Source organism: Microcaecilia unicolor, chromosome 1 (assembly GCF_901765095.1).
Source record: "Microcaecilia unicolor chromosome 1, aMicUni1.1, whole genome shotgun sequence".
NCBI classification, from domain to species: Eukaryota; Metazoa; Chordata; class Amphibia; order Gymnophiona; family Siphonopidae; genus Microcaecilia; species Microcaecilia unicolor.
In genome coordinates, this window is record NC_044031.1 from 480,926,961 (window position 1) to 481,215,318 (window position 288,358).

General features: G+C 45.7%; 1 protein-coding gene across 1 annotated transcript; it reads right to left on the minus strand.

Moving 5' to 3' along the window:
* Positions 1–17,319: 17,319 nt before the first annotated feature.
* On the minus strand, positions 17,320–217,128 carry KLHL14 (kelch like family member 14). Its single transcript, XM_030190135.1, has 8 exons — positions 216,209–217,128; positions 118,831–118,952; positions 45,961–46,050; positions 36,898–36,976; positions 29,157–29,347; positions 28,814–28,972; positions 23,817–23,974; positions 17,320–17,467 (listed from the first exon to the last, which is right to left on the minus strand). The coding sequence occupies exons 1-8, from the start codon at positions 217,126–217,128 to the stop codon at positions 17,327–17,329; spliced, it is 1,860 nt and encodes a 619-aa protein (XP_030045995.1). The 3' UTR covers positions 17,320–17,326.
* Positions 217,129–288,358: the final 71,230 nt, after the last annotated feature.

Genomic DNA, 288,358 nt, shown 5'->3' on the forward strand with positions numbered 1-288,358 from the left:
ATAAAACAGCTGAAAGTTATAAAGTTCACTTTGCAATTCATGTATACTTTATTAAGCAAAGTAAGGAGCATTCATTGAACCGCTCCGCAGCAGATTAATCCTGCATAAGTAATCTAAAAAAATACATTTTGTTTTTCATTTCTGCAAACTAACCCCGTCTTAGGCTTTTCATTTCGCAGGATCAAGAGGCTTGTTCAGTCAGATTTGAATTTTAGCTACGTCTGAGGTGGTTTATGAATCAGATCCTAGAGCTGTGCATGAGAGCCTCCTCTGAAATCTGTAATTGATGTGGAACATTGACATGCACGGAATACACCAGACAAGGTCCAGGGACTCAGGTTCAGTGGCGCTGCTCAGCATCTGTGCTGAAGATTAGTTGCATCTTTTACAGAGCTGACGCCAGTTGAGAATTCATTTGTCCCCTTTCTCAACTGATATTAGCACCATCACGGCTATCATGACTGCACACCATTGCAGAGGCAGTTACATTTGTGCAGACCACCTAATTTTCTTTATATGCATGTAATTAAACAATTCCCACTTTCATGTTTATAGGGATTTATGAATTTATTAGGATGATGTTTTACATTTTGTACTGCAACCTTGTTAAATGGATTGCATAACATCTAATCACAATCTAATCCTCATAACAAGCTACAGTTTTTATCCTTTTAAACAGATCATGCATTATCTGAGTACCTTGTGCTTTCTTAAACATTAAACCTAGGGACCTGTTTAGAAAAAGAGTTTTTCCCCCCATTTTATATTTAAGGAAACATGTTTAATAAATAGGACCCTCGTTACAATCGTTTCTGATCACAGGCTTTTCCATGCACATACACATTTTTTTACACATCGTTCAGTGATGTATTGATTTGTCCAGACTTCTGGAATCCTTTGATATGCTGCTTTTCAAGATGGAAATTAACTGACTTTATTTTAAAATGACTCTTTGATGATCATGCTTTCTATTTGGTTATTGATTGCTCTTTTCCTTTTTGGAATGAATGCTTTTCTCTGTCCTATAATTATTGTAGTTATTTTTCCTTTCCTTTTTATAAAATTTGTTTAGAAAATTGTACACCGCCCTGTTCTGCGTGTCAGTATGGGCGGTATAGAATGTCTAAAAGAAACTAGAAACTGTAAACTATACAGAGGCATTGCTAAACACCTACAAGATCCGTGGCCTGGGCCCATAAGCACAATCCCAACATCCCCACCTGTCCACCTCACACATGTGGAGGGACATTTTTGAAAGGACATCCAAGACAGAATGTCACAAAAAGACATTCATATCACATATATGTTTGAATAGGAAATATGTCATGATTTCCTGTTTGAAAATACATAAGATGGATGGCCATACGCTGGATACGTCCAGCATGAACATCCATTAGTGAACTGTAAACCAAGGGACTCAGGTTTAAATCCCATTTTAATTCTTTTATTTTGTAATTGTGAGCCCTCCAGGAACAGCAACATATCTACTGTGCCTGAATGTACACCACTTCTATAGCCTTCAGGCTTGCAGGTGGCTTGTAGGGGGTCTTTTACAAAGGTACGCTAGCATTTACAGTGTGCACGAATCATTAGCATGTGCTAAATGCTAGAGATGTCCATAGGAATATAAAAATGCTAGTGTGCCTTTGTAAAAGGGGCCCTCATTTAGGTATAGTAGGTATTTTTTCTACTTCTGGAAGATTCACAATTACAAAACAATAAATCTCTCTATATAAAACACACCTCCAACATTCTAATGAAGCCGGAAGCCTCCAAGTTCTATGTTTGTAGTTGTGTAGATCGCTGTTTGCCCATGAGTGTCTGCCCCGCCCTCGCATCACAACGTGATGATGTCGAGGGCAGAGCACTGACACTCACCGAATCGCATCGCTAACCCGTTGCTACGCCATCAAACGTGACGTCAGACGCATCACGAACCTATTAGAATGACCTGCATGAAAAAAAGGAATATCACCAGCTGACAATGAAGGAATCGCCAAATCTTTGCCAGGCAACGGAAGGAGACCTCAGACGCATGAAGGACAATCACGAGCAACTGCATGGGAACAAGGGAGGACAATGAGCAGTAGAACCGCTCACTTTTTCTGCAGCACGAAGACGAGGAACATCGCTGGAAGGAGAATACTATTTGGATGCCCATGCTCCTGCCATTTACACATTTGCTACAATTAAACACTTCTTTAGCAAAGGTAGCAATTATTTTTTGTCCTCTTTTTTTTGTGTCCACAAATATGGCAACCTTACTTCTGCTTGAGACAGTTAATTTATGAATCTGTGGATTCCTGACACTGAGATAGTTGCAAATTCCCCTCCCCCCCGAGTCCTGAGCACATTTGACAGGGTCCCCTCATAAACTTTAGGGCCCTAAGCATAAGCCTAGTTTGCCTATACCTTAATTTGACCCTGTGCAGATTTGTTTCGAAGCTTTTGATTTGGTATATATACCAGAGTGCTGACCTGTCACTATATAGTATACTGAGTGGATCACCCCCTCATTTCAAGTGCTCTAATTGGGCTCATACCTTATTCCTGAGTACATACGGCACTGTCTTACCACGTGAAGGTTATCAGCAGGACTTGGGAGAAGTAATTTATTCTCTTCCCCTAAGAGATGCAACACAATTCACTAACTTTGTTGCTTGATCTCTAAGTTATCTTCTCAGCACTGTGTGTACATCTAGATATTTATTACCCAACAGTATGGGTAATGGGATTTGATATGCCTTTCTATGGTACAATCAAAGTGGATGCAGCAGAAAACAAGTGGGAAATTGACCATGGACTCCAGAAATGAGGTACAACCTTGATACTTTAAAGCAGACTTATACGGTCTGTGCCAGAGCCGGTGATGGGAGGCGGGACTGGTGGCTGGGAGGCGGGAAGTACTGCTGGGCAGACTTGTACGGTCTGTGCCCTGAATAAGGCAGGTACAAATCAAGGTAAGGTATACACATACGTTTGTCTTGTTAGGCAGACTGGATGGACCGTGCAGGTCTTTTTCTGCCGTCATCTACTATGTTACGATTTATAAAGACTCAACACAGCACCATGTTTTGGCCTATGGCTTGTCTCAGGATTCTAAAAGAATATAAATAAACATATATAAAAAACAATAGCTGATACAATATAAACATTAATAAAATGTTACAACAATAAAAGTCATATTTCTCTCTCTCAAAAAGACAAATGACACATAAAAAAAGAATGAATAAAATGTGTATGTCAAGAACAATATAATAAAAATAAAACTCATATTGAAAGAAATGTATATGGACCAACCTGTTGATGGCAACTAGATGACAAAATCTCCAATGTAGTATCTTTTTCAATGCAAAAAACATTAAAGAAGGGTCTATAAAAAATATGACTTTTATTGTTGTAACATTTTACTATTGTTTTTATTGTGTCAGCTATTGTTTTTTAAAATATATTTTTATACGTTTATATTCTTTTATACTCCTGAGGCAGGCCATAAGTTGTCCCTCTTATTTCTGGTGTCCACTGTCGATTTCCCACTTGTTTTCTGCTGTTGCGATGGGATTTCAGAGTTCTCCACGTTGGTGGATTTCTACTGGAACAATCAAAGTGGTTTACACATTTTATATGCAGGTATTTTCTCTGTCTCTACTGTGCTCACAATCTAAAGTATTGCACCTGATGCAATGGAGGGTTAAGTGACTTGCCCTGAGTCACGAGGAGCTGCGAAGGGAATTAAACCCAGTTTCCCAGCCCACTGCACTAAACTCTAGGCTGCTCCTCCAGTTAACCACCTTCTTGCAATCCTCATCAATGAACAACCAGCCCCTTAAGGACAAATGACTGAGGAGGTTCTCAGAGACCATATCCACTATCCAGTGATGAAGCCAGAGTCACGTCTGGCCCACCACTCATGGAGCGGGAAGAAAGTGAAAATGAGACACACATCAAAATTAAACTGTTTACATATTTATACAATAAACAACTTCCCAAAATGTAAGGTTTACATATGTATTTATAAACTGGAATATGGAACAGTTGAGTTAATACATAAAGTTTTATTTAAAGTTTCCCCTACAAGCAAGCTTAATTTACACATTCTGTTTCTGTACAAAATTTACAGTCATTGTTGTATACTCAGTTACAGCTCCTTCCTTGGTGATAGCTTCCTGATAGAAAGCTTTACACATAAATTCTCATAAAATGCTTTAAATTACCTTTTTTTTTTAAAGAACGAGCAAAAAACCTTTTTAAAGGTAAAACTCAGAAGATTGCACATCTTATTAGTAAGAGACAGGTGACAATACTGTAAATGATACTGAGGCAAACTTTCAGCCCACATCAGTGTCCACCATAACTGCTTCATAAAGCGAATGATACATACCTGTAGCAGGTGTTCTCCGAGGACAGCAGGCTGATTGTTCTCACAACTGGGTTGACGACCACGGCAGCCCCCACCAACCGGAAGAAAAACTTTGTGGGCGGTCCCGCATGCAGGGCACGCCCACCGCGCATGCGTGGCCGTCTTCCCGCCCGTGCGCGACGGTTCCTGCTCAGTTGAATGACAAGCAAAGGAATGAGTAAAACGCAACTCCAAAGGGGAGGAGGGAGGGTAGGTGAGAACAATCAGCCTGCTGTCCTCGGAGAACACCTGCTACAGGTATGTATCATTCGCTTTCTCCGAGGACAAGCAGGCTGCTTGTTCTCATGACTGGGGTATCCCTAGCTCTCAGGCTCACTCAAAACAAGAACCCAGGTCAATTGAACCTCGCAACGGCGAGGGCATAACAGAAATTGACCTATGAAGAACAACTAACTGAGAGTGCAGCCTGAACAGAATAAAATCGGGTCCTAGAGGGTGGACTTGGATTCAAATCCCAATCAGATTCTGCAGCACCGACTGCCCGAACCGACACTCGTGTCGGGTATCCTGCTGGAGGCAGTAATCTGATGTGAATGTGTGGACAGATGACCACGTCGCAGCTTTGCAAATCTCTTCAATAGTGGCTGACTTCAAGTGGGCCACCGACGCTGCCATGGCTCTAACACTATGAGCCGTGACATGACCCTCAAGAGCCAGCCCAGCCTGGGCGTAAGTGAAGGAAATGCAATCTGCTAGCCAATTGGAGATGGTGCGTTTCCCGACAGCGACCCCCTTCCTAGTGGGGTCAAAAGAAATAAACAATTGGGCGGACTGTCTGTGGGGCTGTGTCTGCTCCAGATAGAAGGCCAATGCTCGCTTGCAGTCCAGTGTGTGCAACTGATGTTCAGCAGGGCGGGTATGCGGTCTGGGAAAGAATGTTGGCAAGACAATTGACTGGTTAAGATGGAACTCCGAAACCACCTTTGGCAAGAACTTAGGGTGAGTGCGGAGTACTACTCTGTTATGATGAAATTTGGTATAAGGAGCATGAGCTACCAGGGCTTGAAGCTCACTGACTCTATGAGCTGAAGTAACTGCCACCAAGAAAATGACCTTCCAGGTCAAGTACTTCAGATGGCAAGAATTCGGTGGCTCAAAAGGAGGCTTCATCAGCTGGGTGAGGACGACGTTGAGATCCCATGACACTGCAGGAGGCTTGACAGGGGGCCTTGACAAAAGCAAGCCTCTCATGAATTGAACGACTAAAGGCTCTCCAGAGATGGCTTTACCCTCTACACGATAATGGTAAGCACTAATCGCACTAAGGTGATTCCTTACTGAGTTGGTCTTGAGACCAGACTCTGATAAGTGCAGAAGGTATTCAAGCAGGTTTTGTGCAGGACAAGAACGAGGTTCTAGGGCCTTGCTCTCACACCAAACGACAAACCTCCTCCACTTGAAAAAGTAACTCTTCTTAGTGGAATCCTTTCTAGAGGCAAGCAAGACACGGGAGACACCCTCAGACAGACCCAACAAAGCAAAATCTACGCCCTCAACATCCAGGCCGTGAGAGCCAGAGACTGAAGGTTGTGGTGCAGAAGCGCTCCGTCGTTCTGCGAAATGAGAGTCGGAAAACACTCCAATCTCCACGGTTCTTCGGAGGACAACTCCAGAAGTAGAGGGAACCAGATCTGATGGGGCCAAAAAGGCACTATCAGAATCATGGTGCCGTGGTCTTGCTTGAGCTTCAGCAAGGTCTTCCCCACCAAAGGTATGGGAGGATAAGCATACAGGAGGCCGCTCCCCCAATGGAGGAGAAAGGCATCCGACGCCAGTCTGCTGTGTGCCTGTAGTCTGGAACAGAACAGAGGCAGCTTGTGGTTGGTCTGAGAGGCGAAAAGGTCCACCAAGGGGGTGCCCCACACTCGGAAGATCTTGCATACCACTCTGGAATGGAGCGACCACTCGTGCGGTTGCATGACTCTGCTCAGCCTGTCGGACAGACTGTTGTTTACGCCTGCCAGGTATGTGGCTTGGAGACGCATGCCAAACTGGCAGGCCCAACGCCACATCCTGACGGCTTCCTGACATAGGGGGCGAGATCCGGTGCCCCCCTGCTTGTTGATGTAGAACATTGCAACCTGATTGTCTGTCTGAATTTGGATGGTTTGGTAGGCCAGCCGATCCCTGAAGGCCTTCAGTGCGTTCCATACCGCTCGGAGCTCCAGGAGGTTGATCTGAAGATCTTGTTCCTGGGGGGACCACACCCCCTGGGTGTGGAGCCCATCGACATGAGCTCCCCACCCCAGGCGAGATGCATCCGTCGTCAGCACCTTCGTGGGCTGCGGAATTTGGAATGGACGTCCCAGGGTCAAATTGGTCCGAATTGTCCACCAGTGCAGCGAATTGCGGCAACTGACGGACAGGTGGATGACATCTTCTAGATTCCCGGTGGCTTGACACCACTGGGAAGCTAGGGTCCATTGAGCAGATCTCATGTAAAGACGAGCCATGGGAGTCACATGGACAGTAGAGGCCATATGGCCCAGGAGTCTCAACATCTGCCGAGCTGTGATCTGCTGAGACGCTCTGGTCTGGGAAGCGAGGGACAGGAGATTCTGAGCCCTTGCCTCGGGAAGAAAGGCCTGAGCCGTCTGAGAATTCAGCAGAGCTCCTATGAATTCCAGAGATTGGACTGGCTGGAGATGGGACTTCAAGTAATTTATCACAAACCCTAGCAGCTCCAGAAGTTGAATAGTGCACTGCATGGACCGAAGAGCTCCTGCTTCTGAGGTGCTCTTCACCAGCCAATCGTCGAGATACGGGAACACGTGCACACCCAGCTTGCGTAGGTACGCCACAACCACCACGAGACACTTTGTGAACACCCGTGGTGCAGAGGCGAGCCCAAAGGGCAGCACACAATACTGAAAGTGACATGTCCCCAGACGGAATCGGAGATACTGTCTGTGGGCTGGCAGTATCGGGATGTGAGTATAAGCATCCTTTAAATCCAGGGAACAAAGCCAATCATCTTTCTGAATCATGGGTAGAAGGGTGCCCAAGGAAAGCATCCTGAACTTCTCTTTGACCAGGTATTTGTTCAGGCCTCTCAGGTCTAGGATGGGGCGCATCCCCCCTGTTTTCTTTTTCACAAGGAAGTACCTGGAATAGAATCCCTGCCCTTCCTGCCTGTGTTGCACGGGCTCGACCGCATTGGTGCTGAGAAGGGCGGAGAGTTCCTCTGCAAGTACCTGCTTGTGATGGGAGCTGAAGGACTGGGCTCCCGGTGGACAATTTGGTGGAGGGGAGACCAAATTCAGGGTGTATCCGCACCGCACTATTTGGAGAACCCACTGGTCGGAGGTTACGAGAGGCCACCTTTGGTGGAAAAAGTTTCAACCTCCCCCCGACCGGCAGGCCCTCCGGCACGGATACTTTGATGGCGGCTATGTTCCCATGGATCCAGTCAAAAGCCCGTCCCCTGCTTTTGCTGTGGAGGCACAGGGGGCTGCTTAGGCGCACGCTGTTGATGGGAAAGAGCGCACTGGGACTGTCCCTGTGCCTGAGGAAGCCTTCGGGCCGGCTGGGTGTACCTACGCTTGCTGTAAGCGTAGGGTGCAGCCTGCCTGGCCCGGGAAAAACATCCACCTGCAGAGGTGGATGCTGAAGGCACCAGGTGGGAGAGCTTGTCGAGAGCGGTTTCCCGCTGGTGTAGTTGGTCCACCAACTGATCGACCTTCTCACCGAAAATGTTATCCCCCCGGCAAGGGACATCCGCCAGCCGCTGCTGGGTGCGGTTGTCCAGGTCAAAGGCACGCAGCCATGAGAGTCTGCGCATCACTATACCTTGGGCTGCAGCTCGAGATGCCACATCACAGGTGTCATAGATACCCCTGGACAGGAACTTTCTGCACGCCTTCAGCTGCCTGACCACCTCCTGAAAAGGCCTGAACTGCTCTGGAGGGAGCTTGTCGACAAGGTCCACCAGTTGCCGCACATTGTTCCGCATGTGGATGCTCGTGTAGAGCTGGTATGATTGGATGCGGGTCACGAGCATGGAAGATTGGTAGGCCTTCCTCCCAAACGAGTCCAGAGTGCGAGACTCCCGCCCAGGGGGCGCTGAGGCTGTATCCCTCGAACTCTGTGCCCTCTTGACAGCAGAGTCCATGACCGCCGAATCATGAGGCAATTAAGGCCGCATCAACTCTGGGTCTGAGTGGATCCTGTATTGGGACTCCGCTTTCTTGGGGATGGTGGGATTAGATAGTGGCTTCAACCAGTTCCGAAGCAGTGTCTCCTTAAGGACATTGTGCAACAGCACCGTGGAAGACTTTCTAGGTGGTGATGGATAGTCGAGAACTTCGAGCACCTCCGCCCTCGGCTCATCCACAGTAACCACGGGAAAGGGAATGCTGATGGACATATCCCTGACAAACGAGGCAAAGGAGAGGCTCTCAGGAGGCGAGAGCTTCCTCTCCGGTGAAGGAGTGGGGTCGGAGGGAAGGCCCACAGACTCCTCTGAGGAGAAATATCTGGGGTCCTCCTCCTCCCCCCACGAGGCCTCCTCCTCGGTGTCGGACATGAGCTTTCTCAGCTCAGACCTCAACCGGGCCCGTCTCGACTGCAAGGAACCACATCCTCGATGATGGCGTCGAGCGGTGGACTCCCGTGCCGGTAGGGATGAAGCTCCCTCCATCAATGTCGACGGGGACTCCACCTGCGTGGCGGTCGACACCGGCGCCGGAGGCCTCAGCATCGGGCCAGAGCCCACCGGCGCCTCCATCAACGGTGCCGGGGGCGCAAGCACCCCCGGTGCCGGCAAAGCCTGGCGCATCAGCCCTTCCGGGATCCCGGGAAGGATGGCTCACAGGCACTCGTCAAGGCCCGCTGTCGGGAAAGGCAGAGGGGCCGGTGTGGGTGCTCGGGTCTAGGAGACGGTACCGAGATACCCGCGGACTCACGCAGCGACACCTCTTCGACCGAGGGGGAACGCTCCTCCCGGCACTGCCGCTTCCTGGGCGTAGAGTCATCCCTCGATGTCCCGGAGCTGGCAGTTCCGTGCGCCTTGGGCGACCGATGACGGTGCTTCTTGGCTTTCTTGTGATGCCCGTCATCGGCGCTCCGCGGAAGAGACAAGGAGGAGGTGGAACCCCCCCCCCCGGCCTCGAGGTATCGGTTCCGACAGGGTTCGGTCCCAATGGCCCTGAGCAGTGGGAGTGGCCGGGGCAGACTGCCCGCGTGGCCGCTCACCACCGCCCTCAGGCCGGCGGGCCAAAGGTACCTGTGCTCCTCGGGTCGATGCCAGAGTCGGCGCCGACGTCGTCATCGGTACCGGTACCGAAGACCCGGCCGTCGACACCGATGCCGTAGAGGTCGACGTCGAAGTGCCGGCGCAAGTTCCAAAAAGACGGTCCCGCAGAACTTGCCTCGCCACCTGTGTCCGCTTTCTTAAGCCGAGACACAAGGTGCACGTCTTGGAATTATGCTCCGGGCCGAGGCACTGGAGACAACAAGCGTATCGGTCTGCGTGATCTGCCGGCCACAACGACCACACTTTTTGAATCCGCTCGGGACCTTTGAGGACATCGACGGAAAAATCACGTCGGCGAAGTCAAAATCGTCGATGGTGGCGGTAAAAAGCACACCCGAAAAAGAAGAAACGACGCGCCCTTGCGGCTAAAAACGACGAGGAAAACTCTTTTTCGCTGTTTTTTTTTAAAAAAGAAAATAACACGCGAACGTGTACTCGAATAGAGAAAAAACCGCGGCTAGGCTGCAATCCGGTTTCCAGGGCTGACTAAGAGAGAGATGGGAACACGTCTCTGTCCAGCGCGGAATGGAAAAAAACTGAGCGGGAACGGTCACGCACGGGCGGGAAGACGGCTGTGCATGCGCGGTGGGCGTGCCCTGCGTGCGGGACCGTCTGCGATGTTTTTCTTCCGGTTGGTGGGGGCTGCCGTGGACGTCAACCCAGTCATGAGAACAAGCAGCCTGCTTGTCCTCGGAGAATAATTTGTACTTTGATAGTGTTTTTGTAATCTGATGATTCCAACAGAAGACTGAAAACAAAACTGATTATTCTGTTCAATGATGTTGACTGAAATTCATTACATGGGTGATATGCAGATGAATGCAGAAGATTTACATGCAGGAAAAAGTATGACTTGGACAACTGAATTACCTGTTTCTGTTTTTTCACTGCAAATATAACCCCCAGCACATCCACATAAATTCAAAGATTGGAATCTGGCACTTAGATACTTAAGGATCTAAAGATATGTTCTCTTGCCCATTCATATTTCACAAAGGAAAATAACATATTATACAGAAGTGCATGCACATGAACTCAGTAGCATTCACCTACTCTGTTATAAAGTTGAGCAAGTGGCTCAGGTGTTCAATGTTTATTTCATAACAAACAATTTTTTTGTTTTGTTTTAAAGGAAAACCAAATGAAGGGTGGCAGCAGAGGCAGATGAATATTGGGGGACAAAAGACTGTTCACAAACATTTTTCTTGCTACAATGTTAGGTAGCTAACAGAAAAATAAAATTACTATCTATGGGCCTGTTATATTGACCTCTGAAAACTTACTATGACTGAGTGCATAACTTTGCAATCAAAATGTAACTAAACTTGTAAATTTAGTTGCATAAAGAGTAAAGGGTCATGGATTTTAGAGGCCGACTGAATTTCAATTTTGGTTTTGGCTTTAGTGCTGAAACTGGCCTGAAATTCATTTTTGAATTTGTTTCGGTCAAAAATGCTAGTGTATTTTCAGCCAAAAATGAAACTGTGCTGCGCAGCCCCCACTCCCTCCCGGACCCAACCATCAGTGGTAGTCCCCCTCCTGGGCCTTCCATGTCATTACTGGCTAGTGAGGGCAGAAGCGATCCCCACTTGTTCCTGCCCACACCAGCTCCTGCATCAAAATGGCTTCCAGAACCTCCAGTGGCAGTCTTGCAAGACAGCCGCTGGAGGTCGTGGCAACCATTTTGAGATTGGAGCCGGCGTGGGTAGAAGTGACTTGCAGTTGCAGGATGGGGGGGATGGGGGCTCTTTCTGGCTGGAGAAGGGAAGGGAATGGGTGCTGTTTGGGAGTTGGGGCAGGGATAGTTTTGTTTTCAGGTTTGGTTTTGGCTGAAACCAAGTGGCCAATTTTGACTGCAGATTGGGTGTTAGTTGAAACCAAAAATCCTGGTTTTGGTTGGGCTCTAAACGACTTGATACACTGCCTTTCTGTGGTACAACTAAAGTTTACATTTATTATATTCAGGTACCTTCTCTGTCCCCAGTGGGCTCACAGTCTAAGTTTTGGTACTTGGGACAATGGAGGGTTTTATAATAAATAATAAAAAAGCAACGTAAAATCAGAGATCAAGTGTTTCTTTCAGTAGGATTTAGCATAGTAGAGCCCCAGATTATTTGTATTTGACTTTAAATCACTATTCAACCAAATACAAATAATGTATTCAGGGCACTATTTGGGGCTGAATCCAATTGAATAAGAATATTCAGTACATCCCTTGTTAAGTGACTTGCCCAGGATCACAAGGAGCCACAGTGGGAATCAAATCCAGTTCACCAGGTTCTTAGACCACTATGCTAACCATCAGGTTACTCCTTTACTTCACAGGTGGCAACAGGGGCAGATTTAGGGTAAGGAAAAATACTTAGGAGCTTAGCACTGATTTTCAGTACTAGATTCATAAATTAGGCTCATCAATCTAGGCAAATGAACAGCAGGCCTAAATTTATAGGCCTAAATGTTAAGCTCCTGATTAAGATGAATTTTCAGCTGAAAAATTATGCTCCTAAATTTGGCTGAAAATTAGGGGGCCAATATTCAACCATTGGTGGTGAGTGTTTTGCTCACTGTCGATGGCGTTATTCCTGGATATTCAAAGGCGGGACCTGTGTGGGCTTCGGCTTTGAATATCTGGTTATTTTTAAGCTGGCTAACAAATAGCTGCTTAAGTCGATATCACAAAAGTGACCATAAGTTACTGAATAAAAATAGGACAGACGTTTATGGACTAACCCTGGCTATTTAAGTGCTAATCCACCCCCAGAATGCACCCAAAATAGCCGGCTATGTGTTCGGTGCTAACCGTGATATTCAGTGACACTTATCCGGTTAAGTGCCGCTGACTATTAGTGGCTAGGCCTGACCAAGCGATTTTACCAGTCAGTGGCTAGCTAAATTATTTTGAATATCGGGCGGTAGGCTCCTAAGTTTGTGCCCTAATTTATGAACTCGGGGTTGATGTACAGCCCATGGCTGTAAGTGGCTGACAAGCTACTCTAGCTGTGGGCTGAACTAACTCCAGATAGTCAATGCTAGAGCACGCGCGGCTCTGAACATTGAATATCTGGGAATGACCACCAACCTCGAAGTTAACCGGGTACCGACTGATATTCAAACAGGTGTCCATTTAATTTGCTGCATAAAGTTACTTAGGGGCCCTTTTCCTAAGCAGCGGTAAATCCACCATGGGCTTACCGCACGGCAATCTGGAACTCCCAGCGTGCAGCATTTCCGGTGCAAGGGAAAATAGGTCCCTATTTTTTTTACTGCAGCAGGTTACTGCTGGGTTAGCACGGAAGCCCTTACTGCCACCTCAGTGGATGGTGGTAAGTGCTCCCCCTTGCATGGCCAGGCGGTAAGTGCAATCTTACCCGCATGACCACATCTTTTTTTGACCTCTTTACACAAAAAGGGCCACAGCACGCAGCAAAAATGGACACCGCTGCTAGCAGACTGAAAATTGCCACTAATGGTTACATTTCCTCTCTGCTGCCAGACCACCCACAAATTAGCTGGTTTCAGCATAGGCAGTTAGAGAAAATATTCAGCGGCACTATCTGGTTAAGTTTCACTGAATATCCCTGGAATGCCCTGAACAAGTTTGAATCGCTTTGAATATTACCCCTCAGCTTTTTTAAAGACTATCAGAGGCACTGTCAACAGAGGTGTATGCTTTTGTGTACATTATTTTTTTTATAACCTTTTGAAGGATAGTTTACTTGTAAAGCACATTCCAGCATTTTTAAGGGACTTTACACATTGAGGAGGTAATTTTATAAAGTTTCCCCCCACGTAAATCCATGTTTTATGCACATAAAAGGATTTTTGTAAATTTACCCCAGGGGTTACAAACATTAAAGCACATGTGGTGCCAAGAAGGTGCATACTTTTATGTGATTTGTGTGATGGAGTATAGGCACAGTTACGATTAGCACAATTGTTTAATAAAATATGAGCGTGCTTACATACTAACATTTACACCTGCTCCTTAGCAGATGTAAAGGTCTGTAGCTTCAATATAACTGTAATTTTTGCTGGTTTACCCATAGTATTTTATAAAGACACATGGGGGCCCTTGTATGAAGCTGAAGTAAGTCCAACGTGGGATTACCGCTCCCTAAAAGGGAAGTACAGCCAGGCTACCGCAGCAACCCAGCAGTAGTTCCCTCCCCCAGAACATGCCATTTCCAGCGCTGCCATTTCAGTTTTTGTTGCGTCAGTGTGTACCTGGCGGTGATCGGGAAGGGCCGCGCGCTGCAGTTACTGCCGGATTAGCACAGGAGCCCTTACTGCCACCTGAATGCCACCGAAATGGCCACATGGCAAGTGCTTCACTTGCCGCACAGCCATTTCTTGACAATAACAAAGACCTGCCTTTTACCTGCTGCGGTAAAAGAGGGCCTCGGTGCGCGTCAAAAAAACGTGCCGACACCAGCGCAGGCCCCCTTTTGCCACAGCTTTGTAAAAAGATCTCACAGGCACCAATGTGTATTTATAGCATAGGCTAAAAACAGACACTTGTTTGTCCTCTCAGCATAGCCTGCTTGTTATAGAATTACCCTCTCAGGGATGAATTCTATATATGGCATCAAAAAAATCGGTGCTGAAAAAAAAAACTGCTTAGCGCTATTCTATAAACCTTGCCTAAAGTTGGGCAGGATTTGTAGAATACGCATATTGCCTGTTCCAGCAACTAAAATTTAGGCATGACCATTTAAGCCAACTAAAACCTGGTGTAAATGCCTGCGCCAAATTAGGTGCGGACTGGGCATATTCTATAACAGTACGTGTAATTTATAGGAACGCCCATGACCCACCTATGCCCCTCCCATGGCCATGCCCCCTTTTGAGATCTGCCCGTTAGAATTTACATGCACCAGTTTACAGAATATACTTAGAAAGCTGCGTGTGTACATTTTAATTAGTGTCAGTTAGTGCTCATTAATGGGCAATTAGCACCGATTGGCTTGTTAATCAATTAAGTTGTGTGCGCAATTTGACCACACTGTCAAATTTGTGCGTGCAGCTTTAGGCATCATCCCTGGGATTCTATACATGGTGCCTTAATTTCCGAGCGGAAAGCGAAGCGTATTGTATAACAATATGTATAACTTAATTAGTTAACCAGCTAATCAGTGATGTTAACTGGATATTAACAAGAAATTATCACCACTAACTGGCATTAAGATTTACGTGCACAACTCGCTAAACGTATTCTGTAACATGGTGCATGTAAATTCTAAATCGCATAGTTGAAAAGTGGGCATAGTTATGGGAGTGGAATGGGTAGATTGTGGGCATATCTAAAATCTATGGGTATTGTTATTGACTACACCCCCTCCATGACTAATTTACACGTCGGGATTTACACCAAGTTTTAGTTGGCGTAATTGACCGTAACTAAATTTAGTCACGCGGAGCAGCACTCGGTATATTCTATAACTTATGCATAAATTAAAACGCACTTTATAGAATATGCTTTGATTTCCGTGCAAAAATCAAGGTGCGATATATAGAATGTAGCCCTATATTTAGAATCTGGGGGGGGGGGGGGGGGGGGGGTCAATGTACTGAGAAATGACATAAGTAGAATTCTGAAGCATAAAGTCAGATCTGTGGTAGTGCCATGCACCACCATCATGCAGAAGACTCATCTGTAAGACTTGGACTTCATTTCTGTTCCCTGGACTAGCTGGGGATGGGGATGCTGTGGAAACTGTGTTCACAGCTGCTGAGGAGAGACTACACAAGTGATCGCTGAACAGCAAGCTCTACTGACCAAACTCAGAATCTGTGCTTGCTGGGTTATTAAAATAATCCTATGTAACGACATGGGATGCTGGCTCTGAGTGAGCTGGAGGGCCACAGGAGCAAGACAAAAGAATTCTTATGTCAGAGGGGGGAAGAAACAAAGTTCTTCATTATAATAGTAATAACATGCTGTAACACACACTCACTTTACAATACTCTTATAGTGGGCTGTCTAGAGATTACTGTCTTTAGAAGACTGACAGCATTTGAAGTCAAATTACTAACAAAGGAAATTGTGCTTTACTTTTTAGTGTACAACACAGACAGCTACAAATTTCTGCTTGTAATCTGCAGGAAATCCATCCTTTTATATTTGGATCCTATGTATATTTTAGCCGTCTATGTTGTAGGCAGGGTTTATCTTTGTCAATGATGTGCATAATCTTAGAGTTACATTTTCTTTATATGGTTATGTGGCTCAAATATGTATTTGTACTTTTATTCCTAAAAATATGACCAGACATTGAATGTGAACAAATACAGTTTCTCAGTAAGATGGCTGCATACACACATTAAGAGCTCCAAAAATACGGTCTACAATGACTGGGACGGCTGCCACTGCTGCTCCTCGGAAACTGTTGCTTCCTTCGTTTTCAGCACTGGGCCACTTTAGGCACTTTCATAACCAACAGGACAAAAATCCCCCCAGCTGAAATATAATTATGACTTATTTTCTTTTTAGAGCTGGAGGAAGTCACTTTATTCCATTTCATTTAATGCACTTGTATACCATTTACTATGCCATTTCTAGGCAGTTATTGATGGATGCACAGAACTGCAAGGACAAAGGTCTGATGTGTATACAGAGATATGTGAACCGTCTGATTAGGGAGCTCATTAAAAACCAAAATTACTAATACAGGACGTCAGAACACACATATTCTTACCCTCCTGAAAATAAGAATCTTCATCTTCTTAAATATATTAATTACTATGTCCTGCTTGTGTGTGTGTTTCTGCTCAGTGATTGTTTAATAGAATGTTTGCATGAATATGATTTGAGTCCTTTATGATGTAGCTACAGGTCTGGTGGTGTTGACATTTCATAGTATCATTTGACGGCTAATGTTCTGAATGTTGTATGAAACCTGTATAGTCTGAAAAAAAATTCTTTCTGTGCCTTCTGGAGATGTCTACCTCTGAAAGATGAACAGAAACCTGACTGGGATACAAATGTCCTTTTTTTTTTGTTTTGTTATTGAAAACATATTTTTTTTTAGCTGAAACGTTTACACCAGAAAAAAAAGTTTGGGAAAATGAGTGAAAGATAACCTCAAAAGTAAAGAAATGCTCTCTGGAGTGTAATAAAAAGCTAAAGATTTTAGTCCTGGCCTTGCAGTTCTGTGACACCAAGCCAAGGATTTCACTGAAGAACATAAGGGATATTTTATTTTGTGGGGTGACTAGAAGACTCATATTACTTAAGCTTGGTTGCTTTCCCCACCCAGCAGCACTTACTTCACACCTCAGTCTTACTTGCCACTGGTGGAAATGACAACAAAAATCTCATGTAGGCAGAAACCAGGGATAGAGCTGATGCATTTTGCAGGCCTTCTGTAACAGTGGTAACTTTTGAACTCCAGGCTGAGGTTCGGGTGAATACTGCACAGACAGAAGAGCTAAAAGTAGCCCTAAATGTTAGGAGTTAATCGTTGTATGGCATTCCATTAGATTCCAATGACTGGTTTGAAAGGTCCAGTTTTGGTTCACTAGAGGTCATCTTTTTTCAAGTTGGGTTTGCACTGCTTCTGTTATGTTTCATAAGAAATCCTCTTATTTGAAATGATTTATGTCACCTGTCCTTACTTTCTGGAGCCTAACAGTGTCTCACCATTTCTTAGGTTCTATTTGTTGTATGGCACACAGGCTGGCAGTATGACGGTGGAACAGGCAGGGCCTGCTAGCGGTTCTGCCACATCGCCTTCTAGCTCTGTCCAGGTTCCTTTCTCAGGGCTGTAGCAAATGGTAGAAGACTTGTAGGCTCCCTAGGATACAATATTAAAATAATAATTTCAAATGGTGAAAGCAAACAAAACTTCCCAAGAGAAGACATTTCATCTAGTATGGCACCTCTTTAAAAGGGGGGGGGGGGGGGGGGGGGTAAAGGCATAGTTACTTGTTAAAGAATGATTACACCTTAAAATGGGGAAATGGGGAATCATGTTTGCCTGAAAAGAACACTGGGATTTTGCCTGAAAACTTTTCACTTTGGGACCAGATTTGTTGACTAAGTAGCAGTGCTGCAATTTGTTTTGTTACATTTGTACCCCGTGCTTTCCCACTCATGGCAGGCTCAATGCAGCTTACATGGGGAAATGGAGGGTTAAGTGACTTGCCCAGAGTCACAAGGAGCTGCCTGTGCCTAAAGTGGGAATCAGTTCCTCAGTTCCCCAGGACCAAAGTCCACCACCCTAACCACTAGGCCACTCCTCCACTTGGGTTCAGATCGTAGGCTGTACATCTATCTGCCCAAAAGGACACTTTTGTAAGGCAGTTTTTACATGTACAGCAGGGGTATACAAATGTAAAACACACACACAGTGAAAGATGATGCCTAGTTTTTGCAAAGGTGTTCCCAGGGGCCTAGTATAGACAACTGTGATATACACATATACTTTTTAAAATATGTGTGTACATGCAGAGAATACAGGCACATTTGGGGGTGAATTTTATATATTGTGCCTAAAAAATTGGTGCAGAAGAAAACCCACTTAAGTGCTATTCTAAAAAGCCGTGCCTAGTTAGGTTCGGTTTATAGAATAGCGCTTAAGCGAAGGGGTTGTGCGTAAATTTACGCACATCCATTTGCACTAACAAAAACGTGGTGCAAATGTCTCCACCCAAATTTATGCACAGAAACCCCTTATTCTAAAATTGTGCATGTAACACAAACCCATGCCCCTCCCTGAAATGCCTATGACCCTCCCATTTCCACGCTCCCTTTTCTGGGACTTGTGTAAAATTTAGGCGCAGATCACGTACCTAAATTTACATGTGCATATGTTAATTGATTTAAATTAGCACCAATAATTGCTTGTTAAAAAGCCAATTATTGGCACTAATTGGCTCATTACTCAATTAAATGGCGCACGAGCCCAAATTTGAAAACACAATTTTTGGTGACTTTAAAAAAATTAGGGGGATGATACACGTTCTTCACCATGAATTATATACACACACATACATGGCTTTGAAAATTGGCCTCTTAATTGAGTGCTACAAGAAACCAAAGCTACAAGAGATAAACTTAAAAGCATAACTTTCAAAGCCATGTCTGTGGGTAAAACAGTTCTTTATACACAGAAATAGGCTTTTATATGAAAGTAAAAGCACGCATGTATCTTGTATATATGCATTTTTATCTGCAGCAAGCAGAGATGTTCCTAGGGGCTGGGTTTGAATTTCTGCAAATACTTTCTGAAAAATTCAAGTATATAAGTGTAAATTAAGCTAGAAAAATTATGCACCACAAATAGCGAGTGTACATGTAAGTGCATCATTTTTCTGGGGTAAATTCTCAAAGCAGAAGTACACACAAACTTTCACTTTGAAAATTCAGCAACATCTGCACAGAGAAATGTTTATGTGTATGCTTTAAAAGAGAATCCATTATTTATCATTTATTTGTGTATTAATTATTATGGGTTATTGACTCTGTATTTTCAATATATATGACTATCATTTGACGCTGGGCGCCATTCACATTATGATCAAAATTATAATAAAAAAATAATATATCTTCATGATTTTACAAAAGATTTTTCTGCCACTCCCAATTTAATATTAGTCTTTCCACACGTAATTAAGATACAACCGACATACTATAGCTATTTTGCCTGAATACATACATTCTTCAATCTTCACGTAGTATTGCTCATAATTATTTAAATGAGTAACATAGATAATTCAGTTGGCAGTTTATTTTTCTGTCCAGCATTCACAATATATTATTTTTAAGTTCACATGACATCACAAGAACACATCTTCAATCCCTTCAAATTTCATTTTTCCATTTATGAGTTATTCACATCACTTCATATTTAGAGACTACAAGATCCAGTACTAAAGATTTTTATTTTTAAGTCATTGTCTATATTGAAAACTTTGGTGCAGCCCAGTGGTGTGCTGGTAATATTTTAACAACAGGCTCTCTCCCCGGTCCACCTCTGCGCCCCCCTAAATTGCAGAGCTGGCTATACCCAGGGAGAGAGCCAGGGAGGGGGGTAATGCATTACTTTCTCCAGGGAATTTTTTTTGTTGTTGTTAATGCTCCCAGGTTCCAATCTAATTCATGTTTAATGTGGGATAAAATGCCATAAATAAGTAAATAAATAGATTTAAACTCTGAACGTTGAGAACCTGATACCCATAACATGATGTCTGTTTTAGAAGCCCATTAACAGGAGAAAAAAAATCTCTGCACCAATAACAGGGTTAAATGTCATAAATAAGTAACTAACTAAATAAATAAATAGATGGAAACTCTGAATGTTGAGCACCTGATCCTTATAATATGACATCTGTTTTAATATATATTCTTTTATGTGTATTTATATGTATTTATGTTTTTTGATATACTTAGAGGGGCATAATCGAACAGAAACGCCTATCTCCATGGGCGTTTATCTCCGAGAACGGGTCCGTGAAGGGGCGGACCCAAGCGTATTTTCGAAAAAATTAGACGTCCATGTTTTATTCGCCAAGTTGTGAGCTGGGCGTTTTTGCTTTTCAGCGATAATGGACAATGAAATCGCCCAGCTCAAAAACGAATAAAACATGGCATTTGTTCGTGGGAGGGGCCAGGAGTCGTAGTGCACTGGTCCCCCTAACATGCCAGGACACCAACCAGGCACCCTAGGGGGCACTTTTACAAAAACAGAACAAAAGGTAAAAGAGCTCCCAGGTGCATAGCACCCTTCCCTTGTGTGTAGAGCCCCCCAAATCCCCCTCAAAACCCACTGCCCACAAGTCTACACCATTACTATAGCCCTAAGGAGTGAAAGGGGGCACCTACATGTGGGTACAGTGGGTTCGGGGGGGGTTGGACGACTAAGCATTAAGCAGCACAATTGTAACAGGTAGGGGGGGATGGGCCTGGGTCCACCTGCCTGAAGTCCACTGCACCCCCTAACAACTGCTCCAGGGACCTGCATACTGCTGCCAGGGAGGTGGGTATGACATTTGAGGGTCAAAATAAAAAGTTGTGAAACATCATTTTTTGTGGTGGGAGGGGGTTTATGACCACTGGGGGAGTCAGGGGAGGTCATCCCCGATTCCCTCCAGTGGTCATCTGGTCATTTAGGGCACTTTTTGGGGCCTTATTCGTGAAAAAACAGGGTCCAGGAAAAGTGCCCTAAATTCTAGCTAAAAACGCATACTTTTGTCCCATTATCTGTGAAATGCGCCCATCTCTGTTCGGCAGATAACCACGCCCCAGTTCCGCCTTCGCCACACCTCTGACACGCCCCCATCAACTTTGTCCGCATCCGCGACGGAGTGCAGTTGAAACCGTCCAAAATCGGCTTTCGATTATACCGCTTTAATCGTTTTTGTGAGATAAACGCCCATCTCCCGATTTAGGTCGGAACTTGGGCGTTTTTCTCGTTCGATTATAAGCTGGTTGGTCAACATGGGTCATGTTCTATTCATGAAAGATCAATATCCTTTTGCTATAATTCATTTTTATTACATTACAACGGTCCTCTTTTTCAATTAACTTTTTAAAAATATCCTTTTAATATATATGTTTTAAAAATATATACATATTTAAAAAATATGTATACATATTTTTTATATGTATTTATGTCTTCCAATATGCTTGGTTAAGATGGGTCATATCTCATTCATGAAATATCAATACCTTTTGGCTATATCTATGCTCAATCATGCAGCAACAACTCAAAACAATCAGTTGCACACAAAAAAAGTAATCATCGACTAAAAAACCCCTGTAACGTTTTAAATATTTTAAATCTTTTTATTATATTTAATTTTAATCTGTCGATGCACTAATTGCTCTCGAATCACACTCTTTCATAGAGTGCACGAGTCAACTTATCTTATATGCTCCAGCTTGCGTGTTGATTCCAACGGTCCCATTTCGGTAATCTTCCTCAGGGAACCACACCACAAGACAATTGTTGATAGCTAATGCTTCATGCTGGAGAATTCATCAACTATCAACAATTGTCTTGCGGTGTGGTTCCCTAAGGAAGATTACCGAAATGGGACCGTTGGAATCAACACGCAAGCTGGAGCATATAAGATAAGTTGACTCATACACTCGATGAAAGATTGTGATTCGAGAGCTTTGAAAATGAGCCTCATTGTATATCTTATTGTTTTATTTTTCAGTGTAAACCACTTTTGTTTTGTAAAACTTAAGCAGTATATCAAATTTTAATAAACATAAACATACCCATAATAAAAGGTAAAAGTTGTCTTCCTAATGGTATAATCTTGCATGCAGATTTTCATGCTTAGCGTGCTAATTTGTGTGTACAGGTTGCAGAATAATAGCAGCTATGCATGTAAATTAATTGCTAAATTCAATACTAATTGGCACTACCAAAAATAGGCTATAATTGGAGTTAACTGGTGCTAAGTGACAGTAATTTGCAGTTGTGTGCGTAACTGCCTTTAGTCATAATGCTGTAACCTTAGTGCGTGATTCCTTTAGCATGTAACTGCTAGGGGTGTATAGACATGGGAGGGGCATGGGCAGGTCAGGGGCGTGACTAGCACATACACACTAAAGCCCTGATGATCAAAACTTAGGTGCTATGCTGAATAACGTTGTAAAATACCACTGGAACAGCGCAGAAGAACAATGTCCTAATGCCCAACACTAATGAGATGCAAATATAGGTGCGCTCATAGCGTTGGGCATTAGGGAGTTCAGTGGGAGGATTGTACTTTGGTGCAGGAGGATTGTGCTTGGCACATGTGCAAAAGAGTTCCTTGGTAAGCTTGGCTCCTGTGCTCATGCGCCTGGTAAAATCCAAACATGAAGCAGACATTGGCATCTGTTTTCTGCGGCCTAAATATACGAGTTTTTAATTTTTTTTTTTTAGCTTGGATGCTTCTATTTAGATGCAGGAATCAGAGCCCAATGTGTGTTTTCACGTTGGGTGTTTAAAAATGTTTTTTAGCAAGGACGCTTTAAATTTCGATATAGGAAACAGACACCAATGTGTGCTTTAGCTTGGGTCTGCTGTTTCTCACTACCAGCGCTTAAGAGCTTGCACGGGCTTCCTTCTGCTTCCAAAAGCAATCAAAACCGCCAGATTTTGCAGAATCATAAGAGAAGCATCAGAATCATGGGAAATCCTCTCTTCCAATACCCTAATGCCTGCTCCGACCTGGCGTTATTTGTTTGAAGCGGTAAGGCAGTTTTGTTTTGGGTGCTCTTTTCTGAGTATTCGGAAGGATTACAAAATGACATGCTACTTGTGTTATTTGTCTGTGCACTTGTTTGTTCCTGTGCTCTGGGCCTCTGAACATTTTGCGCAGTTACATGCGGGCACTAGCATGGCGCTAATGGCCTCTAGCGCCCAAATTAACTTTTGAGCATCGGGGTATAAGCTTCAACTCAATTCAATTTCTTCTACCCCGCAATTTCCCCAAATAGCATTCTGTGCAGTTTACAGGAAATAAACTGGGCATTCCAAGGAACTACAAATTTAAATACATTTACGAATAATCAATTTTTATCTAATACATATTTTGAGAATAAAAAAGCTTTAAGAATTTTAAGAAACACACCATAATTAAACAATGTCCTAATTTTGACTGGTAATTGATTCTACCACTTAGCAGTTTGGTATTGGAAGGTGGCTGAAAACACAGATTTATACACAACATCTTTTGGACTAGATATGATAACTCTAAAATGCGTCATGCTGTTTTCAATCTATTGCAATCTGGTAATAAAATCAGATTTTCCATATGAACAGGAGTATCACCATATATTATAAGAAAAACAATAACGCACAAGATAGACCTTGCTTCCACAGGAAGCCAGAGCAGTTTAGCAAATCGCTGTGTTACTCTCTCATAGTTACTCATTCATATGCATGTAACTAACAGCAGTTAGGCACAAGAATGTACACCAGCTTTTGACATGGCATAAGTGCTTGTAACTACAGTTAGGTGCTACAATGTGGACATGCTAGTATTCTATATCGGCAATTATGCGCATAATTGCCGATACAGAATTTGTGCTTAGTACACAGCATTTTAGCATCTATCTTTAGGCGACCTTTAAAGAATTACCCCTTGTATGACCATCCAACTGTCTAATAAAATGCTGTAATACAGACATGTAGCACATACCATACTCCAGCTGTAGCCTCCTACAAGATAAATACTGTCATCCAGAACAGCACAACCAGGGCCACTCCGACCTTCTAAAATAGGCGTCTGCAGAATATTCCACTGGTCACTTTTTGGATCATAACATTCTACCAGCATGACATCCAGATGAGAAAAACCTGTATAATGTACACATAAAACAAAGTGGTGAAAGTCTTTCTTACTAGGCCCATTGTTTGTGTCTCATTGCTAACCAATATTTCAGTGATTTTCATTATTTTTCAACAGATACACACAGGGATTAAAAAAAAAAACTTCAGTGTGAGAGGACTGCCATAGGACAAAGTGGGTAGTGCCCTGGGCAAGGTATGGGAGAGGGGTTCCCCCCCCCCGAAATGGCCACGCAGCAAGTGCTTTACTTACTGCCCGGCCATTTCCTGTAGGAAAGTAAGACTTCCCTTTTACCAGCTGCTGTAAAAGGGGCCCCCTCCATTGCTTCAGGTACAAAATTAGATTGTGAGCCCTCCAGGGACAGGGAAATACCTAGTGTAACTGAAGGTAACCCACCTTGAGCTACCACAGAAAAAGGTGTGAACAAAATCCAAATATATATATATATATTCTCTATGCCCGTGTTCCTACAGACTACAATATCACATTAGACTTATCTCCCTTTTATCACACCATCCAGGAGAGCCAACATAAGAAACCTGAATCAAGGAGCTCCTCTGGGTTTCCAACTTTCCCCCACTCCTGAGGACTCCTCTCACTTGTTAAGGCTTAAATCTTCCTGTCCCTAAACACTGGGCTGGTTCCTAACCTCATGGAATCCTGCTCCCTCATCCCAGGACACTGATTCACTGGAACCCCCTCCCCCCCTCACTTGCCGATCTCCAGGTTGGGGCCTCTTCCAACTGCCAACCCTGTCTCTACTCCTTACGAGTGAGAGCTTTTCTTCCCCTACTTCAGTCATGGTTGTGAGTTGACAGGGTTAAGCCCTGCCCTCTAACCTCAGAAAGCCCTAGCCCAGAACCTCTCTGTAACCGTGGTGTGTAGCTCTTGTCCCTTGGTTGTGTCTCCTCTTCAAACTTAAAAATCGTCAATTCCTATATACAGGTTCATAGCGGATAACATAAGATCCAGGAAGGCAATACTAATTAGCCCAACTGGAAGCTTGATGCACCATCAGCTTCCCCAGTTCTCCATAACACAGCTGTCCTGGCTTCAGAGCATATAGCCTTCTGGGACTTGTAGTCAAAATTCCTTTTAAAGGGATCAGGTTTTAAATTAGGCATGTTCAAGTTCCATCCTTGAGGGCTGCAAACAGGCCAGGTTTTCAGGATATCCTTAATGAATATGAATGAGAAAGATTTGCATGCCCACTACATCCAACGTATGCAGATCTCTTTCATGCATATGAATTAGGGATATCATGAAAACCTGGTCTGCTTGCAGCCCTCGTGGACTGACTTGGACAAGCTTGGTCTAGCCAGATTTTTTCCTCTAGACAGATTTTTTCCTCTAAACACTCCTGTAATTGTTCTAGGACTACCTGCTTTATTACCTTTGTCACAAAAGGTAGGTTAGAAACAGGGTGATAACCGCTGGAAACCTCAGCATCTAAAGTTGTTTTTTTGAGGATAGAACAAGTGGAAGCACATTTTAAAGTACCTGGTAATAACCCTTGATTCCAAGATGTCACCTGAATAGTGTACAACAGCAAAAGGAGGTCCACACAGCTTCCATAAAATGACCAAAAGTCACAAAGCAGGAGTGGAAAGAAATGAATGCTCCAGGAGAAACAGGGAACAGCCGAAGTCCAAGGGGTCCTTTTACTAAGCCGCATACGCGCCCAATACGCACCAAAATGGAGTTACAGTCTGGTTACTGCATGGCTCTTGTGGTCATTTCACTTCCCTTGCGTGTATTGATGTTTCATTAACCCAGTCTATATCTGGATAATTGAAGTCACCTATTAATATTACATTGCCCTTTTTATTCGCTTCCCTAATTTCCCTTGTCATTGCTGCATCCGTCTGCTTGTCTTGGCCAGGCGGATGGTAGTACACTCTTATCACCGTCCTTTTCCCCTTTTCACGTGGAATTTCAATCCACAAGGATTCCAATAGGGGTTTTGTCTCCTGCAATATTTGCAGCCTATCCGAGTCTAGGTTCTCATTTACATACAGTGCTACCCCTCCTCCAATCCTATCCACCCTATCGCTATGATATAATTTGTAGCCCTGTATGACTGTGTCCCATTGGTTATCTTCCTTCCACCAGGTCTTAGAGATGCCTATAATATCCAGTTTTTCATTGTGTGCAATGTACTCCAGCTCTCCCATCTTATGCCCCAGGCTCCTGGCATTTGCGTATAGACATTTCAATGTATGCTTGTTGTTCCGTTTTTTATTACGTTTAATAATTGGCATTATTAATATGTTGTCTTCTGTTTGGTCATTATTAATTTTATTTAAGGCTATCTGATCCTCTATGATTTCTTTGTCATCCTTACTCACAAGTAACCCTTTTTTCCCTATCTGGGTGATATCCTCAGAAGATACCTTCTCCCGAACCATGCGCTTTTGAGCAACTGTTGGCCTTCCCCCCGTTTCTAGTTTAAAAGGTGCTCTATTTCCTTTTTAAAAGTTGATGTCAGCAGCCTGGTCCCACCCTGGTTAAGGTGAAGCCTATCAGATCGGAATAGGCTCTCCCTTCCCCAGAATGCTGACCAGTTCCTGACAAATCCAAAACCCTCCTCCCCACACCATTGTCTCAACCACGTGTTGAGACTCTGGATCTCTGCCTGTCGCTTGGGCCCTGCGCGTGGAACAGGTAGCATTTCAGAAAACGCTACCCTAGAGGATCTGGATTTGAGTACTACAGTAACTTCCTGCTTCGAGCGCTACCCAAAAACGCTTCCCTAAGGTGCGTGCCTTTGGCTTGTGCCTTAGGTGGTGCACCAAACGGCAACATGCCATTAGACGCTTCAATTTAAAGTTCCTCAGACATCTGACATCAGCTGAAGTAAGCGGAGCTTACTCCCATGCCTCTATGTTAGCGACAGCAGTGTATTCGGCGAAGCTTGCTCCCACACTTCCAAATTTAAAGGACAAAGTCAGGGCACAAAGAAAGTGCAGGTCTCAATAGCAGCTAAGATAACAACTTGCTGGAGCTACTCCAGGCGCTTTGATTTAAAGTTCCCCTGACGTCAGCTGAAGTAAGCGCAGTTTACTCCCACGCCTTGATATTAGCAACAGCAGTGTATTTGGCAGAGTTTGCTCCCAAACCTCCAAATTCAAAGGACAAAGTCAGGGCACAAAGATAATGCAGGTCTCAATAGCAGCTAAGATGACAACTTGTTGGAGCTACTCCAGGCGCTTCAATTTGAAGTTCCTTTGCTGTCTGACGTCAGCATGTCCTTTGAGATTCTGTGAATCCGGGCACTGTCTCAACATGCTGGAGGGGAATTGAAGGATGTCCACTGTTTCTGCCTTGGGTTCCACCTCCATCTCTAATGTAAATGGAACAGCTTTAGCCATTTCTCTCACAAAATCAATGAATGAAATCTCCTCTGGTATGGTTTTTCTTCTCTGTTAAGCAGGAAACTGGTCTGATGGTAAGTTAATTAAACCCTCTTCAGAGGGTTATCCAGAGACAACATCACAATCAGAGTCCTAGGGATGCTAAGTCAGACCCCAAAAAAGTCTGGGTCTCTGCCTGTCTCAGCCTACTGACACTGGAGTCAGGCCTTGGATGCTGGTATTGAGACACTGAGTACAGAGCTGCACGAGAATGGGGATTTCTGCACATATGGAAGAAGTTGCGTGAGATTCCCGCAAGATAGAAGTTACAATGGGATTCCTGTGGGGAAGGAAGAAGTTGCCGTGGGATTCCCACAGGAGTGTAGTCAAAATCTCCTCTGGTGACTCCAGAATGAGGCTTGGAATGCACTGTGAAAGGCAACTGGAGCACCAGAATGAGGTTTGGAATATACGCAGAGAGGCAGCTGGAGCACCAGACTGAGGCTTAGCACACTCATTGGTTGAATGTGAATACCATCCAAAAAAAACAAGGGAGGCTGTTGGGTTTGGGAGGAAAGAGAAGGCTGTGATCGACTCCTGCGGGTATGGGTGAGGATGGAGGAGATTGATTGTGAGGATGGGTGGGGTTGAAATGGATCTTAGCAGGTACCGGTAGGTATGGGTTAGATTTAATTGGGGATGGGCGGGGATGGGTGAAATTTCTGTACCCATGCAACTCTCCAACACTGCCTCAGTGAAGCTTCCTTCTTCAATGCACTGGAGATAACAATGGTGCAGTGAAATTGACCCCAAGGTCTTTGAGGTCTCGGTGTCAATGACTCCACTGTTAACACTGCATGAATCTCAAGGACTAGCTGGATGTGTCTTGTATTGATACTGACTTATCCTGGAGTGAAAATATAATAGATACCTAATTCGTGTAAAAGGTCATTATGAAAAAATAAAATATATTTTCCAAAGGCTCTAACTTGGGGTAAAAATAGATCAGCTTTATTGAATCTGATGCCTTGACAATTGCTCTATGATTTGTGCAACTGGAATTTATTTGCTGTTATTCAAACTCTTTATTATTTAAGTTTTATTATTCAAATTTAAAACAAATATAGGCCAATAAAATCATAATACACAAATGATCTACATTTGGATTTTCTCCACAGACAGTTTTTTATGGCATTATGATCCCAGGTGATCATAAACAGAAATAAGGAGATGAGTCTTGGATAATATTAAGGTAAGCAATTTTCAGTTCAGCTTTCTGGCATTCTTACTGTAGTGATCCTCCCACTGGACAGTTTTGGGATACAGTAAAGGATGACTAGTTTTCAGTTATTCTATGGTTCAATCTGCTTCAGTGCAAGCAAAACAACTTGTCACATCAAAAAATCCCATGTCAGCATTTTTACTTTGCTTCAGAAAGAGATTGATTTAAACTTTAAAAAACCCTTATGTCAATTTTGCCATTAAAAGTCTGACCTTTCAAATGGTTTCCTCCAATTGCATACAACCGATCATTCATTGCTGCCAAGGCATGGATGGCTCGTTTTGTGTTCATGTCTTGTTTTCTGGCCCAGATGTCCATGACAGGGTCATAGCAGTATAGCCAGGGTACATATTCTCCATTGTGAACACCCCCTGAAAAGGAAAAAAAGGAACACTATTATTTATCCATGCTCCCATAGATTATTAAATGAAGTCTTTTCCACTTAATCACATTTCAGTGGTAAAGGTTTATTTATGTGTTTTCATAATTTCTAGACCGCTCTATCCAAAGTGCTAGGCAGTTTGTCAATGTTACTAAGCTGAAAAAGTAACATACCTGAAATGTGTATTTTGCCATTATGTACTGCTCCTGCATGAGCTGCCAGGGGCTGTGGTAATGAGGACACGTAGTGCCATTCATTGGTTTCCAAGTTATAGCACTCCATGCTAGACAAGTACCCAGTTTCATTCCTGCCACCGATCACATATAAATGTTTCTCAAGACGACATGCATAGAAGCTTGCCCGTCTAAAATAAGTAAAAGCAGAAAAAAAAATATTGATTAGTTCTTACTGCTGTACCAGTGTGATATGTGTGCATGCATATTTTTCCTATATGAACTTTGACAAATTTTCAAAATAAAAGTATGTGTGCACTTGCACTTTGAAAATCACTTCACAGAATTAATGCTCTTACATTTATACCTGCTACTTCGCATGCACAAATTTTCTGGGTTAATTTATGTATGCACTCTTGAATTTTCAATAGTATATGTACAATTTTATTGATATAGGCTACCCTGAATCACTTATTCCTTAGGTATTCCTAAGGTATATTGAAATTTACTCTTACCTGATAATTTCCTTTTCTTGAATGTTGCTAAAGCAGTCCAGACTAGTGAATTATGACCATTTACCAGTAGATGAAGACAGGACTCCCCCCAAAGATTCTAATGCCATCACCAGTTTAACAGGTTGTGCTGCCAGATCTCTTAATCCACAGAAGTCTGATGGAGAGGCTCAAAAGGAGGCCTCACCAATGATGACAGAACATAAGTAAGATCCCATTGGGCAGATCTATCAATTTTGCCTCTGAAACAAGAATGTGCTGCTACCTATACCTTAGACAAATTAAGAGACAAACTTTGCTCTAGTCCCTTCTGCAAAAACGAGAGAATGAAAAGAATATCCACACTCCAAAGGGATTACTGTGAGCGGAAAAACAGCACTGACTCTCCATAAACTACTGAATTAGATGATCTGTGGGCCTTCGGCAAGGTAGCAATCATGGGGCTGAAAATCCCTTTCTTTTCAGGCAATGCCTTTCAAGGGCAAGCGGTAATCCAAAAGGGATCTGGATCTTCTATGAACACAGGACCCTGATGAAGAAGGCCCAGTAACAGAAGCTGCTCAAGATCTGCATACCAAGGAAGACCACACCAACCTGGAGTTATTAGAATCACTGGGGACAGGAGTTCGCTATCTGGCATAACCCAAGTTATGAACAGCTACAGGGGAAAGGTATACAGAGGCTGATGCTCCAGCCATGACAGCACGAGTGCAAATGCCCTTAGTTTCTTTCTGTGACTGAAGAAAAGCAGACATTTCATATTCCGTCGGGTCATCAAGATGACAAAAACAGGAGTTTTGGCAACAACAAAAACAAAAAGATTCTCTTATAAAACTAAACACGAGCAGTGTATAAATATGTTGAAAATAAGGAGGAAAAAGCCTCAAGAAGCTCCCAGCTACACAGCAGGAGCAGGACTGCTTCATCATCGGCAAAAAAACTCCTTAAAGTTGGTCACAGTGTTTTGAGAATGACAACTTTGTCAAAATTATCTTAAACAATTCATAAATAGCATGAGCAGCTATCAATACTTAGCTAAATAGTCCTTCCTTCCTTCAATAGATTGTGACCAACGGTGGCCAGCGTTTGGGTCCGTCGTCATGAACGGAGTTTACATTTCTAGCCGTTTGACCCTGATGCAGCTAGACGAAATGGTGGCCACTCCTGGGAGCCTACATGAGCCAATCTCAATCACTGGACACAGTGGGGCCAATATTCGGACTGTGGGAGGAATCCCAGCTAACTCTCGCGGTCGGTGGTGAGACCAGATATTCCATGCCAGGCTGTTTCCTGTGACTGGTATTGAATATCTGGTTTATTTTTGGCCGGTTTAAACTTAACTGGCCAAGCCAATATTCAGTGCTGGCTGATTATGTTTAAACTAGCCAAAGATAAGCCTGCTATTTTGGTGGCCCGATTTGGTTGCCAAATTTAGCCAGCGAAGTGCTGAATATTAGCAGATAGCCGGTTATATTCTGCAATATAACTAGTTAGCTACTAAGCGCTGACAGGGAATATTCAGCGGGAGATAACTCGCTATCTCCCACTGAATATTCATGGATAAACGGTTAAGTGCTATTTAACAGACCAGCAGCTGTTCCTGGCTGGTTAAATAGTGCTGAATATCGGGAGGAATGTGCCCAGGGGAATCAGTCCTGTTACTCAAAAGCCTTGCTGTATCGGTCTGACCTGCATCATCTGCTGGAGGCAGAGAAATACTGACAGGTTCCTGGCTGCATCACCTCTTGTACCAGTGATGTTATTAGAGTCTTCAGTTTTTTTTCTCTGCTTCCATCTGCTGGTAAGGGGCATAAACTACTAGTCTGGTCTGGTCTAATATGTGGATAAGCAAATAAGCATTTAAGAATAAACAAGAACAAATGCAAAGTACCAAGACACAAGATGACGTTTCTGTCTTCTAGCACTTCCTCTCTACATCCCTCCTGGGCTGCAGTGGAGGGAGACGGCTACCGCTTGGGAATACTGACACAGGCCATTTACAGCACGGGTAGATCCTAATGGATTAGGGAAGGTTTGGGGGTCCACTGCTCTTTTGTTTGGGCAGGCTTTTGTGAGTGGGGTTTCAGATGTTAATGGGGGGTGGGGTGGAGAGCATGGGGTAGGGGGTTGGGAGCTAGATCAGAAAGCATGGGACTGTCAGGAGGGGGTCAGAACTGTTGGTGGGGGGTTGGGAAGGAGATCAGACCTCTTGGGGAGGGTGGAACAGGTCTTTGAACCTGCCAGGGGAGGGCGCCTGGAGGGGAAACGTAAATTTAGGATGCACCACCATGAAGTATGGGGTAATAGGAGCAGGGCAGACACTGGGCGTACCTCCTGCATGTACTCCACAGGAAGTACTGTTTGCACTTACCCTATTATGTTTTGCAGTTAACAGAGGGTAAGTGCAAACAGTTACTGACCCTTCCAAAAAGGGCCCCCAGGTAGCAGGTCTAACTCCTAAGATCAACCTTTATGGACATGGATGATCCTTTCCTTCTGCAATGGGGAATGAATGTCCATATTTCTTTTTCATCCCTGTGCAGACAGCAAGCGCTTTTACCTTTCAAGCCTATATTAGCTACTTACATTAAGGAGCGTTTTACTTTTGTTACCTTTTCATTTGTCTTTCATTTATAATTATTTTATCAATATGGTGGTATTTCCTCTTTTAATTATACTATAAATGTTACTTTTTAATTATACTATAATTGTTACTTTTTATATTATTAACGTCACATCAGTTTATTGTACTTTTTATTTTCCATAATCATTAGATGTACTTGACATGTATTTATGCTACAGTTATCTATATAAGTATATGCATGCATATTTATAAGTATATGCTTTATACAGGCACATACTTCTTATATGATTTTTTATACATGTACACTCTGTTTATATTATTGTTTTATTTATTTTAGACCCCCGAAGCAGGCACTTGGCCGAAACACAGTGCCGTGTCGGGCATTATTAGAATAAAGTTTCTTCACTGTATTCTCGTCTTCCTGTTGTTATTGGAGAGCCTTGCTGGTCGCACTATTCATCTTGTGTGGACTTTTGTACATAGTGGGCCACAGTCTTCCTCTTCTGCGGCCTCCCCTCCCCTCCTACAGTAGCCACACCCAGTTTACTAGCCACAGAGCATATAAAAGGGTATCACAAGAACCTTTAAGATTGACCATAAACTAATAAAATATGTAGACAAAAAAAATCAGCTGAAACCCCCCAAAACCAGACTCCGGCATGCAGGATAACATCAGAAAAACAAAAATATTTCCCCTTGCTATAAAAATGGCAGACATAAATTTCAAATATTCCATTCACTACATTGCAAATTAAGAACTACAAATAAAACAATCAAACAAAAAATTCGCATATCTACCACATTATCTTAAAATAAAAATAAAATTCATTTTTCAACCTTTGTTGTCTGGCCAAGTACTTCTTTTCATTTGTGTTAGTCCCAGTCTCTGGTTTCTACTTTCCTCGTCTTCTCTTAATTCTATTGCCAGGATTTCTTGTTTGTTATTTTTCTCTCCTCCTTTTCCTTTCAGCTTTCTTTGATTTTATTTTCTGCCTTTATCCACATTTAGTCCTTTCTTTTCTATCCAATCTTCCAGCATTTCTCCCCTTGCCCCCTCTCTCCCCATCCAGCATTTCTCCCCTTGTCCCCTCTCTTTCCATCCAGTACTTCTCCATATCCTCCTCTCTCCACATCCAGCATTTCTCCCCTTTCCCTCTCTCTCCCCATCCAGTATTTCTCCCCTTGTCCCCTCTCTTCCCATGCAGTACTTCTCCACATCCTCCTCTCTCCCTAGCCAGTATTTCTCCCCTTGTCCCCTCTCTCCCCATCCAGTACTTCTCTCCTTGTCCCCTCTCTTCCCTTGCAGTACTTCTCCACATCCTCCTCTCTCCCTAGCCAGTATTTATCCCCTTGTCCCCTCTCTCCCCATCCAGCATTTCTCCCTTTGCCCTCTCTCCCCTCATCCAGTACTTCTCCCCTTGTCCCCTCTTCTCCCAACTCAGTATTTCTCTCCTTCCTCCTCTCACCCCATCCAGCAACTCTCCTATGGCTGCTGCTGCTTCTCCAAACCAGCAGAGGCGGTGGGAAAATCAAGAAGTAAAAGATGCAAGGCTACAGTGCTCGGACACGCACTGTTGGCTCTGCTGATTCCCTGCTCTACTGACATCAACTTCCTGTTCTGGGGCAGGGGATCGGCAGAGACAACCAAGGAGGTTTTATCCAACCTCCTTAGAGACGACAACACGTGTCCTAGCACTGCAGCCCTAAACAGGTTGCTCCTTGCTGTGCCTGCGGCGCTGCTGCTGCTCATTGGGAAAAGCAGCTATGGCTGTGAAAGAAAGGCAGGAGATGGGAGAGATGAGCAGGGAAGGGAAAAAAGGTGCCGGTACGCCATACCGGTGTGTATTGGCACAAAAATAAGCCCTGATTATCAGCGTTAATGAGATAGGTGGAGAGAGAGCTGGACAAATGGTCATGATCAAACTTGTTCTGAGTAGGCCATCGGCTAGTGTGAAAATGGTGATGCTTCTGAGGTTTATCTATCTGCTCCAGACATTGCTGATTGAAATTCCAGAACAGACATTTAGAAAACACCAAAGGAAGGTACTTACAGTAAATTTATATGTGCCCAGTGAACATCAAGGCAGGTTACTTTTAGCAAAGTTTAGAGTTTGTAGGAGGTAAGGGTCAGAACCAGTGTTGCCAGGTGGGCGGTTTTACCGCCCAATTGGGCGGTTTTCCGCGACCCGCCGCGGGAAATTTTTGCCCGCGGCGGGCTGCGGTTTTTTGGGCTTCTTTTTTTTCTTTTGGGCGGTTTTCAGGCGGTTTTTTCGGCCGCGGGGGGCGGGGTTAGTGACGTTCTGGGCGGGGCCGATGACGGGGGAGGCGGGGCCGATGACAAGGGAGGCGGGGCCGGTGATGGGGGAGGCGGGGCCGGTGACGGCGGGGTTGATGACGGCGGGGGTGGGGGTGGACGCGGGGGTGGGGGTGTCAGGGGCGGGGTTTGAGTTTGGGCGGGTTTTGGGCTGTTTTTAGGCTGGATTGGGTGGGAAAAAAATTTTCCACCTGGCAACCCTGGTCAGAACCAGTATGACTGCCCTTATATGGAAGTCTAACCCATAGTACACAAGACTACTTCTCAGGATTAGCACCACCATTTTGACACCTGGAGCCGACAAGGCAGGAGTGGAAAGGGAACCACTCCAGCCCTATCTCGCTAAATAAAAAGACTCTTTCCTGGGTAAGTCCCAGGGGTGGAAAGGTTATTGTGGGAAGGGAGGGTTGGATAGTGGCTGGGGCTTACATATTAGCATAAAATCGGAGGGAGCATGCTTCTTGGATTGGGGGAGGGGCAGGAATCAGGGAATTTGCTCCAGGAGATGGGATGCTAGGGAGGGTACTATGGGGATCAGTGGTGACCTGGAAAGGGGGGGGGGCTGACACATCAGACTGATACCCTCCCTTATGTGGGTCCTGGCCTATATTCAGATGTCTCATGCAGGTCCTAGCTGAATATCGACTGTGACCTACATAAGTAACGGCAGCCAGGTACAGGTACAGATTTGGATATTCAATGCCAGTGCCCTGACACGACCTGTCACTGCACATCTGGGTCTATTTAGCCAGCAAGTCAATGTTTAAAAAAACCCACTGAGTGCCGCTGGCTGAATATTGAATGGAAACTTTACAAATGGATAAGAGATATTGTATATTGAAAGAGGAGGATTTGAATTGAATGAAAGTATCTTTTTTTTTGGATAAAAATGAAAAAGTTAAATAGAAAAAAAAACATGCATGTGGTCAAATACAGAGGTTGTTGACAGTTTTGATGTTGCCACTCTGCAAGGACATGCATGCAGTCTTTCAAGTACCTAATAACCTTCTGTTGTATTACAGAAAAAAAATAATGTCTCATCATATTGTTTTACACTCTGCTAGAGATGTCGTCTGTGGGTGGTAATAATTAGCCTATGAAAAGTGGGCTTACTAAAAGCACAAAGTTTCAGAAACATTTTAATGAAATATGTCTTGGTGGGAAAAGAGATAGCAAACATCTTAATTATGACTAAGACCTCCAGATTGTAGGTAAAATCTGATTTTAAAAAGTAGGTAAATCTGTGGCAGCTGCCACATCCACAGAATCATGGCAAACTAGGGACAGCATGGCAACAAGGAAAGTATCTCTGCACTCAAACTTGTAAGATTTTAGGTTTCCTCCATAAAGTTTTACGGCAAACTTTTATTGCCATTTTCTGACTATGTGTAGACAATATCCAGCTCTGTCTTCAGCAACTCATGAAGGAAGCCAGCTTTTAACTCTGTAAATAGGTGGGGAATAGGTGCAAATAGGTGGGAAAATGTGGGGTACAAATGTAACAAATAAATAAATAAAATAAATAAACCTTGAAAACTGGCCAAAAATCTTTCAATTTTAAAAAATCACCTGTGGCTTATGCACTAATTTAATTCTAAAAATTCATTAAAAAAAAAAAACGGCTAAAAAGCATCGTTATATTCACTTGCTAGAAAAATACCCACCATTCCAGGAGAGCCATAAAAAGAAATACCATGAAATAAACAGTTCCACTGAGTTTAGACCTTACCAGTTAACCTTGTAAAGACACTAAAAAGTGCATTTACAGAACAAATACATAGGGAATTGGACAAGTGAGTTATGAAAATGGTTTCATTTTCACATGCCAGTTTTGATCCATGTTATGCACCATCGATTAAAAGAGGCACTTCCTGAGAAACTCAGCTTTCCTATCTGCAATCAGTGCACTCTAGTAATGGAGGGTTTATTTTTTCCCTTTCTCATTTCATTTCACTTTACATGATAGCACCTCTCTACTTTACAGCAGATCAGGACACAGTAAGACAGTAAATAAACCTGCTTTACAACTGTGCTACTCATCGTGGTTTTTGTTTTTCTAAATGTCAGTTTGTGCTCTGGGTGTGTTACTGTTCAGTTCCTGGGACTCCAAGTGCTTGGGGTTTATTCTGATAGGCTGTTTGATTTTTCTGTTCTGTATATGTATGCCAGGCTTCATGCACAGTATAAAGCAAAACGTACACATGGTATTTTTCATGAAGGCATAGAGTTCATTTTCTAAGTTTTATTTCTGGAAATAAGATAACATTAAAAGTTTTTAACTTGGGGCAGCAAAGGAAGATGTCACCAGGCAACAAAACGTTCCCATACTACCTTTCTTGCATAGGTGGAAGCTGGATCCAGCTGTTAAATCTTGGATCGTATCGACTGACAAAGTTTGTACTGTGCTTCCCTGTGAAAGTTAAACACAAATAATAATAAATAACCTACATCTCTGGTGCTTACAATATTAATTCCTATAATCAAAATTTCTGTAATCATGATAAATGTGCACACTAGAAAAGACAAATACAAGATTTTGTATTTTTCAAGTCATTCGTAGATTTTTGCCTTGAGGCTTAGAAATTATTTGGAGTATAGCATAGCACTGTCATTAATAAAACCTAGTACTTTGAAATTTGTTTCTATCATTTTCAACTTTTATTCAAAATTACTTGGGTGGTGGTTAAAACCTCTGTAGCAGATACTCCACAAGCTATAACTGTCATTGTTCACCATTGATTACTGAAATGATGCACCTGAGGTCACTGAGGATACAAGTTGTTGTTCCTCTCGATGTACCTTGGTGGTTTGGCAAATCTATTCTCTGGGGCTGTTGAACTGCTGTTCTCTCTGCTCCAAATCCTCTCACATTTTTGTTTTGTTGGCAAACTTTACCTCAATATCTTAGGCTCTAGTGAAACATATGTGTTAGTAATTATCAACCAATTTCATCTTTACCTTTTGTGAACAAAGTGATTGAAAAAGTAGTTTTGGATCAGTTGATTGAGTTTCTTGAGAAAAATCAATGTATTGGATAATTATCAGTTTGGGTTTTGATCCAAGCATGATGCAGAATCTTTACTAGTTTCTATGTTGGATGTCTTTAAAGCCGGCTTTGATAAAGGAACTAGTTATTTCTTAGTGTCACTCGATATTTCAGCTGCATTGGTTCTCCTCATTTTTGCATAACAGATAATTTTGTGTAGACATACATCAGTTGTCCCACAACGTTCAACACTGTCTGCAACACTTTTCAATATTGTTTTGCGATCTTTGTGTTTGTTGCTGGGTAGTTTGGGATTATATTATAGCAGTGGTTCTCAAACTGGTCCTGGAGGCACCTCAGCCAGTCAGGTTTTCAGGATATTCACGAGAGAGATTTGAATGCAGTGGAGTGGAACGGGTAGACATGAATCACTTCTTGTCACGTCTGTGGCTGTGACCACCCTCAGACTTACCTTATTTCTGGGGGTCAGCTTCTAAGCTGGCTTCTGCCTATCCTTTCTGGAGTAGTTTTCCTTCTGTGTGCTGGCTGCTTCCAGCATGGCTCTAATTACTCCACTCTACTGCACCTGGGGGTGCTACTACTACTACTTGACATTTCTAAAGCGCTACTAGGGTTACGCAGCGCTGTACAATTTAACATAGAAGGACAGTCCCTGCTCAAAGGAGCTTACAATCTAAAGGACAAATGTACAGTCAGTCAAATAGGGGCAGTCTAGATTTCCTGAAAGGTATAAAGGTTAGGTGCCGAAAGCAACATTGAAGAGGTGGGCTTTGAGCAAGGATTTGAAGATGGGTAGGGAGGGGGCTTGGCGTAAGGGCTCAGGAAGTTGATTCCAAGCATAGGGTGAGGCGAGGAAGAATGAGCGGAGCCTGGAGTTTGCGGTGGTGGAGAAGGGTACTGAGAGGAGGGATTTGTCCTGTGAGCGGAGGTTACGGGCGGGAACGTAAGGGGAAATGAGGGTAGAGAGGTAATGAGGGGCTGCAGACTGAGTGCATTTGTAGGTAAGAAGGAGAAGCTTGAACTGTATGCAGTATCTGATTGGGTGCTGCCTGAGTTAGCTCTATGTCTGTCTCCGTTTGCTCCTCTGTGCTGCACCTAGGTATTCTAAGTCTCTCTATGTTCTGTGTGCGCTCTGCCTGCTCCTTGGTTTGTGCTCCTCTCACCCGCTGGTGGCCAGAGCCAGTGGCTGCCATAGTTTGTCTTGCTGTTCCTACCCGTTCCAGACTTTAGCCTAGTCCGGTCCGGTTCTTCCAGGCTGCCGGACTTGTCTCTTGTTTGTGCCTGGACAGCCTCCGTAGTTGCTTACTGATGGCTGCAGCTGCTCCTCAGGTGTTGAAGGGCTTAATTAATCACTTAGAGACTGCAGCCTTTGCCTTTGCCTCGTCTAAGGTCCCTGGTATGTTAGAGTGCTCTCTGCACTGCTACCTTGTCCAGTTCAGTGTGAGTTTCTAGCTTGTTACTAGTAGCTTGGGCATAGCTTTTCTTGTTGGCTTGTGTATAGCTTTACTAGTTCTGTGTGTTGTGTTGTGTGAGTTCCTAGCGTGTGACTAGTTAGCTTGGGCACTGCTTTGCTTGTTAGCTTGTGTACAGCTTTACTAGTTCTCCTGTGTTTTGCTAAGTGTGAGTTTCTAGCTTGTGACTAGTTCGCTTGGGCATAGCTTTCTTGTTAGCTTGTGTACAGCTTTACTAGTTTTCTTGTGTTTAGCTTTCTGGTTTTCCCGTGTGTGTTTTCCTTTGCTTCTGGAGCTTCAGCCCTAGTCCTGTCCGCTGCCAGTACTCCTTGCTACTGGAGCTCCAGCCATAGTCTTGCTTCTTGACCTGACCATTGCCTGAATCTGACTACTCTCTGCCTGAACCCCGATATTTGCTGCCTGCTGCCTGACCCGACTACTGCCTGAACCCCGATACTTGCTGCCTGACCCGACTATTGCCGGAACTCGAACATTCCCTGCCTGTCTGCCTTGCTTTCGCCTAGGTGCCTGGGGGCACTAGTGTTTCCTGATTCCTGTTGTTCCTGCTTGCTAGTTCCGGTTTTCCTGTAAGCCCTGCCGGCTGCCCGAACCTGAGGGCTCAACCCTCGGGGAACGGTGGCTAAACGTAGGTGAAGCCTAGGTCCAGTGTGTTCCTGTCCAGCGGGTTCCGGTCCCGTGTGTTCCAGTCCAGTGGGCTCCTGGGTCACTAGCTGATGGTTCCCCCAGACTTCCATCCCCCCACGCAAGGACTCCCCACCCAAGCACCCCCCCCCCCAAGAACTGAACCCTCCCATTCATCCTCCCCCACCTGAGGCAGCTCCTTGTGACTCTGGGCAAGTCGCTTAACCCTCCATTGCCCCATGTAAGCCGCATTGAGCCTGCCATGAGTGGGCATGTAACAAAAAAAAAAAAAATATGGTGGTCCAGGATGAGGGTCTTCCGGGTCCAGAGGGGCTCTCTGTGCAGGAGTGATGCTCAGTTGCTCCTGCCTTGTCCAGTGTCACCTTCAAAGTAGCACCCCTAGCAGTGTTCTCACGCTACTACCACTAGGGGTCATATTCCATATAAGGAAATATGGCCCTTAGCAGTAGTAGCGTGAGACTACTGCAAGGGGTGCCACTTTGAAGGTGGCACTGGACAGGGCAGGCGCAACTGAGCATTACTCCTGCACGGAGAGCCCCTCTGGACTCCAAAAGACTCCTGGAAGACCTCTACCTTGGACCACCAACTTTTCAGGTGGGGGGGGGGTTGGTGCACTTGGGTGGGGGTATCTTCCGAAGACTATTGAAAACTGACTTATTCAAAAAGGCATACCACAAACAACCATCCTAATTACTACACAATAAGACTGAGGAATAAGACTGCACCAAACTTTAACCACACGACTGAATAACATTTCTGCTTTTAATGAACAAACACTATCACTTCTACTCTAATATTGATTCCTATACAACCACTCAATGCTGACTAACCTCACTGCCAAACATTATCACTTTTACCCTAATGTCGATACCTAAGCAAAAACATAATGCTGACACCTACGCAAGATCACAATGTATTCTTCTACCATGTATGTATGCACTTGAATGTAAAACTATGTGCAACTCTGTAGACCTGAAATGGAAATCGCCACTACGGCAAATGTAAGCCACATTGAGCCTGCAAATAGGTGGGAAAATGTGGGATAAAAATGCTACAAATAAATAAATAAATGAGTGTGTGTGGGGGGGGGGGGGGGGGCAGAAGTCTGGGGGGGGACCCTCAGCTAGTGGCCCAGGAGCATTTGTCCGCTGTTTTGCGATTTTACTGTGGCTTTTGGCCCTAACGCAACTTGCAATGTATCACTGCAAGTCATGTTACAGTATTTGCATAGTAATGAGATGCAAAACATGCATTTGCATATTTTGCATCTCATTATTAACTAACCCGAGGCAACTTAAATATTGCCTTGGTATTTTTAGAAAAGTGGCATTAGGGCTGTTAAATCATGTTAAGGGACAATTAACATGACTGAAAGCCTAACGCCACTTGATGAATCCCCACTAAATGTGATTTTTTATAAGTGTCACTGTTGTACAATGGCTAGGACTCCCTGCCTTCCTCTCCAAGGGGCTGTAAATCCTGCCTCCAAAACAACTCCAGCCAGCCTGAGCAGCAGAAGCTGGGTTTAGGAATTGAACCCAAGTCTCCTGCAAGGTAATGTAGAATACTGCCACTAAATCAGATCAGCACAAAACCCAGCCATTCTAATTATAGTTTATAGCTTATTAAAACTTGCTATACTGCTCAAGCTGACTTGCACAACTGGGTGGTTTACAGACTAAAAATAAAGGTGACAGAATAGAAAAGAACTACAATATTCAGATAAGTAATTATCAATTACAGCAGTCAGACATTTAATAGCAGAAGAGAAAGAAGTAAGCAGGAATAGGGTAAAAACATAATAAAGGACAAAGAGAAGGAAAACACAGAAAAAGGACGAAGGGATGGAAAAGACAATGAAAAAGGACAAAGGGATAGGAAAGGCAGGTGGGGACAAAAAAAAAGGAGGGGAGGAGATGATAATTCTGCACAAAAACGCCGCCATCTTAACTAAATAGACGAGATGCTTGCTTGAAGAGCCAAGTATTTAAGGATGTTTTAAAGTTTTTGAAAGATAGCTCCAATCATATGGGAAGAGGAAGAGAATTTAAGTGGAAAGTGGCCGTGAAAAAGAAAGCACAATGGCGGGTAATTACACAATTGTACTCAAGGAAAAGCTTTTAGACATTCCATTTAAAACAATATTTTCAAGATCTGATTTCCAAGCTACATAAAACCTTGGATTTGGTATGGCGTGCTTAAAAATAAAAAAAAAAATACATATTTTTTAGAAGTTTTGTGCATATTCTGAGAGCAGCAAGTCAAATCTTAGAAGAGAAACAATGCAAGGTTGCTTGACATCACAATGGCACACTGGTGAAAGAATTTTCCATTTTTTTTTTTAGAACTTTGATATATTTAGAACGCTGCAAATCAGACATGGGATTATGATGATCTGAAAATATCAATCTTTTTACTTGTACGGGAACCTTATGAAATTCACTAAGCTCCAGTTACCACCCCATTCATCTATTCCAACAGAAAAAAATATATAAGGCTTGATTCAACCACATGGAAAAACTGCTGAACACAAAGAAGCTATAAGAAGAAATGTTCCAGCATCTACAATGAGAATGTAATACACGCCTGTAGATCTTTATGAATAGGTCTCTTGTGCATCCAGGCAGTTAGAAATTTGTCACCTTGCATATGCCTCGTTTTCATGCTCTGTCAAGGGAGATGCAAGCAGTTGATTGTGATTGGTTTGTGTTCACTTTAAATGGAATGTTTGATGTTGCTATTATTTTGAACAGTATATTCGGAACAAGTGATGGTGTTTTAAATATACTGTGTTTTTCAAGTTACCCTCAATGTGACATCGAGATGAGGAAGTCTTGTTTTGTGTAAATATTTGAAATGACCCCAGATGCTGACTAGGTACCCTTTTACTAAAGTGCCCTGGGGGTTGCAGGCACATTTTGAACCTGGTGTTGGCAAGGGCAGGATTGACTGTGGATTGCTGCTGTCCTGCAATGATTACTTAAGGTAGGCTTGGTGGGGGGTGGGGGGGGGGCAGGCTAAGGAGGATGAGCTGGGCAATTCTATAACTTGGTGCCTCCAGTTAGATGTGCCAATGCTGCGTGGTGACTGCCAATTTTCTAACAACATCTGTGTGCTAAGAGGCCATTATAGAATACTAGTGAAAAAGACCTGTTTCTTAACGCAATGAAATGGGCGCTAGCAATGTAATGAGTTCCTGCCATTAATGTTTCCACGGTTGTATTCTGAATATAATTGTTGTTACATGTGTAAGATTTCTTTATATACAATAGTTTTTGTGTAAACTGTGTTACAATGTGGTAAACGTTTTCCTTGTTCAGGCCCTTCAATCAGTTTAACAATCACATCAGAAGAGCTCCTTACTTGTGAGAATGCAACATACAGTTGCCCATGTGAGAGACTGAGAGTGACAGTGTGTTTTACAGACAGTGTAAGAGAGAGATACACAGAGTGATTGAGTGTGTGTGTGTGTGTGTGTGTGTGATGTCTGTGTGTGTGTGATGTCTGATTATGTGTGTGAGTGACAAAGTGATTAAATGTTTGTCTTCCCTTCCGTTCTGTGCACTTGCCTCCTCTGATGTTCGTACCTCCCTGTATATGATTGTTTGTTAGAGATTCAATCCACTCCACTTCCCTCCTCCAAGTTCCGTTCTGTCTGATTGGTTCTTCGTTCCTGTGATGTTGCGTTTGTTTGCTTGGCAACTATGCAGCTTTCCGTTTCCTCGACGTGAGGGCAGGGACAGTGAGAGCCAATGAAACGCTGAATGACAGACTTACGAACCCTACACTGCCACAGTGCCACTGAGTCAGCTTCAGAATGTTGGAGGTGCTTTTTATTATATAGGACTAGTGTAAACATGAGCGTCTCAGTATCAGTTTATCTTGGAAACTTGTTGGAGAAATATTGACTCCTGAAGCAGGCATTGAGTTGCCGAAACACAGTTCCATGTTGAGTCTCCTTGACAATCAATTTGGTATTTTTTACATTGACCTCTGGTTTGGCCTCTTGGGTGAATGTCCATTGGTCCTTCCCTACATATTTCCCTTTGGACTTTGTTCATGTAGGGAATTTGCCTTTCTGGTTTTGTGAATTTAGGCGTGACCATTTCTGCCAGGTCACTATAATATTCTATAAGTTGTGTGTATATGTTAGAGACAGGCCCACGCCCTTCCCACATGTATGCCCTCCTGCAGTTATGGACTATAGTACTTACGCAATATCTTACAGAATAGTGCCTAGTGCACATAAGCGTGTAACATACATATCAGTAGCGCTTTTCTGTGCACATACACACATCCAGTTGTACACTTGCCTTTTTGGGAATTTATGTGTCACTAGAGGGCTGGGGAAGGTATCTATGGGGAGGGGGGGGGGTTTGCTGGTGGAGGGAGGGTAAGAAAAGAAGAAATCCATGGACAATGTTTGTTTTTTGACAGAAACGGCCCCTTTAAGATGGTGTCTAGGAACATCAAGCTGTGTGTTGGTGGCTCCATGCTGCCGGGCAGGAAAAATGAACTGGTGTGGTTTTTTTTTCCTGGAATAACACAGCTTTCAAAGTTCAATGAAAGCTATGTTATTCAATTTATATAATAATGATGTGTTTTGCATATATTTGCATACTGAACTTATTATTATTATATAGCCCACAATACTGTGTGTTACAGTAAAATAATGCACATTTTTGCTAATTTAACATGCATTAAGGGGTAAAAATCATGCATTGTCCCCTTAATGCATGTTAGTAACCACACCCCCCAGTGGCAGTTCTTCCAGTAGCAGCCAAAACCTCCAAAAGTGAATCAAGACATTAGTCTTTAGGGGATAGGGGGAAAAGAAAAAAAAAAATTTTTGAAAGACTTGCATAACGTGAAATAAAGACCAACTCATTTTAGCAGAATAAACCTGAGTCAAAAAAAAAACAGTTTTCATGGTGGTCTGTTCTGCACCATGTCTTTGTAGTGCTGTTCTCAGAGTGGATTGTAAAAATGCTGAGCATTATATTTTGAGCAGCAGCTGATGCTGAATTGACCCCTGAGGCAGGCATTGTTTTACTCTGAAACACGACCCGTATCGAGTCACAAATAAAAAAATCACTTGCACCATTCTTGAGAGCCCTTTGTGCTTCTTTGTCGCCGGCTAAATTATCCCCCGATATTCAGTGCTGGGCCATGTCTGGGCACCGGCACTGAATATCAGGGGATAATTTGGGGTGGGCAGGCTGCCAGAGGTTATGCAGGTCTGGCCAATATTCAGTCTGGGCTGCATAAGAGTTATGCAGCCCTGGCTGAATATCGGGCAGTTCTGGCCCATATAATGCTTTTTTTTTTTTTTCAAAAAATAAAAGCCCCCGAGCCTCCTCCCATCCCAATGTCCCCTCCTTCCTTCATTCCCTTCCACCCACGCATTGACATTCCCCTCGTAAAGCCCTCCATCCCGCCTCCCCCCACATCTCTGGTGGTTTAATGGGGCTGTTGAGGGCAGGAGTGCAGCTCCCTCGCTCCTGCCCCTTGCAGCACCTTGGGAAAATGGCTGTCACGACCTCTCGTGGTAGCTCACGGTACTTTGTGTAGTACCACGAGCTGCCACGAGAGGTCATGGCAGCCATTTTCCCGAGGCTCCCCAAGGGGCATGAGCAAAGGAGTTGCGCTCCTGCCCCCAATGACCCCACTGGACCACCAGGGACGTAGGTAAGTCCAGGGGGGGGGGGCTTACCTTCACCGTTGGGGGGAGGCAGAGGGGTGGAGGGTCTTGTGGGGGGAAGGTCTTAATGCGTGGAGGGGTAGGGAAGGAAGGAAGGAAAGAGTGGACACTGTGTTGGGAGGGGTCTTGGGGCTTTTAAAATTTTAGGGAAAACAAAAGAAAAAATAATTTTGCTTCAGTTTTTTAAAAATAGGGTATATTCCACAAAACAGAGATGTACCCATTGTCACAATCCGAAAATCTGCAGGGAACTGTACTCCAGAACCTGATGAATCCCATGTAAGAAGCGTGCCCGAATCAGAGTTTTGAGATTCAAGATTAAAATACAAATAAATAAATCATGTCTCCGGGAAAAAAAATTCATGCAGAATAGCTGGGATTTAGGATAATGGGAAAAATCTGTTGTTCTGTACAGTAAAAGATATGTCTGCCATTAACTGCTGACATTACCAACTGCTCTACTTCAAATGACATCTGACAGCTCAAAAAAGGAATATATGAGGTTTGAAAGCCTGTGTACAATATCATTGTTGAATTTTGAGGTTGCTCAACAGTCAGTATGTAGCACTCACCATTTGGGTTCCACTGATCTTCTCCTCCCAATACAAACAGGAAGTTTTCTACTTCCACAACACAATGATGTGCACTGTTATATGGCATTACTGTAAAAAACAAGTATATTCTTAGTTATTTTTCATTGTAATACAATATATACCATTCCTAATACCATCTTTACTGGACAGCTAACAGCTTTTTGCAATATGTAAGGGAGGCAATTCATAGTATTTGTGCATCTGTCCTCAAGGCAGACTTATCCATTAGGTACAACAGGCACAGTGCCTGGGGTCCATGAAAATGTTTTTTTTTTTAATCAAAAAGAATAAAAATGAAATAAAAGTTATTTATATTCATGCCTTGCCTTTCACATTGAAAATATATAAAATATATAGAATACAAATGCATAAAATACAAGTCAAACACAAATAAAATATACATATAATTGAAATTCAAACTTCAGTCCTATATTAAATGCCACCAAGGGAGGGGCCTATGAAGCCACCAAGGGAGGGGCCTATGAAGGCAAAAGTGGCTAGGGCCCACAAAAGTCATAGGGTGCCTTTTACTAAGCCACTGTAGCATTTTTAGGTCACAGTAGAAATCAGCTGGCAGTAAACACTGAGACACCCATTATATTCTTATGGGTGTCTCGGCGTTTACCACCAGTTGATTTGTACCCCAAGCTAAAAACCCTACTGTGGCTTAGTAAAAGACCCCCATAATGTGGCCCTGTCTATTCTGTGCTCAGCTCTCCGTTCCCATCTAATATCACCAGAAGACACAGCAGATATGCAGTTATATTATGCATCAACCCCTACGATATCTGGAATAGAAAGGGGGTCAATAGTACACAAAGAATTCAGGAATGAGAAAAAAAATCTAAAGAGAACATACAAGCATACAAGTTGAAAACACACTCAGGGGCCCTTTTACAAAGGCGCATTAGGCTCTATGTGCGTGCAGCATGTGCCAAAATGAGACTACCACCAGGCTACTGTGCCTCCCTGGTGGTAATTTCAGATTTGCCACATGCCTATAAAGCCTGGAAGATTTATTTATTTCTTCCCAAGCATGCAGTTTCCGGCGGTAATCAGCAGTTGGCACATGCAGCATGTGAGCCCTTACCGCTAGATCAATGGGTGGCATTAAGGGCTCGGGCCAGTTTTAGGCGCACGCTGGTTTCATTTTTACCACATGCCCTTTTCCTGTCCCATTTTTTAAAAAAAGCCCTTTTTTGCAGACGCGGTAAAAACTGGCCTGGTGTGCACCCAAAAACATGCGCCTACACTAACGCAGGCCACTTTTTTATCGCGGCTTAGTAAAAGGACCCCTTCATTTAGGGTAAGTAGAAAGCTCCGCAGATTGACACAGGGATTGACTTTCCTTTGCAAGTACCTGCCTGTGCTGAGAGTTGAAAGAGTGAGCTCTCGGTGGGCAATTTGGAGGTTTGAGATGCCAATTGAGGGCGTACCTGAGACAGACTATGTGAAGAACCCACCGGTCAGAAGTTATAAGAGGCCACCTTTGGTGAAAAAATATTAGCCTCCTCCTGACTGGCAAATCATCTGGGATGGACACTTTTACTCCAGCTATGCTCTGCTGGAGTCAGTCAAAAGCTTGTCCCTTGCTTTGCCTGGGGAGCAGCAGGGGTTTTAGGCGCACACGGTTGACATGAACAAGCGCGCTGGGGCTGAGCCTGAGTAGGCTGGCGAGTTGAAGGATTGTACCTACACCTAGAATAGTAGTAGGAACCGCTCCTTGGCTTGCCAAAAATCCTCCTAGCTGAGGAGGTGGAAGCAGAAGGCGCACGGCAGGCGGAGAGAAGAGATTGTATCAGTATGCTTCTTGATTTGGTCAGCGACCTCCTCAACCTTCTCTACAAAAAGGTTATCCCCCTGGCAAGGGACATCCGCCAACTGTTGCTGAACAGAGTGTTCCAAGTCAAAAACACGCAACCATGAGAGTCTGCACATTGCTATACTTTGAGCAGAGATCCTGAATACAACATCAAAGGTGTCATAAGTGCCCCTGGTCAAGAACTTTCAACACAACTTCTGCTGCTTGAACAACTGGCGAAGAGGCTCAGCATGCTCCGGAGGGAGTGCATCCACCAAGTCCAACAGCTGTCACACCGAGTTTCGCAAGTAGGTGCTCATGAAGAGCTGGTAGGATTGAATACAGATAAGCATTGAAGCCTGCTACATCTTCCTCACAAAAGAACTAGTGATACGTCATCAAAGGCACCCTTAATTTATAGGTAGATGCCTATGTGCGCTAGGCGCTATTCTATAAGGTAGCACCTAAGTGCCACAGCGCCTAACTGCAAAAGGTGAACACACATAGGCAGAGCATGGGCATGTCTCCCAGGCACTTTATAGAATTGCTCCCTTTGAGTCTAGCTAACTAACTTTGAAAGTTTCTTGGTGCTTCTGTCCTTCTGCCTATTGCAGTAGCGTAACCATGGGTGGGCCTGGGCCCACCTACTTTGGGCTCAGGCCCACCCAAAATTCTTGCACACTTGTTATTGGCTGATGGGTATCCCCAAGCCTCACCAGCTGCAGGGGTCCTCTGGCAGTAAGAACAGCTCCCTTTCCTAATTGTTTCAGTCAACGTCAATGTGTAGACGCTGCTGTCACAATGGCCTTCCCCTGCCACACATGCACAAAGGGGTGGGGCACCGGCAGCATGTGGACAGTACTGCCAGTTGCAGCAAGCCACACCACTGGAGGACCCCTGCAGCTGGTGGGGCTTGGGGATCCCCACCAGCATAGGTATTTACAGTAAAGATATGACTTGGCACTTGGAAGGGGGGGGGGGGGGGGGGGGGATTGTGGAGACTACATTACATGTGCCCACCCAATTTGCCCAGTGGCCCATCCAAAATCTGAGGTCTGCCTATGCCTCTGGCCTATTGATGCTCTTAGTGCTGGCATAATGTTAACAACTGCAACAAACAAAAGGTTTAGAAATGTACCTAAATTATTTTACATTCAGCTTCATGTATTTCTTCAAAATAAGGCCCCACTGACACAATGATGATTTTTGTACAGATTTCCTAAATGTCATACATGATCTTGTTAGTATTAATCCTTACTTATGTTCCAAAAACATACACAGGACATTCCTCATCTAGAAAGGCTGTAAAATAGGGATGTTCATGCATTTGTTTCATTAGTGCTCTTTAAAAAAATGTAATGCACACTAAATTGTTTTAACATGCACTAAATACTATAGCACACATTTAACATTTTACATTAAAACAAAAGTGAAACAAACTAAAAAAAAAACCCCACCCAAAAACTGAGAAAAATTCATAAAAAATGAAAATTATTATTTTTTTTGCCTGTGCTCTTTCCTGTTCTAAAACCGTGGTACTAAAGGTGTGGCACCTCCTTCGAAATAAAACTATGCTGGCTCTATTTCAGATGTATTTCATATCTGCTTTTACTTTGATATTTAATAGTTTGACTATCATACCAGAATACACTATACCTATTTCATTATCAAGCTGCCTCTTATGAAATACATTATACTATAATTAATCTGGTACACTGTATACAATCTGCATGATAAATTTAAATGCAAGTAGCATAAAACTATCATTTATAGGCAATTTTAGTCCACTGGTATTAGAAGAAAAGTGATGCCTTTGTTCATCTCATCAAATGGGCTCCTTAAATCTAGGTGAGGACAAACTGGGAGGTGATGTGCGTGTACAGGCAGGGAACTTATTGCTTGACACGGATCAGCAGAGCATTTAGGAAACCAGTGCAGTGGGAAATCAATATGACTCAGGGCCAGATTTGACTCTCTGTTCTTTTCACCAGTGCCAATAAAAAAGACAGTCTAACTCACACTTGGATTATTTTGGGTTATATATCTTTCATTTCACCTGATTTATCATCATTCGTTCTCAAAATTCAGTTATGCAGTATGGTAAATGAAACGATCCTAATTACGATACTAATAAACAAGTGAGAAAGCACACAGAGCATTGCTCATGGAAATCTATCCAGTTCTCTGCATGTAAATGTATATGTGTGTGTGTGCTTGGTATGTGCGTGTGTGCTTTTAGTGTGCTTGATCAGGAGAAGAGATGAGAGAGGAAGGCAGTTTGAAAGGTGCAATTCCTCAATTACTATGTTACAGTGAATCAGTGTTATGTACACTGCAGCTGTTGGAACTGGAACATTTTATGGGGGGAGAGGAGTTATTCTCTTCCACCTCCCACAGAAACTTCAGGTCTATACAGAGAAACTTCCTGAAGATCACCTCCTCCCTTCCTGTGATTACAGCTGCCTTCCAGGCAGGGGCGTAGCCAGACTTTGGCGGGAGGCGCGGTCCAGAGCCCGAGGTGAGAGGGCACATTTTAACCACCCCGACGCCGCCGACCCCCCCAGCCATTATCGCCCCCCCCCCTGGCGCCGCTGACCCCCCCGCCAACTTTGACAACCCCTGCCGACGACCTTCTCGACCCCCCTCCCGCCTTCAAACCCTCCCCCGCCGTCGCCGTGGGCTACCTTTGCTGGCGGGGGACCCCAATCCCCGCCAGCCGAGGAGGTCCTCTTCTTCCCGTGAAGGCTTCGTTCTGTTTCTGACATCCCGCACACTGTACATGCAGGACGTCAGACTCACAGAAACAGAACGAAGCCTGGCTGATCTGTTTCTGTGCAGGATGTCAGAAACAGAACGAAGCCTTCGCGGGAAGAAGAGGACCTCCTTGGCTGGCGGGGATTGGGGTCCCCCGCCAGCAAAGGTAGCCCATGGCGATGGCGGGGGAGGGTTGGCGGCGGGAGGGGGGTCGAGAGGATCATCGGCAGGGGGGTTCAGGGCCAAATCTACGGGGGCCCAGGCCCCACGTAGCTACGCCACTGCTTCCAGGCCTCTGCCCCTTCTACCTGACCATTGGCTGAATTCTACTTACAGTCTCTGCAGACTGCTGCTAGTTACAATGGAAGCAAGCAGGGCAGGCTCACTCAGAGGGGGATGGGGACAGGGGAGTAGAGAACTGAAGATAGAGTATTAAATTTTGAAAAATGTCAGACATATTACCTATCCTTCTACCTTCTGAACCTTAATTCTGCTGAGTCCTGAGCACATCTCATAGTGTCCCCTACCATTAGGCCAATTGAGGTTTGGGCCTCAGGTGGCACTCTACAGGAGCGGCACTCTCTCCTTCCCTTCTCAACCCTCTCCCCTATGTTTACCTTATTTTTTTAATTTCTAAAATGTGGCAGTGGCAACGGCAATGATTCCCAAAGGCTGGCCTGCTGCCAGGACCGGCCTTTTCTCCCCACTGTGGCCTGCCTCTTGACGTAACTTCCTGTTTCCTCTGAGGCGGGATGCAGTACAGGGAGCAAAGACGCCGGTGCCGGTGGCACCGCAGCAGAGCAGCCTATGGGAATTGCTGTTGCTGCCGCCTTTTGGAAAAGACAAAAATAAGGTAAACGCAAGGAAGAGGGTTGAGGAAGGAAGAGGGGAGATATCAGACCCAGTGTGGGCGGCATCCCACCCCTGCCTCAGGCGACAGATCATCTTGGGCTGCCCCTGCCCCTAAACATGCAGACGCAAAGTATGTGTGCAGTTTGCCAATGGCTTAATCTGGCTCTGCACAAAGCATATAGAAGTAGTTGCAGAGGACTAATTTTGTGGGTGGGTAATTTGTGGGGTGTTGCAGCAGTCACAGGTAGGGTAGTGAGGAAGTGGGGTAGTATGTGGTATGATGGGACAGTTCTGGAGGGTTCGTTTTTGGAGGTGAAGAAGTTTGCAGGGTGGTGGGTTAGTTGTGGAAGGGTATTTTTTTTGGGGGGGGGGGTTGAAGACGTTTAGGGGGCGGTGGGTCAATTGGAGTAGTTTTTTTTATTGGAGTGGGGCAGTCTGCAGATAATTTTTCAATGTGGGGGCAATATATGGGGTGGTGTGGCAGTTGCAGGGGGTAGATTTTAGGTGTGGAGTTTTTGCAGACAGTAGTTTTGGGGTATGGACCAGTTTCTGAGGTTATATGGGGTAGTTTTTAGGGAGCAGAGGCAGTTTGGGGTTTCAAAGAGTAGGGACTTTCACCTTTTAAACTACTTTGCCCTGTTCTCTAACAGCTACCTTTTTTTTTGGTGGTGTGTGTGTGTGTGTGTGTGTGGGGGGGGGGGGGGGGGGGTCATTTCTCTGGAACCACTTATGTGATATGGCTCATTTTTTTTAACTCAGTGTGTCCTTTTACTATTTTTTCTCTACATGCCAAGTTTCATCCCATTCTGTTTCTATGCTACAGAAGCTGAAATCCATTCTCCCATAGAAATGTATTGGGCCATTTTTTGTGGGACGTATTTCTCTGGCCCATTTTTGAACTCATAATGCCAGTTTACCAGTTTTGTTCTCATGCCAAGTTTTATCCTATTCTGTTACATTTTCAGAAAATTATTTCGCCTCCAGACAGACAGACACTTTCAATTCCTTTTGTATAATTCATTCCAACTTCCATTGGGTTGGAAAACATTTTTAAAAAATCCTATTTGTCATTTTCAGGCAGGTTCCCCTAGGCTTCAGGTTAGAAACTGCCAATAAGTTAATCGGATGCATCTAGCCTTTCCAGGGCAGGCTGAACATCTTTCACAGGCTGTGTTCTCAAATGCCATAGCTGATGAGACAGACGAGTTGTAGGGATCAAACGTCCATCTGGACCACATCCACACATCTTACCTAGGGGTAGATTCCTCTTTAGTTATTTTGCAATGCTGTATATTACTCATAAATAAGGCCATAATCCGATACATCTTAAAAGAGCACCTAGTCTGACAGGGTATCAGTCGATGCCTCACCACCGACAGGCACTGATGAAAATTCGGTTTCAAATATTCACAATGTGGTGAACACAGCTGGTTGAATTTCAGTGGGAATCTAAATATTATTCTTCCCTATACAAAATATATTTAGGTTCAAGGTTATTTTATTTGATAACCTGCTTAGGGGCAACCATCAAAGCGGGGTACATTAAAAAAAGAAAAAGATTAATACAATTAAAATCAACCATGGAAAGAAACTCTAACCATTATAAAAAGAAGGAGAAGAGACAAAGATGTATAACATAGTACAGTGTAACATGATACACTACACCATGGGGTCCTTTTACAAAGCCACGGTAAAATGTGGACTGCGGTAGTGTGGGCGCGCCTTTTGGGCGTGTGTTGAGCCACTTTTTGCCGCAGCTGGGAATAAGACCATTTTTTAATGGGCTGGGAAATGGGTGTGTGCAAAAATTAAAACTATCGCGCACCTATTTATGGCCTGAGCCTTTACCGCCAGCAATTGAGTTAGCGGTAAGGGTTCACACGCTACTTACATGCACCAACGTGGCTGTGCTGCCGGAAAGCCCCCCTGTGGTAGAAAATAGAAAAGTATTTTCTACTGCAGGATTCGGCGCACGCCAAACTCAGAATTACCTCTGGGTGCACATGCTACTCCAGTGGTAGTGCCTAATTGGTGCACGCTACCCATGCGTTAGCCCTCCTGCGGCTTTGTAAAAGGGTCTCCATGTTTTTAAGTGAATTCATCACTAGGATGCATCTCCAAACAAATGCGTTGACCACTTAGCAGCAGGTGGATGTAGGTTGTGCAAGAGCGCCAACTGCTGGCAATCACCACTGGCTTCCAAGGAACTGTCTACAACTCAGTCACTATTCCTTATGACCTATATTATCAAGTAAGGACTGGTAGCTGTTGATTTTGTTTGGCTACGCCTCTCTTCTGTTCATGTCATCTTAAATGTTCATCTTAAACGTCAACACTTTCTTTCATTTGGGAGGAGACAACTGCCTGGCACAAAGACACGGATTAGGCTTTGAGGAGACACACAATTCTCTGTCATGATCGTCCCATCTTCAGCACTCTCACCCCACAAATCATTAGGCTGTTCAACCGCTTCCTCACAATTCTGACAAGCAGCTCTTCGTGATACTTTTGTGAAACCAGCTAGACAGCTTTGTAGTTTTTTTAGACTATGGTTTGTATGTAGGGGCCTGTGTGGGGGTCTCCTCAATGGGATAACTAATAGGCTTCTGAAGGATTCAATGGATCAGCTGATCTTGACACAGTCAAAGTTTACTTCTGCAGCCTCAGTTCTGTTTTAGCTGCATTGGCTCCCCCTTCAATTAGGTGCTAAATTCAAACTTCTGTCCTTGAGATTTAAGGTTTTACATGAAGCACTTGTAATCTGAAAAACAGGTTGAAATGGTTTTGAACCAGTTCTGAATCTATAATCTTTTCACACAGCGGTGAAGAATGCTACATGTTAAAGAAACAAGAAGGGATTTTGTTTGAAATAGGGCATTCCTGCTTAGATAAATTTGCCAGTTTTGGTTCATACAGAAATAAATTATTTGTCTGTCAAATTAGATGTGGATATTCAATGCCCGTCATGTCTGGTCACGATGTGAAAGTTATATGAGTTCTGCTTGATATGCAATGCCAGTACCCACAGAGCTAATCAGACAAAGATAGGAGCACATAAAAAGCAGCCCTATCTGCCCAGTTAGCTACATATAGCCAGTGCCCGCATAGCCTCCTCTAGCCCCACAACCAAGTCGGGTTTTCAGGATTTTCCCAATGGATATGCATTAGATCTACCTGCATACAATGGAGGCACTGCTTGCAAATAGATCTCATGTATATTCATTGTAATATATAATAAAAATATCAGGGTAAAAATATTACAATACAGTTGTACCACTTGTGTCAAACATACTAGTAATAACTATGGTTAATTATACATCTTCATTATATCAAAAATATTCCTCTACAAATTGAAAAAAGCCTACAAACCTTCTAAACATTGTTGTTCATAATTCAAACATATATTCAAACAAGATCACACTCATACTCTCATTAAAACAATAACACATAAGTCCTCTTCCTCAATGTGGAACCAATACTGGAATGTAAAAATCTCAAGCAAGACCCAGTCAGTGGAGCAGAGTGAAAATGAATCCTCCAGAATTGCTGTTAGAAGCACACATTCTGTAAAGGTGCTCCACTACCCCTTCTCACCACATGTAGTGAATTGTTGTTTAAATGAGTCTAGAACCACCAGTGTTATCAATCCATTTAGGACACGACCTTACACGGTCCGTGTTTCGTTCGCCAGAGTGTCATCAGGGGTCAATATATCTAAACACAGAACAACAATCATAGTAACATGTTCAAACCTACTCACATGTTACTTCAAACATTTAGATGCACGGGTATATGGTAATATACAAGTAAGACAAGGCGACCATATACCCATGCATCTAAATTGGTGGTGCAAGTTATTAAGAAGCATTGGGCTATGTTGGCCATACATACCCAATTTAAACAAATGCCGGTTTGCATTTACTCGACGTATGGATTTGGGAGAGTGGCTCTTTGTGGGAGGAATGAAAGATGTGGCGTATGCTGAGGGTGAAGTGGTTGACAGGGGTCATTATGCATGTCATCAATGCATGTACTGCCAATATGCCCTTCAGGTGAAGGAGATTGCTGTTCCACACTCTCAGGGGCATAGGTTCAAATTACAAAACACATACAGACTGTAATTCATCTCAGTGTGTGTATGGAATATGCTGCCCGTGTGGGCTATGGTATATTGGGCAGACTATGTGCAAAATTAAGGTGCGGATAGCCCCACACCTAAGTAATTTACGTACACAATGCACGGAAGCTCCCCTTATATCCCACTGGCTACAGGTAGGGCATTTGGTCCAAGATTTAAGATTTGTGGTATTACATAAAGTGTCTGCTCCAAGGGGTGGTAATGTTCCCCTGATGTTGTCTAGGAAAGAGCAACGCTTAATTTTTTTGTGGAATACTGCTATTTCTCATGGTCTCAATAAGGAGATTGAATGGCTTACTGTATAGGAAGGAAGTGTATTTAAGGACTGAAATCCCATCTTGCACCATACGCACGCGTCTTTTTGACTTACCTGCCGCGATATGGCACCATGATCAAGGTCTCTGTGGCTCGATGTAGCCGGTAAGTGGGTTTGGGATTTTAATTTGAATACTATGTACAATTTGAACGTTTGAAGTAACGTGTGAGTACGTTTGAACATGTTACTATGATTGTTGTTCTATGTTTAGATATATTGACCCGTGATGATGCTCTGGCGAGCGGAACACGGACCGTGTAGGGTCATGTCCTAAATGGATTGATAATGCTGGTGGTTCTGAACTCATTTAAACAACAATTCACTGCATGTGGTGGGAAGCGGTAGTGGAACGCCTTTAGAGAGTGTGTGCTTCTAATAGCAATTCTGGAGGATTAATTTTCACGCTGCTCCACTGATTGGGTCTTATCTCGTTGAAGAGTATGGATTGAAGATCTTGGTGATAAAGTAATATGAACACATATTTGACAGTGGGACAGTGAGATGGATGATGCTCAAAGGTAAGTACAGTGAGTTCTACACTCCAGTATTGGTTCCACATTGAGGAAGAGGACTTATGTGTTGTTGTTTTAATGAGTGTGATGTTGTGTGAATATATGTTTGAATTATGAGCAACAATGTGTAGAAGGATTATAGGCTTTATTCAATTTGTAGCGGAACATTTTGATATAATAAAGATGTATAATTAGCCATAGTTATTATTATGAGTATGCATATTCATTGGGGAAATCCTTGAGGACCAAGGTTGCCCACCCCTGTTCTAATGTGTCAGGCTTGCATTAGCTGTAGAATTGATATGTTGTATAAAGATGGTACAGGGACATGGAGCAGTGTTACATGCACATACACCACAATATATGACTATCAGATTATGCGTATTAGATGTACATATCTGAAATGCAAGCATACTCCATGCATTAATATTATTGGTATGATATGTAAATATCTGCAGTTGAGCATACTGCTCATCGCTTCACAGCTGTGGCACCTCCTCATTAACTCTATATTAAGTGGCATGATCACATAGGTTCCTCATCCCCTTGCTAGCCATAGGAAAAAGTAAAAAGTGAGCTAACTTTTTACTCCTTACAGCACATCCCAAGCACTGAAGCAAAATGAGACATTATGGGGGCAATTCTATAACCGGGCGCCCCAATGTATTTATTTATTTTTTATTTATTAGGATTTATTTACCGCCTTTTTGAAGGAATTCACTCAAGGTGGTGTACAGTAAGAATAAATCAAACATGAGCAACAGGCAATTACATCAGTAAAAATATTCATATAACAATACAAAGTATGGCGTGGTATACTACTTACAATGTCAACACAATACGTAATAGAACACTTTAATTGACAGTGAAGGGTATAAGGTGTCTTGATTCTGTGTGTCAAGTGTAACAGCTTCCGTTACAGAGTACTAGCATATAGGCATGTGCACATTTAGTCGCTACCCACTGATGCATATCAATAGCAGGTATACCCACAATGAATATGTATTAGATAAATCTGCATGCACTACTGTATGCAAATCTATCTCATGCATATTCATTGTAGGTATCCGGAAAACTTGACTGGCTAGGTGTGTCCTGAGGACTGGCTTAGAAGAATTAAGGATAAGATGGTTATCTTTAAGCCAGTCACTGAATGAAGACAGCAGTGGATAAGGGTAAGATTAAGACAGTCAGGGTCATGATAAGAAGAAGGCAAGATATTGTGCGAAGTTGTATACAGTAATAGTCTGATCTTGGATGACAGTAAAAAGAGGACTCAAAAAGGTATTGAAAAGGAGAGGCGCTAATACAGATCCCTGTGGTACTCTGCATGGGAAAGAAAAAAAGGAGAGGACCTAGAAGAAGGTAATTCTATATAATAATTCTCACCACCAACGTTCTAATGTGGGACTGTCTGTGTCCGTGGCTCCTGGAGTTGCTGAACTAGGCTCCGTAGCCAGGATGACGTCACTCACAGCTGATTCCCAGGCAGGGGGAGGAGTAGGGAAACACGCTCCGCGTGTTTCCCTACTGCTCCCCCTGCCTGGGAATCAGCTGTCAGTGCGCCGCTCCCTGCCACTTCGGCGCAAGTGGCAGGGAGCAGCGCATCAAAAAACTACAAGCGCGGCACCACAGAACCCCCCCCTGTGCATCACCCAAGCCCCCCCGGCACATCAACCCCCCCCCCCCGAAGCACATCAAACACCCCCCTCCCCCACCCGAAGCACATCAACCCCCTCGCCACCCGCAGCTGCCACTGGTAACGCTGTCTGGCCGCTGCTGCTTCTCCTGTTGAGCAGCAGCAGCCACTACAAAAAGAAAAAACCCATAAATGTTTTAAAACCCAGCCCAAATCATTCGCAAATGCCCGAGTCTTAAAACGCAATCTCTGCAGCCGCTCCTCCTCTCTCCTCCACGTTACTGCTCCTGGAGTAAGACCCCAGAGGAGCGCAGCGACGTGACAGGCGAGAGGAGGAGCGGCTGCAGAGACTGCGTTTTAAGACTCGGGCATTTACGAATGATTTGGGCTGGGTTTAAAAACATTTATTGCTTTTTTTTCTTTTTGTAGCGGCCACTGCTGCTCAACAGGAGAAGCAGCAGCGGCGGCCGGACAGCGTTACCACTGGCAGCTGCGGGTGGTGAGGGGGTTTGATGTGCCTGGGGGGGGAGGGGAGAGTCGCTGGACATGGGTAGCTGGAGGGGGGAGGGGAGGGTCACTGGACATGGATGGCTGGAGGGGGGGCAGGGGAGAGAGAGGAGGGGAGGGGGTCCTGAGACCAGACAGGTGGGGGTGGGGAGGGGGACCCTGCGAGAGGGGGGTGGGGGCTCACACTCACTCACTGTCTCTCACACACTCTCTCTCTCACAGAAACACACACACACACACACGCTGTCTCTGTCTCTCTCTCATTCTCTCTCTGACACACACAGAAATGGGCCTTTTTTTTTTACTAGTGAGACAATATAAGATTAGCTGAGTGAAACCAATGATAAACCATTCTTATGATACCCATGTCAGAATAATGTAGATAAGAGCAAGCCATGATTCACAAGATCAAAAGCTGAAGTAGGATCTACAGAAATTGCCAGGGCTGCCTTTCCACTATCAAAAGCACTGTGAAGATCATTAACTAAAGCCGCAAGGAGAGTTTTGGTGCTGTGTTTGGGTCCAACCCCTGATTGATGCAAATGACGAATGTGCACTTGCTCAACATACCGAAGAAGCTGGGCAATGACAAGTTTTCAATAAATCTTGACAAGATTGGTAAATTTGAAATTGGCTTATAGTGAAGGAACAGCTGCATCTAAAGAGGATTCTTTTTAAAAGATACAGTGGATAATGGCCTTTTTCCAGTCACAGGGAATTATACTAGCAAAAAAGGGCATTGTGGTAATAGAGAAAAACATAAGAACAGCATTGGTAATAGCGATGTCAGTGCCATTTACACTTTGACAATGCCTATACATGTTATATCTTATGAACTCAAGAAGGAAGCTCTCTTTGTCATGATGCAAGTACTACGGCAAGTAAGAAGTAGGAATGACACAAAAGCTTCCAGCGGGCAGTTCAATGTCAACACAATCTTTATTAAACAAGCACCAATGTAGGACCTGACACAAGACCATGTTTTAGCAGATAAAACTGCCTGCCTCAGGTGTCAAGAGCACTGTAGGATGCAAACACTATATCAATGGTGTAAGACACTGAACTAACTGCAGCATATCCAGTTGTGCGGTGCAGAATTTAAAATCAACAGTGCAAATTGTTGAAAAAATAGTAACTCCCAGTATGCGGTTGAGAACAAACAGAAACTGCTATCTGCAAGGTGCGAAAGGCGCTCTGTGTTTTGAACACACTGTAGGGATTCTTTTCCTGTTTTGGTGTTACGAGTACTATGGCAAGTGACAGCTTACTATGGATTAGGAGTGATAACTGTAAACAATTATCAATAGACTCATCCTTTTTTTTAACCATCTCTCTCTCTCAACAGGAGTGAGGTTCATTACTATCATGGTATGCACAAAACAAACCCATTAGAAGACATTGCCACCAAAAGATCATGGGGAATAAATATGGGGGAAGGAGAGAGTTAAAAGATCTGAGGGGTAGGATAAGCATTCCATTCATATTAAAATGAATATGTGAAATTAACCAAAAAAACATACAACTCAAAATCAGGGGAAAAAAATGAAAACTAATAAAATTTTGCCTTTGCACACCCCTACCGAGGAGGGCAGAGAAAGCATGGGGATCTGAAGAATCATACAGCAGAGATAGAAGGAGAGACTGAGCAGGGTAGGCAGGAGAGATGTCTGGGGGAGGGAAAAAGATGAAAGGAAAAGAGCAGAGAGAGATAGTGAGAGAGAGAACTGGACTACAGAAACAAAGGAAATAGAAGAGTGAATAGAGCCAGAAATTTTGAATACCTCCTCTCCTTATTCACAGGGTGCTCAACTTTGTTTTTTAATAGAGGGATACATGAGCTGAAACTCTTGTAACAAAAAAAGTACACTTAAAAAAATAAAGATGCAAAACCCCAAGTCCAAGTCTTCAGTGTTCTGCTAACATGGTCCCTAATTATCAGAAGGATCTGCCTTCCCCTCCAAAACAGGAGAAAACCTTCACAAATTAGACCTTAGAAGTTTAAAAAGTATCAGTGTGGCTTGTTTTTTTCTTTATTTTGTTTTGCTTATTGATTTTTACCTAGGGAAAACATCACGAAAGTTTCAATACTTTTTTTCAAGGAAGGAGAACACCTGGCTCCATCACTAAACAGAAGGGTATCTGAAGACAGGTTCTGTACTCTTCCCTCAAACACAGCACACCATGTGAGTTTCTAGCGTGTCAGTCAGTGAGTTGGAGGGAAAGGGTAAAGAGAAGCTAATCAGGATGAAATGAGATTAAAGGCTGTCTAATTTTACAGCAACTGTGATCCATCAGCTACTGGGAAAGTGACAGTGGAAATGAATGATGGAGGCAGACAGGTGGGGCTGCACATTCCACTGATTTATCCTCAAATGCACTGGGCCTTCTTTTATTGAGTGAACATGACCGCATTTATCACGGCTGTCATCTAAACCCACTTCCCTCCATTTAAAAAGGTCACTTTACTAGGAGGGAGAGTAGGAGAAAGGCACTTTTAAAAGCAGATTGTTAAAATCCAACACCACACATTTCTTCCAGAGGAGCCCCAATCAAATAACTTTCTTCTTTGCAAAGAAAGAAACGGGGCATAAGACAGAAAGAAGAACCTCACTGAGAGCAAGAGTTGTATCATATACACGATGCAGCACCCATTACCGCTATGTAACATGCAGCAGTATAAGCATAAAGCAAATATGACTTACTAAACTTTTTATTTTAATGGACAGCTCTGTAAATTAAAAAACAAGGCTTGGGTGATCATTATTATTGTCCTGGGGGTTGATGTACTGAGAATTCTTCTGAAAGGGGGCATGTAATTTCAAAGTGTGCAGGTACTCTTATGCCCCAAACTTGGCAGGCAATTTTCAGAAAATAATTCCAGGTGGCTTCTCTTTGAAAATTAGCAATCAGAAAATATGCATACCAAAAGAACTCACCTACTTTGCACCTGATTTGCATGTGGGCACCCATTGGAGTCATGGAATGAGAGAGAAAACTACATGTGTCCTTTTGAAAATGCCAAGTACACACACAGCTAAACACAACCCTGGAATACCTATTTTTAACTCAGAGAAAATGTACACATGATATGGAAATCTACACATACTTCCGCTTAGGCTGAGGGGTCTAATTTTCAGATAGGTCAATTTACTCTAGGTACACCCCTTATTACTCTGATAAGGTCTTTAAACACTGCCATTATTATAGGGAAAATGCTTTAGTACAGGGGGTTTTCATTTATTATTAAAAAGTGTTCTGTCTCAAATTTGCACAGCATGCACCTCTTCATAACAAAAAAGCTAAAAATCCCTTTTTAAATTGAATTGGCTGATGAGGTAACAATCCAAATCTCTAGCTTCATGCTTCTTCCTCATTATTTACAGTTTATTTCTCTGGTGCAATTCTACACCTATCTTTCATTCCCTTTTCTTTCTCCCATTCTCTCCTAAGTCATCCTGCAAGTATTTCGTCTCTTTGCCCTTGTCTGCTCTCCTCAGTCCATCTTTCTCCACTCCTTCCTGCAAGCCTCTCTTGTCTCTTTCTATCACTCCTGTTTGTCCCTTCCCATGTCCTCTCATTTGTTCCTTTCCCCCAGACCCACTTTTCTTCTCCTTTCCCAACCTTTCCCGTTGGCTTCCCTTCATTCCCCTCCCTCCCATGATCTTCTTTACTCCAAATAGTGGTGGTAGCAGTAACCAATGGTGAGGTGGCATGGGCTGAGAAGTGAGTCAGTGAATGGACTTGGTTTCCAGATGTACCCCATCCTAGCTTATCAACAGGAAGTGAGGTTCATTCCGGCTCAGTTCCAGGCCTATATTTTTTCACTAATCGGTCACCACAGTTGCTGCTACTACTACAACCACAATGACAACAGTTCAGGGGATAAGGAGAGACCAGGATTGAAGATCCTGTCCCGTACATATCCCTATAACCTTTTCAAGCTCATCCCGGACTAGTAGTAGGTGAAGCCCCAGCTGAACGTCCCAATAACATATCAGCCCTTTATCTCTCTGTAGCAGCATAATGCCATCTGATTTCACAATTTGCTACTGTTATCTTCTCAAGAGAGCAATACTAAAAAAACACTTATGTAGTTGACAGCAAGTACTGACTGTATAAGTGATTTTTAACATCAAATGGGAAAAGCATGCAGAGCATGGCTAATGGAATTCGAACTCCTTGCCATACGCATGTGTAGAAGCCAACCAAATTTTATTTTCAGTTTTGGCTTTGGAGCTGAAACTAGCCTGAAGTTCATGTTTGGCCATGTTTCAGTTTCAAACAAAAACGCTTGTGCATTTTTGGCTGAAACCAAAACTAAGCTGCGCAGCTCTCACCCCCTCCCTCCCTGACCAAAACAAACCCCACTCCCAGACCCGCCCACCAGCGGAAGCCCCCTCCTAGGCCTACTGTGTTGGTGGATAGTGGGGGCTGGACTAGCGATCCTCATTTTCTCTTGCCTCAAAATGGCTTCCAAGACTGCTGTTGGAGCAAGGAGGATAGATTGAGAACAGGAGTCGGCATGACATCAAATAGCTGAAGCCAATTAGGTTAATCTCCCTTTCCCTCTCTTCTGTGCAGCCGTCATCTCCATTCACCCAAAACAATGAAAGCAAACCTATGAGCTGCTCTATCCATGTTGTCATTCCTTATTGTTGGTAGCATTTTTATTTGATTTCACTTATATTTTCAAACATGCCAGCTTGTGCAGCATACAGATGTACACAGAGGACGTATTGGTTTCACCAGTTAGAGTAGTAATTAGCTCTAAATTGTAAATCATTGTGTCATTTGGAGGGGCTGGTTATAGGGACTCCCTGTATTTATACAGAAATGTTTTCACCTAGTAAAGGTCCACCAAAACAGACATTATGTTAAGAGAATCAGGTGCTTAACAATAAGACTTACTATTTATAAGTACAATTAAAAACAAACAAACCATCAATTAGATTGAAACCTGGGAGCATTTAACATCTTTTCTTCCTATGCCTACATCAAAAGAAAAAGATAGCATGTGGGAACTTGCTCTTTTCATTTTGTGGAATGCAGTGGTATATTATAAAAATGCACTTGCCTTTTTTTTTAATTACTACTATTTCACAGGTGAGTATTGAATAATGAGGGAAGGGCTTCCTTCATGCAGAAGTTCTGTCCACAGTCAATCTAAATGTGCCAACATTGTCCAGTTCAGCACACTATTAGCTGTCAAGTTCATACAAAGGGGGTCTTTTACTAAGTGGTGGGAAGCTCATGACGAGCTTACCACTCGCTAAACAGGAAGTACTGCCGGGCGGTAAACCCAGGTGGTGGTAAGTGTTGTCCCCCGAAAAGGCCACATAGCAAATACTTTACTTGCTGCATGGCCATTTCTTAAAAAAAACAAAACAGCCTTTTACCTTCGGCAGTAAAAGGGTGCCTCAGCGCACCTCAAAATCATGCGCTGATGGCAGTGCAGGCCCCCTTTTGCCACAGCTTAGTGAAAGGACCCCAAAATTAATTATGTTCAGGCTGCTCGCTATATGAATATTCCATCACTGTTTCATTATTGTTACCAAGTATTACATGTTAAGGGCATTTGCTTTAAACTTTGTTTTAATTCATTTACCCAGCCCTTACATGCACATGGTTTTATTTTTTAAACCCAATGGTGAATCCTAAGGGTGGTTGAAAGATTATGTATAAACTGTGTAGTTTCTGACTTTACTTGTTTTGGACTGTTTTGGTGCCTACTGATGAGTACATCTGCTGTCTAGAATTCTGGAAGATGGAAATGAGAAAATAAAAATTAAGCTTTGGATGTATTCTGCAGAAGTTGTTGTTTACTTTTGCAATATGTATATGGATGCCTGTTCTGGTGTATACATGTAATAATGTTTGATTAACTGTCTATACTTATGGTTATGTTTTCTGAACACATGGCATCATTTAAGAGCATTTAAGTTGCTGAGACGCTCACAGAGGGTCCTGTGCTGGACTCATGATTCCTAAGGGAAATGTTCCTCCTGAAGAAGGAGTGTTCGAAATGCGGTCTCGCATCGAGGAACAAAAGAGAGAAGGTGTGAAGAGTTAGAAGGTGCTTAAAGTCTGGAAACAGTATGTAAATTCCACGAAGCCCTTGACACACTGCACTGATTCACTCTGCTGAACTAACACTACTCCAAGAAGAGTGCTGGAGAGACTTTGTTGTGAACACTGTGCTCCTGCTTGATGTGATTTAGAAGATTTTTATGATTTAAAAGGACTATAATTTGAACCTTTAAGGACAATATCTAAGACACAAGTGGAAGATTTGAAATTGAGGAAACAACAATTGGGGAGCATGTACACAGATTATGGATATATAGAAATGTGCCCACACAAGGTTTATGTGAATGGGTGGTGAAGTGAAGGGTGTGACTGGGCAAGTTCCGGAACTTACACAGCATAAGTGGTTTTATGTGATATATGTATTGTAATAAAAGAAATTAAATATTTTAAAGGAAGAACGTTTTTTGTGATATAGTTTTGGGATCTGTTCTTCTAGTTTAAATATTTATCCCAGTAATATATATATCATTTAAGAGCAGACATTTAAATGCCCAGTTGGGTATATATGCTAATCTCAACTTTGTTAAATGATATAACTGAATTCTATTATTCTGTCTCACTGTATTTTCAAATGTAAGGCACATTGAACCTGAGTTTGCTTGGGATAGTGTGGGGTATAAATGTAAAAAAAATGTAAAATTCCATTATCCTCCACCTTTTAAGACACTGTCTATCCAGCTGGATGGTGATTGCACAAGGAAAGCAAGTTTGGTCCAGTGAAGACTAACTCAAAATAATCTGTTCCTTAGCTGGGCCCTAGTATTACCATATTGAAAATGCGACCATACCATGCCTCTGTGGTATAGCAAATGCTACATACCTGTAGAAGGTATTCTCCGAGGACAGCAGGCTGATTGTTCTCACTGATGGGTGACGTCCACGGCAGCCCCCTCCAATCGGAAACTTCACTAGCAAAGGCCTTTGCTAGCCCTCGCGCGCCAATGCAGGCACGGCCGTCTTCCCGCCCGAACCGGCTCGTGTTCGTCAGTCCCGTATGTAGCAAGACAAAGACAAGGGAAGACACAACTCCAAAGGGGAGGCGGGCGGGTTTGTGAGAACAATCAGCCTGCTGTCCTCAGAGAATACCTTCTACAGGTATGTAGCATTCGCTTTCTCTGAGGACAAGCAGGCTGCTTGTTCTCACAGATGGGGTATCCCTAGCCCCCAGGTTCACTCAAAACAATAAACATGGTCAACTGGGCCTCGCAACGGCGAGGACATAACTGAGATTGACCTAACAACTTATCCAACTAACTGAGAGTGTAGCCTGGAACAGAATAAAAAATGGGCCTAGGGGGGTGGAGTTGGATTCTAAACCCCGAACAGATTCTGAAGCACTGACTGTCCGAACCGACTGTCGCATCGGGTATCCTGCTGCAGGCAGTAATGAGATGTGAATGTGTGGACAGATGACCACGTCGCAGCTTTGCAAATCTCTTCAATAGTGGCTGACTTCAAGTGGGCCACTGACGCTGCCATGGCTCTAACATTATGAGCCGTGACATGACCCTCAAGAGCCAGCCCAACCTGGGCGTAAGTGAAGGAAATGCAATCTGCTAGCCAATTTGAAATGGTGCGTTTCCCCACAGCCACTCCCCTCCTGTTGGGATCAAAAGAAACAAACAATTGGGCGGACTGACTGTTGGGCTGTGTCCGCTCCAGATAGAAGGCCAATGCTCTTTTGCAGTCCAATGTGTGCAGCTGACGTTCAGCAGGGCAGGAATGCGGACGGGGAAAGAATGTTGGCAAGACAATTGACTGGTTCAGATGGAACTCCGACAATACCTTTGGCAAGAACTTAGGGTGAGTGCAGAGGACTACTCTATTATGATGAAATTTAGTGTAAGGGGCCTGGGCTACCAGGGCCTGAAGCTCACTGACTCTACGAGCTGAAGTAACTGCCACCAAGAAAATGACCTTCCAGGTCAAGTACTTCAGATGGCAGGAGTTCAGTGGCTCAAAAGGAGGTTTCATCAGCTGGGTGAGGACGACATTGAGATCCCATGACAAAAGCTTTGACAAAAGCAAACCTCTCATGAACTGAACAACTAAAGGCTGCCCTGAGATCGGCTTACCCTCCACACTGTAATGGCATGCACTGATTGCGCTAAGGTGAACCCTTACAGAGTTGGTCTTGAGACCAGACTCAGACAAGTGCAGAAGGTATTCAAGCAGGGTCTGTGTAGGACAGGAGCGAGGATCTAAGGACTTGCTGTCACACCAGACGGCAAACCTCCTCCATAGAAAGAAGTAACTCCTCTTGGTGGAATCTTTCCTGGAAGCAAGCAAGACACGGGAGACACCCTCCGACAGACCCAAAGAGGCAAAGTCTACGCTCTCAACATCCAGGCCGTGAGAGCAAGAGACTGGAGGTTGGGATGCAGAAGCGCCCCTTCGTCCTGTGTGATGAGGGTCGGAAAACACTCCAATCTCCACGGTTCTTCGGAGGACAACTCCAGAAGTAGAGGGAACCAGGTCTGACGCGGCCAAAAGGGAGCAATCAGAATCATGGTGCCTCGGTCTTGCTTGAGTTTCAACAAAGTCTTCCCCACCAGAGGTATGGGAGGATAAGCATACAGCAGGCCTTCCCCCCAATCCAGGAGGAAGGCATCCGATGCCAGTCGGCCGTGGGCCTGAAGTCTGGAACAGAACTGAGGGACCTTGTGGTTGGCTCGAGATGCAAAGAGATCTACCAAGGGGGTGCCCCACACTTGGAAGATCCGGCGCACTACTCTGGAGTTGAGCGACCACTCGTGAGGTTGCATAATCCTGCTCAACCTGTCGGCCAGACTGTTGTTTACGCCTGCCAGATATGTGGCTTGGAGCAACATGCCATAACGGCGAGCCCACAGCCACATGCTGACGGCTTCCTGACACAGGGGGCGAGATCCGGTGCCCCCCTGCTTGTTGATGTAATACATGGCAACCTGGTTGTCTGTCTGAATTTGGATAATTTTGTGGGACAGCCGATCTCTGAAAGCCTTCAGAGCGTTCCAGACCGCTCGTAACTCCAGGAGATTAATCTGTAGATCGCGTTCTTGGAGGGACCAGCTTCCCTGGGTGTGAAGCCCATCGACATGAGCTCCCCACCCCAGGAGAGACGCATCCGTAGTCAGCACTTTTTGTGGCTGAGGAATTTGGAAAGGGCGTCCCAGAGTCAAATTGGACCAAATTGTCCACCATTGCAGGGAATTGAGAAAACTCGTGGACAGGTGGATCACGTCCTCTAGATCCCCAGCAGCCTGAGACCACTGGGAAGCTAGGGTCCATTGAGCCGATCGCATGTGAAGACGGGCCAAGGGAGTCACATGAACTGTGGAGGCCATGTGGCCAAGCAATCTCAACATCTGCCGAGCTGTGATCTGCTGGGACGCTCGTACCCTGGAGACGAGGGACAGCAAATTGTTGGCCCTTGTCTCCGGAAGATAGGCATGAGCCGTCCGAGAATCCAGCAGAGCTCCTATGAATTCGAGTCTCTGCACCGGGAGAAGATGGGACTTTGGGTAATTTATCACAAACCCCAGTAACTCCAGGAGGCGAATAGTCATCTGCATGGACTGTAGAGCTCCTGCCTCGGATGTGTTCTTCACCAGCCAATCGTCGAGGTAAGGGAACATGTGCACTCCCAGCCTGCGAAGCGCTGCTGCTACTACAGCCAGGCACTTCGTGAACACTCTGGGCGCAGAGGCGAGCCCAAAGGGTAGCACACAGTACTGGAAGTGACATGTGCCCAGACGAAATCGCAGATACTGCCTGTGAGCTGGCAATATCGAGATGTGTGTGTAGGTGTCCTTCAAGTCCAGAGAGCATAGCCAATCGTTTTCCTGAATCATGGGAAGAAGGGTGCCCAGGGAAAGCATCCTGAACTTTTCCTTGACCAGATATTTGTTCAGGGCCCTTAGGTCTAGGATGGGACGCATCCCTCCTGTTTTCTTTTCCACAAGGAAGTACCTGGAATAGAATCCCAGCCCTTCTTGCCCGGATGGCACGGGCTTGACCGCATTGGTGCTGAGAAGGGCGGAGAGTTCCTCTGCAAGTACCTGCTTGTGCTGGAAGCTGTAGGACTGAGCTCCCGGTGGGCAATTTGGAGGCATGGAGGCCAAATTGAGGGCGTACCCTTGCCGGACTATTTGAAGAACCCAACGGTCGGAGGTTATAAGAGGCCACCTTTGGTGAAAAATGTTCAACCTCGCCCCGACCGGCAGATCGCCTGGCACGGGCACGTTGATGTCGGCTATGCTCTGCTGGAGCCAGTCAAAAGCTCGCCCCCTGCTTTTGCTGGGGAGCCGTGGGGCCTTGCTGAGGCGCACGCTGCTGACGAGAGCGAGCGCGCTGGGGCTTAGCCTGGGCCGCAGGCTGTCGAGAGGGAGGACTGTACCTACGCTTACCAGAAGAGTAGGGAACAGCCCTCCTTCCCCCATAAGAAGGTCGATCTCGGGGGGGGGGGGGGGGGGGGGGCTGTACCACAGGAGCCCTCAGGGCAGGGGGAGACCCACCCGAAGGCTCACCGTCACCAGCAGGGGAATGGACAGCCCTCACCTGCACTCCAGACGAAGCACCACCGTCCGACGACATCAGCAATAGCGGAGGCCCCGGTACCACCGACGTCGACGCAGCCTTTCGATGTCTCGGTACCGACGATGCAGGAGGTAGAAGCCTCGATGCAGTCGATGCCGAGGTCGAAGACTTCGATGCTGGCAACGTTGATGCACTCGATGCGTCCCGTGCCGTTGTCGTCGAAGAGCCCGAGAACAACGTGTTCCACTGGGCCAATCTCGCTACCTGAGTCCTCTTTTTCAAAAGAGCACAAAGACTGCAGGCCTGCGGGCGGTGCCCAGCCCCCAGACACTGAAGACACGAAGCGTGCCTTTCAGTGAGCGAGATTACCCGGGCACACTGGGTGCACTTTTTGAAGCCGCTGGAAGACTTCGATGACATGGGCGGAAAAATCATGCCGGCGAAATCAAAATTCACGATGATGACGAAAGGCACCAAAAAGAAGGGAGAAAAAAAACCCGTACCGAGGCCAAATAGGCCGGTCCCGAAGCGAAAGGAAACTTACGCGGGGAAAAAGCTGGAAACACGGGAAAGGGGTAAAGACCGTAAAGGTCTCTTTTTTTGTTTTTCAGCGAAAATCGCGAAGACGCGCAAGGTCAACTTGAGGGGCACGAAACGGCGGCAAAACATGACCGTCCCGAGCGCGGACAAAAGAAGACTGACGAACACGAGCCGGTTCGGGCGGAAAGACGGCCGCGCATGCGCGGTGCGCATCAGCGCGCGAGGGCTAGCAAAGGCCTTTGCTAGTGAAGTTTCCAATTGGAGGGGGCTGCCGTGGACGTCACCCATCAGTGAGAACAAGCAGCCTGCTTGTCCTCGGAGAAACTTATTTATTCAATATTACATCCTCATGGACAGCCACAAAACAACCTTTTAGGGTGGATAGTGTTCACAATGAGCTCCTTTTATTATTGACCAGATAGAAGAGATAAACGTTTTCAGTTTTGGCACAGTATAAGTCATCACAAGAACAAAATGGAAAACCAATGGACTGCATTAGGGGCTTATAGCCCATTTAGTTATGTTAAAACAAAATAGATCTGCATAAAACAAAATATTTATTTTTATTTTGACTTATAAAACCACTTGTCCGTGAAACATGCTCAAAACAGAATAATCTATTTATGTATCTAAAATGTCAACATCTACAAAACAGATGAAGTAAATATGTAATTCCATGTGCCCCAATGAAAGGAGAGTTTAATTTTACTTCCATTTAATTTCAATATATTCCATTTTTATAACACCAGGCGTCTGAAGGCAAATTACAACGACAGTTAATATGAACCCATCAGGAAACTACTACTACTACTATTTAGCATTTCTATAGCGCTACAAGGCATACGCAGCGCTGCACAAACATAGAAGAAAGACAGTCCCTGCTCAAAGAGCTTACAATCTAACAGACAAAAATAAAGTAAGCAAATCAAATCAATTAATGTGTACAGGAAGGAGGAGAGGAGGGTAGGTGGAGGCGAGTGGTTACAAGTGGTTACGAGTCAAAAGCAATGTTAAAGAGGTGGGCTTTCAGTCTAGATTTAAAGGTGGCCAAGGATGGGGCAAGACGTAGGGGCTCAGGAAGTTTATTCCAGTCGTAGGGTGCAGTGAGACAGAAGGCGCGAAGTCTGGAGTTGGCAGTAGTGGAGAAGGGAACAGATAAGAAGGATTTATTCATGGAGCGGAGTGCATGGGAAGGGGTGTAGGGAAGGACGAGTGTGGAGAGATACTGGGGAGCAGCAGAGTGAGTACATTTATAGGTTAGTAGAAGAAGTTTGAACAGGATGCGAAAACGGATAGGGAGCCAGTGAAGCGACTTGAGAGGGGTAGTATGAGTAAAGCAACCCTGGCGGAAGACGAGACGGGCAGCAGAGTTTTGAACCGATTGGAGAGGGGAGAGGTGACTAAGTGGGAGGCCAGCAAGAAGCAGATTGCAGTAGTCTAAACGAGAGGTGACAAGGGTGTAGATGAGGGTTTTGGTTGAGTGCTCGGAAAGAAAGGGGCGGATTTTACGGATGTTGTAAAGAAAGAAACGACAGGTCTTGGCGATCTGCTGGATATGAGCAGAGAAGGAGAGAGAAGAGTCAAAGATGACCCCAAGGTTTCGAGCTGAGGAGACAGGGAGAATGAGAGAGCCATCAACAGAAATAGAAAACGGGGGGAGTGGGGAGGTGGGTTTGGGGGGAAAAACAGGATATCCTCACTGAAATTTGGCCATCTGTATTGTATAGAACAGTGTAGAAAAATGAGTACAAAATACAGAGAGGCCAACACTCAGACTGTGGGAGGTAGACCGGCTAACTTCGGTGGTCGGTGCTAAAATTGAATATTCAATGCCGGGCCATTTCTGGTGACAGCATAGAATATCCGTTTTATTTTTGGCCGGTTTAAAGATACGCGGCTAGGTCAAAATTCAGACTTAGCCGGTTATCTTTAAACCAGCCAAAGATATACCGGGTTTTCACAAATATTGGTGTGAAACTGGCTTTTAAAATCAGTGGCTAGCTGGTTATATTGGCCAAAATAACTGGTTATCTGCTAGTCACCAACCGGGGCTATTCAGTGGGGGCTAGCCGGTTATCCCCTGCTGAATATTGGCGGATAGCCGGTTAAGTGCTATTTAACCGGTTCTGGCCAGTTAAATAGTGCTGAATATCGGAGGGAGAGTTTATAACTGCTGTTTCTACCAGCTACAATAATTTTTAAGCTGTTTTAGTGATATTCAATTTTTATTTAATGACATTTAAATCTACATATGGGAAGTTTTCAAATAAATCAAAAATCTGTCAAAATAAAAAAAAGAACAACTTTTGTCCTCCACCCTTTAAGATACTGCCTAACCAAATACAACAGCTTTTGACTTTTTACAGATAGATCACATACAGGCAGTCCACTATTTCTAACAATCTTTTGGTATTGTTTTCTATAGCGAATGCTATTGTTTTAGGTGAGCGAAAATGGTGGCAATCTCCGTCTACTGCCAGCAATCTCTGCCTACTGGCAGTGGAGTAAAAGGGTACAGATAAGAGAGGGTTACCCAATGAATGGAGTTCCCAGGGAGGAGTGTAGGGAGAGATTAAAGTGGAGAGGTACTGAGGAGCTGCAGAGTGAATGCACTTGTAAGTCAATAAGAGGAGTTTGAACTGTATGTGGAAACGTATAGGGAGTCAATGAAGTGACTTGAGGAAGGCCTAATATGAATATAGCGATACTGGCGGAATATAGGTCATGCAGCAGAATTTTGAACAGATTGAAGGGGAGAGAGATGGCTTACAGGCTTATTTTCGAAAGAGAAGGGCGCACATCTTTCGACACAAATCGGGAGATGGGTGTCCTTCTCCCAGGGTCAACCAAATCGGCTTAATCGAAAGCCGATTTTGGACATCCTCAACTGCTTTCCGTCGCGGGGACGACCAAAGTTCACGGGGGCGTGTCGGAAGCATAACAAAGGCAAGACTGGGGCGTGCCTAACACATGGGCGTCCTCGACCGATAATGGAAAAAAGAAGGGTGTCCCTGATGAGCACTTGGGCGACTTTACTTGGTCCATTTTTTGTTACGACTAAGCCTCAAAAAGGTGCCCGAACTGACCAGATGACCACCGGAGGGAATCAGGCTCGACCCTGCTTAGCTGCCCCCTCCTTCACACGGCTGTTGCCTCACTCCACAGCAATCTGGTTGCTCTGAGCCTCAGCTCCAGGCCCTGAGAATTTTCAGGACTTCTTCCACCCTCTGTTCCTTGCACAGAGGCACATCCACAGCCCAACGTTTACAAGTAAGAGAGCTTTATTTTCTTGCTTCCAGTTAACATAAATGCCCAGGAACACCTTAACTCCAGGTTGTTCAGGCTTGCTGCCCCAAAGCACAATTCAGGTTCAAAACAGTCCATATAACTTCACTTCACTTTAGTCAAAATTACTTCTTTTAGGGAACAGTACATTATCAGAAAGAAAACACAGTAGCTTGGTAGGTTGCAGGCCCAGACTTTTTCAGTATTAAACAGTTCACACAGTCTTTCTTACAGCACAGCTACACAGCTTTGGTCCCACCTGATTCAGACTGGGGTTTCAATTGTGCCCAGCCCTCTTTCTCTCCCAGGGGCTGCACCTGTTTCCTCTTTAGTAGAGATCTCCCCCAGCGCCTCAGTCCTTCTCCTCTGGTCTTCTACCAGTCTCAGTGATTCCCAAACCTGTCCTGGAGGAACTCCACCAGTCGGGTTTTCAGGATATCCTCAATAAATATTCATGATATCTATTTGTATACACTGCCTTCTTGCTATGCAAATGTGGATATCCTGAAAACCTGACTGTCTGGGTTTCCCCCAGGACAAGTTTGGGAATCACTCATGTATATATTCACTCATAGCAGTGGAATAAATTCAAATTAGGGGCCCTCCGAACCTAGGAAAAAATAAAGGACACTAAAAGTCAAACACGTGAAGGCTAATATGATTATAGCAAAAAAATTAGAGATGATGGTGGTTCTATCATTCTATCATCGGAGCCCTTAGCATTTGGTTGTACCGGCACAGGGCTCATAAGATAAGTAAACGTTTTTCATGTTTCTCTATTATTTATGCTGGCTGAGCTGATCATTTGCAGTGCATGTGTATGGCTAGCAATAACGGGCACTGAGACCAAATAGCACATAATTGAACTTAAGAAAACCACTACAGTGAGTGAGCGGCTCAGTGATTGAAGTGCAATGTTTCACTCATTAGTGGTCTTTAGTGACTACTACATGGGTGTTTAAACCTCTGAGGGTGCTCCTCTCTTCATTATTGTTATTATTATTGGATAAGGTACATTCTCCTGGTTGTGTTTGTTCTAGTGTATTTACAGTGTGGCACAAGTTGGTGTCACATGCAAAAAAAAGTCAACACAGTGATACCTTGGTTTTTGTTGATAATCCGTCCGAAAACAATCAACGAAAACCGAAACAGACGAAAACCAAGGCAATTATTTCCATATGAATCAATGTAAATCCAATTAATTCGTTCCAGACACTCCAAAATACATACTAAAAACAAATTTTATAGAGAATAAATATAGTCCCATGTTGGAGCTAAAGGGAAGGGGTTAACTTATTAGCAAGGGAAACACTTAACAGGGAAAATGAGATTTGAGCACGTGACTTGATCTTTCGTGCGTTGCGTTAGACGCGCAGGGTGATGCTCGCACAACGAGAAACAACGCCATAATGAGCAGGAGAACGCGTGGGTCGCCCTTTGTTTTCGCAAAATTAGCAGCGAGGTCACGTGGGCACACCAACGAAATCCGAGACAAAATTTTCACTGAAAAAATCAACGAAAACCGAACCGACGATAATGGAAGTCAACGAAAACCGAGGTTTCACTGTACTGTTGTTTACTCGTTCCACTATTTAAACACATATTGAACTAAGAGGATGAGGTCCATTTTGAGCGCCATTTACAGAATAGCACTAAGTGCTTTTTTTGGCACCAAACTTTAGGCGCCATTTACTGAATTTACCTATAGTAGTGATATTCATAGTCTTCTACATATAACACCCAAATTCTATATATGGCGTCTTAAGTTGTGCACACTAATTTGGCCACAAGGCCAAATTGCGTACACAACTTAGCCAATCAGCACCGATAATTGGTACTTAGCAACCAATTAGCAGCCCTAATTGGCTTTAATTAGGATTTACACGCAAAACTTTCTGGGCATATTCTACAATGCAGCACATGTAAATTCTAATGTGCACAGTCGAAAAGGGGGTGTGGCCATGGGCAGGTTGTGGGTTTTTCAAAAAGCTATGCACACTATTATAGAATACACCTGAAGTGCGCCTAACTTATGCGCAGGTATCTAAGCTGGTTTTATGTGGCCAAAATGGGTGCATTTAAATTTTAGTCACAAGAATGGTGCGTGAGCGTATTCTATAAACTACGCCTAACTTTAGGTGTAGTTTATAGAATCATACTAACCGTGTGGTTTTACAGTGCCGATTTTTATGGCGCCATATATAGCATTTCCCCTATAAGCTACTTGTAGCAACCCTGATATTCATTATTCCTCTGTATATCTACCTGTCTATAAAGCAGATGTGTGTTTTGTTTTTTGGCCTTGTCCAAACTCCGGCCCCCAAAGAGCTACGGCCACCAAACCCGGCATGCAGACTCTACCCACCTTTGCCGAGGTTATTGTATAGTTTGAAACGATTCAGTTCACGGGGCACTCAGGGGAGGGGGAGCAATACATCCATCCATTAAATGAATAGGTCGAAGGTCAGAAAGTTCTTTCTTGCTGTTGCTAAGCGACAAACTGCTTGGGACAGGGTGAGGGCTCAGAGACTGGTGGGGAGAAACACGGACAGCAGCTGTGCAGTTGTTCTTCTCTCATTCTCTAATATCCTCTTCCTTAAGGGAGGTTCAGAGACTGGTGAGAACAGGATAGGGAGAAAGTATTGGGGTCAGGCTGGGAAGTGTGTGTGTGTGTGTGCACGCACATGAATTCACTACCTCTTTCCTGCCCGGCGCTGATGCAGACCTCTCACTTCCGGCACCACTTCCAAATGGCTGCCGAGATTTCAAGCAATGACCTCACAAGACTTCTGCGGAAGACTCGCGAGGCCGCTGCTTGAACTCTTGGCAGCCATTTTGAAACAGCGCCGGGAGCGAGAGGTCTGCAGCAGCGCTGGACAGGAAAGGGGGGCTCTTTCCTGCCCTAAAGAGGCCACTAAACCACCAGGGCACGATGATAAGGTACAGGAGGGGAGGGGAGGACAGGACACATGGAGACCTGCTTGCTTGCTCGCTCGCAAGCCAGTCTCAAAAAGAGGACATATCTGGGTAAAACCAGACATATGGTAACCCTAACCAGTTGCCCTGTTATAAGATTACTCTATACCTGTAATGCTGTTATAAAATGGAATGCTAATGGAAGCACAAAACTACCCATACAACGTTTGTATAGTTATGAAAGGTGGATTAAATTGGCACTCAGAACCTCTAGAAGAAAACAGGTAAACAATACAAATAAGGAAAAAGAGATGGGTCTGATCTGATCCCAAAATATGTCCCTTGGTCTGAAAAATAACTTACTAGTAGTATGGTGGGTTTTATGTCAGAACTGTATGCTCATTTTTGGAACAGGAGGAGAAAGCTTGCAATTCACAGCTTAAAATCAGCCCACCTCTCGCAACTCTGTATGTCTAGGCAGGCACCTGCGACTCAATTTACTCAACTTCCCAGCAAACTTCTTGAAAATGTCACAAATTAGAGGTGGCATGTTTGTGTCTAATGTATTACAGTTATTAAATATGCAGTAATCCATGTTGAATAAAAAGACTACAAAATAATATACATACAATTAGCGTAGCGCTATAGAAATGATAAATAGTAGTAGTAGTAGTAGTAATCAGGAGTTACTATAGGGCTCATTTTCAAAACAACAAAAAAAGAAAATCCCAAAACATCATAAAGTGGCAGAAGGATGTTTTTCTTTCTAAGTTGTGATTTTCAATATTCTGATTTTAGATGTTTTTCTTCACAGTTTGTCCAAATTTCATGGGGGTGTGTGTAGGGGGGCATGACATGGGTCGCACTAAAAAAACCAGATGTTTTTCTGCAATAATAGAACAAAACGAAAATGTACAGGGCCAAAATTAAGACTTTTTGGCTAGACCTGTTTTAATCATGAATAAGTGACCAAACTGCCCTAAATGAATGACCACTGAGGGATTAAGGCATAACCCTCTCTTACTCCCCTCAGTGGTCCCCCCCCCCAAGATGTGACAGTGACAGTACATACCAGCTTCTATGACAGCTTCAGATATGATATCCATTCTTATTAGAGAAGCAGGCAGGTCCCAGGAGTAGCCTAGTGGTCGGTGTAGTGGACTGTAGAGAAGGGGACCCAGGCCCATATCCCACTCTAACTGGTACACTTGCAGTGGAATTTCTTAAGTCCTCCACAAATCATTTATATAGGTGACACTTGCAAGCTTAAGAGTTATTGTCATGGTGTACAGTGAGGTACAGTAGGTTTTTCTCTGTTCCTGGAGGGCTCACCATATAATATAAGGGGGTTATGGTGAGATGTGTACCTGGGACCTTTTATGTGAAGTCCACTGCAGTGCCCCCTAGACTGCCCCACTGCTCTGCTGGGATGTCTGTGTGGCCAGCCTACTAAGAATGATGGGTCATTTTTGTTTTAATAAAGAACTGGTTCTAACTGCACACCACTGTATGTGTTTCTTGTTGTCACCACTTTTTGGATCCTTGGACTTCTTTGTGGAGCTTTTTCTTCCTGTTTTTTGGTCCTGTATGTTTTTCTCCATCCTTTAATGCCTTCAGTCCCAAGTTCACACCACTAGATGGCATACATTGCTTTAGGCTGTTTCCTGAACAAGGCACAAAATTACAGTCTGAAGTCTATGCTTAGAAAACATTGATCATTCCCTTAAACTCATCTATCTCTTCTCAACTGGGAAATGTTTCGTTTTGTCAGTCTAGATCTCATTCTGCATTAAAAAAGCATGATGAAATATCAAATTCTGGCCCATATAGCCAACTTAGGAACTTAACAGAAAGCATTTTCTTCCATTCTAAGACTGTCAAAAACTTAAGCGGAGCACAGGGACAAAGGAAGCACTCATTTAGGGCCTTGATGCATTCAAGGCCTTTTCCTCATTTTGGAGGGAATTCTATAAAGCTCACCCAAATTTGGGCGCTAAAGTGCAGGGCTCTGAGCATGAATTTTATAATGGCATCTGGATACCCAGATTCTGTTATAGAATAGAGCGCAAGTCCGCATTTATATGCCAACATTTAGGCACTATCATGTATGCCATGTAAAAGGCAGGCGTAAAAGTCAGCGTGCAAATGTTGCTCTTTAGCATATAACTTACAGTATTCTACAAGTTATGCGTCTAAGTGTGGAACCCACCCATGTGCACGCCCCTTTGAAGTTGTGCACTATGCAGGGTGTCTGTTAAGCTTGTAGAATACTGCTAAGGGCCAGATTCTATATAAAGGGCCTAAAAAATCTGTGCGGTAAACATTTCCCCTAAGCGTTCTCTATAAGCAGCACCTAGATTTAGGCATGGTATATAGAATATGCTTAGGTGATATCCCAGCACCTAAAACTATGTGCCTCCGTTTATATCAACGAAAACATGGTGTAAATCCCAGCACGTAGATTTACACACACTGGGGCCTATTCTATAATTACGCATGTAAACTTTGGAACATCCACGAAATGCCCATTTCCCCATCCATAGCCACTCCCCCTTTGAACTGTGCACATTAGAATTTAGGCGCAGTTCAATATAAAATACGCTTAGCAAGCTGTGCGTGTAAATTCTAATTATTACCAATTAGTGCTTATTATTGCTTGTTAAGTGCTGTTATCAACGCTGATTAGCTTGTTAAGACAACAAAGTTATGTGTGTTGTTATAGAATATGCCTGGATTTCGGCGTGGATCTCTAGGTGTGCTATATGGAATCCAGGGGTAAGTGCCTAATCATTACTTACAAACATGAATGTAAAACTCGCATGCGTAAGTATAATCTTAGAATGCAAATGCTACTTACATTTAGGTGCTAAGGTTATAGAAAGAGGGGGTTTGTGTCTATGGGGAAAATGTTTAGTACATCAGGAGGATGACATAAAAAAGGAGAAAAGTTCCTCTCGGGTGTCGAGCACACAGCAAGCAAACAAGTGAGGAACAAACAAAAGGTCCAAGGAAACCAGTTATTAATGGTCCATTGCATTTAATTGAAATACAACACAATTATGGTACAACAGGAGGTGCGACTCGACATGGGCCGTGTTTCAGCAATGGTGCCTGTGTCAGGAATCGTCTCCTTTGTATAAATATCTTAATGTAAATGAAATGATAGATACATAAGAAAAGTAAATACCATACAAATAATTAATTAGTCTGCCATACAAATAATAATATAAAGGTATACAAACAACAATGTGGAATGTGAAATTAAATAAAATTAATCCAATGTATAAAAGATGTAAATGTGACATAACCATAAAGGACACACAATGTTAAAAAAAAAATCAATGATGTATCAATACCCCACAGATGATATATTATAATTAACAGTATAAAGGAATATGGTCAAAAATGATAGGAACTTTTAATATGCTATGGCTACCTATTTGGTGAAGGCTTAAGTAGACTAGAAACTGGAGGAATTAAATTTGTTGATGACACAAAGTTATTCAAAGTTGTTAAATTGCGAGAGGATTGTGAAAAATTACAAGAGGACCTTACGAGACTGGGCGTCTAAATGGGAGATTACATTTAATGTGAGCAAGTGCAATGTGATGCATGTGGGAAAGAGGAACCCAAATTATAGCTACGTCATGCAACGTTCCACGGTAGGAGTCACCGACAAAGAAATGGATCTAGGTGTCGTTGATTATACGTTGAAACCTTCTGCTCATTGCGCTTAGGTGGATAAGAAACCAAATAGAATGTTAGGTATTATTGGGAAAGGAATGAAAAACAAAAATGAGGATGTTATAATGCCTCTGTATTGCTCCATGGTGCGACCGCACCTCGAATATTGTGTTCAATTCTGCTCGCCGCATCTCAAAAAAGATATAATGGAATTAGAAAAGGTGCAGAGAAGGGCGACGAAAATGATAAAGGGGATGGGACGACTTCCCTATGAGGAAAGGCTAAAGCGGCTAGGGCTCTTCAGCTTGGAGAAAAGATGGCTGAGCGGAGATATGATAGAGATCTATAAAATAATGAGTGAAGTGGAAAGGGTAGACGTAAAGCGTCTGTTTACTCTTTCCAAAAATACTAGGACTAGGGGGCATTCGATGAAGCTACAAAGTAGTAAATTTAAAACAAATCAGAGAAACTTTTTGTTCACTCAATGTGTAATTAAACTCTGGAATTCATTGCCAGAGAATGTGGTAAAGGCGGTTAGCTTAACGGGGTTTAAAAAAGGTTTGGACAGCTTCCTAAAGGAAAAGTCCATAGACCATTATTAAAATGGACTTGGGGAAACTCCACTGCTTATTTATGGGATAAGCAGCATAATATGTTTTGTACTTTTTGGGATCTTGCCAGGTATTTGTGACCTGGATTGGCCACTGTTGGAAACAGGATGCTGGGCTTGTTGGACCTTTGGTCTGTCCCAGTATGGCAATACTTATGTACTTATGTAATGTAATGAGAGAATTTCTACATTCATATGGTACTATGGAGCTCATTTTCAAAACACTTAGGGGGTCTTTTACAAAGGCGCCTTAGCGTTTTTAGTGCGCACTAATGATTAGCTTTAATGGCTAGTCTTGCTAATTTCATCAGGAACTCCGTTGGTATGACCTGTGGTCTTTCCCTTGCGTCGAGAACTTCTCTGATTACTTCAATTGCTCCGTCTTGTGGAATTGATATATATAATGAATTGACATCCAATGTGACCATGATATAATTGTCTTCGTTCCAATTGATATCTTGTAGTTTGTTAAAAAAACGGGTAGTGTCTTTAATGTATGATGGGCTCTTCAAAACTACTGGTTTAACAACGTCTATTACTTACAGATCAGTGGAGTGGCAATGGGTGCAACGTTCGCCCCATCCATCGCGAACTTGTACATGAATACATTTGAAAAAACATGGATAGAAAGATCACTATTTGTGCACAGGATCCATAGATGGTGGAGATATATTGATGAAGTTTTCATGGTATGGAACGGTTCAAACAGTGAGCTGATGAAATTCACCACTTGGCTCAACAGCTGTGATGAGAATAAAATGGATATGCTCGGACAATAATGTTTACGAACAACAAGCAAACAACCTGTCCAAAAAACTTTCAGTCAGAGGCTACTCTAAACACAGGCTCAGAAGGGCATATAAAAGAGCAAAATTTAACAACAGGGATCTTTTATTAGAAGTGCATGCCACAAGGAAAGCACTATGGTCTTGAAGCATACAGTGTCAAGTCCAGAAGTTACGTGAATCATCAGGAAACGGTGGAAATCATTCAAACCAATCCCACGTTCAAAAACACCAATGTACGTACTACATTTGCAAGAGGCAAAAACCTCAAAGAGGAACTAAGCCCTGCGGCACTTCCATCAGGACTTGCATAAGTACATAAGAAATGCCATACTGGGAAAAGACCAAGGGTCCATCGAGCCCAGCATCCTGTCCACGACAGCGGCCAATCCAGGCCAAGGGCACCTGGCAAGCTTCCCAAACGTACAAAACGTACAAACATTCTATACATGTTATTCCTGGAATTTTGGATTTTTCCAAGTCCGTTTAGTAGCGGTTTATGGACTTGTCCTTTAGGAATCCGTCCAACCCCTTTTTAAACTCTGCTAAGCTAACCGCCTTCACCACTTTCTCCGGCAACGAATTCCAGAGTTTAATTACACGTTGGGTGAAGAAAAATTTTCTCCGATTTGTTTTAAATTTACTACACTGTAGTTTCATCGCATGCCCCCTAGTCCTAGTATTTTTGGAAAGCGTGAACAGACGCTTCACATCCACCTGTTCCACTCCACTCATTATTTTATATACCTCTATCATGTCTCCCCTCAGCCGTCTCTTCTCCAAGCTGTATAGCCCTAGCCTCCTTAGTCTTTCTTCATAGGGAAGTCGTCCCATCCCCGCTATCATTTTAGTCGCCCTTCGCTGCACCTTTTCCAGTTCTACTATATCTTTCTTGAGATGCAGCGACCAGAATTGAACACAATACTCAAGGTGCGGTCGCACCATGGAGCGATACAACGGCATTATAACATCCTCACACCTGTTTTCCATACCTTTCCTAATAATACCCAACATTCTATTCGCTTTCTTAGCCGCAGCAGCACACTGAGCAGAAGGTTTCAGTGTGTTATCGACGACGACACCCAGATCCCTTTCTTGGTCCGTAACTCCTAACGTGGAACCTTGCATGACGTAGCTATAATTCGGGTTCTTTTTTCCCACATGCATCACCTTGCACTTGCTCACATTAAACATCATCTGCCATTTAGCCGCCCAGTCTCCCAGTCTCGTAAGGTCCTCTTGTAATTTTTCACAATCCTGTCGCGATTTAACGACTTTGAATAATTTTGTGTCATCAGCAAATTTAATTACCTCGCTAGTTACTCCCATCTCTAAATCATTTATAAATATATTAAAAAGCAGCGGTCCTAGCACGGATCCCTGAGGAACCCCACTAACTACCCTTCTCCATTGTGAATACTACCCATTTAACCCCACTCTGTTTCCTATCCTTCAACCAGTTTTTAATCCACAACAGGACATTTCCTCCTATCCCATGACCCTCCAATTTCCTCTGTAGCCTTTCATGAGGTACCTTGTCAAACGCCTTTTGAAAATCCAGATACACAATATCAACCGACTCCCCTTTGTCCACATGTTTGTTCACTCCTTCAAAGAATTGAAGTAAATTGGTCAGGCAAGATTTCCCCACACAAAAGCCATGCTGACTTGGTCTCAGTAATCCATGTCCTCGGATGTGCTCTGTAATTTTGTTTTTAATAATAGCCTCTACCATTTTCCCCGGCACCGACGTCAGACTCACCGGTCTATAATTTCCCGGATCTCCCCTGGAGCCTTTTTTAAAAATGGGCGTTACATTGGCCACCTTCCAATCTTCCAGTACCACGCTCGATTTTAAGGATAAGTTGCATATCACTAGCAGTAGCTCCGCAAGCTCGTTTTTCAGTTCTATCAGTACTCTAGGATGAATACCATCCGGTCCAGGAGATTTGCTACTCTTCTGTTTGCCGAACTGCCCCATTACGTCCTCCAGGTTTACCGTGAAGTCAGTAAGTTTCTCCGACTCGTCCGCTTGAAATACCATTTCCGACACCGGTATCCCACCCAAATCTTCCTCGGTGAAGACCGAAGCAAACAGAGAAAAATCGTTGGCCATTACAAATGTGGCACATGCCCAATCTGCAAAATTACTATGGAAACAAAACATTTAAAGATGAATTGAATGATCAAGAATTTACTCTCACTCATTTTACCAATTGGAGAGCAGACTTTGTAGTTTATGTCTTACGGTGTCCTTGCCATAAACTCTATGTTGGCATGACAACGAGAGCCTTTAAAACAAGAATGCTAGAACACAGGTCAAACATCACGAGACAAAATGTCAAAGAACCGATAGTGGAACATTGTTTGAAATCTAAACACAAATTTGAAGATTTACGTTGTTGCATCCTTAAAAGGGTAGATGGTAATATACGAGGTGGCGCCGTTGGACAAAAGCTAAGTGTTGCCTTATATCTCTTGGCGCTTTTGATTTAGCCTTTGTTTGAATTCAGTCAGAATCTTAATGCCATTTATTTAAATGCCATTTTTTTGAAGCACAGCTTTGGGCACGTATAAAAACAAGGAGAAATTTAAACCCCCATGATAGAAACTATCAACGGCCACAACCAGGCACGTTGTAAACCTAGGACGTCATGTCCAATAGGTTCTGAGGGGTTTTCTTAATAAACTTTAGTAGGATTAGCCATTTTTTTCTGCTGTTTCCTCGTTTTGTATAGATTTACTGTATTTAGCACCAGTTTTCCTGCACTATTTTTTGAGTGTTGAAAATCTCTTCTTCTCAGATTGAAATTATTTAATGCATCCAGTTTGTAGGTGCTGTGATTCTAAGCTGCCATCTTTGGTGAGCTCGCTAGTGTCCTCTCTCTATATCTTTTCAAATTCTGTTGATCTTTTTTTGAGGTATAGAGACCAGAACTGTACACAATACTCAAGATGGGATTGCACCACAAACAGGATCATTTTTGAAAGAGAAGGACGCCCATCTTTCGCCACAAATCGGAAGATGGGCGTCCTTCTCACAGGGTCGCCCAAATCGGTATAATCGAAAGCCGATTTTGGGCATCCCCAACTGCTTTCCGTTGCGGGGACAATCAAAGTTCACGGGGGCGTGTCGGAGGTGTAGCAAAGGCGGGACTTGGGTGTACTTAACACATGGGCGTCCTCGACCCATAATGGAAAAAAAGGGCGTCCCTGACAAGCACTTGGATGACTTTACCTGGTCCTGTTCTTCTTACGACCAAGGCACAAAAAAGTGCCCAAACTGACCAGATGACCATCGAAGAGAATCGGGGATCACCTCCCCTTACTCCCCCAGTGGTCACGAACTCCCCTCTCACCCTCAAAAAACATCTTAAAAAATATTTTGTGCCAGCCTCTAATGTCATACTCAGGTCCATCACAGCAGTATGCAGGTCCTGGAGTAGTTTTAGTGGGTTCAGTGCATTTCAGGCAGGCGAACCCAGGCCCATCCCCCCCTACCTGTTACACTTGTGGTGGTAAATGTGAGCCCTCCAAAACCCACCAGAAACCCACTGTACCCACATCTAGGTGCACCCCTTCACCCCTAAGGGCTATGGTAGTGGTGTACAGTTGTGGGTAGTGGGTTTTGGGGGGGTTGGGGGGGCTTAGCACACAAGGTAAGGGAGCTATGTACCTGGGATCAATTTGTGAAGTCCACTGCAGTGCCCCCTAGGGTGCCCGGTTGGTGTCCTGGCATGTCAGGGGGACAACTGCACTACGAACGCTGGCTCCTCCCATGGCCAAAGGGCTTGCACTTGGTCGTTTCTAAGATGGGTGTCCTTGGTTTCCATTATCGCCGAAAATCAGCAATGACCAAGTCTAGGGACGACCATCTCTAAGGACAACCTAAATGTCAAGATTTGGGCGTGCCCAACTGTATTATTGAAACAAAAGATGGACGCCCATCTTGTTTCGATAATACGGGTTTCCCCACTCCTCCACCAGGACGTTTTGCGAGGATGTCCTCAGCAAAACTTGGGCGTCCCTTTCGATTATGCCCCTCAAAGTGATTCAGAGGCATTATTACACTTTGTTTTATTCTCCATTCCTTTCTTAATAATTCCTAACATTCTAATGTTTGCTTTTTTTAGCCACCATGGTGTACGTAGCAGGAGCTTTCAACATATCGTGCTATGGACGTCATCTACTTAGATTTCAGCAAGGCTTTTGACACGGTTCCCCACAGGAGGCTCTTAAATAAACTACACAGCCTGAAGATAGGACCCGAAGTGGTGAACTGGATTAGGAACTGGTTGACGGACAGACGCCAGAGGGTGGTGGTAAATGGAGTTCGCTCGGAGGAGGGAAAGGTGAGTAGTGGAGTGCCTCAGGGATCGGTGCTGGGGCCGATTCTGTTCAATATATTTGTGAGTGACATTGCCGAAGGGTTACAAAGTAAAGTTTGCCTTTTTGCGGATGACACCAAGATTTGCAACAGAGTGGACACCCCGGAGGGAGTGGAAAACATGAAAAAAGATCTGAAGAAGCTAGAAGAATGGTCTAACATTTGGCAATTAAAATTCAATGCGAAGAAATGCAAAGTGATGCACTTAGGGAGTAGAAATCCAAGGGAGACGTATGTGTTAGGCGGGGAGAGTCTGATAGGCACGGACGGGGAGAGGGATCTTGGGGTGATAGTATCTGAGGACCTGAAGGCGACGAAACAGTGCGACAAGGCGGTGGCCGTAGCTAGAAGATTGCTAGGCTGTATAGAGAGAGGAGTGACCAGCAGAAGAAAGGAGGTTTTAATGCCCCTGTATAAGACATTGGTGAGGCCCCACCTGGAGTATTGTGTTCAGTTTTGGAGGCCGTATCTTGCGAAGGATGTTAAAAAAATGGAAGCGGTGCAAAGAAAAGCTACGAGGATGGTATGGGATTTACGTGCCAAGACGTATGAAGAGAGGCTTGCTGACCTGAACATGTACACCCTGGAGGAAAGGAGGAACAGGGGTGATATGATACAGACGTTCAAATATTTGAAAGGTATTAATCCGCAAACGAATCTTTTCCGGAGATGGGAAGGCGGTAGAACGAGAGGACATGACATGAGATTGAAGGGGGCAGACTCAAAAAAGATGTCAGGAAGTATTTTTTCACGGAGAGGGTGGTGGACGCTTGGAATGCCCTCCCGCGGGAGGTGGTGGAGATGAAAACGGTAACAGAGTTCAAACATGCATGGGATATGCATAGAGGAATCCTGTGCAGAAGGAATGGATCCTCAGAAGCTTAGCTGAAATTGGGTGGCGGAGCAGGTGGGGGGAAGAGGGGGTGGTGGTTGGGAGGCGAGGATAGGGGAAGGCAGACTTATACGGTCTGTACCAGAGCCGGTGATTGGAGGCGAGACTGGTGGTTGGGAGGCGGGAAATACTGCTGGGCAGACTTATATGGTCTGTGCCCTGAAAAGGACAGGTACAAATTCAATTCAAGGTAAGGTATACACATATGAGTTTGTCTTGGGCAGACTGGATGGACCATGCAGGTCTTTTTCTGCCGTCATCTACTATGTTACTATATATTGTCCACAATGACATCTAGACATTTTTCCAGAGTGGTGACTCTTAATACTATAAATTGTATGATACTATAAATTGGGTTTTAGTTCACAGTGAGTGGCATTTTCGATATGACGTCTAAGTCACCTGGGTGGAGTTTGGGCAGCACACACATTTACATATGTAGATTATAGAATCCTATAGTCTATGCACATTACTTAGCAATTTCAGAATGATCATTTACACAAGCTCTATGGTTGGTTTAAGTGATCATGCCTAGAATATGGGCACATTCTTGGCATATTACACTGGTATACTATAAAAAAAAGTAGGTGTCTATTTTTCTTTATAGACTAGGCTTCAAGTAGGTACACCTTAAGTGCCTATTTACAGAATTAGCCTCTTTGTGGGTAATTCTATAAGATAGGCATTAATGTTTACACATTGTACACAAAATGTTTAGAATAATGGCATGTATATGTACATGTGTGCACATAGCGAATGCTACATACCTGTAGAAGGTATTCTCCGAGGACAGCAGGCTGATTGTTCTCACTGATGGGTGACGTCCACGGCAGCCCCTGCAATCGGAAACTTCACTAGCAAAGGCCTTTGCTAGTCCTCGCGCACTCATGCGCACCGTGCATGCGCGGCCGTCTTCCCACCCGAACCGGCTCGTGTTCGTCAGTCCCATATGTAGCAAAACAAATCAAGGGAAGACACAACTCCAAAGGGGAGGTGGGCGGGTTTGTGAGAACAATCAGCCTGCTGTCCTCGGAGAATACCTTCTACAGGTATGTAGCATTCGCTTTCTCCGAGGACAAGCAGGCTGCTTGTTCTCACTGATGGGGTATCCCTAGCCCCCAGGCTCACTCAAAACAACAACCATGGTCAATTGGGCCTCGCAACGGCGAGGACATAACTGAGATTGACCTAAAAAATTTACCAACTAACTGAGAGTGCAGCCTGGAACAGAACAAACAGGGCCCTCGGGGGGTGGAGTTGGATCCTAAAGCCCAAACAGGTTCTGAAGAACTGACTGCCCAAACCGACTGTCGCGTCGGGTATCCTGCTGCAGGCAGTAATGAGATGTGAATGTGTGGACAGATGACCACGTCGCAGCTTTGCAAATTTCTTCAATAGAGGCTGACTTCAAGTGGGCTACCGACGCAGCCATGGCTCTAACATTATGAGCCGTGACATGACCCTCAAGAGCCAGCCCTGCCTGGGCGTAAGTGAAGGAAATGCAATCTGCTAGCCAATTGGAAATGGTGCGTTTCCCCACAGCCACTCCCCTCCTATTGGGATCAAAAGAAACAAACAATTGGGCGGACTGTCTGTTGGGCTGTGTCTGCTCCAAATAGAAGGCCAATGCTCTCTTGCAGTCCAATGTGTGCAGCTGACGTTCAGCAGGGCAGGAATGAGGACGGGGAAAGAATGTTGGCAAGACAATTGACTGGTTCAGATGGAACTCCGACACGACCTTTGGCAAGAACTTAGGGTGAGTGCGGAGGACTACTCTGTTATGATGAAATTTGGTGTAAGGGGCCTGGGCTACCAGGGCCTGAAGCTCACTGACTCTACGAGCTGAAGTAACTGCCACCAAGAAAATGACCTTCCAGGTCAAGTACTTCAGATGGCAGGAATTCAGTGGCTCAAAAGGAGGTTTCATCAGCTGGGTGAGAACGACATTGAGATCCCATGACACTGTAGGAGGCTTGACAGGGGGCTTTGACAACAGCAAACCTCTCATGAAGCGAACAACTAAAGGCTGTCCTGAGATCGGCTTACCTTCCACACGGTAATGGTATGCACTGATTGCACTAAGGTGAACCCTTACAGAGTTGGTCTTGAGACCAGACTCAGACAAGTGCAGAAGGTATTCAAGCAGGGTCTGTGTAGGACAAGAGCGAGGATCTAGGGTCTTGCTGTCACACCAGACGGCAAACCTCCTCCATAGAAAGAAGTAACTACTCTTGGTGGAATCTTTCCTGGAAGCAAGCAAGATGCGGGAGACACCCTCTGACAGACCCAAAGAGGCAAAGTCTACGCTCTCAACATCCAGGCCGTGAGAGCCAGGGACCGGAGGTTGGGATGCAGAAGCACCCCTTCGTCCTGTGTGATGAGGGTCGGAAAACACTCCAATCTCCACGGTTCTTCGGAGGACAACTCCAGAAGAAGAGGGAACCAGATCTGACGCGGCCAAAAAGGAGCAATCAGAATCATGGTGCCTCGATCGTGCTTGAGTTTCAACAAAGTCTTCCCCACCAGAGGTATGGGAGGATAAGCATACAGCAGACCCTCCCCCCAGTCCAGGAGGAAGGCATCCGATGCCAATCTGCCGTGGGCCTGAAGCCTGGAACAGAACTGAGGGACTTTGTGGTTGGCTCGAGATGCGAAGAGGTCTACCAAGGGGGTGCCCCACACCTGGAAGATCTGTCGCACTACACGGGAATTGAGCGACCACTCGTGAGGTTGCATAATCCTGCTCAACCTGTCGGCCAGACTGTTGTTTACGCCTGCCAGATATGTGGCTTGGAGCACCATGCCGTGACGGAGAGCCCAGAGCCACATGCTGACGGCTTCCTGACACAGGGGGCGAGATCCGGTGCCCCCCTGCTTGTTGACGTAGTACATGGCAACCTGGTTGTCTGTCTGAATTTGGATAATTTGGTGGGACAGCCGATCTCTGAAAGCCTTCAGAGCATTCCAGATCGCTCGCAACTCCAGAAGATTGATCTGCAGATCGCGTTCCTGGAGGGACCAACTTCCTTGGGTGTGAAGCCCATCGACATGAGCTCCCCACCCCAGGAGAGACGCATCCGTGGTCAGCACTTTTTGAGGCTGAGGAATTTGGAAGGGACGTCCCAGAGTCAGATTGGACCAAATCGTCCACCAATACAGGGATTCGAGAAAACTCGTGGACAGGTGGATTACGTCTTCTAGATCCCCAGCAGCCTGGAACCACTGGGAAGCTAGGGTCCATTGAGCAGATCTCATGTGAAGGCGGGCCATGGGAGTCACATGGACTGTGGAGGCCATGTGGCCTAGCAATCTCAACATCTGCCGAGCTGTGATCTGCTGGGACGCTCGCACCCGCGAGACGAGGGACAACAAGTTGTTGGCTCTCGTCTCTGGGAGATAGGCGCGAGCCGTCCGAGAATCCAGCAGAGCTCCTATGAATTCGAGTCTCTGCACTGGGAGAAGATGGGACTTTGGATAATTTATCACAAACCCCAGTAGCTCCGGGAGGCGAATAGTCATCTGCATGGACTGCAGGGCTCCTGCCTCGGATGTGTTCTTCACCAGCCAATCGTCGAGATATGGGAACACGTGCACCCCCAGCCTGCGAAGTGCCGCTGCTACTACAGCCAAGCACTTCGTGAACACCCTGGGCGCAGAGGCGAGCCCAAAGGGTAGCACACAGTACTGGAAGTGACGTGTGCCCAGCTGAAATCGCTGGCAGTATCGGGATGTGTGTGTAGGCATCCTTCAAGTCCAGAGAGCATAGCCAATCGTTTTCCTGAAGCATGGGAAGGAGGGTGCCCAGGGAAAGCATCCTGAACTTTTCTTTGACCAGATATTTGTTCAGGGCCCTTAGGTCTAGGATGGGACGCATCCCCCCTGTTTTCTTTTCCACAAGGAAGTACCTGGAATAGAATCCCAGCCCTTCTTGCCCGGATGGCACGGGCTCGACCGCATTGGCGCTGAGAAGGGCGGAGAGTTCCTCTGCAAGTACCTGCTTGTGCTGGAAGCTGTAAGACTGAGCTCCCGGTGGACAATTTGGAGGTTTTGAGGCCAAATTGAGGGTGTATCCTTGCCGGACTATTTGGAGAACCCACTGATCGGAGGTTATGAGAGGCCACCTTTGGTGAAAAGCTTTCAACCTCCCTCCGACTGGCAGGTCGCCCGGCACTGACACTTGGATGTTGGCTATGCTCTGCTGGAGCCAGTCAAAAGCTCGTCCCTTGCTTTTGCTGGGGAGCCGAGGGGCCCTGCTGAGGCGCACGCTGCTGACGAAAGCGAGCGCGCTGGGGCTTAGCCTGGGCCGCAGGCTGTCGAGAAGGAGGATTGTACCTAAGCTTGCCAGAAGAGTAGGGAACAGTCTTCCTTCCCCCCAAAAATCTTCTACCTGTAGAGGTAGAGGCTGAAGGCTGAAGGCTGCCGGCGGGAGAACTTGTCGAATGCGGTGTCCCGCTGGTGGAGCTGCTCTACCACCTGTTCGACTTTCTCTCCAAAAATGTTGTCCGCACGGCAAGGCGAGTCCGCAATCCGCTGCTGGATTCTATTCTCCAGGTCGGAGGCACGCAGCCATGAGAGCCTGCGCATCACCACACCTTGAGCAGCGGCCCTGGACGCAACATCAAAGGTGTCATACACCCCTCTGGCCAGGAATTTTCTGCACGCCTTCAGCTGCCTGACCACCTCCTGAAAAGGCTTGGCTTGCTCAGGGGGGAGCGCATCAACCAAGCCCGCCAACTGCCGCACATTGTTCCGCATGTGTATGCTCGTGTAGAGCTGGTAGGACTGAATTTTGGCCACGAGCATAGAGGAATGGTAGGCCTTCCTCCCAAAGGAGTCTAAGGTTCTAGAGTCATTGCCCGGGGGCGCCGAAGCATGCTCCCTAGAACTCTTAGCCTTCTTTAGGGCCAGATCCACAACTCCAGAATCATGAGGCAACTGAGTGCGCATCAGATCTGGGTCCCCATGGATCCGGTACTGGGACTCGATCTTCTTGGGGATGTGGGGATTAGTTAAAGGCTTGGTCCAGTTCGCCAGCAATGTCTTTTTTAGGACATGGTGCATGGGTACAGTGGACGCTTCCTTAGGTGGAGAAGGATAGTCCAGGAGCTCAAACATTTCAGCCCTGGGCTCGTCCTCCACAACCACCGGGAAGGGGATGGCCGTAGACATCTCCCGGACAAAGGAAGCAAAAGACAGACTCTCGGGAGGAGAAATCTGTCTCAGGAGAGGGAGTGGGATCGGAAGGAAGACCCTCGGACCTGTGGCTGCAACCGTGCCCGACTCGACTCTGTGGAGCCACGTCCACGATGGGGGCGTCGAGAGGTAGACTCCCTCGCCCGCATCGGCGAAGCTCCCTCTGCCGACGTAGTCGGGGAGCCTTCCTGGGAGGCGACGGCAGCCGGTGACGGACGCCGGAGACCTCACCTCGGGCGATGGGCCAGCTGGCGCCACGCTCGACGGTACCGGTGGCGCAAGCACCGCCGGTACCGGAGGGGTAGGGCGCAACAGCTCTCCCAGAATCTCTGGGAGAACGGCCCGGAGGCTCTCGTTCAGAGCGGCTGCAGAGAAAGGCATGGAGGTCGATGCAGGCGTCGACGTCAGAACCTGTTCCGGGCGTAGAGGCTGTTCCGGGCTGTCCAGAGTGGAGCGCATCGACACCTCCTGAACAGAGGGTGAGCGGTCCTCTCGGTGCCGATGCCTGCTGGGTGCCGACTCCCTCGGCGACCCAGAGCTCTCGGTGCCGACCCGGGAAGGAGACCGATGACGATGCTTCTTCGATTTCTTGGAAGGAAGCATGTCACCGGAGCTTCCCGGCACCGACGAGGAGGACGTAGAATCCAGTCGTCGCTTCCTCGGGGCCGAGGCCGAAGGAGGTCGGTCTCGGGGGGGCTGTACCGCAGGAGCCCTCAGGGTAGGGGGAGACCCACCCGAAGGCTCACCGCCACCAGCAGGGGAATGGACAGCCCTCACCTGCACTCCAGACGAAGCACCACCGTCCGACGACATCAGCAGACGAGGTCCCGGTACCACCGACGTCGATGCAGCTATCCGATGTCTCGGCGCCGATGCAGAGGGCCGATGCCTCGATGCACTCGATGCACTGGCGGCCGAGGATGAAGCTCTGGACGCTGAAGACGTCGATGCACTCGATACCCCCGGTGCCGATGCCGACCCCGAGAACAAAACGTTCCACTGGGCCAATCTCGCTACCTGAGTCCGCTTTTGCAAAAGGGAACACAGACTACAGGCCTGCGGGCGGTGCCCAGCCCCCAAGCACTGAAGACACGACGCGTGCCTGTCAGTGAGCGAGATGACCCGGGCGCACTGGGTGCACTTCTTGAAGCCGCTGGTAGACTTCGATGTCATGGGCGGAAAAATCACGCCGGCGAGATCAAAAGTCGAAATGGCGGAAAAGGCACCGAAAAAACAAGGGGAAGAAAACTTCGACCCGAGGCCTAAAAGCGGCCTACCCCGACGACGAAAGAAAACTTCCCGGGGCGAAAGCTGAAAATAGCGGGGAAAGAAAAGACCAAGAGTCTTTTCCCACACAGAATGGATTATAATTTTTCTCTTCGATAACACACGACGAACGCGCGAGGTCGACTTTGCGGGGCCCGACACGGCAAAAACACGACCGTACCGAGCGCGGACAAAAGAAGACTGACGAACACGAGCCGGTTCGGGCGGGAAGACGGCTGCGCATGCGCGGTGCGCATGAGCGCGCGAGGACTAGCAAAGGCCTTTGCTAGTGAAGTTTCCGATTGCAGGGGCTGCCGTGGACGTCACCCATCAGTGAGAACAAGCAGCCTGCTTGTCCTCGGAGAAATGTATGTACATGCCAAACTTCATCTAAGCACTATTATGCAAATACCCACTTAACTTAAACAGTACAGTGGTGGAAATAAGTATTTGATCCCTTGCTGATTTTGTAAGTTTGCCCACTGACAAAGACATGAGCAGCCCATAATTGAAGGGTAGGTTATTGGTAACAGTGAGAGATAGCACATCACAAATTAAATCCGGAAAATCACATTGTGGAAAGTATATGAATTTATTTGCATTCTGCACAGGGAAATAAGTATTTGATCCCCCACCAACCAGTAAGAGATCTGGCCCCTACAGACCAGGTAGATGCTCCAAATCAACTCGTTACCTGCATGACAGACAGCTGTCGGCAATGGTCACCTGTATGAAAGACACCTGTCCACAGACTCAGTGAATCAGTCAGACTCTAACCTCTACAAAATGGCCAAGAGCAAGGAGCTGTCTAAGGATGTCAGGGACAAGATCATACACCTGCACAAGGCTGGAATGGGCTACAAAACCATCAGTAAGACGCTGGGCGAGAAGGAGACAACTGTTGGTGCCATAGTAAGAAAATGGAAGAAGTACAAAATGACTGTCAATCGACAAAGATCTGGGGCTCCACGCAAAATCTCACCTCGTGGGGTATCCTTGATCATGAGGAAGGTTAGAAATCAGCCTACAACTACAAGGGGGGAACTTGTCAATGATCTCAAGGCAGCTGGGACCACTGTCACCACGAAAACCATTGGTAACACATTACGACATAACGGATTGCAATCCTGCAGTGCCCGCAAGGTCCCCCTGCTCCGGAAGGCACATGTGACGGCCCGTCTGAAGTTTGCCAGTGAACACCTGGATGATGCCGAGAGTGATTGGGAGAAGGTGCTGTGGTCAGATGAGACAAAAATTGAGCTCTTTGGCATGAACTCAACTCGCCGTGTTTGGAGGAAGAGAAATGCTGCCTATGACCCAAAGAACACCGTCCCCACTGTCAAGCATGGAGGTGGAAATGTTATGTTTTGGGGGTGTTTCTCTGCTAAGGGCACAGGACTACTTCACCGCATCAATGGGAGAATGGATGGGGCCATGTACCGTACAATTCTGAGTGACAACCTCCTTCCCTCCGCCAGGGCCTTAAAAATGGGTCGTGGCTGGGTCTTCCAGCACGACAATGACCCAAAACATACAGCCAAGGCAACAAAGGAGTGGCTCAGGAAGAAGCACATTAGGGTCATGGAGTGGCCTAGCCAGTCACCAGACCTTAATCCCATTGAAAACTTATGGAGGGAGCTGAAGCTGCGAGTTGCCAAGCGACAGCCCAGAACTCTTAATGATTTAGAGATGATCTGCAAAGAGGAGTGGACCAAAATTCCTCCTGACATGTGTGCAAACCTCATCATCAACTACAGAAGACGTCTGACCGCTGTGCTTGCCAACAAGGGTTTTGCCACCAAGTATTAGGTCTTGTTTGCCAGAGGGATTAAATACTTATTTCCCTCTGCAGAATGCAAATAAATTCATATACTTTCCACAATGTGATTTTCCGGATTTAATTTGTGATGTGCTATCTCTCACTGTTACCAATAACCTACCCTTCAATTATGGGCTGCTCATGTCTTTGTCAGTGGGCAAACTTACAAAATCAGCAAGGGATCAAATACTTATTTCCACCACTGTATATATTTGTAAGGGGGGCATTCACAAGTATGAGAATCACACAGAACTAAATTATAGAATACTATAAGTTATGTGTGTATCAAGATGCTGCCTGAAGCAGGGCTGAGATGCTGTCCCCCACCTCTGGGGTCGAGATGCTGCTCTCCCTCCAGGCCAAGTTCTGGCATCTCTCCCCTTCCTTCCTCCACCCCATTCCCAGAGTTTACCTTCATTCTTCATGTTGTAAAAGCCGATGGCGGCAGCAATTCCCATACACTGCCCTACCGCCGCCACCAGTCTTTTCTCTACTGAGGCCATCTCTGAGAAAACAGGAAGTTACCTCAGAGAGGCAGCCACAGTAAAGAGAAGAGGCAGGTGCCGGCCTACGGTAGGGCAGCATATGTGAATCACGCCTGCCACCGCCGGCTTTTGGAACATGAAGAAAGAAAGTAAACTCGGGGAACGGGGTGGAGGAAGGAAGGGGGAGATGCCACTCTCAAAAGAGTGCTGCCTGATACCTCCACTTCAGGTGGCCTAATGGTTGGGCCGCCCCTGCGTGTATCTGTGGCAATTAGCACTTAACATTTATACCAGCTCTATGGCTGGCATAAGTGCTTCTGCCTAACTTTTAAGCATGTTGTTAGGCTCATGTTCTATACAGGAAAGTAGATGCCTAAGCTCCTTTATAGAATAAGCTCCTATCGGGTGCCCTGTTACAGAACCATTGTGTGGTAGGAGCCTATTTTGTAACAGCACATGGGTGCCCAGGTTCCATCACAGAATACTAGCATAACCTGGTATCAGTGAGCCTAACATTTATGTTCAACCACAGTTACACCAGCCATAGATTTGGCATAACTATGGGCACCTAAATGTGTCAAGAACATGCATAACTTACAGTATTCTGTAGGTTACATGCATAACTGAGAGTCCCACCACATCCCACCCCTGTTTATGTCTAATTTTTAGACTTCTGGCATTTTAAAGAATGCTTTTTATTTGTGCTTACAACCTGCATAGCAGTTGACAGGGTAATTTAGAATAATTTATCTCTGTCTCTTCTTTATTTAAATACTCATGTCCTACTTCAACTATTATCATAACCTATCAGGACATTCCAATTTCGGTATTTTGCATTTCCTGAAGATACCTTATACTGAATCATGTGCTGCTAAGCAACATTAGTGCTAGCAGCCTGGTTCCACCCTTGTTGAGTGCAACTCATCCTTTTAGAACAGACTCCCCCATTTCCAAGAATGTTGCCCAATTCCTAACAAATCTAAATCCCTCCTATCTATACTACTGTCTCATCCACACACTGAGAAAGCGAATGCTACATACCTGTAGAAGGTATTCTCCGAGGACAGCAGGCTGATTGTTCTCACTGATGGGTGACGTCCACGGCAGCCCCTCCAATCGGAATCTTCACTAGCAAAGTCCTTTGCTAGCCCTCGCGCGCCCGCGCGCACCGCGCATGCGCGGCCGTCTTCCCGCCCGAAACCGGCTCGAGCCGGCCAGTCCAGTATGTAGCAAGACAATACACTTCAAGGGAAGACACAACTCCAAAGGGGAGGCGGGCGGGTTTGTGAGAACAATCAGCCTGCTGTCCTCGGAGAATACCTTCTACAGGTATGTAGCATTCGCTTTCTCCGAGGACAAGCAGGCTGCTTGTTCTCACTGATGGGGTATCCCTAGCCCCCAGGCTCACTCAAAACAACAACCATGGTCAATTGGGCCTCGCAACGGCGAGGACATAACAGAAATTGACCTAAAAAAATGTACCAACTAACTGAGAGTGTAGCCTGGAACAGAACAAACAGGGCCCTCGGGGGGTGGAGTTGGATCCTAAAGCCCAAACAGGTTCTGAAGAACTGACTGCCCGAACCGACTGTCGCGTCGGGTATCCTGCTGCAGGCAGTAATGGGATGTGAATGTGTGGACAGAAGCCCACGTCGCAGCTTTGCAAATTTCTTCAATGGAGGCTGACTTCAAGTGGGCTACCGACGCAGCCATGGCTCTAACATTATGAGCCGTGACATGACCCTCAAGAGCCAGCCCCGCCTGGGCGTAAGTGAAGGAAATGCAATCTGCTAGCCAATTGGATATGGTGCGTTTCCCTACAGCCACTCCCCTCCTATTGGGATCAAAAGAAACAAACAATTGGGCGGACTGTCTGTGGGGCTGTGTCCGCTCCAGGTAGAAGGCCAATGCTCTCTTGCAGTCCAATGTGTGCAGCTGACGTTCAGCAGGGCAGGAATGAGGACGGGGAAAGAATGTTGGCAAGACAATTGACTGGTTCAGATGGAACTCCGACACGACCTTTGGCAGGAACTTAGGGTGAGTGCGGAGGACTACTCTGTTATGATGAAATTTGGTGTAAGGGGCCTGGGCTACCAGGGCCTGAAGCTCACTGACTCTACGAGCTGAAGTAACTGCCACCAAGAAAATGACCTTCCAGGTCAAGTACTTCAGATGGCAGGAATTCAGTGGCTCAAAAGGAGGTTTCATCAGCTGGGTGAGAACGACATTGAGATCCCATGACACTGTAGGAGGCTTGACAGGGGGCTTTGGCAAAAGCAAACCTCTCATGAAGCGAACAACTAAAGGCTGTCCTGAGATCGGCTTACCTTCCACTTGATAATGGTATGCACTGATTGCACTAAGATGAACCCTTACGGAGTTGGTCTTAAGACCAGACTCAGACAAGTGCAGAAGGTATTCAAGCAGGGTCTGTGTAGGACAAGAGCGAGGATCTAGGGCCTTGCTGTCACACCAGACGGCAAACCTCCTCCAATGAAAGAAGTAACTTCTCTTAGTGGAGTCTTTCCTGGAAGCAAGCAAGATACGGGAGACACCCTCTGGCAGACCCAAAGAGGCAAAATCTACGCCCTCAACATCCAGGCCGTGAGAGCCAGGGACCGGAGGTTGGGATGCAGAAGAGCCCCTTCGTCCTGCGTGATGAGGGTCGGAAAACACTCCAATCTCCACGGTTCTTCGGAGGATAACTCCAGAAGAAGAGGGAACCAGATCTGACGCGGCCAAAAAGGAGCAATCAGGATCATGGTGCCTCGGTCTTGCTTGAGTTTCAACAAAGTCTTCCCCACCAGAGGAATGGGAGGATAAGCATACAGCAGGCCCTCCCCCCAATCGAGGAGGAAGGCATCCGACGCCAGTCTGCCGGTGGCCTGAAGCCTGGAACAGAACTGAGGGACTTTGTGGTTTGCTCGAGATGCGAAGAGATCCACCAAGGGGGTGCCCCACGCTTGGAAGATCTGGCGCACCACTCGGGAGCTGAGCGACCACTCGTGAGGTTGCATAACCCTGCTCAACCTGTCGGCCAGACTGTTGTTTACGCCTGCCAGATATGTGGCTTGGAGCACCATGCCGTACCGGCGAGCCCAGGTCCACATGCTGACGGCTTCCTGACACAGGGGGCGAGATCCGGTGCCCCCCTGCTTGTTTACATAGTACATGGCAACCTGGTTGTCTGTCTGAATTTGAATAATTTGGTGGGACAGCCGATCTCTGAAAGCCTTCAGAGCGTTCCAGATCGCTCGTATTCAGAGTGGCTGCAGAAAAAGGCTGAGAGGTCGATGCAGGCATCGACGTCAGAACCTGTTCCGGGCGAGGAGGCTGTTCCGGGCTGTCCAGAGTGGAGCGCATCGACACCTCTTGGACAGAGGGTGAGCGGTCCTCTCGGTGCCGATGCCTGCTGGGTGCCGAATCCCTCGGCGACCCAGAGCTCTCGGTGCCGACGCGAGGAGGAGACCGGTGTCGATGCTTCTTCGACTTCTTCCGAAGCATGTCACCGGAGCTCCCCGGCACCGACGAGGAGGACGTAGAATCCTTCCGTCGCTTCCTCGGGGCCGAGGCCGAAGAAGGTCGGTCTCGGGGGGGCTGTACCGCAGGAGCCCTCAGGGTGGGAGGAGACCCACCCGAAGGCTCACCGCCACCAGCAGGGGAATGGACAGCCCTCACCTGCACTCCTGACGATGCACCACCGTCCGACGACATCAGCAGACGAGGTCCCGGTACCACCGACGTCGATGCAGCTATCCGATGTCTCGGCGCCGATGCAGAGGCCCGATGCCTCGATGCACTCGATGCAAGGGCGGCCGAGGAAGATGGTCTGGACGCTGACGACGTCGATGCACTCGAAGATCCCGGTGCCGATGCCGACGAAGAGCCCGAGAACAAAACGTTCCACTGGGCTAGTCTCGCTACCTGAGTCCGCCTTTGAAGCAGGGAACACAGACTGCAGTTCTGAGGGCGGTGCTCGGCCCCCAGACACTGAAGACACGACGAGTGTCGATCAGTGAGCGAGATAACCCGGGCGCACTGGGTGCACTTCTTGAAGCCGCTGGAAGGCTTCGATGTCATGGGCGGAAAAATCACGCCGGCGAAATCAAAGTCCGAAATGACGGAAAAAGAGCACCAAAAACTTTAGAGGGAGAAAATCTCGACCGAGGCCGAAAAGAGGCCTACCCCGACGACGAAAGAAAACTTATCGGGGCCAAAAGCTGGAAATACGGGGAGGATTGAAACGAAACCCGGTGGAGGGGTTCCGGAGCACTTCCCGAGTAGAAGAAAAGCTTTTCCGAAGAAAAAAACACGTTCAACAATATGGACGCGCGAGGTCGACTCTCCGGGGCTCGACACGGCGAAAAATACGACCGTACCGAGTGCGGACAAAAGAAGACTGGCCGGCTCGAGCCGGTTTCGGGCGGGAAGACGGCCGCGCATGCGCGCGAGGGCTAGCAAAGGACTTTGCTAGTGAAGATTCCGATTGGAGGGGCTGCCGTGGACGTCACCCATCAGTGAGAACAAGCAGCCTGCTTGTCCTCGGAGAATCTGCAGATTGCCTTTTGTGTCCTGCATGTGGAGTGGGAAACATTTCTGAGAAAATCACCCTAGAGATTCTGGATTTCAGCTTGCTTCCACAAATGCACCCCCCCCCCCCCCCCCCCCCCACCAACACACACACACACTTTCCTATGTTGTTGGTATCCACATATACCAAGACAGCTGGTTTCTCCCCAGCACTGTCTAAAATTCTATCTAGGTGATATATGAGGTCTGCCATCTTCGTACCAGACACACAAGTTACCAAGAGATCTTCATGCCCACCATCCAGCTATCTACATTCCTAGTTATTGAATTTCCAACCAGAATGGCCATTCTTTTTCCTCCTGGGCACATACACCTGGAAAGACACCCTCAGTGCAAGAAGATATTGCATTACCCAATACATAGGGCAGGTCTTGGCTACAAGATCACTTCCTGCCACACCAGTCAAAGAGGCAACAGTCCATACTGTTCGGCAGGACTTTGTTGTCACTGTGGGCACTGACCTGCAAGGTATCACAGGGACTGACACTATCACCTATTTTGTTTAATAACTACCTTGAGTCACTAACCTTGGGATGGGAAACCTGCACACTGCCACTGAAATTTTTCAGCAGCCCACAAGAAACATTCTCAGAAAATGTCATTAACCAAAGTTTTTTTCAATTTTAAATACTATATTTCTCAAATATTTTCAGAATAGCCACTGTAAAAATAAAAATTAAAAGAAATATAGCCAAGCTAGCAATTTATTTCCATCATTTTTGGTTAAATTTTTACTTATCACAGAAGGTCTATGGGGCTCTGTACATTTCCCGTTCCAACACTGCATAATGTTGTGGCCCACTAGAGATAGCACCGACATTCATACGGTCCTCTGTGTTTAAAGGTTGCCCACCCCTGTCCTAGCTGGAATAATTTGGTCAATGGACACTCGGGTTTCATCTATGAGGGTGAAGGTAGCTACTCTTCCCTGTTGAACCTGACTTACCTACAGCCCTGAATAAACTGACCAGCTGTTTAACAGCAATTCAGAAATGGGCTAAGAACAACAAACTTTGCCTGAAGTCAAGTAAAACTGAGCTCCTGTAGGTTCCTAAAGCAAGCACTCACATACCCAGGGCTTTTTTTGAGGGGGTACTTGGGGGTACTGAGTACCGGCACCTTTTCCGTTGTCTGCTAAAATTGACCCATGGACCCCAAGTTTTAATGAAAGAGCTGAGGCTCTACACACCAATTCTGCCTTGTCATAGATTCTGTGACCGGTGGCAGGGGGCTTGGCTATTGTGGGATGGGTCCCTCAGTGGTTACCCCACCCCTGAAGAGTGGCCTAGCATTTGAGTACCAGCACCTTTTTTACTAGGAAATACGCACTGCACATACCTGACATCAAACTCACTTTCAGGAGTTAAAAAAGCCCCTTTAAATATCAGGAACAGTGGGGTACTGATGCTGATCTCCCAAATCTAAGCAACCTTTAGAAGCTGCCTCTACTATCTGCGATACTACATTGTCTCTCTTCATACATCAAAAAGGCAAAACTTGTCACAGTGGTTCCTGTCACGATTACATCAAGACTGGATTATGTAATTCACTCCACATTGGTCTGACTGCAAAAGGTTTAAACCAGCTCCAATTGATCCAGAATGCTATAGCATGACTGATAAAAGGTTGTAAATGATGTGATCACATCACGTCATTTCTGCAAAAACTTCACTGGCAACAAGTACAATACAAGGCTAAATATAAAACTCTATGTCTGATCTGCAAAGCCTTTAAAGAAAATGGATCAGAGTACTCGAAGAGCATGATCTCCGTCTACGTATCTCCAAGGTTGCTAATGTCTTCCCAAGGAACAGCTCTAACCTCACCCTCTCCAAAGAACATCACATGATATGATACCTACCAAAGAACCTTCTTAGGATTAGTCCCCACACTCTGAAATGTACACCGAGAAAAGCCATCCACCACCTGCTGGAGATAGAGATGTACTGAGGTGAAGGAGGAGTTGGCCGTCTGGTATCACTGCCTTCAGCTTTGTAATCTCTATCTCCCCCTGCTGGTAGATGGACACAACCCACCAGTTCTTGGATTCATCTGCTGCATACGCTAAGGAATGCAGGTTTCTTCCTTTGTGCTCAGAGTTCTAATACAAGTTCACTAATGATTCCATATAACAGCTTTGTACTATTCAACAAACACAGAGAACTCCACAGTCTTGCTAAACAATGATACACCTATGAATTAATGCACAAGACATAGTTTTGAAAAAGGGAATCACCAAGTTTAGAAAAACCAAACCAATTACTATTTTTCAGGGCTCACCACTTCTCATAGCAGGGACCAAAACATGGTATAGCAACAGAGCATAGCACTTGCTCCCTTGTTTTCATCATGCTACCTAGAAAAAATTCACTGAGTACCAAAACATCAGCACCAATGGGCAATTCCCCTGCTTTCCTTCCATTTCAGCTCCTCAGAAAGATGAATAAATCAGTACTATAAATGGAATACCAAAAGCAGAACTAAAGACAAAAATTATACTATTTTTCAAAATCCTGTACAGTCAGGATTCTGGCTAGGCCAATCTATTGCAATTTGTTTTCCTCTTCTCTCATTTCTAATTTTTTTTCCAATTTCTGCTAGGTAAGATGATGGAGAAATGTGTTTTTTAGCCCTTGCTTATACCCATCATCCTTGCTATTACAACGAGACAAAAGCATTAAAGCAAAATTAATCATGTCAGAAGATTTTAGCAAAAACAAGTGAGCCCATGCATACCGCGCCACTATGTCTAGTGTGAAGTCACGCTCTGATTAAAAACATATAATGAAAGTAAAAGTGATACATCATTGCTTTACCAGTGGGGTTTTTTGTGGGCGTGCTAGGTGGCTTTGCTTAATTCAGCACAAGAAAATCTACAAAAGCTTCTGCAATCGCTTAAGATCACAATCATTAAAACTTTAAAAAGAGTGTATTTCTTTTTTCCTTTTGCTATGTGTTCCACCAGTTCTTTCTACCACAGTTAAGAGCAAGATCTGATGATTAAGTAGGCACAAATCCATTCTCCAGGGGACACTGCAGGTAGGACTGTGATTTATAATTAGTGTTTAAGTGGTATTTCACAACTCTTAACATGCCAGGCATGGAGCTCTGACATAGAGAGGCTGTCCCACCATGTCGCCAGGAGATTAGAACAAGCCAGTTATTAAATTCCAGATTGCACTGCAGGTTGTGCGAGTGGCAATGCTCCTGTCAACGGAGCTGCACCGCATGCAGTGACCAGTGCCATCATACACCTGTCAGTACTGCTCTTAGAAAAAGGAACAAATTAGCTGCTGTTGCTGGAGGTATGATAGTTTGTCACAAATGTATACAGCCAGCACTTATTGGTCTGAAAACAGCGAGAACAGGGCAGACTATGCTCACATCAGAGAATAATTTAGATTTTTTTCTACAAATAATTTTACAAAATATCAAATAATATTGAGAGTAAAATAAAAGAAAGGACAAAAGCCTGGTACAACAGAATTCTATTCTGTCTATTCTGTCATTCTATGTTTTCCCTTTCCTATTGTATTGTTTCCTGCACTGTTGTAAGCCACATTGTGCCTGCGCTTGTGGGAAAATGTGGGATATAAATGCGCTAAAATAAATACAATAGAATTCAGAATTAAATCGGAAAAAGGAGAAACAGGGCACAGTCCTAGTCTCGAGGGCCACTGTACAAAGACAATTTTTTGATCAAGAATTCCAACTCTAAACATCATAAAGAGAAGAATATCTTTTTCTCCTCATCCCTCTCCTTTTAGCATTTTTTTTTAAACCAAGAACTCCCCTTTGTAAGATACACTTAGGATCACTTATGTGCCACCTTGTTTCCTGCACATCAAGAGATTTACAGCGTAGGACTAAAAAAAACAAAAAAAGAAAAAGGTGAAGAATGGCATGTCAGACAAATAAAGAAAGAGAATAATGCAGCCTTAATTACATTTCTGTTGGTGTATGTCTTCAAGTGCAATCACCTTCAGAATGAGGGTTTACTTTAAGCAAAGTGACAGTGCATGTAAAAGGGATGGAGTTAAGCAGTTCTTATGTACAAAAGAATCAAGAACTGGAAGCATAGAAGTTGCATTAGACTTCCTATATAATAAAACGCACCTCCAACATTCTGAAGCTGACTGCATGGCTGAGGCATTCCTGCTCTCTGTAGCCATCTCATGAATTGACATCACGTACTTCCGGGTTCGTCACAAGCAGAAGTGACCAACCACATGAGGTTTCTCGGCTTCAGAATGTTGGAGGTGCATTCTATTAAATAGGATTGGTCAGTTCCTTGAAGCACAGCCAGAGCTCAGAATCCTGCACAGTAACGCTCAGACACCAGAGAGGGGGAGGGCCTGACACCAGAGAGGGGGGGAGGTATCTCTGTCACACACACACACTCTCTCTCACACACACACTCTCTCTCTCTCTCTCACAGTCAAAGTCTTTCTCTCTCTCACTCTCACATACTCTGTCTCACACTGTATCACATTCACTCTCTATGTGTCACACAGTCACTCACACACTCTCTTGGTCTCATACACTCAGTCTCACAGAGTCTGTGTCTCACACACACTCTCTCTCTCGCACACACCGTACCTGTGTGAAACACTCTCTCACACTGTGTCTCATACGCACTTGCACACACTCTCATTCTCATACACACACTCTCTCTCTCTCTCACAGACACACTTGCACCCAGAGTCACTCTCTCTCACACACACACTCGCACATTCACTCTCTCTCTTACACACAGTCACTCTCACATACACTTTTTCAAACATACACACTCCGAGGAAAACCTTGCTAGCGCCCGTTTCATTTGTGTCAGAAACGGGCCTTTTTTACTAGTTATATAATAACAATTAATTCCTACTTTTTCAGGGCCCACTTTAGAAAGCGTCTAGAAAGTTCACAGCTATTTCCTTTCTTCTGCTATTCGGGTCACATCTTGGCTAAGCATGGTGACAGTTGGGCAAGTCAAAGCCTAAATTCTAATTCCCAAAGCTTTTCTTGGACAGAACAGAAGGGATTGTTCCAGGTTCCACCTGCTTCCCTTCTCCTTCTGTGCAGGAGCAGGGGAGCACTTTTTTGGCTGGAGGAGCCAAACAAACAATCTCTGGCCCTGCCCTGCACTTTCCAGTTGCTGATGTTGTCTTAGGCAAACCAAAAACGGCGGGTGTGTGCTTTCATAGCAACCAAACAAGCAATCCAAAGAGTGGAAGAGATAGTTCCAAGAACTGTCAGTAGTCCAATATTATCAATGTAAAAGTTTATTCTTCAATAAAAATAACATACACCGTCCAGACCTGACACAGCACGGGCTGTGTTTCGGCAGTGTGCCTTCTTCAGGGGTCACAACTTAACAGAATACAGTGAAAATACTGAGAAAAACCATAAACTCAGCAGATGAAAACAACAATCAGCATCTGCAACACAGCGTGTCTCTCTATATTCCATTAAGTTGTGACCCCTGAAGAAGGCACATTGCCAAAACACGCCCCGTGTCAGGTCTGGATGGTGTATGTTATTTCTATTGGAGAATAAACTTTTACGTCGATAATATTGGACTACTGACAGTTCTTGGAACTATCTCTTCCACTCTCTGGATTGCTTGTTGTCTTAGGCAAAGCATTAGTGGGGCCAGGTCCCTAGTGGTTCACCCCTTACCACTGCCTATGCTTCCATATGAAGGTCTAATTCCTCCAAAGGAATACTCCCTTTCATAACACCATTAGTATCCTTTATGGAAACAGGAAACCTAGATTTCACTGCAACATAGTAAAAGGGCCCCCAATGTTTTAGGGGATCTTTCACTAACTCGCTAAACTGGAAGTAACTCTGGGCTACCGCAGTACCCGGTGGTAGTTCCAACCCTCAGCATGTGTCATTTCTGGCACTACAAAAATATTTTTATTTCTGTAGTGCCAGTGTTTACCCAGTGGTAATCAGGCAGTGCTGCGAGCTGCCTGGTTACCGCCGGGTTAGTGCGCAAGCCCTTACTGCCATCTCAATAGGTCAGTAAGTGCTCCCCCCCGAAATGGGCACACGGCAAGTGCTTCACATGCCACACGGCCATTTCTTAAAAAAAAAAAAATGCAGCCTTTTACCCGCATCAAAAACACGTGCTGATGCCAGCGCAGGTTCCCTTTTGCTGCAGCTTAGTAAAAGGACCCCTCAATGCACAAAAAAAAAATCAACCCAAAACCCCCCTAAATTTCTGAAAGTGAACCAAAAATATTTTGCTTGCACACATCACCCTAGTACGCATATACATTCCCTTTGAAGATTGCCGTAGATAGAAAGTATCTACAGACTTTTTGTGCGGGCAGATTTCCTTAATAAAATGACACATACACTTAAAACCCAAACCTTTATTTGTTATTTTCCAGTGCTATCAAAACACATCTCCTAAATGTGGCTAAAAGCATAAGTGTGGTGCAACACCGTGCATTACTTTAGACATTCTGAGGGAGGGCAATTTTCAGGTGGCTGATTTATACACGTAAATCACTATGTACCCATGTAAATGGATTTTTAAATTGTACTTCTGCAACTCTTGTGGTGAAATATCACATAGCTTGGAGAAATTAATGAGGTGCAGATGGCTCTTCTTGTTGGCGTTCTCTAATCGTTCAATTTCTTCATGCAGGATACATTATAAGAGAGCAGAACAAAATTCTGATTTTTAAGTCTTCTAACATAGGAGACCATTTTAAATGCATCTCCACATGTAAACTGAGGCATTTATACAAGTAGTGGTATTTACACATGTAGACCACATACATGTGTAAACGGCAATGGCAATTTCAGAAATCCATGTGGCGATCCTTAGGACGCAGGGATTTCAAAAGGGCACGGTATGGATGTGGTTTGGGCAGACTGAAAATGTATATGTCTAGTTCTCATCATACAATGGCAATACAAATTTCACTGTCAGGTATTGCAGCAGCTCACAGCTATGCACAGTTTTTTTTTTTTTTAATATTTGTTTCAGCCAGGCCTTTATACAAGAAAATTAGTCCTCCATTTTTAAATTTCTACCTCCAGATCATTAAAATAAAAATTAAAAAATTGCAGACTCAATTGGTGGCACTAATATGAATAGATTTGTAAAATAGCCACATTATGGAGGTAATTTCATAAGGGAATGCCTAGCTAAAGGGCCTTTTAAGGCGCCTATGTTAAGGCTATTTTATAAAGACAAGAAGGCATCTATTAAATACTAAAATAGACCAATTCCTTATACCTTGATTAACTGTACAAAGAACTTGTCTTTAGGTTAGCCACCCATTTATTTATCCCAGCTGACTCCGTACCACTCATCTTATCCCCATCTGTATATCTGCATTTGGCCCCTCAGCTATATGGTAAGTTGTACTGTAGAAAAGAATTAGCATCACAGCAATGTTATTTGAATGTTCTAATTGTGTGCTTATATTTCATTAGTATTATGTTTACATTGTATTATAACTCTGCTATTTGAATTTCAGTGCTGTTAAATATGTATATTTTTGATCCTGTTTCAAGGTAGTCCTATTATTAGGTTTCAATTTGCTGTTTTCAAGTTTTCCTCTTTCATTTAATTTATATTTACACTTGTTCATTTTACTATTGTTATGCTGTTAACAAAATTGTAAATTTGAGGTTAAACTGTATCTATGACTTGGGTAAATCTCTTCATAAAGGTGGTTAATAAATCCCAATAAATAAATTAAATAAATAAAATAATCCAAAGTGGGTGCATACTTTACCGTTTAAAGTACGCGCCCCATTATAAAATTAACTTCTACACGCATATATGACTAGATTCTATATACAGCGCCTGAAAATTCTGCACAGAAAAAATACACCTAGGCGTACTCTTTAAAGTACGCCTAAATTTTATAGAATAGGCTTAAATTTCTGTGTGAAATATAGAATGAGTGCCTCTCCACGTGACCAAATTTAGTTGTGGCCATTTATGCCATGTTTTACTTGGTGTACATCCCAATGCCTAAATTAGGCGCAGAGAGGGTGTATTCTATAACAATGTGAACAGATTTTAGAAATGTCCATGCCCCACCCATGGATATGTTCCCTTTTCAACTTGAAAAGGGAACATATCCATGGGTGGGGCGTGGACAGAATACACTTAGCGAGTTGTACTTAGCGAGTTGTATCAGGTCTTATGCATAGTAACCAAGCCAGTGTTCGATAACAAAGCAGTGAGAGTGACTTACAGAGAAAAATCTCCAGCCTCTAGATAGAAAAATAATCACGAAATATAGGGCAAAACTCATGCCTTAGAAATAACAGAACCAGAACAATACAAACAGAAAATATTTCACAGAACATCAAAAAACCGAAACCATCACAGAAGGGCACGCTCTGGACTGAATCTTTGGGACTATAGGAAAGAAAATAATTAGGTAATTAATTCTGTTTTCCTTCCATTACGTCCAGACAAATGGGATGTAGAAAAGCAATCCTTAAGGGAGGAGCGACTGTGATATCCCTGCAGCAAGAACTGTGGCCCCAAAAGAAGCATCTGCTTGAGCAGACACATCCAAATGGTAATGCTTAATAAATGAATAAGAAGACCACGTTGCTGATCTTCAGATCTCTGTCAACAAAATTGCCCTAGACTCTGTCAAACAACTCACCAAAGACCTGGTAGAATGAGCCTTAACATGTATGGAAGTAGATTTACCCCTCAGAATGAAAGTAGAAAAAATAGCCTCCTTAAGTCATTGATCCACTTTTGCTTGTAGGCCGGCAAACCCATCTGGGATCCCGCAAAGAGGACAAAAAGATGATCAGAACGCCTGAAATCGCTGATAGCAGCAAGGTAGCGGATAACGACGAGCTTCACATCCAACAGCTTCAGGGAAGCATATTCTGCAGAATAGACCTCCCTGGAAAAAGAAGGAAGAAACACAGTCTGATTGACATGAAAAGGAGATACAATCTTCGGCTAACAGGCAGAACTGCCCATATCAAAACCCCTAAGTCAGAAAAGCATAGAAAGAGACCCCTGCAAGAGAGAGCTTGATGCTCTGAAACTGTCCATGCTGATAAAATGGCAACTAGAAAAACAGCTTTTAAAGTGAGATCATTCCTAGTAGTCAAACGAAGGGGCTCAAAGGGGTCGATTGAAGAGCCTAGAACAACTTTAAGTTTCCACTGAGGCCAAATACTGTGGAGAGGGGGACGCAGATGAGTGACTCCTTTAAGGAACCACACAAAAACAGGGTGAGCAGCCACCGAGACACTCTGTATTTTGCCTTTATAGCACGCCAACGCTGCCTTGAGCAAATTGAGAGCCAAGCCTTTTTTGAATCCCTCCTGAAGAAAGGATACAATTTAAGACAAGGATGCACAAAATAGAGTAAAAACACTGTGTAGACCAGCTCTCAAAAGTTCTCCACACTCTAGCATAAGAAGCAGAAGTAACACAGAAACATAGAATTATGACGGCAGATAAGAGCCAAATGGCCCATCCAGTCTACCCATCCTCTGTAACCACTAGCTCCTCTTTTTATTTATTTTTTTATTAGGATTTATTTACCACCTTTTTGAAGGAATTCACTCAAGGTGGAGTACAGTAAGAATAGACAATTACAGCAGTAAAAATATTCAAAAACAATACAAAGTATGGCATGGTATACTATTTACAATGTCAACACAATACGTAAAAGAACATTATAATTGATAGCGAAGGGTAAAGCAAAGATGTAACATATAGAAAGATAAGAAAGTAGGAAGAGTTAGAAAGTAAGGTGATTGATTTAAAGAAAGTTGCACATGAGGTCAGAGAAATGGTTAAACATTATCTCAGCTAGGGTAGGAGTGGATAAACATGTCCTGCTGCAGTAGATGCAGCCTGAGTCACTCCTTGTGTGTGTGAGTGAGACTAATGAGTTAGTAAAGACCTGATTGAAGAGCCAAGCTTTCACATGCTTCCTGAAGTAGAGATAGTTTTGTGTTAAGCGCAGCCTTTCAGGCAGTGCATTCCAGAGTGTGGGGGCTCCTTTGGAGAAGGCTCGCTTGCAGGTATCAGATTGAGTAATGTCTTTGGAGAGGGTGTGGTTAGTGAAGGTCCTTGGGAGGACCTTAGTGTCCTTGGCGGTGTGTTTTTCAGGTACTCAGGGCCATTTCCTTTCAGGGCCTTGAAGATCAGACATAGAGTTTTAAATTTAGCCCTGTATTGTACTGGTAGCCAATGAAGTTTTTGCAAAAATGGTGTGATATGGTCACGTCACTTGCAACCTTCTATGAGTCTTGCAGCTACATTCTGAATCAACTAGCCCTTTGTAGTCAGACCATTGTATAGTGCATTGCAGTAATCCAGTCTTGATGTTATCATGGCATGTACAACTAGGATAAGATTTACCTTCTTGATTTAAGGAGAAAGTCAGCGTAGCTGTCGCAAATAGTAGAAGCAGTTCTTGAAGGTTGCTTGGATTTGGGGGATCAGTGTAAGTGTTGAATCTAACTGTATTCCAAGTTTTGTGATTTGAGGGGGAGTTCATACTTCCCAAAAGGGATTTTGATGTCATGTATGTATCCACGTGTTAGGGACCCAGAGAAGCTCGGTTTTACTTGGGTTCATAGTAACATAGTAACATAGTAGATGACGGCAGAAAAAGACCTGCACGGTCCATCCAGTCTGCCCAACAAGATAACTCATATTTGCTGCTTTTTGTGTATACCCTACTTTGATTTGTACCTGTGCTCTTCAGGGCACAGACCGTATAAGTCTGCCCAGCACTATCCCCGCCTCCCAACCACCAGCCCCTCCTCCTGTTTAGCCCATTCTGGAATTGATGTTAGACAGGTAATCAGTTTTTTTGAGGCTGTAGGTAAGTCAGGTTAAATGGGTATGAGTAGCTGCACATCATGCGCATATATGTAGAACTGAGTATCCATTGACCGAATCAGCTCAGCTAGTGGTTTGAGGTAGATATTTTTTACTAAGGGATCCCATGTGCCTGTCCCACGCTTTCTTAAACTCCGACACAGTCCTTGTCTCCATGACCTCCATTGGGAGGCCCCATGCATCCACCACCCTTTCCATGAAATAGTATTTTCTTAGATTCTTCCTAAGCCTATTTCCTCTTATTTTCATTCTATGTCCTCTCATTCCAGAGTTTTCTTTCATTTGGAAAAGGCTCACCTCCTGTGCATTAACACCACTGAGATATTTAAATGTCTCTATCATATCCGCTCTCAACCGCCTCTCTTCCAGCGTATACATGTTGAGGTCAATGAGCATGTTCTCATATGTTTTATGACAGAGACCGTTTACCAATTTGGTAGCCGCCCTCTGGACTGACTCCATCCTGTTTATATCCTTTAATATGTACAGTCTCCAGAATTGCATGCAGTACTCCAAATGGGGCCTCACCAGAGACTTATACAAGAGCACTATCACCACTTTTTTTTCCTGCAGGTCATCCCTCTCCTTATGCACCCAAGCATCCTTCTGGCTTTGATTGTCGCCTTTTCTACCTACTTGGCCACCTTAAGGTCTTCGGACACAACCACCCCCAAGTTCCGCTCTTCTTCCATACACAAAAGCACTTTTACCCCCAATACTGTACTGTTCCCTTGGATTATTGTAACCCAAGTGTATGATCCTACAGTGGATCGCTTTCATGCTTGCAGCAATGAAGAAATACCATCATCTGCGTAACCCTTCTTCCTAAATCATGCCTTCTCAAGAGCCAGGCCATAAGACCAAAGTGGGAGGGGTCCTCCATAAGTACTGGACCTTAGTGCAATAAGCCTGTCTGAGGAGGAACAGCCAACCAAGGAGGGATTTAAAGACAGATGAGGTCCGCATACGAAGGACGTCTGAGCTAGTCTGGAGCTACAAGAATGACCTTCCTGGGTGCCAAGCAATCCTGTGCAATGTCCTTCCCATGATAGGCAACAGAGGAAACATGTAAAGGAGGCTGTCTCATGGCCAAAGCTGTACTAGTGCATCCATTTCCAGGGAGTCCTTCTTCAATGAAGCAGCTGTAGAAACTGTGGACCTCTGCATTGAGTATGGATGCTATGAGGTCCAGAACCGGAAGGCCCATTTGTGTGGAAATGAGGTGAAATGCAGTCTTTGACAGTAGTTGCTATTCTCCTGGGTTCAGAGACACCCTGCTGAGGAAATCCGCTTGCAAATTCAGTGAATCCACAATGTGGGACACTGAAATTATCGGAATGTTGAATTCCACCCATTGAAAAAGAAGACACACCTCCTGGGCTAGGGGCACACTTTTGTTCCCCCTTGTCTGTTGATGAACGACACGGCCGTCACTTTGTCTGAGAGTACTCACACCGGTCTCCCAGGAAGAAGAGATGCAAAGGCCAACAGACCTTTCTGGACAGCTCAAAGTTCCAATCTACTGATGGACCAGGAAGTCTCCACTCTCGACCAATGGCCCTGCACAGTGGTGGAAATAATGGGCTCCGCATCCGAAGAGGTTGGCATCGGTGGTGAGACCACACCAACTTGGAGTCAGTAAGGGCAACCCTGCCTCAGTGTGCGCAGGAAGAAGCCACTAAGTCAGATTCCATCTAGCTTGAGGTGTCCATGGCACAAACTGGTCGTAACTCTCCAAGACCAGAGACCACTGGCTCAATAGAGAAGACTGCAGAGGCCGCATATGGAATTTTGCCCAAGGCAAAACATCAAAAGTCGCCACCATAGAACAGAGAACCTTAGTAAGCTTGACTCAGGAGAGAGACCTTGGGGTCTTGGTGTCTGAGGATCTAAAGGTGATGAAACAATGCAACAAGGCAATGGCAGTGACCAGAAGGGTGCTAGGCTGCGTACAGAGGGGCATAACCAGCAGAAGAAAGGAGGTGTTGATGCCCCTCTACAAGTCATTGGTGAGGCCCCACTTGGAGTATTGTGTTCAGTTTTGGAGGCCGTATGTTGCTAAAGATGTAAAAAGACTGGAAGCAGTGCAAAGAAAAGCTACAAAAATGGTATGGGATTTGCATTGCAAACCGTACGAGGAGAGACGCTGACCTGAACGTGTATACCTTAGAGGAAAGGAGAAACAAGGGTGACGTGATACAGACGTTCAAATATTTGAAAGGTATTAATCCACAAATTAACCTTTTCCGGAGACGGGAAGGCGGTAGAACTAGAGAACACGAATTGAGGTTGAAGGGGGGCAGACACAGGACTAATGTCAGGAAGTATTTTTTTCACGGAGAGGGTGGTGGATATGTGGAAAGCTCTCCCGCAAGAGGTGGTGGAGATGAAAACGGTAATAGAATTCAAACATGCGTGGGATAAACACAAAGGAATCCTGTTTAGAAGGAATAGTTCCATGGAATCTTAGCAAAGATTGGGTGGCGATGCCGGTAATTGGGAAACAAAATGGGAGCTGGGCAGACTTACGGTCTATGCCCTGATTGTGGCTGAATAGATAGGGATGGGCTGGAGTGTAAATTTTAAGGGGCTTAGACGTTAGCTTCAGAACTTAGTACAAGAACAGTATAGTACTGGGCAGATTTCTACAGTCTGTGCCCTGAGAAAAGCAAGGGACAAATCAAACACTGGTATACATATAAAGTATCACATACCATGTAAAATGAGTTTATCTTGTTGGGCAGACTGGATGGACCGTACAGGTCTTTATCTGTCGTCATTTACTATGTTACTATGTTAACCTGAGCGTAACCCCACACCCGTGGGCAGAGAAGAGAGAAAAGCCCGAGAATTTGCTGTTTGAGCTTAAGCTGATGATGCTGAGGAAGAAAAATCTTCCTCACCGAGGTATCAAAGCACACTCCCACAAATTCCAGGGTCTGGGTGGGGGTGAGATGACTCTTGCTGTAATTCACCACCCAACCCAGTGCAGAAAGAAGAGATAGGACTGTCTGCATACTGTGATGGCTCTCTTCATAAGAAGGCTCCCAAATCAGCCAATTTTCCAGGTAAGGATGAACCAGGATCCTTTGTCTGCGAAGAAAGACTGCTACCACCACCATGACTTTGGAAAATGTGCGAGGTGCAGTGACGAGGCCAAAAGGCATGGCAGTGAATTGATAATGATTTCCCAGGATCACAAACTGGTGAAACCTTCTGTGAGGAGGTCAAATAGGAATATGAAAATAAGCCTCCTTGAGGTCCAATGAGGTGAGAAACTTGCCTGGCTGGACCAAGGATATTACAGATCGAAGAGTCTCTCGGAAGTGTAGCACTCTGAGTGACTTGTTCATCCCTCTGAGATCTAGAACTGGGCGAAAAGAGTCTTCTTTCTTTGAGAAAACAAAATAGATGGAATATCAACCTATGCCTTTCTCTGCCAGAGAAACAGGCTGAATGGCCCCCAGTCACATTAGAGGTGCCAAGGTAATTAGTACTGCCCGACTCTATGCAGAGCTGCCTCAAGGGGACAAAAATAAAAGATCTGCAAGTGGTTTGGAAAATTCTAGCATGTAGCCATAGAGAATGATATCTAGGACCAACTGGTCTGCAGTGTTGGTGGTCCACTCCTTGTAAAAGTGGGAAAGAAGCTCACCTATGTCTATGTACAAAGAATGAGCCTCGACCCCCGTAGTTGCGAGGGCTGCAAAGAGGGACAGACTCTAGAGGTAGAAGAAGGACTTCTTGCCCCTGAGAAAGAAAGACTGAGTCTGAGGAAAGCGAGTCTTTTGAGAGGAGGTACTAGCCTTCTCTGGTCTATACCTCCATGCTTTTTGAAAATGAGATTTAGCCGCCTAGAGATGAGGCTTAGTCTTCTCCTCAGGTAGCTGCTGGACCTTGGAATCTCCCAGATCTTTAACAATCTTCTCCAAATCCGCACCAAAGATTAGTTTCTCCTGAAAAGGCAACTTCACTGGATGAGATTTGGATGCCACATCAGCTGCCCAATGTCTCAACCATAGCCAGTGTCGTGCCGAAACAGCCAAGGTCATAACCTTAGCCAACGCCCAAAGAATATCATATAGTGTTTGACAAATAGGACAACCCCGCCTCAAGGGAAGAGAAAGTCTGGAGGCAAGTCCAACGTGGACAATTGCTAAATCCACGATAAAGAAAACCTGACCACAAAAGAAGAAGAAATCAATGCCTGAGAATTTAACGCAGCTATTTGAAAGGCAAGTTTCAAGGAAGACTCAAGCTTGTGGTCATGCATGTTATTTAATGCAGTGCCACTTTCAACAGGGATAGTGGTTTAGTAACTAGGGCATCCACCTTAGGCAGAGCACACTGCTCCAAATCACACAGCAGAAGGGGATATAATTTAGACATAGCGCGAGCCACCCGAAGATTAAAATCAGAGGTATCCCACTGAGCATGAATATGGAAAACTACAGGAGGCCTCTTAGTACCTGACATAATAGAGGGAGCAACACCAGAGGACTGAGAAGCAGAAGAAATATTTAAAGCCTCCATAGATTTTGTGATCAACAGAGACAACTCCGTCCTCAAAAATAACCTAGCTACAGTAGGATCATCACCCCATCTGCCCCTGAAATGTCCAAGTCAGGGATATCAGCAGAACTAGAACAGTCAGAATCCACAGATAAAAACTCCTCTGAGTCCATAGGAGGAACATCCTCCAAATCCTGTGAAACAGAAAGTTTTCATTTCTTAGGAAGCTGCTCATCAGAAATAACATGAGAGGGAGAAGCAGAGGCAGTTTGAGCTGACTTTAATAAAAATACTTGATGCAATAAAAGAACAAATCAGGTGAAAATGGCAGGGCAGAGTCTTCTATTCCCCGCAAAACCAACATCCCGGGACACAGTAATGAGCGAGGAACCTGCTGACAAAATGGCTACTGAAGCATCGAGGAGTGCAGGAGCCGTTGCTTTGAAGCCCGCCAAAACTGTCACCAGAGCGGAGCCCATCTGAACTCCCAGAGATGGAGTACTGACGGCAAAATTAGGTAACAGCAGCATGTCCACAGATGTGAAACACAGCATGCAGGAACTGGTAGCCAAGACCTTACCCCCGCAGCGTGCACAAGACTTAATGGGCTCAGACATAGTGAATAAAAAATATACTCACAGAAACAGCCAGTCTTGTGACCTCCAAGGCAGTGAAGCCCACAATTTTCTCACAGCACAAGTGCTCTCCAAGAGATCCGCAGTGGCTGACTTTTTTTTTTTTTTTTAGATAGAGGCAAGAGAAAAAGAGTAGTTTTTAGATCGAGGCAAGAGAAAAAGAGTAGGGAAGACTATGAGAGAGGTAGAAAGTGGCAATGGGGAGCAGGGAGGGACCTAGACCACTAGGTTTACACCTGAGACACAGGATATTCTCAACCCCAAACTCTACTGAACCTGCAAGCAGGACAGGTCACACAGATGTCACCACACTGCACAGGAGCTGCTATCCTGCCTGCTGGAGATAGAGAATACTGGTTTGGTTGCTATGCTCAGGACCTTATAAGGCACCTAAGAACATAAGAATAGTCATACTGGGTCAAACCAATGGTCCATCTAGTCTAATATCCTGTTTCCGTGGCCAATTCAGGTCACAAGTACTTGGCAGAAATCCAAATAGTGGCAGCATTCCATGCTACCAATCCCAGGGCAAGCAGTAGCATCCCCATTTCTGTCTCAATAGAAGACTATGGACTTTTCCTCCAGGAACTTGTCCAAACCTTTTTTAAACCCAGATATGCTAACTGCTGTTATTATATCCTCTGGCAAAGAGTTCCAGACTACTTAACTACTTGTTGAGTGGAAAAATATTTCCTCCTATTTGTTTTAAAAATATGTCCATGTAACTTCCTTGAGTGTCCTTTAGTCTGTACTTTTGGAGCAAGAAAAAAATTGATTCACTTCTACTCGTTCTACACCACTCAGGATTTTATACACCTCAATCATATCTCCCCTAATCCATCTCTTTTCGAAGCTGAAGAGCCCTAACTTCCTTTTTAACCTTTTCTCATATGAGAAGAGTTCCATCCCCTTATCATTTTGGTCACTCTTCTTTGAACCTTTTCTAATTCTGCTATATCTTTTTTGAGCTTCGACGACCAGAACTGAACGCAATACTCAAGGTGAGGTCGCACCATGGAGTGATACAGAGGCATTATAGTATTTTCAGTCTTGTTCACCTTACCTTTACTAATAATTCCTAGCATCCTGTTTGCTTTTTTGGTCGCCGCCGCACACTGAGCAGAAAATTTCAGTATATTATCTGCAATGACATCTAGATCTTTTCTTGGGGTCCTGACCCACAAGGTGGACCCTAGCATCAGGCACAACTCATTAGTGGTCTCTATCTCCACCTGCTGGTAAATAGTCACAACCCATTTGTCTGGACTGATCCTTGGGATATAATGGACGGGGCCGTTTTAAGGGGGGGGGGGGGGTAGAAGCAGTTTGAGGGTTTGAAAGAGTAGGTAATTCTACCTTTAAACTTCCCTGCCCTGTTGTCTAATAGCTACATTCCACTCTAAGTTACTATGCTACAGAAGCTGGAACTTCTTTTCCCACAGAAATGCAATGGGACATTTTTTTTTTGGGGGGGGGGGGGGGAGGCTTATTTTACTGGAACCCCCAGACTAATTTGGCCCCTTTTTTTAATGCAATTAATCTTTTTTGCCAGATTTTCCAATTTGCATCACATTTCTTTAAATTTTCAGAGTTACTTTGTACTCAGGGAGAAAGACAGATGGACAGACATTCTCGATCCCTTTTGTATAATTCTTTCCTACTGTTGGGTTGGAAAGATTAGCCCCAGTTAAAATACTCAAAATAGAAACCTTCCTTAGATGTAGTACTTTCTCATTTGGTCTTATCCCCAATTTGCCTCTTTTCTCCCCTCCTCATAAAAATGTACTTATCATCACTTTTGTTGGACTAAAATATATGCCACACCTGTGGCTTTTGAACAGAACTGTGATGACTGCACAGATCTGGTTCTGATCAGCAGATGCCTGAGTGTTTCATTCTGCTGGTGGGACATAGCTCAATGTCAGGACTTTAGAAACACTTTATTCATGAATTACCCATCGATATCTTCTCTGAACTTAGGTAAATTCAGAAAGAAAGGGAAGGAATAAATATGCTAATTGAACTCAAAAGTATTCCTATGTAGAGATGCATGTGTCAGAGATCATTTTTATCCAGAACTCTATGTAATATGAAAACCTCTGTGGTTGTACCAAAGAAAAGGCAGTATATCAAGAATCTAACACAACATTTTGATTACATGTAGTTTATTTTGTTTTATTTATTTACATATTTGCTATACCATCCTTAGTTTAAAATACTATATTGTTCTTCTTCCAGAAAGGTCTTTGAAAAAAAAAAAAAAAAGAACATAATAAATACAAATATCTCTCTTCTTCTCCACCCAAAAAACATATCAGTGGGAGGAAAACACTTAAAACCCTGAGTACACAGGGAAGAAATCCTAAATATGATTTTAGTACACAGAGGGCAATTGGGAATATATGCTCTCTGCAACTATCCTGGAAAAGAAGTCTAAAGACATTATCAGGCTGACTGTGGCCTACCCCATGAGCAACTGCCTGCTTCAGCACTCAGTCTATGATGGCCCATGAGGTAACAGAACCAATGGGGAAATCCTGTACAGGCTATATTTACACATGGCTAAGAAACAACAGCTGGAGTAGATTTCACCATTTGTTTAGTTCAGAAAGCATGACTTTGATTTATGGATCAAAATCACTCATTTATTTTATCTACACTGCTTTGGGGAATTTTGACAGTTAAAATGTAGTTTTATTGACCAGTGCAGGCACTCAACCTCTAAGGGGCCTGGTGAACATAGAGGCCACGCTGAACTTAAAAAACTATGATTTGATTCCTTGTGCAAGTTAAGATTGGGAATTGTAACCAATATATTTCAATAGCTGCACTGGGCAAAACATTTGCTGCACAACTCAACTAACCTTTCAGGCATTCAGACATGAAAGCAAGAGGACAAACGGACAGGGACGCTGCAGGCAGGACCTGTCTAATGCACACGTCACCTGTGTTAATGTCAGGGAAACAGGGACAGAGGCTAAAAATACAGAAGTGAGACAGAAAAGAGGAAAGACAGAAAAAAAAACTATTTTATATATAGGGTTTTTTCAGATTTTCTGGTTAAAAAAATGATTTAGGTCACTGTCAAGTTGCCTAATTTTATTTTAAAATTATTACCTTCCATGCATCACTTAACCACTCTAAAACAAAAACACTGTAACAAAGAAAACAATATGATATGCCAGTTACCATTTCCAATGAACACCACTCGGTAACTATTGTATAATAAAAAGCAGAGAGAGAGAGAGAAAAAAGGACCACTTACTTGTTAGTATTTTCCATGTCTTCTTTTCATCATCGTAGTACTGGACTAGATTGCTGGGAAGCCGGTCAGGACCAGGCGGCAGTCCCCCAACCAATAACAACATTTTTTTGTTGGAGCGAATTCTGTACCCAAAACAGGAGAGGAGATGGATAACTATATGATGTAGGGCAGTCTTTCAGCACTGCAAAAAGCCCTACCTGTGTTCACTTTGTTTCTGGTTTTCACACATTTCTTTCCACTGTCAACCATGTCTCAACAATCTCAAGCAGTAAAGGAGAAAGAAGACAAATGACCAAAGAAGCTGCACACCCGTGCACTGCCTATGGACCAGTAAGCTACCTTCATGTAATCTGTTAGAGGTTCATTCTAGAATGACCTTTTTCTTATATTATCCCTTTAAATTCTCACTCTTTACAGCTGAATACACATGAAATGCTCTGGAGTTGTACTAAGGTTAAGTATAAAGTTGCATGTCAAAAATCTTATTAGTCAAAATCATTATTATAAGCCATTCTACACTCAAAGAACCTTGAAAAAATTAAGGTTATATACAGAGTTTGTGAGCTAATTCTTTGATCAAGCACTGAATGACACATGCTAGCTTTGTATAATTAGCTGCAGCAAGGTAAGGGTTAGAGAGTGAAAATTCTTTACAGCCTGTGTTGTTGGTTGCTGAACTCAGCCTGGCATCCTGTCCTTCAAAAACACTCTTACTTCCTCCCTAAGTCCTTCATTCTGGCCCCCTAGGCATCAATGGGCAACACCAACTGGCACAACTAACATTGCTGTGAGCCTCCCTAGAGCAATGCCCTGCTAATGTTCAGCACTGATCCAGAGATGTGGACCTGTTAGCTGTGCAGTTACTCTCATTAAGGGCAGCTACTGAAATGAGTGACTGCCCACCCACAGCGAGCTGGAAATGTATTGCTATTAATCATAACCCCAATTCCCACTGCACCTGGCAATCCCTCACGCACAACTCAGCATGCTGACCTGCACCACCATACCTACTGAATGTACATCTGCTCACAACTACAGCCATTTTAGTATACCCACATCTCAGCAAAGGGTGTATACATTCAGTCCTCCAAGGATACAAACTACTCAGGTTTTCGGGATATCCGTAATAAATATGTACAAGATAGATCTGTATATACAGCGGAGGTAACACACATGCAGATCTATCTCATGTATATTCATGAATACTAATCCCTATAATGAGCTCCCTCTCTTACTCTCGTTACACTATTTAAATAATGTTAACAATCAAGTATCTCTTTGTTTATGACTTTAATTATTTATTTGTGTCATATTACATATAAAATCGACTTCTGCTCTAATTCTTATGGCTCTCATGCATTCTAACCATTCACTACTCTCACACCTAATCCTCGCTCTAATTTCATTCAACCTCTCTTTTTCTATGTAGTCCACTTTACCCTTGGGGACAGTTTGATGTTTTGTGGTGCTGTTTGTCAGTATACATCAGTAAAAATCAAGTCAGCGATTTGAGTTGGAGTATGTAAGAACTCCACTGAAACACCGAGGGAGAAGCGTGATACATTGACTGGTGGATTCTACCCGGAAATTTACAAGAACTGCAGGAACATTTTGGCTCAGAAAGTCCTTGCAACAAGTTTGAAGGCAGCATATTACGCTTGAGGGCTTTGCAGCAACTCAGTACGGAAAGTTCTGTTATAGAATATTGAACTTGAAGCACAGTACAATATGTTGCATAGAATTTCGTTGTAACAGATAGGAAAAGTGGAAATTGTGTATCATACTGTCCCCAAGGGTAAAGTGGACTATATAGAAAAAGAGAGGTTGAATGAAATTAGAGTGAGGATTAGGTGTGAGAGTAGTGAATGGTTAGAATGCATGAGAGCCATAAGAATTAGACCAGAAGTAGATTTTATATGCAATACTAGTAAAAAAGGCCCGTTTTGTTATGAAATGAAACGGGCACTAGCAAGGCAATCCCCCACCCTCCCTCGCTGTCTCGCTCTATCCCCTCTGAGTTCCAGACCCCCTCCCACCCTCCCTCCCAGTTCAAAGCCAGCCACCCTCCCTCCCAGTTCAAGGCCACCCTCCCTCCCTGCCACCCAGTTCAAGGCCTCCCTCCCTCCCTCCCAGTTCAAGACCTGGGTGCCTGCCTGCCTCCCTCCTCCCTCCCAGTTCAAGGCCCCCCTCCCTCCCACCCACCCACACAGGCCTCCCACCCACCCATTTCAAGGCCCCCTCACGCCCCTCCCACCGAGTTCCAGACTCCCCCCTCCCTTCGATTTCAACACCCCCCCCCCGCGTTACAGACCCCTGGACCACCCTGCTGCGACCCCCTCGACCCCCTTCCTGACGAAAACACTCCCCCGCCGCCGTCGCGTACCTGTGCTGACAGGAGACCCCAACCCCCGACAGCTGAAGTTCTGTTTTCGTCTGTGCCGGTGTGTTGCTTGCTGAATGATCATCTGTTGAAGTTTCTGTGCATGCGTCTGATGTCAGACGCACACACAGAAACTTGAACAGCTGATCATTCATGAAGCAACGCCCCGGCGCAGCCGAGAAGAGAACTTTGGCTGTCGGGGGTTGGGGTCCCCCATCAGCACAGTTACGCGACGGCAGCGGGGGAGTGTTTTCGTCTGGAAGGGGGGGGGGTCGAGGGGGTTGCGGCAGGGGGGTTCAGGGGTCCGTAACGCAGAGGGGGGGGGTGTTGAAATCGGAGGGAGGGCAGAGTCTGGAACTCGGTGGGAGGGGCGTGAGGGGCACACGTCATGATGGTGCCTAGCAGACCACAGGAGCCACGGTCCCAGGCAGGACAGAACGTTGGAGTGAGAATTATATATATAGATGACACAAATAAATAATTAAAGTCATAAACAAACAGTTACTTGATTGTTAACATTATGCATATTCATTAGGGATATCCTGTAGCCCTGACCCATCTGCGGCCCTCAAGGACTGAACTTGTGCACCCGGCTGTTCCAGTTCTGGATGCTTGGCAATGATTTGGGAGTTTTCCTGTGAGTCAGCCAGTCTGTGCCTTTCAGGCATCTGCCTCTCTCATTCCACCAGATCTCCTCCTTATTAATTTTAATAAATTCTTTGTATACCTCTGAGGTTGGCAAGCCAATACACAGGGTGGTAGACTTAGGAGTAATGTCAGAAAATTATTTTTCACAGAGAGGGTGGTTGATGCCTGGAATACCTTCCCGAGGGAGGTGGTAGAGACAAAAATGGTGACGGAATTCAAAAAGGCGTGAAATGAACACAGAGGATACCTAATTAGAAAATGGATGTTATAAAAAACAAAACGCAAATGACTGCATGTGTGTTTATGTGTCGAGTAGTGCTTAGATGGTGACTCTGACTGTGAAGAACTAAGGCTAGTGCATGGGCGCAGTCTGTTTCATTTGGGGGGGGGGAGGGAAAAAGGGTGGAGCTTGGTATATTAACATATTCATTTGCATACAGACATCTTATACAGTACATATTCATTATGATTATTCCAAAGGAAAAAAAACAAAATGAAGCCAGTATATGAATATGAAAGCTTCATATCAAAACAGTGAAAGAGATCTTTTTTTAACTGAAATGAACCAGCACATGAATTAGCAAGGAAAGAGCACACTTTCCCTCTCCCTTTCCCTAGGCCTGACACCAACACCCTCCTCTTTTCTCCTTTTCCAAAGCCCAACTCTTTCTCCTCTTTCTCCCTTCCTCTCCCCCCTCTCTCTCCCTCCTTACCAGCACTTCCCCATTTCCCCATAGCATGCCAAATGGATAGAAAAAAATAGCCCTCCCCTCCCCCCCACTGACACCCCAAAAAGGTAGTCCTTTTTTTCTGGGGTCATCTACAGGCAGCATTTTATCCTACCCCCACCCTACAAGCATTACTTTTTTCCCAGCCCTCCTCTCCCAGAGGCAGCACTTGCCCCCAGGCATAACTTTTCCTCTTGGCCCCCTCTACTGAAACTGACAGCACTTACCCCCAGGGGCAGCTCAAGGCAGTCTGCTTCCTAATGTGAGGGATGAGGTGGCACCACCCCTCCCAAGACAACCAAAAAAGAAACCCCCCCCCCCCTAAAACTCTGGTTAGGAAGGATAGTGAGGATGTCCCTTTATTCTGAACACTAGTCAGGCAGTTTTCTATTTCAAGCTTTTACTAAAAAAAAAAAAAAAAGAAAGAAAAAAAAAAGTAAACTTTGTCAACAAAAATTGTTTGGGTTAAATTATGTTGCCTGGAACTCTAATATAAAAAATACAGACCACTGGCTCTGCATTGTCACGGTGTTAAATGCAAACAAACATTCTGCATCCACAGAAGTCTTTCTCACATGCAATGTGTGCAAAGCAGCACTAGGGCACGTTCCTATAGGATTCACTATACAAAAACATTAAAAAATCTGATTCTAATTTCATCTCAGTAGCAGCAACATAACCCCACTCCGGCAGCAGACCTATTATGAATGAATACAAAACCCTACAAAGTCAAATCTACTATTCCATATCAGCACTGACAAGGACCTTCCTAGGTAAAGGCAGCATCATAAATAGCACAGACAGACCTATTGAGAAAACTGAATAAGTTGTAACACTATATCAGAATAACTGACCTCAGTCATACATCAGAACACAAATAGACCCTCTCTCCAAATACAGAATGTGACTACAAAAAAATATGTAGACAACATTAATGTGGAAATTTTTAAAAAGTCAGATTCTGTATGCAGTATAACATCAGAGAAATAGAAAGAGATGCATTTGCTTCTGTAATGTGCAAAATATAAAGATACTGACAGCAAATATCAATTCCCAAAACTGACATATTCCAATCAATAAATGGAAAATAAAATGGTTTCTACTTTTTTTTATCTGGTGATTTTTTTTCCTAATCATATTGGTCCTAGTTTCTGCTTCTCCTGTCCTCTTAGTGTGCTGTCCAGGGCCTTATGTCTATTTGCCATTTCTTTTCTGTCTTCCTATCGTCTTCATTTCCTCATTGATTTTTCTGACTTAGCTTTCTCCAATTTATTTCCTGCCTCTCAAATTTCATGCCTCCTTCTCATCCTCCGGTCTTCAAGCGCCCTCTTTTTACTGTTTGTCTAGCTCTCCATCTCTCCCCCACCCTTGCCAAAAATCTCTCTTCCTTTCTTCTCCAACCATATAAGGCATCTCTCCTGTCTTCCCTCTTCCCTCATGCCAGTTATCTCTCCCTGATCTTCCCTGTCACCTTCCTCCATGTTCATTATATCCTCCCATTTCCCTTTCGACTACGTCCACAATGTCCCCCTAATCTTCCTTTCTACCTTCCTTCCTGCCCAGCATACCCTACTGATTTCCCATCTTCCTCCATTTCCAACATTCCCCCCCCCCATCTTCTTTTCAACACTCCTCTATGTCCAGAAATCTTCCCATCTACTTTTCCACCATGCCCAGTGTCTCCCCTTCCACCGGCCTCCTGAGGTCCATACTGCCATTTTCTTTATGCCACTGCTATCCTGTTTGGGTAAAGGGTGGGATGGGGGAGGGAAGGTGGTGAGGAATATGGTGGGGGAGGGGCGATGAACATGGTGGCAGCTAAGGTGCAATCCAGTGAGGCAAGCTTTCTGTGTCTCTACACATGGGCGCTCTGAGCCCATGTCTCGCTGGCCCTGGTTTCCTTATTTTTTTCTCCCCAGTGTCCAGCATATCTCCTCTCCCAACCCAAAATGGTATGCCATTTTTCTTCTTCTTCCCCTTCCCCACGTGTTCCTGCATCTCCCTCCCCCCCTCCCCTCCTTTCCTATCCAGTATTAACCCTTCTTGCCCCCCCCCCCCCGCCTGCAGTCCACCTCCTCCCCTCAAACCTGCCCTTTGTCTCCCTGTTCCCTTCTTTCCGGTGTCCACCATAGCCCCTCTCCCAACCCAAAACTGTCTGCTGTAGCACAGAACTCTGCACTAGCTGTTTTTAGTTCCTGTTCACTGCGGCTGCACTGGGAAGGAGCCGCAGGACTAGGGCAGGTTTGAGGGGAGGGAACGGATGTGCGAGGGGGGGTGCAAGAAGGGACAAAGCAGAACGGAGGCGGAGAGAGACAGAGAGAGCTACATACTGGAACGCATCAAGCAAGGGAGGGAGAGTGAGGCAATCAGTCCAGCAGTGGGGTTTTTTTTTTTTTGGGGGGGGGGGGGGGCAATGCTTCCCCATTGCTCCCCCAAACTATGCCCATGGGCCAGTGCCGGGCTGACTTCTATGGTCTGTGTCCCGAATATAGCAAGACAGTTTTATAATGGGCTGGAGAGAGCTTCAACAACAGTAGTTGGAATGTGAGGACAGTGCCGGGTGGACTTCTACGGTCTTTGTTCCAGAAAAGGCAAAGAAAGATCAGGATCAAGTATTTTATACCACATTTATTGTTGGTTTAATCATTAATTGATAACGTGTGTGATTGTTGGGCAGACTGGATGGACTGTTCAGGTTTTTATCTGCCATCATCTACTATGTTACCACGTATGTAAAGAGTTCTTTGGATAAATGCCTATGTGAAAATCACTTCCACTTAGATAAGCTAGTGGTTAAAAACACTACGACATCTATCTTCCCGCATTCAGCAACATAATGTTTTTTTTTTAATAGTGAGCCAGATAATCAGAAATCCAATATAAGGGCAATTCTATAACTTAGACACTCATATTAACATGTGCATTACGTTCATAAATTTTAGTATGATGCCTAAGCCTTATTCTACAAATACACGTTTAATTTACATTTGCAAGGGGGCACTAACGTTTTTAGCGTGCGGTAAACGCTAAAGACATCTATATATTCCTATGGGCGTCTCTAGTGTTTAGCGTATGATAATCATTAGCGAGCAATAAAAACACTAGCACACTTTTGTAAAAGAACCCCTTACAGAATACCGTGTTAGGAATGTTCCTGCCACACTTATGCTACCTCTATAAGTGGTGTGTGTGTGTGTGTGCTGATTTCTGGATCCACTGGTATTCTACATCAGAACCTAGGCACCTAGATTCCGTCACAGAATAGGCTCCTACCACATGCTCTCCAGATGCCTAAATGGAGGCACTCAATTACAGAATTGCCCCTATGTTTGTAAGACACAAGAATTTAGACTGTTGTAGAATGATTTCCACTCATCAAAATGTGTGAACCTGTTCTGAAATTGTGACTTAATATCCATTAAATAGCGCTGTAATACTACAAAATTATGTGTGCTAGCTAATTAGGTAAAAATGTCAAGTTGACCACATCTGAGGGTCAGGCGGATTGTATGATAAGACGTCCCCATTTTACCATTCTTTACCAATATTTTAATTTGGTATCTGGAGGGATATTATAATCCTTCTGAACTATACAGAATAATTTCAAATTATATAATAAGGCCATCCTCCATTCTGGGTCTAAGGGAACAAAGCGTTTACTACGGGAGTCTTTTATTAAAGGTTAGAACATGTTATCTGCCAAAGAACCCATTTTATTCCTACGGGCCCTGCTGCAGATAACATGTGCTAATTTTTAGTAAAAGACCCCCCCCCCCCCCCCCCCCCACACACACACACACACAAATCAGGTCATGTGAATTGGGGAAAAAAGGAGCAAGATCTTAGAAAGCAATACCAGAAATTGTTTTTTTTTTTTTAAATTTTATATATTGCCTCTTTTGAGCATGAGTTGAAGCGGTTTACTTACAATTGTACACATACTTGCACTGTCTCTAATGGGCTTACGCTCTAAGTAGTATGTTGTACCTGGGGAAAGGGAGGGCTAAGTGACTTGCCTAAGGTCACACAGAGCTGCAGCGAGAATTAAACGCGGTTTGTCAGGATCTCAACTCACTGCTGGCCTTAGGCAGTAGTGGGAACCAAACCCAGGTTCCCAACCCACTGCACTAAGCACTCCTCCACTCCAAAAACTTGACTACTTTGGCTTTTTCCACAGCTTTAAAACTGATATGAGCAAAAACACAAAAGTAAAATCTGGTAACCCATATACATTGATTTTTCTTTAACTTCTTACCCGTTTAGCTGTGATGTAAGGATTAGCAATTTCACCACACTGAGGATCTGATTTTTAAGGAGGCATATTTTCAAACCACTTACAAAGATCCACAGTAACCTATGGAACTTTGTAAGTCTAAGTGCTTTGAAAATGAGTCCCTAAGTGATTAAAAGTTTGTTTATTTATTTATTACATTTGTACCCCACATAGGTTCAATGTGGCTTACAGTTATGTGAGTGGGTTATAGGTTATATTGGTTCGAGGAGGATTACAATAATCTTAAGTGGACAGGTCATACTATGGGTTACAGACATATTTGAGTAGACAAGCATCATGTTATAGGTCTGTTCGGTTAGCCTGGTTCGGTTATGTCTATTTCTGAGATTGTAAAGTGTAACCCAGTAGTTCATCTGGCTATGTGGGGTCATCGTAAAGGAATTTCCTAAATAAGTAAGCTTTCAGGTGTTTTCGGAAGGTTAGGTAATTGTTTAAGAATTTGAGGCCTTTCAGTAGTGTGTTCCAGAGTTTGGTGCAGACATATGAGAAGCTGGTTGTGTAAGCAGACTTGTATTTTATACCTTGGTATCTCAGGAAGTGGAGGGTAGGGTAGGATCTTGTGCCTTTGGTGGCATTTCAAATTGGTAGATCTATTAGGCTAGTCATGTAGCCTGGGGAGAGGCCGAATATCATTCTGTTTCTACAAGCAAACAATGCTTAGAAAATCAGCTAACTCAGTGTGCTTCAGACTTGTGAGTTCTTGTACCAAGTAGAGCACTGCTGAGCCCGGTACTCGGACCAGGTTCTGCTTGGTGGCCGGACAACCCCAGGTTTCACCTGCGCTGACCGCCGTTCCCCAGAGGTTGAGCCCCTAGGTGCGGGCAGCCTGCAGGACTTACGACACAGAGCTGGAAGCGGGGTGGTGAACGTATCAGCCAGGCAGGCAGCAGGCAAGAGAGTGATCCAGGTACAGGAAAAGTCAATAGGCAGGAAGCAGGCAGAGGAGTAATCCAGGAACAGGCACTGTCAACAGGCAAGCAGCAGGCAGGGGAGTAATCCAGGTACAGGCAATATCAATAGGCAAACAGGCAAGTGTGGGGAAATCTTGCCTGACCAATTTACTTCAATTCTTTGAAGGAGTAAACAAACATGTGGACAAAGGGGAGCCGGTTGATATTGTGTATCTGGATTTTCAAACGGCGTTTGACAAGGTACCTCATGAAAGGCTACAGAGGAAATTGGAGGGTCATGGGATAGGAGGAAAAGTCCTATTGTGGATTAAAAACTGGTTGAAGGATAGGAAACAGAGAGTGGGGTTAAATGGGCAGTATTCACAATGGAGAAGGGTAGTTAGTGGGGTTCCTCAGGGGTCTGTGCTAGGACTGCTGCTTTTTAATATATTTATAAATGATTTAGAGATTGGAGTAACTAGCAAGGTAATTAAATTTGCTGATGACACAAAGTTATTCAAAGTCGTTAACTCGCGACAGGATTGTGAAACATTACAGAAGGACCTTACGAGACTGGGAGACTGGGCGGCTAGATGGCAGATGACGTTTAATGTGAGCAAGTGCAAGGTGATGCATATGGAAAAAAAGAACCAGAATTATAGCTACGTCATGCAAGGTTCCACGTTAGGAGTTACGGACCAAGAAAGGGATCTGGGTGTCGTCGTCGATAATACACTGAAACCTTCTGCTCAGTGTGCTGCTGCGGCTCGGAAAGCGAATAGAATGTTGGGTATTATTAGGAAAGGTATGGAAAACAGGTGTGAGGATGTTATAATGCCATTATATCGCTCCATGGTGCGACCGCACCTTGAGTATTGTGCTCAATTCTGGTCGCTGCATCTCAAGAAAGATATAGTGGAACTGGAAAAGGTGCAGCGAAGGGCGACTAAAATGATAGCGGGGATGGGATGACTTACCTATGAAGAAAGACTAAGGAGGCTAGGGCTTTTCAGCTTGGAGAAGAGACGGCTGAGGGGAGACATGATAGAGGTATATAAAATAATGAGTGGAGTGGAACAGGTGGATGTGAAGCATCTGTTCACACTTTCCAAAAATACTAGGACTAGGGGGCATGCGATGAAACTACAGTGTAGTAAATTTAAAACAAATTGGAGAAAAATTTTCTTCACCCAACGCGTAATTAAACTCTGGAATTCGTTGCCGGAGAACGTGGTGAAGGCGGTTAGCTTGGTAGAGTTTAAAAAGGGGTTAGACGGTTTCCTAAAGGGCAAGTCCATAAACCACTACTAAATGGACTTGGGAAAAATCCACAATTCCAGGAATAACATGTATATAATGTTTGTACGTTTGGGAAGCTTGCCAGGTGCCCTTGGCCTGGATTGGCCGCTGTCGTGGATAGGATGCTGGGCTCGATGGACCCTTGGTCTTTTCCCAGTGTGGCATTACTTATGTACTTATGAGTAATCCAGGCACAGGTAAAGTCAGTAGGCAGGCAGCAGGTCAAGAGAGTAATCCAGGTACAGGCAAAGTCAGTAGGCAGGCAGCAGGCAAGAGAGTGATCCAAGCACAGGCAAAGTCAGCAACGAGGGACAAGTAGATAAGAAGCAAACTACTGAGCAAGTAACACCTACCAAAGTAGAAGCCGAAGCATGGAGTCCAGGAAGAGCTCAGCTGATAAAGTGCTGGCGTCTGACATCAGCAGGAACCAGCAGGGAGAAGGAGCACAGCCATAGGAAAAGAGCAGGGGAAGGAGGAACCAGAAGACCAATAGGAGAGATAAAAAGGAAACCAGGCAGAGGGAGAGCAGACATAGGTGCATGGAACCAAAGCAATTAAGGAGCCTGCAACCACCGCTCTCTGCACAAACCCAGAGAAGAACAACACACATATGGTTCAGGGCAGTGCCAGTCAAGTGTGCATGTCGACGGGACCTTGCGCATAGGGTTATCATATGGCTCCAGAGAAAGGAGGACACATTGATGCAGACTGGCTCAATCTGTCCTCCTTTTTCTGGAGTCATATGATAACCCTATGTGCAGGGTCCCGTCGACACGCCTGACTGGCACTGCCCTGAGCCATATGTGTGTAGTTCTTTGGGTTTGTGCAGAGAGCAGTGGTGGCAGGAGTGGAGGAGTAGCCTAGTGGTTAGAGCACCAGTCTTGCAATCCAAAGGTGGCCAGTTCAAATCCTACTGCTGCTCCTTGTGATCTTGGGCAAGTCACTTAACCCTCCACTGCCTCAGGTACAAACTTAGATTGTGAGCCCTCCTGGGACAGAAAAATATCCAGTGTACCTCGATGTAACTCACCTTGAGCTACTACTGAAAAAGGTGTGAACAAAATCTAAATTAATAACAACCCTACCTGCATAGCCCAAGGACACCACCTGCATTGAGGTAGGGGACATGACAGTGTGCACCTTCTTCAAGTTTGGTTAAGCAATCTGTTTCTGTCTAGGAAACTATATAAATTCCACATCATTTAAAAAAAAATAAAACAAGAAGTACCTTTTGGTCACCAGTAAACATATTCAATTCAATAATAACTCAAAAGATTTAGGAATAACTTAAAAATGAGTATGATATATATGGTCAAAAAAATTTTTGTTTGTCTTTTTCCCAAGATTTTCGATTGTTCTTTTCAGTTTGTTTCACATATTCATTATAATTATTTTTGTGTATATACCTTGGCTTTTTAACATGTGCATATCAACTGTATACATATTAATTTGTGGGTTTATCCATGTACAATTGACTTTGTGTGCACTAATATTAGGTGCTCAAACTGAACTCATACTAACAAATGTGCATCCAAAACACGCATGTAATGGTTAAGAAAAAAATAATTCTATCAGTCAGGATTTCCCCAGCAAACTGAAAATTAGGTGTGGATTGGACATTGCACATAAAAGTCATGGCTAGAGAGACATCGGACACACACACACATACACAGACATAGAGACAAACATCAAAAAAGCACTGATTATAGAGAGAGGTGTTGGTTCTAAGCAATTACTCAAGAACCAAGAAATACAGTCCGAGACTAAGAAAATGTGGCAAAAAGATACAGAAATATTTCCCATTGTTTCAGGTGCCACAGGCTTGATCAAAAAGAACGTCCTAGCACACCTGGATAAACTGCCTATACATGTTACATCTTATGAACTCCAGAAAGAAGCTCTCTTTGGCACAATATACTATGGTGAGCGCTAGCAGTAAATTTGAGAGACTAAGATCATAGTCCATTTGCCCTGGCTTAGGAGTGAGGTTCATTCCTGTCATGGTACACATAAAGCTAACTCACTTAGAGAAATTGCCCCAAGAAACACAGAGTTCTCGTAAGTCTTTTTTCTTTTGGAAAGTAGCTTAATAAAAACAAACAAAATAAGATACCGGAGCAATATCCAGCCATGGTGATCAGTATTTTTGTAAGTGTTAACCACCATGGTCTGAATTAGGCCTGGATATTTAGTGCCAGCACCTATTCGGCTATGGGCACTGAATATCTGGGTGTCTGGTGGCACCCAAAGTTACCCAGATACAACTGATATTCAAAAGTTGGGAAGCAAGAAAAAGGTGCTGTTGCTGGGAGATTTCAATCTGCCGGATGTAGATTGGAAGGTTCCGTCTGCGGAATCAGAAAGAAGTAGAGGGATCGTGGATGCTTTCCAAAGTATTTTGCTCAGACAAATGGTGATGGAACCCACGAGGGAGGGAGTGACACTGGATCTGGTGCTCACAAATGGGAATAGCATGTCAAATATCCGAGTGGGTGACCACCTGGGCAGCAGTGACCATCAAACGGTTTGGTTTGATATAACAGCTAAAGTGGAGAGCGGCCACTCAAAACTCAGTCCTGGATTTCAAGCATGCTGACTTTAGTAAAATGGGGGAATACCTGAGGAAGGACATGATGGGCTGGGAGGAAGTACGAGAAGTGGAAGGACAGTGGTCCAGGCTGAAAGAAGCTATAAATAGGGCCATGAACCTTTATGTAAGGAAAGTAAATAAAAGCAAGAGAAAAAGGAAACCAATATGGTTCTCCAAGCAAGTGGTTGAGAAAATAAAGGCTAAAGAGTTGGCGTTCCAGAAATACAGAAAAACTCAAGAAAAGGAACACATGGAGGAATACCAGATGAAAATGAAAGAAGCCAAGAGAGAGATACGACTGGCAAAAGCGCAAGCGGAAGAACAAATGGCTAGAAATGTAAGGAGGGGTGACAAAAATTTCTTCAGGTATATTAGTGAAAGGAGAATAACTAAAAAGGGAATTGTGAGACTAAAAGATACTGCGAACTGCTATGTGGAAAATGATGAAGAAAAAGCAAATTTGCTAAATAGATACTTTTGTTCTGTTTTCACAGAGGAAAATCCTGGAGAAGGACCGCGATGGACTGGAAATAGTACAATTGAGAATGAAGTGGATAGAGCACCGTTCACGGAAGAAAGTGTGTATCAACAACTTGAAAAGCTAAAGGTGGACAAAGCCATGGGACCGGACGGGATCCACCCCAGGATATTGAGGGAGCTCAGAGAGGTTTTGGCGGGTCCTCTTAAAGATCTGTTTAATATATCCTTGCAGACGGGAAAGGTTCCGAGGGATTGGAGAACGGCAGAGGTGGTCCACCCTCTTCACAAAAGTGGTGATAGGGAAGAAGCTGGAAACTACAGGCCGGTAAGCCTCACTTCGATTATTGGAAAAGTAATGGAAGCGATGCTGAAGGAAAGGATAGTGAATTTCCTGGAAGCCAATAAGTTGCAAGATCCGAGAAAACATGGTTTTACCAAAGGGAAATCGTGCCAAACGAATCTCATTGAGTTCTTTGATTGGGTGACAGGAGAATTGAATCAGGGACGAGCTATGGACGTAATCTACTTAGATTTCAGCAAAGCTTTTGACACGGTTCCCCACAGGAGGCTCTTAAATAAACTGGAGGGGCTGAAGATAGGACCTGAAGTGGTGAACTGGATTAGGAACTGGTTGACGGACAGACGCCAGAGGGTGGTGGTGAATGGATTTCGCTCGGAGGAGGGAAAGGTGAGTAGTGGAGTGCCTCAGGGATCGATGCTGGGGCCGATTCTGTTCAATATATTTGTGAGTGACATTGCCGTAGGGTTAGAAGGTAAAGTTTGCCTATTTGCGGATGATACTAAGATCTGTAACAGAGTGGACACCCGGGAGGGAGTGGAAAACATGAAAAAGGATCTGAGGAAGCTAGAAGAATGGTCTAAGGTTTGGCAATTAAAATTCAACGCGAAGAAATACAAAGTGATGCACTTAGGGAATAGAAATCCACGGGAGACGTATGTGTTAGGCGGGGAGAGTCTGATAGGTACGGGCGGAGAGAGGGATCTTGGGGTGATAGTATCTGAGGATTTGAAGGCGACGAAACAGTGTGACAAGGTGGTGGCCGTAGCTAGAAGGTTGTTAGGCTGTATAGAGAGAGGTGTGACCAGCAGAAGAAAGGGGGTGTTGATGCCCCTGTATAAGTCGTTGGTGAGGCCCCACCTGGAGTATTGTGTTCAGTTTTGGAGGCCGTATCTTGTTAAGGATGTAAAAAGAATTGAAGCGGTGCAAAGAAAAGCTACGAGAATGGTTTGGGATTTGCGTTACAAGATGTATGAGGAGAGACTTGCTGAACTAAATATGTATACTCTGGAGGAAAGGAGAAACAGGGGTGATATGATACAGGCGTTCAAATATTTGAAAGGTATTAATCCGCAAATGAACCTTTTCCGGAGATGGGAAGATGGTAGAACTAGAGGACATGAAATGAGATTGAAGGAAAGCAGACTCAAGAAAAATGTCAGGAAGTATTTTTTCACGGAGAGAGTAGTGGATGCTTGGAATGCCCTCCCGCGGGAGGTGGTGGAAATGAAAACGGTAACGGAATTCAAACATGCGTGGGATAAGCATAAAGGAATCCTGTGCCGAAGGAATGAATCCTCAGGAGCTTAGTCAAGATCGGGAGGCGGGGCTGGTGGTTGAGAGGCGGGGATAGTGCTGGGCAGACTTATACGGTCTGTGCCAGAGCCGGTGGTGGGAAGCGGGACTGGTGGTTGGGAGGCGGGGATAGTGCTGGACAGACTTGTATGGTCTGTGCTAGAGCCGGTGGTTGGGAGGCAGGGCTGGTGGTTGGGAGGTGAGGATAGTGCTGGGCAGACTTATACGGTCTGTGCCAGGCTGGTGGTTGGGAGGCGGGGATAGTGCTGGGCAGACTTATACGGTCTGTGCCCTGAAGAGCACATGTACAAATCAAAGTAGGGTATACACAAAAAGCAGCAAGGTAAAATTATGTATAATCATACCTGATAATTTTCTTTCCATTAATCATAGCTGATCAATCCATAGACTGGTGGGTTGTGTCCATCTACCAGCAGGTGGAGATAGAGAGCAAACTTTTGCCTCCCTATATGTGGTCATGTGCTGCCGGAAACTCCTCAGTATGTCGATATCAAAGCTCCATCCGCAGGACTCAGCACTTAGAGAATTACACCCACGAAGGGACACTCTGCCCAGCTCACCACCGCCGAAACGGGGGAGGGGAATTAACCCAGCTCATCCCCACACAAGTGGGGGAGGGGAATCCGTCCAGCTCATCCCCGCGGAGCGGGGGAGGGACACCACACCCGCCGATGCGGGGGGATCTGGCTTATCCTGCAACCGCAACCGCGGGAGGAGCTGACTGACCCTAACACCGCCGAAGCGGGAGGGGTACAAAGCTGCCCTACAGCCGCACGAAGCAGGAGGGAGTGCCGGCAGAATTTATGTCTCAATCCAGCCCCGTAAAACGGAGGGGAGAGGAATGCAGCAGCTCACTGTAACACAAACTCGTCTCAACTCTTGAAGAATCCAAGTGAAAGAAGAACTTGAACACGAAGTCCTCCTGAAGTAACTGAAGGCTAAACTTGAACCTAAAATTCAACCAGAATATAAACAGTACAGATATCTGGGAGGGGCTATGGATTGATCAGCTATGATTAATGGAAAGAAAATTATCAGGTATGATTATACATAATTTTACCTTCCATATCATCAAGCTGATCAATCCATAGACTGGTGGGATGTACCGAAGCAGTACTCACCCAGGGCGGGACATAGAAATCCCTGACCTCAACACTGAAGCTCCAAACCGGGCCTCCGCCCGTGCAGCCACAGTCAAACGGTAATGCTTGGAGAATGTATGAGCCGAAGCCCAAGTTGCCGCCTTGCATATCTCTTCCAAGGAGACGGATCCGGCCTCTGCCATCGAGGCCGCCTGAGCTCTCGTGGAGTGAGCCTTCAGCTGGATAGGCGGCACCTTCCCCGCGGCCACATAAGCCGCTGCAATGGCTTCCTTGACCCATCTTGCCACTGTAGGCTTAGCAGCCTGCAGACCCTTACGAGGACCTGCAAACAGGACAAACAGATGATCCGATTTCCGGAAATCATTGGTCACTTCCAAGTATCTGATGATGACTCGTCTCACATCCAGATATTTAAGAGCAGAGTACTCCTCTGGGTAGTCCTCCCTACGAAAGGAAGGGAGACAGAGCTGCTGATTCACATGGAAGCGAGAACCAATCTTGGGCAGGAAGGAAGGCACTGTGCGAATAGTCACTCCTGCCTCAGTGAACTGCAGAAAAGGCTCTCGACATGAGAGCGCCTGGAGCTCGGAAACTCTTCTGGCTGAAGTGATAGCCACCAAAAAGACTGCTTTCAACGTCAGGTCTTTCAGAGATGCCCTCGACAAGGGTTCCAAAGGCGGCTTCTGCAATGCTCTTAGCACCAGGTTGAGATTCCACGCAGGCACCACTGAGTGCAGAGGAGGGCGCAGGTGATTAACTCCCTTGAGAAAGCGCACCACATCTGGCTGCGAAGCCAGGGAAACACCCTTCAGGCGGCCCCTGAAGCAAGCCAGAGCCGCTACCTGGACTTTAAGGGAACTGAGCGACAGGCCTTTCTCCAGACCTTCTTGCAGGAACGCCAACACTGAAGAAATTGGAGCAGTGAAGGGAGAAAGTGAGCCTGCTTCACACCATGCTGCAAAGATACGCCAAACCCTGGCGTAAGCAGTAGAAGTAGAGCGCTTCCTTGCTCTCAGCATAGTGGCGATGACCTTGTCTGAGAAGCCCTTCTTCCTCAGACGCTGCCGCTCAATAGCCAGGCCGTAAGACCAAAGGGAGAGGGATCCTCCATCACCACGGGACCCTGATGTAACAGGCCCTGCTCCACTGACAGCCGCAGAGGATCGTCGACTGAGAGCCTGAACAAGTCCGCATACCAGGGACGTCTGGGCCAATCCGGACCCACCAGGATTACCCTGCCGGGATGCTTTGCCACCCGGTCTAGCACCCTGCCCAACATGGGCCAGGGCGGGAACACATAGAGGAGCTCTTGTGTCGGCCACTGTTGGAGAAGAGCATCTACTCCCAGGGATCGAGGGTCCCGTCCTCTGCTGAAAAAGCGCGGCACTTGGCCATTGGCCGATGACGCCATCAGATCTAGGCTCGGCTGGCCCCAGCACTTCGTGATGTCCAAGAACGCCTGAGCAGATAGTTGCCACTCTCCGGGCTCCAAGGTATGGCGACTGAGAAAGTCCGCCTTGACATTCATGACTCCGGCAATGTGGGCCGCTGAAAGCTGCTCCAGGTTCGCTTCCGCCCACTGGCAAAGACTCATAGCCTCCTTGGCTAGAGGGGCGCTCTTGGTACCTCCCTGGCGGTTGATATAGGCCACAGCCGTGGCATTGTCCGACAGGACCCGTACAGGCTTCAACACCAGTACCGGGATGAACTCCAATAACACCAACCGAATGGCTCTGAGTTCCAGGAGGTTGATAGACCACTTGCCTCTGCAGGAGACTAGAGCCCCTGCGCTGTCCTTCCCAAGCAGTGGGCTCCCCAGCCCATCAAAGAGGCGTCTGGCGTGACGACAATCCACTCCGGGGTCACCAGAGGCAATCCTGCAGACAACTTGTCTGTCTGCGTCCACCAGCTCAGCGCCTTGCGCACTGCTGGGTCCACGGGAAGGCGCACAGCATAATCCTCCGACATCGGAGTCCAGCGCAGCAGCAGAGATAGCTGTAGTGGTCTCATATGAGCCCTGGCCCAGGGCACTACTTCCATCGTGGCCGTCATAGAGCCCAACAGCTGCACGTAGTCCCAAGCCCGAATAGGAGAGGCTACTAGGAACTAGTCCACCTGAGCCTGAAGCTTGACAATCCGATTGTCTGGCAGGAACACTCTGCCCACTTGGGTGTCGAATCGAACTCCCAGATACACCAGGGACTGAGTCGGGCGCAGCTGGCTCTTCTTCCAGTTGATGATCCATCCCAGGGAGCTCAAAAGAGCAATTACCCGGTCCATAGCTTTGCCGCACTCTGCATAAGAGGGGGCTCGGATCAACCAGTCGTCCAGATAAGGATGGACTTGTACTCCTTCCTTTAGCAGGAAGGCCGCTATGACCCCCATTACTTTGGAAAAGGTCCGCGGAGCAGTAGCCAACCCGAAAGGGAGGGCTCTGAACTGGAAGTGTCGTCTCAGGACTGTAAAACGCAGAAAGCGTTCGAGAGGAGGCCAGATGGGAATATGCAGGTACGCTTCCTTGATGTCCAAGGAAGCCAAGAACTCTCCTGCCTTCACTGCCGCTATAACAGAGCGGAGAGTCTCCATGCGAAAGTGCCTCACTTTCCAGGCCCGATTGACCCCTTTGAGGTCGAGGATAGGCCGGACAGAACCTCCTTTCTTTGGAACCACAAAGTAAATGGAGTAACGTCCCTTGCCAATCTGATTTTTTGGCACTGGAACGACCGCACCCAGGCGGATCAGGTTGTCCAAGGTCTGCTGCACTACCACAGCTTGACCGGAGACTTGCAGGGACAGAGTACAAACCCGTCTCTTAAGGGTTGGCAGAACTCTAGCTTGTAGCCGTCTCTGATGACTTCCAGCACCCACGCGTCTGAAGTTATAGTGGTCCACTCGCCCAGAAACGAGGACAGCCGTCCTCCAATCTGCACTGGGGCGTGGACCAAGGCCCCGTCATTGGGTACGAGACCCTGGGGGAGGACCGGAGGGAGCACCTCCGGGACGGCGGTCTCTGCGAAAGGAATGCTGCTTGGGGGAGAAATTCCTCTTGAAGGAAGAGGGGGCAGAGGAACCCGACTTGCCCGGGCGGTACCGATGGGCTTCCTGCAACCGTCCTCTGGAGGTATCGGGACGAGTACTAACCCGAGCCCTGACCTCTGGTAATTTCTTGCCCTTAGACGTGCCGAGATCGGTCACGATTTTGTCCAGCTCGACCCCAAAGAGCAGCTTGCCTTTAAAAGGCAATCTAGCCAGGCGGGATTTAGAGGCGTGGTCAGCAGACCAATGTTTCAGCCAAAGCCACCGCCGCGCAGAGACTGTCTGAGCCATGCCTTTAGCTGAGGCTCTCCAGACATCATACAGCAAGTCTGCCAAATAGGCTAAGCCCGATTCCAGGGCCGGCCAATCAGCCCTCAAGGAAAGATCCGAGGGGGAAGCCCGCTGCACCATAGTCCGGCACGCCCTGGCCACATAGGAGCCGCAAACTGAGGCCTGCAAACTTAAAGCAGCTGCCTCAAAGGACGACCTTAAGGCCGCCTCCAATCTTCTGTCTTGGGCGTCCTTTAGGGCCGTGCCACCTTCCACCGGCAACGCCGTTTTCTTAGTCACCGCAGTGATTAAAGAATCCACGGTAGGCCACAGATAGGCCTCACGTTCACTCACAGCCAAAGGATAGAGGCGGGACATAGCCCTAGCCACTTTAAGGCTCGTTTCCGGGACATCCCATTGAGCCGCAATTAAGGTGTGCATGGCATCATGCACGTGGAAGGTTCTAGGCGGGCGCTTCGTCCCCAGCATAATGGCAGAGCCAACAGGGGCTGAGGGAGAGACGTCCTCCGGAGAGGAAATCTTCAAAGTGTCCATGGCCTGTAACAACAGGTTGGGCAAATCCTCTGGGCTAAAAAGCCGCGCTGCAGAGGGGTCATCCGCTCCAGCCGAGCAGGGATCTATCTCCTCCAAGGAATCCGCAAAGGATCGTTGGGAGACCTCAGACACGCTGCCCTCATCTACATCGGAGGAGACAAAAGTCCTCCAAGGCCTGGAAATCAACCCGAGGGCGTTTACCTCTGGGAACCTCAACCTCTTTATCAGAAGAGGGAGCAGGGGCAGCGTTTTGCATGAGGAAAGCCTGATGCAGCAGCAAAACAAACTCGGGGGAGAAACCCCCCAGACTGTGCACTTCCGCAGCCTGGGCAACAGCCCTAGACGCACTCTCAACCGGCGCTCGCAATAGCGGGGGAGAGACATGCTGCGCATCCAAAATGGCGTCCGGCGCGAAACTCCGTGAAGGAGCCGCGCGGGAAGAACGGCGCTTAACTTTAGCCGCTTTTGTGCCGTCGCCCAAATTAAGGGCGTTCATGGCATTAATGTCTCCAACCTCAAGGGCGGCCCCGAAGAAGCCGTCCGAGCCGCGTGGCCGGCCAAGATGGCGGAGGCGAGGAGCGGGGGATGGGCGTTTATGGCGGGAAAAAACCGCCACGCCGGAGGAACGACCGGGACATTCATCGGTCACTAAACTATCACCCATCAAGGGCGAATCAGGTTGTAAAACCCCCGCATCCCCTCTAGAAGCGCTCCAGCGATCCGGGGAGCGACCCTTTGCGCCCTCGCCCTCCGACGCCATTGCCACGAGGAGAAGAATCGGGGAACCCCCTGCCCGCTATAAAAAGGTAAAATTACCTGCTTGCCGCTCCGAGCTGTAACGAACTGGTGTCCCAGTGAGTAGCTGCAATGAACGTTTAAAGAAACGTCGAATTAAACGCCTTTAAAGACGTTTAAAAAATTTTTTTTTTTTTTAAACGGAGCCAGCGGGAGGGGGGAGAAAAGGAGGGACCTGGCACCACCAGGTTTGCACTTGCTCAAAAGAGCCCTCAACCCCAGGCCTCAACAAAACCTAAGGATTAGGCTTGGAGGCCTAGCCAGAGCTGCTGCTGTGTGTGACCACCACCTGCTGAGATAGAGAACATACTGAGGAGTTTCCGGCAGCACATGACCACATATAGGGAGGCAAAAGTTTGCTCTCTATCTCCACCTGCTGGTAGATGGACACAACCCACCAGTCTATGGATTGATCAGCTTGATGATATGGAAATATGAGTTATCTTGTTGGGCAGACTGGATGGACCGTGCAGGTCTTTTTCTGCCGTCATCTACTATATGTTACTATGTAGTGCTGTACCCATCTAGCTAACCATGGGGCCTCTTTTACAATGCCGCAGAAGGGCTATCAAGGCAATGGAACACGGCAAATCGGCCCTACCGCAGGAGCCCAGCAGTAGTTCTGGCATGTGCCACACGCCATTTCTGGTGCTCAGCTTTTTTTTTTTTTTTGCGCCAAGAGCTTACCTGGCAGTAATCATACCACCAAGTTACAGCGGGAGCCCTTACCGCCTCCGCGTCTGACGTAACTTGCGCGAGGGCAGGACACAGGGAGGGAAGGCCCAAAGGGAAGCGATCTGCAGACTGCCATTGCTGTGCTTCTTTCACATGGAGCGAGGTTGAGGTGAGGCGCTATGATTTGAATTCAGAGGGGCCCGGCCTGGTGGTGGACGGAGAGGGGCGGGTGGAGGGGACTGCGACGCCGGGCCCCCCTTGGAGGCCCGTGGAATTTTGTCCCCCCTGCTCCCCCTCTCGGCATCCCTGCATCCAATGCTACTCCCATTGTTAAGAGCTCAACATTCCCTCATACTCATTATATTCTTCCCAGAAATGTTTGCTAGCTGAGTTGCATGAAAGGGTATCTGGGGGGGAGGGGCAGTATCATGCAGTATTATAACATTTTCTGCTAAGTTAGTTAGCTGGGTAGTCAGTAAAATCAGTCAGATGGTGCGACCATTCAGAAGGTTCTGGAGAAAACACAATTATAGCTCTGGAGTTTGACCCTGAGCATTTGAAAAAATAAACAAATAATTTCTTTGTGATGTGCATGGATATAAAGAGGTTTTCTGTTACTAGGTGATATGATGCCTAAGTTGCACTTTGGACGTTTTGTACTAAATGTCCCAAATCCAAATAGAAAATAAGCTCATTTTCGAAAAAAAGAAAATGTTTTATCTTTTTTTATATATATACCATTTCGAACAAGTTTTTGTGCTTTGTATGTTTTTATTTTGTTTGGGGGGGGGGGGGGCATTTTTGAAAAACAAAACAAGAACAAGTGCAAAATGTACAGAATCAAGCCATTGGGATGTAGGAGGGGCCAGCATTTTTAGTAGACTGGTCCCCCAGACATTAAATGCTCACAGGTACACATCTCACCATTGCTTCCTTATCTTGTCTGCTGAGCCCTACAAAACCCACCCAAAACCCACTACCCCTCATTTGTACACCACTATAATAGCCTTTATGGGAGAAGGGGACACCTATATGTGGGTACAGTAGGGTTTTGGTGAGTTTGGTGGGAATCACAGTTTCTACCACAAGTGTGACATGTAGAGGGAGATAGGGGTCTGAGTCCCCTACTGTATAATGCACTGCACCCACCACTACAGTACTCCAGTGACCTGCATGCTTCTCTAATAGAACTGGCTATAACATCTGAGGCTGTCATTTTCGTGGGGGTGGGAGGGGGTCAGTGACCACTGGGGGAGTACTAGGGGGGGGGGGGGGTCATCCCTGATCCCCTCCAGTGGTCATATGGTTATTTAGGCCATCTTTTTGTGTCTTACTCGTTCTCAACATAGGTCTAGCACAAACCGTTTAGATTTTCACCCTGGACATTTTTGATTTGTTCTATTATGGCTGTAGAACGTTCAGTGTTAGGAACATCCTAATCCCACCTCCGTAATGTTCCTAACACTTCCCCTTGTGATCTGGATACATTGGAGACAGACTGCATAGATAAATGTTTGGAAAACAGGTTCCGAAATACTTTCTCTTGAGGTAGAAACTTAACAGCCAACAGAATTAGAAAGGATAGTAGGCAAGGTTCAAACTGTCCTAAAGAAAAGTTATTTTCTGTTCTTTGCAAAGGAAAGTTATTTTCTGTTCTTTGCCTGCTGGAAAGGTAGCACAAATAATTAACTTAATTATTTGTGTTAATTAAGTTATGATGAAGTAGAATATTTGCAAAGGTTACTAAGGGCAATCTGATTATTGGGCAAGCTTCAAAGGGCTTGTTTGAAACAGTCTCCTTAGAATCCAAACTATATAGAGAGGAAAAGTTCCACTTAATTTTCTTTCTGAGAAATTTTGCGAGAAGAGGACATTTCTCTGGGAAGTGACACTATTTGCTTGGTAACTTAAAGATTGGGTTTAAAAGAGGAATTGTAGGATATTGATAAACACACAACAAAATGAAGCTAACTTTATTAGCCAGTCTCCATACCCTTTCCTCCATACTTTTAAAACTCAAATTTTCTGCCACAGCATTAACAGATAGACTCTAGAAGAAACAGCAGGGTCTAGTTCAGTCCTTATTCCCTCCCACCCACCCCTAGCTCAACTCTTCATTTATAGTCAATTATTCTAATTAGGACAACAAGAGGAGAGTTTTCATTAGAGTTTTAATTACATTTAATTTGTTTCTGAGAAGCAAACACCAAATAAATTACATATTACACCATGAGGGGCATAATCGAATGGCGCCAGCCATATATATGGCCGGCGCTGTAAAGCGGCGCCCGAACCGTATTATCGAAAAAGATAGCCGGCTATCTTTTGTTTCGATAATTCGGTTGGAGCCGGCCAAATCTCAGCATTTGGGCCAGCTTTAAAGATGGCCGGCATTGGTTTCCGGCGATCCCCCTGACATTGGTCCCCCTGACATGCCAGGACACCAACCGGGCACCCTAGGGGGCACTGCAGTGGACTTCAAAAATTGCTCCCAGGTGCATAGCTTCCTTACCTTGGGTGCTGAGCCCCCCCAAATCCCCCCCCCAAACCCACTCTCCACAACTCTACACCACTACCATAGCCCTAAGGGGTGAAGGGGGGCACCTACATGTGGGTACAGTAGGTTTGGGGTTTTTTTTGGAGGGCTCCCATTTACCACCACAAGTTTAACAGGTAGGGAGGGATGGGCCTGGGTCCACCTGCCTGAAGTGCACTGCACCCACAAAAACCTGCTCCTGCATACTGCTGTCAGGGCGCTGGGTATGACATTTCAGGCTGGCATACAGGCTGGCAAAAAAATGTTAAAAATTTTTTTTTTAGGTGGGATGGGGGTTGGTGACCACTGGGGGAGTAAGGGGAGGTGATCCCCGATTCCCTCCGGTGGTCAGCTGGTTAATTGGGGCACTTTTTTGAGGCTTGGTCCTAAAAATAAATGGACCAAGTGGAGCCAGCGAAATGCTCGCCAGAGCCGGCCATCTTTTTTCCATTATCAGGCGAAGCCGGCCATCTCGTAACCATGCCCTCGTCCCGCCTTCTGTACCCTGCCAAAATGCCCCCTTGAAGTTTGGCTGGCTCTGAGACGGAAAGCAGTTGGCGCCGGCCAAAATCGGCTTTCGATTATACCGATTTGGCCGGGTTCAGGAGATCGCCAGACATCTCCCGATTTGTGTCGGAAGATGGCCGGCGATCTCCTTCGAAAATAAGCAGGCATATCATCTTAAGGCTCTTTATATTCATCTGATATCCCTAGTACCTTAAGAAGTTTTAATTAAACAACTCTATAATACTATGATGCAGAGAGAAGTCCAGCAGTGAGAGGGGTGCTATCCAGTCTTTTGCATTGATTGCTATATGTATGATTATCTCCCAGTTGGTGAGAGGTTATATGTGTGTGCTCGATGCAAAGAGCTCCTAGCTCTCAGAGAACAAGTTCATTCTCTCGAGTCTACAATAGCAGACTTGGTGGAACCAAGGGAGACAGAAAGGTACAAAGAGCAGGCCTACAGGGATGTTGTATAAAAGTCCCGCCTCCAGTCTGGCAGCCCCTGTGCTGTCTTGGAGGAAGGAGGTCTTCTAAAATGGACAGCATCACCCTGATGCAGCTGAAAGTAATCCTGTAGCCAGGACGAGCCCACCAAGGGATGCAATATCCTCTCACACTGAGGATGTGTCTCCAGGAACTTCTGGCCAGGAGGGAAGGGTTAGGACAGCTGTTGTAGTTGGTGATTCGATTATTAGGCATGTAGATAGATGAGTGTCTGGTGGAAGTGAAGATTGCCCTGTCATATGCATGCCTAGTGAAAAGGTGGCGGACCTCACGTGTCACCTAGATAGGATTTTAGATAGTGCTGAGGACATAGAAAAATGTGGGAGGGAGGTTCTGGAAGCCAAATTTAGGCTCTTAGGTAGAAAGCTCAAATCCAAAACCTCTAGGGTAGCATTTTCTGAAGTGCTCCCTGTTGCATGTGCAGGGCCCAAGAGAGTCTCAATACGTGGATGAGGTGATGGTGCAGAGTGGTGGTTTTAGATTTGTAAGGAACTGGGCGACATTCTGGGGAAAGGAGAGCCTATTTTGGAATGATGGGCTCCACCTTAACCAGAGTGGGACCAGGCTGCTGGCATCGGCATTTAAAAAGGAGATAGAGCAGCTTTTAAACTAGAACCGTCGGACTTCACCGAGGAAGATTTAGGAGTAATACCGGTGCCAGAAAAAATATTCAAAGCTGATGAGTCTACAAACCTGGAAGATGTAATGGTGCAATCTGACAAACTGAAGAGTAGAAAAATCGTCTGGACTGGATGGTATTCATCCCAGAGTACTGATAGAATTGAAAAATAAAGAACTATTGTTAGTAATATGTAATTTATCATTAAAATCAAGCATGGTACTGGAAGAGTGGAGGGTGGCCAATGTAACGTCAATTTTTAAAAAAAGGTTCCAGAGGTGATCCTGGAAATTATAGACCAGTGAGCCTGATGTCGGTGCTGGGCAAAATGGTAGAGACTATTATAAAGAACAAAATTACAGAGCATATTCAAAAACATGGATTAAAGAGACAAAGCCAATATGGATTTAGTGAAGGAAAATCTAGCCTCACAAATCTAATACATTTCTTTGAAGTGGAGAACAAACATGTGGATAAAGGTGAGCTGGTCAATATTGTGTATCTGGATTTTCAAAAAGTATTTGACAAAGTACCTCATGAAAGACTCCAGAGGAAACTGGAGAATCATGGGACAGGAGGTAGTGTCCTATTGTGGATTAAAAACTGGTTAAAAGATAGAAAACAGAGAGTAGGGTTAAATGGTCAGTATTCTCAATGGAAAGAGTAGATAGTGGGGTTCCTCAGGGGTCTGTGCTGGGACCACTGCTTTTTAATATATTTATAAATAATCTAGAGATGGGAGTAACTAGTGATGTAATTAAATTTGCTGATGACACAAAGTTATTCAAAGTCGTTAAATCGCAAGAGGATTGTGAAAAATTACAAGAGGACCTTACGAGACTGGGAGACTGAGCATCCAAATGGCAGACGATGTTTAATGTGAGCAAATACAAAGTAATGCATGTGGGAAGAGAAAATCGAATAGCTACGTGATGCAAGGTTCCACATTAGGAGTCACCAACCAGGAAAGGGATCTAGGTGTCATCGTTGATACGTTGAAACCCTCTGTTCAGTGTGTCATCATTGATACGTTGAAACCCTCTGTTCAGTGTGCAGCAGCAGCAAAGAATGAAAATGGAATGTTAAGTATTATTAGGAAAGGAATAGAAAACAAACATGAGGATGTTATAATACATTTGTTTCATTCCATGGTGTGATCTCACCTCGAATATTGTGTGCAGTTTTGGTCACCGCATCTCAAAAAAGATATGGTGGAATTAGAAAAGGTACAGAGAAAGGCGACGAAAATGATAAAGGGGTTGGGATGACTTCTCTATGAGGAATGGCTAAAGCGGCTAGGGCTCTTCAGCTTGGAGAAGAGACCAGCTGAGGGGGGATATGAAAGAGGTCTATAAAATAATGAGTGGGATGGAACGGATAGTTGAATCGATTGTTTACTTTTTCATAAAATACTAGGACTAGGGGGCACACTATGAAGCTATAAAGTAGTAAATTTGAAATGAATCAGAGAAAATATTTCTTTACTCAACATGTAATTAAACTCTGGAATTCGTTGCCAGAGAATGTAGTAAAAGAAGTTAGCTTAGCAGGGTTTAAAAAAAGGTCTAGATAGCTTCCTAAAAGAAAAGTCCACAAGCCATTATTAAGATGGCCTTGGGGAAAATCCACTGCTTATTTCTATGATACACAACAAAACTGCCGGTGGAGCAGCTAAAGCTCATTTATTATTTGATAAGGGGACGTCTCATAATCAAATAATAAATGAGCTTTAGCTGCTCCACCGGCAGTTTTGTTGTGTATGGTTCAAGTTAAATTTGGTGGAGGAGTGCCATTTTTGTTATAAGTTGTATTTCTACGATAAGCAGCATAAACTGTATTGTACTGTTTTGGGATCTTGCCAGGTACTTGTGACCTGAATTGGCCACTGTTGGAAACAGAATGCTGGGCTTGATGGACCTTCGGTCTGTCCCAGTATGGCAATGCTTATGTACTTATGATCTGGACGTTTTGAGAAGAAATCCGTCCAAATGGTGCTTTATGACACCTTTTAAACTTTTTTCTCTTTCGAAAGTGAGCCCCAAAGTCTCTTATCTTACTAAGTCCCAGCAAAAGTCTGCTCATCTGATCCTGTATGTTGGGGGTGAGGGAATCTTAGATTAAAAAAAAAAGAGAGAGAGATTCTGGATCCCTAGGAATCTTCTTCCTTATTAGAAAAAGTAGGATGCAAAATGGCTGGAGATAGAACTTCTGGAAAAACAAGAAGAAGACCATCTCAGTCACACATATAGCCCCTACTGCAGAGGCCATGAGTGTAGCAGGATGAAAACAGCTAAGCTAATAGACAGTCTTCCACTGGCATTGAGATATGCTGAGTACATAGCACAAGCAGAATGGATAAAGTAACTCAACAGCTGGAGTAGAGGAGTGGCCTAGTGGTTAGAGCACCAGTCTTGACATCCAGAAGTGCCTATTCAAGCCCTCCATTGCCTCAGGTACAAACTTATAATGTGAGCCCTCCAGGGACAGAGAAACACCCAGTGTACCTCAATGTTACTTACCTTGAGCTACTACTGAAAAAGGTGTGAGCAAAAAGGAGTGAAAGAGAAACATGCACACTTAGGGCTTCTTTTAAAAAGCCACGCTAGCAATTCCCAGCATGGCAAATGAGAGGGAGCCCATTCAATTCCTATGGGTTTCCTCTCATTTGCCATGTGGGAATCGCTAGCGCCTGTTTGTAAAAGAAGCTCTTAATCTCTCAGCAAAAACAGAGAAAACAGTCAGCCTTTATTGTTTCCATGTTCTAAATCTGTTTCAGTCCAGAGCAAACCTTTCCAAATTCTGCCAATGGCCCAAGTTACTTTGAGCATGAAACACAAGGAACACATAGGTTAATTTTTTTCTGTTCAGCTGACTGATCAAGCATGCACCATGGACACTGTATTGTTTTGAATTTGGAGAGTGGAACCATCTGACCCAGATGTTTTCTATTTGGCTGCACCTTTGAGCCTACTCTATGATATGTGGACTGTACCCACAAGGGCTCATTTGCAAGACGGTTCTGTGTTGGCATTAAAGGAATAACACCAGCAAAGAAAGTTCAATTGCATTTAGAGCCCAGCTGCTCTAACAATATTAGTGGCAGATTTAAAGAACTATCTGCAAGAGGCTGCAATTAGCAACCTCACAGCCTTTCTCACTGGTGGCTCCAGGCATTTTTAATACTAAAATCAAAATGGATCAAGCAGGAAGACGGCAGAATGCAACTGGCAAAAGAAAAATAAAGAATTCACATCGACTTCTTTGCTAAAAAGCAGGGGGTAAATCTGGTTAAGCAGGATTTTAAAAATTCCTCTACTTGAAAAATGTCTTGGTTTGAAGTTTGCCCTATTAAAACTGTCCATTTGAGATAGATTTGCAGGCTTTCTTGCTTTTTTTTTTTTTTTTAAGAAATCAGTGACCAAAAAAAGCAAGTGGGGGAAAGCATGCAGAGTACAGCTCATGGAATTCTTTCCTGCCCTTCTGCATGTATGTGTTTGTGCGTGTGAATGTGTATATACAGTACTTTTATGATCTCTGTGTGTGTCTTTAAATTGGGAGAGAGAGAGAGGAAGCAGAACCTTGAATGATGCAGTACATAAATAATTCTGTTGATTTGGAAAGAATAATAAAATTCAACTACATTTTATAAAATATGAAACCAGCAGATGTCATTTGTCAGATTTCAAGGATGGTAGGCTCCTAGCATGATCCTCCATTTCCGAATTCCCCCATAAAGTCTCATCCACTCTTTCCATGATATTCCCCCTCCCCCCCCCCCCCAACAGCTACTTTGTTCATGGTTTCCCCCACATGTCACTTCTCCAAAAGCAGCACACGGAAAATTGCCATTCACCATCTTAGCCACTGGTACCTCTACATCCCAGAGTGTTTTCCTTGGTGGGAGAGGTTTCTATCAGCAGGGTTGCAAGTACTTATCACTCTTTTTGATTAAAGATCACTGAGCTCATGGTTTGCAGTTAGATTTCCCCAGCTTAGAAGAAACTCTTTTTTTCTCAGCTATAAGGCCCCAACTCAGCAAATAATAATAATCATAGCAATTTAAAGAACGTGCAGGCTCTGTGACCTGTCCTATCTTTTTTCCAGTCTGATACTAGTAGGGATGAGAATCAGCCTTTTCAGGGAATACTTTCCTGAAGATTTTGCTCAGTCCACCCAACTTATGTTTCTGTCTCTCTTTCTCTGCCTTAGAGTTACATTATTACTTGTGTGTGCACGGTTGTACGTTGTGATTTTAACTTATCAAGAGAAGTCAGGAATTTGCAAGCCCTGCCCTCATCCAGATGCCTAACTGCTGTTTCACTTGGGGGCAATTTCTCCAAATGGGTTAGTTTTGTGCATACCATGTCAGGAATGAACCTCACTTCTCAGTCAGCGTAAGTGAAGTATTATCTCAATCTCTCAAATTTACTACTAGCGCTTGCTGTAGAACTTACATCGGTCCAAAACCAGCTTCCATCTGGGAGTTCGTTAAGATGTAGCATGCATAGGCAACCTATCCATGTGTGCCGGGAAATTCTTTTTGATCAAGCCTGTGGCACCCAAAATAATGGGAAATATTTCAGTATCTTTCTCCCATATTTTCTTGGTCTCGGACTGCATTTCTCGGTACTTGAGGATCTTCTCTACCTCCCCATATGATTTATTTGGGATCGACAACTTTATGGGGCTGATATTCAGCCAAGAGGAGTTAGCCCGGCTAAACCCAATATTCAATGCCAGGTCCTTTCAGATGGCTGGCATTGAATATCCAGTTTACTTTGGGCCGGTTTGAACATAACCAGCTAAGTCTATATTCAATGTTTAAACCAGCCAAAGATATCTCATGTATTCACACGGCCAGATACAGCTGCTAAACTGGGGCCAATTTATATCGCCTGATATAAGTAGCTAGCCTCTAGCTGGTAACCAGTGATATTCAGTGGGAAATAGCCAGCTATGCCCACTGAATATCGCCGGATAGCCAGTTATAAGGCACTTAACCAGCCAGGTGCTGAGCTTGGCCGGTTAAATGCTTTTGAATATGGAGGGTTATGATTAATGCAGTTCTAGTGTTTTTATCTTTTACCACTATGTCTTTGTCTTTTTTTTATTTTTTTTTTTTGCATCCAACTTTTTATCATTCGCACTGGGGATGTCCCAGGTGATAAAATGGTCACTAGACCATTTTTGAGGGATCTTATTTCTCTGGAACTCCCAACCAGATCTGTCTCATTTTCAAACTTGATCTGTCTTTTCATGCCAAATTTTGTTCTGTTTCATTAAGGGGGTCCTTTTACCAAGCTGCAGTACAAGGACCCCTGTGGTGGTGGCAGAATACAGCTTTGCCATGCGCTGAGGCCCCCATTTACCAGGCAAAAGATGTTTTGTTTTAAAGGAAATGGCCATGTGGCAAGTTAGCCACTTGCCATGTGGCCACTTCCTAGGGAAGCTCTTACCGACACCTTTTTACGAGGTGGTAAGGGCTTCCACGCTAACCGGGTGGTAACCGGGCAGTGCCGCTAGCCCCTGGCGTAGAAAATTTCAAAAAAATGGCACGCCAGAAATGGAAAATGGAGAGGGCTGGCACTACTGCCGGGTTCCTGCAGTAGCCCAGCGGTAGTGCCTAATTGATGTGTGCCAACAGCATGGTAGATGTACTGCGGTGTTGTAAAAGGACCCCTAATTTCTTTGCCCCTCAGACAACTACTACTACAAATCATTTCTATAGCGCTACCAGTCGTACCTAGCATTTCACAATTGAACATGAAGAAAGACAGTCCCTGCTCGAAAGAGCTTACAATCTAAGAGGCAGATGCACTAAAGCTAAATGAGCCTTTAATGACTCTCCAACGAGGAAAATTTGATCCGTTGCATGCATCAAAGGGCTTTTACCGAGGAAGCCAGCAGCTAACGAAAACGGAATGGAGATGAGCAATTAGTGTGAAAACCCCATTGAAACGACATGCACTAACCTTTTCCGATTGCCTTTACGCAGGAAAAAGGCAGGAAATCTAACGAGAGGTCTGGACCTCTCGTTAGGACAGCTCTGTGCCAGGAAAAATCATTAAGTGAAAAAATAAACAAACTTTGAGCCAATCCCAGCGCATTAGCAGAGCTAAAAGCGCTGTGATTGGTCCAAAGGACGTCAGAAAACACATAAAAAAATAAAAATAAAAAAAGGATCGGGAGGGGGCAAGGGCGCTCATCAGGAGCGTCCTGTACGGACGGCCTTGCCCCCCCCCCCCGCTGCTCCCCACTTTCCGCCGCTCCCCCCACCCCGAAAAAGCAAAATTCTAGCAGCCCCTGCCCCCTCCCTTCCTCACTACTCTGTCTCACCTCAGCTCCGCCTCTCGACATCCTCCGCCCTGTGCCCCGCCCCCTCTTGGGGTCGTCGCCACCATTCCCCTCCTCCATCGGGCCCCCCTCCCTCTTACCGGGCCCGTGCAGCGCCTCTCTCCTCTGTCCGAAGGCGCTGCATGGGCAAGAAGAAAGCTGATGCCTGCCTTCGCCCAGTTTCGGTCGCGCGTCTCTCTCCTGCTGCGCCCGCCCCTGTCTGACGTCAGTAACCTACGTAGGTTACCGACGTCAGACAGGGGCGGGCCCAGGAGGAGAGAGACACGCGACAGAAGCTGGGCGAAGGCAGGCATCAGCTTTCTTCTTGCCCGTGCAGCGCCTTCGGACAGAGGAGAGAGGCGCTGCACGGGCCCGGTAAGAGGGGGGGGGCCCGATGGAGGAGGGGAATGGCGGCGACGACCCCAAAAGGGGGCGGGGCACAGGGCGGAGGATGTCGGGAGGCGGAGCTGAGGTGAGACAGAGTAGTGAGGAAGGGAGGGGGGCAGGGGCTGCTAGAAATTTGCTTTTTCGGGGGGGGGGGGGGAGCGGCGGAAAGTGGGGAGCAGCGGGGGGGGGGGGGGGGGGGGGGGGGCAAGGCCGTCCGTACAGGACGCTCCTGATGAGCGCCCTTGCCCCCTCCCGACCCTTTTTTTTTTAATTTTTGTTTTGATTTGGGAGCCATGTGCTTGTGATTTGACTGTGTTTTGACTGTTTGTGGCATGCGCAGAGCAGCTAACATAACGCTTGGCTGCTCTGCGCATGATTTGGGGGCCGATTAACGATGTGTATTGTGATTCTTTGATACATTGTACGTTTCAATACCGATCTCAGCATGTGTGACTTTTTTTTTTGGTGCATTTTTCGTTATTTTAAAATCGTTAGGGACTTTAACGATTTAGATTTTTTTACGTTTGGTTGCTGCATCTGCCTCTAAATCAGGACAGACAGGACAAATAAGGGATAAGGGTAGGACAGACAGATAGGCACATAGGGATAAGGGACTATTGAAGAGAGGAAGATAAGATAAGGTTATTAGCAGGTGACAAGTTAGGAATTAAAAGCAGCATCAAACAGGTAGGCCTTAAGCCCGGTTTTGAAGGTGGCTAGGGATGGAGCTTGACGTAATGGCTCAGGAAGTCTATTCCAGGCATAAGGTGCGGTGAGATAAAAGGAACGGAGTTTGGAGTTAGCAATGGAGGAGAAGGGTGCAATTAGGAGAGATCTGCCTAAGTTCTTGGGGAGGAGTGTAGGGAGACATAAGGGTGGAGAGGTAATGAGGGGCAGCAGAATGAATGCACTTATAGGTTAATAAGAGGAGCTTGAACTGTATACAGAAATGGACAGGGAGCCAGTGAAGTGACTTCAGAAGAGGGCTGGTGTGGGCATAGCGACTTTGGCAAAATATTAATCGTGCAGCAGAATTTTGAACAGATTGAAGAGGAGAGAGATGGCTAAGTGGAAGACCTGTGAGAAGCAAGTTGCAGTAGTCCAAGCGAAAGGTGATGAGAGTGTGGATGAGGGTTCTGGTAGCGTGCTCAGAAAGGAGAGGGCAAATTTTGGCGATATTATAGAGGAAGAAACGACTGGTTTTAGCAATCTGTTGAATATGTGCAGAGAAGGAGAGGGAGGAATCAAAGATGACCCCAAGGTTACGAGCAGATGAGACAGACAAACATCCTTAAGCCCTTATCTTTAATTCCTTCCAACATGTTGGATTGGTGAGAATAAAATCACAATTTGCCCATGGAATTCTAACTTGCATATTGGCATAAGTCCAGGTTAGCCGATAAATAGTTCCAGTGGAGGCCCCGACTGTGCTTGAATAGTGCTGTGAATGTGTACAGCCCCCTAAGATTCTACTATAATGAAAACAGGTGTCTACAAGTTATAAGGAAACCTCTGATGTAGGAAGGTTCCATGGGAGTGAGGTAAATAGTGACTGGGTTAGTGGTCTAGCCTCTGCAGGGTAGGTCAAGTGTCCAGAATTAAAAGCTGGCTAAACACAATTGAGGAGAATAGTGAGAGGTAGCATAAGGCTGTGCTTTTCAGGACCCCAGGAAGCTTTTCTTTCCCAATAGGAAAGTTGGTTTCTCTCCTTCTGCCAGGTGGCTTTGGTCCAGAAAGGACTCTTCAAGACAGTGAATATTCCCAGGTCTTGAGGATGGGGACTTTGTCCTTGCTGCAATGTTCACTAGGGATGGGCTGTCATTTGCGACGAAATGTTGTTCACCAATAACAGTGTGCACTCTTCTTAAAGAGTGCACATTCTGAGGAGAATTCTGTATAGGTCACCCAAAATTAGGTGCAGGTATGATCCACACTTCGTGCTAATTCTATGAAGTCCATTCTGTCATGGAACAGCCTTTACAGAATACTAGCTTAGCATACATTTCGCATCCAACTTTGGACTTAAGCATTTATGCCTGCCAAAGGATGGTGTAAATGCTTGTGCCAAACTAATGGTAGTTGGGCACGGAAATGCCACACCATGCCTACATTCTGGGAATGCCTCTGACTTGCCCATGCCTCCCCAAACAGCCACATCCCCTTTGGAGTTGGGTGCTATGACAACTAGGTGCACATATTATAGAATAGGGACTAGAGCAGATCCACATGTATCTCCTAATGACTTCCAATTAAATGTCTGTTAACACCAATTACTGATTGTTATCACAAATTAAGAAATTATCCACATGCAAAACTGAGTGTCTAACTGCAAAGTGGGTGAAATTATTTATTTATTTGGAGTTTGCTCACACTTTTTTCAGTAGTAGCTCAAGGTGAGTTACTTTCAGGTACACTGGTTATTTCTTAAAGAGTGTGCACTATTTACAAAGATGGTGCACTCTTTCACAATAGTGTGTGCATGTGCTCTCTTTCACGGGCAGGGCAATTCTATAACTGGGTGTCTGTGTGCTGAGCCATACGAAAGTTACATATGTAATTGCAGTATGCATTATTCTATACAGTACCATATAAGTGCCTTAGCACATAAGTGCAGATGGGGTGTACATGTAGGTAGATCATGAGAGGCATAAGCATGTCTACAACTTACATGCATTTATATAAGAACATAAGAATAACCATTCTGGGTCAGATCAATGGTCCATCTAGCCCAGTATCCTGCTTCCAGTAGTGACCAATCTAGGTCACAAGTACTTGGCAGAAACCCAATTAGTAGCAAAATTCCATGCTACCAATCCCAGGGCAAGCAGTGGCTTCCCCCATGTCTACCTCAATAACAGACTATGGACTTTTCCGCCAGGAACTTTTCCAAACCTTTTTTAAACCCAGATATGCTAACCACTGTTACCACATCCTCCAGCAAAGAAGAGCTTAACTCTTCTTTGAGTGAAAAAATATGTTCTCCTATATGTTTTAAAAGTATTTCCATGCAATTTCATTGAGTCTCCCCTGGTCTTTGTACATTTTGAATGAGTAAAAATCAATTCATCTCCACCTGCTCCACACCAGTCAGGATTTTGAAGACCTTAGTCAGATTCCCCCTCAGCCTTCTCTTTTCCAAGCTGAAGAGCCCTAACTTCTTTAGCCTATCCTCATATGGGAGCATAGTGGACATGCATAAAAAATTAAATTACCACCTGGGCCACATGGTAGCCGGGCGGCAGCTCCAAATTGGTGCACTTTGGGCACACGTAGGTGCCTACGCAGCTTAGTAAAAGGGCCCCTAAACGCCCTGATATCTGATACAAAGCTAAAAACCTGCCACTTGAAGTATTATTATAAGTGTCACATTGATCTAACATCATCCATCCATCCCTATGGCTTTATAGATCATAAATAATATGGCTATTATTTATATAATTTTTAACGTGCTACTAGATGTGTGCACTCTCATCAGTCATAATGTAATAATTAAGGGTACAGTGCAGAAATAAGTGTGCATATGTCACTGGTACCACTATAACTGCAATCCTCGGACACTGAAAATCAAGTTTGCTTGTGTCTCTATTTTAAACAAGATCAAAACGGCACTGTTACAATCTGCAAATTTGCCAGCAGAGTTGTAAATTGTTCTCTAAGTGTACTGAACATGGTTTGCTAACACCTGCTTTTATCAGAAAAGCATTTATGACTTCAATAAATGTTCATGATGGAATGCAGCCTTGGCTTTAAAGCAGCCACTGCTACTTGTGGACCAGGACAGATGCAAACAATCAGATGCAAGTTGAGCAGAGCATGGATCCTTATTCAAGGCAATATTTCAACCCAGTGGCCCCAAAGTGCTCTCCCAAGGATGTAGAGAGTTTAAATGAGATGTTATACACTCTTTGCAGGAGGCAATACCTTTTCTTAACAAACATCTACTTTGTTTGCAATAATGGGGTTATTATATGCCAAGAACTTTTTGTTTCCTCCCTAGCAGTACTCTGTGCCCCTGCTCAGTCAACCAGGTAGCTGAAATGCCAAGGAGACTGTACACCATCACAGGCCAAGCGAGGAAGTCAGTGAATAAAGGTGAGCCAGTCGATATTGTGTAGCTGGGTTTTAAAAGGCATTTGACAAAGTACCCCATGAAAGACTCCAGAGGAAATTAGAGAGTCATGAGACAGGAGGTAGTGTCCTATTGTGGATTAAAAACTGGTTAAAAGATAGAAAACAGAAAGTAGGGTTAAATGGTTAGTATTCTCAATGGAGAAGGGTAGACAGTGGGATTCCCCAGGGGTCTGTGCTGGAACCACTGCTTTTTAACATATTTATAAATGATCTAGAGATGAGAGTAACTACTGAGGTAATTAAATTTGCTGATGACACAAAGTTGTTAAATCGCAAAAGGATTGTAAAAAATTACAAGAGGACCTTACAAGACTGGGCATCTAAATGGAAGATGATATTTAATGTGAGCAAGTGCAAAGTGATGCATATGGGAAAGAAGAACCCGAATTATAGCTATGCAATGCAAAATTCCACATTAGGAGTCACGGACCAGGAAAGGGATCTAGGCGTCGTCGCTGATGTTATGTTGAAACCCTCTGCTCAGTATGCATTGGCGGCTAAGAAAGCAAATAGAATGTTAGGTATTATTAGGAAAGGAATGAAAAACAAAAATGAGGACGTTATAATGCTTTTGTATCGCTCTATGGTGTGACTGAACCTCGAATACTGTGATCAATTCTGGTCACCACATCTTAAAAAAAGATACAGTGGAATTAGAAAAGGTACAGAGAAGGTCAACAAAAATGATAAAGGGGATGGGACGACTTCCCTATGAGGAAAGGCTAAAGCGGCTAGGGCTCTTCAGTTTGGAGAACAGACAGCTGAGAGGAGATATGATAGATGTCTATAAAATAATGAGTGGAGTGGAACGGATAGATGTGAATCGCTTGTTTACTCTTTCCAAAAATACTAGGACTAGGGAGCACACAATGAAGCTAGAACATAGTACATTTTAAACGAATCAGAGAAAAAACAATGTCTAATTAAATTCTGGAATTCGTTGCCAGAGAATGTAGTAAAAGAAGTTAGCTTAGCGAGGTTTAAAAAAGGTTTGGATGGCTTCCTAAAGGAAAAGTCCATAGACTATTATTAAAATGGACTTGGGGAAAATCCACTGTTTATTTCTAGGATAAGCATTAAATGTATTGTACTTTTTTGGGATCTTGCCAGGTACTTGTGACCTGGATTAGCCACTGTTGGAAACAGGATGATGGGCTTGATGGACCTTCGGTCTGTCACAGTATGGCAATACTTATGTGCTTAAGTACCATGCCATCCAGCTGGAAACACTACCTAAACTTAAACCTGGTGGGGATGTCTCACAAGCACTTATCAGGGCTCCTCTAAGCCAATAATTCATGTCTCACAGCAAAGGTGTATGCAAACATCAGAGAGTGCAAAAAATGGTGCACAGCAGTACCTAGGACAAGGTCACCATCTTTATAACAAATGTGAAAAGCACAGGGGGACAATATCATGAACTCCCCTCACAGTGGCTTCAGACTAACTCCAGCTCTGTTAGCAGTAAATAATGGTGGATGTGAGCACATAAACAGCTTGCTGTAAAGAGAAGGGGCAGTAAAGTTATCCCATCACCATAAAGGTTTCTTGTCTTTCTCTCCACCTGTCTTTGGGGCTCAAGGGAGGGAAGGTGGTGGGGGTGAGGGGAGAGTACTGAGGCTCCATGGAGGGTAGGGAGTAGGAGTGGGGGAGAGCACTGAGGCTCCAGAAATAGGGAGACTTGGAGGGGCATTTCTGATATGACGTCTAAGTCCAACTTTGGATGTTTTGCAAGAAACGTCCAAAATCTAAATAGGGAAGAAGGTTATTTTCGAAAAAGAAAAATGTCTATCTTTTTTTTCGAAAATACTGTGGACGTTTTGTTTTTTGGACGTTTTGTGATTTGGACTTTTTTTTTTGGTCCATTTTTGAAAAAAAAAAAAACATCCAAGTGCAAAACGCACAAAATCAAGCCATTGGGATGTGGGAGGAGCCAGCATTTTTAGTAGACTGGTCCCCCTGACATCCCAGGACAGCAATAAAGCAGCCCTAGGGGGCACTGAAGTGGACTTCATAAACTGGTCCCAGGTACACATCTGACCACTGCTCCCTTACCTTGTGTGATGAGCCCCCAAAACCCCACCAAAAACCCACTACCCCCAACTGTACACCACTACCATTGCCCTTACAGGTGAAGGGGGCACCTATATGTGGGTACAGTGGGTTTCTGGTGAGTTTTGGAGGGCTCACTGTTTCCTCCACAAGTGTAACAGGTAGGGGGAGGTAGGAGCCTGGGTCCACCTGTCTGCAGTGCACTTCACCTAACACTAGACTACTCCAGGGACCTGCATCCTGTTCTAATGGACCTGAGTATAACATCTGAGGCTGGCATAGAGGTTGGTAAGTAATGTTTTTCATCACATTTTGGGGGTGGGGGTGGGAGGGGGTTAGTGACCACTGGGGGAATAAGGGGAGGTCATTCCTGATTCCCTCCAGTGGTTATCTGGTTATTTAGGGCATCTTTTTGTACCTTATTCGTAATAAAAAGAGGTCTAGCTCAAAACGTCTAAGTTTTAGTCCTGGATGGTTTCATTTTGTTCCATTATGGCTGCCCTCAACGCCCAAGTTCTGCCCTCAACACGCTCCTGGCACTCCCCCTTGGGATTTGGGCGCACTTCTGGCGGACTTAAGAGAAAAACGTCTAAAAATAGGTTTCGAAAATACTGATTTGGACGTTTTTGTGAGAAAAACGTCCAAATGCAGACTTATGCCACTTTTTGGACATTTTTCTCTTTTGAAAGTGAGCCCATTGGGCTCTGGGAATGGGTCTCAAGGACCAGGGACAGGAGTCCACCACTTTTTGGTCTGTATCTCACAAACCTCTGAGGAGAGTTCAAGGAACCAGAAGAGTGGAAGGGGTTCAGTAAACTACTGAGCAGTCTTGAAGAGTGCAACCACTAGCCCACAAATACCATAAAGACTAAATAACAGGAGGAGTAAAATGGATCTGAGAAGTCTACTGAATATCTATATGATTTTTATTTATTTATTTATTGCATTTGTATCCCACATTTCCCCACCTATTTGCAGGCTCAATGTGGCTTACAATTTTCCGTCATGGCTTTCGCCATTCCAGAATAAAAGATACAATTGGTATTACATAGAGAACATGGGTAACATAATAAAAAAATGAACTATCATGTAAAAAGGGAAAATATTCAATTGGTATTGAATATGGGTGACATAATAAAATTAGACAATCAAGTAAAAAGAGAATACCTTCAGAATATCAAGTAAGTGGTACTGTGTTACAGTTCTTATTATGGATCATTGTGGTATGCCTTGTCAAAGAGATGAGTCTTCAGTGCTTTATGAAAGTTAATTAGGTTGTAAACTGTTTTCAGGTCAAATGGCAATGCATTCCACAGCTGCAAACTCAAGTATGAGAAGCTGGACACATGTACTCATCTGTATTTTAGTCCTTTATAGCTGGAGAAGTGAAGGTTCAGGAATGTGTGTGCTGATCTCCTGGCATTCCTGGTTGGTAAGTCAATAAGGTCTAGCATGTAGGCCGGGGCATCTCCATGAATGATTTTATGAACAAGAGTGCATACTTTAAACGTAATGCGTTCTTTAAGAGGAAGCCAGTGTAACTTTTCTATTAGGGGTTTGGAACTTTCGTATTTTGTTTTTCCAAATATAAGTCTGGCTCTAGTGTTTTGGGCTGTTTGAAGTTTTTCTGCTTCAAACTTATATTGATGCTGAACTCTATTTGCTAAGCACTCACCTCTGTGCTTGTATTGAAGGATGCCCTCGGTTAAAGAGTCCCCTTTTTCTGAACAGCTATTCAGACTGAACATTTGCATTTCATGTGAGTGCTGTGCAGCCTGCTATCAAAGATAACTTTCAAGTAACTTATCTTTCCCCCTTCTCATCCCTAGCCTCAGAAGTAAGAGTTGAGGATTACTTCCCCCTACACAGAAATCCTGGAACTCATTCAGGAGGTACCCCATTTGCTACACCTGTGCAAACAGCTATCTGGCTCTGTTCAGAACATATAAATTAATCCAAATGAAAAGATAAATTAGGAAAGCTCCCCTGCTCCAATGCACTATGCTTACTAATTGGAGCCATCAAGAAAAGAATGCCACTGTGTTTTCTTCTCTGGGGTGTTAGCAGATGGAGGAAAGTGGGCATAAGTATATACTTTATGTTTCAGAACAATCAAAGATTCAGGAGCCATTGTCTGCATTCCATGCAGTCTAAAGTAGCTGAATCAGGCATGGAATGAGTATGTCTCCATTCCCCTCCCATCATAGGCCCAGAGCTGTGGAATTTTCCCATGAAGCTACAAAGGGCATGTATTGCAAGCTGACCACACACAAGAAAAAACACTGAATTTATGGGCTCTAACCTCTCCCTTCCTTGACACATCTGGCCCATGACATACCAAAGTGATAGCACAGGATATTGCTTGTTTACTAAACTGTGGTATAGTTTTGCATGTACTGTGCATTAGGTACAAAAATTAGTGCTCAGTAAGTGTAAAGTCTGTGCAATAACTGCTGGGGTGTGGCCAGCATCTGCCCTCCAATTAATCACACAAGGCAGATAGGGTTCCCTTTAACTAAAGGGTTGGTGTGTGGCAATGAGCTTGCCATGCACCAAGCCGGAACTACCGCAGAAGCCCAGTGGTAGTTCCCACCCCCCAGCGTGCGCCATTTCCAGCGCTGCAAAAATACTTTCTATTTTTGTAGCTCTGGTACTTACCTGGCGGTAATTGGGCAGCGCCGCCCACTGCCTCGTTACCACCAGGCTTGCACAGGAGGCCTTACTTCACCTCAATGGGTGGCAGTAAGTGCTCCCTCCCGAAATGGCCACACGGTACATGGTTCACTTACCGCGTGGCCATTTCTTGTCAAGAAAAAAGACAGGCTTATACCCGCTGTGGTAAAAGGGGGCCTCAGCACATGTCAAAAACATGTGCTGATGCTAGCGCAGGTCCCTTTTTACCACAGCGGTATGAGCGGTACTTAGTGCGGTAAGTGCATCTATGTTATCTGCTTGCAGTTACCACAGACCACTGCTGTAAAAGAGAAAATAAAAAGATCTCCTTGATCACCACCTACCTCTCCACCCAGCATTCAGCTTCCAAGTACCCCCCATATCAGCATCCCCACCTCACTCTCCCTGGCACTTATCGGGATATCACTGAAGGGTCAGTGGGAGGCAGGAGCAATCTCTGGATGCTCTTGTCCTGTCGCTGGCCTAAGTTCAAATGGGGGCTCTGACCCCTAGTGGTAGTCATATGTGAACTATGGGGCTCATTTACAAGAGATGCACACTCCCTTGTTTGGAAAGCTTGAATCTTAGCAGTAGCATTCCTATAATACACGACTCCCTAATCCCTTATTTGTCCTGTTTGCCTGTCTTGAATAGATTGCACAGGTTATATTTCATTGGCCTGCAGGGAATGATTTTGCAGTGGTTTTGTTCCATTTTGCCGGGCTGGACTTTTTCAGTTCACTTTATTGGCTCCTGCTCTTCTATTTGCTCTTTGTTATTTGGTATACCTCAAGGGCTGGTGTTATTCCCTGTTTAGTTAACATTTTTCTTAGCAACTGGCAGCTTTGATTCACAAGTTTGTCATTAGTACTTATTTCTAGGCAGATGATATTTTGTTGGTGACTGTGACGAGGTATATAGAAAACTGCCCTAACCCTTAAGAATGATCCCTCAGGTACTGCAAGCCACCTTAAAACCCTTAGTCCCACCCAGAGAGGAAGTGAAATGGAAGGGGTGGAGCCAAAAGGACAGGAACCAGGAACTATAAAAGGCAGAGCCAGAGTGGCAGTGTTGCCAGGTGGGCGGTTTTACCGCCCAATTGGGCGGTTTTCCGCGACCCGCCGCGGGAAATTTTTGCCCGCGGCGGGTCGCAGTTTTTTGGGCTTCTTTTTTTTCTTTTCCGCGGTTTTTCGGGCGGTTTTTTCGGCCACGAGGGGCGGGGTTAGTGACGTTCTGGGCGGGGCCGATGACGGGGGAGGCGGGGCCGATGACGGTGGGGGCGAGGTTGACGACGGCAGGGGTGGGGGTGTCAGGGGCGGGGTTTGAGTTTGGGCGGGTTTTGGGCTGTTTTTAGGCTGGATTGGGTGGGAAAAAAATTTTCCACCTGGCAACCCTGCAGAGTGGGGTTAAGGAGGTCCTGGGATAGAAGAAGCGATCTCCAGTATACGCCTTCATTATGTATGTCTACCTACTATGACCTGGCTAAGGTAAGCCAACCTTTTCAATTGAATACTTGTGAATCCAGTTCTGAGGCCTGGCTGGCCCAGAAAGAACTTTACAGACTGTGTTCGGGTGTGGCAGGACTGTGTTTGGACCGTGTCAGCCACAAGCCCTTATCAAGACTTTTCCCCTCTGAATTAAAGAGACTTTACCTTTTTGTTTCTGACCCTGTCAAGCAACAGGCCTCAGGTTTAGTGAATAAAGCATTTATCTTATTTCCCCAACCTTGGCTGGCTGTGTTATTTGGAGGCCTACCCCCCAACTTCGCTCACAGTAGCAAAGTGACATATACCTCTAGTTCTGCACCTGATCTGTCCTTTCTATAATGCTGCGTTACAGTTCTTATTATGGATCATTGTGGTATGCTATATACCTGCTGTGGCTGAAGACTCGGTCTTAAATATGGCAAAAATCATGGGCTGTTGAATAACTGGTCGCATCCCTCTTGAGACACCTACTTTGTTTGCTCATCCAGTGGATGCTGTGGATTCTTTTAAGTATTTGGGGGTGGTAATTGATAGTAGATTACTATTTATGGCGCAGATCTCTCAAGTGGTCTGGAAGAGTTTTTGTGCATTGGAGGATCATGGCTGTTCCAGCGTATTTTTATACCTCTGTTTTGAATTCCTTGCTCCTTACTTTGTTATAATTCTGAGTGGATTACCGTAATGTGGTATATATGGGGGTGCCAAGGATCCATCTCTGGCAGTATGCTGCAGAATGTGGCAGTGTGTCTGCTGTGCAGGGCCAGGTATAGTGATCACGTTAGCCCACTACTGGTACAATGTCGCTGGTTGCCAATATGGTATCATATACATTTTACGGAATTGATTTTGGTGCATCGGGTGCTGTATCTGCATGACCTGCCATGTTTGGCCTCACTTGTTGTACCTTATGTTCCAAGAAGGATCTAAAGGTCTTCCTCAGCCTATGGTATTCAGGTGCCTTCTTTGGCAGAGGCCTCTTTAACCTCCATTTATAGTACACTTTGAGGGGCATAATCGAACAAAAACGTCTATCTCCATGAGCATTTATCTCCGAGAACGGGTCCATGAAGGGGCGGACCGAACCGTATTTGCGAAAAAAATAGAAGTCCATGTTTTATTCGACAATTTGTGAGCCGAGCGTTTTTGTTTTTCAGCGATAATGGAAAATGAAAGCGCCCGGCTCAAAAACGAATAAATCCAAGGCATTTGTTTATGGGAGGGGCCAGGATTCGTAGTGCACTGGTCCCCCTCACATGCCAGGATACCAACCGGGCACCCTAGGGGGCACTTTTACAAAAACAAAAAAAAAAGGTAAAAGAGCTCCCAGGTGCATAGCACCCTTCCCTTGTGTGTTGAGCCCCCCAAATCCCCCTCAAAACCCACTGCCCACAAGTCTACACCATTACTGTAGCTTTAAGGGGTGAAGGGGGGCACCTACATGTGGGTACAGTGGGTTTGGGGGGGGGGGGTTGGACAACTAAGCATTAAGCAGCACAATTGTAACAGGTAGGGGGGGATGGGCCTGGGTCCACCTGCCTGAAGTCCACTGCACCCCCTAACAACTGCTCCAGGGACCTGCATACTGCTGCCAGGGAGGTGGGTATGACATTTGAGGGTGAAAATAAAAAGTTGTGAAACATCATTTTTTGTGGTGGGAGGGGGTTAGTGACCACTGGGGGAGTCAGGGGAGGTCATCCCCGATTCCCTCTGGTGGTAATCTGGTCATTTAGGGCACTTTTTGGGGCCTTATTCGTGAAAAAACAGGGTCCAGGAAAAGTGCCCTAAATTCTAGCTACAAACGCATACTTTTTTTCCATTATCGGCGAAAGGCGCCCATCTCTGTTCGGGTGATAACCATGCCCCAGTCCCGCCTTCACCACGCCTCCGACACGCCCCGTCAACTTTGTACGCTTCCGCGATGGAGTGCAGTTGAAAACGTCCAAGTTCGGCTTTCGATTATACTGCGTTATTCGTTTTTGTGAGATAAACGTCCATCTCCCGATTTAGGTCGGAACTTGGGCATTTTTCTCGTTCGATTATAAGCAGGTTTGTGGACTTACCCCTTTGGAGTGTAGTTTTTATGGTAAGTTTTTTATTCTTTTTGCACCCTTTTGACCTCATGGCGACGTTACCCACTGTCCTTTTTATCATTGGCATTACGTTTTGTTCTCTTGTTGTCAGTGAGCAGCTACATTGATGAGCGAAGTGAGATTTTGGACCTGAACTGCAGACACTGTCTTTTCTGCGCTGCAGTTGCCATTTCTGTACGTAAGGAAGTTTCATCCTTTTAGAGGTTCTATGTTTTTTTCACATTTTGCTTTGGCGAGTGAGATCTGTGCCCCAATATGACACTTTTATACTTTACTCACGTCATCTGCTATTCTTTATATCATCAGCATTACGTTTTTGTTTTTTTTTTTTTTTGTTACTGAGGTGCTACATTGCTGATCAAAGCGATATTTTGGAGTTGTACTGCAAACACTGTCTTTTATGCACTGCAGTGGCATTTCTGTAAGCAAGGAAGTTCCGTCCTTTTAGTGGTCCTATGTTTTTTGCATATTTCGCTTTGGCGAGCGAGATCTGTGCCCCTACATGACATTTTTATCAGTTTTGCATTCTCCCTACTTAATCTTGGTTTATTTTGTCCATAAGTTTTTCAAGTTTCATCTAGAGCAGCAGTGTGCTCTTAAGTTATTCTTTTTGTTTATATTGTCCTTTAAAGAGCAGCTAACGAGATTACATTGTAATTGGCTGATATACATAGGATTTTTTGTATGGTTATTTTAGAAACCTTTGTTTTAGTTATTGACATTTTAGTTGCATTTATGCTCTCTTTAAGCCACCGTTAGTTTTTAATTATCATATCATTATATATTTGGGCATTTTTATTGCTCAAGTGATATTGTAGCATTGTGTTATCCATCATGTTCGTTCACACAGTAAGGTGGCTATACAATTTGTAGTTTGTAGTTGTTTTTTTGTATATTTTCTTTGATATATTTTCCTTGATTTGTTAAGAGGTGTTTTTGCCTTTGATCACAGAAATCACTCAGTCTATATGCTATGATAATATGGGAATGAGTTTTTCCAGTGTTAAGGAGCATCTCAAAAGCTATACATGATACACATTGTACATTTTCTTTCTGTTTGTTATCTGTTTTAGGACCTCTTTTATGAGCATTTTGACAAAGCATTTTCCAAGCATTGCACAGCGTTTAGGTATGAATCTTATTTATTATTCAGGTGCATGTTTTACACATATACTATTATTTATTTCTCTGTTCCTTTTACATAATTATTTTTGTATACACCTTACAATATGTTTTTTAATGTTTATTTTTCGTATTATTCTTGCAAACACATCCATTTGATTTTATTTGTAGATCTGATTTTTATTTTTCCCTCATCTGGATGTCTATTATATATATTGTTATACATAATTTTGTTTTTGATCTTGCTTTTATGATTATTTTTCATGTTCACATGATGTATCTTATGCATATGTGGTTTCTGTTTGCAGACCCCTGAGGCAGGCCATCTTGGCTGAAACACGATTGGTGTTTGGTGCACCATCTCTAGAATGAGTTGCCTGTGTCTCTCCAGGCCAAGGAGTCCTTGAAGAGACCTAAGAAGTTATTAAAGACAAAATTCTCTGTTATGGCCTTCAGTGAACAGGCTAGGAGAGGCTCTCTCTTCGTTGTCTGCAAGTCTGGTGTGGATGCTCTATTCCTTGATCTGACTCATGACCAGTATATCTTCTTCTGGCGTATAGCGGAGGGCAGCAAAACCTGCTACCCCATTCTGCTGGGAGCCGTCTGTAAACCAAATCTCGCCATCCTGCAAAATTTCAGAATGCACATGAAGGGATTCGGGTACAGACAATTGGGTAGTGCACTGGTGAGGAAAGATAGCATTCTATGCTGTCTCTGTAACGGTGAGTAGTGGATCCAGACATTGTAGGTCAGTTAAAGTTAAAGGGTGAATGGGAGTGCACTACACTGAACAAAAGTACCTGATACTTTTGTAAATGGCAGACAGTCATGTGACTAATCTGTTTATCCAACAGATATTGGACATCATGGGAAGTGTGAAGAATCACCGGAAGGTGAGGAATGTAGCTGTATATTAATAGGTTTAAAGATATTGCCCTTGTAATTGTAGTTTGTTGCTCAATCGCAGATATGGGTTAGCCCCAAGAGGGGTTAGAATAAGACAGAAATGGTATCTATGTTGTGATCAGGATTCCGAAATCTTTGCCATACCAGCTTCCAATTAGACTCTCTAAATAGATAGCTTTACAGGATACCTTCTGGAATGGATGGTACCATGATAGACAACCCTAGTGTCACCCTATGAGATAGGGTGAAGAGGGGAATGTTAATATGTGTCACAACTTGAGACCCCTCCACTGGAATAGTGGTGGGCCCAGTTCTATAGCCTAGGCTGCTGAAAATCTGATGATGGCCTTGTAGCTGAGTGCCTGCGGAAGCAGGGCCACTTGGCAAGCCTTATTAGAATCTAGTGTGACATTCAAATACAGTGTAAGGGCCAAGATGGAGGAATTAATGGCAAAAATAGTAAGAAGTTTGGTTCATAAAATGGAGTCTGCTTTTGTAAAGATGGCATCCTGGATCATGAGATATGAATACTATTCTCTCTATGTTAGGAAAGATGTTTACACTTCAGGAAATGGCAGTTATTAAGAAATATCAAAAAAGGAGGCGGAAGATGAGCACCTGATCTGCGGTTAAGTATGATTCACAGATGAAAAAAAATTGAGTCCCCATTGAATTGAATGGACAGCAGATTTTTTATAAGGTTTGCAAATCTGGGCGGGAATTAGAATTTTCCCCAACTCTACCCAGAGCGCAGAACTACGGTCAGTCAACCTGAGAATCTGACTGATGAGTGTGCCAGATTGAAGTTCCAATTGGTGAGAATAAAGATTATCTCTATCACTTGCTTTCCTAGTCTGTGCCTCAATTTCTTGATTGTCTAACTGTTTCTTGGAACAATCTTACACAAATAGTGTTCACATAAGTAAGGCATCTTCTACTCCTCAGTACATTATGTGGGAGAATAGGTGGCCAAAGATACACATAGACACCAGAAGTCAGGAAGCCAAGGTCCTGGGTCTCAAATTTAAAATGCGCCTTCTGAATCCCCCTCTCCACCTTCGTGTCAAAATGAGTCCTTTGAAACCCACTCTTCATCTCTGTGGGCTTGGGTTCTCCAAAGGTCTAGAGAGGGGTAATTAAAACACATTCTTTTCTGTTGCTTTGTTTATTGCAAACCACTGTGATCTTTCTATTTTGGAGCACAGGTATATCAAATGCTAATAAATGATGAACAATGTAAGCAATGTCAAGTAGGGAATGTCTCTTTCACATTTTTGTACTGCACTGCAAAGTCTTATAGTTGTATTAGGACTTAATCAGTGACAACGTATGATAATTTACAGTGTTAACTATAATCCACACTGATAATCTGCCCATTCTCTACCCCTTTCCTGCCTCCTGTCATGGCATGCAGTTACTGTACAATTTAGCACACAGTTTAAGCATTTTGGCCACTCAGTAACTATTACTGTGTGCTAATATTCGTAGTAAATGCTTACATACTTTAATAAACAGACTCTTACGTTAGGCAGGCCACTGCATTTGCTAACTTCTCTTTTTTCTGCTCACTGACACTGGAAAACCTTTAATCAGGCTTAACCCCGCAGCACATCAGAGACATAACTGTAAAGTATATTGTTCTGAATAAATGAGGAATCAAACATGGACCATCAAACACAACACTTCACAATTTCCTCTGGGTACAACCACCTCAGGTCAACGTGCCTGTGCTGGTTATTTTGAGATTGTGGGAAAAATGACAGTACAGCAACTGATTTCTCTTTATAAAAGATATGTGTGTGGGGAAGGGGGAGCAGAATTTATATAATCTATTTGTAATTTAAAATGCAATATACCCCCCCCCCCCCAAAAAAAAAAATAAAATTATCATGAATTAATTTTCTCTGGTAAGTGTAGCAACTCAAGCTGTAACTGTAGTAGTGATATTTGGGGGCTTCAGGGGAGGGAGTACAGTTGACCAAGCAGAACCATACATTTTCAGCTTCTCATAACAGGCCAACTGTTTATCCATAGAGTACACCTTTTCAAAATTTCTAAAGGGGTTTGTTACCGCCCGAACACAGTGAATGGAAAAAAAAAGGGAACCCTTAGATTTTTGTCATCTAACTGTTGTTTAACAGCATAATGTAAGCAAATCTGGGCAAGCTGTATGAAAACAGACATTAAGCAATGCTTTGCAAAACTTCCCAGAACTCACTGCTTACTTACTTTTTCTACCGTACAAAAGCGATGTCAGAGTGAAGTCACTGCTTACACTATATGTTGAATGGAAAAAAAAGGAACCCATGCATTTTACCTCATAACATGAGTTATTGTACATCTAAGTCAAATTTTCAGTAAAAATGAAGCAATATATTGAAAACATTACTACCCCCTAATGCTGTTATCACATGCTTTAAAACATAAGATTTAAGATTTGAATGAAACATAACAGTTGTCCAGTGTATATTTAGCAGAGATGTATCAGACCTTGTTTGATGAGTAACAAACATGGAATTAATCCAGCAAAAAAACGGGGGGGACCCAGTTGCAATACCATCTGCAATGGCTTGTGGGGATCCCCAAGCCCTGCCAACAGAAAAGATCCTCCATCAGCAGCCTGGCAGTCAGCGGTAATTTCCATGGGCCACTGCGCCGCCTCTCCTTGGTGCAGTGTGGCAGCAGACTTTGGAAAGGCTGTCTTTTGTGCTGGCGGGGCTTGGGGTTCCCTGCCAACTCAGCAGCTCAGGTACTTGGAGTTTGTAGCAGGGGTGGGGGTCATGGAGAACAGAGCCAGGGTGGAGGAAGAGCATGAGCAGGGTAAAGTCCCCCCCCCCACACACACACTCTTTGGGCTCAGGCCTCTCCAAAATTTAAGATTTGGCTACACGACTGCTGCAAAGTAAATGCTAAGGTTAATTTCAGTCACAAAAATTATTCAAAATGCCCTCCCCGAGCAGACACACAAGTGAGAAGACTTGTACACTACTATCTTATTGCAATGTCAATCATACATCGATGAAGTTATTCCCACAAAATCACTATCTTTCTGACATTCTGTTGTACCAGTTTCACAATCTTTTTCAGAAGCTTATTTAAGCCCCCAATGTCCAATTCTGTGTCAGATATTCAGCAATAAGTCATTTTGTGTTTGTTGCAAAACTTAATATCGACTCTTGAGGAAGAGCTGTACCTGCAGTGACAGCGAGACATCAGTGGGTTAAGGAGCTAACAGTGCCGTTGTCATCTGTTTCAGGTGATTCCTGGAACCTGAGACCCAGAACACTGCCAGGTGGTGTCTGACGTCATTCAACTACGACCTTCTCCTATAAAGTCCTATGGGGGGCTGCAGGCTGTGACCAAAGGGGTGTACCCAAAGGGAAAAAATATAGTTTCTCTAATGCTTAATATCTTGAAAGATTTTTGGCAGAACATGGTAATTCATTGGGATACTGGGTGAGGACTGAATTGAGTTCTCTAACTAATTAGCACTTGTATTGTTAAGGTGATAACCTTTAAATTTCTTTTGTTTAAACTTTGCTTAAATATCTCAGGTTTTCTTCCCCATGATGTGGGTTTCAAGATCCTTTCTTTTTTTACCTTTAGACAGAATTGTTCTGTTTCTTATTGATTGATTTCTGATATTTGACTGTTCCATTGCTTGGATGTTATGATAAAAAATCCTAAATAAAAAAGACAACTCTATCTTCTTCAGTAAACACCATTTTCACAGTTAGTGTAAAACAATAACATCATACTGACATCACTTGAGTAAGGACCTCCCAGAACATGCCGAGAGAAAGGTACAGTACCTGAGGGAAGCGCCAGGAAATAAGAGTAGCCTGAGCCTGTGTTTTCCTGGGGTAGGAAACTATGCAAGTTCAACTCAGTCTCCAGGAGTTAATTATTCATGTAATGAAGACTGCCAAGGTAGGAGATAACCTTGAAATATCTTCAGAGAGTATCTGATTTTGGTGTATGCCAGATGGGGCCCAAGACTTTGTTAGGAGTCACTGTGTTTAAGCCAGACTAGGAGCCAGCCCTGTTTAGAGTATTTTCTGTGACACAGAAAAATGAAGGCATATAAAGACCATATGGCCTATCCAGTCTTGCCCATCCATGCCATCTACTCTTCCTTTCACTCTCTTACAGATCCTATGTACTTGTTCCAACTTTTAGGAAGTTGCTTATGACCAGCTTATTTGAGCAAGCCTACCCCAAAGATCCCGTCCACCCTCATTAATCTCAGGACGCCGCCAGTATGGACTGGCACTGCTATTATGGACTGACCCATTCATTTATCCTTACCTCTCTGCCCTGCTTACCCCTTTCCATTTAATGTACCCTGTCTATTTTGTTGTTCCAATGTTGTCAGCCACATTGAGCCTGCCAGAGGTGGGAAATTGTGGGATATAAGCACTGTAAAATAAATAAATAAATTTCTTGAATACAGTCAGTTTTTGTCTCTACCACCTCCACCAGGAGGTTGTTCCACGAATTACTTCTGAGTCTATCTCCTTTCACTTTCAATCCTATGTCCCCTCATTCCACAGCTTCATTTCAATTGAAAGAAATTCGTCTCCTGTGTATAGTCACAGCCATTTGGGGTTCCATTGTCTATCACTGGCATAAAAAACCTCTTTTGTGTTATTTTTCAATTCAAAAATATAGTATGCTCTGCTGCAAATTACATTGCATCTTCTTCACTAATTGTGCTTCTGATTCTCCAGAAGCAAGAGATTCTGAGAAATAGAAACTAGCTTAGCAATGTATTCACTGTTAGCTTCTTCCTCCTTTTTTGTCTTGATTGAGCTGCAAAGCTTCTAGTCTATTCATAAGAAATTGCCATTAGTGGATTTTTTAAGGAACGTTAGAGCAACACTAGACAACGTGATGTAGTAGCCCTTCTACCATGTGAGTGGAGACCTTTGCTTTCTGCCAAACTGTATCTTTGTGCCAAACATTTCTTTTTTTTTTTAACATGGTATGTTTTATAACCACCGCTTTTAAAACATAGAATAGTAAAGTTTTTGGTATCCAACGGATAATAGGACCCAAGGCAACATGGTTTCACTAGAGGCAGATCTTGTCAGACAAGTCTACTAGAGCGTTGGTTGTAAAACTTATAAGTTAAGTTCGGCTTCTTGGAAATAATTTGCAGTAGAGCATACTATATTTCTGAATCAAAAAATAACGCAAAAGAGGTTTTTTATGCCAATGATAGACAAAGGAACCCCAAATGGCTGTGAATATATGAGACTGCAGGGGTCTACTGAGGCTTTTTCTTCTTTGTGTTTATATACAAGTGTTCAAAATTATTGAAGCTTTGACTGAATAGCGAAGATACTTACCTGTAGCAGGTATTGTCCAAGGACAGCAGGCTGATTGTTCTCACATGTGGGGTCGACATCCGCATCGGCCCAAGAATTGGCATTTTGCAAACAAAATATTTAAAAAGTTTGCCAGAGTCTTCTGGTGAGCGTGCATGCGCAGATCGATTTCCCGCCCGTTGCGCAAACGCATTCCTCAGTTAAATCAAAAGCATAAAAATAAACAAATCAACTCCAAAGGGGAGGTGGGCAGGTTTGTGAGAACAATCAGCCTGCTGTCCTCGAAGAATACCTGCTACAGGTATGTATCTTCGCTTTCTCCGAGGACAAGCAGGCTGCTTGTTCTCACATGTGGGGTATCCCTAGCAACCAGGCTCACTCAAAACAATGAACATTGGTCAATTGGGACTCGCAACGGCGAGGACATAACATAGATTGACCTGAAACCGTAAACAACTAACTGAGAGTGCACCCTGGAACAGAACAATAATGGGTCTAGGGGGGTGGAGTTGGATTCTAAACCCCGAACAGATTCTGCAGCACCGACTGTCACGTTGGGTATCCTGCTGAAGGCAGTAGTGAGATGTGAATGTGTGGACTGATGACCACTTTGCAGCCTTGCAAATCTCCTCAATGGAGGCTGACTTTAAGTGAGCCACTGACACAGCCATGGTTCTAACATTATAAGCCGTGACATGGCCCTCCAGAGTCAGCCCAGCTTGGGCGTAAGTGAAGGAAATGCAATCTGCTAGCCAACTGGAGATTGTGTGTTTTCCGATGGCGACTCCCCTCCTGTTGGAATCAAAAGAAACAAACAACTGGGCAGACTGTCTAAAGGGCTTTGTCTGCTCCACGTAAAAGGCCAATGCTCTCTTACAGTCCAAGGTGTGCAATCTGCTTTCGCCAGGGCGGGTATGAGGACGGAAAAAGACCGTTGGCAAGACAATTGACTACTTCAGATGGAAGTCCGACATCACCTTTGGCAGAAACTTAGGGTGCGTGCGGAGGACTACTCTGTTGTGATGAAATTTGATATAAGGTGCATGAACTACTAAGGCCTGAAGCTCACTGACCCTACGAGCTGAAGTAACAGCCACCAAGAAAACGACCTTCCAGGTCAGATGGCAGGAATTCAGTGGTTCAAAAGGAGCTTTCATCAGCTGAGTGAGAACGACGTTGAGATCCCATGACACTGGTGGAGGCTTGACAGGGGGCTTTGACAAAAGCAAACCTCTCATGAAGCAAACAAGTAAAGGCTGTCCAAAGATAGGCTTATCCTCTACACGGCGATGATAGGCACTAATCGCACTAAGATGAACCCTTACTGAGTTGGTTTTGAGGCCAGACTCTGATAAGTGTAGAAGGTAATCAAGCAGGGTCTGTGTAAGACTAGAAAGACGATCTAGGGCCTTGCTGTCAAAACAGACGGCAAATCTACTCCATTTGAAAGAATAACACTTCTTCGTGGAATCTTTTCTGGAAGCAAGCAAGACTCGGGAGACATCCTCTGAAAGACCCAAGGAGGTGAATTCTAAGATCTCAACATCCAGGCTGTGAGAGCCAGAGACTGGAGGTTGGGATGTAGAAGTGACCCCTCGTTCTGAGTGATGAGGGTTGGAAAACAGTCCACGGTTCTTTGGAGGACAACTCCAGAAGAAGAGGGAACCAAATCTGACGCGGCCAGAAGGGTGCAATTAGGATCATGATTCCACAGTCTTGCCTGAGTTTCAGCAAAGTCTTCCCTACTAGAGGTATGGGAGGATACGCATACAGAAGGTCTGTCCCCCAATGTAGGAGAAAGGCATCTGACGCTAGTCATGAGCATGAAGTCTGGAACAGAACTGAGGGATCTTGTGATTGATCTGAGTGGCAAAAAGATACACCGAGGGGGTGCCCCACTCTCAAAAGATCTTGCGGACTACACCCATGTTCAGTCGCCACTCTTGAGGTTGCAGTATCCTGCTCAACCTGTCGGCCAGACTGTTGTTTACGCCTGCCAGATAAGTGGTTTGGAGAACATGCAGTGATGGCGAGCCCAAAGCCACATCTGGACGGCTTCCTGACACAGAGGGCGAGATCCGGTGCCCCCCTGCTTGTTGGTGTAAAACATGGCAATCTGACTGTCTGTCTGAATTAAGATTACTTGGTTGGACAGCCGATCTCTGAAAGCCTTTAGAGCGTTCCAGATCGCTCTTAATTCCAGGAGGTTGATCTGCAGACCTCTTTCCTGAAAGGACCAGGCTCTCTAAGTGTGGAGCCCATCTACATGAGCTCCCCACCCCAGGAGAGATGCATCCGTCGTCAGCACTTTTTGTGGCTGAGGAATTTGGAATGGTCGCCCCATGGTCAAATTCGATCGAATCGTCCACCACTGAAGAGAATTCTGAAAGTCGGTGCACAGTTGGATTACATCCTCTAGATCTCCCGCTGCTTGAAACCACTAGGAAGCTAGGGTCCACTGAGCTGATCTTATATGTAGACGTGCCATGGGTGTTACATGAACTGTGGAGGCCATGTGCCCCAGAAGTCTCAACATCTGCCGAGCCATGACCTGCTCAGACGCTCGAACCATGGACACCAGGGAGACAGAATGTTGTCCACCCTTGTCTCGGGGAGATAAGCTCGAGCTGTTTGAGTGTTCAGCAGAGCTCCAATGAATTCCAATTTTTGGACTGGGGTGAGATGGGACTTGGGATAATTTATGACAAACCCCAGTAGCTCCAGCACCTGAATAGTCATTCGCATGGACTCCAGAGCACCTTCCTTCGAGGTGCTCTTTACCAGCCAATCATCGAGATAAGGAAACACATGCACTCCCAGTCTGTGTAGCGACGCTGTGACTACAGCTAGGCATTTTGTAAACACTCTTAGGTGCAGACGCCAGGCCAAAAGGCAGTACATGGTACTGAAAATGCTGTGTTCCCAGCCGAAATCGAAGATACTTCCTATGAGCTAAAAGTATTGAGATGTGTGTGTAAGCGTCCTTTAAGTCCAGAGAGCATAGCCAATTGTTTTCCTGAATCATGGGAAGAAGGGTGCCTAGCAAAACCATCCTGAACTTTTCTCGGATAAGAAATTTGTTCAAGGCCCTTAGGTCTAAGATGGGACGCATCCCCCCAGTTTTCTTTTGCACAAGGAAGTACCTGGAATAGAATCCCAGCCCTTCTTCCCCTGGTGGAACGGGTTCGACCGCTTGGGCCTGCAGAAGGGCGGAGAGTTCCTCTGCAAGTACCTGCTTGTGCTTGGAGCTGCAGGACTGAGCTCCCGGTGGACAATTTGGAGGCTTGGAGTCCAAATTGAAGGTGTATCCTAACCGGACAATTTGAAGAACCCACCGGTCGGAGGTTAAAAAAGGCCACCTTTGGTGAACAAACATTAACCTCCCCCAACCGGCAAGTCGTCCGGTACGGACACGTTTACTGAGGCTATGCTGAACTGGAGCCAGTCAAAAGCCCGTCCCTTGCTTTTGCTGGGGAGCTGCAGTGGCCTTAGGTGCACGCTGTTGATGAGAACAAGCGCTGGGACTGAGCCTGGGCAGGCTGCCGAGAAGCAGGAGTGTACCTACGCCTAGCATAGGAATAGAGTGCACTCCTCTTCCCTCCAAAAAACCTCCTAGATGAGGAGGTAGTAGCAGAAGACGCCCGGTGGGAGAGAGAATCCATAGCATCATTGTGCTTCTTGAGCTGGTCAACTAGATCCTCTACTTTGTCATCAAAAAGGTTATCCCCCGGCAAGGAACATCCGCCATCCGCTGCTGGACTGAATGATCCAGGTCAGAGACACGCAGCCATGAGAGTCTGCGCATCACTATACCTTGGGCAGTGATCCTGGATGCTACATCAAAAGTGTCAAACCTGGATGCTACATCAAAAGTGTTGAACGTACCCCTGGCCAGGAATTTTCGACACGCCTTCTGCTGCCTGACCACCTGGCGAAAAGGCTCAGCCTGCTCCGGAGGGAGTGCATCAACCAAGCTAGACAGTTGCCTCACCAAATTCCGCAAGTGGATGCTCGTGAAGAGCTGGTATGTCTGGATTTTGGCAGCGAGCATAGCGGCCTGATACACCTTCCTCCTAAAAGAGTCCAAGGTTCTAGATTCTCTGCCTGGGAGCGCCGAGGCATAGTTCCTAGTGCTCCTGGCTCTTTTGAGAGCACAGTCCACCACCATGGAATTGTGAGGTAGCTGAGACCTCATCAATCCGGCCTCCCCGTGGATCCGATATTGGGATTCAGGTTTTTTTGGGATCACGGGATTAGACAGAGGGAACGACCAGTTTCGCATAAGGACTTCCTTCAGTACATTATGCAAAGGAACCGTTGCAGCCTCTCTAGGCGGAGAAGGATAATCCAGGACCTCAAGCATCTCAGCCCTGGGCTCATCCTCAGCCTCCATGGGGAAGGGAATAGCCGCAGCCATTTCCCGGACAAAGGAGGTAAAGGATAGACTCTCCAGTGGAGAAAGTCTCCTTTGTAATGGAGGGGAAGGTTCAGAGGGAATCCCATAGGACTCGTCAGAAGAAAAGTACCTGGGATCCTCCTCTTCCTCCCATGAACGCTCATCTTCAGTATCAGAGAAGACATCCCTCACAGCAGTCCAAAACTAAGCCTGCCTCGAGGGCAAGGAACGATGTCCTTGATGATGATGCCGAGACGTCAACGCCCACTTCCTCCACCAACGTCGAAGGGGAGTCGACCTGGGTGGCAGCCGACACCGATGCCACAGGCAGCACCGAGGTCGAGGACCTCACCACAGGTGAAGGGCCAGATGCCGCTGCAGCAGATGGTATGGAAGGCGCAAGCACCCCTCACACCGAAGCAGACTGGCGCAGCAATCCTTCCAGAAGCTCTGGAAGTAGGGCCCTAATGCGCTCGTCGAGAGCCGCCGTCGGACAAGGCTGCGAGGTCGGTAAAAGAGCCGGTGGCAGAATCTGTCGAGGCTCGGGAGCAGGTACCGGGCTGCCAGAAGACCGACGCATCGGCACCTTCTGAATAGAGGGGGAGTGATCCTCTCGGCGCCGACGCCCTGGAGCTCCCAGGACCGTGTGTGGAAGGAGAACGATGACAGTGCTTCTTCACCTTCGCTCAACGCCCGTCATTGAGACTCCTCGGTACCGAGGAGGACGTGGAATCCTCACGCCTCCTCGGGGCCGGGGCCTGCATAACAGGAGGCCTCGAGACAGGTGGAGACCCACTCAATGCCTCAGTGCTCCCAGCATGAATAGGTCTTTCAGCAGCCATTACCTCTGCTCCCGACGTCGATGCTTCCCGGTACCGATGTCGAAGGACCGGACCTAGCCCCAAAAAGCTTTTCTCGTTGGGCTTCTCGAGACGCTTGGGTCCATTTCTTCATACGAAGACACAGACTACAAGCAGCCGGGTGATAGTCGGGCCCAAGGCACTGGATACCAGGCGTGGGTATCGGTACCTGAGATGGTCCGGTTGCACCGAGTACAATGTTTGAAGCTGCTGGGTGTCTTCGATGACATGGAAGGAAAAATGGCTTCGGTGAAATCAAAAGACGCGATTGTGCCTGTTAAAAGAAAAAAGGGCACAAAAAGAAGGGAAAAACCCGACTGCGCGGCGTCGAAAACAAAGGAAACTTTAAAAGGGGCAAAAATAAAGAAACTATGGGAAGTTTTTTTTTTTGTTTAAAACTGTAGAATCTTGTAAAAAAGAAAAGAAAAGAAGGCAAAAAGCCACGAAACGAAGACTATTTCCCAGGCCTGAGAGGAGCACAGAAAAAACTCTACCACACCTCAATGCGGAGAAAAGAAAACTGAGGAACGCGTCTGCGCGACGGGCGGGAAATCGGTCCGCACATGTGAGAACAAGCAGCCTGCTTGTCCTCGGAGAATGCCTATTATCTGGTGTAAGGTATACATTACATAGATTTACCCATTGCTGAGTACTATGTGAAAAAAAAAGAAGAAAAGTTTGGCACAAAGATACAATTTGGCAGAAAGCAGAGAATAGGTCTCCGCTCACATGGTAAAAGGGCTACTACAACACATTGACTAGGATTGCTCTAACGTTCCCTAAAAAAAATCACTAATGGCAACTACTGGAAGCTTTGCAGCTCAATCAAGACATAAGAGGAGGAAGAAACTAACAATGAATACATTGCTAAGCTAGTTTCTAGTTCTCAGAATCTCTTGCTTCTGGAAAATCAATCAGAAGCACAATTAGTGAAGAAGATGCAGTGTGAAAATCAGTTGCCCTTGTCCGTAAGATTACTGGTAAGAGAATGTGGTTCAAAAAGATTAGGTTTCTCTCAGTCTAGTTCTGAAATGGAATTAATAAGCCATGCCAGTGATTCTGCAGATAGTGACAGTGAAAATGGAGATACTGTAAAGACCTCAGCGAAGAAAGTTACATTCTGTTGAATTAGATGAGTGGAAAGTTACAGCATATCATGAACATGTGGGAAAGATGAACCCGAACTATAGCTACGTGATGCAAGGTTCCACATTAGGAGTCACTGACCAGGAAAAGAATCTAGGAGTCATCGTTGACGATACTTTGAAACCCTCTGCTCAGTGTGCTGTGGCGGCTAAGAAAGCACACAGAATGTTAGGAATTATTAGGAAAGGAATGGAAAATAAAAATGAGGATGTTATAATGCCTTTGTATTGTTTCATGGTGCGACTGCACCTTGAATACTGTGTGCAATTTTGGTCACCGCATCTCAAAAAAGATATAGTGGAATTATAAAAGGTACAGAGATGGGCGATGAAAATGATAAAGAGGATGGGATGACTTCCCTATGAGGAAAGGCTGAAATGGCTTGGACTCTTCAGCTTGGAAAAAAGACGGCTGAGGGGAGATATGATAGAGGTATATAAAATACTGAGTGCAGTGGAAAGGAAAATTAGGTTCTTACCTTGGTAATTTTCTTTCCTTTAGTCATAGCAGATGAAGCCATTACGTATGGGTTGTGTCCATCAACCAGCAGGGGGAGATAGAGAGCACTCAACTTTTCACAGTGCCTCATGGCCAGCCAGCTCCACTGCCTCCTCAGTATTTGAAGCTTCCAAAGCAGTATGGCAAACCGCAATGGGAATAACATGAACTTTCCTCACAGCGAACGATGGCCCCTTAACAAGGGCATGAACTCAAAAGGAGGGAATGAACACATCCTCCTGGAGGGAATAAACTCATCCTCCTTACTGTATAACTGGAGGGGATACACGCAACCCCCTGGAGGGAATAAACTCATCCTCCAAAACATAAACTGGAGGGAATGGACTCATCCTCCTATAAGTGAACATGAATCCTGAAGACTGTTTTCCAACTTTCTCCCAAGGAAGGAACTTCAGGAAACAAGAACAGAACCTGAAACAGATTCACAGCATACAGACAATCATACAGGGAGGGCTCATGGCTTCATCTGCTATGACTAAAGGAAAGAAAATTACCAAGGTAAGAACCTAATTTTCCCTTCCTTGTCATCAAGCAGATGAAGCCATTATGTATTGGATGTAACAAAGCAATCCCTATATAGGGTGGGAACAGGTCACACCATGCGCTAGCACTTGTGCTCCAAAACACGCATCCCTCCTAGCAGCCACATCCAGCCTGTAATGTCGGGCAAGAGAGCTTAGAAGCCCATGTTGCTGCACTGCATATCTCTTGACGAGAGAGTGCTCCAGTTTCAGCCCAAGAGGAAGAAATCGCTCTGGTAGAATGCGCCTTAAAGGCTACAGGCGGAGACCGGCCGGCAAGCAGATAAGCTGAAAAGATAGTTTCTTTGAGCCAGCGGGCAATAGTGGCTTTAGACGCTGGAGACCCTCTGCGAGGACCTGATAGCAAAACAAACAGATGATCATAGATCCTGAAAGAGATTGTAACTCGCAGATACTGCAGCAGAGTCCTGCGCACATCCAACAGGTGCAACTGCCCAAAAGATTCTGGAAACTCCTCCTTATCAAAGGAGGGCAAGAAAATAGGTTGGTTTAGGTGAAACGCTGAAACCACCTTAGGCATGAAGGAAGGCACGGTCCAAACCGTGACCCTGGACTCTGAGAATTGCAGAAATGGGTCTCTACAGGACAGCGCCTGGAGCTCTGACACCCGTCTCGCCGAAGTAATAGCCACAAGAAAAACGGCCTTTAGTGTCAAATTTTTCTCCGATGCTCGCCGAAGCGGCTCAAAAGGAGAAGCCTGCTGGGCCTTCAAAACTAGCCCCAGGTTCCAAGCTGGACAGGGTGCTCGCACGGAAGGCCGGAGCCGAAGCACCCCACTAAGAAACCGTGCCACATCTGGATGAGCAGCTAAAGACACGAAGGGAGGCCAACTCTGCCACTTGCACCTGCAGGGAATTATAGGTCAAGTCTATTTGTACACCATCCTGCAAAAAGTCCAGAATCGGCGAGACAGGAGCCCGCATGGGTGTGATCGCTTTTGAAGCACACCAAGACTCAAACTGGCGCCAAATCCTGGCATAAGCCACGGAAGTGGAACGCTTGCGGGCCTGCAGGAGAGTGGAAATGACTGTGTTTGAATAGCCTTTGTCCCTCAATTGCGCCCTCTCAATCGCCATGCCATAAGACCAAAGCGGCAGGCGTCCTTCATGGCTACCGGGCCCTGTGACAACAGGTTCGGTACCAGAGGTAAAGGAAGGGGAGCCTCCACTAGCATCTGTCGGAGGTCCGCATACCAAGGCCTCCTGGGCCAATCCGGGGCGATGAGGACCACTTCTCCTGGGTGCAGCCGAAACCGCAGGAGCACACGCCCTATCAAGGGCCACGGAGGGAACACATATAGTAGGCCCGGAGGCCAGGGCTGAGTCAAGGCATCCAACCCTGCCGAGCGAGGATCTCTCCGTCTGCTGAAGAAGCACGGGACTTGGGCATTTGAACTTGTCGCCATAAGATCCATCACGGGCTTGCCCCATTTGGCACATATCTGCAGGAATACTTCGTCTGCTAGTTCCCATTCTGCTGGATCGATCTGATGCCTGCTTACATAATTGGCTTGCACGTTGCTCTGACCTGCAATGTGAGCTGCCAACAGAAACTGAAGATGCAGCTCGGCCCAGTGGCAAATCTGTTCAGCCTGCGCGGCCAGTGCTCTGCACTGAGTGTCGCCTTCTCGATTTATGTAGGCCACTGCTGTCGTGTTGTCCGACATCACTCTGACAGCCAATCCTTCCAGGGTCACTTGAAAGGCCAGAAGCGCCTGAAACACCGCTTTCAACTCCAGGCGGTTGATGGACCACTCCGACTCCTCGGGTGTCCATAGACCCTGGGCATGCTTCCCCTTGCAATGTGCGCCCCAGCCCTTCAGGCTGGCATCTGTTACTACTAGACACCAATCGGGGAGCGCCAGCAGCATTCCTCGCCGCAGCATGCTGTCTGAGAGACACCACTCCATGCTGAGTCAGGCCGCAGGGAGCCAAGAAAGTCTGCATTGATAATCCTGAGAAACTGGAGACCATCTTTGAAGTAGGGAATACTGTAGAGGTCTCAGGTGCGCTCTCGCCCAGGGCACCACTTCCAATGTGGCTGTCATCGATCCCAGCAGCTGGACAATGTCCCAAGCTCGCGGGCGGGGCATCCTCAGGAGTAGACGGACCTGATTCTGAAGCTTGCATCGCCTTAGCTCGGGTAGGAATGCATAGCCCGAGTCTGTGTTGAACCTGGCCCCCAAATATTCTAGAGATTGCGAGGGGGTCAGGTGACTTTTGGCCATATTGACGACCCAGCCTAGAGATTGAAGTACTGAGACCACTCTGGCTGTAGCTTGATAGCTCTCTGTTACAGAGTCTGCTCTGATGAGCTAGTCGTCTAGGTACGGGTGAACCCTGATACCTTCTCGCCTGAGCAAAGCAACTACTACTACCACCATTACCTTCGAAAAGGTTTGGGGAGCTGTGGCGAGGCCAAAAGGCAAGGCCCGGAACTGGAAATGTTTTCCCAACATCGCAAACCTCAGAAACTTCTGGTGCGGGGGCCAAATTGGTATGTGCAAGTAAGCTTCTTTCAGGTCTAGAGACGTGAGAAACTCTCCTGGCTGTACCACCGCACTGACGGAGTGCAGGGTTTCCATGTGGAAATGCCGCACTCTCAGGGACTTGTTTAATTCTTTTAAGTCCAGAATAGGGCGAAAAGACCCACCTTTTCGCGGCACCACAAAGTAGATGGAGTATCGGCCGTAGCCGTGTTCGGCGGGAGGTACCGGGGACACGGCCCCTAATTGAATCAGACCTTGCAAAGTCTCCTCTACCGCCGCCCGTTTGGCGGCAGAACCGCATCGGGACTCCACAAACACGTCTCTTACTGGGGCGTTTAATTCTATTCTGTATCCATCTCTGATCAGGTCCAGAACCCACTGATCTGAGGAAATATTGGCCCACTCCTCGGCAAAGAGGGAAAGATGTCCTCCGATGACAGGAAGCGAGGAGGGGGCCGGCGCACCATCATTGAGAGGGTCGCCCCTGAACTCCAGGCCTAGAGCCGGTGGCTGCGGAACGCTTGTCTGAGCGAAATGAGTTCCTCTGCTGAAAAACGGGCACGAGAAGTGAACCCAGCAGAACGCCTCGGGCGGTACCTTCTAGCTTCACGGAAGCGAGGTCTATAAGAGGAGTGGACCGCCTGGCCCTTGGAGGAAGGCCTCGGCCTATCTTCGGGCAAGCGCTGGGGTTTAGGATCTCCCAGGCCTTTAACAATTTTCTCCAACTCCTCACCAAATAGGAGAAGGCCTTGAAAGGGCAATTTCACCAACCTTTGCTTAGAGGCCATGTCCGCTGCCCAATGTCGTAGCCAAATAAGACGGCGAGCCGCCACTGCTACTGCCATTTGTTTAGCCGAAGCTCTGACAATATCATAAAGGGCATCAGTCAAAAAGGACAAGGCCGACTCCAGCCACGGAGTCACATCTGAGAAGGGCTCCGCTCCATCTCCGGGCTGTTCCACTGCCTGTTGCAACCACGCCAGGCAGGCTCTAGCAGCATAACAACTGCATGCAGACGCCCAAACAGTAAGACCTGCAATTTCAAAGGACCGTTTAAGTGCTGCTTCCAGCCTACGGTCTTGTATATCCTTCAGGGCAACTCCTCGTTCCACAGGGAGGGTAGTTCTCTTTGTCACCGCAGTGACTAGGGCATCTACTTTAGGCATTGCAAAGCGAGCCAAATGCTCCTCACGCAGAGGGTATAATTGCCCCATAGCCCTGGAAACTTTCAAAGGTCCCTCGGGGTCAGCCCACTGAGCGGAAATAAGCTCTTGGATGGAGTCATGCAAAGGAAAGTCTCGAGCAGGCTTTTTGGTACTAGCCATCCTAGGATTCACAGAGGAGGCCGTGCCACTGTCAGGCTCTTCAATAGAAAGGACCTGTAGGGCATCTGAAATAAGCACTGGCAGCTCATCACGGTGGAAAATCCTCACCGTGGAGGGATCATCCAGATCCTGTGGTAATTCTGCACCTGACTCTGGCTCCTCAGACCACGAAGGCCTGCCAGAACTCTCCGAATCCTCACAGCCTGACCACGGGGGGGAAAAGGAGGTGCACCACAATCTGAAGGGGAATTAGCCCTTCTACGCTTTTCTTTATGTCAATTATCAGGGAAAATAGCCTCAGCGGCCAGTCCCTGGCCAGAATCCACCGGGGGGGGGGGGGGGGGGGGCGGACAATAGAAGGGGCCTCAGACGACCCTTGAGAGAGAGCTCTTTTCAGCATGTATGCTTTATGCAATAATAACACAAAATCAGGGGAGAAAAACTCGCCCTGGGCACCCAGATCCCGTCCGGGGCTAGCCGCTCCCTGAATAGCCTCAATTCGAGGTCCCTCCCCCCCCCGGGCTCAGGGCTCTCCGTCTCTACGGAGGCCACGCCATGTGGAGAATTCAAAATGGCGTCCGCTGCCAGATCTGAGCGGGAAGAATCATTGCTCGCCATGCTCGGGCCGGCTCTTACACCTATACAGCACGATTTACAGAGCCCCGCTGCTGATTTGTGCTTGCCACACCGGGAACAGCGCTTTACATTCTTTGCAGCCATCGCCGAAAACGACGGGAAAATTCAAAATGGCGGTTTTGCGCCAAAAACGCCCCGATCGCGGGCCCACCCCGGAGGAGTTAGAAAACACTCTTACCTCACCGGACCGAGTATAACAGCTCCGGTCCCATAGAAGAATCAAAGGAAAACCTCTGTTCCATTTTTTTTTTTAACGCTGTGAGGAAAGCAGAGGTAATAAGAACTCCGAAGGCTCAGATGAGTGGGAAAGGCAGGGAAAGGTGAACCAATGTGCCTGCATCCACTGAGTGGGAAAGGACAGGGAAAAGCAAGCTAATATGTCCACATCCACGGGGGCATGGGTAAGGCAGGGAAAAGGCTAACCTATGTGCCTTCAAAGTGAAGCTGCTATAGCCTCTAACACCCCGGCTAACAACTGGCAAGCCAGGAGCCACCCCCAGGCAGATTTTTGATGGAGCTCGAAGAAGCTGCAGCCATCCTGCTTGGGGAGATAGAGAATACTGGAGAGGCAGTGGAGCTGGCTGGCCATGAGGCACTGTGAAAAGTTGAGTGCTCTCTATCTCCCCCTGTTGGTTGATGGACACAACCCATACGTAATGGCTTCATCTGCTTGATGACAAGGAATGGGTAGATGTGAATCGCTTGTTTACTCTTTCCAAAAATACTAGGCTTAGGGGGTACGCAATGAAGCTACAAAGCAGTAAATTTAAAACAAATTGGAGAAAATATTTCTTCACTCAACATGCAATTAAACTCTGGAATTTGTTGCCAGAGAATGTGGTAAAAGCAGTTAGCGGTGTTTTAAAAAAGTTTGGATGGCTTCCTACAAGAAAAGTCCGTAAGCCATTATTAAAATGGACTTGGGAAAATCCACTGCTTATTTCTAGGATATTTAGACAAAAACTGTTATATTGCAAATAACATCGAGAATAACTTATATAGGCTGTAGAGGTAATCTCATATCATTTTAGGACATTGCATATCAACCTATACAGTGGCTCCCAGGTCAATGCAAATTTCTAATCATCGAATACCTCCAGCCAACCGGTAGTGTTTTATACTGATACTCTAATTGCGTTTCAGCTGTAAATAGCTTCAAACATCCTACCGTTCAAAAAATCAACATTATTGCAATGTAAAAGCAAATAATGCACAGATATAACTTAGCTTAAATGCTCCCGCCTTGGTGTATTGTCTTCTGTGGCTGGGACTTAGCTGGTTCCATCAAAATTCTAGTGAAACCTCATTGGCAACACCGATACTGTGATTAGCACAGAGTACATTGGAACCAAAATCAAATTAAGTGTCCCCTGCTGCTGCGTCCTGGCGAAGGAACGCAACTAAGAACAAATTAAGGCAGACTGCTAGGGCTTGTGTGGCCATGCCTCCTGATATACTGGAGAAAGGAGATGTTAGAATGCAGACTAGGGAGGGGAAGAGATGAGACAAGGAGATGCTGGACCGCAGAGGGAGGACAGAAAGAGAGACAGGACAGGGCGATACTGGGGGGACAATATGGGTAGGGGGAGAAATTATAAGGACAGGCTAGGCTACAAGAGTGGAGAGAGAAAGGTGAGATTTGGGGCTACAAAGGAGGGAGGGAGAGAAGATTCTGGACATGCTGGAACCATTTGGGTAAGGGACCTGGGGGTTTTCAAGAGGTGAGTGAGAAGGGGATGGCAAGTACAGAGGGTAGAAATGTGATAATGGGGAATAGGTGAAAGACAAAAGCAAATACGAGGCCAGGGAAGGAGTGAGAACAGGGGAACTAGGAGACGTAAGGGAGATTGGCCAGGCAGGAAAGGAGAAGAAAAGTTGATATGCTGGTTGAAAAGTAGAAACAAGATGGAGGGCTGGAAGCTGAGAAAGAGGGTGAACTCTGAGTGGACAGAGAGGCAGAAATGGAAGAAAGGAGCTTAAAGGGAAGTATCAATATGTCAAAAACAAATGTAGTGAGAGAAAATTTAAAACATTAAAACAGAAAGAGGGTAAAGGACATGGAGGGCAGCCCAGTGTTCTCCCTAGGACCTTCAAATGGGTGTACCACCGGCTGACTTTATTGACTGCCTAGCTAACTTAACAGAAAATGTTAAGCTCCAGGACTCCCCCTCGGTACTCAGGATCTTGGCGGGGGTAAGGCAACCAAAGACCTGGATCTACTTTTCACAGTCCCTTTTGTCTTCCCCACCTCCGGAGGCTGGGCTCCCCTTATTTTCACCCACCAGGCCAGTTTTACCAGCCCCCATTTCCATAGTGATCCCCAGAGAATCCTCCCACTTCTTGCCGACAGTAAAGACAGTTCTCTGAGGGGTCATACATACATAGTATTTTAAAAGTAGGAACATATGATGCTAATTGAGCCCCAGAGATAATGTCTGGCATTCTACAATGATGATAAGTTTCTAACTGCATTGATACAAAGACTGCAATCATTCTCTCTCTATTCCCCATATTTACCCCACCTTCAAAATGCAATAATTATCACATGATATGAACTCAAAGAGCATTTTCAACAATTTCAAGATATGGGGATTTGTCTAAGCAACAGCATCTCAACAAGTCCATTTGAAAATGTTTTCATGAATAGGAAATAAGTATCCATGATGGGGGTGTTTTTAAATCATATGTGACATGCTGAAAATGGCTCATAAATCTGCATGGTGAAATATACACGTATAAGTACATGAGTTAACAAGATCACACATTGAGAGAGAGAGAATTTCTACACTATTAGGAATAACTCTTAACAGTCCATTATATAAAGGCACCAAGGTTTCCTATATGAAAAAGGTATAAATAGGTGCATTATTAAAGAGATTACCCTCCAACTAACTAAGACTTTATGAGACTTGAATAGGTATGGAGACATGATCAATCTTTGTTTCCTTCTAAGCAACCTGGATTAGAGCATATTTAATGAGAAGTCATTATTTTAAAACAGAGAGCAATTTTATAAAATATAGTCCATAGTAACATAGGAAATAACAGCAGATAAAGGCCAGTATGGCCCATCCAGTATTTCCAGAAAGGCAGACAGAGTTGTACCTGTGATTCCATGTGGGTTACCCCTCCTTTGTCTTCAGGGATGTAACTGAAGTCCAGTACAGTCTACCCCTCCCCCCCATATGCCTCTATTATTATTATTATTTAAAGTATGAAAGATATGTAAGTTTTATTGTGAGTGGAAATGCTCTCTATTTTTACTATATCTTCGTGCCATACAGAAAACTTTAAGCTCCTTTTTCTAAACCACGCTAACGATTCCCAGCAAGGCAATGCCAACAAAGCCCATTCACTTTGAATGGACTTCATCAACACTGCCGTGCGGGAATGACTAATGCAGTTTGGTAAAAGAGGCTCTTTGTTTTTATCTGACACTTTTTTGAGTTGCGTCACTGTTTGCAACCCCAACAGTTCCCAAGAAAACTTTCTAGACGTCCACCACCCACTCTGTGAGAAAGTATGTCCTGATGTTGCTTTTCTCTCCTTGCAGTTTTATGTCATGCCCATTAGTTCTATAATTTCTCCATTTTGGGGAAGGAGAAATTAGACCTTACTTGCTAATTAGCTTTCCTTTAGTCCCTCCAAACCGGCCCAGAATGTGACTGATGGGTTGTGCACGCCTTCCAGCAGATGGAGACTGCGAAAAAAAAACTGTGACTCTAGGGAAAGCCAATAAGAGCCCTTGCCAGCTAGAGAGAGATCCAGTAAAAGAGTATCAAAGCAGAAAGAAGTAAAAGAAAACGTCTGTGCATCCGAAAGCCAACCAAGGGTACGTGCCCGAGAGAAAATAATGTCTCATTGACATGTCTTTTTGAATCACGCCCAACAGGCGACATAAAGAGTCATAGAAATAGCAGTCATAGTAACACAGCTCCCAAGAGAAAAACCTTAGAGAGTTCTTGAAGTAATAGAACAACTGAAGGTGGGGGGGATCTGGGCTGGTCCGGAGGGACTAAAGGAAAGCAAATTAGCAGGTAAGGTCTAATTTCTCCATCCTTAGCGTCCCTCCGGACTGGCCCAGAATGTGACTGATGGGAAGTAACAAAGCAGTAAATTCATAGGAGGGACCCTAGCAGCCCCGCTGTTAGGACTTTTTCCCCCGAAAACAGCCTGCTGACAACTGAGGATGTCCACACGATAGTGCTTCGAAAAGGAGTGTAATGAAGACCAAGTCGCAGCCCTACAAATGTCTTCAGGAGGGACCAAACAACGCTCCTCCCAAGAAGTCGCCTGACCTCTGGTAGAGTGTGATTTAACTCCTTCTGGCACGGTCCTCCCAGCAAGCAGATAAGCTGAAGCTATCATCTCTTTAAGCCAGCAAGAAATAGTGGGCTTAGAAGCCATAAGTCCCTTGCGAGAACCTCCTAGCAGAATAAACAACCGATCGGACTGACGAAACTCTTCCGTAGACTTAACATAGTGCTTCAGAACTTGCTTGACATCCAAACATTTCAAGCGATGCTGCTCCTCTCAGAGGAAGAACCCTGCACCGGCCACACCACCTGTTGAGATAAATGAAAACGAGACAACATCTTGGGTAAAAAGGAAGGGACCGGACGGAGAAAAACTCGATGCGAGCTGAACTCCAAAAATGGTGACCTACACGAAAGGGCTTGCAATTCCGAGACCTGCCTGGCCGAGGCGATAGCCACTAAAAACACTGTCTTGAGAGTCAAATCCTTCAAAGAACATGAAGACAATGGCTCAAAGGGAGGTTTGGTAAGTGAGCTCCCCAGCCCTTGAGACTGGCATCTGTTGCGACCACTATCCAGCTGGGCTGATCCAAAGGCATTCCTTTGTTCAGACTGGCGCTTCGGAGCCACCAGCGGAGGCTGCTCCTCACCTGCACCGGAAGAGCCAACCTCTGATGGAGAGTGTCCCTCTGCGAGGACCATTGAGAAAGAAGAGACTTCTGCAGAGAGCGCATATGGGCCCTGGCCCAGGGCACTGCCTCGATCAACACCGCCATGGACCCCAGGGCTTGCAGATAAACCCTGGCCATTGGCTTTGGAGACTGCAACAACTGATGTATCTGAGACTGAAGCTTGAGAATACGGGCAGACGGAAGAAAAACCCGGCCTTGCTTCGTGTCAAAACACACTCCCAGGTATTCCAACCACTGTCTGGGCTGGAGACGACTCTTTTGCGCATTGACTACCCAACCTAGGGACTGCAAGAAATTTACCACCCGAGCTGTGGCTTGAACACTCTCTTGGTAAGACTGCTCTGATCAACCAATTGTCTAGATAGGGATGGACCAGAATGCCCTCCGTTCTGAGGGCTGCTGCCACTACGACCATAACCTTAGTGAATGTTCATGGAGTGGTCGCGAGCCCAAAGGGTAGAGCTCGAAACTGGAAGTGCTGACCGAGCATCGCAAAACGAAGGAATTGCTGATGCGCCGGACGGATGGGAATATGCAAGTAGGCCTCTGTGAGGTCGAGCACTGTCAGAAACTCCCCGGGCCGAACTGCCACAATGACTGACCGCAGAGTTTCCATATGAAACGAGGGCACCTTGAGAGATCGATTGACTGCCTTGAGATCTAGAATGGGCCTGAAAGAACCCTCCTTTTTGGGAACTAGGAAATAAATAGAGTAACGACCTTCGCGAAACTCCGCCAAAGGCACCGGACAAATAGCCCAAAGATCGATAAGTCTGCGTAGAGTGTCCCTGACAGCCATGACCTTGAGCCGAGAGTGACAAGGAGATTCCAAAAACGCGTCTGGCAAAGGATGAGCAAACTCTAAGGCATACCCTTCTCGAATAACCTCTAGGACCCACTGGTCGGAAGTAATCTGGGCCCACCTCCGATAAAACTGCGCCAAGCGAGCACCTACTGGAACCGGAGGCTGGACCCGCAAAACTTCATTGTTGACGACGGGAGGAAGACGAGAGGGAATTTCCCGTCTCCCGACCCCCTCTACGATTCCCCCGAAAGGAGTGAGTCCTCTGAAAAAATCTGTAGCGCTGAACCGGAACCACCCTGCCCGACCTATACCTACGAAAATCACGGCCTCTACCGCGGCCAGAAAAAACACCGCGCCCAGCCCCCCTGGGACGATCCTCAGGAAGCCTCAGCACTTTAGCCTCTCCCAAGCCACGAACCAACTTGTCCAACTCCTCACCGAATAAAAATGAACCTTAAAGGGAAATTTACTAAGCTTGGATTTGGAAGCCGCGTCCGCCACCCAGGCACGAAGCCAAAGAGAATGACGGGCCACCACACATAGACTTAGAAGAGGCTCGAAGCAAATCGTAAAGGGCATCTGCTAAAAATGCTGAACCCATCTCTAACTTTGCAACCTCAGAATCTACTGCCGAAAGGTCATCCGAAGCCCGGTCTAAGACCCTCTCAGACCAGTGAAAACAAGCTCTTGCCACTAAGGAACCACAAACAGCAGCTTGCACTGCCAAAGCAGAGACATCAAAGCAATTCTTCAACAGGGATTCTATACGGCAATCCTGGACATCCCTCAATGCAGAACCACCATCCACGGGAACAGTATTTAATTTGGTAACCGTGGAGCCCATGGCATCTACGACCGGAGGGCGTAAAAGCTCCATGTTGGAGTCCAGAACAGGATAAAGCCGGACCATAGACTTAGCGAGATGAAAAGCAGAATCAGGGACCTCCCACTGAGCCTGAATGATATCCCTAATATCCTGATGCATAGGGAAGGTCTTACCTCCTCCTCTTGTTGGTTCCTGAACCAGCTGTTCCATAAAGCAGTCCTTGATTTTATCAAGGAATTTTACCTCCCTATCATGCCCTGCTGTTACATTTACCCAGTCGATATTGGGGTAATTAAAATCAACCATTATTATTGTGCTACCCAGTTTGTTAGCCTCCCTAATTTCTGCTAATATTTCTGCACCCTGACCAGGTGGACAGTAGTACACTCCTATCACTATCCTTTTCCCCTTTATACACAGAATTTCTATTCATAGCAATTCCAAGGTATGTTTTGTATCCTGCAGAATTTTTAGTCTATTCAATTCGAGGCCCTCTTTAACATATAATGCTACATCTCCACCAATTCAATCCACCCTATCACTGAGATATAATTTGTACCCTGGTATGACAGTGTCCTATTAGTTATCTTCCTTCTACCAGAGATACCTATTATATCTATCTTTTCATTTAGCGAGTTTATTCTAGCTCTCCCATCTTATTTTTTAGGCTTCTGGCAATTGCATACAGACATTTGTTATTCCTATTTACAACTTGCTCAGCAATTGACAGAGATAATTTGTAATGTTTAAAATCTGTCTGCTCTTTATTTAATAGCATCTAGTCTATTATGGACTTTATTGCAACCTTACTATCGGGATGCCCTATCTTCCCTGTTTTGGTGATATCTTTTTAAAGATAACTTGTTTCGAACCATGCACTTTTGAGTGACTGTCTGCCTTCCCCCAGTTTCTAATTTAAAAGCCGCTCCATTTCCTTTTTAAATGTTGATGCCAGCAGCCTGGTTCCACCCTAGTTAAGGTGTAGCCCATCTTTCCCGAATAGGCACCCTCTTCCCCAGAATGTTGTCCAGTTCCTAACCAATCTAAAACCCTCCTCCCTGCACCATCGCTTCATCCACACATTCAAGCTCCAGAGCTCTACCTCTCTCTTGGGTTCTGCACATAGAAAGGGGAGCACGTCTGAAAATGTTACTCTACTTTAGTCAATATATCCCTAAGTATAAAGTCTCTATTGAGCTATCAAAAAACTTTTGAGCAAAATAGCTTAGTATATATAGGTACAGACAATAAGTGTTGTTGTTTTTTTTGCTTGTTAGATCATGGCAGCTTTCCCACATGTTTTTCTGTTTAAGTATAAAGGAATATTGGAAGTGGATATGGGATAAAATATCCACGTCTTACCATTTGGAAATCTTTGGCACTGAAACAAGATTTAGTTTCTAGTAAATAGAAATTGTTAGATGCATAACTGTTCTTAGCTTTAAAGCATATTTTAAATAACTGGAAAGACAGTTCCCATTGATGATGCCAACGTGTGGTGGAGTACGATTTGGGTTACTTACAAATATGAATCAGTTACAGTGGAGAAATATAATAAATTACTATCTTTTGTTTAAAAAAAACCCCTTTAGGACTCTGTAGTAAATCTACTATATTAAAACGCAGCCTCAACGTTCTGAGGACACTGACGTCACTGAAGTCACTCACACACCGGTTCGTGGTTTCAAGGTGGTGAAGCCACAACATCTTCATGCCCCGCCCTCGTGTCACACTTGATGACGTCGATGGCAGAACACGAAAACAAATTAACGCACGGGGAGCAGTAGGGAAACACACGGAGCGTGTTTCCCTACTCCTCCCCTTCCAACAAATCCCAGCCGCCGTCGCCGTGCACATGAACCCGGCCCCTTTCGCCACATAGCCCCGCCCCTTACAACTTACCGCCCCGCCCACGGTAGCACACGCTTAACCTCAACAACCTCCCTCCCCCCCCCTGTCACCTCCCCTCCCCTTACGCGTGTCTCCCTGGTGGTCTAGAGGTACCTGTTCCGTCGGCACAGGAAAGAAAGAGCCCCCTCTTTCCTCCCGTAGCTTCCTTGCTGCATCGTGTGGGAGTCCGGCTCTCGGCGTTTGAAAATGGCCGCCGAGAGTTCAAGCTGCCTCGTGAGACTTCAACTCTCGGCGGCCATTTTGAAACGCCGAGAGCCAGACTCCCACACGATGCAAGCTAACACCACCGCTACAGGCAGGAAAGAGGGGGGCTCTTTCTTTCCTGCCCCGACCGAACAGCTACTGTAAGGGGAGGGGAAGGGAGTCCCGTGCCCGCTAGCGCCCGTTTCATCGGCACCAGAAACGGGCCATTTTTACTAGTTATATATAAAATAGTACAAATTGAGATGGTGAAAACATACTTTTAGTAAAGATAAACTCAAAACAAAGTAACCCACTTTGTTTTGAGTTTATTTTTACTGATTTTTATAATTCCACACCCCATTCTTTTTTGCTTTAGTGAAAACATACTTTTAGACCTAGCCTATATGCACACATTATTATTCATATAAAGTTATATTCTCCGAGGACAAGCAGGCTGCTTCTTCTCACTGATGGGTCGGCGTCCACGGCGGCCCAGGAACGGCAATTTTTCATAGGATAAACAAAGTTTGCCAGAGCCTTCCAGCGCGCAGGGCGCACGCACCTCGCATGCGCGGCCATCTTCCCGCCCGTCGCGCAAGAGCCCCGCTCAGTTTTTCTTTTTCTGCGGTGGAGAGTGGCTGCTTTGTCGGTCTCTCTCCTCAGGCCCAGAGAAAGAGTCTTTGTTTTGTTTTTGCAACTTTTTAGGAGTTTTTCTCCCTCTTTTGCTTTTCTTTTCTCTTTATTTTATCCTGCCTTCAAAACTTTAAAAAAAATAAAAAATCCCTTATTTCTTAGTTTGGCCCTTTAAGTTTCCTTTCATTTTCGTCGTGGCCCTCTTAGGCCGCACATACGCGCTTTCTCATTTTTGTGCCCTTCTAATTGGCACAATTGCGAATTTTGACTTCGCCGCTGCTATTTTTCCATCCATGTCATCGAGGACTCCCAGCGGCTTCAAGAAGTGCACTCGGTGCAACCAGTCAATCTTAGGTACTGATCCCCACGCGTGGTGTCTTCAGTGCATTGGGCCCGACCATCGCCCAGACGCATGTAAGTTTTGTCTTAGTCTTAAACGGCGGACACAAGCGTTGAGAAAAGCTCTTCAGGACCGTCTTTTTGGAGCTTCTTTCCGGTTCTTCGGCATCGACAACGGTACCGAGGTCGGCAGCGTCGATATCGGCACTGAAGATGGCATCGACTTCAGGAGCACAGGTAATGGCTGTCCGGAGACCACCACACGCTGGGAGCAGTGAGCCATCGAGTGGGTCTCCACCTGTCTTGAAGTCTCCTGCTGTGCAGGCCCCCCGGGATCGACCACTCTCGGACCCGACCCTGAGGAGGAGTGTGGATTCCACATCCTCCTCGTCGGTACCGAGGAGTATCGAAGATGTGCATCAAGCGAAGGCGAAAAAGCAACGTCATCGGTCTCCTTCCAAGCACAGTACCGGGAGCTCTGAGGCGTCGAAGGATTCGGCACCCGTGAAGCGCCGACGCCGGGAGGACCGCTCACCCTCCATTCAAGAGGTGTCGGTGCGTCGGTCTTCAGGCAGCCCAGTACCGCCTCCTCGACCTCCACAGATTCTAACGCTGATTCTTGCACCGACCCCACAGCCTTGCTCAACAGCGACTCTAGACGAGCGCATCCGAGCCATTCTTCCATGTCTTCTGGAGGGGTTGCTGCGTCAGTCTGCTCCGGTACCGGGGGTGCTTGCGCCCTCCGTACCGTCAATGGAAGCGGCAGCTGGCTCTATGCCTATGGTGAGGTTGCTGATGCCGGTGCAGTCTGCGGCATCGGCTGCCACCCAGGTCGACTCCCCGTCGACATCGCTGGAGGGAGCTTCAATGCCGCCGGCATGGGAGTTGACTTCTCGGCATCGCCATCGAGGACATGGTTCCTTGGCGTCGAGACGGGCCCAGTTTCGGACTGCAGTTAAGGAACTCTTTTCCAATACCGATGAGGATGCCTTGTGGGATGAAGGGGAGGATCCCCGGTATTTCTCTTCTGAGGAGTCTTGTGGTCTTCCCACTCAGCCTACTCCTTCTCCAGAAAGAAAGCTTTCTCCCCCAGAGAGTCTTTCTTTCTCTTCATTTGTCCAGGAAATGTCTGTGGCTATTCCCTTCCCTGTGGTATCTGAGGATGAGCCCAGGACTGAGATGCTCGAGGTCCTTGACTATCCTTCGCCACCTAAGGAGTCATCCACAGTTCCTTTGCATAATGTGCTCAAGGAGACACTTATGCAGAACTGGATGAAACCACTAACCACCTTATTTTCGAAGGAGATCGCCGGCCATCTTCCGACACAAAATCGGGAGATGGCTGGCGATCTCCTGAAGTCGGCCAAATCGGTATAATGGAAAGCCAATTTTCGGCCGGCTTCAACTGCCTTCCATCACGGAGTTGGCCAAACTTCAAGGGGGCGTGTCAGTACGGTAGTGAAGGCGGGACGGGGGCATGCTTACGAGATGGCCGGCTTCGCCCGATAATGGAAAAAAGGAAGTCAGCCTTGACGAGCATTTCACCGGCTTTACTTGGTCCCTTTTTTTCACGACCAAGTTTCAAAAAGGAACCCCAACTGACCAAATGACCACCGGAGGGAATTGGGGATGACCTCCCCTTACTTCCCCAGTGGTCACTAACCCACTCCCACCCTCAAAAAAAAATTAAAAATATATATATTTTTTGGCAGACTCTATGCCAGCCTCAAATGTCATACCTAGCTCACTGACAGCAGTATGCAGGTCCCTGGAGCACTTTTAGTGGGTGCAGTGCACTTCAGGCAGGTAGACCCAGGCCCATCCCCCCCCTACCTGCTACACTTGTGGTGGTGGTAAATATTAAGCTCTCCAACCCCCCCCCCAAAACCCACTGTACCCACATCTAGGTGCCCCCCCTTCATCCCTAAGGGCTATGGTAGTGGTGTACAGTTGTTGGGAGTGGGTTTTGGGGGGATTTGGGGGGCTCAGCATATAAGGTAAGGGAGTTAAGCACCTGGGAGCTATTTTTGAAGTCCACTGCAGTGCCCCCTAGGGTGCCCGGTTGGTGTCCTGGCATGTCAGGGGGACCAGTGCACTACAAATGCTGGACCTCCCACAACCAAGTGGCTTGGATTTGGCCGGGTTTGAGATGGCCGGCTTCAGTTTCCATTGTGGGCGAAAACCGAAGCAGGCCATCTCAAACCCGGCGATCTCAACATTTATGTCGAGATTTGGCCGGCCCCAACCATATTATCTAAAAAAAAGATGGCCGGCCATCTTTTTCGAAAATACGTTTGGCTCCGCCTATTTACGGAGCCGGCCCCGGAGATGGCCGCCCACAGAGATGGCCGACCCCGTTCAATTATGCCCCTCTAAGTAATCCCACCATTCCCAAGAAAGCTGAGTCCCAATATCGGATTCACAGAGAACCTGAGCTGATGAAGTCGCAGTTACCTCACGACTCTATGGTTGTGGATTCCACTCTCAAGAGAGCCAGGAGTTCTAGAGACTTTGCCTCGGCGACCCCGGGAAGAAAATCTAGAACACTGGACTCTTTTGGGAGAAAAGCATATCAGGCCTCTATGCTCGTGGCCAAAATTCTATCCTACCAGCTCTACACAAGCATTCACTTGAGGAACATGGTGAAGCAACTGGCGAGCTTGGTTGATAAGCTCCCTCCGGAGCAGGCCAAGCCTTTTCAGGAGTTGGTCAGGCAGCAGAAGGCGTGTCGTAAATTCCTGTCCAGGGGTGCTTACGATTCTTTTGATGTTGCATCCAGAACCGCTGCCCAAGGTATAGTGATGTGCAGACTCTCATGGCTGCGTGCCTCTGACCTGGACAATCGAGTCCAGCAGTGGACTGCGGATGTCCCTTGCTGGGGGGATAATATTTTTGGTGAGAAAGTTGAGCAAGTGCTTGATCAGATCACGCAGTGGGAAACCGCTATGGACAATCTCTCCCGCGGGCACCTTCTGCTACTACCTCATCAGGTAGACGATTTTTCCGGGGAAGGAAGAATGCTCCCTATGCTTATAACAAGCGTAGGTACAATCCTCCTTCTCGACAATCTTCTCAGGCTCATCCCCAGCGCGCTTGTTCTCGTCAACAGCGTGCGCCAAGGCAGGCCCCTGTGGCTCCCCAGCAAAAGCAAGGGACGGGCTTTTGACTGGCTCCAGCTGAGCATAGCCACTACAAAGGTGTCCGTGCCGGACAACTTGCCGGTCAGGGGGAGGTTAAAGTTTTTTCAACAAAGGTGGCCTCTTATAACCTCCGATTGGTGGGTTCTTCAAATAGTCCGGTTAGGATACTCCCTCAATTTGATCTCCAGATCTCCAAACTGCCCACCGGGAGCTCAGTCCTTCAGCTTCCAGCACAGGCAGGTACTTGCAGAGGAACTCTCCGTCCTTCTCAGCGACAATGCGGTCGAGCCCGTTCCACCAGGGCAAGAAGGGCTGGGATCCTATTCCAGGTACTTTCTTGTGCAAAAGAAAACAGGGGGGATGCATCCCATCCTAGACCTAAGGGCCCTGAACAAATTCCTAGTCCAAGAAAAGTTCAGGATGGTTTCCTTGGGCACCCTTCTTCCCATGATTCAGGAAAATGATTGGCTATGCTCTCTGGACTTAAAGGATGCTTATACACACATCCCAATACTTCCAGCTCACAGGAAGTATCTTCGATTCCGTCTGGGAGCGCAGCACTTTCAGGATTGTGTGCTGCCCTTTGGTCTGGCATCTGTGCCCAGGGTCTTTACAAAATGCCTGGCAGTAGTTGCAGCGTCGCTATGCAGACTGGGAGTGCATGTGTTCCCTTATCTCGACGATTGGCTGGTGAAGAACACCTCAGAGGCAGGAGCTCTACAGTCCATGCAGATGACTGTTCTCCAGAGCTATCCTCGTCGGCGAGTCTGAACAGAACAGAAATTCTTCTGGCCTGTGATCCTGAAGCAGTTCTTCGAAATGCTGGCCACCGTTGATCACGGTCGGTTTGAAGAGATTGTGTGAAGGAAAGAAAAGAGACCTGGCAGCCAAAGCTAAGTTCTATAATTTGATCCGTGGGCTGTTTTGGTAATAAAGGAGGTTTTTGCCGATGATGATGATGAAGCCGTTCTCCTTTAAGACTGTAAAGTTAGTCTAGGAGCTTCTCGAGGCTTTTCCTCCTGTAACACTCCCTGTGCCTGCTTACGTTGTAAAAGAGAACCCTCTATATTTTATATTGTGCGTGATTGGGTGTTTTGGTATATCTCCCTCTAAAAGTATTATTTAGTTCAAAATCGGATTTGGACATCATATCGAAAATGTCCCTCTAAATTGTTACTCCTATGTTTTGGGGATCAGTTTACCATCTTCAAGTTTTCTCCATTGTTTGTATTTATATACTTATGTTTGATCATTTCACTATTGTTATGCTGTTTAACAATACTGTAAGTTTTATGTCAAGCTGTCCCTGCTGTACACCACATTACACGAATCTCTTCATAAAGGTGGTTTATAAATCCAATAAATAAATAAATAACACCGAGGTATTATGGTTACCATACAGTAATTTTGGCAATTATCGCATGGTAATTGCAAAATTTTACCTCAAATTAGTAAAATGGCCCCTATAATAATTTTTTGCAAAATATCTAAGCCTTTATATAAACTGTGGAGCATAGCTTTATTTTTCATTCACCAATAAATATCCACTCAGTTTTTAACAATCCATAAAATCCCTCATTCTATAAAACAACTTAACTCCAAATATTCCCAATTAGTCCCAACTCATCCTTGTGGAAGCTCCATTTCAAATACTCAAATTTTCCACAGATCCAATAGCAGGGTTTCTGTAGCCTGGAACTGCAGTAATTCTCAACAGGAAGCTATTTTTTTATGTTCTTAAAAGGGAAATAGAAGTTCCAAGGCCTGAGCTGAGTATCAGATCCTGACAGCATCCAGGACACTTGTAAGTATTCAGTGATCAGAACATCACTACATATCCTTCAAATGACATGGTCCAGTGAAGCTGGAAGGTATCTTCTCTGAACCAGGCAGCCTGGTATCTCCCGAATCACTAGGACACGGGCCCCGGCATGCCTTAGGTGGTGTGTGAAATCGAGACTTCAACAACCAATTGCTTTTTGCATCTTGAAGTAAACTGTTCTGAATGCTGAAAGCTGAATGATACAGCCACGTGGATGTCTACACTACATACTGCATATATCTCTGTATTCATAAATACTATTATTGCAAGACTTCAGAGAGGCTGCATGTTACGTGGTGTGAATATTCAGCAGTATCCCAGTAGGGTAGCCAAGTTCGTATTTATAAGCAGAAAAAAAAAGGATAAGAAAAGAATTGCTGAGCAATTCAAATAAGCATTTTTTTCTAATTATGATTTTTTAGTTTTTGGCCATCTAAGGGCTCCTTTTACTAAGCTGGGGGGAAAAAAAGCCCTGCGGTAGCAGCGGGAGCTGTTTTTCCCGCATGCTAGGGCTCTTTTTACTGCAGCCAGTAAAATGCTCCACCCCACACCAAAAAAATGGACACGCGGTAAGATAATTATCTATGAAGATGCCCCAGTCTACATGTTAGATCTTATTGACCTACCACCCAGGAATATTAAAAGGTCTTCACGCACATTCCTAAATCTTCACTTCCCTAGCTACATTCATCCAGTTTTTCTTACATAGGAACGCAGCTTTGGAATGCATTACCACTTGATGTGAAAAAAAATAAGCGACTTTATCAGTTTTTGGAAATCACTGAAGACCTGTCTCTTCAATAGAACATATCATAACGACCCATCACCTGAACTCTTAATACATTGCTGTTTTAATTGTTATTTCATTATCAATCATGTTATACCTAATGTTTTATTCCACTATCAGCCTTATTTTCGAAAGTGATGGGCGCCCAGATTTCGACCCAAATCAGGAGATAGGCGCCCATCTCGCAAAGGCGCCCAAATCGGTATAATCGAAAGCCGATTTTGGGTGTCTTCAACTGCAATCTGTCGCGGAAATGGGCAAAGAGGCGTGGTGAAGGCGGGACTGGGGCGTGTTTATCGACCGATAATTGAAAAAAAGGCGTTTTAGCGCAAATTTGGGTCATTTTTTGGACCCTTTTTTTTCACGAACAAGTCCCAAAAAAGTGCCCTAAATGACCACATGACCACCGGAGGGAATCGGGGATGACCACCCCTGACTCCCCCAGTGGTCACTAACCCCCTCCCACCATAAAAAAACAACTTTAACAACTTTTTTTTCCAGCCTGTATGCCGGCCTCAAATGCCATACCCAGCTCCATCACAGCAGTATGCAGGTCCCTGGAGCAGTTGTTAGTGGGTGCAGTGGACTTCACCCGGGTGGACCCAGGCCCATCCCCCCCTACCTGTTACACTTGTGGTGGTAAATGGGAGCCCTCCAAACCGCCCCCAAAACCCACTGTACCCACATGTAGGTGCCCCCCTTCAGCCTAAGGGCTATGGTAATGGTGTAGAGTTGTGGGCAGTGGGTTTTGGGGGGGGGGATTTGAGGAGCTCAGCACCCAAGGGATGGGAGTTATGGACTTGGGAGGTATTTAACCTTTTTTTTTAATTGTTACAAGTGCCCCCTAGGGTGCCCGGTTGGTGTCCTGGCATATGAGGGGGACCAGTGCACTACGAATGCTGGCCCCTCCCACGACCAAATGCCTTGGATTTGTTCGTTTTTGAGCTGGGCGCCTTCAGTTTCCATTATCGCTGAAAAACAAAACCGCCCAGCTCAAATCTGCACAAATCCAATGCATTTGCCGGGCACAAACCGTATTGTGGAAAACAAAGATGGGCGCCCATTTTTTTCCAAAATACGGTCTGTCCCGCCCCTTCACGTACCCGTTCTCGGACATAGATGCCCATGGAGATGGGCGTTCGCGTTTGATTATGCCCCTCCACATTACTCATATTCTTGTGTTATTATTAATTATATTTCTATTGTGCCATGGCAATAGCCATCACCCACTGAGGTCGCGGTAAGGGCTCCCATGGTAACCTGTTGGGCCAGTAGTAGTTCCGTTTTAGCTTGTGGTAAGCTCACACTGGGCTTACAGCTGCTTTGTAAAAGACCCCCTAAGTGCAGTAGCGATTCCCGGTGTGGCAAATGCGATGAAGCCCATTCCATTCCTATGGGCTTCGGCATATTTGCCATCCCATAATCACTATCACAGCTTAGTAAAAGGATCCCTAAAAGTTTTATAGTAAAAAAGACCTCATTTCTATTTGTAACTTTAATATATAAGTACCACTATCTTCAAAATTTAGTTGGTGTAAGTTATATGGTTCAGGAGATAATGCGTACACAGGAGAGAGTAGTTAAAATTTTTTAAAGTGCTAAAACCAGTCACTGAAGGTATAGGCTGTAGCAGAATCTGTAAAGATGAATTTTGTAAATATATTAAACCTTCTGTAATTTATTTTTATTTGAGGGGGAGCTGTATTTGTTCAACTAAAAAAAAAGGCTAAATATACATGATGTGTAAGCTAAACTATCTAGTATTAAGGTAAATGTATTATTACAATAAGCAAGTGATTTGCTTATTTTAGTAAAATGCACTAATTGACTCCTAATTACAACCCTGTGCAACAATTAATCTTTAGTAAAATCATAAGTTGACATAATTGGGGAACAACTTCAGAAAAGAAGTGTTTCAGAAATCATTGGGTTGATAGTAATTTGCCCTAAAGCCATAAGGAGTAATTGTTTGAGAATGCTTAGAAATACCACCCCACCCCCCACCCCCCTTTACAAAGCTGTGCTAGCAGCTGCTGGTGTGGTAATGCCAACAAAGCCCATTCAAAGTGAATGGGCTGTGTTGCCATTGCCGAACAGCTTTGTAAAAGGAACCCAGCGTACATCAAAGGATTACATCTATAGCTAAAAATGATTTCATGTCACATAATTTTATATGTGTTGTTGAATCTAATTACTGCTCTTATGTGTTATTTTTGATAGGGTTTGTCTATAATGATTACCCTGACAGAGAGACTATTATTGATTTGAGTATTACCACTCAGAAGAAACTACAGACAGATGCTAAACCCATTTGCTGCAAGTGGGATAGGTGAGAGGTACTCCTGCTGGAGATTCTGTGCAACTGCAGAACGCAGAATTTGCGTAGAATTCCTCAGCCGCACGGGATTCACCATTTCCATGCAGAATCTGTGCTCTGAGGGGAATTTTAAAAAAAAATAATGCAGGAATGGGCCACGGTGGATGGCTGCCCACCCAAGCCTTGGTGGGCCCTCCCCAGCCCACAGGGAAGGAAGGAAAGCTGGCTGGCTGCCCCCTCCCCTGAGCCTCGGTGGGCCCTCACCGGGCCTACCTTAACATGCCCTGGTGACCTAGTGGCCTCTTTGGGGGGCAGGAAAGATCTCCACTCTTTCCTGCTCGCTGCCACCGCTCTCTGACTGGGGCTGCCACTTCTTCACAATGGCCACCGAGACTTCACACAGTAATCTTGTGAGGATGGCGCAGGAAATCTCGGCAGTCATTTGGAAGAAGCAGTGCTACCGGTCCAGAGCAGCTGCAGCATGTGGGTTCTTTCCTGCCCCAAAGAAGTACTCCTGATGCAGCTCCTCCTCATTGTAGCTTACTAGTGAGTGCAGGTGAAGGTGCGGGTGGATGCTATGTGTGGGTGCAGGGGGGAGGCGGGCTGTAAAAAAACCATGAATTTTATGTGTGGGTGCAGGGGGGCTGAAAAAATATACTGGATGGTATATGTGGGTAAAGGGGGCTGGAAAAATAACTAAGGATGGCATGTGTGGGTGCAGGGGGGCAGGAAAAATAATATATGGTATGTGTGGGTGCAGGGGAGCTGGAAATTGTGTGTGGGTGCAGGGGGGTTGGAAAAATATAAATGGTATAGGTGGGCGCAGGGAGGGGACTGGAAAAATAGATGGTGTGCGTGCAGAAAGGGAGGCTGTAAAAAAGGTGGATGCTATGGGTACTGGAGGGGGGCTGAGAAAATATGGATTGTATCTGTGTACAGGGAAGGGGCTGTAATATTTTTAAAATTATAACAAATAAACTTGCAGAATTTGCAAATTTTATGCACAGAATTTTGAATTTTTTTGGCACAGAATTCCGGCTGGAGTAGTGAGAGGGAAGGAAGCAGTGACAGAAGTGGAGACTGAAATGTGCAGGAACACTGCTGTTTGAACTATAAAACCCATACCCAGGAACTGAAAGCAGCACCACTGGCCAACAGCTGTCAATCAAACACAGAATATACTCTTCAGGAAAATGTTTAAACACTGATTGATCAGATCAATTGCACCATCCCTGAAGGTCAGTCACTTGTTCTAATAAAACTATTAGCACCTGAACTTCAAAAGGTAAAAACGCTTCCCAAAGAACAACTCGATAGCAATGGCCATCATTTTTGGAACAAGGGTTTCTGCCCAGTATTTAGGAGCATGACAAAAAAAACAGAAGGTGCCCCTTTCAACTGGGGGAGGAGGGATAAAACAGAGTTAATAAAAAGTATATGCACGTGTCACTGCCAAAATCTTTACATTGTACTACCTTTCTTTAAATGTTCAGACTTTCTCAGTTTCTTTCACTCATATTTTTAATTAGAGAGGTGTGGTAGCCGTGTTAGTCCACTCTTAAAGGTTATCAATAGAAATCAAACAAAATAAAACATGGAAAAGAAAATAAGATGATACCTTTTTTATTGGACATAACTTAATACATTTTTTGATTAGCTTTCGAAGGTTGCCGATCTGAGGAAGAAGGGCAACCTTCGAAAGCTAATCAAGAAATGTATTAAGTTATGTCCAAAAAAAAAGATATCATCTTATTTTCTTTTCCATGTTTTATTTTGTTTGATTTCTATTGATAACTCATATTTTTCAAATTACTAGTAATATAATGCTAAGATTCTGTAACAGTTTTGATGCTTGGCTTCAAGTGTCATTTTGTCTGAATGAACTCGCTCCTTGTGCATAAACACTACAGGACTGCACTATCCGCTCATCCAGAGAGGTATTACAAAAATTCACATAAGATGTCCTGAAACACAGACACGATGGATTACACTGTGTACACCCACTTTCAGCTACACTGAACACAGTGGACACTGAAACCATCAGCTGTACAAGACTATCAGGCTTATTTTCGAAAGAGAAGGGCGCCCATCTTTCGACACAAGATGGGCGTCCTTCTTACAGGGTCGCCCAAATCAGCATAATCGAAAGCCGATTTTGGCCGTCCTCAACTGCTTTCCGTCGCATGGAAGACCAAAGTTCCCGGGGGCGTGTCAAAGGCATAGCGAAGGCGGGACTGGGGCATGCCTAACAGATGAGCGTCCTCGACTGATAATGGAAAAAAGAAGAGCGTCCCTGACGAACACTTGGACGACTTTACCTGGTCCTGTTTTTCTTACGACCAAGCCACAAAAATGTGCCCTAAATGACCAGATGACCACTGGATGACCTCCCCTTACTCCCCCAATGGTCACTAACCCCCCTCCCACCCTCAAAAAAATTTTTAAATATTTTCTCCAGCCTCTATGCCAGCCTCAAATATTATAAACAGCTCCATGACAGCAGTATGCAGGTCCCTGGAGCAGTTTTAGTGGGTGCAGTGCACTTCAGGCAGGCCCATTCCCCCCCCCCCCCCCCCCGTTATACTTGCGGTGGTAAATGTGAGCCCTTCAAAACCCACCACAAATCACTGTACCCACACGTAGGTGCCCCCCTTCACCCATAAGGGCTATGGAAGTGGTGTACAGTTATGGGGAGTGGGTTTTGGGGGGAGGGGTTGGGGGGCTCAGCACACAAGGTAAGAGAGCTCTGCACCTGGGAGCAATTTCTGAAGTCCATTGCAGTGCCCCCTAAGGTGCCCGGTTGCTGTTTTGGCATGTCAGGGGGACCAGTGCACTACGAATGCTGGCTCCTCCCATGACCAAAAGGCTTGGATTTGGTCGTTTCTGAGATGGGCGTCCTTGGTTTCCATTATCGCTGAAAATCGGGGACGACCATCTCTAAGGATGACCATCTCTAAGGTTGACCTAAATTTCACGATTTGGGCGTCCCCAACCGTATTATCGAAACAAAAGATGGACGCCCATCTTGTTTCGATAATATGGGTTTCCCTGCCCCTTTGCCGGACCTCCTGGGAGGACGTCCTCAGGAAAACTTGGGCGCCCCTTTCGATTATGCTCCTCCACATCTTAAATAAAAAGACTAAAGTATGCGTATAGAAAACTACATAGACAATGTTTTGTACACTAGGGAATAGATTCTATATATCGTGCCTAAAAATTTGGAGCCAAAATGAAATTCGTCTAAGCGCATTCTATATAGTACTCCTTAATTTAGGCGTACTTTATAAAATAAGCCTACATTTCTGTGTGTTATATAGAATACGCCGAGCTGCCATGATTGCATTTAACTCTAAGAACGGCCATTTATGTCAACTAAAACTTGGTGTAAATATCGGCGCCTTAAGATAGGCGCAGAGCAGGTGTATTCTACATAATTACATAAGTATTGCCATACTGGGAAATACCAAAGGTCCATCAAGCCCAGCATCCTGTTTCCAACAGTGGCCATTCCAGGTCACAAATACCCGGCAAGATCCCCAAAAAGTACAAAACATTCTATACTGCTTATCCCAGAAATAGTGGATTTCCCCCAAGTCCATTTAATAATGGTCTATGGACTTTTTCTTTAGGAAGCTGTCCAAACCTTTTTTAAACTCCGCTAAGCTAACCACCTTTACCACATTCTCTGGTAATGAATTCCAGAGTTTAATTACTCGTTGAGTGAAGAAATATTTTCTCCGATTCGTTTTAAATTTACTATTGTAGCTTCATCGCATGCCCCCTAGTCCTAGTATTTTTTGGAAAGCATAAACAGACGCTTCACATCTATCTGTTCAACTACACTCATTATTTTATAGACCTCTATCATATCTCCCCTCAGCTGCCTTTTCTCCAAGCTGAAGAGCCCTAGCCGCTTTAGCCTTTCATCATAGGGAAGTCGTCCCATCCCCTTTATCATTTTCGTCGCCCTTCTCTGTACCTTTTCTAATTCCACTATATCTTATAACGTTCAGCATAGTTTTCCGGAATAGCCACAACCCACCCATTCTATGCCTATAGCCATGCCCCTTTTCAGCAGTACGCATCAGAATTTATGCACACCGCTTTACATAATACACTTCGCAGGTAGTGTGTGTAAATTCTAATTAATGCCAATTAGGTGCTGATAATTGCTTGTCAACATCCAATTATCAGCTCTGATTAGCTTGTTAACTAAAAGAAATATGATCAATGATAAATGCGGCCGCTAGAGGCAACTAGCACCACACTAGGGCCTGCACTTACCTGCGCAGAATGATCAGAGGGCTCTACCTCCTTAACCCTATGCCAACTCACATCTAGCATTAGAGTTAAGGGGAGAGCCTCCCCCTGCTCTGACAAGGCAGCCCGGGCTGTCAGTGTGAGCCCCAGTAGTCCAATGGACCCCCAGAACCCGCAAGCAAAAAAAAACAGCCTGGTGGTCCAGTGGGACCCCATGTCCTCACTCCTCCCCGCCACCACTGCAGGTCTACTGTTACCCGCGACAGGGGGCCGACTTGATCTTCCCCCACCACAAAGCTTTCCCTGGTGGGCTAGAGGTGGAGGGATCCCCCCCAACCCAATCCCCTCACACGTACCTTAAACCCCTGGAGAATACCCAGCTGACCGAACTTGGTCAAACTTCGCTCTCCTCAACGCCGAAACAGTTACCCAGGCGATCAAAAGGTTCTCCAACACCCACTGTAAATTGGATACTTGCCGCAGCTATCTAATAAAATCCGCCCCTGACCGCTTCATAGCAGACTTCACATCTACTACTACTACTATTTAACATTTCTAGAGCGCTACAAAGTGTACGCAGCGCTGTACAAACACAGAAGAAAGATAGTCCCTGCTCAAAGAGCTTACAATCTAATAGACAAAAAGTAAAGCATTTAAATTTAAAATATTTAAGCAGTCAAGCACAAGAGAACAGTGACAGAAGGATTGAAGATGTTGAAGGGTGGTCAGTGTGATTAGGTGTAACTCTGGTTGGAGTAGTGGGAGAAGGTGATAGAAGAATAGAAATGGGTGATGTAAAAGTAATGAGTGGGTTGATAGGGAGGTTATATAAGACATGTCACTCTAGGGGTGGGTGGGTAGAGGGGTAGGGTGGGCAGTACTAAGTCTAAAGCAGGAGAAGGTATTCTCTGCAGCCTATCTGTGAGATGGAAAATTCTCTCTGAAGTTGCTGCTATAAGTTGTTAGTTTTCTCGGCTTTTGCTGTCAGTAGCATGGGATCATTTTAAAGATTGTTTCTCATTTTGTTTTCCTAAACTACATGCTTCAACATCTTGCTCACCCCAATACCAAAAGATACCAAGAAAAATACAAACAAAATCACCAACTACCGCCCAGTAGCATCTATCCCACTGGTAATCAAATTGATGGAAAGCATGGTAACCAAACAACTTACCGATTATATAAACAAATTCTCAATATTACATGAATCACAATCAGGATTTCGCCCCCTCCATAGCACTGAAACAGTACTAATTACTCTCCTAGCCAAATTCAAGCAGGAAATAGCGACAGGTAAAAGTATACTTCTTCTCCAATTCGACATGTCTAGTGCATTCGACATGGTAAACCATAATATACTACTAAGACTCTTAGATTACTTCGGGATCGGAGGAAATATACTTAGTTGGATCAAGGGTTTCCTAACCACTAGAACATATCAAGTGAAATCAAATTCAAACATATCACCGTGGAAAGCAGACTGCGGAGTACCTCAAGGATCACCACTATCACCGATCCTTTTCAACCTAATGATGACCCCACTAGCCAAGTCCCTATCCAACCAAGGCCTTAACCCTTTCATCTATGCAAACAATGTCACAATATACATTCCTTACAAACACGATCTGACAGAAATCACCAACGAAATTAAGCTCAGCTTAAACATCATGGACTCATGGGCAAATGCATTTCAACTAAAACTCAATACAGAAAAAACGCACAGTCTCATCCTCTCATCCCAATACAATGCAAACAACCCCACAAATATAAACACCCCAGATTATATCCTCCTCATCTCAGACAGCCTGAAAATCCTTGGCGTTACAATCGACCACAACCTTACACTAGGGAGCCATGTGAAATCTACAACAAAGAAAATGTTCCACTCAATGTGGAAACTCAAACGCGTGAAATCATTCTTCCCGAGGTTTTGCAACCTTATACAATCAATGGTACTAAGCCATGTAGATTACTGCAATGGAATTTATGCGGGATGCAAAGAGCAACTCATAAAGAAACTACAGACCGCTCAAAACACGGCAGCCAGGCTTATATTTGGAAAAGCGCAATTCGAAAGCGCCAAACCCCTCCGAGAAAAATTGCACTGGCTCCCAATCAAAGAACTTATTGCTTTCAAAATCTGCACCCTGGTTCATAAAATTATCTATGGCGAGGCCCCGGGATACATGGCAGACCTCATCGACCTATCAATCAGAAATACAACCGGAGCAACACGAACATATCTAAACCTGCACTTCCCAAGCTGCAAAGGACTCAAATACAAATCAACTTATGCATCCAGCTTTTCCTACATAAGCACACAACTGTGGAACGCATTACCAAAAGCCATGAAAACAACGTTTAACCACCTAAACTTCCGGAAATCACTAAAAACTTACCTGTTCAAAAAGGCATACCCTACCGACCCTACTTAAATGCCTGAACCCTGCAACACTACGAAACCAAAGCACGTAATGGACATAACGTAACTCTTCCTCTATACGATTCCCTAATATGTTTGTTCCACATGAACCTCATTCTACCACAACATCACTGTGTAACTGTTTATACCGGAGCTGGCGAACGCCTTTTACGGTACTATGCAAGCCACATTGAGCCTGCAAATAGGTGGGAAAATATGGGATACAAATGTAACAAATAAATAAATCACAACTTTGTGTGCATATGTGCCAAAAATACACACACATAAGTGCTGATCTCACCCTCGCTCCATCCACATATATGTCATGTAAAGTAGGTGTCTAGATTTAGGTGCTAGGAAATCACCTATTGGAACCCTATTCTATAAAGAAAAATAACCACCAAAATTCAGCTGGCAGTGGTGATGTTTGCTGCCCGCCGCTAGCGGTATTCCCAGATAGTCTATGCTGGGCCCTGTCCAGGCTTCAGCACTGAATATCCAGGGTTTTTATTGGAGCTGGCTAACATACAGCTGGCTAAGTCAACATTCAGCCTTTCACTGCATAAGCCAAACTGCTTAAAGATAGAACAGCTATTTATGCAGCCCAATTTAAGCAGTTTAATTATGCAGTGAGGGGCTGAATACTGGCATGACTCCACCCCTGGAATGCCCACAATTTAGCTGCTTCTGAACTTGGTGCTAACCAGTCATTTTCAGCAAAGATAACCAGTTAAGAGCTGCTGAAAATTACCAGATAGCTGTGAACAAGCAATTTAACTGCTCAATGGCCATTCCCAATCAGTTAAATCGTTTTGAATATCAGCCAGTAAATGTTTACTTTCTTTAGCAAGTGCCTGGAAATGCATCTATATTTAAAGTAGAAACAAGTTTGTGTGCCTAGATTGCAAAAGACCACACATGGACTATAAAATTTTATAATCTATGGGTGATAAGTATGCACCCCACCAATGCTCCACCCATGTGAATACCCACCTGCAAAGTATACGCTATGGCATTTAGGCACTAGCTTACAGAAAATTTTTCACTCAAATGAACAGTTTAGCACTGGAACTCTTGGCCAGAGAATGTTGTAAAAGCAATATTATTGTGTTTAAAAAAGGTTTGGACAAATTCCTGGAAGTAAAGTCCACATACTATTATTAAGAAAGATCTGGGGAAAGCCACTTCTTAAGCTCGGGAAATAAAGAACATGGAATCTTGCAACCTTTTGGGATTCTGCCAGGTACCTGGCAACCTGGATTGATCACTGTTAGAAACAGGATACTGGGCTAGATGGACCTCTGATCTGTCTCAGCATGGCAGTTCTTATGTTCATAGAATACTGATTAACTGGAAAGTGCTCACATTGTGAGTAGTACTATTTGAATATTTCTACTGCTATAACAGTCTATTGCTTATGCTTGATTTATTCTTACTGTACACTGCCTTGAGTCAATTCTTTCAAAAAGGCGTTAAATACATCTTAATAAATAAATAATAAATTAAAAAATATGCATTTAAATGAGCAACGTGCTGGCATTTTTGCATGTTCTTGCCACCTAAAACTAGGTGTTCCTTATAGAATGCGCCTACTTTTATATGCTCCCAAGACAATTCTATAAGCAACTAGTTGAGCATATAAAACATGCTTCACTCTGAAATTACTTATAAAATTACTCCATACGGCCAGATTCTATGTAAGGCTTCTAAAAAATCCACGCGGTAAACATATCTGCCTAAGCGTATTCTATAAGCGGCGAATAGATTTAGGTGCATTATATAAAATACACTAACTCGATATCTCAGCACCTAAAACTACACACCTCCATTTACACCAACGAAAACGTGGCATAAATCACGGCATGTAGATTTGCACGCACTGGGCCATATTCTATAACTATGCATGTAAACTTTGGAACGTCCACAAAATGCCCATTTCCCTGCCCTTGGCCAAGCCTCTTTTGAACTGCATGCATTAGAATTTAGGTGCACTCCATTACAGATTACGCTTAGCGAGTTGTGCATGTAAATTCTAATTATTACCAATCAGTGCTTATTATTGCTTGTTCAATGACGTTATCAGCGCGGATTAGCTTGTTAAGCCAATTAAGTTACGCACGTTGTTACAGAATATACCTGGATTTTGGCATGGATCTCTATGCGTGCTATATAGAATCCGGGGCATAATGTACACATTAGACATATTGCTCATATATAGGGTTACCATATTTTGTCCTCTCAAAAAGAAGACACATGTCCTGCCCCCTGCCCTGCCCCTTTCGCATCCTCGCCCCGCCCCCTGTAACATATTTCCCTCCCCCCCGGGTCACATATTCCCCTCCCCTGCCCCCCGTCACCTCCCCTCCCCTCCCCTCCCCTGCCTGGAGCTCTGTCCTTGCCCTGCATCCTGTTGCTGTGACGGTCTCGGGATTCAAAATGGCCGCCGAGAGTTGAAGTCTAGCGAGGCCGCTTCAACTCTCAGCGGCCATTTTGAATCCCGAGACCGTCACAGCAACAGTATGCAGGGCAAGGGCAGCGCTCCGGGCAGGAAAGAGGGGGCTCTTTCCTGCCCCGAAGAGGTCACTAGACCACCAGGGCAGTAGATAGTAAGTAAGGGAAGGGGAGGCTAGGATGGCTCCACCGCCCGCCCGTTTGTCCAGAAATCCGGACAAACGGGCAGACTGGCAAAACCCATCCGGACGCCCGGACATGTCCGGGTAAATCCGCACATATGGTAACCCTACTCATATACAACCTATGCAGTCATGGAACTGTACTATATACACATAGGACTACACTGATTGTGCATATGAGGTCTTTAAACTGCACTTTACACACACAGGGCCAGATTCTATACATAATGCCGAAAATTATGCGCCGGGAAAAATCCACACTCAACGTTATTTAATAAAGGGCGCTGCAGGATGAGTGCCCTTTGTGGAATAGCACTTAGCGTGGAGTTCCAGGCTCAACTTTGGGTGCGAGGACTTACGCCTGCTGAAACCTTGGTGTGAATCCTGGTGCACAAGTTGGGCGCAGATCTCTGTTATTCTATAACACTGCGTCTAAGGCTTGTGAGCGCCCCTGACCTGCCCATGCTCCTCCCATTACCACACCCCCTTCCGAGTTGCACGCAATCCAAGTTATGAGCCCACGGGTATAGAATGGCGAGCAGCCAGATCCATACACAAATCGTAATTAGTGCAAATTAAGTGCATGTTAATGCCAATAATTAAATCACTGGATCTCATTAACTATTTTGCATGCGGATCTGGGATCTGCACCCCAAATTTGGGCAATCTTTATAGAATCCGGGGTGGGGGGCAGATTTTCAGTGGCAGTAGTCAGCATATTAATTTAAACACCACCACTATTCATTTAGTTTAGACCTGCTATTTAGCAGACTTAAACTAACCTGCTTATAATCGAATGAGAAAAACGCCCAAGTTCCGACCTAAATCGGGAGATGGACGTTTATCTCACAAAAACGAATAAAGCGGTATAATCGAAAGCCGAATTTGGACGTTTTCAAGTGCACTCCGTCATGGATGCGGACAAAGTTGATGGGGGCGTGTCAGAGGTGTGGCGAAGGCGGAACTGGGGCGTGGTTATCTGACGAACAGAGATGGGCGCATTTCACCGATAATGGGAAAAAAGTATGCGTTTTTAGCTAGAATTTAGGACACTTTTCCTGGACCCTGTTTTTTCACGAATAAGGCCCCAAAAAGTGCCCTAAATGACCAGATGACCACTGGAGGGAATCGGGGATGACCTCCCCTGACTCCCCCAGTGGTCACTAACCCCCTCCCACCACAAAAAATGAAGTTTCTCAACTTTTTATTTTCACCCTCAAATGTCATACCCAGCTCCCTGACAGCAGTATGCAGGTCACTGGAGGAGTTGTTAGGGGATGCAGTGGACTTCAGGCAGGTGGACCCAGGCCCATCCCCCCTACCTGTTACAATTGTGCTGCTTAATGCTTATTAGTCGTCCAACCCCCCCAAACCCACTGTACCCACATGTAGGTGCCCCCCTTCACCCCTTAGGGCTATAGTAATGGTGTAGACTTGTGGGCAGTGGGTTTTGAGGGGGATTTGGGGGGCTCAACACACAAGGGAAGGGTGCTATGCACCTGGGAGCTCTTTTACCTGTTTTGTTGGTTTTGTAAAAGTGCCCCCTAGGGTGCCCGGTTGGTGTCCTGGCATGTGAGGGGGACCAGTGCACTACGAATCCTGGCCCCTCCCACGAACAAATGCCTTGGATTTATTCGTTTTTGAGCTGGGCGCTTTCATTTTCCATTATCGCTGAAAGTCAAAAACACCCAGCTCACAAATTGTCGAATAAAACATGGATGTCTATTTTTTGCGAAAATACGGTTCGGTCCGCCCCTTCACGGACCCGTTCTTGGAGATAAACGCCCAAGGAGATAGGCGTTTTCGTTCAATTATGCCCCTCTAAATGTATGAACTATTCATATAGAGGCTGAATATCATCGCAGTATGGATAGGTTCAGGTACTTGTCCTATTTCTGCCTCTCCACTACACAGATAGGAATGGAGAAGTAAATTAAGATTACACTGACTGTCGCACACATACATAAAAGACTTCTGTACACTGTACACACAGGACCATAGTGATTATATATACACAATGAACTATATTGTGCAACTACCATATTCACACAGATTGTACACACAAAGACAATACAGAGGACTATAATATGCACATATACAGTATTACACTGAATGGTGTATACACAGAGGACTATACTATCCTGCTTATAATCGTAATAGAAAAACGCCTATATTGTGACCCAAATCGGGAGATAGACGTTTATCTCACAAAAACGAATAAAGCGGTATAATCGAAAGCCGAATTTGGACGTTTTCAAGTGCACTCCGTCATGGATGCGGACAAAGTTGATGGGGGCGTGTCGAAGGCGTGGTGAAGCCGGAACTGGGGCGTGGTTATCGGCCGATCAGAGATGGGCGCCTTTCGCCGATTATGGAAATAAAATATGCGTTTGTAGCGAGAATTTAGGGCACTTTTCCTGGACCCTGTTTTTCCACGAATAAGGCCCCAATAAGTGCCCTAAATGACCAAATGACCACTGGAGGGAATCGGGGATGACCTCCCCTGACTCCCCCAGTGGTCACAAACCCCCTCCCACCACAAAATATGCCGTTTCACAACTTTTTTTTTTCACCCTCAAATGTCATACCCACCTCCCTGGCAGCAGTATGCAGGTCACTGGAGCAGTTATTAGGGGGTGCAGTGGACTTCAGGCAGGTGGACCCAGGCCCATCCCCCCCCCCCCCCCCACCTGTTATTAGGGGGTGCAGTGGAGTTCAGGCAGGTGGACCCAGGCCCATCCCCCCCCCCCCCCACTTGTGCAAGGTAAGGGAGCTATGTTCCTGGGATCAATTTATGAAGTCCACTGCAGTGCCCCCTAGGGTGCCCGGTTGGTGTCCTGGCATGTGAGGGGGACCAGTGCACTACGAATCCTGGCCCCTCCCACGAATAAATGTCTTGGAGTTATTCGTTTTTGAGCTGGGTGCTTTCATTTTCCGTTATCGCTGAAAAACAAAAACGCCCAGCTCACAAATTGTAGAATAAAACATGGACGTTTATTTTTTGCGAAAATACAGTTCGGTCCGCCCCTTCACGGACCCGTTCTCGGAGATAAACGCCCATGGAGATAGACGTTTCCGTTCGATTATGCCCCTTCACGTATGTCAGTATACAAAAGACTGTATTATCACACAGGGCAAGACTTTTACAGAGATTACATGTATGTACTGTATACGCACAAGATTATATTGTGTGCGCACAGGACAGCCTTGATTATATACACATATATGCATATGGGGTAATTTTATAAAGCGTTTTGAGTGTAAAACATGTTTTACATGTGGAAACTAGCTCCTATAAAATTGTGCAGGTATGTACTCACACAAGTATATATGCTGAAGAGAGTATGTACACTTTTACATGATCTGTATGTAGGCATTCATGGAGGCGGAATATGAGCAGAGGAGGAGTAAAACTGCAATGTATTTACACACACGCATTGAGTTCAAGCATACATTTACAGCTGTCTCAGTGCAAGAACTTTCCTGCATTACTGGGGATAGGTCTGGATGGCAACTTTATAAAGGCATACAGATGCCTATGTTGCCTTTACAAAATAGACATGTTTTTCTGAATGTTTATATGTTGTCTTCTATAAAATTACCCCATACTGTGTACACAGGACTCTGCTGTACACACACCAATGACTGTGATGAACACACACTAAACTGTAAAACAGACACTGTACTTTACGCACCCAGCACTGCAATGTGGAGATACACAAAACTGTGCTGACTATGAATACACACAACACACATGGGTAATTTGGATGCATTCAGCATTCCTGTAGCTAATTTTCAGTCAGAAAGTGCATACAAGCAGGTGTGTAGCCAGACTGCCGATTTGGGGGCGGGGGACCTGAGCCCAAAGTGGGGGGGGGGGGGGGGGGAAGGACACAAAATTGTGTTCCACCCCCACCCCCACATATCTGAGCTGGTAGGGGTCCCATAGCCCCGCCAGTGGAAGCCCTCCTCCTTTGCTGGCACTTTTCCTGTGCAGCCACCACTGCGCTGCCCATAACCCCCCCCCCCCCCCCCCGTGCACATACTTGGTTTTTTTTTTTGTGAAACTCAGCATGCATGAGAGAGGCCCACCTCTGCACATGTGTAAAAAATGAGGATGCACATGGAGGGGCCTCCTTCGTGCATGCTCAATTTTAGAAAAACCAAGCATGTGCAGCGATGGGGAGGTGGCACAGTGATGGCCCAGGAAAAGCGCCGCCACCTGCCTGGCTTTGTAAAGAGGAGGGCTTCCACTGCCAGGGCTTGGGGACCCCCACCACCCAAAGCAGCAGACAGTGACTCAATATGGGGGGGCCCATGTCCCCAAGCCCCCCCCCCAGGTGGCTACATCACTGCATACATGGTTTCCCTTTGACAACTAACTACAAGATACATGGGTAAAAATATTCAGCTTCTCAACTACATGCTGAAGAATATGCTCATATTTATGAAAATTAAGGGCCCGATATTCAGCCAGCGGCGATCACTGCTTTGCTGACCACCACCAGTGTTAAACACAGAAATTCACTGCCAGGTCATGTCGAGGCACCAGCATTGAATTTCCAGATTTGCCCTAATAAAATTAACTAAAACCTCATTTTTTGATCCTGGTGACTTTAGTCATGTTTTCCTAGAGATGGCCACATATTGTACATTCATGTAAAAGCGGTCACTATATACAAAGAGGGGTAAATTCACGAAAGGTTGCCTAAAGTTAGGCATTGAATATTTGTGTGCTAAGGGCTAGATTCTATATATGACACCTGAAAAATCTGCGCTGAAAAAAAAAACTACTCCTAGGCGTATACATTTAAGCAACTTTTTAGAATAAGGCTAAATTTCCACTCAGATTATAGAATACTCTGAGCACCCACCCACATGACTAAATTTAGTTGCAGACTGTTACGCCAAGTAAAACCTGGTGTAAATCCTGTCGCCTAAATTAGGCGCAGACCGCATGTATTCTGTAACAGCATGTATAGATTTGGGAAACGCCCATGAACCCATTCCATGCCTATGGTCACTCCCCCTTTTCAACTATGCAACTTAGAATTTACGGGCATCAGGCTGCAGAATACACTTAGACAGCTGTGTGTGTAAATTCTAATTAATGCCAATTAGTGTCAATAATTGCTTGTTAATTGGCAGTTATCGGCGCTGATTTGTTTGTTAACTATTTAAGTTGCACATGCAAATCCAGAACACAACCGGATTTGCACACAACACTTAAGTCGCATGAAACAGAATCTGAACTTAAGTCACATTATGTAACATTTTGACACTATCCCCCAAATTCTATAAAAGTAGCTAAAATTACACGTGCAGATTTGGACATGTGCTCAATTTGCGCGTGCAATTTAAATGAATAACACGCCAATTAGTGCCAATTATTGGCTTATTAACAAGCAATTATTGGTGCTAATTGGTTTAATTTAAATTTACACATGGGTCCAAAAATGGGACGCAGCCATGAAAGGGTCATGGACAATTTATGCATGTTGTTATAGAATAACAGGGATCAGCACCTAATTTAGGAGTGGGGATTTACACCAAGGTTTCATTGGTGTAAATGGTTGCACCAAAATGTAGTCATGGTTCCCAGGCTACTTTTCTATATACAGGTGAAGGGGGGCCATGACCCACAGGCTCTGGCTTGATGGGACACTAAAGCAGAACTAAGTGGCACTGAAAACAAAAGTAAATGCAGGGCCTTCGAGCCTTTTGCTCAATACCCTGTCGAGTCCCCACTCCATTCTTCCTGTCACCAGCATCTCTCCCATTCTGCCCTAGAAATTTGTAGAGAACCAGGTAGGTGAAATGCCTGATGCAAACTATGAACTGTGAACCACATGGGCAGAAGAGGCACCAGCAATATGAAGAACAGGTTAGAGAAGCACTAGGCTCACTACTGCACTGCCAGCTTGGGCTGTCCTGCTATCAAACTGGGCTTATTAGACCACCTAGGAGGCATGGTAGGGGACTGAGTCCATATGTATGTGTGTGTTGGGGTGGGGGAGGGGGAAAGGCAGCACAAATGTAAACAGTGGCCCCTGTTCACTGGAGACCCATGGTATACCACTAATGCATACTGGCTACACTCAGCCATGAGATTGCATGCGTGTGGGTCAATACTGATTGCATGCACACACCATGCACAACATACCAAATACGAATGAACTGACAGAATTATGTATGTACTGTAAACACCAGACAACAGTGCTGACTGAATACACACATTGCGCATATAGCATACCCAAACTATGTACCCCATGAGACAGTGACTGTATGCACATTATTATACACAGGCTGTACACACAAGAGGGCAGTGCTGATTATACACATAGGACTGTACTGTGCACATACCATACACCCAGGGCCGTTCTGAATGTATGCTCCCACACTTACCTGCTGGCCAGGCTCTGGCGGCAGTGCTGCCTGAAGGGCATGAGGTGGTAGTTCATGGCGTCGAGCAGCAGCTTCTGGCACACAGGGTCGGAGCGCATGAAGTCGACGGACTGGACGCGCTCCACGAGCTCGGGTGCCGGGATGAGGGCGAAGCGGAGGCGCTTCATAAGGTCCGGCGCGTGCTGCATGCGCGTCTCGCGCTCGTGCTCCAGCCAGAGTACGGACATCTGGAAGAGCGCCAGCTCGGACTCCACGGGCGGCGGCAGCGAGTCGAGCAGGGCGCGCAGCTCGTCGAAGTTGAGCAGCAGCACGTCCTCCACCAGGTACTTGTTGGCCAGCTTCTTGGTCTCCTCCAGACCGTGCAGGGCGGCGATCTTGCACACCTGCTTGTAGTTCTGCACCGAGATCTGGTCGTTGAGGAACTGCACGCAGAGGCGGGTCACCTGCGGGATGTGCAGGATCTTGCTCACCGACAGCACCTCCTCCACAGTGTCCAGTGACAGGGTTACGTTGGCAGTGTACAGGTACTCGAGCACCAGCCGCAGCCCGATGGACGAGCAGCCCTGCAGCACTAGGTTGTTGATGGCCCGCGGGCTGGCCAGCAGCTTGTCTTCGGGCGACGAGGAGGGCGTGCTGGGCTCGTCCTGCGGCCCCGCCGGCGGGGGAGGGGGCGCGGACTGCTGCTGTTCTTTGCTGGGGGGCAGCCCGTCCTGGCCCCCCAGGGAGTGGCTGGAGAAGAGGGAGCGAAAGTACTGGGAGCAGGAGGCCAGCACGGCCTTGTGGCAGTGGAAGTGCTGACCCTGGGCGGTGAGGGTCACGTCGCAGAAGAGCTGCTTCCTCCACAGCAGGTTGAGGCCGTGCAGCAGGTTGTCGCTGTGGCTCGGGTCGAAGGTGGACGTCCTGTCCCCGGACCTGGACATGGTCGAGCCTCGCTCCGGACCTCTCTCAGGCGCGCGCCTCCGACCTGGCAAAAACGCGGGGCGGGGAGGGAGACAAGAAAAAGGGGGGAGGTGAGCTGGCACCACAGCAGACGTGCACCGCTTGGGCTTCTTTTTTTTTTCTTTCGGTCTGCCTTGTTTATGTATATCACAAGCATTAAGAAAATAATGTAAAATTAAATTCCCCCTCATCCCTGACATACCTATAACATCGTGTGAAACCGGGATAGAGGTACTGAATACTGTCTGAAAATGGCATTCAGTCCCATTGCTTACACTGAAACATTGGCCAAAATAAACTTTTTTTTGGTGTTGTTACTTTATCTTTTTTTTTTTTGGGGGGGGGGAGGGAAACAACAGATGGCAACAAAAAAATCTGTGCCTCTAATACCTCTCCTCTTTACTCTTAATCTAGACTGGCACTCGCACCCAGACCCCCTTCCCCCCGCCCCAAATCAGAAGTTTGTTCGGGAAACACACAGCTGCTAAGTGGTCTAGTGCAAGTGGAATTTAAAGTGGCGGCCTGGCGGGTTGTAGCTTCCCCACAACTGACAGGGTTTGGGGGGGGGGGGGGGGCGGGAGAAGAAGGGGAGGTGTCACAGAGAGCCATGAGCCCAATTGTTGCCTGCCTTAGTCGGGCGCTGAGGCTGCTCAGTGCTCATCATTTGCTATGAAAGCTGAACTTCAGAAGAAGTGACTCCTGTTTTTTTAATGAATTCACTGAAAACTATGGCCGGTTTCAGGGAGATTTAAGTCCTCTGCGCCCGCCGGCCGGCGCCCGAGTGACAGTCCCAGGCGACCGCGGAGCTCCTTTCCCGCCCAGACCCCAGAGGTGCCTCGAGCGCCCCCCCCCCCCCCCCCCTCTTTACCCTGTGCAGAGAGGGAACTCGTGGCGCGTTCGGCGCTGCTTTTTGCTCTGCGCTTGTAGGCGACCGCGGTCCGCCACTCGCCCTCCCAGAGTTAGCGGCAGTCTGAGCCCGCCACAGTCAGGAGAGAACTTCACCGCCCAGGCTCTTTCTGTCCCCCACCCGAACGGGTAACGGGAGAGAGGGAACCGAAAAGGAACAGGGGGGATTCAGCCACTTGCTGTGTGCAAAAGCCGTTAATTGCGCCTTGCAGCTCTCTGCGTCCCCACATCTTGTCACTCCTAAAGCTGTGCCTGCTGCTCAATTTCTCTTTCACGCCGAAGGAGAAAGACCCGCTGGATAGGATACCCACTAATTCCATTTCACGTCACTCGGTGCCTACAGACATTATTACATTGTTATTGTTATGCTTTTTCTAATTGGAGCTAGTAAAATGGGTCTTCAAGCTTTTGGACTCCCCTCCTTCGCCCACTGCCATCCGGCACTTTGTAATGAGAAATCTCAGTCTGAGCCTCTCCCTTTAAGTGGACCCGGTCATTCTCCCCCTCCCACTCCCGTCTTCCTCGTTTGCCCATTTCTTGCAAGTGGAGTTTATTCTCCAAAGACGTTTGTCACAACTATCGGTAATCCCACCAAAAATGAAAGAAAAATCCATTACCCCAAGAAAATAACACTGCACAATACAGACAGACAGAAGGCCACAAACTTACCTGCACACAACCAGCTGCCAAAGAAAAGGTTCACTTAAGCTTCCCCCCCAAAAGAAATTCTCCTTCCTTTTTAAAGGTTTGCAGGATGGTTCAAAAAAAAATACCCCCGTCTTGTTCCCAACTCCAGGCAGTCACTCTTTACAATTTATTTTGTCGTACATCATTTGATCACCATGAATTAGCAACGGCAAGAAAATGTGTGAGAGGGAGAGAGAGGGAGAAAGAAAGACAGAGGGAGAGGGAGAGAGAGCAGAGCTTTCTGCAAGAGAAGAAGAAGAAAAAAAAATGTACGTGTGACAAATTATGCTACCAAGAAACAACACATCATTATCCTTGGGCCTGGGGCTCAGTGAGTCGTAACGAGAGTAATAGGAAATCCACGGTTGGGGAGAGAAATGGTCGTGCATGGCCGATGGAGAGAGACCATACAGGGGGATGGATGCTGGAGAGACTCGCAAAATTATGGCTCAAGGCTATTGTAAAAATTGTCGAGCGTAAATGACTGCGATTTCAAACATCTTTGGAAGAAAGAAGGGGGAGAAAAGCGAGGTCCCCCTCCCTTTCGCTTCTCTCCTCTCTCCTCTCTCTCTCTATAAAGAACCGTCAAGTTTTAGTGCGCATTGCTAATTAGTCAATTTCTCTCTGCCTTCACAGGCTGGCGACTTTGCTGCTGAGCTGAAACTGCTAATTTCTGTGACCAGCTTTTTTTTTCTCTCCCTTAGCTGTGATCTGGATGAATGAGTAGCTGTCTCATAGAGATGACAAAAATAAACTCTAATCCCCCCCAAAATTTCCACTACATCTTTCTCATGCATAGATTTATGATGCCAAGGTGTACTGTGAAAAATGGAAACTTTCTCAATAAGCATAGGTTGGGGTGCTCACATTACACCGTACAGTAGATATTCGGTTTTTTTCTCTCTCTTTCTCTCTCATACCCCCCCCCCCCCCCCCCCCCCCCCCCCCCCCGCCCATGCCTTGTCTTGAATACCTGGACTTTTTTGTGTGTTCTTTGTATTTCACCTTCGTGGGTTTTTTGACAGGGTACATCCTCCCTCTTTGCGCAGCAAAAGAAACCAGTACATGTCATTAATAGCAGACGGTTTCTCGTACATTTGTTTCTCTGCTCTCTTGAAGATTTATGATCCCGTTTGAAGGCATATTTTCTCTATCGTTTTGTCTGGTTAGACAACCGTCTCTGAACTTCTTTGTCAGCTCTTCAACACATAAGGGTTCAGAAGCTACTTTATTTATTAAATTTGCTTTATGGAAAGATTAGCAGACTGCCAGCTTTTTCCTTACACTTTCTGGTTTTGCACTACAAAAAGTCTGGATGCAAACGGCCAGAAAAACCTTAACTTGTTTCATCTAGTGACCAGTAAATGTATTGATGCATAACACACATTGCTTAGCAGTTTTCCCTGATTCATGGTTCTGATGACTAATCCTTTGACTTTAGGGTTCCTTCTTTAATGTTTAAACTTTTGTATTTATTTTGTGCAGGTGAGGTTTGATTTTCTGTGTGTAGGACATATTTTCAAGGCATTTATTTATTTTCTTATATTATATATCCCTACAAGCCAGAAAGCTATTGAAGCAATGCACAATCAGGTCTGAATGTGCACCTAAGGCATTGTAGGGTTGAGTGCCTTGGCTAAAATCACAAGTCCTTGCAGTGGGATTTGAGCTGGGCTCCTCTGGTTCTCAGCCCCTTGCTCTAACCATTAGGATACTCCTTCGCCCCATCAAATCTCCAATCCTACATATGAACAGTTAGTGCTTTACAAAGATGCAGCTGGAGACATGAAAGAAGAATGACTGCAAGTTTCTAAGGTGCAGTGGACATGTATGCCAGTGAGGCTTCCTAAATAACTGCACATTGAAGAAACACCTCAATTCCTGAATTTCTATGGTTGTGTGCATTTCTTTAGAAGAAATCGTTTTCATATCACCTTACAGTTTTGAAAGTTTTAAATGCAGTTAAGTGTTTAACCTGCCCACTGGTTAAACACTGCCTACTTTGTGATAATTCAGATTATAACTAAGAAGCCACATTTTATTTATTTATTTATTTATTTATTTATTTATTGCATTTGTATCCCACATTATCCCACCTCTTTGCAGGCTCAATGTGGCTTACAATTCATCATGGGTACTGGAAAATAGAAGTGAATATACATTAGGTTTACAGAGGGTTTGTGTTACATGGTGGTGAAATACATGATGGTGTTAAAGCAAAAGACATTATAAGACAGTTCTAAAAGTTTTACAGATTATACAGTTACACATGTTGATCTTTGTGATATATCTTGTCGAAGAGATAAGTTTTCAGGTTACGTGGCAGCGCATTCCAGAGCTGCGTGCTCGTATAGGAAAAGGTAGATGCATGCATTGATTTGTATTTCAAACCCTTACACTTGGGAGGATGAAGAATGAGGGGTGTGCGGGAAGATTCTTTTGCGTTCCTGGGTGGTAGTTCTATTAGATCGGACATGTAGGCTGGGGCGTTACCATGGATGATTTTATGGACTAAAGTGCAAAGTTTGAACGTGATGCGTTCTTTTAGTGGGAGCCAGTGTAGTTTTTCTCGTAGAGGTTTCGCGCTTTCGTATTTTGGTGTGCCGAATATAAGTCTGGCTGCCGTGTTCTAGGCTGTTTGGAGTTTGTAAGTATTTGCTCTTTACAGCCAGCGTAAAGTGAGTTACAATAGTCCAGATGACTGAGTACCAATGATTGTACCAGATTGCGGAAGACAGTTCTTGGAAAAAATGGTCTAACTCTTTTTAGTTTCCACATTGAATGAAACATCTTTTCAGTTACATTATTTGCATGGTTCTCAAGTGTTAGGTGTTGATCAATGGTGACTCCAAGGATTTTTAGGGTGTCCGAGACTGGTAGATTTAGTTTAGGTGTGTTGATGGTGGTGAATTTATTCTTGTCTGTAGCCCTAGACATATCTCTTTCAGTGTTTGTAAGGCAGCACACCTTACAATGAAATGCATACTTATGTTTTCAGGTTTAAAAGAGTACAACATAGGCATTTTTCCTGAGAAGACTTGCTTTTAATGGGCCTCACAGAGGTTGCATAGGTTGAATATCACTGCTCGTAGAAGGCTCTTCTGATCATACAATCTCCAAGGACTGATAATATGACAGTGAGTGGGTTTTTTTTAATTGTTTGTCTCTTATCAATGCAGCAGAATTTTAGCCTAATAACTGTAAATGCACTGACATACAGGGTATCTTTACAATTCTGTGAACATGTGCCTGCATCTTGTAGGTTTCCGTTTTAGTGTTTTGCAGCTCTCAGTTGAAACACTTTATGCCATCCTGGAAGAGCTGATGTTTTTCAGGATGTTAAGTGGAGTTTAAAACTGCTGAGTCTTTTCCCCCCCATAAAACAGTCAACTGCCCTACAAACTGTAATCATTAAGCCTTGGGAATAGTGTCTACAGTATGTCAAAGACTTTGTTCAACAATTAATAGTATAAATACGTTACTTCTCTGTAATGTACATTAAAAGTCTTAACTTGAGGTTATTGTTTTACTTGCCTGAAACTCAAATATGAGCAATCTGATGACAATAGTAAACTCTTAGTGTACAATTATATTGTTACTAAGCCGCATTGAGCCTGCCATGTGTGGGAAAGCACGGGGTACAAATGTAATAAATAAATATGTTTAGAACATAGCATAATCTTTTGTCTAGGTTAGGAGAGGGTGTGGCCTGGTGGTTGGAACATTGAAAGTGTGAAGAATAATTCAAAGTCCCTTAATTACTTACTCTTTTAAACCTTTGGTAAGTAAAATAAGTACGGTAGCAGAATACATTAGTTTATACTGCTGAAATGTGCAGTACATTGTCCTCCAACAATAATGCTCATACTGCATGTTCGTATTTGTAATTTCTATCCTGACATTATTTACAGACATAGACAATGAATTTAGGGGCCTTTTTATAAAGTGCGCAAAGATCTGGGCTTAACATGCTGTAATGCATGATTTTATTGTGCACCAAATCCAGATCCATCAAAGCACCTAGAAGTGGCGTTTCCTACATTTCTTTTTCAGGACATGTATTAATGTTGCCATTAATGTGTGGGACCAAGGCACTGTGAACACGGATGCACTTAGGCCTGGATTCAGTAATGGCACCCAAATTTGGGCACTGAAAAAATTGACGCAGAGCACTGTTGAGCGCTGTTTATAGCATAGTGCTTATGGCCCATTCCCACACCCAGATTCAGGCACCGTTACTTACGCCAGATGAAACCTGTTATTTCTCCGAGGACAAGCAGGCTGCTTGTTCTCACTGATGGGTGACGTCCACGGCAGCCCCTCCAATCGGAATCTTCACTAGCAAAAGCCTTTGCTAGTCCTCGCACGCCGATGCGCACCGCGCATGCGCGGCCGTCTTCCTGCCCGAAACCGGCTTGTGCCGGCCAGTCTTCTTTTGTCCGCGCTCGGTACGGTCGTGTTATGCCGTTCGCGCCCCTTAAGTCGACCTCGCGCGTCTATTTTTGACTTTCGCTAACTAAAAGAAAAAAAAAAGAGATTTCGGAAGAGGACCTTTTCGGTCTTTTTCCTTTTCCGCTATTTCCAGTTTTTCCCCCGGTAAGTTTTCTTTCGTCTTCGGGGTAGGCCCTTTTCAGGCCTCGGGTCGAATTTTTTTCTTCCCATCTTTTTGGTGTCTACCGCAATTACGAGTTTTGATCTCGCCGGCGTGATTTTTCTGCCCATGTCATCGAAGTCTCCCAGCGGCTTCAAGAAGTGCACCCAGTGCGCCCGGGTAATCTCGCTCACTGACAGGCACGCGTCGTGTCTTCAGTGTCTGGGGGCTGGGCACCGCCCGCAGGCCTGTAGTCTGTGCGCCCTTTTACAAAAGCAGACTCAGGTAGCGAGATTGGCCCAGTGGAACGTTTTGTTCTCGGGCTCTTCGTCGGCATCGGCACCGGGAGTATCGAGTGCATCGACGTCGACAGCGTCTAGACCTCCGTCCTCGGCTGCAACTGCATCGAGTGCATCGAGGCATCGACCCTCTGCATCGGGGCTGAGACATCGGAAGGCTGCGTCGGCGTCGGTGGTACCGGGACCTCCACTTCTGCTGATGTCGTCGGACGGTGGTGCTTCGACTGGAGTGCAGGTGAGGGCTGTCCATTCCCCTGCTGGTGGCGGTGAGCCTTCGGGTGGGTCTCCCCCTATCCTGAGGGCTCCTGCGGTACAGCCCCCCCGAGACCGACCCTCTTCGGCCTCGGCCCCGAGGAAGCAACGGCTGGATTCTACGTCCTCCTCGTCGGTGCCGGGAAGCTCCGGTGACATGCTTCATCCCAAGAAGTCGAAGAAGCATCGACACCGGTCCCCTTCCCGTATCGGTACCGAGAGCTCTGGGTCGCCGAGGGAGTCGGCATCCAGTAGGCATCGGCACCGAGAGGACCGCTCACCCTCTGTTCAAGAGGTGTCGATGCGCTCCACTATGGACAGCCCGGAACAGCCTCCACGCCCGGAACAGACTCTGACATCGACACCTGCATCGGCTTCCACGTCTTTCTCCACAGCCGCTCTGCACGAGAGTCTCCGGGCCGTTCTCCCAGAGATTCTGGGAGAGCTGTTGCGCCCTTCTCCTCCGGTACCGGGGGTGCTTGCGCCACCGGTACCGTCGAGTGAGGCGCCGGCTGGCCCCTTGCCCGGGGTGAGGTCTCCGACATCGGTGCCGCGTGCGGTACCGACTGCGGTCGCCTCCCAGGAAGGCTCCCCGACGACGTCGGCGGAGGGAGCTTCGCCGGTGCGGGCGAGGGAGTCTACCTCTCGACGCTCCCACCGTGGCCGTGGTTCCACGGAGTTGAGTCGGGCACGGCTTCAGACACAGGTCCGTGAACTTGTGTCTGATACCGAAGGTGAGGCCTCGTGGGAGGAGGAGGAGGACATCAGGTATTTCTCTGATGAGGAGTCTGATGGCCTTCCTTCTGATCCCACTCCCTCCCCTGAAAGGCAGCTTTCTCCTTCCGAGAGTCTGTCTTTTGCGGCCTTTGTCCGGGAGATGTCTACGGCCATCCCCTTCCCGGTGGTTGTGGAGGACGAGCCCAGGGCTGAAATGTTTGAGCTCCTGGACTATCCTTCTCCACCTAAGGAAGCGTCCACAGTACCCATGCATCATGTCCTCAAAAAGACATTGCTGGCGAACTGGACCAAGCCACTAAGTAATCCCCACATTCCCAAGAAGATCGAGTCCCAGTACCGGATCCATGGGGACCCAGAGCTGATGCGCACTTAGTTGCCTCACGACTCTGGAGTTGTGGATTTGGCCCTAAAGAAGGCTAAGAGTTCTAGGGAACATGCTTCGGCGCCCCCGGGCAAGGACTCTAGAACCTTAGACTCCTTTGGGAGGAAGGCCTACCATTCTTCTATGCTCGTGGCCAAAATCTAGTCTTACCAGCTCTACACGAGCATACACATGCGGAACAATGTGCGGCAGTTGGCGGGCTTGGTGGACAAGCTCCCCCCTGAGCAAGCCAAGCCTTTTCAGGAGGTGGTCAGGCAGCTGAAGGCGTGCAGAAAATTCCTGGCCAGAGGGGTGTATGACACCTTTGATGTTGCGTCCAGGGCCGCTGCTCAAGGTGTGGTGATGCGCAGACTCTCATGGCTGCGTGCCTCCGACCTGGAGAATAGGATCCAGCAGCGGATTGCGGACTCGCCTTGCCGTGCGGATAACATTTTTGGAGAGAAAGTCGAGCAGGTGGTAGAGCAGCTCCACCAGCGGGATACCGCTTTCGACAAGTTCTCCCGCCGGCAGCCTTCAGCTTCTACCTCTACAGGTAGACGATTTTTGGGGGGAAGGAAGACTGTTCCCTACTCTTCTGGTAAGCGTAGGTACAATCCTCCTTCTCGACAGCCTGCGGCCCAGGCTAAGCCCCAGCGCGCTCGCTCTCGTCAGCAGCGTGCGCCTCAGCAAGGCCCCTCGGCTCCCCAGCTAAAGCAAGGGACGAGCTTTTGACTGGCTCCAGCAGAGCATAGCCGACATCCAAGTGTCAGTGCCGGGCGACCTGCCAGTCGGAGGGAGGTTGAAAGTTTTTCACCAAAGGTGGCCTCTCATAACCTCCGATCAGTGGGTTCTTCAAATAGTCCGGCAAGGATACACCCTCAATTTGGCCTCCAAACCTCCAAATTGTCCACCGGGAGCTCAGTCTTACAGCTTCCAACACAAGCAGGTACTTGCAGAGGAACTCTCCGCCCTTCTCAGCGCCAATGCGGTCGAGCCCGTGCCATCCGGGCAGGAAGGGCTGGGATTCTATTCCAGGTACTTCCTTGTGGAAAAGAAAACGGGGGATGCGTCCCATCCTAGACCTAAGGGCCCTGAACAAATATCTGGTCAAAGAAAAGTTCAGGATGCTTTCCCTGGGCACCCTTCTCCCCATGATTCAGGAAAACGATTGGCTACGCTCTCTGGACTTGAAGGACGCCTACACGCACATCCCGATACTGCCAGCTCACAGACAGTATCTGCGATTTCAGCTGGGCACACGTCACTTCCAGTACTGTGTGCTACCCTTTGGGCTCGCCTCTGCGCCCATAGTGTTCACGAAGTGCTTGGCTGTGGTAGCAGCGGCACTTCGCAGACTGGGAGTGCATGTGTTCCCTTATCTCGACGATTGGCTGGTGAAGAACACATCCGAGGCAGGAGCTCTACAGTCCATGCAGATGACTATTCGCCTCCTGGAGCTATTGGGGTTTGTGATAAATTATCCAAAGTCCCATCTTCTCCCAGTGCAGAGACTCGAATTCATAGGAGCTCTGCTGGATTCTCGGACGGCTCGTGCCTATCTCCCAGAGGCGAGAGCCAACAACTTGTTGTCCCTCGTCTCGCGGGTGCGAGCGTCCCAGCAGATCACAGCTCGGCAGATGTTGAGATTGCTGGGCCACATGGCCTCCACAGTTCATGTGACTCCCATGGCCCGCCTTCACATGAGATCTGCTCAATGGACCCTAGCTTCCCAGTGGTTTCAGGCTGCTGGGGATCTAGAAGACGTGATCCACCTATCCACGAGTTTTCTCGAATCCCTGTATTGGTGGACGATTTGGTCCAATTTGACTCTGGGACGTCCTTTCCAAATTCCTCAGCCACAAAAAGTGTTGACTACGGATGCGTCTCTCCTGGGGTGGGGAGCTCATGTCGATGGGTTCACACCCAAGGAAGCTGGTCCCTCCAGGAACGCGATCTGCAGATCAATCTTCTGGAGTTGCAAGCGGTCTGGAACGCTCTGAAGGCTTTCAGAGATCGGCTGTCCCACCAAATTATCCAAATTCAGACAGACAACCAGGTTGCCATGTATTACATCAACAAGCAGGGGGGCACCGGATCTCACTCCCTGTGTCAGGAAGCCGTCAGCATGTGGCTCTGGGCTCGCCGTCACGGCATGGTGCTCCAAGCCACATACCTGGCAGGTGTAAACAACAGTCTGGCCGACAGGTTGAGCAGGATCATGCAACCTCACGAGTGGTCGCTCAACTCCCGAGTGGTACGACAGATCTTCCAAGCGTGGGGCACCCCCTTGGTAGATCTCTTCGCATCTCGAGCCAACCACAAGGTCCCTCAGTTCTGTTCCAGGCTTCAGGCCCTCGGCAGACTGGCATCGGATGCCTTCCTCCTGGACTGGGGGGAAGGTCTACTGTATGCTTATCCTCCCATACCTCTGGTCGGGAAGACTTTGTTGAAACTCAAGCAAGACCGAGGCACCATGATTCTGATTGCTCCCTTTTGGCCGCGTCAGATCTGGTTCCCTCTTCTTCTGGAGTTTTCCTCCGAAGAACCGTGGAGATTGGAGTGTTTTCCGACCCTCATCACACAGGACGAAGGGGCACTTCTGCATCCCAGCCTCCGGTCCCTGGCTCTCACGGCCTGGATGTTGAGAGCGTAGACTTTGCCTCTTTGGGTCTGTCAGAGGGTGTCTCCCGTGTCTTGCTTGCTTCCAGAAAAGATTCCACTAAGAGGAGTTACTTCTTTTTATGGAGGAGGTTTGCCGTCTGGTGTGACAGCAAGGCCTTAGATCCTCGCTCCTGTCCTACACAGACTCTGCTTGAATACCTTCTGCACTTGTCTGAGTCTGGTCTCAAGACCAACTCTGTAAGGGTTCACCTTAGTGCAATCAGTGCATACCATTACCGTGTGGAAGGTAAGCCGATCTCAGGACAGCCTTTAGTTGTTCGCTTCATGAGAGGTTTGCTTTTGTCAAAGCCCCCCGTCAAACCTCCTACAGTGACATGGGATCTCAATGTCGTTCTCACCCAGCTGATGAAACCTCCTTTTGAGCCACTGAACTCCTGCCATCTGAAGTACTTGACCTGGAAAGTCATTTTCTTGGTGGCAGTTACTTCAGCTCGTAGAGTCAGTGAGCTTCAGGCCCTGGTAGCCCAGGCTCCTTACACCAAATTTCATCATAACAGAGTAGTCCTCCGCACTCACCCTAAGTTCTTGCCGAAGGTTGTGTCGGAGTTCCATCTGAACCAGTCGATTGTCTTGCCAACATTCTTTCCCCTTCCTCATTCCTGCCCTGCTGAACGTCAGCTGCACACATTGGACTGCAAGAGAGCATTGACCTTCTATCTGGAGCGGACACAGCCCAACAGACAGTCCGCCCAATTGTTTGTTTCTTTTGATCCCAACAAGAGGGGAGTGGCTGTGGGGAAACGCACCATATCCAATTGGCTAGCAGATTGCATTTCCTTCACTTACGCCCAGGCTGGGCTGGCTCTTGAGGGTCATGTCACGGCTCATAATGTTAGAGCCATGGCAGCGTCGGTAGCCCACTTGAAGTCAGCCACTATTGAAGAGATTTGCAAAGCTGCGACGTGGTAATCTGTCCACACATTCACATCTCATTACTGCCTGCAGCAGGATACCCGACGCCACAGTCGGTTCGGGCAGTCAGTGCTTCAGAATCTGTTCGGGGGTTTAGAATCCAACTCCACCCCCCTAGGCCCATGTTTATTCTGTTCCAGGCTGCACTCTCAGTTAGTTGGATAAATTGTTAGGTCAATCTCAGTTATGTCCTCGCCGTTGCGAGGCCCAATTGACCTTGGTTGTTGTTTTGAGTGAGCCTGGGGGCTAGGGATACCCCATCAGTGAGAACAAGCAGCCTGCTTGTCCTCGGAGAAAGCGAATGCTACATACCTGTAGAAGGTATTCTCCGAGGACAGCAGGCTGATTGTTCTCACAAACCCGCCCGCCTCCCCTTTGGAGTTGTGTCTTCCCTTCTCTTTGTCTTGCTACATATGAGACTGGTCGGCACGAGCCGGTTTCGGGCGGGAAGACGGCTGCGCATGCGCGGTGCGCATCGGCGCACGAGGACTAGCAAAGGCTTTTGCTAGTGAAGATTCCGATTGGAGGGGCTGCCGTGGACATCACCCATCAGTGAGAACAATCAGCCTGCTGTCCTTGGAGAATACCTTCTACAGGTATGTAGCATTCGCTAAATGCCAGTGCCCAGCTCATGGTATTTGGGTGCAGGAATGGTGGTATTCTATAACTCCGCGTGCAAATTTTTGGAATGCCCCCTGACCACGTCCCCTTTTGAGTTGTGTGCTAGAGGATTTAGGTGTACAAGGTTATAGAATAGAGCACAGGAAGATGAGTGCACAAAATCTAATCACTCCCTACATTCCTCCCCGGGAACTCCGTTCACTGGGTAAATCTCTCTTATCTGCACCCTTCTCCATCACTGCTAACTCCAGACTCCGTTCCTTTTATCTTGCTGCACCATATGCCTGGAATAGACTTCCTGAGTTGGTACGTCAAGCTCCATCTCTGGCCATCTTCAAATCTAAGCTAAAAGCCCACCTTTTTGATGCTGCTTTTAACTCCTAACTCTTATTCACTTGTTCAGAACCCTTATTGTATCATCCTCACTTTAATATTCCCTTTATTATTCCCTTATCTCTTGTTTGTCCTAATTAGATTGTAAGCTCAGTTGAGCAGGGACTGTCTCTTCATGTTCAAGTCTACAGCTCTGCGTACATCTAGTAGCACTATAGAAATGATAAGTAGTAGTAGTAGTAAAATCAATTTATTGCTAATGAATCGCTTGTTAGCTAATTCAGTGGTTCCCAAACCTGATCCTGGAGGCACCCCTGGTTGTTATCGGTCAGTTATCATCACTGATTGGCTCGTTACTCATTTAAGGTGTACACATAAATTGGGCATGCGCCCAATTTAATGAGTACAACTCGCTGCGCTTTATATAGAATCTGGGTGTTACTGTCTCCTAAATAGGAGGAACTAACCCCTGGATTCTATATATGGTGCCCAAATTTGCTCAGTAATTAGCTCAGTAGTTCCCAAACCTGGCCCTGGAGGCTCCCCAGCCAGTCAGGTTTTCAGGATACCCACAATGAATATTCATGAGAGAGATTTGCATGCACTACAATTGAGTAACGAACCAATCAGTGATGATAACTGACCGATAACAACCAATTATCAGCACTAATTGACAATAATTGGAATTTATGTGTGCTTCTTTTTAGGCATATTCCAAAAAGAGGCGCGTGTAAATTCTAATGTGCATATCTGAAAAGGGGCAAGGCCATTGGAGGCATGTCAGTGTGTTCCTCAAATTTACATGTGTGGTTATAGAATTCGAGGGAACGCACCTACATTTTGGCACGAGTGTTTAGGCGTAAATGGCTATGCCCAAATTCCCACTTCAGGCACAGGCAGCTCCTTGTGACTCTGGGCAAGTCACTTAACCCTCCATTGCCCCAGGTACAAATAAGTACCTGTATATGTAAGCTGCATTGAGCCTGCCATGAGTGGGAAAGCGCGGGGTACAAATGTAACAAAATAATAATAATAAATTAGCAAAATGTCCCAAACATTTGAACATTTGTGTGGAAAGTTCAAATGTTTGGGACATTTTGCTAATTTATGTTGATGTTAGTCCCCACATTTTTTTTATTTTGGTGGGCTTTAATTAGAATATGCCTAGATGTGGGCATGTTCCCTGGCCCTATGAGCTATCAACCATGCCTATTTTTTAGATGCCATTTACAGAATCTGGCCCTAAGTGCCTCTGCAATAACAGTGCATTACGTGGAGGGGCATAATCGAACGCAAACGCCCATGTGTAAGAACGTCCATCTCCGAGAACGGGTCCGTGAAGGGGTGGGCCGAATCGTATTTTCCAAAAAGATGGACGTTTATCTTTAGTTTCGCAAATACGGGTTGTGCCAGGCAAATGCATTGGATGTGGGTGTTTTTGAGATGTGGGCGTTTGTTTGAGCTCGGCGTTTTCGTTTTTCAGCAATAATCGAAACCGAAGCGTCCCAGCTCAAAAACGACCAAATCCAAGGCTTTGGGTCGTGGGAGGGGCCAGGATTCGTAGTGCACTGGTCCTCCTCACATGCCAGGACACCAATCGGGTACCCTAGGGGGCACTTTTAAAAAATAGGAAAAATATTAAATTACCTCCCAGGTGCATAGCTCCTTTACCTTGAGTGCTGAGACCCCCAAATCCCCTCCAAAACCCACTCCCCACAACTCAACACCATTACCATAGCATTTAATGGTGAAGGGGGGCACCTACATGTGGGTACAGTGGGTTTGGGGGGGGGGGGTTAGAGGGCTCCCATTTACCACCACAAGTGGTACAGGTAGGGGGGATGGGCCTGGTCTGTCTGCCTGAAGTGCACTGCATTACCCACTAAAACTGCTCCAGAGACAGGACTTGTTGCTGCTGTATAACCGGCACAGCAGTTCACACCGTAAGACTAATCTCGCTGAAAACGTCCTTTATTTCAATAACCGCATTTACTCACAGTTAACTGCAGATCAGAGGTTGTGCCCCACTGGCAAAGATTAGCAGTAGGTCAGAGCTGGCAGAATGGTGTACAATGCCCTCTTTCAGCAACATTCAAGGTAAGAACTGTAACGTGGCTAACACGAAAGGGATCTAAAACGGACTTACAATAATGGCCACTACCTCATGGACTACCGGAAACAAAACAGGGCACACTCTGACCCAGTAAGCAGAGGGAAAAGCACCATGGGAGAAGAGCCTACCAACTACCAACATCGTGAGACTGTAACACAAGCTAGTGAAATCACGGAGCCCAATACCCTACACCCACCACAATGCAATGCTGATGTGACCCTGCGGTGCACCCGAGAGCCACATCTGACCCAGGGAAAGACTGTGAGCGGATCGAACACATTCTGCTGTCATGGAGGTGTGTACGGAATTTGAGGGTGGCATAGAGGCTGGGAAATAAGGTTTTTGCAAGTGGGTTTTTTTTGGTGGGAGGGAGTTAGTGACCACTGGGGGAGTCAGGGGAGGTGATTCTCGATTCCCTCCGGTGGTCATCTGGTCATTTAGGGCACTTTTTGGGACCTGTTCGTGAGAAAAAAGTGTCCTAAATTCTCGCTAAAAATGCCTTTCTTTTTTCCATTATCGGCCGAGCGCGCCCATCTCTGCTCGGCCGATAACCACGCCCAGTCTCGCCTTCACCACGCCTCCGACACGCCCTCGTCAACTTTATTCATTCCCGCGACGGATTGCAGTTGAAGACCAAATTCGGCTTTCGATTATACCGATTTGGCCGCCCACGGGAAACGGACGCCCATCTCCCGAACATGGGCGTTTTTCTCCTTTCGAAAATAAGCAGGATAGTAACATAGTAGATGACAGCAGAGAAAGACCTGTATGGTCCTTCCAGTCTGCCCAACAAGATAAACTCATATGTGCTACTTTATGTGTATACCTGACCTTGATTTGTATCTGCCATTTTCAGGGCACAGACCGTAGAAGTCTGCCCAGCACTAGCCCCGCCTCCCACCACCGGCTCTGCCACCCAATCTCCGCTAAGCTTCTGAGGATCCATTCCTTCTGAACAGGATTTCTTTATGTTTATCCCACGCATTTTTGCATTAGTTGGTTAGTGCATACAAAATTCAGCATGTTAACTGCAACGAGCACGCCAAGCCTGTTCTCTGTCCATGCTCTGTTCAGTAATGCCTCCTAACCAAAAACTCCAATAGTGTGCAAATTACCATGTGCTAATGCAGTTTTTACTATAAAGACGGGTTAACATGTCCTTGAGTTAGCTGTTACAGCGTGCTAAACTGCACATTAACAGCTTACACAACTTAGTAAAAGAACCCCTTCATGAGCAAACATAAATACTCAAATTGTCATTTTGGTTTAAACAGTAGTAATGTTTGAAATGAAATGGTGGTTTGGTCATGATTTTCATCACTCCTCACCTTTTGTAATGTTTTACTAATTTCTTATTCAATGGATAGTAAACGTTTTTCACTTTTCTGTGCATGTCATGAATAGTCAACACTGTTTTAGCTTTTTTTTTTCTCCAGTTAATCCTAAGTGGAAATACAGATCTGTACACAAGCTGTAATTCATACCTTCATATTAGATTAACTTACTATGGGGCTCATTTTCGAAAGAGAAAAACGTCCAAATAGTGTCTTAAAGCAGCATTTGGACAAATTTTTTCTCAAAGCGTCCAAATTGCTATTTTCAAAACCTAATTTGCGGATGTTTATCTATGCAATTCTTCTGCAGTGCGTCCAAATCACAAGCAGGCGTAAAAGGGGCATTTCAGGGGCAGGCTTTGGGCGTTCCTAACACTTGGACATTTTACAGCCATAATGGAATAAAAACATCTAGGGCTGAAACTTTAACATTTTGGTCTAGACCTGTTTTTACAATGGATAAGGCACAAAAAGGTGGCCTAAATGACCAGATGACCACTGGAGGGAATCAGGGATGATGCCCCTTACTTCCCCAATGGACACTGTCCCCATCCTATCCCCCAAAGGTGTGATTAAAAATATTATTTACCAGCCTCTATGGCAGCTTCAGATGTTATAGTCAGCTCTATTAGAGCAGCAAGCAGATCCCTGAAGTAGTGCAATGGTCAGTGGAGTGCACTATAGAAAGGAGGACCCAGGCCCATATCCCACTCTACCTATTATACTTGTGATATAATGTGTGAGCCCTCCTATACTCTTCCAAAACCTACAGTACCCACATATAGGTGACCCCTTCAACCATAGTGGTGTACAGTTGGGTACAGTAGGTTATTGGTGGGATTTGAAAGGCTCAGCATACAACATAAGGGGGTGATGGTGACATGTATACCTGGCAGCTTTTATATGAAGTCTACTACAGTGCCCCCAAGGGTTGCCTTTGCTCTCCTGGGATGTCTGTGTGGCCAGTCTATGAAGAATGCTGGCTCCTCTTCCATCCCAATTACTTGATTTTCTACATTTTTTAACTTGACTTTTTTTTTTAATGGCCCAAAAAGATAAACGCACAGAGCACAAAAACATCTTGCATGTGGCCATTTAAAAAAAAATAGACATTTTGCTGTTTCGAAAATGTTCATATTTTCTATTTGGATTTGGGACGTTTAGCGCAAAACATCCAAAGTTTGACTTAAACGTCATATCAAAAATGCCCCTCCACGTGCAAATAGCTTTCAAACTGTGGGCTAGATTTACTAAAGTGCCATGGCTGTGTTAGAATGTTAGTAATAAATGGGTTCTATTGAATAAAAGGAGACTTGCAGTAAATAAGAAGTATTAATATTTGGTAGTGCCTTTAATTAAATCTAGGCCCATGTGTCCTTCAGTACACTGATCTAATGAAGGGAACTTAGCACTTGAAAGCTAGTCAAAAATATATTGATGTTATTTTATTTATTTATTTTTATTGATTTAATAAAATTTATAGACTACTTTATTTATTAGAATTCATGTTCAGAAGCACTTATGTGGTCAGCAGTCTGTGAACAGATACTGTTTGACACTTATTCATCCAAAAATGGGACAGAATTGGGGATTCCAAGGGTGGTGCCTCTGAACCATATAACTTATATGTTTTTAAGCAGCAATATTCAGCCACCTACACGTTTAAGTTATGACTTTTATTTTAGAAACGCCTCCACATCTAAATGGCAGCATTTAAATGTCTGGAGATGCCCAGATATTTATTTATTTATTTATTTATTGCATTTGTATCCCACGATTTCCCACCTCTTTGCAGGCTCAATGTGGCTTACAATACATCATGGATACTGGAATTAAGAAGAGGATGTACATTTGGTTTTACAGAAGGATTTTGGGTTACATGGTCATGAATATAAGATAGTGGTATTGCAGAAGACATTTAAAAAACATTAGGAATACAAGATAGTGGTATAGCAGAAGACATTATAAGACATTAGACGCGTTACGACGTTTCTGGGTATATTTGGAGGTTTTTACATGTTTTGATCTTTGTGGTATATCTTTTCAAAGAGATGAGTCTTTAATAATTTACGGAAGTTGGCCAGTTCATTGGTCGCTTTCAAATTGCGTGGTAGCGCGTTCCAGAGTTGCGTGCTCATATAGGAGAAGGTAGAGGCATGCATTCATTTGTATTTCAGACCTTTGCAGTTGGGAAAATGAAGATTCCATATCATCAAGCTGATCAATCCATAGACTGGTGGGTTGTGTCCATCTACCAGCAGGTGGAGATAGAGAGCAAACTTTTGCCTCCCTATATGTGGTCATGTGCTGCCGGAAACTCCTCAGTATGTTCTCTATCTCAGCAGGTGGTGGTCACACACAGCAGCAGCAGCTCTGGCTAGGCCTCCAAGCCTAATTTTTAGGTTTTGTTGAGTGCCTGGGGTTGAGGGCTCTTTTGAGCAAGTGCAAACCTGGTGGTGCCAGGTCCCTCCTTTTCTCCCCCCTCCCGCTGGCTCCGTTAAAAAAAAAAAAAAAAAAAAAAAAAATTTTAAACGTCTTTAAAGGCGTTTATTTCGACGTTTATTTAAGCGTCTATTGCAGCTACTCACTGGGACACCAGGTCGTTACAACTCGGAGCGGACAGCAGGTAATTTTACCTTTTTATAGCGGGCGGGGGTTCCCCGATTCTTCTCCTCGTGGCACATGGCGTCGGAGGGCGAGGGCGCAAAGGGTCGCTCCCCGGGTCGCTTGAGCGCTTCTAGAGGGGATGCGGGGGTCTTAAAGCCTGATTCGCCCTTGTTGGGTGGCAGTTTCGTGACCGATGAATGTCCCGGTCCTTCCTCCGGCGTGGCGGTTTTTCCCGCCATAAACGCCCATCCCCCGCTCCTCGCCTCCGCCATTTTGGCCGGCCACGCGGCTCGGACGGCTTCTTCTTGGGCCGCCCTTGAGGTTGGAGACATTAATGCCATGAACGCCCTTAATTTGGGCGACGGCACAGAAGCGGCTAAAGTTAAGAGCCGTTCTTCCCGCGCGGCTCCTTCGCGGAGTTTCGCGCCGGACGCCATTTTGGATGCGCAGCAGGCCTCTCCCCCGCTGTTGCGAGCGCCGGTTGAGAGTGCGCCTAGGGCTGTTGCCCAGGCTGCGGAAGTGCACAGTCTGGGGGGTTTCTCCCCCGAGTTTGTTTTGCTGCTGCATCAGGCCTTCCTCATGCACAACGCTGCCCCCGCTCCCTCGTCTGGTAAAGAGGTTGAGGTTCCCAGAGGTAAACGCCCTCGGGTTGATTCCCAGGCCTTGGAGGAATTTGTCTCCTCCGATGTAGATGAGGGCAGCGTGTCTGAGGTCTCCCAACGGTCCTTTGCGGATTCCTTGGAGGAGACGGATCCCCGCTCGGATGGAGCGGATGACCCCTCTGCAGCGCGGCTTTTTCGCCCAGAGGATTTGCCCAACCTGTTGTTACAGGCCATGGACACCTTGAAGATTTCCTCTCCGGAGGACGTCTCTCCCTCAGCCCCTGTTGGCTCTGCCATTATGCTGGGGACGAAGCGCCCGCCTAGAACCTTCCACGTGCATGATGCCATGCACACCTTAATTTCGGCTCAATGGGATGTCCCAGAAGCGAGCCTTAAAGTGGCTAGGGCTATGTCCCGCCTCTATCCTTTGGCTGTGAGTGAACGTGAGGCCTATCTGTGGCCTACCGTGGATTCTTTAATCACTGCGGTGACTAAGAAAACGGCATTGCCGGTGGAAGGTGGCACGGCCCTAAAGGACGCCCAAGACAGGAGATTGGAGGCGGCCTTAAGGTCGTCCTTTGAGGCGGCTGCTTTAAGTTTGCAGGCCTCAGTTTGCGGCTCCTATGTGGCCAGGGCGTGCCTTACTATGGTGCAGCGGGCTTCCCCCTCGGATCATTCCTTGAGGGATGATTGGCCAGCCCTGGAATCGGGCTTAGCCTATGTGGCAGACTTGCTGTATGATGTCTTGAGAGCCTCAGCTAAAGGCATGGCTCAGACAGTCTCTGCGCGGCGGTGGCTTTGGCTGAAACATTGGTCTGCTGACCACGCCTCTAAATCCCGCCTGGCTAGGTTGCCTTTTAAAGGCAAGCTGCTCTTTGGGGTCGAGCTGGACAAAATCGTGACCGATCTCGGCACATCTAAGGGTAAGAAGTTACCAGAGGTCAGGGCTCGGGCTAGTGCTCGTCCCGGTACCTCCAGAGGACGGTTTCAGGAAGCCCGTCGGTACCGCCCGGGCAGGTCGGGTTCTTCTGCCCCCTCTTCCTTTAAGAGGCATTTCTCCCCCAAGCAGCGTTCCTTTCGCAGAGACCGCCGTCCCGGAGGTGCTCCCTCCGGTCCTCCCCCAGGGTCTCGTACCCAATGACGGGGTCTTGGTCCACGCCCCAGTGCAGATTGGAGGACGGCTGTCCTCGTTTCTGGGCGAGTGGACCACAATAACTTCAGACGCTTGGGTGCTGGAAGTCATCAGAGACGGCTACAAGCTAGAGTTCTGCCGACCCTTAAGAGACGGGTTTGTACTCTCTCCCTGCAAGTCTCCGGTCAAAGCTGTGGCAGTGCAGCAGACTTTGGACAATCTGATCCGCCTGGGTGCGGTCGTTCCGGTGCCAGAAAGTCAGCTTGGCAAGGGGCGTTACTCCATTTACTTTGTGGTACCAAAGAAAGGAGGTTCTGTCCGGCCTATCCTCGACCTCAAAGGGGTCAATCGGGCCTTGAAAGTGCGGCACTTTCGCATGGAGACTCTCCGCTCTGTTATAGCGGCAGTGAAGGCAGGGGAGTACCTGGCTTCCTTGGACATCAAGGAAGCGTACCTGCATATTCCCATCTGGCCTCCTCATCAACGCTTTCTGCGTTTTGCAGTCCTGGGCCGACACTTCCAGTTCAGAGCCCTCCCGTTCGGGTTGGCTACTGCTCCGCGGACCTTTTCCAAAGTAATGGTGGTCATAGCGGCCTTCCTGCGAAAGGAAGGAGTACAAGTCCATCCTTATCTGGACGACTGGTTGATCCGAGCCCCCTCTTATGCAGAGTGCGGCAAAGCTGTGGACCGGGTAGTTGCTCTTTTGAGCTCCCTGGGATGGATCATCAACTGGGAGAAGAGCCAGCTGCGCCCGACTCAGTCCCTGGAGTATCTGGGAGTTCGATTCGACACCCAAGTGGGCAGAGTGTTCCTGCCAGACAATCGGATTGTCAAGCTTCAGGCTCAGGTGGACCAGTTCCTGGTAGCCTCTCCTCTTCGGGCTTGGGACTATGTGCAGCTGTTGGGCTCTATGACGGCCACGATGGAAGTAGTGCCCTGGGCCAGGGCTCATATGAGACCACTACAACACTCTCTGCTGCAGCGCTGGACTCCGATGTCGGAGGATTATGCGGTGCGTCTTCCCTTGGATCCAGCAGTGCGCAAGGCGCTGAGCTGGTGGATGCAGGCAGACAAGTTGTCTGCAGGAATGCCTCTGGTGACCCCAGAGTGGATTGTCGTCACGACGGACGCCTCATTGTCGGGCTGGTGAGCCCACTGCTTGGGAAGGACAGCGCAGGGGCTCTGGTCTCCTGCAGAGGCGAAGTGGTCTATCAACCTCCTGGAACTCAGAGCCATTCGGTTGGCGCTTTTGGAGTTCATCCCGGTACTGGTGCTGAAGCCTGTACGGGTACTGTCGGACAATGCCACGGCTGTGGCCTATGTCAACCGCCAGGGAGGTACCAAGAGCGCCCCTCTAGCCAAGGAGGCTATGAGTCTATGCCAGTGGGCGGAAGCGAACCTGGAACAGCTGTCAGCGGCCCACATTGCCGGAGTCATGAATGTCAAGGCGGACTTTCTCAGTCGCCATACCTTGGAGCCCGGAGAGTGGCAGCTATCTGCTCAGGCGTTCTTGGACATCACGAAGCGCTGGGGCCAGCCGAGCCTAGATCTGATGGCGTCGTCGGCCAATTGCCAAGTGCCGCGCTTCTTCAGCAGAGGACGGGACCCTCGATCCCTGGGAGTAGATGCTCTTCTCCAACAATGGCCGACACAAGAGCTTCTCTATGTGTTCCCACCCTGGCCCATGTTGGGCAGGGTCCTAGACCGGGTGGCAAGACATCCCGGCAGGATAATCCTGGTGGGTCCGGATTGGCCCAGACGTCCCTGGTATGCGGACTTGATCAGGCTCTCAATCGACGATCCTCTGCGGCTGCCAGTGGAGCAGGGCCTGTTACATCAGGGTCCCGTGGTGATGGAGGATCCCTCCCCCTTTGGTCTTACGGCCTGGCTATTGAGCGGCAGCGTCTGAGGAAGAAGGGCTTCTCAGACAAGGTCATCGCCACTATGCTGAGAGCGAGGAAACGCTCTACTTCTACTGCTTACGCCAGGGTTTGGCGTATCTTTGCAGCGTGGTGTGAAGCAGGCTCACTTTCTCCCTTCACTGCTCCAATTTCTTCAGTGTTGGCGTTCCTGCAAGAAGGTCTGGACAAAGGCCTGTCGCTCAGTTCCCTTAAGGTCCAGGTAGCGGCTCTGGCTTGCTTCAGGGGCCGCCTGAAGGGTGCTTCCCTGGCTTCCCAGCCAGATGTGGTGCGCTTTCTCAAGGGAGTTAATCACCTGCGCCCTCCTCTGCACTCAGTGGTGCCTGCGTGGAATCTCAACCTGGTGCTAAGAGCATTGCAGAAGCCGCCGTTTGAACCCTTGTCGAGGGCATCTCTGAAAGACCTGACGTTGAAAGCAGTCTTTTTGGTGGCTATCACTTCAGCCAGAAGAGTTTCCGAGCTCCAGGCGCTCTCATGTCGAGAGCCTTTTCTGCAGTTCACTGAGGCAGGAGTGACTATTCGCACAGTGCCTTCCTTTCTGCCCAAGATTGTTTCTCGCTTCCATGTGAATCAGCAGCTCTGTCTCCCTTCCTTTCGTAGGGAGGACTACCCAGAGGAGTACTCTGCTCTTAAATATCTGGATGTGAGACGAGTCATCATCAGATACTTGGAAGTGACCAATGATTTCCGGAAATCGGATCATCTGTTTGTCCTGTTTGCAGGTCCTCGTAGGGGTCTGCAGGCTGCTAAGCCTACAGTGGCAAGATGGGTCAAGGAAGCCATTGCAGCGGCTTATGTGGCCGCAGGGAAGGTGCCGCCTATCCAGCTGAAGGCTCACTCCACAAGAGCTCAGGCGGCCTCGATGGCAGAGGCCGGTTCCGTCTCCTTGGAAGAGATATGCAAGGCGGCAACTTGGGCTTCGGCCCATACATTCTCCAAGCATTACCGCTTGACTGTGGCTGCTCGGGCGGAGGCCCGGTTTGGAGCTTCAGTGTTGCGGTCAGGGATTTCTATGTCCCGCCCTGGGTGAGTACTGCTTCGGTACATCCCACCAGTCTATGGATTGATCAGCTTGATGATATGGAAGGTAAAATTATGTATAATCATACCTGATAATTTTCTTTCCATTAATCATAGCTGATCAATCCATAGCCCCTCCCAGATATCTGTATTGTTTTATTCTGGTTGCATTTCAGGTTCAAGTTTAGTCTTCAGTTACTTCAGAAAGACTTCGTGTTCAAGTTTTTTCACTTGGATTCTTCAAGAGTTAAGACGAGTTTGTGTTACAGTGAGCTGCTGCATTCCTCTCCCCTCCGTTTTACGGGGCTGGATTGAGACTTATAATTCTGCCGGCACTCCCTCCCGCTTCGTGCGGCTGTAGGGCAGTTTTGTACCCCTCCCGCTTCGGCGGTGTTCGGGTCAGTCAGCTCCTCCCGCGGTTGCGGTTGCAGGATAAGCCAGATCCCCCCGCATCGGCGGGGTGGTGTCCCTCCCCCGCTCCGCGGGGATGAGCTGGACGGATTCCCCTCCCCCACTTGTGTGGGGATGAGCTGGGTTAATTCCCCTCCCCCGTTTCGGCGGTGGTGAGCTGGGCAGAGTGTCCCTTCGTGGGTGTAATTCTCTAAGTGCTGAGTCCTGCGGATGGAGCTTTGATATCGACATACTGAGGAGTTTCCGGCAGCACATGACCACATATAGGGAGGCAAAAGTTTGCTCTCTATCTCCACCTGCTGGTAGATGGACACAACCCACCAGTCTATGGATTGATCAGCTATGATTAATGGAAAGAAAATTATCAGGTATGATTATACATAATTTTACCTTAAGGAATGTTCGAGAAGATTTTTTTGCGTTCCTGGGTGGCAGGTCTATTAGGTCTGACATGTAGGCTGGGGCAGCTCCATGGATAATTTTATGAACTAGGGTACATACTTTGAACGTGATTCGTTCTTTGAGTGGGAGCCAGTGTAGTTTCTCTTGTAGGGGTGTCGCACTTTCGTATTTTGGTTTTCCGAATATTAGTTTGGCTGCTGTGTTCTGGGCTGTTTGGAGTTTCTTGAGTATTTGTTCCTTACAGCCGGCGTAGAGTGAGTTGCAGTAATCCAGATGATTGAGTACTAGTGATTGTACCAAATTCCATTCCATATTTAAATTCCATTTCAGAACAAGGGCCATTCGCACATGGGGAAGCTGGTATGTCCAGGTGGCAAGGGGGAATGGGGGAAGGATGTGGTCTGGATGGGACAGAAATACAGACATGTGTGACCTATTTCATATAGGGAATGTATACCAACATTTGGACACATGGATGCTGGAATTTACACCTGTAGGGGCAGCTGTAAATGCCAAAGTGCCTAGTCTTAGCAATTCCAGCCTCCCCCCCCCCCCCCCCGATCATGTCACCAACCTGATGCCAGCTTTCTCAACCCTCCTTATGTGATACCTGAGCCCCTGATCTCACCCCACAGCAAAGATACATGCCTTCCAAGAGGCCTCCACATGTGGGCATGAGCCCAACAAATGGCAGCCTCCCCCAGACTTATCCCCTCTCCTGGGGTCCAAGGCAAGCAAAATTGTCCTTTCGCCTGCAACCCTCCAACCCCTGAAACAGTCCTTGAGTTTATTGGAGGTCCCTAGTGTCTAGTGGGGTGGGAATGATGTCCACTCACTTCCACCTCATAGCCGCAAGGTCTCCAGAACGGTCTCTGAGACCTCTAACAGTAATATTGTGGTATTACCACTAGGGGTCATGCTTCCATATGTGGGCAAAATGGAAGCCTGGCCCTAATCTAGAAATCTTGGTGGCCATTTTAGACCCAAGGGGGGCCATTTTGTACACCCAGCAGCCATGAGGTGGGAGTGAGTGAACATTACTCCTGCCCCTCTATACAACAGGGATTATCAGTAAGCCCAGGGACTGGGTTGGGGATCTTGTGGGCTATAGGACAGCTTTATGGGTGTTGGGCCCCATATGTGTGCGGAGGTCGTGTGTCTGGGGCGGCTACCACGTGTTGGTTTCATATCCATGCATGAGGGCTTCCTGGGGGTGTCTGCTTGTGGGAGGCTGTGTGATGTCATGGATCAGGTATCATGTTGGGAGGGTTGGGGAAGTTAGTATCGGAGTGTAAATGTGATGGGGGCGTTAATTCTGGGATCAGGGATCAGTGATTTTTAGAAATCTGCTCCCACATCTATGTTTGCTTGGAGTGAGGGAGGAGGAATGTGTTTTTCTTCCCCACATCCAGCTTTGTAAAATCACTGTTCTTTCTCAATGTGGAGGGGTTTGAAAGAACCCTGCTCCTATTTTACAAGAGACTATACGTTTGGCAGAGCCTCTAGCAGTGGCGTAGCCAAGGGTGGGCTTGGGTGGGCCCAGGCCCACCCACTTTGGGTTCAGGCCCACCCAGTAGCAGCATACCTATGATGTGGCTGGCAGGGATCCCCAAGCCCCACCAGCCGAAAACTTCCAACAACTGTCCCTCCTGCATACCTTGTAAGTAGCAGATCTTCGCCTGCAGTGAGCAGTGGCATACATACTGCTCGCACCGGCCCCACAGCCTTTCCTCTGATGTATTTCTGCCTAGGCGGAAACAGGAAGTTGCATCAGAGGGAAGGGTGTGTGGCCAACATGAGCAGTGTGTATTAGTTGCTGCTCACTGCTGGTGAAAATCTGCAATTTAAAAGGTATATGGGAGAGAGGTGATGTTTGAGAGACCATATGGCATGCAGGTGAGAGAAGGAGAGACCAAATCACCTGTGGGACGGGGTGAGGTTCTTCTGCCCGCCCATCTTGGGCCCAGGCCCACCCAAAATTGGGTGTCTGGCTACGCCCCTGGCCTCTAGTGAAATAGTATTTTGCACATCCTGACTGGCACATTTGAATTCCCCTCTACACACCTTTTCTAAAGTACTGCTGCACATGTCTGTGTGGTTCATAGAAATAGAAACTAAAACTAGAAACTTCTGACTTTGACGTTTGAAGTTACGCATATATGTTCAGCGATGTTTCCTAAATGGGTAGCACCATTGAATATACATAGAAGCCGAAAACATCTAAGTTAGACATGTCAAATTATGCATTCACTGTATGACTGAATGTTGACCTTATAATGTTTATTTAATAGGTATCCTACTTACAACTTCTTTGTTGACCTCTACTTGTGTGTCTGCCACAATATCATGGCAACCACGCTATGTTTTGACTTACAAAATGTAAAAATGTTTTTGAATTATGTATTGCTTCATTGCCTTTGGACCCTTTTTGACATCCCATAATGACATGAGAAGGGGCCATGGCACCTAAAATCGCTATGATAGGTAGCCTCTTTCTTTCTTCTTTGTGTTATTTTCCCACATACCTGTGTTTGTGTTTCTCATGCTGTGACTTCTCAATAGCTTGTGGGAAAAGGGCAATGAAAACCTTTTCCAACAGTACTACTTACTATGCTGAACGCAATGCTATAACAAAATAATTTGAGAACAATTCATTTTCTTCAGTTTTAGCTGTTCATGTAAGGAATGATGGTCTAAGAAGTATATGGATCAGATCCTCATCACTGAAGGAAAGGGCTTCACAGTTAACTCATCACCTGTGAAGAACAGGGAATGAAGGTCTTTAGCCACAGTTCACTATTGAACTTATTTTTATTTCCTTGTTTTTTTGTTATTTGCAGGAACACAGATCATGATGAGAAAAGACTTATTATGGTTCTTTGATACTGCCATCTACCCAAGTATCCTCCACCATCAATAACTCAAACGATCTATCTGTACCAAAAGATCTCTCACCTCCCAAATAGGAACAATCAGTCTCTAATCTACTGGCCTCCCCTACTGTCAGATCCTGATCAGAGCCCCATTCTTTACTCAGGGTGAGTCCAAGACCCTCAAGGTTTTCCACACCTCTGGGCTTATTTGTCACATACTTCCTACCCTTAGGTTCCTTCTTCTTTTGGATTCACTCCACCCTCGTTGGACAGGAAATCCACATTAATATGGCTGTTCCTGGCCCAATGCACCACTGAAAAGGTATAGGCCTGGAGGGCCAAATACTATCTCATTAATCAGGCACTGTGATTTTTCATTAGACCTAACCATTTTAGTAGAGCATGGTCCGTGACGAGAGTAAAGTGTCCCTCAAAAGGTAATATCTCAAGTTCTCTACTGCCCACTTTACTGCCAAGCATTCTTTTTCCGTAGTAGAATATAGAGTCAGGTGGTTCTTTTTCCCCTACTCAACTTAGCATGTAACTTAAGCTCACCCTGAGGCATCAGTCTGTAGAATAAATTCCTGTTTAAAGTCTACATTTCTCAGCACAGGGTCCTTACACAAGGCCTCCTTCTATTTGACAAAAGTATGGTCTGCTACTCTATCCCATTTTAATCTGTTGGACAGGGAATTTCATAATAGGGCCGTGAGATCAGCAGCTAGCTCTGCAAACTTAGGTATGAACTTTTGATAATATCCTATTAATCCTAGGACAGCTTGTAGCTGTTTTGTGGTTCTGGGTGCTTTTACGTTTTGAATGGCTTCTATCTTAGAGGGCATGAGTTTGATCCAGCCTCCTCCTACACAGTGGCCTAAGTATTGTACATCTCTTTGCCCCAGGGTCTGAATGGGAGATCTTTAAAGTGATACAGGCCGTGGTGGGTGATGAAGGCAGTCTTCTCCTTTGAGCCCTCCTCTAAGGTAATTTGTTGGTACCCCTTGGTCATATCAATTGTAGACAAAAACTGAGGCCCCCCTAACTGCTCTACCAAATCATCTATCCTAGGCATGGGGTACACGTCGAACTGGTATATACTGTTGACACCTCTGCAGTTGGTTCCGTCAGGTTTAGGGACTAGGACTAGAAGACTAGCCCATTCACTGGTTGACTTCAATGACCCCTAGTTTTAACATGTCGGCCACCTCCCTTTCTTTCTAGCCCAGGTAATCAGTAAGGATTTTGTCTGATAACCTTATGTGGCACAGTTTCTATTTGATGGGTCCCTACCTGGGTCCGACCTGGCATTAGGGGGAGAATATGACCTGGTATTGGTGAATTAATGCCTGAATCTGTAGTCTCTGTTGGGGTTGCAGAGATTCCTGATCTTAATTGGGTGCCCCTCTCTCTTCTCTCCTAGATCAGGTCCTAAGTCGCCATCTTCCTCTCCTACTATCTCCCCAACCAGCCCCTCTCTTTCTACCCAAGGTTTTAAAAGGTTCACATGGTACATTTGGGATTTCCCTCGACCTTGGTTTATTTCATAGGTTAGGAGGCCTACTTGTCAGGTCACCACAAAAGGGCCTTTCCATTTTGTTAAAAGTTTATTCGCTGATGTTGACATGAGAACTGATACCTTATCCTTTGGTTTAAACTTCCTCTCTTGGGTGTTCTGATCATAGTAGGACTTCTGGTGTTCCAGGACTTGCTCTAGATTTTCTTTGGTGGCCTTTCCTATATTTATTAACCTCGATTCCTGAACATATTCGGGCACTGAGGTCACCTCTCGGTTCTCCCTCACCCAGGCTTCCTTAACCACGTCTAATAAATTCCTAGGTTGTTGCCCCAACATAAGCTGAAAAGGAGAGCCTACAGACGCATGGGATACCCCCCGATAGGCAAATAATACATAGGAAATGATCATATCCCAGTCATTAACGGCCTCACCTCCACTTTTCTTTATCATGTGGATCAAACTTTGATTAAATTGCTCCACGAGGCCATGGTTTGGAGGTGATTCACTGCCGTTCTTACACGCATGATTCCAAACAATTTGAATACCCCATCTAATGTCCAGGACAGGAAATTGGTTCCCCTATCTGTCAAGACTTCTCTTGGGAACCCTACTTGGCAAAAGAGCCCCAGTAACTCCCAGGCTATGCCTTGGGCTGTAGTTTTCCTCACTGGTACCACCCAAGGATATCTGGTGGCATAGTCCATTATAACTAAAATATACTGATATCCATTGACACTGTGGTCCAAGGGATCCACAATATCTACTGCCACCCTATCCAGGGGTTGTTCCATAATGGGTGAAGGAGTTAAGGGGGCTTTTTCCAGTAACCTCTGCGGTACCTTTTGAGATTCTGGGCAGGAGCGGCAATACTCCCTTACATCTTGGTAGATGCCTGGCCAGAAAAATCAGGCAACCAGCCTATCAATGGTTCCTGCCTCTGCCAGATGCCCTGCTAGTGGATGGGAGTGCACTAATACTAAAAAAGGTTTTCTAAAAATGTTCTGGGACCATGGCTTGTCACCGCTCCCCCTCAGGCATTCCCTCAGTTACCTGGTATAAGATATTATTAACCTTTTGGTAGGTCGGGTATATGTTCATCCCTTTTGTCTGTGGGCCCTCTGCTTTTTTCTAATAAATTTGAAGGTATGGGTCCTTTCTATGCTCCTGGGGACATTGGTGGAATTTCTGCATCACTTCTTCCTCTTTTGCTTTTGCTTGCCCAGAGGGAACCAGCCCCTTCCATTTTCTCCCCCTGTTGTGGGTTTGGGATTAACTGGTTTTCCCCAGGTCTCCTATCACCTCTTGATTGATGAATGTGAATATATTCCCTAGCTGAAATGTATCAGTATCCTCAAGGGGGTAATTGCTTACTCAGGTAGATACCCAACCTTCTTTAAAGGTCAACGCCTCCTGCATCCCCTCCCAGTCTCAGCCAGTAATGTAGCCAGGTTGAGGGTGCGGGGGAGCGGACTGCCGATGGCACCGGCGCATATTTTAAGCATGATCACATGAAAAATAGGCATTGGCGCCATTGGTAGTCCCCTGGCAACCCACATAGCTACGCCTCTGGTCTCAGCCTAGTATCAAAGGAAAGGGTAATTGTTCCACCACTGCTACTCTCAAGGGGTACGTTTTTCCCTCCCAAGTAAGTCCTATCTCATATGTGGGTTCTTGTTTAATATGTCCATAGACATATCGTACCTGCACTTTGCCAATAAATGCCCCTTCCTTTTCCCCAATACATATTCTGGTGAGGGGTGCTGACAATAATAACTGATTCCAGTGTCCAGTGAGGCCACTAGATCTAATCCAACCACTCTCACTCCTCTTCTTAGGGTTTGCTCCCAACCTCCCTCAATTTGGGCAGAGTCAATACTCATACCCGTAAAGGGACATTCCATCAATGGACATTCCCTTTTAAAATGACCTACCTCCCCACAAGTAAAACATCTCAATGGGGGCCAGTTATCTGGCTGAGGGTCGTGACCCGAGGGCTCCCACCACTCCTTTCCTGTAATGCCAGGGGGTATTCCATACTTCTCATAAGTACATAAATATTGCCATACAGGGACAGACTGAAGGTCCATCAAGCTCAGCATCCTGTTTCCAACAGTGGCCAATCCAGATCACAAGTACCTGGCAAGATCCCAAAACAGTAGATAAAAAACAACAAAGCAGTGGAATCAAATGCATTTATTTGGAATAATACCCGACGTGGCCACGTTTCACCCTCAGGCTGCGTCAGGGGTACAAACTATCGAAAGTGTATATAAGTATATCATATACACTAGTAGTGAGATGAGAACGGTTATTCCAAAAATCTAGTTCCACTTTTCTGCTACTTCCAACTGAACTGATATGCATTTGATTCCACTGCTTTGTTGTTTTTTATCTACTGTTTTGTAAGCAGTTGTGTGCCTTTTTTTTTTTTTTTTTTTTTTTGTGACCTGGATTGGCCACTGTTGGAAACAGGATGCTGGGCTTGATGGACCTTTGGTCTGTCCCAGTATGGCAATACTTATGTACTTATGAGAGAGGGGATGGAAGAAAACAGGATAGAATAGGGGGAGAGAGGATGGAAGGAGGAGAGGACAGTGTTAAAGTCTAAGGAATAGATACAGTAGATATTTCCTTTTCTTGGGGGGGCTTGCAGTCTAAGTATGTACCTGGGGCAATGGAGTGTTAAGTGACTTGTCCAAGAAATCAAGGAGCAGCAGTGGGATTTGAACCTGGGCTTCCTTGGTTGGCAGCCTGCTGCTTTAACCATTAGGTACAGCTAATACAGATGATACTTATTCTAAACGTTTGGTAACCCAACAATAAACTAAAGGTTTGCAGATCTGAAGCCTGGTGGTTATTTGGTAACTTAATAGGCAAATCAGTTTATGGTTGCTGGAAACCACAGGATTTCTGTTGCAGTGCTGCTGAACATTACTGTTCACATGGAGGGGCATAATTGAACGGCGCCAGCCAAATCGATGGCCGGCCATCTTCGGGGCCGGCTCCGCAAAGGGGCGGAGCAAACCGTATTTTTGAAATACGGTTGGGGCCGCCTAAATCGATCGCCGGGAGCAGGATCGCCAGGTTTACATGAGATGGCCGGCTTCATTTTCCAGCCATAATAGAAACCGAGCCCAGCCATCTCAAACCCGGCAAAATGCAAGCCATTTCGTCGTGGGAGGAGCCAGCATTTCTAGTGCACTGGGCCCCCTGACATGCCTAGGGGGCACTTCTAAATATTAAAAAAAAAAAACAAAAATAGGTGCCAGGAGTATAGCTCCCTTACCTTGAGGCATATTTTCAAAGCACTTTGGGAGGCTAAGTTCCATAGGTTTCTATGGAACTTTGGGAGGCTAAGTGCTTTGAAAATATGCCTCCTTGTGTGCTGAGCCCCCCAATTCCCCCCCCCCCCCAAACCCACTCGCCACAACTCTACACCATTACCATAGCCCTAAGGGGTGAAGGGAGGCACCTAGATGTGGGTACAGTGGGTTTTGGAGGGCTCAATATTTATCACCACAACTGTAACAGGTGGGGGGGGATGGGCCTGGGTCCACCTGCCTGAAATGCACTGCACCCACTAAATACTGCTCCAGGGACCTGCATACTGCTGTCAAGGAGCTGGGTATGACATTTCAGGCTGGCATACAGGCTGGCAAAAAAATGTTTTATTTTTTTTGGGGTGGGAGGGGGTTGGTGACCACTGGGGGAGTAAGGGGAGGTGATCCCCGCTTCCCTCCGGTGGTCATCTGGTCAATTGGGGCACTTTTTTGAGACTTGGTCCTAAAAATAAATGGACCAAGTCCAGCCGGTGAAATGCTCGTTCGAACCGGCCACTTTTTTTCCATTATAAGGCGAAGCCGGCCATCTCATACCCACGCCCCTGCCCCGCCCCCGTCCCGTCTTCACTACCCTACCAACACGCCCCCATGAAGGTTGGCCGGTGCCGCCACAAAAAAGCAGTTGGGGCAGACCAAAATTGGCTTTCGATAATACCGATTTGACCGGGATCAGGAGATCGCCGGCAATATCCCGATTTGTGTCGGAAGATCACCAGCGATCACTTTCGAAAATGAGCTGGATGGTCAACAGGAAGACGCTGGACTGGAAAGCTTGAACTGAATGCTAGCCAAGTTGTAAAGTACCTGCATACATTACCAGAATACTGCAAATACTATTCTGTTTAATACGTTGCTTCCTCAACTGTGTTTTTGTGCTGTCCTTGCTTCCTCCACTATGGTGTTCTGCTGTATTATTTTGCTGTACGTTATTTAGATTTATTTTGGCACATAATTCCCTGGAATGGTGTTCAGTGTGCAGTGTGCAGTAAAAGAAATAATTGGGGGTGGCAGCTGTTGGCTCTGCACTAGACAGACCTTAAAGGGGTCCTTCCTTGCTGTGTTCAAAAATGCCCCTGCTGTACCTTTACTGTTGATGTGGGAGTTGTCTCTCCCCCCCCACCATAAGGGCCTTAACTTACCCCATCTCACCCCACCATCTTAGTCCCATCCATCTGAGCCTCCCCAAACAGTTGAGTCATTGACTGCCTATGATGGATTGGGGAATGAAAGTGGAGGTCAGCATGAGAAGCAAGAAAACGAAACTGTTGGTGCAAACTTTTCAGGGAGAAAAGATGATTTGGAAGAGATATTTTAAAGGCATTTAATAATGGGACACTATCAGCCTTATTTTCGAAAGTGATGGGCACCCATATTTCGACCCAAATCAGGAAATGGGCGCCTTTCTCCGGTAGGCGCCCAAATCGGTATAATCGAAAGCCGATTTTGGGTGCCTTCAACAGCAATCTGTCACGCGAATGAACAAAGTTGACGGGCGTATCAGAGGCATGGTGAAGGCGGGACTGGGGCGTGTTTATCGGCCGAGCAGAGATGGGCGCCCTCGGCTGATAATGGAAAAAAGAAAAGCGTTTTTAGCGAGAAGTTGGGTCACTTTTTCTGGACCCTTTTTTCTCACGATCAAGCCCCCATAAAGTGCCCCAACTGCCCAGATGACCACCGGAGGGAATCAGGGATCACCTCCCCTGACTCTCCCAGTGGTCACTAACCCCCTCCCACCCAAAAAAAGAGAACTTTCAAAACTTTTTTTTCTAGCCTGTATGCCAGCCCCAAATGTCATAACCAGCTTCATCACAGCAGTATGCAGGTCCCTGGAGCAGTTGTTAGTGGGTGCAGTGGACTTAACCAGGTGGACCCAGGCCCATCCCCCCCTACCTGTTACACTTGTGGTGGTAAATGGGAGCCCTCCAAACCACCCCCAAAACCCACTGTACCCACATCTAGGTGCCCCCCTTCAGCCATAAGGGCTATGGTAATGGTATAGAGTTGTGGGCAGTGGGTTTTGGGGGGGGATTTGAGGGGCTCAGCACCCAAATGAAGGGAGTTATGGACTTGGGAGGTATTTTACTTTTTATTTTAAATTGTTACAAGTGCCCCCTAGGGTGCCCGGTTGGTGTCCTGCACTACAAATCCTGGCCCCTCCCACGACCCAATGCCTTGGATTTGTTCGTTTTTGAGCTGGGCGCCTTCGGTTTCCATTATCACTGAAAAACGAAACCGCCCAGCTCAAATCCGCACACATCCAATGCATTTGCCCAGCACAAACCGTATTATCAAAAAAAAAGATGGCCGCCCATTTTTTTTTTTCGAAAATACGGTCTGTCCCGCCCCTTCACGTACCCGTTCTCGGACATAGACGCCGATGGAGATGGGCGTTCGCGTTCGATTATGCCCCTCTATACCTGCTAGGAGCCTATTTTGTTAAGAAAAGTAGGTGCCTACCTTCCTTAATAGAATCGGCTCCTATCCAGTGCCTAAATAGGTGCTGTGTTATAGAATTGCCTTTTAGGTGTGTGTGTGGGAAGGGGAGGGGTAGAAGTGGTAGAATCCTCGACCCCTTTTGTGCTATTGTGGGGAGAGGGAAGTTCAGGTGGTTGGGTTGCTGAACCTTTTTTGTGGTGGTGGTGGTGTGTTTTGCTAGGGTATATTTTCCGCCTATGGATTTGTAACAGTCCAGCTTATTCTGTTTTCCCAGCAGGAGGTGTATTGATGTTCTAGGGAATGAGTGAGGGAAAGGGGAGAGGGATAGTGTGCACTGCCCTTGATAACTCATGGGGATGTAAGTGGGGGGCACCATGAGACATACTTCCCTTGGTGATAGCTCATTTCAGTGAAACAATCTTCACTGTCCAATATTCTGGGTGCCTATCCAATTTATTTTTTGAGATAACCATCGAACATATAAACGGCGAGTGACCGAACTCACTCACAAATGCGCAGTAAAGACCCTCTCTGTCCCGCCCCCATGTCAATAAGTGATGACGGGGGCGGGACAGAGAGGGTCTCTACTGCGCAAGGGGAGGGACGAAACCGCCGTCGCTACCACTTCCCCCCCCCCAGGGTCGCCGCCACCACTCCCCCCACCTGGAGACGCCGCCGCCAACCACCCTCCACCCGGGCCCTTGCTCCGCTATAGAAACAGCGTCAACGCAGCACACAGCTCAGCTGAGCTGCCGTCGGCCTTCCTTCCCTGCCTGTGTCGAGGGCGGGACACAGGCAGAGAAGAAGGACGGCAGCTCATCTGAGCTGTGTGCTGCGTTCCCACGCTGTTTCAATAGCGAAGCAAGGGCCCGGCCCGGGTGGAGGGGTGGCAGCGACTCCGGGGGGGGGGGGGCCGTAGCGGTGACCTTGGAGGGGCAGCGGCGAGTTCGGCGGCGGGGGTGCAAGGAGAAGGGGCCTTTCAACCCCCCCCCCCCCCCCCGTCCTATACTAGCCCATTTTTACGGGCTCAACGGCTAGTAATGAATATATATGAGATGTATATATGCAAATGAATATGAAAATCTGTCACAGCCTATATTTTGCCTCTCCCTCCCCAATGGAACAGTCAAACTACGCCTATGGGTATGAGTGTATTTGGGAGATGAACATTGAAGCTTGGTACATCTTCCCCCCAAAAGAATCCAGGGTTCTAGCTTCTCTACCCAAGGCACCAAGGCATAGTCCCTGGAACTCCTGGCTCTTTTGAGAGTGGATTCCAGCACTATGGAATTGTGAGGCAACTGAGGCTTATCGAAACCAGGTGCACTGTGGATCCGAGTATCAATATGCTTGGGAATGACTGGGACCAACAGTTCCTAATGAAGACTTACTGGAGTACCTCGTGGAGAGGGACAGTCATAGCCTCCCTAGGAGGAGACATGTAGTCCTGGTCCTTGAATATCTTGGTCCTGGGCTCGTCCTCCACTTCTAAAGGAAATGGAATGGCATTAGCCATTTCCTTAACAAAAGAAGGGAATGAAAGGCTCTTTGGAGGAGACTTTCTTTTTTCAGGTGGGGAGGAGGGTTCAGAGCGAATTCCATAGGACGCATCTGAGGAAAAGTACCTTGGGTCCTCCTCTGAATCCCATGAGTGCGTCTCTTCGGTGTCATACAATACCTCCTGATGGGAGTGTCGAGACCAAACCTGCCTCGACGTGGAGAAACCACGCCTTCGAGAATAGCATTGAGAAGTTGGTTCCCGCCTCAACTTCGGCAAAGCTTCCTCTACCGACATCGAGGGAGTGCAGGCTTGGGTGGCAGTTGACACTGGAGCCGCATGCGGCACTGATGTTGGAGGCCGCACCACAGGCTGAGGGCCAAGCATGGCCACAACGGTAGGCAGGGTAGGTGCAGGCACCTTTGATGCCATTACACACCACTGAATTAGGCCATCCAACAGCTCAGGGAGCAAGGCCCAGATATGCTTATCGAGGACCAACACCAGGAAAAGCTGAGGTGCTGGTTCAGGCACAGGTTGCAGAGCTGCTGGGGTTGATGTGGGAGCTGGGTCTTGGCTACTAGGAGACTGATGCATTGGCACTTCCTGTATGGAGGAGGAGCAGTTCTCCCAGCGCCAATGTTTCTCGGGTACCGAATCCTTCTATGCCCCAGGGCTCCTCAGTGCCGATGAGGACGATGTAGAATCCACATGTTGCCTCGAGGCAGGTGAAGACCCACTCGATGCTTCACTGCTTCCAGTGTCTAAGGGTTTAGCAGCAGCCATGCTTACCGATGCTCCGGATGTCAGTGCGATGCTTGACTTCGATGCCGACACCTCAAACCTTGATGCCGACATCAAGGAACTGGACTTGACTCCAAAAATCCTCTCTTGTTGAGCCTCCCTGGAAACCTGGGTCCTTCATATGAAGACAGAGAACACAGTTAGTGGGGCTATGATCGGGCCCAAGACACTGAAGACAGCAGGAATGGGTGTCCTTCCCAGAGATCATCCTACTGCACCGGGTACAGCACTTAAAACCATGGGAACGTTCATGGACATGGAAGGAAAAACTTTCTTGACTAAATTAAATTAAGTGATGGGCCTGATAAAGGGAAAATTCTCAGCGGAAGTCAGGGCCTAAAAGTGACCGAATGATGACAAAAAAGAATTTGAGGCAGAAAAAATTGCCAAAAGGCATGAAAAAAAGCTCTTTTGGACCGAGTGTTGTGAGGAGACGGTAAAAAAAAACACACCCTCTCCTCACAGCGGTAGAAAAAGAAATGAGGAGACCACTTTCTCACGGTGGGCAGGAAGGTACTCGCACATGCACGGTGGAGCATGTCTTGTGCTCCACAAAACTCTTCTTATAGTTGTTATAAGTTCCGTACTGGGCGACGTGGATCGGCATCACCGACTTGTGAGAATAAATAAGCCTGCTTGTCCTCGGGGAAGGGCATGAACTTACAGCCAGTTCAGAAGTGACATGTTTTTATGTGATTTAATGTTTTAGAAATTTAACTTCAAAATGATTCCTTGACAAATATAAATTTTTAAAATTCAAAACATAATTACAAGCATTTGAAAAATCCATTGCCAAACAAAACAAAAAAAACCCCAAAGAAAAATACAAATCCGAGGAAATTAGTAAGTAATATTCATTAAAAAATGCACAAAATGAGGAAGAAAAAAAGATGAATTACTCAAAAGAAAAAAATGTTACATCACAGAAGCAAAAGTTAGAAATATAAATATTTTGATACACAGTTTAAACAAGTCCCTTTAGTTCCTGTGACAGGGTATACACCCTGTCATTAGACAGGAGGAACCCCCAACCACAATGAATATCACAATACAACTTAAAGGGCACTGGATGCTAGCAAAAACCCTGGACTGTAAGTAGGTGCAGGCGGCCATCCAGGATCAACTAAGACTCTCCTCTAAACAGTACAGTGAGAGGTTCAGAAAGAGGGAATTCCAAAAGGGAGAACAGCCAAGGGTGGTAGCACAGAGTCTAATGGACATGGCCACACAGTGGTTGGAGCCTGAGCAGCAGAGTCCAGAGGCTATTGTAAGGCTGATCGTTCAGGAACAATTTTTAAATATTTCTTAAGATGTGGGTCCCAAGACTATAGCAGAAGCCACAACCCTAGCAGAAAACTACTTGGAAGCAGAGATTGTGGGAAATGGGAAGCAAGGAGAATCTTCCACAAGAAAAGTTTTTTCTCCAGGGAAACCCTGGGACCCCTGGAAGTTATCTATTATAAAGAACAAACTTACAGAGCATATTCAAAAGCATGGATTAATAAGACAAAGCCAACATGGATTTAGTGAAGGGAAATCTTGCCTCACCAATCTATTATATTTCTTTGAAGGGGTGAACAAACGTGGATAAAGGCGAGCTGGTTGATATTGTGTATCTGGATTTTCAAAAGACATTTGACAAAGTACCTCATGAAAGACTCCAGAAGAAATTGGAGAGTCATGGGATAGGAGGTAATGTCCTATTGTGGATTAAAAACTGGTTAAAAGATAGAAAACAGAGAGCAGGGTTAAATGGTCAGTATTCTCAATGGAGAAGGGTAAAGAGTGGGGTTCCTCAGGGGTCTGTGTTGGGAATGCTGCTGTTTAACATATTTATAAATGACCTAGAGATGAGAGTAACTAGTGAGGTAATTAAATGTGCTGATGACACAAAGTTATTCATTGTTGTTAAATCACAAGAGGATTGTGAAAAATTACAAGAGGATCTTATCAGACAGGGAGACTGGGCATCTAAATGGCAGATGACGTTTAATGTGAGCAAGTGCAAAGGAAAGCATGTGGGAAAGAGGAACCCGAATTATAGCTATGTAATGCGAGGTTCCACATTAGGAGTCATCGACCAGGAAAGGGATCTAGGCATCATCGTTGATATGTTGAAACCCTCTGCTCAGTGTGCGGCAGCGGCTAAGAAAAACAAATAGAATGTTAGGTATTATTAGGAAAAAAATGGAAAACAAACATGAGAAAAGGTGTCACACTCACCCGAGAGCCACATCAGAACCAGGGAAAGGCTGTCAGAAGATAGAACACATTCTGCTGTCATGGAGGTGGGTACGGCATTTGAGGCTGGCATAGAGGCTGGGAAAAAAAGTTTGTAAAGTGGGTTTTTTTGGTGGGAGGGGGTTAGTGACTACTGGGGGAGTCAGGGGAGGTGATCCCCGATTCCCTCCGGTGGTCATCTGGTCAGTTGGGGCACTTTTTTGGGACTTGGACCTGAAAAAAAGGGCCCAAATAAAGCGGACAAAATTCTCGTCCAAAACGCCCTTCTTGTTTCGATTATCACAAGAGGATTGTGAAAAATTACAAGAGGATCTTATCAGACAGGGAGACTGGGCAACTAAATGGCAGATGACGTTTAATGTGAGCAAGTGCAAAGGAATGCATGTGGGAAAGAGGAACCCGAATTATAGCTATGTAATGCGAGGTTCCACATTAGGAGTCATCAACCAGGACAGGGATCTAGGCATCATCGTTGATATGCTGAAACCCTCTGCTCAGTGTGCGGCAGCGGCTAAGAAAAACAAATAGAATGTTAGGTATTATTAGGAAAAAAATGGAAAACAAACATGAGGACGTTATAATGCCTTTGTATTGGTCCATGGAGCGACCGCATTTCGAATATTGTGTGCAGTTCTGGTCACTACATCTCAAAAAAGATATAGAGGGGCATAATCGAACATGAACGCCTACCTCCATGGGCGTCTATGTCCGAAAATGGGTAAGTGAAGAGGAGGGACAGACTGTATTTTCGAAAAAAACGGACGTCTTTTGTTTTTTTTTCGAAAATACGGTTTGTACGGACCAAATGCCATGGATTTGGTCGTTTCTGAGCTGGGTGGGTTTTTTTTTTAGCAATAATGGAAACTTAAACCGGCCAGCTCAAAAACGTCCTAATCCGAGTCATTTGGTCGTGGGAGGAGCCAGGATTCATAGTACACTGGCCCCCCTGACATGCCAGGACACCAACTGGGCACCCTAGAGGTCAGTGCGGTGGACTTCAGAAACAGCTCCCACATGCATAGATCCCTTACCACGGGTGCTGAGCCCCCAACCCCCTCCCCCAAAACCCATTACCCACAAATGTACAACACTACCATAGCTCTTAGGGGTGAAGGGGGCACCTACATGTGGGTTTTGGAGGCCTCCCATTTACCAGCACAAGTGTTACAGGTAGGGGGAATGGGCCTGGGTCCGCCTGCCTGAAGTGCACTGCGGTACCCACTAAAAGTGCTCCAGGGACCTGCATACACGCAGGCCTCTAGGACTTGTTGCTGCTGTAGAACCTTGGCACACCAGTTGACACCTGAAGACTAATGTCTCCGAAAACATCCTTTATTTGAATAAGCACGTTTACTCACAGTTAACTGCAGATCAGAGGTTGTGCCCCACTGGCAAAGAGTCTCCCTGGTACTGAGATTAGCAGTAGGTCAGAGCTGGCAGAATGCTGTTCAATGCCCACTTTCAGTAACGTGGGTAACACATGAAAGGGAGCTAAAACTGGCTTACAAAAATGGCCACTACCTCATAGACTACTGGAAACAAAACAGGGCACACTCTGACCCAGTAAGCAGGGGGAAAAGCACCATGGGAGTAGAGCCTACCAACTACCAACATCGTGAGCATTTAACACAAGCTAGTGGAATCATGGAGCCCAATAACCTACACCCAGCACAATGCATTGCTGATGTGACTCTGCAGTGCGCATAACAGAAAAGGTGTCACACTCACCCGAGAGCCACATCAGAACCAGGGAAAGGCTGTCAGAAGATAGAACACATTCTGCTGTCATGGAGGTGGGTACGGCATTTGAGGCTGGCATACAGGCTGGGGAAAAAAGTTTGTAAAGTGGGTTTCTTTTGGTGGGAGGGTGTTAGTGACCACTGGGGGAGTCAGGGGAGGTGATCCCCGATTCCCTCCGGTGGTCATCTGGTCAGTTGGGGCACTTTTTTGGGACTTGGACCTGAAAAAAAAAGGGTCCAAATAAAGCGGACCAAATTCTCATCCAAAACGCCCTTCTTGTTTCGACTATCACCTAAAGACGCCCATCTCTCTTTGGCCGATAACCACGCCCCAGTCCTGCCTTCACCACGCCTCCAACACGCCCCCCCCCCCGTCCACTTTGTTCGTTCTTGCGACAGAGTGCAGTTGAAGACGACCAAAATCAGCTTTCGATTATACCAATTTGTTCGCCCACAGGAGAAAGAAGCCCATCTCCCGATTTGGGTCGAAATATGGGCGTCTTTCTCTTTCGAAAATAAGCTGGATAGTGGAATTAGAAAAGGTACAGAGAAAGGCAACGAAAATGATAAAGGGGATGGGACAACTTCCCTATGAGGAGAGGCTAAAGCATCTAGGGCTCTTCAGTTTGGAGAAAAGACGGCTGAAGGTCTATAAAATACTGAGTGCAGTGGAACAGGGAGATGTGAATCGCTTGTTTACAATTTTCCAAAAATGCTAGGACTAGGGGGCATGCAATGAAGCTACAAAGTAGTAAATTTAAAATGAATCAGAGAAAATATTTATTCACTGAACGATTAATTATACTCTGGAATTTATTGCCAGAAAATATGCTACAAGCAGTTACCTTAGCATGGTTTAAAAAAGGTTTGGATAATTTCCTAAAAGAAAAGTCTATAAGCCATTATTAGGATGGATTTGGGAAACTCCACTGCTTATTCCTAGGATAAGCAGCATAAAATCTGTTTTACTGTTCTGGGATCTTGCTAGGTGCTTGTGACCTGGATTGGCCACAGAATACTGGGCTTGATGGACCTTTGGTCTGTCCCAATATGGCAACTCTTATGTACTGCAGCTTTTAGTTTCAGTTTTAATTAACTGAGGTCCATATGTGTGAAGGATATTTTACTTGGAGGTGGTCTTTCATTATTTAGATTATGATATATATTCTGGCTTGGATATTATTTGCATAATTCTAAAGAATTTCTAGGCTCTGTTGGATTTGATGAAGATGCAGCGTTTTAATCAAACACGTGGCGTGCAGAAGTTGGATTCTATGAGAATGAGCCTGCAGTGATTGTTTTAAAGCACAAGTACTGGTCAGCTTATAGTGTTAGTAGGGAAATTATGTTACAATGACATGAAGTTTACATATTAGAAAATAATTTGACGAAATGTATTGCTCTTGATTGTAATTTTTCAGAGCATATGGTCCTCACATTCAGTAACAACAATGTTTTTTTTTTTAATTCTAGATTGTGCATCAGACTGGTATATTGTCTGCAGTGTAGACCAGTGCCTGGACTCCTTTACCCTATTTTAGTAAAAATCCATATCATGCTTGTCCTTAATCAGTTTTATAACTAAATACAAAACAGAAAATATCTCAGTGCTACTTTCTCTTGTTACTTGTGCACAGTTTGGGTAAGCCCTGGCCCCCTCTATTTTTCGACCCCTGCTGTCGACCCTCCCCCACCACTTTCAACCCCCCCCCCCCCTCCCGCCACCACCGAAACTCCCCCGCCGCTGCCGCCAGGAGTCAGGACTCACAGAAAGATCAGCGAACGCGCCGGAGACCGGCGCTGAAGAAGACTTCGGCTGGCGGGGGTTGGGGACCCCCACCAGCAAAGGTACCTGGCAGCAGCGGTGACGGGGGAAGGTTGGCGGCGGACTAAACTGTGCTCCCACCTCGGGCTCTTGACCCCTTTCCCACCAAGGTCTGACTACACCCCTGCTTGAATTGCTGTCCCTTGTGTTTGTTCCTGAACTAGTTGCTCCATGAAGCAGTTTGTTCATATGTTGAAATTATGTATGTGACTTCTGTAAGCTGCCCAGAATAGCAGATAGTGCGGGTTATAAATATTATAAATAAATCTATGAATTTTGGGCCCAATATTCAAACATTTATGCCCTTAACTTTAGGTCCCATTTTCTACGCTGAAGTAAACACTAATGCATGCTTACTGCATCAAAAAAATGGCTTACCGCAGGGCAAGCTGAGGCATCCTGCACAGGGGTGGCCCAAGACAATCTGCTGCCTGAGACGAGGAATCTGCCATCACTGACACCTCTCACCCTGAGATAGGAATGAGCCACTGCTGCCACTACCACTCCTCCCCGCCACAGTCTGCCATCTCTCCCCTTCCTTCACCAGCCCCCGGCCTTCCACCAATTTACCTTTTCTTAATCGTTTTTCCAAAGGCAGGGGCAGCGATTCCTAGAGGATGTCCTGCAGCCAGTCCTGGCCCCTTCTCTCTATTATGGCCCGCCTCCCTGATGTAACTTCCTGTTTCCTCAGCGGCAGGGCAGGCCACAGTAGACAAAAGGAGCCGGGACCGGTGGCAGAGCAGCCTCTGTGGGAATCGCTGCCACTGCCTTTGTAAAAAAGAGAAAGAAAAGGTAAATTGCTGGAAATGGTTTGGGGAAGTAAAGGCAGGAGGTGATGCCGCCTCAGAAGAGTGCCACCTAAGGCCCCTACCTCAGGTGGCCTAATGGTAGTGCTGCCCCTGGTACTGCAGTAATTTTTCAATGTGCGTGCGCTGGGGGCAGATCTGTTGTGAAGAGAGTGGGTATGTTCTGCACTAATTGGTTAGCACAATGACATTGCTGCATGCTGACCGATTAGCACAGGTTTAGTGCATGAGTTCCTACCGCCTACAAAATAGGTGTTGGTAGGGGCTTGCATGCTAATGGCCATGCGTTAATGGGAAAATTAGTACATGGCTATAGATACGGAAAATAGAAAAATTGGCTATTTTACCCCCAGCAGTAAAAATGGCCTTATTGCATGGGAATGACCTACGTAAGGACAGGCTAAGGCCACTTTTTACCACAGTTTGGTAAAAGGGCTCCTTTGAGAGTTCGCCTCATAAACTGGTCTCTTTGAACATTTACTAGGGCTGAATGCATAATTTTTTCCAAAAATGTCACTAAACTCTTAAATTTAGGAGCATAAAAAGTAGGTGGTATTTGGGGCAGATTTAGGGTGGGGAAAAGAAGTTAAAAGCTTAGCACTGATTTTTAGCATTAGACTCATAAATCTAAAGTTAAATTGCAGGTTTTAATTTATGAGCGTAACTTTTAAGCTCCCAAATTAAGATGAATTTTCAGCATAAATTTAGGAGCTCAGCATTTTCTGAATATTAGACCCTTTACCTCCCTAGCATGCCCTGATGTTACCTTTATCAAATCAGTACTGGAGCAATTGAAATCATCCATTATTATTGTGTTACCTAATTTGTTTTCTCCCCTAATTTCTTCTATCATTTCAACATCTATCTGTTAATTTTGACCAGATGGATTGTAGTATACTCCTATCACTGTTCTTTTCCTCTTTACGCATGAAATTTCTATCCATAAGGAATCCAAACTGCATTTTGTTTCCTATAGAACTTTTAATTCTCTTTGACTCAAGGACTTCTATAACATGCAGTGCTACACCTCTACCAATTTGATCCACTAATTTGGGACAGTGTCCCACAAGTCTCAGAGATGCCTATTATATCTACTTTTTCATTTAGTGCTATATATTCTCCTGTCTTGTTTTTTTAGGCTTCTAGCATTCGTATGCAGACACTTCAAACAATGTTTTTTGTTTCTATTAACAACTTGCTGAGCAGTTGACAGTGATAATTTGCAATCTTTGAAACCTGTGTGCTCTGTTTTTAAAGGCACCTGGGCTACTTTTGCCTTGCAACCTCTCTAACAGGATACCCTAACATCACTGTTTTCATGATATCCTTTAAAGAGACATCATTCTGAACCGTGAGCTCTTGGGTCGCTGTTGGCTGTCCTCCAGGTTCTAGTTTAAAAGCTGCTCAATCTCCTTTTAAAATGTTGATGCCAGCAGCCTGGTTCCAGCCTGGTTAAAGTGGAGCCCGTCTTTCCAGAATGGACTCTTCCCCTCCTCCCCCTTTCTTAGAAAGTTGCCCAGTTTCTAACAAATCTGAATCCCTCCTCCTCACACCATTGTCTTGTCCACAAATTGAGATACTGGAGCTCTGCCTGCTTTGTAGGTCCTGCATGTGGAATGGGCAACATTTCTAAGAAAGCTACTCTAGAACCTTCTTTCCAAACTTTCCTATGTTGGTTATTTTGGGAGGAGTTCTATGGGTGCAGGATCTTATGTATTGAGGTGGGAGGGCAAGAGAGGAGATCAAAGATGGGGAGAGGGAAGACTGAGGTTGGAGACAGGAAAATAAAGGGAGGATATGGTAGGGAAATAGAAAGAAGGGAAGGTTAGGTATAGAGGATTGTAAGAGGAGAATGGGAGAAATGTTGTTCTAGGTAATCCAGAAGTAGCAAGTTTCTGCAATATTGGGGTGTTCAGAAAAGGAACAGGGTATATCTCACTCAACTTCAACCTTGTTCCTCTTCCCCATCAACCTCATCCTTTCCACACCCTCCTGAAATCTGTTTCCTTTCTCTCTTGACCAATCCCAGGTACCCACTCTCTTATCATCCCTTCTCAAGTGCCAGTGCACACAGACATGCCTTCCTCTAACCCTTCTTTCCTACAGTACTCTTATAAACTTATCACTGGATCTCAACTACAAACAAAAAGGATATTTCTCTAAGATTAAAGGAAGGAAGGACCTTTATGGAACATTTTGCCCACAGTAAGGGAAAGGGAATGGGACTTGATATACTGCCTTTCTGTGGGGTTTTTTTTTTTTTGCAACTACATTCAAAGTGATTTACATAGTATATACAGGTACTTATTTGTACTTGGGGCAATGGAGGATTAAGTGACTTGCCCAGGGTCGCAAGGTACTGCAGTGGGAATCAAACCGAGTTCCCCAGGATCAAAGTCCACTGCACTAACCACTAGGCTACTCCACAAAATTAGTTATACTTGCAATACTATATCAATTCTAAAGTAAAGTGGAATTTTTTTTACTGCACTTTAATTCATTGTTATATTTTATGGAAACTTGCTAATCCAATGATTCAGAGCTGATCACCATATTTTGAGCTAGGAAGGAATTTTTCCATCGCTTCAGGACTGAATGAAAATGCACACCATTTTTTTTTACTTCCCTTGTATTACTGTGCAAAGAAATACGTTGTGTTCTGCAGTTACACTTACATACTGCTCTTCTCCAAGAGCCCAGAGTGGTTGCTAGCAATTACAATAGCAGAAAAAATGACAGCACCTCTTAGGCAATCAAAAGTAGTTGGGTTTGATGAACCTCTGGTTTCTTTCCAACCATGGACTTGATTCATCCAGCCTGAGACTAGGAAGGAAGTAGTAGCAAATAGAAGGATGGCTAGTGGGGAAAAATTCACTGTTGAAAGAAGGAACAGACGCTGCACAGGATATCCTATAGTGAACTGGGTGATGATGAGCACATAATGAGGCAATTTGCACCTGCCTGGCTGAAAGCCATGGAATGCATTAGCTGCTTCATTACCCTATGCATGAGCCTGATTATCCCTCTTTGGGCATGCAATGTCACTTGGATGACATTGGTCCCTTATTGAAAAAAAAATGGGGAACTTCACTGAGAATGGTTTGATTATAAAGTCTGCATGAACTAAGGGCAAGAAGCCAAAAACACCTGCCCACACTTCAGTTTCTATACTTCCTCATTTACATAATCTAAAACACTTATACGCCCCAACTCCGTAAGAATCAGTAGGGAGATCCCCAGAATTATGAAGCCAATAGGCCAGTCTTGCACTACATATGTCACCTCAGTCACCTCAGAGTTAGAAGCATAAAGGTTAGTAAAATAAAGGTGAAAATATACAGAAAAGTAAACAAATTTGATGTTGTGGAGGCTGCTATCCTACAGGTTGGAACTAATTAAACACCTTCTAATAAGAAAGCTGTAAGGATTCCTGAATAATTAAGAAAACTAATACTGCATAATTAATGCTTCAATCCCACTGTTGAGGTTGGCACCACATCACTTACATTTTATGAAATGATTAACACACTTCAACACATCCAAGGATGATCTTTATCACAGTTTATTGATAGGTTTTGAGCTGACGTAGGACTTCAGTGTTTGTACACAGGGACAGTGTTAGAAGTACTGGAGTGCAGGAAAGCAATTTGGGAGGGGACCCCAAAGCCAGCTGGCAGGTGTCACTTTCTTCTATTTTAGGCAGGTTTGGGGCTGGCTATGACATGGGGCTCAGTGCAATTGCCATGCTTACACCCACCTAATGCTGGCCTCATCAGTCCTCAAAAGTTTCAGGTTATTCTGAAAGATTGGGCCAAAGAGCTGGGTTTCTTTCTTACCTACCTCTGTCATCTTTTTTTCTGCTTCACATGAAAACTTTGAGAGCAGAAACCTACATGCACATTGTTATCCAAGAATGAACTCCATACCCCCAAACTCTTTCCCCCTGTATTAAGGAAAGAAATGGATGACACCAAATAAAGTCCCCATTTTCAGGTACACTGAGCAAGCTATGGGGACCTTGATTTTTCAGGAACACTCTATTGCTTACAATAAAAAGGACCATAACCAACCCTTGGGACCTAGAGATGTGTGGGAAACTGAGGCTCAAAAAACTATCACCAACTGGCCCATCAAGTTCAAAGAAAACCAAGGGAAGCAGTCTCATAGTTTCTCTAGTATCAGAAGCACTCTTCTACCACTGACAGCACTACCAGTACTGTCTTTGCAATATGTGTTGGCTGTATTATTAACAGCTACTTAACCAAATAAATGACTCACTGCCTTAATTTCCAACCATTTTATTACAAATAAGCAAATAATGAACATACTCTAAATAGTGAAAATCAAGAGTGCTGCACTGACTCTGTTTCAGAGCAAGCATGATGGGTCTTTCTGTAAATATTTCAATTGAGTATAAGTGAGTGAATGGCAACCTCACTGTATATGAATTGTGGGGCCAACCCTGCCTCATTCACAAATATAAAGAAATGGCAAACTCCAAGGGTAATCCTCCACCTCATAAATCCAAAACTTCGGCTCCTTTGGATTCTTTTTGTCAAACCTTATTTGTGAAGCTATATACTTGATCTTCTACCAGAACTTATCGTTGCCAGTGTCATGTTATTTTATTGTTACAAGTTCACTTTTTGTTGCTTATTTCTAATCCCTATTTATCAAGTTTATGAACTGTTTATATTCATTAATAGTGTTTATTGTTGTATTTCAAACTTATAAATAAACTGAACAAAAAAAAGAAGAAACAATGTTGGTTACAGGGGCAGAGAGAGCAGACAAACAGTGAGCCAGCTTGCCATATAACTCTTATGTCTACAAGTGTCACCTATATGTGGGTTCAGTAGGTTTTTGGTGGGTTTTGGAGGGCTCATACTTTCCACCACAAGTGTAACAGTTAGTGGGATATGGACCTGGGTCCCCCTTCTCTACAGTGCACTGCACCAACCACTAGGGTACTCCAGGTACCTGCTTGCTGCTTTAATAGAACTGAACATAATGTCTGAAGCCATAGGAGCTGACTCTGTGGGTGCTTAAATAACCCCCAGTATTGAGAAAATTCCTTGTATGTGGCCAGGAAGGGGTTATTTCCATTAGGCAAAATTGGCTCTTATGTCTGAAGCTGTCATAGAGGCAGGTATATACTGTTTCTTTCACATCTTTGGGGGGTGGGGGGTAGGAGAGGGTTAGTAACTAGAGTAAGGGGGTCATGCCTTAATCCCTCCAGTGGTCATCAGGGGCATCCTTTTGTGACTTGAAAATAAGAAATATTCCACAAAAAGTGAACAGACAAACAAAACACGAGTGGAAGTCACCAACAAACCAAAGTTCAACACCAAATAACATCCAAAGGTCAGGTAATGATGTCCAAAGTATTTATTCATTTATAATTGATAAAACCTCATTCCAGATACAAAAATAAGAACCAACACGGGCCATGTTTCAGTGCACAAGCCTTCAGGGTCCTTAAAAAGACATTAAAATATGAAAGTAAATGATCCCAAAAATCAGAAAGCAATAATAAACACAAATATAAGATAAGAATGTGATGTAAATGAAAAACTGAATAATAAAAAATGTGAATAATAATGGTGACAATTCACAATATAAACTTTGCCTAATCAACATTTGAAAATACCAATAAAAACTGAAAAGAATTATGAAAGTGTACACGGCTTTTGTGTGGGGAAATCTTGCCTGACCAATTTACTTCAATTCTTTGAAGAAGTAAACAAACGTGGACAAAGGGGAGCCGGTTGATATTGTGTATCTGGATTTTCAAAAGGCTTTGACAAGGTACCTCATGAAAGGCTACAGAGGAAATTGGAGGGTCATGGGATAGGAGGAAATGTCCTATTGTGGATTAAAAACTGGTTGAAGGATAGGAAACAGAGAGTGGGGTTAAATGGGCAGTATTCACAATGGAGAAGGGTAGTTAGTGGGGTTCCTTAGGGGTCTGTGCTAGGACCGCTGCTTTTTAATATATTTATAAATGATTTAGAGATGGGAGTAACTAGCGAGGTAATTAAATTTGCTGATGACACAAAGTTATTCAAAGTTGTTAACTCGCGACAGGATTGTGAAAAATTACAAGAGGACCTTACGAGACTGGGAGACTGGGCGGCTAAATGGCAGATGACGTTTAATGTGAGCAAGTGCAAGGTGATGCATGTGGGAAAAAAGAACCCGAATTATAGCTACGTCATGCAAGGTTCCACGTTAGGAGTTACAGACCAAGAAAGGGATCTGGGTGTCGTCGTCGATAACACACTGAAACCTTCTGCTCAGTGTGCTGCTGCGGCTAGGAAAGCGAATAGAATGTTGGGTTAGGAAAGGTATGGAAAACAGGTGTGAGGATGTTATAATGCCATTGTATCGCTCCATGGTGCGACCGCACCTTGAGTATTGTGTTCAATTCTGGTCGCCGCATCTCAAGAAAGATATAGTAGAATTGGAAAGGGTGCAGCGAAGGGCGACTAAAATGATAGCGGGGATGGGACGACTTTCCTATGAAGAAAGACTAAGGAGGCTAGGGCTATTCAGCTTGGAGAAGAGACGGCTGAGGGAAGACATGATAGAGGTATATAAAATAATGAGTGGAGTGGAACAGGTGGATGTGAAGCGTCTGTTCACGCTTTCCAAAAATACTAGGACTAGGGGGCATGCGATTAAACTACAGTGTAGTAAATTTAAAACAAATCGGAGAAAATTTTTCATCACCCAACATGTAATTAAACTCTGGAATTCATTGCCGGAAAATGTGGTGAAGGCGGTTAGTTTAGCAGAGTTTAAAAAAGGGTTGAACGGTTTCCTAAAGGACAAGTCCATAAACCGCTACTAAACGGACTTGGAAAAATCCAAAATCCCAGGAATAACATGTATAGAATGTTTGTACGTTTTTTGAAGCTTGCCAGGTGCCCTTGGCCTGGATTGGCCGCTGTCGTGGACAAGATGCTGGGCTCGATGGACCCTTGGTCTTTTCCCAGTATGGCATTACTTATGTACTTATGTACTTAATGTTTTGAATATTGATGAGAAATAATAAAATTTATGAAGGACAATAAAAGGTGATAGCCAAACAAATCAATAAAACCTGGTGACTAAAATAAAACTGGTGACTAAGTGAAAATCAAATATTTTATTAAAAAGTGGAGTGTGACCAAGAATATAGATAAAACTGTAGGGCTTTACCTTTTAAGGTAGCACAGTGCTCAGTGTGCTGCTGCGGCTAGGAAAGCGAATAGAATGTTGGGTGTTATTAGGAAGGGTATGGAGTCCAGGTGTGCGGATGTTATAATGCCGTTGTATCGCTCCATGGTGCGACCGCACCTGGAGTATTGTGTTCAGTACTGGTCTCCGTATCTCAAAAAAGATATAGTAGAATTGGAAAAGGTACAGCGAAGGGCGACCAAAATGATAGTGGGGATGGGACGACTTTCCTATGAAGAGAGGCTGAGAAGGCTAGGGCTTTTCAGCTTGGAGAAGAGACGGCTGAGGGGAGATATGATAGAAGTGTATAAAATAATGAGTGGAATGGATCGGGTGGATGTGAAGCGACTGTTCACGCTATCCAAAAATACTAGGACTAGAGGGCATGAGTTGAAGCTACAGTGTGGTAAATTTAAAACGAATCGGAGAAAATTTTTCTTCACCCAACGTGTAATTAGACTCTGGAATTCGTTGCCGGAGAACGTGGTACGGGCGGTTAGCTTGACGGAGTTTAAAAAGGGGTTAGATAGATTCCTAAAGGACAAGTCCATAGACCGCTATTAAATGGACTTGGAAAAATTCCGCATTTTTAGGTATAACTTGTCTGGAATGTTGTTACGTTTGGGGAGCGTGCCAGGTGCCCTTGACCTGGATTGGCCACTGTCGGTGACAGGATGCTGGGCTAGATGGACCTTTGGTCTTTCCCAGTATGGCACTACTTATGTACTTATGTACTTATATGAAGTTCCAACCAAACACAATCAGCTAAAAGAACTAAAAGCATATATGCAAACCTAGTATGCACAATCATTAAAAAATATATATAAGATAAAATTACGCTGCCGATGTATATCTCTAAAAGAGATGCTAAGAACTGGTACATGTATATTATTTCACGTTGTGTTCTGGGGATGCAAAATATTTCGGTTTCTCTTATGTATGGATACTTCTTGAACTTATAGAAACCTAACCGTAATTACACATTGAGTGGAACATCTTCTTGGTTGTGTTTTTCGCGTGGTTTTCAAGTGTTAGGTGTCTATCAATGGTAACTCCAAGAATTTTTAGGGTGTCCGAAATTGGAAGATTCAGTTTTGGTGTGTTAATGGTGGTGAATGTGTTCGTGTTATGTTGAGAGGTGAGTATTAGGCATTGGGGGTTTTCTGCATTGAGTTTCAGCTGAAATGCATCCGCCCATGAATGCATGATATGTAGACTTTTGTTGATGTCATTGGAAATTTCCTTTAAATCTTGTTTAAATGGGATGTAGATCATTATGTCGTCTGCGTATATGTATGGATTGAGGTTTTGGTTTGATAGTAGTTTGGCCAAGGGTATCATCATTAAGTTGAATAAGGCCGGTGAGAAGGGTGATATGTTGGGTACAAAAGAGAGACCGTTTTTTAGAACTGTATGCTCAATAGATGTCAGAGTAATAAATTGTAAACTGGAATCTCTTCTACCAATGGCCCATTATTGAAAAGGTCCTGCCTCTACCATGGGGATCATTTACTTTCATATTTTAATGTCTTTTAAAGACCCCTGAAGAAGACGTGCACAAAACGTGTTGGGCCTTATTTTTGTAGCTGAACTGAGGTTTTACCAATTATGAATGAATAAATACGTTGGACATCATTACCTGACCTTTGGGTGTTATTTGATCTTGAACTTTGGCTTCTTGGTGACTTCCACTCCTGTTTTGTTAGTCGTGTTTGAAACAGGTCTAGACCAAACCATCTAACTTTTAAACCTGGATGTTTTTGCTTTTTTCCATTATTGCAGAAAAATGTCCAAGTTATGGGAATGCCCACCTCCAGCATGCCCCTTGTGATTTGGAAGCACTGTACATGAACTGCATAGAAAACCATCTTAAAATGGGTTTTGAAAATAGCGTTGTGTGCCATTTTTTGGTAATTTTTCTATTTTGAAAATGAGCCCCTATGTCTCATGCCTATAAATACTACTATTATTAAATCTTATAAGGAATCAAAACATGTTACAAATCATGCAAAGTCCACAATATTCATGTGTCTTCATAAAGCATGAGGATCACTGCTTCAGTGATAGGTCTGATGAAGGATTTTATTGTCCCTTGATTAGCAGTTCTCAATTGAATTTTGTGGACAACTTAATTATTACTGGGTGTCACATACTAACCAAAGAAAATCAAAAACATTTGCTCCAAATATAGGGGTCCTTTACTAGGCTGCAGTAAAAATTGGCCTTGGCATACCTTTTTGTGGGTCTTTCCCATGCCCTAAGGCCATTTTTACCATAGCCATATAAATTCCATTTTTCTATTTTCTCCATTAATGGACATGCATTAATTTTGAACTAAACTTCTGTAAGGGAACGAGTCTCCTCCCCAGCAAAATCCACTTAATATAAACTCTGGAAACTCTTAATAGTGTAAGTATAAAAATACGCAGGAGGAAAAAGCCTCAAGAAGCTCCTGTTCACCTTACGATAGCAATAAGAGGGCTAGGACTTCTTCATCACGGGCAAGAAACCTCCTGGTTAAATTCGCTTGCCTTATTCTCGCCCAATTTTAACAGCAACTATTTCACACTCTGGTGGTCCACTAACCAATCAGAGCCCAAATGGTTCAAGGCTACCTATGTGTGTGGTTTATATGCTTGAATGCACCTGCAATTTGAAATATATATATATTATTTTTATTATTTATTTATTTATTATTATTATTATTTTTAATAATTTTTTTTGTATGTAGATTTTGCTCACACCTTTTTCAGTAGTAGCTCAAGGTGAGTTACATTCAGGTACTTTGGATATTTCTCTGTCCCAGGAGGGCTCACAATCTAAGTTTGTACCTGAAGAAATGGAGGGTTAAGTGACTTGCCCAAGATCACAAGAAGCTGCAGTGGGATTTAAACCAGCCACCTGTGGATTGCAAGACCAGTGCTCTAACCACTAGGCCATTCCTCCACTCCAAATATGTAGGACAAACATCACACAGTCTAAACACAAGAACATAAGAGTAGCCAAGTGGCAGATGAAGTTCAATGTTGACAAGTGCAAAGTGATGCATGTGGGTAAGAGGAACCCGAATTATAGCTACGTCTTGCAAGGTTCCGCGTTAGGAGTTACGGATCAAGAAAGGGATCTGGGTGTCGTCGTCGATGATACGCTGAAACCTTCTGCTCAGTGTGCTGCTGCGGCTAGGAAAGCGAATAGAATGTTGGGTGTTATTAGGAAGGGTATGGAGTCCAGGTGTGCGGATGTTATAATGCCGTTGTATCGCTCCATGGTGCGACCGCACCTGGAGTATTGTGTTCAGTACTGGTCTCCGTATCTCAAAAAAGATATAGTAGAATTGGAAAAGGTACAGCGAAGGGCGACCAAAATGATAGTGGGGATGGGACGACTTTCCTATGAAGAGAGGCTGAGAAGGCTAGGGCTTTTCAGCTTGGAGAAGAGACGGCTGAGGGGAGATATGATAGAAGTGTATAAAATAATGAGTGGAATGGATCGGGTGGATGTGAAGCGACTGTTCACGCTATCCAAAAATACTAGGACTAGAGGGCATGAGTTGAAGCTACAGTGTGGTAAATTTAAAACGAATCGGAGAAAATTTTTCTTCACCCAACGTGTAATTAGACTCTGGAATTCGTTGCCGGAGAACGTGGTACGGGCGGTTAGCTTGACGGAGTTTAAAAAGGGGTTAGATAGATTCCTAAAGGACAAGTCCATAGACCGCTATTAAATGGACTTGGAAAAATTCCGCATTTTTAGGTATAACTTGTCTGGAATGTTTTTACGTTTGGGGAGCGTGCCAGGTGCCCTTGACCTGGATTGGCCACTGTCGGTGACAGGATGCTGGGCTAGATGGACCTTTGGTCTTTCCCAGTATGGCACTACTTATGTACTTATGTACTTATGTCCATCTAGCCCAGGCCCAGTATTCTGCTTTCCAAACAGTGGCCAAGCCAGGTCACAAGTACCGGGTAGAAACCCAAATTCATTGCAATTCACAGTTGATTGAACAAAAATGAATATTGGGGGTGGGAGGGGGTCAGTGACCACTGGGGGATATTGGGGGGTCACCCCAATTCCCTCCAGTGGTCATCTGGTCATTTAGAGCACCTTTTTGTGCCTTATTTGTTCTGAAAACAGGTCTACACCAAAACATCTTGGTTTTAGGCCTAGACATTTTTGTTTTGTACCATTATAGCTGTAAAATGTCCAAGTGTTAGGCACACCCTAATCCAGCCTTTGAAATGCCCCGACACGCCCCCTTGTGATTTGAACGCACTTCTGATAGGCTTCATAGAAAAATGTCTAAAAATAGGTTTTGAAAATACTGATTTGGAAGTTTTTGTGAGAAAAACGTTCTAATGCTGCTTTATGCCACTTTTTAAACATTTTTCTCTTTTGAAAATGAGCCCCATAGCCAGCCTGTATTGTGGTTTGGAACAGCTGGCTTTTATTTGCTGAGGTTTTCTTCCACTATTTTACATACTTTTTGTATTGTTTTAGTTTGTGGTGTCAGTGCTTCTATTTCATCATTACATGTGGAGCAAATTTTCCTGATTTCAGTGTTTTATTGTTTTGTTTTTTTCTGGGGGGAGAGGATTTGCTCACTCTCTTTTTTGATTGTGTCACATATTTGGGGTTGAGTCTGGAGCCACTGGTGGGAATGCCGCGGGATTGCACTTCCGGCATGAACCGTGGTGTTCTGGGCCGTCACTGAGCTTGGGAAGGCTGGGCATGGCTGGTTGAAGGATTCCCTAGACTTGTGGAGGCTTGCTGAGTGTCCGAGATCACTCGGCACAGGCAGAGTTGGGGATGTGTGCTGGCATTATTGGTGACGTCATGCACGCATGCACATTGGGGAGAGAATGCCCGATGGCTCCGGAGTTGTGCCAGAGCCTCGGGATCCGCTGTACCACCAATTTTAATTAAAATTAAAGTTGGAGGAAATCAGTTGTGACCCGAGAAGGGTCTATTTATAAAAAATATTAGTTTAGCTGAAATCAGGGCATTAATGGAATTGCACATGCGCATGTTGCGCATTTTTAATTAAAATGAGCTCAGTGTTTGCTGGGAGAAGGAGGGGGACTGTGCGGGGTCTTCACCCCAAATGGGGTCACAAAATTCACGTTTGGGGTTGTAACCTGTGTGGATTTTCCATAGGAACATCATTATTCTGCACCTCCAGAGTAGCTACACAATTTTATATGGCCACAAAAAGAATGAGAAGCACTACGCAGGAGGCTATTGGGCTCATTTTCAAAAGAGAAAAACGTCTAAAAAGTGGCATGAAGCAGCATTTGGACCTATTTTGTGAGAAAACCTATTTTCAAAACCTATTTTTAGATGTTTTTCTTTGAAGTCCGTCAGAAGTGCGTCCAAATCTCAAGGGGACGTATCAGCTTCATGTTCAGGGCAGGACTTGGGCATTCCTGAGACTTAGACGTTTTTTAGCCATAATAGAAAAAAACAAAACCGCCCAGGACTAAAACTTCGACGTTTTGAGCTAGACCTGTTTAAGGCACAAAAAGGTGCCCTAAATAACCAGATGAGCACTGGAGGGAATCAGGGATGACCTCCCCTTATTTCCCCAGTGGCCACTAACCTCCTCCCATCCCCCCAAAATGTGATGAATAACATTACTTGCCACCCTCTGTGCCAGCCTCAGATGTTATACTGAGGTCCATTAGAACAGCATGCAGGTCCCTGGAATAGTCTAGTGTTGGATGCAGTGCACTGCAGACAGGTTGACCCAGGCTTCTACCTCCCCCTATCAGTTACAGTTGTGGAAGAAACTGTGAGCCCTTCAAAACTCACCCGAAACCAACTGTATCCACATATAGGTGCACCCTTCACCAGTAAGGGCTATGGTAGTGGTGTACAGTTGGGGGTAATGGGGTTTGGGTGAGTTTTGGGGGGCTCAGCAGCAAGGTAAGGGAGCAATGGTCAAATGTGTACCTGGGAGCATTTTATGAAGTCCACTGCAGTGCCCTCTAGGGTGCCCTATTGCTTTCCTGGGATGTCAGGGGGACCAGTGTACTAAAAATGCTGGCTCCTCTTACATCCCAATGGCTTGATTTTGTGCATTTTGCACTTGGATGTTTGTTTGTTTTTTTTCAAAAATGGACCAAAAAAAAAACAAAACATCTGAATTACAAAACCTTCTATTTTCGAAAACAAAAGATAGACGTTTTTCTTTTTTTGAAAATGATCTTCTTTACTATTCAGATTTTGGTCATTTTTTGCAAAACATCCAAAGTCAGACTTAGACGTCATATCAAAAATGCCCCTCCACGTTTCCACTAGTGACCTAGCCCAGCCAGCAGGTGACAGAGAAAGTGGAAAGAATATGAAAAAAAATAATTATGAAATGATATTTTCTTTTCAAAACTGAGGTTATGCAGTAGATCAAACATGCCGTAGAGCAAACATGAGGGGAGAGATAAGAGAAACCATGAGCAAATAAGCGTAATTTGTTAGAAATGCAAATATAATGCAATCAGCCTTAATTCTGGACAATGAAAACGTCAGACATGCCCATTGTATTACCTGGTTCTGTAAATGCACCTTCAGTAATGATAAATCTACCTGATGACAAATATATCAGATGGTAAAATTATACCACAATACACCTTGCAAAAATATTTCATTTATCATAACAACCAGTACACCATACCTGCTAATCTATGACAATAAATCTGAAACACTCCATGGGATCATATTGGTACTGTATAAAGCTAATTTTCAAACCCTTCATCAGCTATGTCAGATTTATCCATCCTAAAACAGTCAAGCATCTTAAAACACTATTGACTCTGTTTGCTCCAGTACTCATGACTACAATCAACCATCTAAAGTGAATAAATCTCATATACATGATGAAAGAATTAGATATCCAAGATATAGAATATTGGACAGGAAGGAATAAAATTGTTATTTTCATAAGCAGATGACTGTATTGCTTTTGAATGGGTAGTTTACAAGGTCAGTCCTACCATTAACTTCTTCCAATCCATGCAAGCCTAGGGAACCAGATTTTGAAAGTGTCAAACACCTGGGCCAAAGAAAAGCCTGTTTCTACTTACATAGTAACATAGTAGATGACGGCAGAAAAAGACCTGCACGGTCCATCCAGTCTGCCCAAGATAAACTCATGTGTATACCTTACCTTGATTTGTACCTGTCTTTCTCAGGGCACAGACCGTATAAGTCTGCCCAGCAGTTTTTCCTGCCTCCCAACCACCTGTCCCGCCTTCCATCACTGGCTCCGGCACAGACCGTATAAAAGTCTGCCCTCCCCTATCCTCGCCTCCCAACCACCACCCCTCTTCCCCCCACCTGCTCTGCCACCCAATTGTAGCTAAGCTTCTGAGGATCCATTCCTTCTGCATAGGATTCCTTTATGCACATCCCACGCATGTTTGAATTCCGTTACCGTTTTCATCGCCACCACCTCCCGCGGGAGGGCATTCCAAGCATCCACCACCCTCTCTGTGAAAAAATACTTCCTGACATCTTTTCTGAGTCTGCCCCCCTTCAATCTCATTTCATGTCCTCTCGTTCTACCGCCTTCCCATCTCCGGAAAAGATTCGTTTGCGGATTAATACCTTTCAAATATTTGAACGTCTGTATCATATCACCCCTGTTCCTCCTTTCCTCCAGGGTATACATGTTCAGGTCAGCAAGTCACTCTTCATATGTTTTGGAACGCAAATCCCATACCATCCTCGTAGCTTTTCTTTGCACCGCTTCCATTTTTTTGACATCCTTCGCAAGGTACGGCTTCCAAAACTGAACACAGTACTCCAGGTGGGGCCTCACCAACGTCTTATACAGGGGCATTAAAACCTCCCTTCTTCTGCTGGTCACACCTCTCCCTATACAGCCTAGCAATCTTCTAGCTACGGCCACCGCCTTGTCACACTGTTTCGTCGTATTTTAGGGCTATGTACGTGTGCAGTTTCAAAGGGGCAGTGAACACTTGGGAAGGTCAAACAACCAAGCTGCCCCTGACCCCTTCCCCACCTCCTGGTGCAGAAGTTGTGTGGGGCAAAAAAATTGGTAGAGGCTCAGTCCCTCTGGCCCACCCCATTCTGCTGACTATGGGTGCTACTGGAACACTATGACTTTCCTTTGCTCCTCTGCCAGCTCTCAAGCCTTTGGGATATCTGGCCCCTCCTCCCCCAGCTTTCTGGGATCTGTTCTCTGGCTTGCCATGGGTACCACAATCTTAAATCTAGTTAGGCTGGAGTGTCTTTCTACTCAGCTTCTTAAACTCCCAGCATCCTATTCAGGAGTTTAGTTTTCAGAAGTTCTGACAGTTGGATATTCATTGTGGCATTATACACCATCCAATGTGTACTCTGCATTCTCCGAGGACAAGCAGGCTGCTTGTTCTCACTGATGGGTGACGTCCAAGGCAGCCCCTCCAATCGGAACACTTTACTAGCAAAGGCCTTTGCTAGTCCTCGCGCGCTCATGCGCACCGCGCATGCGCGGCCGTCTTCCCGCCCGAACCGGCTCGTGTTCGTCAGTCTTCTTTTGTCCGCGCTCGGTACGGTCGTGTTTTCGCCGTGTCGTGCCCCGCAAAGTCGACCTTGCGCGTTCTTCGTGTTGTTTCAAAAAAAAAAAAAAATCCATTCTGTGTGTGGGAAGAGACTCTTCAGTCTTTTTTCCCTCCGCTATTTCCAACTTTTTCGCCCCGGTAAGTTTTCTTTCGTCGTCGGGGTAGGCCGCTTTTAGGCCTCGGGTCGAAGTTTTCTTCCCCTTGTTTTTCGGGTGCCTTTTCCGCCATTTCGTCTTTTGATCTCGCCGGCGTGATTTTTCCGCCCATGACATCGAAGTCTCCCAGCGGCTTCAAGAAGTGCACCCAGTGCGCCCGGGTCATCTCGCTCACTGACAGGCACGCGTCGTGTCTTCAGTGCTTAGGGGCTGGGCACCGCCCGCAGGATTGTAGTCTGTGTTCCCTTTTGCAAAAGCGGACTCAGGTAGCGAGATTGGCCCAGTGGAACGTTTTGTTCTCGGGCTCTTCGTCGGCATCGGCACCGGGGGTATCGAGTGCATCGACATCTTCAGCGTCCAGAGCTTCATCCTCGGCCGCCAGTGCATCGAGTGCATCGAGGCATCGGCCCTCTGCATCGGCGCTGAGACATTGGACAGCTGCATCGACGTCGGTGGTACCGGGACCTCGTCGGCTGATGTCGTCGGACAGTGGTGCTTCGTCTGGAGTGCAGGTGAGGGCTGTCCATTCCCCTGCTGGTGGCGGTGAGCCTTCGGGTGGGTCTCCCCCTACCCTGAGGGCTCCTGCGGTACAGCCCCCCCGAGACCGACCTCCTTCGGTCTCGGCCCCGAGGAAGCAACGGTTGGATTCTACGTCCTCCTCGTCGGTGCCGGGAAGCTCCGGTGACATGCTTCGTCCCAAGAAGTCGAAGAAGCATCGTCACCGGTCTCCTTCCCGTGTCGGCACCGAGAGCTCTGGGTCGCCGAGGGAGTCGGCACCCAGTAGGCATCGGCACCGAGAGGACCGCTCACCCTCTGTCCAGGAGGTGTCGATGCGCTCCACTCTGGACAGCCCGGAACAGCCTCCACGCCCGGAACAGGTTCTGACGTTGACGCCTGCATCGACATCCATGCCTTTCTCTGCAGCCACTCTGAACGAGAGCCTCCGGGCCGTTCTCCCAGAGATTCTGGGAGAGCTGTTGCGCCCTACCCCTCCGGTACCGGCGGTGCTTGCGCCACCGGTTCCGTCGAGTGTGGCACCGGCTGGTCCATCGCCCGAGGTGAGGTCTCCGGCGTCGGTGCCGCGTGCGGTACCGGCTGCCGTCGCCTCCCAGGAAGGCTCCCCGACTACGTTGGCGGAGGGAGCTTCGCCGATGCGGGCGAGGGAGTCTACCTCTCGATGCCCCCATCGTGGACGTGGCTCCACGGAGTCGAGTCGGGCGAGGTTGCAGACACAGGTCCGTGAACTTGTGTCTGACACCGAGGGTGAGGCCTCGTGGGAAGAGGAAGAAGACCCCAGATATTTCTCTGACGAGGAGTCTGAAGGTCTTCCTTCCGATCCCACTCCCTCTCCTGAGAGGCAGCTTTCTCCTCCCGAGAGTCTGTCTTTTGCTTCCTTTGTCCGGGAGACGTCTACGGCCATCCCCTTCCCGGTGGTTGTGGAGGACGAGCCCAGGGCTGAAATGTTTGAGCTCCTGGACTATCCTTCTCCACCTAAGGAAGCGTCCACAGTACCCATGCATCATGTCCTCAAAAAGACATTGCTGGCGAACTGGACCAAGCCTCTAACTAATCCCCACATTCCCAAGAAGATCGAGTCCCAGTACCGGATCCATGGGGACCCAGAGCTGATGCGCACTCAGTTGCCTCATGACTCTGGAGTTGTGGATTTGGCCCTAAAGAAGGCTAAGAGTTCTAGGGAGCATGCTTCGGCGCCCCCGGGCAAGGACTCTAGAACCTTAGACTCCTTTGGGAGGAAGGCCTACCATTCTTCTATGCTCGTGGCCAAAATTCAGTCTTACCAGCTCTACACGAGCATACACATGCGGAACAATGTGCGGCAGTTGGCGGGCTTGGTTGATGCACTCCCCCCTGAGCAAGCCAAGCCTTTTCAGGAGGTGGTCAGGCAGCTGAAGGCGTGCAGAAAATTCCTGGCCAGAGGGGTGTATGACACCTTTGATGTTGCGTCCAGGGCCGCTGCTCAAGGTGTGGTGATGCGCAGACTCTCATGGCTGCGTGCCTCCGACCTGGAGAATAGAATCCAGCAGCGGATTGCGGACTCGCCTTGCCGTGCGGATAATATTTTTGGAGAGAAGGTCGAACAGGTGGTAGAGCAGCTCCACCAGCGGGACACCGCATTCGACAAGTTCTCCCGCCGGCAGCCTTCAGCATCTACCTCTACAGGTAGAAGATTTTTCGGGGGAAGGAAGACTGTTCCCTACTCTTCTGGCAAGCGTAGGTACAATCCTCCTTCTCGACAGCCTGCGGCCCAGGCTAAGCCCCAGCGCGCTCGCTCTCGTCAGCAGCGTGCGCCTCAGCAAGGCCCCTCGGCTCCCCAGCAAAAGCAAGGGGCGAGCTTTTGACTGGCTCCAGCAGAGCATAGCCGACATCCAAGTGTCAGTGCCGGGCGACCTGCCAGTCGGAGGGAGGTTGAAAGCTTTTCACCAAAGGTGGCCTCTCATAACCTCCGATCAGTGGGTTCTCCAAATAGTCCGGCAAGGATACACCCTCAATTTGGCCTCAAAACCTCCAAATTGTCCACCGGGAGCTCTGTCTTACAGCTTCCAGCACAAGCAGGTACTTGCAGAGGAACTCTCCGCCCTTCTCAGCGCCAATGCGGTCGAGCCCGTGCCATCCGGGCAAGAAGGGCTGGGATTCTATTCCAAGTACTTCCTTGTGGAAAAGAAAACAGGGGGGATGCGTCCCATCCTAGACCTAAGGGCCCTGAACAAATATCTGGTCAAAGAAAAGTTCAGGATGCTTTCCCTGGGCACCCTTCTTCCCATGATTCAGGAAAACGATTGGCTATGCTCTCTGGACTTAAAGGATGCCTACACACACATCCCGATACTGCCAGCTCACAGACAGTATCTGCGATTTCAGCTGGGCACACGTCACTTCCAGTACTGTGTGCTACCCTTTGGGCTCGCCTCTGCGCCCAGGGTGTTCACAAAGTGCTTGGCTGTAGTAGCAGCGGCACTTCGCAGGCTGGGGGTGCACGTGTTCCCATATCTCGACGATTGGCTGGTGAATAACACATCCGAGGCAAGAGCCCTGCAGTCCATGCAGATGACTATTCGCCTCCTGGAGCTACTGGGGTTTGTGATAAATTATCCAAAGCCCCATCTTCTCCCAGTGCAGAAACTCGAATTCATAGGAGCTCTGCTGGATTCTCGGACGGCTCGCGCCTATCTCCCAGAGGCGAGAGCCAACAACTTGTCTCGCGGGTGCGAGCGTCACAGCAGATCACAGCTCGGCAGATGTTGAGATTGCTGGGCCACATGGCCTCCACTGTCCATGTGACTCCCATGGCCCGCCTTCTCATGAGATCTGCTCAATGGACCCTAGCTTCCCAGTGGTTTCAGGCTGCTGGGGATCTAGAAGACGTGATCCACCTGTCCACGAGTTTTCTCGAATCCCTGTATTGGTGGACAATTTGGTCCAATTTGACTCTGGGACGTCCTTTCCAAATTCCTCAGCCACAAAAAGTGCTGACCACGGATGCGTCTCTCCTGGGATGGGGAGCTCATGTCGATGGGCTTCACACCCAAGGAAGCTGGTCCCTCCAGGAACGCGATCTGCAGATCAATCTTCTGGAGTTACGAGCGATCTGGAATGCTCTGAAGGCTTTCAGAGATCGGCTGTCCCACCAAATTATTCAAATTCAGACAGACAACCAGGTTGCCATGTACTACGTCAACAAGCAGGGGGGCACCGGATCTCGCCCCCTGTGTCAGGAAGCCGTCAGCATGTGGCTCTGGGCTCGCCGTCACGGCATGGTGCTCCAAGCCACATATCTGGCAGGCGTAAACAACAGTCTGGCCGACAGGTTGAGCAGGATTATGCAACCTCACGAGTGGTCGCTCAATTCCCGTGTAGTGCAACAGATCTTCCAGGTGTGGGGCACCCCCTTGGTAGACCTCTTCGCATCTCGAGCCAACCACAAAGTCCCTCAGTTCTGTTCCAGGCTTCAGGCCCACGGCAGACTGGCATCGGATGCCTTCCTCCTGGATTGGGGGGAGGGCCTGCTGTATGCTTATCCTCCCATACCTCTGGTGGGGAAGACTTTGTTGAAACTCAAGCAAGACCGAGGCACCATGATTCTGATTGCTCCTTTTTGGCCACGTCAGATCTGGTTCCCTCTTCTTCTGGAGTTGTCCTCCGAAGAACCGTGGAGATTGGAGTGTTTTCCGACCCTCATCACGCAGGACGAAGGGGCGCTTCTGCATCCCAACCTCCGGTCCCTGGCTCTCACGGCCTGGATGTTGAGAGCATAGACTTTGCCTCTTTGGGTCTGTCAGAGGGTGTCTCCCGTGTCTTGCTTGCTTCCAGGAAAGATTCCACTAAGAGGAGTTACTTCTTTCTGTGGAGGAGGTTTGCCGTCTGGTGTGACAGCAAGGCCCTAGATCCTCGCTCTTGTCCTACACAGACCCTGCTTGAGTACCTTCTGCACTTGTCTGAGTCCGGTCTCAAGACCAACTCTGTAAGGGTTCACCTTAGTGCAATCAGTGTATACCATTACCGTGTGGAAGGTAAGCCGATCTCAGGACAGCCTTTAGTTGTTCGCTTCATGAGAGGCTTGCTTTTGTCAAAGCCCCCTGTCAAGCCTCCTACAGTGTCATGGGATCTCAATGTCGTTCTCACCCAGCTGATGAAACCTCCTTTTGAGCCACTGAACTCCTGCCATCTGAAGTACTTGACCTGGAAGGTCATTTTCTTGGTGGCAGTTACTTCAGCTCGTAGAGTCAGTGAGCTTCAGGCCCTGGAAGCCCAGGCCCCTTACACCAAATTTCATCATAACAGAGTAGTCCTCCGCACTCACCCTAAGTTCTTGCCAAAGGTTGTGTCGGAGTTCCATCTGAACCAGTCAATTGTCTTGCCAACATTCTTTCCCCGTCCTCATTCCTGCCCTGCTGAACGTCAGCTGCACACATTGGACTGCAAGAGAGCATTGGCCTTCTACCTGGAGCGGACACAGCCCAACAGACAGTCCGCCCAATTGTTTGTTTCTTTTGATCCCAATAGGAGGGGAGTGGCTGTGGGGAAACGCACCATATCCAATTGGCTAGCAGATTGCATTTCCTTCACTTACGCCCAGGCTGGGCTGGCTCTTGAGGGTCATGTCACGGCTCATAATGTTAGAGCCATGGCAGCGTCGGTAGCCCACTTGAAGTCAGCCTCTATTGAAGAAATTTGCAAAGCTGCGACGTGGTCATCTGTCCACACATTCACATCTCATTACTGCCTGCAGCAGGATACCCGACGCGACAGTCGGTTCGGGCAGTCAGTTCTTCAGAACCTGTTTGGGCTTTAGGATCCAACTCCACCCCCCGAGGGCCCTGTTTGTTCTGTTCCAGGCTGCACTCTCAGTTAGTTGGTAAATTTTTTAGGTCAATCTCAGTTATGTCCTCGCTGTTGCGAGGCCCAATTGACCTTGGTTGTTGTTTTGAGTGAGCTTGGGGGCTAGGGATACCCCATCAATGAGAACAAGCAGCCTGCTTGTCCTCGGAGAAAGCGAATGCTACATACCTGTAGAAGGTATTCTCCGAGGACAACAGGCTGATTGTTCTCACAAACCCGCCCGCCTCCCCTTTGGAGTTGTGTCTTCCCTTGGTTTGTCTTGCTACATACGGGACTGACGAACACGAGCCGGTTCGGGCGGGAAGACGGCCGCGCATGCGCGGTGCGCATGAGCGCGCGAGGACTAGCAAAGGCCTTTGCTAGTAAAGTGTTCCGATTGGAGGGGCTGCCGTGGACGTCACCCATCAGTGAGAACAATCAGCCTGCTGTCCTCGGAGAATACCTTCTACAGGTATGTAGCATTCGCTTTATACTTTGTATTGTATTTATGGATTTAGCTCATACTTTTTCAGTAGTAGTTCAAAATGAGTCTCCCCATAGCCAGATGTTTTTAATGGCAAAGGAGGAAGTTACCTACATCGATAAATATATGTAACTAATTTGTAATACTACACGGGTTATACTGGTATAAAACATGGTTCATTACACTTTTTCCAAAATCAGTACTATGCAACTGAATTTAGGTCATGTCAGCCATTTTGAATTTTCTACCTGTGCTATGCTATTGATTATCTGCGATGTTGTAAGTAGCAAACATGTTCTCTCTCTCTCTTTCTCTCTCTCTCTGCCCTTTACTGAAGCCTCAGGACACAGTTATGCAAAATCCAACAGGAGAATTCAGCCCCACTGAGACTGCCAAGAAATCTGATTTAAGAAGGGTTTTAGTGCTCCTGCCAGCCCTGATGATATTAAGCCATTTTTGCTAAATTATTAAGATATTTGTGCTATATTAGGAGCAATAGATGTTTAAATAAAATACTAACAATATATTCAGGGTTAGCAATTCAAAACACTAATGAAGCTGCAGTGCTTTCCTGAGGATGTATGACACAAGACTTATGCTATATATACTCTCAAAAGGGCAAAATAATTGGGGCTTCCTATTTCTATATCTGCTGTGTTTATGTATTTTTGAATTTGATCAGATATTTTAAATGATTTTCTAAAAGTAACCCAAGGCAATTTACAATGGAACATAAAGTAACACTATTACACATGTCAGTGTGATACCTACATGTGACTCACTTAATGATCAGCACAGCAGTATCTTGATTTATTTAGATTCTTAGGGAGGCAATTTTAAAATTAAATAGGAGGCTTGCAGTCTCACAGGGTAGTTTGTATTTGTAGGACTGAAAGCACATTTTCGAAGGGAACCCCCACTTTGTGAGTATTCTTAATCTAATCACCAATTTGAATTCCAGGCTGGAATGCAATCTACCTAGTTTTGAAAAGTTTTGCATTTCAGCCCCCCCCCCCCCCCCCCCCCCCCCACCGCTACCACCAACTCAGTCTCTGAGGAAATTATTGGCCAAGTAGATTTATCCCCCATTTTCAAGTAAATGGGTCAGAAAGCAGAAATTGTAGAAGCAAGATTTCTGTCTGAATGTTGCTACTCTAGAGATTTAAGGGAGGCAATCTCCTTATTTTACAACTTGGTACCTGCTATTAAGCACCAAGGGAGAGAGTCCACGTATGGCACCTAAACAAAATCAGCACAGAAATCAATGCTGACTAAGCATATTCTATAAGTGGCGCCTAGATTTAGGTGCAGTATATAAAATATGCTTAGTTGATATCTCAGCACCTAAACTATGTGTCTCCATTTACTCCAATGAAAATGAGGTGTAAATCCTGACACGTAGATTTAGGCACATTAGGCCATATTTTAGAACTATGCGTGTTAATTTTGGAATACCCATGATACGCCCATTTCCCCATTCATAACTATGCCCATTTTTGCCTGCATGCATTCGAAGTTAGGTACACTGCATTACACAATACACTTAGCGAGCTGTGTGCATAAATTATAATTATTGCCAATTAATGCTCATTATTGCTTGTTAAGAGCTGTTATCAACACTGATTAGCTTGTTAAGCCAATTAAGTTATGCGCATTGTTATAGAATATACTTGGATTTCGGCACGGATCTCTGGGCACACTATATAGAATCCAGGGGGAAGTGCATGAGTAGTTTACAGAATGCTAGCAGTTACATGTGTCAGAAGCACCAACAAATTTTCATTTGTGTGTGTAGCTACAAGGGGTTGTACACGTGGATGGAACACATCAGTTGCTTACATTGTATGGCGCACTTGAGTGTGCCAATGTACACCAGCCATTGATCTGTCATAAGTGGAAATGTCTAAATTTTGGCATATCAGATGTGGCTTTGTGCTGGTATTCTATAACAGCTGAGGTGCACCTAAGTGCCATTATATAATTGGTGCTAAGCACACCCCATTGTGGCAGCTAAATCGAGGTATCAGGTTATAGAGTGACCCCTGTAGTAACGTGAACAAGGCTGGGTCATGGAGCCAGGTAAGACAAGCCACACACACTCAGCCAGTTACGGTGAAAACAAATATTTATTAAAGATGTCAGGTCAAGGGCTCCTGTTCACTTCACAAGAAAGGAAGAATCAGTACTCAAAAGTAGTTCTGTAAATATAACAGTGTTCTCAGGTGGCTTGCTCCTGCAGGGCCACAGCATACATGAGTGTCTTTCTCTCAGCAGTATTTCCTACTGGCCTCTAGCCTGGTCCCTGCATCCAGTGATACCAGCACAGTCTCTAGCAGGAACAGAAGTCTGGCCTGCAGCCGGTTAGGTTAAAATACAAACTCTTCAAAGTTCCAAACTGAATTTGGCCTATCTGAACGTAGTGGTTACGGTTCCTCAGCTTCAGGGTTGGGCATCTGTAGTAGGCATTGCTGATTCCCTCTGGCTTGGCCTTTTATACTTCCTTTTGGCTCTACCCCTCCTGTGTCAGTCCCCCCCTTGGGCGGGCACTAGGGGTTTAAGGTGACTTTGACACTTTGAGGGAGTGTTCTTGAGAGGAAGTGGCAGCATCCTATACACTCCCTCCCACCTCCATTGTGTATCATTTCTGCTATACCACTGAAACACCCTCCCACCCCCATGCACTCGTTAGGTACTGCATTTATAGTACAAACGGAAAGTATACACAGGGCTTTCAAAATGAACACTCAATATATACTTACCCACAGTCCTTCTAAGCCTCTCCCTTTCTGGACTTGGGTAAAAGTTGCTGTGCTGAATGCATAGCCTAGTGCAGAGCTTCCCAAACTCTGGGTAGGATCCCCAAATGGGGTCACAACTTAGGTGGGCTCTCTATAGGTGCATCATTATTCTGAACTTCCAGGGGGTCACACAGTTTTATTTGGCCATAATCATGGGGTCACAAACAGAATAAGATTGGGAAGCACTGGCATAGTGGTTAGAGCAGAAGGCTAAGAGCTAGGGTTCAGATCTCACTGATGCTCCTTCTGGCCTTGGGAAAATAATTTAATTCTCCGTTGTATCAGGTATCAAATTAGGTGGTTTATGTTTTATGGCAGTGGTTCCCAAATTTTCTTGGGTCACGGCACTCCTAGGCTACACATTTCCTCTCAGGTCTCCCCCCAACCCCCACAACATTGTTGATTCCTACCTTTGCTGGTGGATTTGCCCAAGGCCTGCCAGCCAAAGAGGTCCACTGCTCGAGGCCCAAGCCCCATGCTGCATGCACAGTGAGGAAATCAGTGGCATGCTTCAGCCACCAACGCCTGCATTCCCACACATGCCTTCCTTCTCTTCCCCCTTTCCTTCCAGCATCTGCCCTCCTCTCCCCACTTTCATCCAGCCTCTGCCCTCCCTTTCTCCTCACTTTCATCTAGTCTCTGCCCTCCATCTCTCCTCACTTCCATCCAGTCTCTGCCCTCCCTCTCTCCCAACTTCCATTCAGCCTCTGCCCTTCTACCTCTTCCACCCAGCTTCCACCTTCCCTCTCTCCCCTTCCATCCAGCCTAAGCCCACTCCCCCTAATCCAATGTCTGCCTGCTGTCTGTCCACCTTCACCCACACAGCCCCATCCCTGCTGCTGTAGCCTCTCTAGACCAGCAGCAGTAGCAAAACAAGCTACAGCCACCACAAGGCAGGGCATTTCATTCACTCGGCTACTGGTTGTGCCCTGGAACAGGAAATGATGTGTGCGGGGCAAGACCATCACCCGCGTATATGGAGAGTCCAGCCCTGCGGTGGCTGCAGCATGTTTTGCCACTGCTACTGCTCCTCTAGAGAAGCTGCAGTAGTGGCTTGGGTGGTGGCGGGAGGGAGGTGTGGAAAATATGCCACGGTACCCCTAAAAGTTTGCTGTGGCACCCTGGGGTAACACGGTGCACAGTTTGGGAAGTGCAGGATTATGATTCAATATACCGCCAGCAAGACAGTGTACAAATCAATTATTAAATAAATGTAAAAAGAAAAAGGAACTACAATTAATATCAAGAAAAGGCTATAAGGACAGTAAGGGGTGAATTCTATACTTGGCACTGAAGCACTAATCTATAAGCCTGCTTAAAGTTAAGTGCGGTTTATAGAATAGCACTTATGCCCAGGAATCGCACCTAACTTTAGGCGTGGTCATTTGCACCAACAGAAACATGGTGTAAATCTTCAAGCCTAAATTAGGTGTGTTTCCCCTTTATTCTATAACTACGCAAGTTAATATTAGAAACACCCCCGTTCCGCCATGACCCTCCCATTTCTACGCTCCCTTTTTGAGCTCACATGTAAAAATTTAGAAGCGGATCCTACGCCTAAATTTACATGCATATATTCCAATTAAATCTAATTAGTGCCAATAATTGCTTGTTAAGCCAATTATTGATGTTAATTTGCTTATTATTCAATTAAATTATGCATACAAGTTAGGCGTATAGCTAAATTTGTGCAGGTAATTATTAGTGACTTTTCTAAGGTTTTGGGGTAAAAACATCAACAGATTGTCGCAGTCTCATTCTGACCTGTCATCGAACTCCAATTTAAGTTAATCAGAGTCCAGTTAAATAGAAAAGGCTAATTGAAATTAATGTGTCTTCAGAGCTGCTTTAATAGTTGTGAAACAAAGCTCAGTACTCAAGGACTGAGGCATTGTGTTCCACATGAAGGTGGCTATTTAAGAAAAAGCAGGCTGGTGTGTAGATTCCAAGCATATAGACTGAAGTGGTGGGGCATTTAGAAGGGGACCAATGACTTCAGGTCTACTTCCCACATTGTTTTTCTGTATTTGCACCTCGTGGGATTTTGTGTTCATCCACTCTGTGGAGAGCCTTCCCCAATACTGGGGCATTTAGAAGGCCATCATGCAGTGATCTTAAGGCCCTAGGTGAAACATGCTACTTACAAGGATCAAGGGCAAGGTGATAACAGGTCATGTTTTTATTCATTTTTGGCAAACAGAAAGCTATGGGTCCTTTGAGGTACCGAATTTTCTTCATGCCAGTCATTTTTGTCAAGAATACTCCAGGGCTCTGTGCTTTCTGCTTTGCTTTTTAATTTCCAGAACTGAATTCATGGAAATGATATTCAGTTGTTTTTTCACTTTTGCTTCTTCTGTTGATGAAGCTGTAGACTTGGCTGATACACATTTATAGGATATTGAATCATGGATGACTAATAACACTATTGATCCAACATAGGTGCCAACATCCTGCAACACAGCAAACCCAACGATCGTATTGGACACTATCCAACCTTCCCTCTCTTTGACCCCTTCGTGCCTGAAAGAAACGGACCCTTATTCGACCACAATATCTTCTTGTATTTGTTTCTCTACCGGTCTTGGCAAACGCCTACGGTACTATGTAAGCCACATTGAGCCTGCAAATAGGTGGGAAAATGTGGGATACAAATGTAACAAGTAATAATAATAATATGTTGTCCCTTAATATTGCAAAAGCAGAAGCTATGATTTTTAACAGCATAAGAAATTCCATTTGGCCATTGGGTTTGAGCTTGAGACATTAACAGACCCTTGTGTTCTCTCCAGTACATTTAGACATCATACATGATTCTTCTTTTTCTATGAGATCTCAGATCAATTGAGGGCCTGATATTTAAATGGTCAAAAGAGGCTCCTGGCCATTTAAATTGCCTGTCCAGGGCTAATCAGGCATATTCATTGGCATTTAACCATATAGTACCGCTGAAAATGTCCACTTAGCGCCCAATGTGAAACTGGCTATTTTGGGGCATTCCAGAGGCACAGGCAGCACTTGGGGGCCCTTTTACTAACGCGTGTCAATTTTGAGTTACCGCTCGGCTACCGCGTGTCCCTTGCAGTAATTTCATTTTTGACGCTCATCTGATATGCGCGTCGGAAAATATTTTTATTTTCTGGCATATGGATGGTAATCGATATTCTATGCGTATAGACCATTACCGCCCGGTTACTGCATGAAACCTTATCTCTAGGTCAATGGCTTGCGGTAAGGTCTCAGACCCAAAATGGACGCGTGGCAAACTTCATTTTGCCGCACGTCCATTTTTGGCAAAAATAAGAAAAGGCATTTTTTTTACAGGTGTGCTGAAAAATGATTCTGCACGCGCCCAAGACACATGTCTACACTACCGCAGGCCATTTTTCAACGTGCCTTTGTAAAAGGGCCCCTCGGTCAATTAAGTGCCAATATTCAGCACTTAACCGGCCAGGGTAATTGCATAACTAGGACCGCATAAAAGTCAGTCCTATCTTTATGCCGTTTACCATAGCTGGTTAAGTGCTAAATATCACCCTTAACTGGCCATATTTTCTGCTAGCCTCGTCTACCAGGGAATTCAATGCCAGAGCTTGGACATAGTCCGGCATTGAATTTCCAGGGATAACACCAGCAGGATTAGGCTGCGCATAAATTTGC

Coding starts and splice junctions, on each gene's coding strand:
- KLHL14 (XM_030190135.1), bottom strand. CDS start 217,128: ATGTCCAGGTCCGGGGACAGGACGTCCACCTTCGACCCGAGCCACAGC. Junction 118,953..216,208: donor CGCCAGAGCCTGGCCAGCAG/GTAAGTGTGGGA, acceptor TTTTGGGTACAG/AATTCGCTCCAACAAAAAAA. Junction 46,051..118,830: donor GACATGGAAAATACTAACAA/GTAAGTGGTCCT, acceptor TGTTTTTTACAG/TAATGCCATATAACAGTGCA.